The sequence below is a fragment of the Dipteris shenzhenensis genome, chromosome 15 (assembly GCF_047967505.1).
Source record: "Dipteris shenzhenensis isolate YYH24624 ecotype China chromosome 15, Dip_SZ_1.0, whole genome shotgun sequence".
Lineage (NCBI taxonomy): Eukaryota > Viridiplantae > Streptophyta > Polypodiopsida > Gleicheniales > Dipteridaceae > Dipteris > Dipteris shenzhenensis.
The window spans coordinates 19,649,332-19,914,825 of record NC_141610.1 but is presented as its reverse complement, the minus strand read 5'-3'; the positions used below and the strand labels follow the sequence as shown (position 1 = coordinate 19,914,825).

The window sequence follows — 265,494 nt, the reverse complement described above, 5'->3', positions numbered from 1 at the left end:
AAAGGGCCACTAAGCATATGCCAAATAAGGACACAAGGGTCCTTCTTAGTATAGATTGATCACTCCCATCACAAATTTATCCACTAGTTTCTTGTAAAAATATGTTCTTATGTCAAATTCAAATCTTGGAAAAAAAGAATTATATATAACAAATCTAAGTCTTCATCAATCATGGAGGAAGATCCAATATCACAAGATACTTCGATGACATCGTGCAAAGGTCAAAGACAATACGTTTTACTTTATTGCAACATGCCCTTATGAAACAGTGCTTTTCTATAACAAGTGGAAGAGTGTAATCAAGGCTGCTCAACAAATCATGCAAAAGCTTCTTTTCTTAAATGATAAGGTAAGTACTTTTTTTATGGTCCAACAAATTTGGGGCTTTTGGGCACACAATGTTTTGGGTGTGTCTTCTTTTTTTTCCCCGCACGTGCACTCACATGCACATGCACATGCACACACACATGCGTGCACATGCATGCATGCACGCACACACACACACATACACACACATAGAGAGAGAGAGAGTGCGCTTTAAACTACTCTCATGTCTTCTTTTTTTTCCCTGCACATGCACATGCACACACACATGTGTGCACATGCACGCGTGCACGCACACACACACACATACACACACATAGAGGAGATTTCAAATCGCTTACTAGGAACATTCATTTTATGGTACTTACAACACACTAATAAGATTCCCCTATAGAGGATCCCATGGAATTTCACTCATAACCAAGTCACTTATCGATATATTATATAAGGGGTGGGGAATAGCGAGCAATGAGGTAATCCCAACTTATATGAACTCAGTGCAATTGAGATCTCCTACATCAAGCAACATTACTTGACCACAAGTCAATTCTTCGGATCACAAGTTTTTTCCTTTGTTCTTAAGGCTAAATTCCCTCTCGACCTCAAGCCAAATTTTCCATCTCATCTCATCGCTATTCCATAATTGAGCCAATTTTGAAGGCCTTTTTTTAATAATGACCAAGCACGGGAGAGTTCTTCATTAGAGAGAAACTCCATTTAAAAAATGTTGGATATCTAGATAGAGTCCAAAGCCATGAAGTTACCATCACTAGACCAAACCACGTAGGATTTGATACCATCAAAAGAGGCCCACATTGATCTCCACAAGTCGCTACCATTAGAAGTACAAGGTTCAAGATGATAGAGCTAAGGATACGATTTCCACCTTAGTTCTATGATAGGTCTCACTTGGTGAATGCCTCTGAGGAGAAGGCGATCTGACATTTCCTCTTTGTTAATGATAGGCTTTAAGATCCAATAGCCAAAAGGCTTACAATTTATCAAACAGTTGCAAGGGACCTAGATTGTTTCCAATCGATGAAAAGAGTATGCACTCAAAGTCTAGTTAGGATGATTGATTAACGCCCTTCAATAGTTACTATGACACCACAAAGGATTTATTTGATAGATCTAGTTTTATTAATCATGGAGTACATACATGTACAAACAATGGAACCTTAGTCATGGGTTTCTCCGTATCGGTGGCACTTAAGATATGCATATATACTACACAATCCCATTCTTACTTTCTTTGGTATCTTCACATTATTGAAAAAGATCTCCCATGGCCTAGTGACATGGTTATAGCTAGCTTTCTACCATACAATGTCTAAACCTCAAACTTATGTAATTATCCATCAAGTGCAATCTTCTTGCTGTGGATGTTGAAGAATCGGAGAGGAGTGCATAATGCATAATTATGTTGTATTCCAAAGAAATTGATCTAGATATATGTTCACCTTTTAATGCTACGTTAGGGTCTGTCCCATGAACCATATCACTATGGTGCAATTTATGCCTCCTAAACTGCACTGGATAAGAAAAGGGTGCTTCACAAAAGCAATTTTGAATTTTGAAAGCTGAATAATGGCAATGAAATAAATATTTAAAAAAATGCATAGAGTACAAAAAGGCATAAGAATGTAGCAAAAGAGTATGTACAAATCCATACAACTGCATAGTTACTTGTCCCTCAAAAGTTATCACTACTTCTGTGTTCTCAAGGCATGTGAGTTGTCGAATGTTGCTGTTGGGACATATCTAAATTTCTATTTCCAATCACTAGTATGGACTTTATACAATAGCCATAAGTCTATGCTTAAGCACTAAGGTTCCCTAAGTTGCTCAAACTTGATAATGTCCATTGCACTGATGTATACATGTCCTCATGCTGAGGAATGATTTGTTGATCCTAGGTGGTGGGTTCATGTGTGGTGCAATGTGGCATAATTAAGCTGATGCCATAGTGCCTTTCAAACTAATCTGTTGATCTAAACTACTAATGGAAACTGTATCCAAGTATGTGACATGATATGTGTCAAAGGTTAAAGCATTAGTGATGCATGTTGGAATAGAATCACTTGAGGAGCCTCATACTAAGGTCTTACCCCCACTGAGAATTACACAATCAAAATCCTACTTAGTATTTGCATCACATTGTGTGGCAGTAGATGAAGTCAGTTCCATGCATGAATGTGATGGTTGAGGGATGGTTATGCATCACAAGAATTAGTATGTGATGATGTAGAGGGGTGTGTTTTATGTTGAGCGCTTACCTACAAATGTGTATGATTAGCAAGTGGAGACTTAGTACATCACAAGAATTAGTATGTGATGATGTAGAGGGGTGTGTTTTATGTTGAGAGCTTACCTACAAATGTGTATGTATGATTAGCAAGTGGAGACTTATCCATACAAGCATACGAGAAATCAACATCCAATGTCTCAATACCAATGAGGTTAGAGTCGGCTTCAAAAACCGATGCATACCGTTTTGGCAATCAAAGGTCGTGATAGGTTCTCTTTTCACTCATGGATCTCACCCAAAGTCATGACTGGTATACCGGCACTGTGATGCAAAGACGTATGGCTCCATGATGGAGGTACTCTAGTGCTCTATCCTAGAGGCTTATGTGCTTACCATCAAGCCATGAAAAGTGAGCTACCATTGTGGGATCGTGCTATGAGCCACCGTTGTGGTGAGCGGTGAAGTTGTAATACTCTGAGACTCCCTCTCAAAACAAAGTGTTTTGTAAGGATGATTTGACTATGTGGATGTGAGAGTACTCACAAACTTAATGAACCAAGTCATGGTGGAAGAGCATGCGTGCATGCCAAAAACCAAGCTTGCAATAACAAGATATCAATTTTTTGTTGGGAATAAACAAGAGGGTATGGTGTAGTTTTTTTTTGTGCCGGTTTTTTCTGTGCGAGGCATTAACACCCACCAGACAACTCATGGAGAACTCTTTCCCCCCACTTTATATATTCTATGCCACCTCAAGTGTGGACCCCCTGTATCAAATGAAACTAAGAGAGCAGAGAAGATACCAAGACCTTGACAAACCCAACCATGTGGGACTTGCATCTGACCAGTCCTTTAGTCACCATGCCAAAACTCCATGACCATTGGGTGCTCGATTCAAACATGCTAGACAATGGGTAACATGTGTAGGAACTAATGCAATAAAATAGGTAATATGTGTGCGTGCCAAAGACCACATTTGCAATAAATGATGACAACCATTTGTTTGGAATAGCCAAGAGGGTGTACAAGGCTGATTTATGTGTGGGAACTAATGTTAAAAAATAGGTAACAAAGCTTATTTTACATGGGTGGCATGTGTGTGCAAAAAGTGATATCTATGGGTGTACAAAAATGATGAATAGAATGGACTTACATTGGTGGGAAGTAATTAGATGATTTTGGCAACGGCTCTCTTGGATTTGTGGAATTCAATCTCCTCTACTTATTTGGTAGTCTATAGGTAGACTACAGGTCGATGCATAACAATGTAGCTAAAAGAATTTTACTTAATTCATTTTATGTGGTTGGTGGCTACTACAAAGGATCATAATGCAGTTCTAGTGATGCTTATTGCATGATTTTGAATTGCAATGATGTGGTAATGTGTACTCACATGATGCTTACAAAAAGTGTGCTTATGCGGCAATGTGTGTTTAGGTGTGCGTTTAGGTGGCATTGACGATGTAGCATGTTCTAGAACATGATGGCATGGCATGCTATTGATCATGTTGGCATATTGCCATGTCCATGATGATGTGATATGGTGATTAGACATGGCAAGTGCCGATGTAGCATAGTTGGTTGGAGTTGATGATGTAGGCTTGATGACATGGTATTTTGCTGAGATGGCAAGCTGACTTAGCAAACATGATGACATGGAAAAGGTAATGGCTTGCTTATGTGGCATGTAAATAGGCCTATCTACTACCAGGTGGCACTATGTTGTCCACTGCTTGACCTAACCATTTACCTACCCACTAACCACTAACTTGACTAGTAAAACCACTAGCCCTAACCAACCCAATCTATCATGTGCAAATATGCCATAAAAACACTGACCCTAACCAACCCAATCTACCATGTGGCAATATGTCACTTATGTTGCATAAATTTGGAAGAGGGTATTAAAAAAGTGGCAGCTATGGAGGTCAAAAGACCTAAGAAGGTGATGGCAGTGCAAGACAGTTTTAAGGAGAACCAAGAATACAAAGCGATTTGGGTCAATGTTTGCTTAGTGTAGCCATTTTTGGTGAGGTTCAGGGCTTTTTTTTTACTGCTATGGATATCTTGCCTAACCCATTACTTATGCATTGCTCAATGGATTTCGATAACCTTTGTCTTCAAGTTGAAGTACACATTCCAATCTTGAGTATGAGACCAAAAATATATGGAATAAAGATTTGGAACAAGATCATTAAAGCATTACAAGTGCTATGTTGCGTGTCAAGCATGCATCTTGAAGATTATAGGATATAACAATTTATGCACAGACACCAAAATTTTGTTCTACACATATGTGCAACCAAGTAATCATTCAAAAGTACACTATGTGAGCTTCTCCTTAACCAAAGGACACACCTAATTGAGAACCATAGACGTGGCTAAAGGGCCCTCTAATGTTGTGCTAAAGTTATGCACACCCATTCGAGGCCACTCATAACTTTTTCATGTTTTGTTGAAAACTAAAACCAATTGAAAAAATGGAAGCCAAACTAGTGGGACTAATGCATGGTGGTCTTCAAACATTGTTAGTTGGTGATATTGGTATCTAGATTCACCCTGTAAGTAGCCTCTGCATGGCTGCCACATGTCATAAGGAAGCGCCGATTACAGGGGGGTCCCACTCCCCCGCCTCCTAGCCATGCAAGCCTCCTCATTACCCAAAAAGAGCCGGCTAGGATTATGGGGAGGGACTCTCAAACCCTACTTATATCCCAAGAATCCTGTGATTATCCCATGCTTATGGGATTTCTTTTAGCCCATATATTCATGTGTCACCTGCGAGTCCCAAGGGCCATAAAGACCCCTCTATTTCTTTATTTGTCCATGGTACAATGAGGGGTTAGGACCACACCAAGGCCCCTTATTCTAACACCCCCCATGGGCCTAACATCCAAATGTAAAACTGCTAACTAGGTCTAATACAATGACCACTCACTAGGCTAGCCTAACACATGGTGACCACCCACAACCGGGCCAGGTCAACCATCATCAATACTTGTGCATCTCCTGACGACTACCCCAAGCTCAGGGCCAGAGCTGCCAATGCATAGTTCGCTGATGTAGGCCACCAATTCCCACGTCAGTTATCAAATTAGTACATAGCACATGAGGGTCATCACTTCCTGCATGTGCAGCCACCAAAGAATCGTGCATGTCGTCTTTCCCAAACAGTCGCCGTCATTGCCACATGTCACTGTCGCAGTCTACAGGCCAACCGCCTGCTCTCATACCACTATAAGCAGCCTCTGCATGGTTACCACATGTCACAAGGAAGCATCGAGTATGGGGGGTCCCACTCCCCTGCCTCCTAGCCACGCAAGTCTCCCCATTACCTAAAAAGAGCCGATTGGGATTATGGGGAGGGTCTTTCAACCCCTACTTATATGCCAAGATTCATCTGATTATACCATGCTTATGATATTTCTTTTAGCCCATATATCCACGTGTCACCTATGCATCCCAAGGGCCAATAAGAACCCTGTACAATGAGGGGGTTAGGACCACACCAAGGCCCCTTATTCCAACACACCCTAGAATGGAAAATTTTGAAAATGTGCAGTTTGTGCATGTGTAAAGATTTTTTAATAAATCCAACACTATTTGCATGAAATTCCTTCCTATATGGCTCATAAGCATGTCAAAGGTCATTGCATTTCATAATATACGACATCAAACCCGATAGTCTACCCTTTGGCCTATTTGTATTTCAAAGCAATTTGGGCCACATTGTACTTGCTTGAGGGCAATTGGTATATCTAACTTTGCTGACGTGTATTGCCGAAGGAGGGAACTCATGGCGGTTGAAAATTTTGCTATCCCTATGCACTTTTGAAAATTTTCACCTCCCACCCTGTAAATATTTGTAATAACTGTTCTCTTTTGATCATGGTTATATATCTTCTGAACTTCTTATAATATAATCCTTTTTTTCTCAAAAAATAAATAAATATTTGAATATTAGCCTCCTATTGCCTTGCAAAGTACATTCTCCTCCCGCTGCCCCATGACCTCATTCTTTTGGTTTGGCATTATCTTCTTTACTCAGGTAATTCATCTTCCATTCTTTGCTTGCATAACAAGCTAGCTAATCTCTGTTCTAGTGGTAGTTCATCGATTGGCTCCATAGCATCAATGGCAAGATGCAGCTCATCATGGCTTTCTAGAGAACGAGACAAAGGCTATGAGATAGAAAGTTGAAAAGTTTGGTTGTGGGGCGAGGAAAGAAATGGCACGATATCAGAATGTCAACGAAATACACTTGCAACATTTGCGGAGGGAGAAACAACAAGAAGAGAGTAGACTCCTTGCAGAGGAGAAGCAGGAAGCAATCGCAGATGCATGATCATTGCCATCAGAACGAAGAACATGAGTTGTGGTCTCACATTTGGTGGGAGAATTCGAGGCAAGAACTTCAGGCCATTCAGGTGAATACTAGTCTCGAGTCTTCGCAAGCTTTAGCTTGCATAGCTTAGATCAGCTAGCTGCAAAGAGGGCGACATTATCTATGTTGGTATTTTTTGAAACAAAGGAGAAATGGCTTGGGTGCACAGTGTCAAAGATGTTGTCAATCATAAGGACCAACATGGCTATTGTGGTTGGAGGCAAAGTGGAAGCAATGTAGGATCATCCCGATTCGAGAAGTCTGTGGGCTTCAATAGAATGCAACAAAAGGAGAGACAGCCTAACTACAAAAGTTATTGATTGAGTGACAACGTGGGATGAGCACATCATACACATGCTTGATACAACGCAGGTCAGTGGTTGCTTAAACTAGTTATTTGTGAATGAGATTTGGAATAGTGTCAACTTGGCTGGCTTGGACTTGATGTGATTGTCCTGAACCAGTCGGGCGGTTGGAACATCATGCAATATATCACCATGCTAGTTTAGGTCAAACACTAGTTATGTGATTGTCCTAAGCTAGTGTCATTGAACAACAATATATTTCACCAGCCTGGTGGTTGTTTGTGAATGAGTTTTAGAATAGTTTAATTATTTAATTTCTAAACTGGGTTGGCTTGGACTTAAAGTGATTGTTCGATTGGAACATCATGCAATATATCACCGTTGTAGTTTAGGTCAAACACCAGTTATGTGAATGTCCTAAACTAGCATGGTTGAACAACAATATATTTTGCAACAAAAAGAAACAACAAATATATTGTTATTATCTGATTGATAAGTATCCCAGTGGTTGAAATTGTTGTGTTTCCTAGTAGTTAAATATTAGTTAAGTTAAATTTTTGGGCTGGTTTGGGTCATATACCAATTAATTTCTAAACCCGGTTTGCTTGGACTTAATGCGAGTGTCCCAAATAGCCATAAGGAAAGCTGCTCTCATGTGTGGCCAGGCACTAGCAAGGGTGGACGGTAGACCATTCACCTCCCCCAATAGAGCAATGTGCCAATTCCTCATGAGCTTGAAGTGGGTCATGAATCCCGATATATGAACAGCCCTCTCCACTTTACTCCAGGCCGCACGGGAGACCACATAGCTTCACATCAGATATCTCAAGGACTCCAGCGCCACCCCACACAATGGGTAGATCGGGAAGACTTCAAGGAGAAGTTCGCCATCAGCCCCCGCTCCTCCTAACCACCATTTCCACCTTTTTCCACATGCATCTCACTTCTGGGCAACACTAAAATAAGTGATTGAGGACTTCCACCCCACTCCTGCATAAAGGACTGAGGTGGCTAACCTCCATATGTCTAGCCAGCCTAACTCTGATAGGCAACCAAGCAGCTTCCACATCAAGAAGCAAGATTTGCTGAGAAATTATTAGAAAGAAGGTTATGTTGCATTATTTAGGTTATATTATTTAGTCGATTTCCAAATTGGGTTGGCTTTGACTTACTGACCTCAACACTAAGCTTACTACCTCGGTTCTCTAGATCTCTTGAACTAACAACTCTTCAACTCGCAATTCAATTGACCCTTCCTACTGGATTGCCAAAATGTTGACACTTTGGTCCACTCACCTATGACCAACTTAAAGGTTCTTGGTGTTAACTCGTCTCGATGTAGTGCTCAATGAAGATGCTTGCTCGTGTAGTCTTAGGTATGGTGTGCTCGAGTGATAGAATGGATGACAACATTAACACTCAAAGTTTGGGATTAGTTGTTCATAGGAGAACTGCATGACGACAGAAGAATTTTGATTTTTATACACGCTTATGGAAATAATGCTGATTGCAATACACCATAAAGGATAAGAGTATAAACAACAGGAATCAACTTATATTGATCTAGTGTTTACAACCAAGATGCCTCGACTTGCAATGAACACTCAGTAATCTTCCTAACGTAGCAAGCTTAGGTGAGAGGGAGTTAACTCGACACATTGCTTTCTTGTTCTCTCTCTCTCTCTACTCTCGCTGTTATTACAAGCGTGTCTTTTTTAACTATGCAAAACCACATTCTAAGAGCTGTAGCACTCAGTATGCCATGTTGCTACTGGCAATCGGTTTATCTGCCATAATCTCCTACACCTCCAACAAATGGTGCTGTCCAGAACGTTCCATCACTTTCTAGCAAGTTAGCACTGGGTAACTACACTGCAAACCCATGTTAGCCTGACCTGAGGGATAACAATGATGATGTTGATAGCTATACTGATGATAATATAGCATTCGCCCCCCCCAAAAAAAAGCAGGTCATATTATATTCTCAGAAAAGTTATATACAACTGTGCATTATTGACAAAAAAACTTCTTGTGATAGGCAGCAAGCAAATTGTAAAAATGTAGAGGCGTGAGTTCAAGCATGTAGTCCCTAGAGATACCCTAGAACATGATCCGGTCCATGAAGATGGCATCCTTGTAAGTTAAACATCTATTCCAGTTCTTTTTTTACTTCGACAGGAGTTGACAGAGAGGGATTAGTAGCCATGGAAGTTGGTGGAGGAGCAGCAGGGTTGCACATTATTTCCCTGATCTCTTTAGCAGCAGGCAGTAAGTGCTTCTCGATGAACCTTGTATGAGACGCTGGAAGGATCTATGCATGAGGTTGGTCACTTGAAGGGATGCATGAGAGGAGGCAAGATCCGATCCACTAACACATCAGCATCGGCATTTGTTCCCGCAACAGTGGGGAGAGGTGACACAAGGGGAGCTGAGATAGGAGTAGGAGGAGTCAACACATCAAGTGGGGCAGGGCTGGAGCAGCTGAGGTGCCACTATTCTACAAAAGATCTTATTTTTCAGCTTCCACCAACTCAGCCAGTGCCTTGGCTTGGTCTAGCAATGCGAATTCCTCATTTGCGAGATTTTCTTCAATCTTGAAGCAGTCTTGGGCTTGAGTATGCAGAAGGCCGAGCTTCTTGACATTATTTCTTTGTTCTTGAGAGCACACATAGTGATTTAAATACAATTTAGGTATCCATTAAGACATTATTAAACAATTTATTGCATCACTAAAGCCAAATTGGATATAGCATTGGATAGTCTTAATTTAAATTTTGATCTTTTTGGCATGGTTGTGGATGTGTATAGATGGATAGGAGGAGTGGAATCTCATCAAATTAAGGCCCAATTCTTAGAGCCTGAGAGCCCAATGAAGGCCCATAAGAAATAAGAGAATATGCATTCCAAACCATGCAACTGATATATGATGGGTATGCTACATTGCACATGCCTTAAACTAAGTAAGTTTAAGGCCTATGCAAAGTATCATGCCCACTAGAGACAAGCACATGGGCTAGAAGCACACCGATGCACATTATTCAACACCAAGGCACCATGCATGGTTATTAAAAAAAAAAAGCATTCCAAAACATGTAAGTGATATTAAATGGGTATGATAATTTTCATAGGACTTACACAATTTTAAGTAATCTTCATAGGACAAGTAATTTTAAGGCTTGTGCAAAGTATCATAGCCATCAAAGACAAGCACATAGGCTAGAAGCACACTGATGCATATTTTTTAATACGCAAGCATCATGCATAGTAAAAAACAAGGTAATATGCATTCCAAACCATGCAACTGATATACAATGGGTATGATAATTTGAACTAATCTTAAACTAAGTAAGCATAAGGCTTGTACAAAGTATGACACCCATTGGAGATAGCACATAGACTAGAAGCACACTAATACATAGTTTATGAGTTATACATGGTAAGAACAAGGAATTATGCATTCCAAGCCATGCAAGTGATATAAGATGGATATAATACTTTTCATAGGACTTAAACTAAGTAAGTTTAAGGACTGGGCAAAGAATCATATCCATTGGGACAAGAACATAGGCTAGAAGCACACCAATTGACACTTTTAAAGAGCCAGCCATCATCATGCATGGTAAAAAACAAGGAAATATGTGGAGAAAAATGGGGCTTGTTTCAATCCCATTCTCCCCTTGCTTGCATCTTTGGTATTGTCTCCTCCATCGCCCTGGCCAGTGTTGTTGCTTTGGCTAGTGCAAAGAGTGTTGCATGTAACAATTTATATAAAATAACTAAAGCTTGATTTTAAAAATGGAAAGGAAGATGATTGAGAACAAGGAGGATCAAAGACTTGCATGGCATGCAACTTCCATCCCATCAAAAGGGAGTTCTTAAAGAGATATTCTCAAATGCATTGCTCATACCCTTGTCTATGGGATACTGCTAAATCCCATAAAGCTTGTGATCCCAAATAAAAAACATGTGGTGCTATGAGGAAAAAATGTATTCAAACCAAACGAAAATTTATAAAAGAAGTGTGTAACACCCACAAGTAGAGTCCATTCTTGCCACTACTCCAAAGATGTGAAGCACGTCTTCTCTACATGCAGAATCATCTTATTTTCTAATACTTGTCCAACTTGTTTGGTCCATTATGGATCTCATCCTTGTTTGACCTACTCACATAACGATGCCTTGGCTTGCCTTCCCTCACTTGCATCTTGGATCCCCAATCGAGGATGTTTCATTACGTCACACATGCGTGCTAGCATGTACTTTGTAACAAACTCATGACGATTAAGAGGTACAAGGAAATCACTTTGGAGCTAGTCTATGACATGCCTTAGTTGTGGCCATGTATCTAATATGTCTACATCAAAGGTAGAGCTACCTCATGCAAGACATAAATCTGGCTCCTTTGGCATTCATGATGATCTTTTAGGACTCATCGATGTCATATACTAAATCATCAGAAGAGGGTTACCAAAAGGTGTGGATGGGTGTGGAGTGGTAGATGGGGTCCCAGATGGCATGGTAGATGGGCCGGAGGTAGCAGACAGTGTACTAGATGGCATGGCAGTGGTTCTTGTAGTAGGAGGGGTACTAGATGGCATGGTTGTGGGGCTAATGGTGACTCCACTAGTAGGCGGTGTCTCAAGAGGAACAAGGTCTCAACTCTAATGTGTGTATTCTACCACATCATCTGTGCTCCCACTGAAACATCCTCTCCTACAAAAACATCGGCTCCTAGTTGACGATGCGTCACTATGAGGCATCCACTACCCACTCCCTAGCCCTTATGAGATGGCCTATTGTATGGACTCGAAGGAGAGGGAGAAGTATATATTTGGTGAGATTGCATGGCTCACTAGAGTGCCTCAAACTACTATGGGCTCAAACTCACCCATATGCTCTAGACTCATTTGCAAGATCCATGAATACATGGGTCAGTGGCTCAACTTTAATGCTGAGGAGCGATGACTAGACATATCTAATACATTGAAAAGTTGGAAAAAAATAAATAAAATCTTGAATCAATATGAGAAAGTACTCATAAAACAAAAGGCTTGAGTAGAAAGATAAAGAGGCATATGTAGGGTTTATAGGTTTATACCTACAAACGAAAATTATAGAGCAGAATAATGAAAGAAAAAAAGAGTAGAGGACCTAGGCATGTGAAAAGGATTTCAAAGACTACATTTTGGTCCTATAAATAAAGCTTAATTAACAATACCATTCGCATGAGGTAGTTCATGTAGATGACCTATAGGCTATAACTATAGTTAAATTGAAATATATAAAATTTGGTCCTAAAAGAACTGAAGGATATGGCATCGAATTCTAGAAGAAGATCCATGTATGTATTGTAATTGTAACCAAATTCCTTTAGAAGGACAATATTCCTTTAGTATTTGCTACCATATCCTTTGGTTCTTTGCTCCTAGTACTTCAAATGTGTTTAGTGAGGGGAGAGAGTATGAAGATGGAAGGGGGAAAAGGATAGAGGGAAAAGGTGAGGGCATGCAGAAAAGGGAAAGAGGAGATGGGAACTAGGGAAGGGCAAGCATTAGGGAAAGAGGACTTGTTGAAAGAGAATAAAGAGGAGAGGGGAAAGAGGGAAGGGCGTGCAAGAGAGGGGAAAGAGGAAAGAAGAAAGATGAGAGGTTAAAGAGGGAATAAAAGGGAAACAATAGAGGGGAAAGAGGATGGCATGAAAGAGGGAAAAGGGTAGAGGAGAAAGAGGATGGAAGGGAAAGAAAATGTAAAAGGAAAGTGGGAAAGGAAAAGGGTAAAAGAGGAGAGAGATAGATGCATGCAAGAAAGGGAAAAGAAGAGAGAAAAGAGTACAAGGGAAAGAGGATGGCATGTAGGAAAGAGAGGATGAAAAACTTAGAAGATGAAATAAGATGACAGTATGACTTACGTGGAAGGAACTTGGAGAGGGGGGAGTGTTGAAGTCATGGGTTTGATCTTGAAGAAGAGGAAAAGTCCAAACTCCCTGGAACTCAAAAAACCTCTTGAATCTCCTTGCAAATAGCTTCCAACAAGGTGGAGAGGGTTGGGAAGAGTAGGGGAAGGGCTTCAAAAGAAAAGGAAAGAGCGATGGATAATTTGGGAGGACAGGAAAGGGAAAAATATAAAAATCACACGAGAATGAGGTGGAAAAGTGCTTCAAGTTTTTTTTGGAGCACCCATAACATCGATATAGCCATTCATATATGTCTCAAAAATATAGGCAGCATATCACTACCTATGCTGACAATGATATTGATAGCTATACCGATGATAATAGAGCATTGGATAGTTTTGATTTAAATTTTGATATTTTTGGCATGGTTGTGGATGTGCATAGATGGATAGAAGGAGTGGAAGCTCATCAAAATGAAGGCTCAATGCTAAGAGCTTGAGAACCCAATGAAGATGCATAAGAAACATGAAAATTTGCATTCCAAACCATGCAAGTGATATTTAATGGGTATGATAATTTGCACACGCTTTAAACTAATTCTAAAGCATATGCAAAGTATCATACCCATTAAAGACATGCACATAGGCTAGAAGCACACTGATGCATATTAACACCAAGGCATCATGCATGATTAAAAACAAGAAAATATGCATTCGAAAATATGCAACTAATATCAAATGGGCATGATAATTTTGCACAAGACTACCTCCGCCTTGGTTTTTTAGTAGCTCCTTTTAAGCTTTGCCCCCCCCCCTCATGCATAGCATGATGTATTCCCCCCCCCCCCTCATGATGCATTTCCACATTTGAGCTTGCTCTCATGGTTTTCATGCATACTTAATGAAATAATTTTCTTGAAAAAATAAAAAATTTTGGGTGGCAAAGGTTGCTCATATAGCAAGGGATGACAAGGGAATTCTTGTAACATTCAAAGCTTTATAGTATGAACCAAAGCCTTTCAAAAGTCTCCCCAAAAAATATACAATGAAACAACTTTATCAGGGTTGCTTGCAAAAGAAATGCGAATGGATTCCAAATAAACAAGGTTTGATAGAGATGGAAGTGAGAAGCATTATTCATTTCTAGAATTAAATCAAGGACTTGTATTTATAAAAAGAAGCATGGCTATGATCTTGAAAAATGTATCACAATCCTTAATCCTAGCCTTGCACATATTAAACATCATTTAGCTAGGCTTGACCCATCAGGTGAAAATGTAATATCAAAATCTAATGACTTTAAAAGAGATTCAGAATCACAAGTAATATATTGTATGCCTTGTTATCAAAAAATGGTGAATCTTTAAACCACATTCACATATATTATTCAATCAAATGGTGTATCTATACACCACCTATATATTTATTTCAACAAAATCTTTTGAGCGTGCGAGAGAGAGAAAGAGAGAGAGAGAGAGAGAGAGAGAGAGAGAGAAGAGAAAGAGAGGCGTGCTACCACAGCAGCACACAAGAGAGAGAGAGGAGAGAGGAGAGAAAGAGAGGCGAGATAGAGAGAGAGAGAGAGAGAGAGAGAGAGAAGAGAAGAGAGAGAGAGGAGAGAAAGAGAGGCGAGAGAGAGAGAGAGAGAGAGAGAGAGAGAGAGAGAGAGAGAGGCACACTGCTACGACAGCACGTGCACGTGAGAGAGAGAGAGAGAGGAGAGAGAGAGAGATGAGAGAAAAGAGAAAGAGAGGCGCGCTGCTGTGGCAACACGAGAGAGAGAGAGAGGCGCGATGTCACTTGCGACAGCGCATGAGAGAGAGAGAGAGAGAGAGAAAGAAAGAGAGGATAGAGTGGGGGGGAGAGAGAGAGAGAGAGAGAGAGAGAGAGAGAGAGAGAGAGAGAGAGAGAGAGAGAGAGAGAGAGAGAGAGAGGTGCATTGCCGTGACAACGCGCACGTGAGAGAGAGAGAGAGAGCAGAGCAGAGAGCGAAGAGAAAGAGAGGGCGAGAGAGAGAGAGAGAGAGAGAGAGAGAGAGAGATGGCAAAGAAGTCTTGAATGAGACACTTCCACTGGTCTGCAGTCCTCATTTGAGTTGATCAGGATAGCAGGGTTGGAGCGAGGACATTGAGCTACCTTTTGTCTTTTAGGACATAGTGCCACTTGTACAAAGGCCCATGAGCTTGCAAAATGAGTGAGAGGAGCTAAAGATGGAGAGGTACCATAGTAGGTAATGGTAGAATGGAATGTAGGAAATAGTAAATCCTTTGGTAGGCAAGGCTTATAATTCTGCTTTTGCAATGCCATGGAAGGAGCACAGTGAAAGGCCTACAAGATCATGGATAAGGATGAAGGAGCAACCACTGTGGAAAGAGAGGAGTAGGGATAGAAGGGGCTTCACACAAAGCAAGGGAGGTAGAAGATGCGATATTGGGCTATCTCACACATAAGGAGGAGAAAGAGTCACTATAAGAAAAAGAAGGAGGTTGAGTGGCTGACTGCTACTAAGGGATGGGAGGGGTGGGGGATCAGTCTTGTCACAAGGGGGGAATAGGAGAGGGGGAGGGAGGCTGGCTACAAGCGATGGGGGTAAAGGATGAATCGCAAGTGGGGAAGAAGAGATGCGTAATGCAAGGGGAGATATGAAGAGCAAAGGGCAAAAAGCATGGGCAAGGGGTGGCTGAAAGCCGAGGGCAGGGGGGGTTGATGAAAATTGCATGTGAGGCAGGAGAGATGAGCATAAGGGGTTTTGCAAAGCAAGTGTAAGGATGGGGATCCAATTTTAGAAAATGTAGCCAAATTTAGAGAAGCCACAAAATAGGCAAGTGTCTTTATAAGGGCAAATGTTGAATTTCCCATGGTGGCATGGGAGATCTTTCTTTTGGTCTCATGAGTGTGATCGCAATGGTCTGTGATGTTGAGGATGTAGTGGTGAGAGTTAGAGGGGTTGGAGAAAGAGGGGAGTTGATCATCGAGTGGAAAGAGAGGGGAGAGGTTCATAGGGTGAAGAGAAAAGGAGTTGTTAAACAATGGAGAGAGAAGGGAGTTGTTCACCAAGTGGAGAGAGAGGGGATTTGTTCAAGGGTGAAGGGAGTTGTTCAAAAGTGGAGAGAGAGGGGATTTGTTTCCCAATTAGAAAGAAAAGGGAGAGAAAAGGGAGTTGTTCACCGGGCCCAGAGAGAAGGGAGTTGTTCATGGAGTAGAGAGAGAGGGTGTAGAGAGACAAGGGAGTTATTTGCTAGGTGGAGAGAGAAGGGAATTGTTCACCAATTCAAGAGAGAAGGGAGTTGGTTGGAGAGAGAAGGGATTTGTGCCAGGGTGGAGAGAGAGGGGACTTGCTTACCAAGTGGAGAGAGAAGGGAGTTGTTCACTAGTTGGAGAGAGAAGGTGGTTATTCATTGGGTCAAGAGAGAAGGGAGTTGTTTAGGGGTGGAGAGACAAGGGACTTGTTTAGGGGTGGAGAGGGAGGGGAGTTATTTACCAAGTGGAGAGAGAAGGGATCATTCATTCACCAAGTGGAGAGAGAGGGAGGAATGTAGAGAGAGAAGAGGTGACCAAGGAGTAAGTGGCAAGCGGGGAGTTATTCAATTGGTGGAGAGAGAGAGAGAGAGAGAGAGAGGAGTTGTTTAGGGCTGGAAAGAGAAAGGAATATATATAGATAGATAGATAGAGAGAGAGAGAGAGAGAGAGAGAGAGGGAGAGAATAGGTAATCAAGAAGTTAGTGGAGAGAGAGCAGAGCATGTTGAGAGAGGAGAACAAACAACCTTCACCATCTACTTAACGTGATACCAAGCCTAATCTAACATCAAGTCTCATTTGAGGCTACCAAACCTTGTGACACCAAGCCATCTTGTACCATTGGTACCAAGCCTATCTATACACCAAGCCTCCTTATACCATTGGTACCAAACCACCTTATCCATCCGTCAAACCTAAGGTGACACTAAGCTACCTTGTACCATATATTTTTGAAGGTCACCCTTAACTCTTGATTCTTCCAACATTGCATCCTGCACCATAATCCCTTCATCCCATTACGTCTACCAATGTTCACTCGTGGGCATGTCCCCAGAGTGTGTAAGTGACCAAGCTTGCATGTGTGGAAGGTCACTAAAGAACCAAGGATGCCACAAGAACTAAGAATATATTGCATTTACCTTGGACTATGTAAAAAAGACAACTTATAGTCAAATACATGAAGACAAATGCACTCTTTTTCTTTTGAAGGAAGTACAAGTGTGAGAGAGAGACGATCTCACTAAACATGGGATTTCTTTACTCATGATCCATCACTGGTGCATGTAACATCTTCCCCTAACAACTCTAAACTTGGAATAATCTTGGTGAATGATGAAGAATCGGCTTGTCTAGCCACCACTAATGAACTTAGGCTTGTGTTTGAGGAACTTACTTGAATACAATACCACCAAATCACCCACGTGGTACTCTCTATGTCAAATGTTCCTATCATGCCATGATTTTTTGTTTACTCTATCACACTTCTTGAGTGAATATTGCCTTGCATCCATTCTTCAAGGTCCCATAGGTCTCTACTCACCTTGTATGTGGTTAAGTAGGCAAAAAGAGCAACTGGGAGCAAAACATCTCAATCTGCCAAGGAACTAAGGCATAGTCGAGTTAAGATACTACATATGGTTGCTCTCAGCTAGGCCATTAGCATGAGGGTAAAACAAAGAGGATGGTTTGTGAGTTATTTGCAATTATTTGACTAGGTCAGCAAACATGCCATTCAAAGTGGGTTCCTTAATCACCCATCATTTCCATAGGACACCTAGACTTGGAGATGATTAGGTCAGCAAACATGCCCATTCAGAGTGGGTTCCTCAATCACCCATCATTTCCATAGGATGCCTAGACTTGGAGATGAATTGGTCATAAAAGAATGTGGCCACCACTTGGGCTATGCATGCTATCACCACATTGGCCGTGACCCACTTGGTACCATAGTCAATGGCAACTAAAGCATCTTGTTTATGCATCTTATTATAGGAGATATGGGTCCTACAAAATCCAAACCCCATCGATATATGCATGGCAAGGGGTTGAATGGCTTAAGGGGAAGATACATCTAATAGGCTTACATTTGGCTCTTTGACATGAGTCACATTGATGCACATGAGTCTAGCTATCTTGGAACAACTTGAGCCACCAAAACCAAGAGCACATTATCTTCTTGTTAGTGGCTTTTGAGGCCATATAACAACCTCCCATGCCAATGTTAGCCTCCTTAATAATGGATTATGTTTCATGCAGAAGCATGCACTGCCTCAAGATGTGGTCTTTTCCTAGCTGTACAACTATCCTACAAACAATTTGAAAGGGACAGCTTGAATGATCTATTTCCACTTCTTTGTTGGAGTCAAAATTTGAGGAAATACACTTGTGGAAAACATATGAACTATGTTGGCATACCATGGGGGAAGAAATGAAAGACAAATAAGCATTCATCTTGGAGTGTTGTAACTCTAAAAAGGCCTGCATTCGGCAATTCATCATCACTACCAGTGGCTTCTACCCCCTAAGTTATCTAAGACAAGTGGTAGTACCACAATGTCAAATTCAAATTCTTAGAAAAGGAGAATCCTCTACTTAATCTTCTCCCAAGAGTGGGTTTATTCAATAAGTATGTAAGAGTTGAATGATCTATGATGATTATAAACTAGCTGCCCAAGTGGTTTGGTAGTGGCGGTACTTGGTCATGGCATAAACCATGCCAAGGCTCTCCCATTCTACTCCATTTGGTTGTCCATTGCAAAGAACACTAGCAAGGAACACCAACAAATCCACCTTGTGGTCCTTGTCAAGCTAAGAGCCCATATGGCACCCATGGCACATCCACTAGTATCCACATGAACATGAAAAAATGAATTGGTGCCTTCACTAAATAGTCCTTCAAATTGTCAAATGCTAATTGTTGAGGTGTGGAGCAGACAAAGGATCATTCTTGATGAAGAATTTTCTTTTTGCCCTTTTACACGTGCTTGATCATTCCTTGCTATGGTAAGCCTTCCACCTCATAAATAGTTCTGGAAAGACCCTCAATCAATGGAGATCTGCTGTCTCTAACTAATAAAGGTCAAGAAAATTAAGGTCAATGTCCTCCTCTCCATGTGGGGTGTGGTATGATCCATTGCATGGAAGGTCCCTGACTCCGGTGTAGATTTGTACAACTCCTCTTAGTTGTCTAGTCAGCTCTTGGTTCCCTCTAGGTCCATCATGATGCACTATGGTGTCAATTGTCCTTGGGTGACATTAAGCACTGGGTGCATCAATTGTCCCTAGGACATTAAGCACTGGGTGGTTGTCATCCTCTTCAATATCATAGGGATCATACATGTCTACTGACTATGCAATACCATTAGTGCCCTCTTCCTCTATTGGTGTCAAATGGTATAGAGTTTCATCTAAGCTATCCATGTCATGTGTTTCCATTACCTCATCATGGTCATGTCTTGAGTCACACAATTGAACTCACCACCACTTTGTCCAATACTTGTAGTCACCATTCTCTAGTACATGTGGGGATTGTTGCAGAGACCAAAAGGCATCCTATCATAAACTAGCTCAACTAAACTAGGTGTAGCAAATTCTTCTTGGCTTACTTCTTGCACCGTCCTTGCATTACCAAGATGGGCTTCAAAATCCTATGGGGGGCATAACCCACCATGTTGAGTGATAAGGAGACCAAGGCTCCCATCCAATCCAAGATGAAAGCTTCTTCCTCTTATGGTCCAACCTAATCCAACAGGTACATCAAGCTCTCACCATACTCTTAGGCTACTACATCATAGGTTTCATCTTGAAAGGGTGAGTCCTCAACATAGGCCAAGCGTTCTCCCCAAAAAGACAAATCCGCAAGATCCCCCAACTCTCATCCTCCATGGTTGCCTCCTCTTTGAAATCCTCTTCCTCAATTTCTATCGGTCGATGACAAGCTCTCTTATGGTGATCATATCTGTTTCCAGGGATGTGGACCGTAAGGTCAATCGAATCTCATCAATGGACCAGTATTGAATGGCCTTTGCAAACCTCAGCCATGGCCTAATGAGAAGTAGAGGATAGGTTTGTTCATCTTCGGTCATATCTAGGATGAAAAAGTTGGATGTCTACCAATCTTCATGTTGGCACCTTTAAACAAAGGCTTCATTCTACATTTATCAACCATTCCAACTTGGAAATTTATGTCACTTGTCAACTTCAAAATATGTTGTTGCAGCATATCTTTGGGCATGATGCTCATGGCTACACCACCATCCAAGAAGACATCCTTTCGTTAACATATGGCAGGCGACCTACCACATCATGCTATCTGCCATGTCAGCAAGAAAGACGCATGACTACCACATCATCCTTATCATGACATGTGGCACCATAACCATTTGCCACATGGTAACCCTATCTTGAGTGCTATGTCATCATCGATAGACATGGCAATCGCATGCCACATTAGCTGCCATGTCATTCATAGGCCACATCATCACCCACATCATCCATGCCATGTCATCTATCCACGACCTCATTTCCATGTCAGCAGGACTCATCAATCTACCACCTCAACATTACCAACTCATCACTACCATGTGGTAGTCCCCTATCAAGCACAGTAACCCCTCTATAGGCACGATGTGCACACTGCATGTGTACCTCTTAACACCTCATCAGTGCTCCAAAGGGGCACCTCTTGCCTAGCACACTTCTGCATGTGGCTCACCATGCCACATCATCACTTTGCATTTCACCCTTTTTGTCCAAAAAGAAAAAATGATCGATTTTTATGCTCTATGTGATCGTCGCATCACACACACATTTTGGCACAAATATCACACACTTTTGAGCCTCTGCAAATAAATCCACTTCTTGCACACACATCAGCCTCTACATCGATGCATCTGACCCAGCACCTAAAACGAACAAAGGAAAAGAATTATTTGCTATTTTTTCATCGCTCAACAGTTGATCTAGATCTAAATCAGAGTGGATTTAATCATCCATCGTGGAGAGAACTCCAAAGTAGACAATCGAAGCCATGCCCAAAAACTCCCAAAAAGTACCTACTTGGAGTCAATCCCTTCGCTCACATGTGGTTTCACATCATCACATTTCCTAAAACCCGACATTACACAGTTCAGTGAGCAGACTTCAAAGTTTTCAGAGGCATTGGCCGATTGATCATTAGTGAGCAGATTGTACATTATTTCATTTTACAGACACATGCCACCATTGTAAAGCCCTCATTAGCTATTTTATGGCATTGTGCAGTTTATCTGAGCCTTGAGAAGCCTCTTGGATATTGTCGGCATCATTTGCCACAAGCCTTGTAACAGATTGGATTATATATTGCAGTTCTATCTTAATTAAGAGTTCATATTGCACTTGATACAGTCAGTGTTTTGCAGTTGATTTAGACAGTGATTTCAGTGGCACTTTGAGTACATTTCTTGTAGCCAGTGCTTTGCAGTTGATTTAGATAGTGATTTCACGGGCACTTTGAGTACATTTCTTACACTTTAATCAAGAGTTCAAATTGCACTTGATACAGTCAATGTTTTGCAGTTGATTTAGACAATGATTTCACAGGCACTTTGCGTACATTTCTTGCAATCAGTGCTTTGCAGCTGATTTAGAGAGTGATTTCACAGGCACTTTGAGTACATTTCTTGCACTTTAATCAAGAGTTCAGATTGCACTTGATACAGTCAGTGTTTTGCAATTGATTTAGACAGTGATTTCACAGGCACTTTGAGTACATTTCTTGCAAACAGTGCTTTGTAGTTGATTTAGACAATGATTTCACAGGCACTTGAGTACATTTCTTGCACCATGTCTATGACTAGCAACCTCAATTTGGAGGCATCTACTAAGCTAGACAATTCCAACTATGGTACATGGAAATACCGAATGGAGACCATTCTTGTACTTCAAGATAAACCGTCCAACAACAACTCCAGCTAATGTTGCAGCACCAACAACGAGATCTATGCCAAACCACCAGTGCCTGCAACTATAGTAGATCCTGCCATTGCCTGAGCACAGGCAGAATGGGACAAGAAAGACAAATATACATATCATTTGATCAAGCAAAATGTGCAAGATGTCATGCTAGGATAGCTCAACACAATAAAGACATCAAAAGAAGCATGGGATATGTTCGTAGCTCTAGACGCATCTAAGAACACATCTAGGATTCTCACACTAAGAAACCAGATAATCTAGAGTTTTTGCAATAGTAATGAAACTGGTCATGCTTATGTCCTCAGGATCAAGGATTACGACAATCAACTCGTAGAGACCATGAATCTCACAGAAATGATTCAAGTCATCTTGAATGGACTAGGAGAGGGATACGAGAATCTAGTCTAAAGTATTTCCATTCAATGGCAAATCCCAGCACTGGAAGAGCTATAGTCAATTTTACTTGGTAAAGAACTCAGGACTCAAGCCATCATTCATGCATACAAAGGTCATTCCAATGATCAAGCATTCACAGCTTCATATAGAAGTAGAGGTAGAGGTAGAACATTTTAGTGAAGTGGTCATCATCCACAACAACAAAGTCATCAGCAAAATCAACATCAGCATCATCCTTAGCAGCATTGTCATTAGCATGCAATAGGAAATCATTGCAATAAAGAAAGATTCCAAGGATGAGGGAATGCATCCACCAATGTGTCAAACATTTAGGCAACTACTATCATGAGTTTGGAAACAATGAAAGAGATTGCCACAAGAAGCAATACGACCAAGGCGGTCAATCCAATAGCAATCAAGGGAATTTTTAGGAAGAGTAAATCATCGCAAAATCGAGTATACCACTTCAAGACAAAGCACATTGATGTCAGAGAGCACTTCATCAGAGAAAGAGTGTTACTTGATGACATGCACTGTAGCATTCTGATAGCAAAGAAAATATTGCAGACATCTTTACCAAACCACTTGGCAAAGAGTGTTGAGGAACCATCTCAACATCATATGTTTAATATGTGCATAGCACTAACCCAGTAAAGTGCTATAAAAGAAAGGGTTAGATCCCCTAACCCTAACCCTAAAGGGGTTTGTATATATCCTACAATTTCAACTAAATCTAGTGTACAGTTAGTCATTTGTGGTGTGCTCTCTAGCTGTGCCCTCTCTCCTCATCTCCACTCTTCTCCTCTCCTCTCTCCATATTTGTTCACCTCATGGGTAGTATGGTCCATACCCACTTGGTGGAATAGCTAGTTGATATGATGCATAATACAGGTGAGGATAAAAATATGGGGCCCCAACCTTATTGGGTGTAGGATCTTGAAGCAAAGGAGCTTCCTTACCCTTAAGGTACCTATAAGGAGGTAGATGTTAGTACGTCATGCTTAGAAGAACATTCCCAGTGACCATGCTAGAACCCTTGCATTTGGTGAACCAGAGACCACTTTTGACTTGAGCTTTAAAGGATGTGGGTCCCTCTCCCTTATTCTTTGTTTGAGTCCTTATTTGGTTTCTTCCAACTCCTTCTTAATATTATGCCATCCCAATGATGCTTCCTCTCTTGGAAGCTTGGTGGTTGAAAGCTGTGAAGATGCAAAACTTATTTGATACCATTCCATCTTCATGGATTCCTTGAGGAAGTGTTACAAAGGCATGCTACAAAAGTTTTGCAACAAGTATTATTGCAATGGAGGGAGGTCTTTGCCTTTGATAACCACCCTTCATGACAACATCATTAGGTGGGATAGACATCTTAGCAATCAAGACCCTCATTTGAGTGTACATTTGAGAGATGCTCTTTATTCCCTTAGATCCATCCACATTTGAAAATTATTAGGGACAAATTGATTGTACCATACATAAGTTGTACCCTCTAAAGATGTAAAAACTATGTTTAGAAAGGCATGCTTGTTCTCCACACCTTTAGCTTTACATACTATGAGGAATTTTCTTATATGAGCTATAGAGGGAGTGTACATGGATAACTCTCTTTCTTTTCAACACACATCATGTATATGTTAAGGTGACTGATTAGATCACTCTCATATACAAGTGGTAGGATACCCCAAGTTTATAATTTATATTTTCAAAGGAAGTATTAAGGGTACAAGTGATATGTGGAAAAAATGATTACTGTTACAAAAATTAAAATTAAACATGATCACAAATTCATCCCATAGAAACCAAGAACAAGGAAACAAGTGGGGGAGAGAAGAGAAAGACAGCAACATTGCATGGGGTCCAATCAGCCCCCCTAGATGGTGACTCTCGCTTCCCATCTAGAGTATTTATAATTGTAATTCCAAAAAGCAAAGAACCAATAATAGTACATCCAAAAGTATCCCTTATCCACAAATTAGAGGGATTTCTCAACATAGCTCCACGAGCTCAAAATTTCACAAGCCTTAATATGCCCCCATCCACAATTCATAAAATAAATTAGCCCATAGCTTAATATTAATTACTTTAAATTATGGCCCATGGCCTTTGGAAATCATTCGATACTTCAATCAATCTAAATCACCTGCAACTTCTTTGTTCCTTGTTATCCAACTTTGTCCCATACTAGTATGATATTGAGAAATAATAACAAATACAGAGCATAATTATTTTTCCTTATGATGCAAGTAGCAATACGCGACATATACTATTCTGTGTCAATAGCAGCAGAAGGGTATATGTATGTCATTTTCTAATCACAAGTCAAAGTTCCAGATTTAACTTGATAGCTAGTAATGATCCAATATGTATTTTCTTCAGCTACTACTAGAAAATACATAGAAGATAATATCTGATATACCAACTGTTTTTCATTTTCTATAAAAGCAATTTCATTAAGAAATTACTAGAGCAAAAATCTTACTAGTGAAATCATGCCTTCCCTCTTGTGTAGCAAAAATATCATATGCTTTTTTTAATCTTTAATTTTCTCCAATTTAGTTCACTTTAGCAAAACACTTTCTCAATGCATACCATATGTATCACATAATAATAATTTTGTTATCTACAATTAAGTTAGGATTGGCATCTACTCAAGCAAGCTATGAGGATACAAAATTGCAATAACACCAGTAACACTAGAGACATTAGCATTAACATGGAATCACCCACAATACTAACCATATAGCTTGGCAAAACACAGGTAGCTAGGCATCCCCAACTAAACCCCACAAAGCATCCACTAGGACCCCCGCCATGTGTGGTGCACTCCTATGGAATACTTTGCCATAGTCACACTCGACTTAAATAAAATAATTTACATAGTAAGAAATATCAAAAATACAATTTCGTAACAATTACAAAATAAATAAATAACAAGTCTTCAACATATGCTCCTATAGTACAAACACTGTTGTGTATTAAGTGAGAACTATTGCGTGTTACCCACTTCTAAGATTCCCTCATAATAGTGCCAAATTTTAACTAAATTTTGAAATTAAGGTGAAATTTACACCTATCCATTTAAAACCCCAAAAAAAAAAAGATTTGTTTTTTTGGGATAATTTTGGAAATTCTAAATTTAAAAAACCACTGATGTTAAAAGTAAACTCTTTTTTTAAAAATGTAATTTTAAAATACTTGACAATTTATTAACTAGAATATTGATAAGATGCACTTTGTGATGCATGTCCGTTTTTTATAGATTCATATCTTCGACTTTAGATAGATGATAAGATTGTTTGCTTGGCATGTTTATTCTTTATAGATTAATATCTATGACTTTGGATGTATGATAAGATTGTTTGCTTGAGATTTCTTATTTTCATGAAATTCTTGATTTATTGTTTAAGTACGATGAAAATTTTAATGAATATAAAGGCATATAATAAGAAAATCTTGATATCCTCTCCCTCGTTCAAAGAGAGATGATTAGATTACAGGATTAAAATCTTTCAAATTTGAAACTTTCTACATTTTGAAGCCTAAAAAAATAAATTAAAACATTATAATAATATGAGGAAAGTTGCAATAATCTAGAGTTGTAAAAAATATTGATTGTAATAACATATAAACACTATAAATTTGAAAAAAAAATCTCAAAACAATTACCATGACAATTGTAGACTCCAAACGAAGAAAAAAGATCCCATATTCAACAAAAGAGAACTGTCATAACATGAAATTCAAATGGATATCCAACTCAATAAAAGAGAACTCTCATAACATGATATTTAGCATCTCCAACTCAACATATCAAAGGATCAACATCTCAAATGTCTAGTATTTGCATATCAAGTGATTCTAGGGTGGTTGTTTCCTCAGCAAGATTTGACCTGACCATGCTACATCCTCAAATAGCTCTGCCAGCTCACATTCTTCATTTTTGAAGGTAGGCTTGGGCTCTCCAGAGGCCATCTTTATTGCTGCATTATTTGCATAGGATTTAGCGCCAACTTCCTGATTAGCATCAGGAAGATCATTGATGGCACATATGCTTTGGAAGATGAATGCAGCTTGCAAAGGGTCTTTCTCTACAACAACACTACTCCTCTTCTTTTGAAGAGCAGAGACAATGGTTGTTCCAACCCCTACAAAGAAATCACAAACCCAATCATCCAGGATAGTGAACAAATCCAGAAGATCATTAATTAAACGTTGAGGCTTTTAATATGGGTTGATGATGGCTTTGTTACCATCACTCTACCTAGGTTTTCTAGTCACAATGGGAAAATAAAACACATTATTAACATTCCTGCGTGGAGAATGTAAGACTATTTTGGTCTTCTCACATGAAGAAAAGTAGCCAATGGACATAATCTCAAAAGAATGGATCATCTTGTTTTTGGGAACATGCTTCTGATTAGTCTTCACCTTGTTAATCAAATTAAGGAATATATTCAAATGTGTCAAATTAAATCTCTGTATGAATAAAAAATGTGTCAAAATAAATCTCTGTATGAATTAAAAACCATTGAGCAAAGTTATAAAGAACATACCACATCATGTTCTCCCAAGAATGGGAATGATCCATGAGTGCTTTTGCAATTGATATAATATATTCAAATGTGTCAAAAGAAATCTCTGTATGAATAAAAAACTATTGAGCAACATTATAAAGAACTTACCACATCGTGTTCTTCCAAGAATGGCAATGATCCATGAGTGCTTTTGCAATTGATGCTGCTTGAGTAGTGGAATGAAAAATAATCAAACTCCTGACTAAAGCTGTGTTGTGTGCTTTGAATGCCAAAACCATGGCATCAATTTGCTTATGTCCCAAAGCAATGTCATTTACACTTCCCTTTAGCTTGAGGCCATTAGGAATGTCTGCAATAGCTACCTTGTAGCCACATTTGGGAATATTAGTTGCAAAATCTTTCATTTCACACCAAAATACATTGTAGTGATTAACTCTCAATGGGTCGGAGCGAGGGTTGAAGCTCTTCATACCATCATCCTTCTACAGAAGGAACAGCCCTTCTTACCTCTCCTTTTCAAGCCTTGCTGATTCAATGTGGGCAAGAAAATTGCTTGGACAAGGGAAGTCCAAGCTAATTGATTTTGCACTAGTTTTTGCATCACAACCAAAAGAGAATTAAATTAATGCTATGTATATTTAAATCACTACGATGTAGGCTTAAATCAACAACAATTGCAAAAATTAATAGGATGATATCCTTATTATTTTCTTGAATTCAATGAAGAAAGGCTTCAAAGACTCAAATGCATCAGACATTGGATAGTCTGTGGTAATCTACTCCCAGGTTTGTACATTGAGTCTAACCATCATCTGCTCTTGCATTCTCATATAATTTTTATGACTGCAGTAATAAGAATATACTAGATTTTACAAAAACATCTTGTAATTATAAATGACAATAATAAGAATATATTGGATTAATCATTCAAAAACATAATATAAATAGAAATGAAAAATAAACTCATTCAAGAAAGAGTATAGAAGCTTACTCTTCAAAAAATAAGGACATCTCATCCAAGGAGAGCTCTTGTGCCTTGACCTAAGCCAATGTAGATAGGGTGACTTTTTCATCCCTAATGCCTTGCATGGATCTCCACATTGTGATCTTCATATCATTTGGTAGTGCCTTAATTGTAACATCTACCCTTTAAGAATTGTATTGGGATCATCCCTAGCTTTCAAATGCTATGCCTTCACCTCTCCCTTTTCCCACATATTAAAAATTTCCTCTAGGATATCCTAGATAGGGCCGGACTAAATGCCAGCTGGAAGAACTGCTCATACCTCCTCATAGCATCCAAGAATTTGTTTTCATCAAAAACTAAACTTGTTTCTTGAATAAATCTTGTATTGAAGTGTAACTTTTTCATTAGTTTTCAAGAAATCCAGGTATTCATTGTGGAAGAAACGAATCTTCTATATAAAAGCCATACCCTGTCTATATTCATTATCATTCTTGTGGTCCCAAGCCAACAAATTGCTCTCTTCCTTAGTGAGACCTACATAGATCTTACACTATATAGATTTGAAGTAGGGGGAGTTAGGATACGCAGTGCACAATTGTCTCCGAGCCTCTGCACTGTGACATCCACCAATTACAAAATAATCATGCAGATTTAGTTTATTTTATCAAAACTATCCTTGTCAGGACATTGAGATGGATCCACCATAACCCCAAAAAAGGGACCACTGTGGTAAAAGGGTTAATCTTCATCTTCAAAATGAGAATGGTGGTATGTAATGTTTGTGCAAACCTCAAGATTCATCGACAAATGGCAATGACCTCCAAGGTATTTTATATGTATAGTTTGATTTTCCAAAACATTTAGGGAGTCTGTTATTGATAACATTTGAGTGTTTTGATATGCAGATCAAGTCAATAGTGCTCTTAAGAAACATAGAGAGCAACAAGCCCAAGAACGATCAAAGTTGGCAAAGCACATAAGAAAGTGCTCGAAGAATCTCGAAAAGTATCTTGGTCCATTTATGGATGGGATGGGTCAAAAGAAGACCTATCTACCTCACTTTATGAGAGTTCCAAAAAATGTGAAGGAAGAGACATTTGTGCAAATGCATCTCATGGAATGCTCGTGTATCACAAAAGGCTCGAAGATAAGGTGTTTTTCACCTATCCAAATATGCATAATGATGCAAATCTATCAATCACAATAACTCATCGCATTCTCACATCATGGGAAGGCCCCCTTCCAAGGATCCTATATATCCATCTTGACAATACAGTAAGAGAAAACAAAAACCAGACATTTCTTGCATACTTGTGCATGCTTGTGGATAAGGGAGTTGTTGATAAGCTCAAAGTTGGATTTCTCTTAGTTGGTCATATTGACAATCAAATAGATCAAATGTTTAGTACATTCTCCAAGAAGCTTGGAACAAATAATGCATCACTTTGGAATAGATGATGGATCTTGCGAAAGAATCTTATACTCCATGGCCTCAAGTTTTTCACTTCAAATAGACTTACAATTTCAAAAGATTTATTCAAGGTGAACTAGGCGATGAATGTTGAATTAAAGATTGAATGACTTGAGCTTTCAGCATCAATTTCTCATAAAGAAAAAAACTAATGAAAGAAAATATCTATATGGCAAGCAATATGCCTCTTCCCCAGGTTGGGTACCCATGGATGGCTTGCAATTTCTATCTTTCATTCTAGTCCATGAAATTCATGCTTCAATGCAAGAACCTCTAGTGTTTGAGAAAGGTAAAGCAGATAAAATCTCAAGGAAGGGATGTTGACTATGAAAGGTTCATGTTTGAGAAGAGAGGTTTGATAGAGAAGACAAAAATGTACTCTAGAAGTGCAGACAGTGGAGTGTGGTGGGATACTTTCTTTGAAGAACAATCCCTCATCCTTGAATAGTTCAAGAGTAACACTACTACTTTGTGCAATGATTTTGTATGGCCAACACCTTTTCCTCTTTCAAAACAAGTTGTACAACTTGAGTCTATCACTTGAGGTTGAAGCTTTAATCAACGTACCTACACGAGAGATGTATCTTTGTGCACGATGATCTCATCAAAGATAAGAAGAGCTCACTAGAATGTGGGCAAGTTCCATACAAGATTTTAAGGTCGGATCCATGATTGCAACTCTTGCTCAAGAGGACCCTCTTAGGCATCCATTCTGGATTGCAAAAGTGATAGAAATTCAAAAGTCTATGCAAGGGCATGTAGCTTCCATTGTTGTGCAATGGTTTAGGACTATGTATGCTAATCCATTGAAAGGAAAATATGCTCCAGAAATAGTTGCATGTCCAAAAAAGAAAAGGGCAAGAAGGGGTACCAATAACAAACCACGATTAGATGTTCTTGATCTTGGAGAAGTAGACATACTTGTTTATGATTTTCAACTTACAAATGATGGACACTTAAGGAAGAACATAATATATATCCTCTTTGAGAAAGCTCTAGCCTATGTGACATATCTTGTGATCCTCCTCCTCTAGACTCACACGGTTGCAAATGGAAGTGGCACCAGGTCTTTATAGGGACAAAGAGAACGTTCTTGTTGATAGTGTGGAGGAGGATGGATCATCCACTTCTGGATCATCATCGAATCATGACAATGGCCTTGATGATGATGAAGCTGTAAGTGTTGATACAGATGAGGATACACTTATAGAGTGAGATGGTTTTTGGTTATGTGGGAATCTCCTAATGTTCATCTTTTTTTGAGTATCATTGTATCAAGAAATTGGCTAGCTTTTCAATTCCTTCGATAGAGTTAGCAAACCATAAGGACTATGCATTGTGTTTTTAAAAATTATGTAAATTTTGACACATTTAAAAATTGCTAAGAAAAATACACTTAAATTTAGGACTTTTTTTCCATATTTTTTTTCCATAGTGATATTGTGTAATACTATTTATAATTATGATTTAAAAAATATTAAATTTTTACTTTTGAGAAAGGAATATTCCATTAAGCTCTCATTTGTGTGCAATGTTACCCATTTATACGCAATAGTGTTTACAACACAACTAGTCAATACCACATCACTGAGAATATAGGACTACAAGAGTCACAGGTCCACATGAGGCACATGTTGAAGGTAAAAGAAATTAACAATTTATTTTAATATAATGTTGAATACATGCTATAGGCATTAATTAAAAGTGGGACCTTGGGCAAGGCTATGATGGAAATCATGCCCTGAGTTAACAATATGACTATAAGGGCCAAGGAATAGGTAAGCAAAAAACCCAAGTTAGGTAAACCATACCACACATAAGCCACACATTAGCTAGCAAAAGTGTAGTCTTGGTAGTGTAATGTTAATTTCATGCTATAGAACCAAAAGTAGAATCTTGGCTAGGCTATGATGAATGTCATGCTATGAACTAGCTTCTAAGTACCAAGGATAAAATGAGTAAATTCCTTCTACATATTCCTTGGTAATTTGCAAACAAGCAAGTCAAGCAAACCATACCATGACTTAGAAAAAGACAATTGAGTGCCTAACCCAATTATTACTAGGGGACATAGTCAACACAATGAAGCCCAAGGGTGTTCACTATGTAAAATCCCCATATAACATGTGAGGCCGCTTTAAGGGGTCTTAATGTACCCATTATATCCCTACATTATGTATATTTTATGTAACTGCATAAGAAAATAAAACCCATTTTGTCGATTCAATGGAGATTCAATGTGCTATTGTACATATTTGTTCATGAATCAATTTTTAGTCAAGGGGACATGTAATAGAAAAAGATCATCATAGTATGACAATATAGAAGGGTAGAGAAGTGTGCAAGCAATAAATAGGTTACTATAGAGAAGGATAACACAAGGCTGTCAGGCAATAAATAGGCTACTATAGAGAAGCATAGGACAAGGCTATCAACAATAAATAGGTTACTATAGTGAATGGAAAGGCAAGACTCTCAGCCATCAAGCCAAGTAATCAAAGTATAGGCATCAAGCAAAAATAACAAAATCAGTCAGGTAAGCAGAGCCAAGAGAACCTCGACTTAGCAAGTCTAGGTTCCCATCAACATCATTAAGTGCAAACAAAGAGTGATACAAATTATGATTTTGAACCAAGCTATTATGATACTTACAAAGCCAAGGCTATCATTTCATAGGTGGGGTCTACTTATGAAACTTATTGCTCGTGACAATGTGTCATGGACCAATTCATACAGTATGGATCCAAGGAGTTCACCTTTTAGATTTTACTCAAAATTGCAATAGGAATAATTTTTGTGAATATTGATACTCTTGGCTAGTAGAAGCATAGAACTCATACATCATGATCTCGATGTAAAGATGAAAGGCATATGCTAATATAGATTAATTTGCCAAAATAACAATGATAGTATCACAAATGAAACTGTGCACAATCGTATAGCGCATAATAATTCAACACACTCCTTCTACATAGTGCTCCCTCAACTATCCCACCATTGGATATGGAAATCTTGAGAGAAACTGGGACTATGGTTGAAAGTGATGCACCATACAAATAACTGACTCAATGAAGAAAGGACTAACTCCCCACTCTCTGAGAAAAATCATCCTTTTGGTTGATGAAAACCTAGAAAACCCTTGCATCCTTGACAAAATGGTCATCAAGGTATGTATAATGTTTGCTCAAATGCTATCCATGGTATAGCTACGTGGAGTGCATGAGAAGAGCAACCTAGTTTTATTAACATTTAGAAAAAGGGAGAGGGTTTTAGATGTTTCATCTACCATGTCTAGTAATAAGAGCGAGAAGGATGACTAGCTTAAAGACCAAGCTAGTTAGAAATAACAACAAATTTAATAATATTCATTAATGACAAAGCGATGGAGGTGATTAAGTGCAACCCTTGTAGGATACCACATTGCCAAGGAGGTATGGAGGGGAAACAATTGATGAGAGAAGCATTGGGGAAAGTAAAGGGGAAAAAAAAGGGAAGGGGAAAGTTTTAATTGAGAGGATGGAGGGGAGAATCTATTGGGATATAGGAAAAAGAGGAAAAAGAGGGGGGTTTCCATTTTTTGAGCAGAAATCCTCGAGCGACGAGCAGCATGTCAGAGAATATGGCCAAAAACACTGTTCTTGGACCTAAATGTAGTACATCACGTCACCAATATTATTCCAAGGAATATGTATATTTAGTATTTAATTATTCAACGTGAGGGAGACTCTCATCTCAATATGTTTAAAACACATGTACCAAAGCCAGCAATATTACAAGATAACAAAAATATCAAAGATTTAGCAGTTAAAAATGTCAGGGAATCTTTCATTGTTATATGTTTAAAACACATTTACCAAACCGAGCTATATTAGAAAATGACAAAACGGTCAAAAATTACATCATGTAGACACTAACTCAGTTGCACCATTTACATAGTGACAATTTGAGGTGCACCATATAGCCACAAAATGGCAACGCAAAACTATAGCAGCGAAAGACCCATGCAGACATGTCATGACCACAAAGAGTACACAAAACCACAATGTAGTGAGCAGTGCCTCAGCACAAAATGTTTTCTATCTATAGAAGACTACAGCAGAAGGTATGTATGTCCACATCACGGGATTCTTGAAAGTGCATTGTAAAGCTCTTGTTTTGTCATTGATGCTTGGTGGACCTCTTTGTGATTTTCTGCATCTAGACCCAAGTACTGTAATAGTATGTAGTAAATGTGCTTGCAAGGAATGTAACGATCCAATCTTCCAGACCTAAATAGGAAGTCTTCGCAAATGCAAGATGGAAAAACAGATATGTTCACTGTATATTGAAGCCCCCTCATGCGAGACCCAGTTGTACCAATAATAAACTCCATGTGCTCCTTAGGCTCCACCTCATTCACATGAAACACCTCACATTCCATAGCCCTTGCTGAATCCATCCTTGCCTGCATATCTTTAGTTATTTTTTTTCTAAAGACAACTCTCTGGCCCTCTCAAAATTCAGGTCTCGCTTGATTCTCCAAATGTTTTTTATGGCCCTACCCAAATTTCCTTGACCCTTTTTGAAGTGGTTCTTCCAGAACAAATCCTCCTTCTATAAGAATATGCAACTCCTCCAAGCTGATATTAGTTCCTTCAGCAACCTTCCACTTTGCTGGCACTGATTCTTGCAATGCCTCAATTGCTATTGTTGGATTCCAAGAGTGGTCCATGCTATCCCCACAGAACCAGATCATTTGTGACTTTATACTTATCAGTGTTCTAACCCTCCCAAAAAATGAAGGTGCAGGGACTCCCAAAGCTCCTTTTCTTCCCTTTGAGTCAATTAACTTGTTACACCCCCCCCCCTTCGATGTAGATATCCTTGGTAGCGGACTTGACTCCCTGCCTGCATACGTCGAATCGCCCACTTTGTCTGATGTATTTGCACCTCTGCCACACCTTGTTCACAACCATCAACATTGTTATTATCAATCACAATTGAACCTGAATGTCTTCTTCTTGGCACCGGTGTGCTAACTGTTTGATACTCAGTTCTGTGGGAGTCATCTTTATGGATTGCAGAGGACATGGATTTTGGTCTTTTCTTCTGTACTGTTCTAATATCTCCAAGGTCAATCCCACCTTCGTGTGCCACTCCAAGAGAAGTAGCCACATCATTTGTAAGGTCAATGAAATTTCTTTTCGAATAGGATTTTTTACTCCACATAGATTCTCTTCTTCTTAGTTTTTGCACTGTCGGACCGTCACCAATATATTTGCCTCTCATGTAGGATCCTTGTTTACTACTTTGTAAGATTATTACAGTCATGTCAGTGATGCATGCATCATACAATGACACATACTTGACGCCATTGTTTGTGCTCAACCAACTACCATGGATTGATTCAGACAGGTTAGTCCTAGGAACAAGGTAATGCTCTTCAGCCTCCATCTCCTACACAAGAATAAGAAATCAACTTTGGTAAGGAGGAAGCAGTGATGCAAGATTTTAATGGATTAACAATGTTAAAATTTTCAAGTCACTCACTTTCAAAATGTATTCTCCCTAGTGGTAAACTCTTGAGTGCCACCACATGAGCCATGTCTGAATAAAGTGGATGTTGCCCTCGATTGCATGACCATTTTCAAGCCATTTACACAATGATTTGAATGCATGCATGGCAGCCTCTTTGGTTGGAGAATTCTTCCATTGTCTACATCTCATCTTGAACTCTTCTTGGTCATGAGGTGGGATGCATTTTATAGCATGCTTATGAAGATTATCCTCCCAATGCCACAAACAAGTGCGCTCCTTTCCCAGCATCACAGACTCTGGGCCCCCATTAAAGACAATCCTAACAGCCTTCCAATTTGCCTAAGCTTCATCCCCCATGAAACCATGAAACTGTGCTTTATGAAAACCTTGTTTCCCCATGTTGGTTCAACAATTTCCAAAAAATCACCTGACTCTCTGTGTCCTCACCTTTGAAATCCCCAATGGCTATTGTTTGGAGTTCTTGAAGATGAGGGTTGTAAACATGGCAAGCCATGGTTGACCAACCTCGAATCCTCTTCACATGATCAAAGCAAACCTAGCACTGCCCAAGCTCTCCATTCGGTCGCATCTTGTTGACTAGGTCCACACCAGAACTAGGACCCTTTGTAGACATCTTGAAAATGTGGCATCTATTGAAGGATGAAAAAGATAACTGTCCTGGGAAAACAATACTTTGGATGTATTCGTATCTACTCCTTGACTTCAATTCCAAAATACTATAAAGGCTTTGTTCACCTCCACCCTTTTGTTCATCCACATCCTTCTTCCATCTAGACACCCTACACATAGGCACAAAAGTGAACTCGTTAAAATCAAAGGTAGGAACTGTGCATTCAAGAAGAAGACTAATGAAAAAGTACTGAACACCTCACCTCTTATTATCAAGCAAAGGCTCCATCTTTTTTAGCAACGAATCCAGTTCAGTGTCAGTCAAGGGATTGGATTGATCATTGTTTGGAATGATAGCTTCCAACACCATCTCTTCAGCCACCATCTTTTGCAAAGCCTTAGGCCTAGAAGGATGCTTACTTTCCACCATTTTAGAAACCTTTCCTTTCAACTCATCCAACTCACTCCTAGATGATCCCTCTGCCACCAAATGCATATGAAAACCAACGTGAATCGCACATCTACTCACTAGATGCTCCATGGTGTCTCTTAGAAGACATATGTATAATTTGCAAGGACAGCTGGCAATGCAAAGTGGACTAGTCTTGCAATGATAGCATTTGCGAGTACCACCTGTGACTTGATGGATCTCTGGATTCTTTATTAATCATCCCTTCCAATGACTCTCATTTCTAACACCTGATCTCAGAAAGAAAGGACACAACTTACTATCACATTGCAATCGACCTGCACATTTCCTCAATCTAACTATCCCATTGAAGCTAGAAATATTTGTTGTAACATCCTCACTCCAGACATGACCATTAAACTTGTTTTCTAATCCTACTGTCTTTTGCTCCTGGAATGTTGGAGGCAACTCGAATAGAATATTTCCATCATATGACTTGGGTAGCTCCTTGACAAATTTAATTGAAGAGACCATTTGAAAAGAACTAAAAAGAGAATTAGAAGGTGGCAATTTAATTTGCGTAACAAGTCAATGACACTATGGAATGGCTTATCTTTGTCTCTTTCTGTTGAAGGCAATCCATCCCCAGTCACAATGAACTTATTCCCGAATTGAATGTCCAAGGTAAATTCCCTCCCATCTCCTCTCATTGCAAATGACACTTCAAACACAACCTCTTGCTATGACACATCCGTACACTGGTGAATCCTGATGGTAGAAGGAATCAAATTGAAGACTAAAACTATTTCATTCTCCTCAAGCATGCATACACCATTTTGAGCAACGTTTGGTAGCAACAAAACACCATTCTCGTCATGAAGCATAGCACTACTCTCCATTTCTATCAAAAAGCGCTTCCTTTTACAGAAGAAGCTTCAAAATCTGTGAAAGCAATTGCAGTAGACTGTAGAAGTCAGGAAGTATTTACCGTGCAATGCCCCATAAATAATGCCGAGAAAGGAAGGGAAAGTTTTTGAAGGTGGAGATACCTCACATGCCAGGGAAGTTCAATGTTGCCAAAGCAAAAGAACAAGAATGGCCGCAGCTCACAAAAGTAAGTGGTAGAGGTAGTATTCAACGTGAAATAGGCACATTAAATGCTATGTGGAGCTACCCAAGAAAAAATGATGGTTGAACATAGAGGCAAGTGCGAACAGAGCTATGAAACTTGGAGCCAAGTGCTAGAGTAGTGATTCAGTAATGATGGTTCTTAAATTGCGTGGCACTCATGAAAGGAGGGGGAATAGTTATAAATGCCATGAAAGGTGGTGGAGTAGTGATATAGTAACGTGAGCTCGAAAAGTGTGTGCCACCAATGAAAGGATGGGGTATACTTTTAAATGCATGTATTCTTCTAAATTTTAAGGGGTTGATTAAAAAACATTTTAAGGGGGTGACTGAAAAACATATTATAATGCATGTCTTGCAAAAGATATATTATAATGTGAAAGATTGATCACATATAACTGCATAACTACTAAGGAATATTTATCTAATGATGTAGAAAATGTTATTTTTTAAATCTATCAACTTTGCATTTAAATAAAATTGTCTCAAAACTTAGTGTATGCCTTGCCATGCTTTTGTTTAAATATTATATTTTGATATCATAAATATTTTGTTTCAAATTATGAAGAAAAATATGAAATTCATTTGCATTGATAATTAATCCAAGACACTTGTAAAATTTAGTATAAATCATTTTTCAGATTGAGAGAGATAACATTCCAATATGGATGTGACTACAATGTCCATTTTTTAGATTGAGAGAGATTTCCTGCCGTGCTCGAGCACTGGATTTGAAACCATCAACCTCGAGAAACGCCCATTTTAAATCTGTGATTTCCTACCGTGATGGAGTGGACCTCTGCCATCATTTACGTTCTTGCATGTATTTACTCGACCTCTGCCATTCGATACCTTCTTATTGCGACAAGTGGTCTTCTACTGCAGCAAATGGTCGGTCTCCAAGCGCCGCTCTACTACAGCCGATCATCCCTGGTAATTGATGTAATGAAAAGTTTGATGTAATTAACTCAAGGTTGGAGACCATAGATCAACGCCAGAAAACCTGCATGCCTAACTTGAAACATGCATCAAGCCTCGTGGCATCAGGGGACGCTGCTCAGGAGACCTAAAAGCGTCACCAACGCCTCCTCACTGGCTTTGCTGGCTATCAAAGCTATGTCGAACACCTCCGTCGTCCATTCTTCCCGAACCACAGAATTTACCCACTCCGGCAGAGGAAGCACTTCCCCACTCAGTCCCCCTCCTTGAGAATAATGCCGCTGGATGTTCCTGTGATCCTTTGCTGTTTTGCCGGTCAGAAGCTCCAGCAACACCACCCCAAAATTGTAGACGTCCGTTTTTAGTGTTATCGCCCTTGTGGCATCGTACTCAGGAGCTTTGTAGTTGCCCATCTGAGTCTCTGCAACGGAAATGGTTACGAGAGCGTGTAGGCCGAAGTCAGCAAGGCATGCGTCGAAGTGCTGGTTGATTAGAATCTTGGAAGACATTTTTTCGCGTTTCAACTTCTTGCCAGCTGCAGCTTCCGTTGGCAAAGCCCAAGACCCCGCGTTGTTCCAATTCAAGACCTTGAAAATTGAAATGATAGCCCAAGGCTGAGGAAATACCCATTTGCAGCACAGCTGCTGCTCCGTTGAGAAGCTTCAGCCCTACACCTCGAGCTTCTTTCTGCGTTAGCAAGCGTAGACCAAAATGAGAGCAAGAGCAACGTTATGGTCGATCAACTAATTAGCGTCAACTGTGCTTCTCTCACAACTTGTTATACTTCGCCATACTTTGTCAAGGCACCCGACGTGGTAATTCCCACTCCCAGGAGACCCGTGCTAAGATTTTTTTCTGATCTTCTGACCTCCCACTCCCAGGAGGCAAATTAAGACTAAGATTATGAGGAATAAGACTAAGAGGTTTTCTGACGACAAATCGATCGTCAGAAAACTTGCATGCCAACTTGCCACCTCCCAGCCTTAATCGATCCTTCACCGTCTCCTTCAACTTTTCTTCCTAGCTGCTGCTCCGTCTCTCCTCCCTTCCGATCTCACCTCCCCCCCTCCTTCCTTTCTACTTTCCTCCTCTCTCGTATCCTCCTCCCTTTCTCCACCTCCGGCCGCCTGCCTCCTCCTCCTGCTGCTGCAGTCACCTTCGCCATCCCCCCTTATTCATTGTTCATTGTTCTCCAGCCGCCTCCCGCGGCTTCGCTCGTTCACGCTCCCCTCATCGCCGGCGACATCGATGTGCATCTAACGTGCCTCTTGCAACAGTAACCACCCCGTGCTTCATGAACCAGTAATCGAAAGAAGAGACATCGCTCCAGCTTGTTTCGCTCCAGAGAGAAGAGCCAGACCTTAGCTTGCACGTAGAGACCACCTTCTCCGATTTTTGGATTCGTAGAGCTTCTCGAAATAACGCTGGTAAGCATCACCTTCGCGTACTCATCCGTAATTCTTTGCCCTTCCTATGGACAGAATTGAAGGAGACCCAATCGTTTTAGATCAGTTTCTGAGCTAACAGGCATTGCTAATCTGCACTCTGCCATGCAAATTCGTCGAAGCTTCCTTCGAGCAGATCTTGCTTCTTGCAACAGTAGCCGTGCAGACTTTGGCATTCTTGCAGCTTCTATCTCCCCTATTCCGCTGGCGGAATAGGGGGAGATAGACGTTAAGAGGACTCTTCATTTCGTCTGGCGCTACAGCTTACAGTCCCCCGGGATATCGATATATATGCATCGTAAAAGTTTTTGCTGTCCATTACATTTAAATGAGTTTCAGATTATATAAGCGAAAAAGAGATGACGATGCGGCCGTAGAATGGTAGGAAGAAATAGCTTCTATCTCCCCTATTCCGCTGGCGGAATAGGGGGAGAGAGACATTAAGAGGACTCTTCATCTCGACTTTTGCATCAAAAGAGGATAATGTGATTGTATCTGTATGAGTCGTAGTTGGTGGTGCTGTTGGTCTCAGAGATTACTTGGAAGCAGGGTCCATTGTCTTTCTATTCACACTTGCAAACTGGCTTGAGTCACGATCGAGTGACAAGGTGATTTCAAAGCCTGGACGTACTTATTCTCTTCTTTCTTATATATATATCTTGAATATGTTTTTTATGTCAAGAAGGGTATTTCAAAGTCTTCAAGTACTTATTTCTTTGTCTTTCTCTTCAAAGATGACATGATGCTACATGTATGGGCAGGCTCGATCGGCCATATCCATCGGCCATATCGTCTGTCCATATCGTCTGTCGCAAGTTTAGCCCCGCAGAGTGCTGTTCTTGTGAGTCTCTCTCCCCCTATTCCGCCAACGGAATAGGGGATTTGCATTAGGGCCACTTACCTCCTTCAAGGACGTTGAAGGGCGATTGGTGCATTCGCATTGAAAGAACCATGGTGGATGTTGTTTGGGCCTTGGTTTATTGAAGCCACTAGAGGCTTTTATGGATGCGCCTTTCTTGAAGATTTAGTAGCTCTAGCACGCTTTTCATAGAAAATCTGGCCTTGAAGGTATGCAGCACTGGAGAGGAGATAGAGAGTCTGCCATTGAAGGTATGTAGCACTGGAAGAGGAGATAGAGAGTCTGCCATTTTGGGTTAAAAAAGCTTTTCACTAAATCTATCCCCCTTATTAAGAAACCTCTTAATGTCACCCTCACCCTATTCCACCGGCGGAATTGGGGATTGTATAGTTTTTGGAATGCACTTGATAGGAATCGTATAGTCTTTTTAATGAACGGAATACATCTTTTGATGAAATGAATTTAAGAGAATGGAGACTGTTAGGTTCCTTTTTGCCATTAGTATCCATGCATCTCAAGCATCCAAGCATCTAGAAGATCACTTGGAAGCTATGTCAAAGCTTCAAGTTGATGTATTAGGGGATTGCCATGATATTAAAGAATATTGAAGATCACTTGCATCTCAATCATCCAAGAATATTGAAGAATACTTCAAGCTCATTGCATCTCAAGCATCCAAGAATATTGAAGATCACATGGAAGCTTCAAGATTATGGCCTCCCTACCATATTCCATTGGCAGAATAGGGGGAGAGGCAACACTATATCACTTGGAGGCTACATCACATCTGGCTAGTGCATCTGATAATGTCCAACTGGGCTTCAAGTTAATGGCTTCCTTTCCCTATTCCACCAGCAGAAGAGGGGAGAGGCAACACCATTTTAGTGTTCTTTCTTCTTGCACGGCACTTTCTAATGAATGTGCCCTCTCTACTATGCAAACATTATGCATCCTTGATGCCCTAACCACCCTATTCCACTAGCGGAATAGGGGGAAAGACTTCATTATGATATGAGAGAGACCTTGTATCTCTAACATCCAAGCATGTTGAAGATCACTTGGATGGTCATTCTTGGTGTATCAGCCACATGGATATGTGCAAGTATATTCTTTTGTAGACATCTGCAACTAGATGTAGACTATTGTAACTTCCCATTGCTTCAAATGCTCCAACTGTAAACTCTTTACTTTCATAATTCTCTAGTTACTATGTCAATAGTTAATCCTTACTTTACTTCAATCAATATATACAAGTTGTCATTTTGGATATTGGAGATTTGAATTTGTGGGCGAAATGGGACAAAGGTCCTAGCTCCTTAGGAATTTCTCCTTTTGTAATTTCAATTTGGGTGGAATAGGGTTGTGCATTAGTTTTTTCTCACACTATGGTTGCTCTTTGATGTTCTTATGCTCCTATGTCAATACATGTTCTTGACTTTCTTGAATCTCTCTTTGCAGAGTGTTGGTTGGAATATTGGAAACTGAATTGTTTCTCGTATCAGCCCAAGGTCTAAGATCAACAGGTATTTCTCTTTTGGTCAGTTGCATTCTTTGATTCATTGTTCATTCAATGGCTTGGTTTTACTCAAAGTACAATAAAAAATGAATGGTGGCTGAGATGGGGCTGAGATCTAATATCCAATTTTCTTTTGTGTATGCTAGAAGTCATGACTAGGTCAAGAAAGAGAAAATCTCCAATAGGTGGACAGGCTGGTGGTAAGAAGAAAAAGACTGCAAAAAAAAAAGAGCAAGCACCAACAACACCATCCCCCACATCTGCTAACACACAAGCCAAATCTCCAAATGCAGAGGAGGTTGAAGAGATGTCGGTGGAGAAAGAGTCTGCTAGCAAGAAGGACAGTGGAAAGGCTAAGGGTGATACGGAAGGTGATGAATTTGTCCCTGAATCAATGGATAGTAATGTTGGAAGTGATTTTCTTGAGTCCATAACTGTCAATAGAGGAATGGTACCTCCCCGTATCCCTTTGTGCAGATTACTTATCAACCCTAAGGTGAAACAACTTAGGAATGACCTCTCCATTCTCAAGAGAGCATTTGAGATGGAGGGATATGTCCCCACAAAGGGGTCCTTTATTATTTCAGTTGGGATGTCTGATGGGACAACCAAAGAGGTGGATGATGAGATAAGAGCTTCATGGGATAAGCATTGGCATGCTGTGAATGATGAGTTTGAGCATGAGCTTCAACAAACTCCTGCATGGAAATTCCTGTCCTGCAAGATGTTATATGTGTGGGAGGGAAACCATCGAACTGCCTCATGGATGGAGAGCATTGGCGAGGTCTTTGTTAATAACAAGGCAAGGCATATCAGGATTCATGCACATATTATAGCTCCAGAGCCTGACAATGAGTTGAGGTTGATTGCAGTTTTACAAAGGTTTAACTTGTGAGTATCATCTTTCTTTTCTTCCACTAGTTGTTTCGAGAACATATTTCTATTTTCAACTTTAATGCTAAAATAAATTCCATTGTCCAGATTGAATAAGGAGGCAATTGTCACAACAAATCTTAAAGATTACTTGTATCATACAAGTACACTTGTTAGTTGTGATGCACAAGTATTTCTAGAGGATTTCACGGAAGAAGAAAAGAAAAATATTGAGGTTGTACGGCAAAAGGAGATTGGTCAAGGAAGAAGGGTTTGGTATCCCCTTACACAGGATATTCTTGGTCGCATGGTTTATGCTGTGAGTTCTTATACTTTCTACCTCATGCTTTCTTTCCTGCTTTTGTATATAGTTTGAATTATAGCTTTGCTACATACTTGCTTTTGTAGGGCAAGTGGAAATCTGATTTTGAAGCAGCTTGTAAGAAACTACCTCCTGGAATGGATAAAGATGAAAGAGTTGTTAAAATAGCTGGGATCAAAAGAACAGTCACTCAAACATACAGGAGAAAGGTGCACAAGGTGAGTTTGTGCATTTCCCTTTGTCTAGTATTGCTATGCGTTGCTTTCAAATGTCACGCTGAATTTCTTTCGTGTGGTTTTCACAGATTTTGTCAATAATAAATCCTACACATGGCAAAGATTGGTTTCACAAATTATGGTCCTTGCCATATGAAGACACAACCGCTAAAATTACACTAGACAAGTTGTATCAAGTGGCCATTGCTTCTTGCAGCAAGGCTAGGTAGCTTTCATTATTATCTTTACTTGGGTCTGATTTGAATTTGAAGAATAGTTATGGAATGCCAACAAGTGACCATGCCTTCATTGGGTGGCTTGCAAAGGAAGTCTTTATGGAGGAGGTTCTTGAAGAGTGTCATAGGTTGTTGTCATAGGTTCAGGCTTCCTTTGTTGGTGTTTCTCCTTTGGAGTTGCCAGAGCATCCTACACTATGCGAATATTTTGAGGATATTGTGGCAAGACATCAGAGTGATTTGTATGAGCCTTTTGCATCCTTCATGTCTGTGGCTATCATGCCTACAAAACAGGTTGACCTTGTGAATGCAAACAGAAGAGTTGTTTTTAAGTAAGCATTCATCTTTCATTGCCTAATTCTTGAATTTCTATTTCATATTATTCTTATGCTTTCAACTGCTTGGGTTTTGAATAGGTTTATTCTTCATTTGCTAGAAACAAAAAAGATACAGACCATTCCATCTATTTGCAAGGCATGGACAGTGCTCAATCCTCCTACTTATTGCATGTACACACATGAAGTCTTTCATGAGGACATGACTGCAAAAGGAACTATAAGGCTTTCAAAGTGGGAGAGAAAGCATTGTCCATGGTGGATAGAGATGAGTAGTGGAAAGTGTGTGGAGGAGGAGGCATTAATGCTAGAGAGGTATACTTTTCATGTTTGTTATTTATGTGCCTCTTGTCCTTAACTAGTTTTTTGTGATTGACTTGCTCCATGGGTTTCTTGATAAGGCATTCGAAAGGTCAATGTAAATCTAATTCTGGATCCTCTGGAGACATGACCGAGGAGGAGCGTAAAAATCTTGAGGAGCAATAGAAGAATATCTTTGTTGAAGTTTTCCAATTTCTTTTAGTCTAGTATTGTCATTTGATATGCATTATGTTTACAGATACTCCGGAAGTTCATGACTCTGGGATAGTGAGAAAGCCTTTCTCCATTGAATCTATTTGGGTTTCATTGTCTTTTTTGCCACGTTGGAAACATCCCCTCATACCTAGGAGTTGGGTAAAGGTATGGGAGTTTGACTATATCAAATTGAGCAAAGAGATAGTGCAATCACAGCTTGCAGATGGATATCAAGAATTATGCGATTTTTTTGCACTTCTACACCAACAAGGGAAGAAACAAAACTCTAAACAATGCACATGGAGTGTGGACTGTTGCATTGTGGATCTTGCCACAGGGTATGCTACAGGTGGTGAAGGAGAGGTTCCACCTTGGAATGTTATCTCAAAAGATCATATCTCCTCTTCCTTGGCCATTGTTGCAGCTGTGATGGATGACAATGGGTGGACTTTGGTTTTCTGTTCTCCATCTACTCTGCCTACTATGGAGCGCTATGCAGTAAGATTAAAAATGGAGGTGGCTTGCAAGTAAATTTATTTGTGTTGAATACTTCATGAAGTCTTACGGATTATAGGCTAGGGTCTAATTCTGGTACATATTGTTTTGTTTCAAGCAGATGGATAGTACAAAGCATGGAACCTCAAGGCATTTTAGACACACTTGGGATTGGTGTGAAGGTGAGTCTTAAGATGTATGTTTGCTTCTACTTCTGTATCATAAATTACATAGAAATTGACTCATGGTTTTTTGAATAGTCTTATGTTTTCCATGCTATGGCTATGAGCCACATTTAACATGCAATTAGCAAAGGGTGTGGCCTCCATGATGAGGATGAGTTTAGATGGCAACTTGCTTCCACATTACTTGCCTTCAGTCCATCGTTCCAAAAGAGTTGGCAAGGGAGGTGCAAGGCGTGCATCTCTTGAGAAGAGTCTTGCATTCATACTTATGTTCTTGGAGATGTTGTGTCCTCCAAATGGTTCCATTCTTGAGATGGGGGCAAGGACAGGACCAGGATTGAGGGCTGCACTCCACTCTAGTCGCCCTTGCTTGGCAATAGACAATGACCCAGAGATATGTACTAGACTACTTTCAGGAATGGTGGATGCTATTTATGCAGGTGTGGGATTGTCTACATAGCAGCATATGCTCATGAAATCAATGTTGCTGTGCCATTGGACTAGTGAGTAAAAAATGTTGTTCTTTATTTTGAATGAATACCTTTCATTTACGCATGTAAGGGAGTTTTAGAGTTTCATTTTGAAGTGAATTGCCAACTTACGCAAAGAGTATGGCCATGCACATGGAAAGGAATGACAAATCGTATAACTATGAGTTAAGGGAGAAGAGGAGACGATGGACTTTATTTATGGATGACTCCGCCGATGAGAATTAGTTTATGGTTATACTTTATGGTCTACTAGACATTGGTGCTATCTCACATATATGATATTTATTTTTGGCTATCATTTTGATTTTGAAATTTTGTGACATTATGCGTGTTAGACAATAGTTTGGAAAACTTTTTTTGGGTGCACTGTAGTTTATTAAAATCTACATTGGAGGTACATATTGTTTTGGCTTTTGGAAATAATCTTGAGCTTCTATTTTGTTGGTTGGCATTATTTAATGTAAGATTCTATGATATGCACTCCTTTTCCTTCATACGTTGTCACTCTTACTTGTTATATTACCTGCATCTGGTAAACTTGTTGCATGTGGTTTGTAAAATATCACTTGGCGGCTTACATATAGATGAGCAAGCTGAAGTGCAGATGTAGATTTATTGGTCGGATTGGTTCATTGAAATTCAAAATTTAAATTACGCTTGTGGGTTATAATTTTTAGTGTGGAATCTTGGATTCATGATCTGGATTTAATGTTTTTTTGGTTAGGAATATACTGGGCAAAACTTCCACGTCTGGTAAAAGTTTTATGCAATATGTTCAAACCTTGTTCATGGATGGAATCACATACATGAGTGGCCAACTTAGTTGAACAGTCTACTTTGGGTGTGGGGAGAATAGAGAAAAAAAATAATGAATTTAAACATATATATGAATGTTCTGAAAGATAATGTATCATTCTAGGGGGGTTGCAAATGACCTTGACCTGTTTTAAAATTTTCTTTAAATACTATACATGGAAAGTTTGTAATGTTAGAATTGAATAAATATAGTTGGTATTTAACATATGCCACTGTAATAGTGTTTCAATATGATTCCTTGAATGAATATACATAGGAACATGTTGCAAAAAGGCTCGCTCGAACTTCTCCGCTCGTGCTTTCTACTCGGATGCCTGTAAAACCTGAAAAAGAGGAGATGAGGATCCCAAGAGTGAGGGGAGAATCTCTCGAGATATAGGAAAAAGAGAAAAAAGAGGAGATGAGGATCCCAAGCGTGAGGGGAGAATCTATTGAGATATAGGAAGTAGAAGAGGAAAAAGAGAAGATGAGAATGCCAAGAGTGCAAGACTCTCCTTGAGATGCAGCACAGTAGCAAGCCTTTGCTGAAATGGTTGAGCATAATTTCCATAAAGCACAAATGCACAATAATCATGAGAACACCTATGGGAAGGGGGGATGGTATAAATATGTGATTGGAGTTGCACATTTTCCATTGCTAGATAGAGGTACACATGTTGCTACTACTGACTACTCATCGATGAACTAGAAAGCAATGACAGGCAACAAACTACCCCCCATTACTCAGAGTTGTCTTTTACCAAGTAGGTTGCCTCCTAATCAAACACCATCCTAGTGGTGGGAAGAGTGAAAGGTATGTGATTTGGATCTAGAATGAAATATCAAGAACTCTACTCATGGATTTTGGGACTAAGATAAAGGAAAATGGTTCATGTTATGGGATTGGAGACGCATGGTGACTAGGTCAATCGCCATGTAAAGGGGAGCTTACATATAAGTTATTTGATCTGTTATAGTGCAAGAGAGAAACATTAGCTTAATCAAGGCACTTCCATGTAAAAGTCATTACTAAGTTATTATAAATGTAGGTTACTATAACCGTCCATAATAAACGAGTAGTTTAGGAAGCATTGGTTAGGTTAGAAAAAAATAGAATGAGGAGAAATTATTCACCATGAAGAAGGGCACCTATTAGATTGAGTAAAAAGTTGCTTTTTTCTCAACCTAAGAGAAAAAAGTTAAAATGAGGTGAAATTAGATACCATGAAGAAAGGCACCTCTTAGGTTGAGGGGAAAGAAAGCTACTTTTAAAATTTAGAGTAAACAAGAAGAGTAATTTTGTTGGTTATCAATAACTCAAAGAGTAAGTGTTAATTCTTATTAAGATTCCAAGGATAGATTGAGAAAAGGTTTACCATGTATAATATGCTTGATGGCTTTGTGTGTATAAGAGCATACCAACTAAGTTGACAAAAGTAGACAACTCCTTATATGTGTATGTGTGAGCATGTGTGCATGCATGTGTGTGTGCACATGTGCACGTGCATGTGTGCTTGTGTGTGGCGCATATGCATGTGTGCATGTATACACGCATGCATGTGCATGAGTGTGTGTGTCGATGTGTGCATGCGTGTGCCACACGTATGTGCATGGCACATGTGTACAAGACTCCCAAATCCTCAACGATAGAAACTACATTTTAATAATACATTTAATTATACACTACAATTTTGGTATCTCCACATTTAAATTTAAAGATGTTTGCTAACTGCAATAATATCTCCATGGCAATGCACAATTTGAGCATCCTTCACTTATCTGTTAGATCATCTACATGCATACCATATCCTCCCATTGCATGTTGTTGTAGAGTCTGTAATGTGCCAATATTTTCTAAATGGATTCTTTCAAAATATTGGGCTATTTTGTTACATAACTCCTTGGAGATTATTTCAAACCATTTAAGCTTTTATTGGGTTTGTGCAATATATGTGCTTTCCCTATGAGTTAATGTACTTGGAATTGCTGCATACATATAGTATGTCATGGATATATGTCCTCTCCCTATGAGTTAATGTACTTGGAATTGCTGCATACATATAGTATGTCATGAATATATCCGTTTGGAATTCGATTCTTCAAGATGGATTCACCTTATCGATGGTGCCAAGTCATAAAAAATCCTTGATTGAAAGCAATTAATCTATCGATGGATTTTGTTGTAGTGTAAAAAGCGAGCAATAAAAAACAATAAAAGATTTATAATCCCCCATTTCAGTAGCAAAAAATAATAACTTATTCAAAAGTCCATATGTTTCCTCAATGCTAGAAGGTTAAATATGCATATAACTTTCTGAGCCACTAACACTAATTTCACATCATCCATGAGATAGTTTGTATGTTCAATTTCCAATTCATTGTTTGTATTAAAGACAAACCCTACAGTAACTGCAATCAAGTTCTCTCTTTCCACTAGAGTAATTGAGATCATCAATGCAACCTTTTACACAGGTGGGGTGTTTCCAAGGACTCCTTGCATGCATATGTAAATGCTTAGCTTTTTTAACTCTGTTCACTCTTGGAATGAAACCCATGTTTCTTTGTTACTGGAAACGTATCCTTCCCTAATGATTTATTCTTACCTCCCACTAATCTAACCAATGCAACAAATTAACCACAAATTCATATTTTGGTGCAGTAAATTTTACTAGATGGTGCACAAAGACATGATAATCATCTAAAGTATGCCTTGCCATTTGATTTGATATGTAACATGACCCTATTTGGACTTGTAAATCAAAAGATACAAGGATGTGAAAATGCCCTCTTTTGGGCCAAAACAGGGAGCGCGTTAAGGATGTGAAAATGTCCTCTTTTGGGCCAAAATAGGGAGCGCGTTAATCTTTTGGGCCAAAACAGGGAGCGCGTTAAACATTTTCACATCCCTGTATTTTTGCAAGATGTCAACATATGATTTTTTTGGCCCAAAAGATGAGTTTTTAACATCCCTACATCTTTTTATTGTCAAATATAAATGGCATAATGTTACATATCAAATCAAATGACAAGGCATGATTTAGATCAATATCATGCCTTTTTGCACCATCTAAAAAAATTGTGTGCATCAGAATATGAATTTTGTGAAATTCTATCTAATTTTTTGCACCAAGTTTAAAGCAAGGTTTCCCATAATAGGGAGCGAGAAGACACTGTCTATTTTGGCAAAAAAAAAAACCAAAATTTAAAATCCTCTACCTTTTAATTGCACTATGGGGATCACCCTTCATAAACCCATCAAGCATGTGCAAGCAAGCATGTATAAAAAATTACCCCCATTCTTGCAATTTACATTTTGTCATGTAAATGGTTGAACCCATGTATGTGTTTACATTTTAAAATATCTACATATATAAATTACATTAAGTTGCTATTTTATAAATCCCCTCATGCACACAAACAACATGTAAGTCCCCCACTAAAAAATACCCCTCAATGCACAAAAGTGGTATGTTACATGTTTATGAGTGACCCCCCAGGATAATTGCCAAACCCAAATGGGGTCATGTTACAATAGTCCTTAACTTTAGAGTACTCAATTTCAAGAAATGTGACATATAACCACTCTTTTGAATAATTTATACTTCAAGCAATTATTTTATTAAAAACTTAGATTCTTTCTTTGCTTGCTTGATTTTCCAATCACTTCAACTAATTGTCGCTCACTTTTTCTCGCTCGCTCTATTGACTGCCTCCAACCAACACAATTATGCACTTCCTTGATTTGTCATTTCCCTTTCTTTTATGGTTGAGGGGAGGAACACAACTCCCGAAATGGGGCAGTCAAAACTTATGGAAAAGGAAGAGAGCATTAGGTCGAAAGAGTAGAACAAAGCTTGAAAGGTGGTAGATGATAGATGTTAAGAGGAAGCTAGTAAGAGTGGAGATCAAGAGACATTATAAGATAGTTTCATAAGATCCTCTAAATATTGATTTAGCATCCAATTTGATTAAGCACAAACCTTGCAACTTCTTTACATGTTCGATTCTTTGCATTTCGTACCCCATTCTTATATATATAAGCATGTTAACTATCTTGTATATTACAATTTTCATTGGATTTATATTCCCACTTAAAGAGTTTACTTGTCTCCTTTCTTGGTCCTCACTAAGAGCTCTAGAATTTTTGACCTCCTTTTAAACTACTCCCAACTTTTCTTTCATGAAGCATGGCCTTGTGTACCGACTATAATAATTAATGTAATATAGTAGATTGAATGATGAATTAATAGGCTTTTGGATTGGCCCCAAACATCTAAATGCACCTATTTATTCTTAGGACTCTATCTTAACTTCTCTTAAGAGACATGGCCACGAAACCATGCAAAGCTAGGCTTTACACATCTTCCCCCCCCCAACATTGAGAACGTGATAGTCCCAAAAATTGAAATGTGCAAGGCTAGAGCACTTTGCTAGCGTTGTAATTTTGATGGTAGCATTGCTCTATAGTTTGCACTTATTGCTGGCCTATTGCATGTATTGATGCAACTATTATGGGTATTTGCTCTATTCCAAGATTTTGTCTTCAAATTGGTAGATCGCTTTCCTCAAAGTGATAGATTGTAGGTACCTTTGTTCAACTAATTTTGATGGAACATTGCTCTATAGTTTGCACTTATTGTAGCCCTATTGCATGCATTGATGCAACTATTAAGATACTTTCCTCGATTCTATGCTTTTGTCTTCAAGGTGATAGATTATAGGTACCTTTGTTAGGATCATGCTTTTGCCATGTAAATACATTCTTAAGAAGTTCTAGTAGAGATTTAAATCATCTTTTATCATGACCTACCGAGGAACATGGCCCTGTAAGGGAGACAAATCCACGAGTACAATATCTAATTGGGTTTAGTTTATTTTTCAGCAAAAAACATATTTATCTAAATAGATTAAAATAGTTGTTTTCAAACATGTGGTTGAAAGATCTTCTTTGCAGGGAGAGTTAATACTTATTTGCACTTTACTAGCAAATCCTTAATATTTACTCATTAGCACAACACATCATGCAACGGGTCAGGGAAGCAACGTCAAGTTCATTAGACCTTAATTAATGTTTTTTGTTTTTTTTTGCGTTGTTTCTTTTATCAAGTATGAAACAATGCCCTAGATGGGGTGAGCAAGATGTGGTCTTGAGTTGCCCCTAGGGCTTGAACTTTGAACCAACCCCTAACTCACCCACACATATTTGCCACTTGGTCTACACGCTCGTGGCAAATAGTATTAATGTTGCTTGACTATTATAGTTGGTGGTTCACTGATTTAGCAGTGGGCAGTAAAATGCCTTACTTAAGGCCTTATGACATTGTGGTACTTTTGTGGGAAATGGGAAATGCTATGCCAAGGTGGCAAGTGGTCCCCTACCCCTTCTTCCCATTTAGTTCCCCCAAAACCAGGGAGCATTTGAGCTCAATGGTTTTGTGGGAAAAGGAGTTTGTGAAGCATTTAAGGGCTGAAAATGACATAAAATCCACGTTTTTACTAATCATTATGTCACTCAAAGTGGAAAATTCATTTTTCCCTTTAGTGAGGCTTTCTGCTGTATTTTTCCATTAATGTTTCAAGTATGCTAGAAGTATTTCATAGCCTTTCCTTTCATTTCTATAATAAGATGAATTTCATTCATGTGGCTTGCCCAGAGAGAGAGAGAGAGAGAGAGAGAGAGAGAGAGAGAGAGAGAGAGAGAGAGAGAGAGAGAGAGAGAGAGAGAGAGGAATTAAAGGGATGCAAATAGCAAATGCAACTTAGCTAAATCATGACAAGGTGAATGATATTTAATAATTCATAAGGTCTGCCTAGGATCAAAAAAGGGAAAAAGAATACACTAGAGGTGATGTGTAGGAAGAGAGAGAGAGAGAGAGAGAGAGAGAGAGAGAGAGAGAGAGTGGCGAACATAAAATTTAGGACTTTCCAAAAACGAAAATTCTGAATTTTAGCTTCTTAGAGAAGAACCTCCAATTAGACCTACCCCCAAGGGCAGGCCAAAAAAATTCAAATGAGAATTTCCCAAAATCCACATTTTGAGCTTTTCAAAGTGAAAACCTCTGATTAGACCTTCAGGCCAATAAGTAGACCCTGATTTAATGTTTAGCAATAATCATAATCTTTGAGAAACCTAAAGCCCCGGATCCAGAACACTCTGGGTGGCAGCTATGGCGACTTCCCTCGCCACGCAGCTGCAAGCTTTGGCTTCTCCTGATGGAAGTGCCTTCTCGAATCGGAGAAATACCACCCGCCCATCTATTCTTTTTGACTCTCGTCAAGCGGCCGATGTCGACATCACAACTCTATATTCTTTCGCTTTATCAGGTCCATCCATTTTGAAGTCATTTCAAATATAGTAGTCGTCATTTCAAATATAGTTTCCTTATCGCAACGTAGCATGCTTGTGTGGTATTGCTCCAGGGCTGTTTGTTTTAACCAGGGCTATAAAAGTTAGTATGCTTGGCTATGTTTTAAGTTCATTTGGTGAATGTCTAGAACAGAACAGCTCTTTTGGTGTCGACTGGCTACGTGGCTAAATGGTGATTGTGCTTGTTTCTCAGTCTTGTAGTTAAACTAAGGGTCTTAGTCCTCGGCAAGTGTTACTCGTCCAACTGGTTCATGCAAATGGCAAAAACTGTGCATTCATGGAAAAGAAAAAGGTTGTACTCTCCTAGGCGGTCATGGGGAAGACCATAGGAAAAAAAATAAAAAATAAAAGGAAGACCATAGTTGCAGTCTTGCATTATAGAATTTTACGCAGGGTACCTTACCTGGTTTAGTCAGATATGCAATTGTTATTAGAATGTTTTTTAAGACGGTAGTACATATAAGAAAGCTTCTAGTGGGTCCTAGATCTTCCAAAAGTGTCACTCGATACTCAGATGAAGACATCCAAATAGGGCTATCAAACGATCAACAGAGACAGAAACAGAATTCTATGACATTGACGTTTATAGATTGAGATTGAAACAACTCCATAAAGGTGGCATTTTTCGTTTGGACTTTATTGCAGGGAGGAGTCGAATGCATGCACAAAGAAGTGGGGAGTTAAAGCTGCTGGAAACAGGCTGTTTAAAGGCTGTCACGTTGGCACTTCATTGCGTTTTGATTCAATTAGCCTTGGACTATCTGGCGTCTTTTGAAATCAGCCTTCAGTATTATGGAGGAGTCCCAGGATAGAAATGAAACGAAATGAAACAGGATGTTTTCTTAATATCTTCTAAGAGGACCTGACCTAATAGAATTCAACGGATCTAAAGGTTCATTGAAGGCCTGGATCATCAAATCAATTCCTGGTGAAAGTCGATTAGCCCAACACCAAGTACGATGCTTTGGCCTGTGCAAGGAATTATGAGCAAATGAAGAAGAGTGATACAGATACTCATAGTAGATAGTCCCTGCTATGCGTGATGGAGTTTATGGTTTTCAATCTTATGAGTGACTGTCGTGGATTGAAACTGCACTATGTTGTGTTTTTAGAGGATGAGTTTGGGAATCTTCCTGGATTCATCTAGGTATATGCTTTTGCCGTATTAGCAGACATGCAAATCTCACCATGTGAAGTTTTCGTCCAAGTTACGGCTTGTTGGTATTGCGATAATTAAATGGTGCGTTGCCCTATCAGCTAGATTTAGATGCTTGTTTGGGAGAGACTAAAATGAAATCTTTTAGACTTCACAAGTAGTTGTAGCTTGATTGAAGAGATTTTGGACTACTTTTTGATTAGCCTTCTTCTTTAGTGCTAGCCTTTGTCATGGCTGAGTCTGCCCTTCACCTCCGGAGTGCCGACAGAAACTCAGTACGAAGACTTTGTATAAATGGATGCTCAAGTATTTGTGGGTGTGTGGATTTGTATGTGTGAGATCATCTTTGTATACTATGGTCTACCCCCACTGTTGGGCGTTGATGACGTCAGTGGGGATGTCATAGTAGCTAGTCCCTACTGTGCGTGATGGAGTTTATGGTTTTCAATCTTATGAGTGACTATCGTGAGATTGAAATTGCACTATGTTGTGTTTTTAGAGTATGAGTTTGGGAATCTTTTTGGATTCATCTAGGTATATGCTTCTGCTGTATTAGCGGACATGCAAATTTCACCTTGTGAAGTTTTTGTCCAAGTTGCGGCTTGCTGGTATTGCGATAATTCTTTCTATCTTAAATGGTGCGTTGCCCTATCAGCTAGATTTAGATGCTGGTTTGGGAGAGAGGAAAATGAAATCATTTAGACTTCACAAGCAGTTGTAGCTTGATTGAAGAGATTTTTGATTAGCCTTCTCCTTTAGTGCTAGCCTTCGTCATGGTTGAGTTTGCCCTTCACCTCCGGAGTGCCGACAAAAACTCAGTACGAAGACTTTGTATAAATGGAAGCTCAAGTATGTGTGGGTGTGTGGATTTGTATATGTGAGAGCATAATTTTATACTATGGTCTAACTATTGGGTGTTGATGACGTTAGTGGGGATGTCGTAGTAGCTAGTCCCTGCTATGCGTGATGAAGTTTATGGTTTTCAATCTTATGAGTGACTATCGTGAGATTGAAACTGCACTATGTTGTGTTTTTAGAGGATGAGTTTGAGAATCTTCCTGGATTCATCTAGGTATATACAGACACTCATGTACTCTCCAAGAAGAGAGACAGGAATCAAAAGTTCACTTGGATGGATAGAAGAAAAAGTTTAACTCTTAAACCATCTAGTGGCCGAGGGATCAAAGTTCAGGAAGCCAAATGACGAGGGGTCCCAAGGGGCCAATACATTGGGTACTCGTGTGGTACCTTCCTGTGACTTCATGATTTCACCCTCAATGTGATTTTGTGGTTAGAAACCAGGATTTGTACTGGAGTCAAAGATATGTTGTCCCAAGGCCGAGCATAAGGTCTCTACCATAAAAAACATGTGAGACAAATGGCCTGTAATAGATAAGGGTTCTATCAGTTTACAGGGACATATATTGCTTTAAGCCATTGACTTTGTCATTAGGACAAAATAGCTTTGTAATTTTGTTTTGTGCTATAGGAGTAGTAGTTTCTATGGGCTGGAACTTCTTCTCTTTTTAAGGCGATCATGTCTTCCTCCACCTTTTTGTAAGTTTCTGAACATGATCGTTTTCTTGTTTGTTTTCCCTGGGCAAATTATGTGCAGGTTTGGAGGAGCTTGCTACTTTGGATATACGTTTTCAATCTTTCAAGAAAACACTGTTCAGTATGGAAAGTTGCCAAGTAGACAGAGAGCGACAGGGGCAGGAATTCAATGCAAAATTTGATGTCTCTGTGCGTGCCTACTTACGCTTACTTTCAGACTTCCTGCTGCTCACCCCTGCGCATCAAACACTCGAATATTTGATTCGTCGATACAAGTTGGTGACATCATCTTTTATTTATGCTGCAATGATTTTACTTGCTTGTTTGGGAATGGGTGGGTTATAATTAGAAGATGCGGATTGCTATCTACACATAAAGATTACCTTGAATATGCTCTTTCATCTAAAGAAGCAGAAGCAGAAAAGTTAATTCAAAGCTTCTGTTTTTTAAAATCATGTTTTCATAGGGGTGTGTTTGCTTGTATTTGCACATTTCCATGATTGATTTTGAAGTCCACTGGTCAGAGTCTGTGAATGGTGTATACAAATCCAGTTTTCTTTTGTCAGCTCACTGAGTTATTCTTGTGTGGCTGATTCTATTGTTTTATGTTGTCTTCTGAGCAGGATTCACATCTACAATGTAGATGATGTCATTATGAATATTCTTCCATACCATGAAACGAGCCTGTTTGTGCGGATTGTGCAACTTTCACAAATTGAGTATGTTGCAATCTGATTTTCTATTTGTTTTTCATACGTATGCACGTATCTGCATGCATGCAGGCATGTGTATGTGTGTGCGCGCGTGTTTGGTGTACTATGAAAAATAGCTTTCAATAAGAGATTTTTCACAAATCAAAATGCACCTGGAAAATCATTTAGATATTGTGAAGTCCACTTTAGAGCACCACCCATGACAATGTGGTGATAACAAGACTAAATTCTTAGCTAATGCTTGTGCAACTGATTGTTACGAGAGATTACTGAGATATCAGATAGTCAGGAATTCAGTATTCCAGCAATAATCTTGATTTGCACTCTCTTTGCTGACCAAGGAAGTGGTTGACACTTGGTTACACAAGTGGCAAGTACACTTTAGTTTCACCCTTATCCTGATGAAAAGAAGATGCAACTTACAGCAGGGTATTTATCTGGAAAAGCATTACTTTGGTGGAAGGAGCTGCGGCCAAATCCCTCCACCTGGATCGAATTTGAAGAGTCTTCAGGAAAGAATTTCTGAAGAAAGAGAAGGACTATGACATCGTAGGCAAGCTCAAGGCCTTGGATAAACAGAATTTGACTTTTGAAGTTTATCTTCAGAAGTTTCGTGATTGCCAAACCAGAGCCACAATGATGGACCCTCTCACTTTATTGGGCTTCTTTGTGGATGGCTTGCCTGATTCGTATAAACTTAAGATCAAGAACAACAAATGTACCACTTTGCAAGAGGCCATGAACTATGCATGCATCTATGATGATACCATGGCCAACGCAAAGGGAACCACTCCTGCCGAGAGCACTAGTTAAGGCTATTAATGGAGTGTTCACATAAGCGTTCATTCCCATTGGCATTTAGAGAGCCTATTGACTTAAACTCAGATTCCTCATGTTTCGTGTGTTCTTGTGGTTGCTTGCAGGTCAGAGCTTTCAGGAGTGATGGGGTTGTGTCAGTAGGCACCAGTTAGGGAGCACTGGTTAAGGCTATTAATGGAGTGTTTACATAAGCGTGCATTCCCATTGGCTTAGAGAGCCTAGTTACCTTTAATAACTGCCCACCAAAAGATATACTTTAAGGACTTCTGTGAAGAGAGAAGATGAAATGTAGAAATTTAATGGTGAAGGCTGAGCAGTGGGAATGCCCCTTTAAGCAAGATTCTTTTTAAAAATATTCATGGTCAAGATCAACTCAGAACTAGACAACATGTTACTTCCTAAAGAAGAATCCAATTTTACTTTAACTTTAAAGAATGGACTTTGGATTGATGAAATAAACCATTTTGTATGGAAAAAAACCTGAAAGTTTTAATCAAGTCCACTAGTGCATAACATAAGGGGTACTGGAAATCCCCAGAAGCAGCTCCTTGAGCTCTCGTCTCAGCCCCCCCCTCCCGCCTCCTTCCGCCTCAGCCTCCACCCTCCTCTTCGCCTCGCCTCCCCCCACCCCTTCCGCCTTCCTCTTGTATCCTCTCCTCCCCGCCTCCTTCCACCTCTCCCTCGCCTCCTCCTGCCTGCAGGTTGCCGCTCCCTCCCTCCCCCTTCTGCCCTCCCCCCTCCTCCCTCTGGCAGCCTCCGCCTCCGCCCCACTCCTCCTCGCCGCCTCCTCTTCCCACTTCCCTCTCTCCGTCCTTTCCTTACGCTCCTGCTGCCTCCCCGTCCTCTCCTTCCGCCCCTCCGTCTCCTTCCACCTACCCCCGCCTCCCACATCCTCTCACCTCCCCCCCTCCATTCCTCCTCCACCCTGCCTTCATTCGCTCTCTCCCCTCCGCCCTCTCCTCGACTTCACCTCGCCTCCTTCGCTTCGCGTCAGAGCCCTTACCTCCACCTCGCCTCCTCCTTGACTCCCTCCTCGTCTCCCGTTCGTCCCCTCTTCGCCCCCCATTCGCCTTCTCATCTTTGAGGGCTCTCCCTCTCCATTGGTAACCAACTGGTGTACCCGTTCCCTCGCAGCTGGCCCTTGGTTTTTCCTTCCCTTTGGGCAACAGTGAGCGGTTTGTTTGTCTTTAGGGAAGTTTTTCTTGGTGGTGACCCTTGGTTTGGCTAGAGGGGCTCTATGGCAGCACCCTCTAATTCCACAACCTTTAAGATTCTTCTTTCCCTAACCGACAAGCAACAGGTGAAGCATGCAGTTCGGTCACTTCAGGACAAGGCGATTGCAGAATTGTGGGCCTCACTCTTACAAGGAGACTGGTGCGAGAGTGGATCTAGCGAGCTTGGCACTAGAGGGTGACTACATTCAGGAGGTCACCATCTATGGAAGAGGCGTATTTCTCATCGATCTGAGCTCCCCTGACACTGCCTCGACCGGTCGCCATGTGGCAGGATATTATCTACACCCTCCACTCCACCTGGGAGCATAGACCCTAGGCTCTAGGGCGACTCTCGCGAGGCGTGCTCGATTCTGCAAGGCTTGGCTTGCAGGAGTTTTTTACATTTTCACTCTGCGAGGGATTCACTGGTTGTATAGTTCCCCCAGTTGGCTGTTAGCCCCAGTACGAGAGATCCCCTAGGCAGTGAGCTAGGTTTCTCTGGAACAGGCCGATTTTTCATTCAGCCTTTTTCTGGGTTTTTCCATACTTAGCAACTTCGAGGCTGCTGTTTTGTATGAAGTTTTTCAATCATTAATGGAAGGTTGCTTTCTTTGCAAAAAAAACATAAGGGGTACGAATGGGAATGCAAGTCCCTTGTTAAGGTTATCTTTGACTTAACGGAATTAGTTATGTTAAGCTCACTAACATAACCTAACAGTAGGTGGGAAAAGGCCTGGGAGATTGGGTACACTATGGGGTGGGTGTTTCCACGAGTAGGTCAAGGAAGCAGTTTCAGGCTTACTTATCTGTGGATGACTTGTTAACTGGAATACTTATGATGTAGGGTATGTTTCTCATAGCCGCCGTAGATAGCTGATTTCATCTAGGGCCCCATTGATATTCTCTTTCTTCAAGAGCATAAACCGGATGAATTAGTTTGCGGGAAATCAACCAAACTCTTTTTTGTCACACTTTTTGGTCTAGTGCAGTTGGCACTAGAAGAGGGACGTGCATTTCTATTTAAACTTCTTTTCTTCTTTAGTTGTTGGGCATGGTGTCATCTCCCTTTTAGTGCTTAGAGGATTATCCTTTGCTTGATGGGTGTAAAACTGGGTTTCTTGATTCGTAAGTGAGTACCAAAGGAGTATGCATTTGGTTTTGGAAATAATTGCTCTCTTAGATTTTGATGGTGACCACCTTCATGGATCATGGTGGTTGACGTCGTCACATGGAGATGCCTTCAAGGTGAGAGAGGGGGAAGAGAAGGGGATTGATAAACTTGAGGAAGACCGGGGAATTTGATGAAGAGTTGATGTAACTCGTCTGTCCTCCTCCACAGGGTCAAAACCCAACATGAAAGGTGTAAGGGAGATCCTTGGCTCAGGAGAATCCTAGTCCAATAGTTAGTGATCGAAAAGGCGGGGGTGGGGTTTGAAGGTAAGGTAGCAAGCTTTGCAGTCCCTAGCTTGTGATCTGGAAGGGTGGGACCCATGGATGTAGAGAATCCAAAGCCACTTGAAAGAAGCTCATCCTAATAGTCGGACATTGAAAAGGCGGGGGGTGAGGTTTGAAGGTAAGGTAGCAAGTGTGTGGTCCCTAGCTGTGATGTGGAAGGGTGGGACCCATGGATGCGTGCAAAGACGGTGGTGGAGCTCTTGAACTATACATCCTTTTCGAGCTGTAACAATACATCTTCTGAAGATACGCAAGTTATTGCAGCCGACAGAAGTGGTCAATGATTGGTTGAATGGGTAGCTATTCGTAAATTGGAGGTGGAAGGCGGACTCAAACAATGAAGATTTGTCCGTTGCTTGGAAAAGGATGAAGGGAGGGGGGCTAACAGAGGGAGAGGCTGAAGGGGGAAGGCAGAGAGGGAGGGGTTGAGAGGAGAGGAGGAGATGAGGGGAAGAGAGAGGAGAGAAGAGGGGCTGATGAGAGGGAGAGAAAGGGGAGGGAAGGGGTGAGAGGAGGAGCGAAGGGTTAGGCAACAAGAAAGGTGTAGGGATAGGTAGTGGAAGGTAGTGAGGTGAAGAAGAATGGGGTGAATAGGCACAGGGGGGAGGAAGAGTGGCAGCAAGGGGGAGAGAGCAGGGCGGAGGGGCAAACAACGGGGTGAGAGAGAGCAAGGCAGGGGGAGGGGAAAGAGAGTAGGTCAATAGAGGGGTGGAAAGAGGCAAAGAGGCGAGGAGAGGCAGTAGGGAGGGAGGATGCATGACGGGGTGCAGCGACAATTTTCAAGCCCTTCTCTTCTTCCTCTCTTGCTCTATATCTTACACACACACATACATTTGTTGCACACTTTTTACTTTATAGGTAGTTTTGTGGTGGGAGACATGTTTTGATCCCAAGGTCATTTTATCAATTGGCAATTAGGATGGGGGTTAGGTGCAAGCAATGGACCCTTTAAAGGTGTTAGTATAGTTTGAGAGTATCGCCAGTGTATTGGTGCCCTTAGGATGAGGATACTCTTGGGTGAGTCTATATATATGAGTCAAGGACTCATTTGTATTGATATGTCGGGATGGACTCCTTGACCTAGAGCAAGCCTATGTCATGTCTTGGTATGGGACTTGGTATGGGACAACGGGGTTGTCGCTAGGGATGCGGCTCGGTGCTTGGCTAACCTCAAGCTCGAAGACCGATGCTTTAGATTTTGGATCTATGGCACTTGCCAGCTCGCCTAAGTTAGTCATACCAATCCTTGGTAGTTTAGTAGGTCATGGCTATAGAGTAGATCATGGATTATACCCGGGCTTATTTTCATTATTTGAGGATGTGATGGGTTCTCTTTAATCTCTTTTGTGGATAATCATATGGGATATATGATTCTTGGTATTATTTTTGTTTTTCTTGGTGGGAGATTAATGTGGCTTTGCAATACTAGCTTGGTGAGTGACTCGACGTAGACCGAGTATGTCACGATCTGTGACGTATTCCTTTCTCTATACCTTAGAGACTCATGGATGGTTTGATGTCCATGGTTTGATGAATGGACACTTGTGGAAGGGTATGCCCTTTCGACGGGACACTTCCTATGAGGCACAACCCTTCACAAGAGACATTCTATTAAAGAGACACTACCACTGTAATGTACCCTCTCATCAAGGGTCACACCCTTCACAAGGGGTACACACCTCTTCATGCACATACACTTTGAAGTACACACCTTTTCATGTGTGACTCTTTACTCTCTATATAAGAGAGGCCCAATTGTATGGATGACACACTACAGACACTCAAGCAATACAAATATTCCTTGTTCTTTGCTATTTCAGTCTCCTTTCTGTTCCTTAGCACATTTCTAAATATAGTAAATCTAGGATTTCTTACAGTGGTATTAGAGCAAATTTCGCTCCTGCTTGTAGGAAATGCCTCCCACCTTCTAGCGCCTATCTGATACATCTCTTTCCACTAGAAGGATATCCACACATGTTGCATGGAAGAGATGGAGAGAATGAGCGTAAAATTTTTGAGCGCCAACCCCACCTAAAGTCATCAGTGGCCTCTCCATCTCCCTCACATCACGAGTTGATGTGAATGGACACGACAAAAATCGTGTCTTTTGATGTGGACGCACCTTTTTCACCATTGGACACACCTTTTGATGAAGAGTTTTTGACTCCTCACCCAAGGGACACACCCCATTGTGGAAAAAAGGACACATCTTTTCGTGTGGGGACACCCCTCTTTAAAATAGGGTTGCACCCCTTCAAAGGTACACCTATTCCAAGGGTCATACCCCTTAGAATAGGCACACCCTTTGGCACCAAGCACCAACCTACAAAAGGGTACCTAGAGGGGCCCTAAAAAGGGCAACCACCCCTACACTCAAGGCCTAACCTAAGACTATCCTTGGGTTCAAGTAACCCAACCTTTAATTTTTGGGAAAAGCAAGGCCTAGCAGTTATTTCAGCCATCGCAAATCGGCCAGAGCCGTCTCGAAAGTGGCACCTGCTGCTCCGTACAATTTAGCATGCCGATTCTGCTCCCCCCTTGCTGATTCTGCTTGCCAGCCCACGCCAAGCTTGCTCCCCACCAACACTTCTGCTTCCAGGCTTTGCTCAGCCCTTGGCGTCCTTCCATAGTTATGCCAATCCTGCCCTCAGCCTGCTGAATCTGTTCGCCAGCCTTTGCTCAGCCATGGATGTTTTCCATCGCCTCAGAAGAGTGGCAGCCTGACGCCAATCTCTGCACAGCCTGCTCTACGTCTTCACCTCGCCATCTCAGCCTGCGAACAGAAGCCTTGCTGTCCCACAAATCTCCTCAGCCAGCCCCTCTTGTATAAGAAAATCTCGACTCTACACAACAGATCGAGATCCTGGGTGGTTCATGGTTTTGCTGGCAACATATTCTGCCCACAACCGGACTGTTTGGTCGCTGATTCGCCTCCCTCTACAGCAAACCCTAATTTTGAAATTTGAAGCCTGACTTTTGTCTTCTACCAACTCGACATCAGGACACCAGAGGTAGAAAACACTTACTCCAAGCTTCCAAAACTAAAAGACTTGACATTAAACTTCCGGAAGCCTACACTGGTCAACAAAAGCGCCGAATAGTTGACCAATGGCTCGCAAAACTGCGCATGTACTTTGATACTGTTGACCAATGGCTCAAGTCATCTCCGTGGATCCCAAGAAGGTCGAGGTAATCTGAAACTGGCCTACTCCTGATGTCCGCTCTTTTCTCGGATTGGCAAACGTCTACCATACAAAGGTCTATCAGTTTTCCGAGATTGCAGCTCCTATGTCTGAATTATTGAAAAGCACGCAGCATCATGTAGTTCCTTATGCTGCCCATCCAGGCATCAACAAGACTTATAGGTAGCCAACTTGGTTGAAGAGCACTATGCCTTTTTGTCTTGCACTTAAGATTTTTCAGTGGGTAGTTCAGATACTACAGCCACTAATGATGATGACCCATATGCTTTTTTGACTTGCAATTACGATCCTTCAAAGGATGAATGCTCTTTCAGTGTTGATGAGACACTACATACTTGGTATTTTGATAGTGGTGCTTCAAAGCACATCACTTCCAAGAAAAATCTGCTTGTAACTCTGCATTCTTCACCCACCAAGAAGAAGGTAACTGTTATGTCAGCCGTAATCTTGGTATTATCTAGTGTGGTTACGGTGAAGCGGGAAACCAAGGGGCTCGACAGTGCTTGCATCAATATGGAGTGCGATATTAAGGTCTAAAGGGAACTAGGGTTCTAAGGTCCTTTATGGTGGACATGTGGCACCCAATTGGACTCCAAGTGGCAAGCATTGGGTTCAGGGGAGATTTTTAGAGATAGGCTCCAAAAAGAAAGAAAGGAGAGGGAACTCGAAGAGGAGTTCACGTACGAGGGCACTCTGGGGATTGTGGTTGGGTGGAAGAGACTTTTGATGAGCCCTTTTTGTGGGAATGTAACACTGGTATCAGAGCCAATGAAAGTTCAACTCCAAGGAAATGAAAGTTCTGCCATGACGGTCGTGATGCCATAGTTGTGTAGGGGAAATCAGAGTCTGTGTCAAAGCTTCCGTTGGAGGGATGCTAGTTTGCGCTGATAGGATGAAGAACTTATCAAGTAATAAGTCACGGAGCAGCTGATGGAAAGGATTTGGAGACCCATAACGCTGAAATAAGCATTAGTTGTCCGCAAGGGGCTAGCAGAGATTCTGTTCTGAGTTTTCGACATGAGCAGAAGGATTCCAAGGCTAATTGCAAAGTACACATCTCAATCCATTGTTGCTGAAACAATTGGCAAGCTCATTAGTATCAACCAGAGCGAAGTTCATGGCGTCTTAACGTAAAGATGCTACTTCGGAATGGAATGAGATTGACAAACGAATTCAGAATATTGGGCAGATGATTCATGCACTCAGGCATCGATGAATTGTCTCTCGGTGGACGGACGCTCTTATGGATTGTCGTTAATTTGTTAATCAATCCCAAAATCCGCACTATCGTTTTGAAATGAGATTTCCCAATTCATATTATACAGGCTGTAATCGTACATGGGTTGAGATGCTTGGTGAATAGCTCCTTTGGATCCATATTTGAAGGATATGGTGCGCTCTGTGTAGTGGAGAGTGCCCACAGATAGCTTGCGTTGGCTAAAAATACTTGCCTTGGCTTTCATTGCTAAGAATACTGCCGCTCTTTTCTATGCTTGAGCGCCAGCACAAAACTTCGACCCAGATAAGATAGCTTTTGGTGACCAGCCAGACTTTTTTATCACTACCCTTTGCTTTCAAAAGCCACTGGTCGACCTTTTTGTATAAGTACTGCCCCAACAGCAAAATCACTGGCATCTGTCTCAACCACGAATGGTTCATTGGGATCCACTACTTTTAAGATAGGAGTTGCCGGTATAGCTACCTTTAATTTTTCAAAACTTCTCTTTTGAGGTTCATCCCATATGAAGGTGCTTCCCTTCCCCTTAAGCTGGTCCGTCATGGGAACAACAATCTTGTCACTGAGGCGTACCAAAGGACCTCCTTGGAGGGAATGCTTCCCCCCCTGCCCTCAAAACTTTTGGCATCCAAGGAAAAATGGGAATCAAGTAGGGAGATTCAATCAGGCCCAAACTAACCGAATGTGGTGGAGAGGAAAGAGCACATGAGACTCAACTGAGAATATTGGAAAAGAATCAAGGAGTTAGTTGTGATCCCCAAGAGTCATGAAGGAAGTGCAACAAGTACCTGTGAGAAGCGATGGACCTCCCACAAGTTTGTGCACCACCTTCGTATACTAGCTGCCTTGGATTTTTGGAAATGAGTTGGAGTTTTCCAACATCCCCAATCGTATATCGCAGACGTGATGAAGGCTATTATTTCACCCGTGTTGCACTGAGTGGGTATAGCAAAGAATGGCCACATCCTACAAACCTAGAAGAATTACAGATATTCTTAGGTTTGTCAGGATTCTATAGGAGATTCATCCAAGATTATGCTAAGATTGCTGTTCCGATGATGGACCAGCTTAAGGGGAAGGGAAGCACCTTCATATGGGATGAACCTCAAAAGAGAAGTTTTGAAAAATTAAAGGTAGCTATAGCGGCAGCTCCTGTCTTAAAAGTAGTGGATCCCAATGAACCATTCGTGGTTGAGACAGATGCTAGTGATTTTGCTGTTGGGGCAGTACTTATACAAAAAGGTCGACCGGCACTAGAAGAGCCCAGAATCGGAGGCCAAAACTGGCCAAAATCTGGCCGACCAAAAACTGGCCGACCAGACTGACCAGGTCGGCCAAAATCTGGCCGACCAGACTGGCCAGGTCGGCCAGATCTGGGCCGACCAGCTGGTTGACCGGCTGGCCCTTCCCTACTTAAAGGGGGGGGGCCTAGGTGCTCATTCACAGCTTCTGCTCCTGAGGTCCCTGCACACCCTGAGCTCCTGCCTCCTGGCTGCCTCCTGGCTGCCTCCTCTCTGCATCTCCTTCCTGCCTCCTGGCTGCCTTCTCTCTGCCTTTCCTTCCTGCCTCCTGGCTGCTCCATCTTCTCCTCCAGATCTGCCCCAACTTCTGCTCCTACTTCTGCTCCAAATCTGCCTCAACTTCTCCTCCAGATCTGCCCCAACTTCTGCTCCTACTTCTGCTCCAAATCAGCCACAACTTCTTCTCCATCTACTGTTCTTTTTGCTCCAGATCTGCAGCAAACCTTGCATCAGTTTGCTGTCCCAGATCTGGTTCAGTTCCAACTTGTGGAGCTAGTGCAGAAGTCCACTACAGTTGGCTGCCCTGGAGGACTGATGTTTGCTCCCTCCAAAGCTTCTCTCCGATACCTTCTCTTGTATTGAGTTCCTTTGGTGATATATATTTCTTCTTCAGCTATCATTAGTCTTCAATGTTGTTTTATTTGTCTCCAAGAACTTTCTTTATATGGTATCAGAGCAAGGTGTGCCTATCGACACCGGAGCCTTGACCTGGAAAGCTTGGAAGATAGATCATCAACTGAAGATGTCTTCTCCTTCTTCCCCGAAGCGATCTCAGCCTGAATCGACCTCTATTCAACACACCACCCTCGTCATATGTCGAGAGAGAGTCTGCAAGGATCGAAGGTGATGAATACCTCTCCAAACTCTTTAAAGAATTTGCTGAAGTTCAGAAATGGAAGGAACTTGAAGCAGGTACCCGCACACCTCGTGCTTCTTCTTCTCCACGTTTTTCTTCGATACGTCAACAAGGACCTCTATTCAACTCAGAAGAAGCAGAGCAACATCTCAAGTTCGGTGCCGACGAAGAACAAGTATACCCTGACGAAAGAGGATAGGCCGGCATGAGAACAATGGATTATTCGACAATGCCTATCCCACAAGAATCAGTGCAAGGTATGTTGCCCTATTCCCTTGGTGCAACTCCATCTGTTATGCAAGGCATAGGAACGAGTAATCACGAGGACACAGATCCATACATGCATGTGAACACTCGTAGACGAGAAAGGAGAAATGCGTCAGACAATGAGTTTGCTTTCGGTTCTCATTCTTCCTTCCCTCCCATCCCTCTCATATCTTCCGCTGCCATCTTTCCTCCAGTGGCTTCTCATCCTCCATCCTCTCCCATGCCACTGGGCTCCTATAGTTTATTTCCCTCTATCTCTCCCGCTGCCCCTTTTTTCCCCTCTCATGTCGTATCCCGCCTCTCATGTTTATCCCTCCCCCTCAGGACCTTCTCCGAATCCTTTTGTTCCTTCGGTGGTGCCACCTCTCCCTTCTTCTCACTCCGCTCTTGTTCTGAAGTCTCTCATGCCTCCACCGGTTGCTTCTCCCTATCATTCCCTTTCTTCCTCTCACCCTGTCTCTGCAACAGCCAGACATGCTTTTACTGATATGACTCGTTTTAACGGGTCTAATTATACCACATGGTCACATCTCATGCGCCATGTGCTTGATTCTCAAGACCTATGGGAACTCGTTTAAAATACTGAACCGCAACCCGATCCTCATGTTTATCCTTATCAGGTAGTTTGCTCGTGGCGACATCGTAATGCCGCCGCCATTGTCGAAATCATGCAAGGTCTTTTGCCTGAATTTCACTCTCAATTACAGCATTTTGACCTTGCCTCTGAGCGATGGGCACATCTCATTGACCGCTATGCAGCCCGAGATCGTACTCGTCGCATCAATCTTGACCACGATCACCAGCAATTCCAGATCACTACTGACGATGATCTCAAGGTCAAACTGGCAGACTACCAGCGGTTAGTTGCTGAATTTGCCACAACTGGTCCTCCCAAATCCGAAGATGACCAAGTTACTTTCTTTTTGAACAAACTCCCGCCCAAGTATTTTAGTTTTATGCAGTAAATCATTTCTCAACCCTCCCTTCCTACTTTTTATGAGTTCGAATGTCAACTTTTGCGTTATGCTCGTCTCTACTCTCAGGTCCACCAAAAACATAGTGTTCCTACTTCAGAGGGGGCTCTTCTCTCCGGGATTCAAAAAGATCAACTCAGCTCCGGGAAGCCCTCTCCCACTCCTAACTCCAATAACTCCTCTGGTATTAAACTTGCCTCGCACAACCTTCCCAAAAAGAATCGGTTTTGTCAGCATTGCCTAGAAAGTTGGGCATGTTGATGACCAATGTCGCTCCAAAGGATGGATGTCAAGAGTGCCTTTCTCAATGGCTACCTCGATGAGGAAGTCTATGTGGCTCCCCCACCAGGTTTTTCTCCTCCTGGCCATGAAAATAAGGTATTCTGTCTCTGCAAAGCTCTTTATGGGCTTAAACAAGCACCTCGGTCCTGGTTCCACCAAATAGACACCTTCCTCAAAACTAATGGGTTTCATTCCACTCCTTTTGATCCGAATTTATATATACATCAATCTTCAGAGGGGCTCTGCTTTATCTTACTTTACGTAGATGATCTTTTGCTTTTGGGCTCTACCACCACCACACTTCAATTCATTAAAACTCAACTCAGCACCACATTCGAGATGACCGATCTCGGTCTTCTCTCCTATTTCTTGGGCATGGAAGTTGTTCAGCATTCTGGTGGTATCTTTGTTTCTCAACACAAATATGCTCTTCAACTCCTTGATCAGATCATTCCCCACGAGCCTAAGCTAGCTGCCACTCCCTTGGATCCCACAGTCAAGCTCTCAAAAGACTTGGAGTCTCCTCCCTTTGATGAACATCTCTATCGTCAGGTTGTTGGCAAGCTGCTCTAGCTCATTCACACTCGTCCGGATCTTTCTTACTCAGTTTCCATTCTCAGTCAGTACTTTAATGAACCCAAGCACACTCATTGGCATGCATGTATTCGTATCTTGCGGTTCATACGTGGTACTTACTCTTATGGTTTACATTTCAGACCAGGACTAACACTACAAGTCCAGCTGTAAACAAGAAACTGTTGCTGGATCTTCTGTTGAGGCTGAATACTGGGCCTTGTATGATCGTACCACAGAGGCCATTTATCTCCGGCACTTTCTGGCAGAGACGAGGTTTTAACAAAGTATTTTGGCTTTGATTTTCGTCCTGACAGAGATTCACCTGTGGCCTTTTACCTGTATTTTATCTTACCTTTGTGCCAATTTGGCCTTTGATTATCCTGTCCTCTAGAGTTGGAGATTTCCTGGCTTAACATCCTACACCCATTGGAGATTCCATCTGGCAAATGGGAAAGCATCTCCATGGATTTCATTGTGGGACTACCTAGGACATAGAGGGGGCACAACTCTGTGTGGGTAATTGTGGACCGGTTGACCAAGATGGCTTATTTTATTCCTGTCAGTGAAGATGTTAAAACTCTAGAATTAGCTAGGCTATTTGTGGAGCATATCTATAGACTGTATGGGCTACCCGCTAGTATTGTTAGTGACCGGGATAGCAAATTTAACAGCCATTTTTGGAGGGCTGTGTTTAAGAGGTTGGAAACTTCATTGAATATGAGCACCGCGGATCATCCACAGAGTGATGGTCAAACTGAAAGGGTCAATCAAATCATTGAGGATATGCTTTGAGCATATGTAAGTAAACGGCAAACTAATTGGGAACAATATTTGCCCATATTAGAATTTGCATATAACAGTGCCAAACATTCAGCTACAGGTTTCAGTCCATTCATGATGATGTATGGATTTCAACCTAGAGCCCCAATGACAGTGGGACTTGAAAAAGAGAAGGTTCAAGCGGCCAAAGACTTTCTTGAGGATATGAATCAAATGCTTAAGTTAGCTAAAGATAGCATAAGAAGAGCTCAAGATAGAGCACGAAGTTATGCAAACCCCCATCGTAGAAAGTTGGAGTTTGAAGTGAGAAAGTCTACCTTAAGGTACCTGAATCTTCAGAATCTCTAAAAACAGGTAAATGTCCGAAGTTGTCTCCTAGGTATTGTGGACCATTCACAATACTTAAGAGGATTGGAGAACTTGCTTACAAATTAGCCTTACCTGAGGGATGTAGAGTACATCTAGTTTTTCATGTTAGTAGGCTAAAAAGAAAATTAGGAGATGATGATAATCTCATTGGAAATGAAGTCCTAGTTGAGCTTATTGAACTCGCATCTTTACCACATGAATCAGAAAAAATTATTTAGATACATAAGAAAAAAGAACGCGACATACTATATGGAAAGAATGTCTGGTTAAGTGGAAAGATAGATCTGAAGAGAGTTCAACATGGGAAAAGGTAAGCAGTCTCCAGAGGAGGTTTCCCAATTTTGTTTTTGAGGACGTAAACCATTCTTAAGGGGAAGGGAATGTTACGTCAGTCGTAATCTCGGTATTATCTAGTGTGGTTACGGTGAAGCAGGAAACCAAGGGGCTCGACAGTGCTTGCATCAATATGGTGTTAGAATTATAGATATAATTCAGCAGTGACCAATGTAATATAATAAGCTAGTTAGGGGCACTTTTCAGCAGTGACCAATGTAATATAATAAGCTAGTTAATGATGGTTTGATGAATGGACACTTGTGGAAGGGTATGCCCTTTCAACGGGACACTTCCTATGAGGCACAACCCTTCACAAGAGACATTCTATTGAGGCAAAGAGCTCGAGGGTAGGCAAGTTTCTGTATATGTGAGATTGCCTTTTACCATATGTGAGGGCAGGTAAGTTTCCGTCGCAATTACTATATGTGAGACCACCTTTTTACGAGGGGACATAGGATCAGAGGTTACAATGTTACTTCATTGATTTCTATTAGGCATCTAACAGTCTCTTTGTCATTTTGTTCTTGTTCATTCATTGTATATCTAGAAACTATGTGACTAAGGTTAAGAAGATGGATCCAAATTGTAAAAGGAGGGATTTCTAGCAACCAAGTTGAGGGATTTGCAAGATGTGTGATTTTGTGGTCATATAGATCAATTGAGAGGACATGATTTTTAAGGTCGACAAAGAGGGATGGAAAACATATCCTGTGATATACAAATTAGCTTGTTATAGGGAAAAACCAACATGCATAAGTTGTAGAAATATATCCTAGGCCCTAGTTTGTCCTTAACTTCATGCTTGTGATAGACATTTTCAATAGAAATATAGTTTCTGAGAGATATTTTTGGTGATAGAACATTTGTTCTATATAAGTCTCCCTTAAATCTCGTCGATTCTTTTATGGTCATTAATTGTCGTTCTTTCTTCATGTTGTGTGGGTGTTGGGCGTCTTTTCTTCTCTATCTTGTCTCGTGATTTTTTCATCTTTTTTGTGAGTTTAGAGGACATGATTTGTATGTTGGCAAATAGAGTTGGAGAAAAAGATGTTAGTATTTTGATGCCAGTTTGTCTCCATAACCTCTTAGAGAAAGAGAAGTTGAAAGCTAGTTTGCATTTTACTCGTACATGCATATCTAATATAAAAGTGGCCTATTAGAGCCAATTTTGGTGGGTACTACATTTGCCTTTTGATTGTCCAAGCACGTAGTACCAAACGCACACATGTGTATTGTCTATCTTGCCTCACTCATTTTTTCATTTGCTTGTTGAGTCCTTTTATTTGTGTCATTTAATAGAGGTAATTTGACTTTTGAAATCTTTCGAAATTGAGATTGCGGCTCATATTTAGGTCGTAATGAGACAATACAAATTTCATTGACATATTGATTCTTCATTTTTTGTCGTATGATCAGTGTATACTTCACAAACATATGAAATTGATTTTTAAGATCCAAACTGGTTTTTTTAAGTTTTCCAAGTACATCTAGTGCTAAATATGAGATTACGTTTACTAGTTGGATACAATGTCTAGCGCTAGGAATGTATATAGGCGAGATTTGATGTATTGCTCTAAATTCTCATTTTATTATGTTGGGTTTCCTTAGGGATACAAAATGGTGCTTTCTTGAAGGTGTAAAGAAATCAGGAGCAGCTCCCCCTCGTGGGTCAATAGTGCAACAATGCCTTCGAGACATGGCAGTACTAGAAGCCATTTGTGAATGTGTATGTAACAGCCTTGTAGTTTTGGTTCCCACTACTATTAAACAGTGTATCTTTAGCGATCGTATGAGCAAATGGGTCACATTTTTACAATTCTTGTATATATTGAAGAGGCATTCTAATTGACTAGTCTAAGGTTTCCTTTTAAATTCAAACAATTGAAAAAGGTTATCTGCTGCATGGCATTTCATATTTTTGTAATGATAATGTGACATGTAAAATGGAAGTGCCATTCAATGGGACTTTTGTTATTATTGAAATCCACGCATGTGTTTGCAAGTTTAAAAAGTAACCAATGCATGTATATGAATGTTGAAAAAATACTTTGATATTTTATGCACAATGCATTATTTTCAAGAGTTTGCAAACAATGTGAAAATTAATTAAGCCTAGTTTATGAAGCTGTGAGTTCCATATCATCGTGTTAAATGTTACGATGTTCTTGATTATGAAGGGGCCATTGGACGTATATGGATATCACTTTTAGAGCACAAGTACCTGAATTGTGTGCTAAGGACTTATGAATTCTCGAGGTTGATCCCCTTTAAGGAAAGCAATGCATATTGAAAACTAAGTTTGTTTTTTTTCCAGTTACAAAGAGAAAGTAGGTAAACAAATATTTGAATGTGGGTTGCAGCAGAATTGGAGCAAACTCGTCGTAGATCTAGAGTGAGTCGAGAAACATTAGCGCTGTCAACTTGGAGAAGAGGGAATTTAAAGCAGACTCGAATCACCCATGGGTATATAGCAACTTTTGAAGCGTTAGAAATGATCTTTTGACGATTGAGGGAAGGTGTTCCATCTACTTTTTGACATGCTTGGTTTGGCCTTCAACATACCAATGTTTCGAGCTTCTATACCATAGGTCGTCGTTGTAAGCATTATGAAATAAATACTTTGGCATTGAACTTTTTAGCATTTACTTTAAGCTAAGTGTGTGTAGCAAAGTTGAGAAGAAATTATTGCTTCTATCCTACTATTTTGGTTCTAGAGTGCAATGTAATAACATGTTGTTAGATCTATGATAATCATAGATTGAAGAGCCTTAGCCTAGCATGCAGTTGCGGACACAAGTACTTTCTGCGTTCAGGATGGTTCTAAGATCAGGAAGGTTGCTAAGATTATGTCTATGTCAGAGTGTGGTTACGGCTCTCACAATTGCAACTCGCATCCACAGTCACTGTGGGCCATCATTCGGCAACTGGACATTACCATAGCTAACTTATACATCGGGACAATGAATGATAGAGGCTGGGGATGAAACCGGCCTCTAATCACTCAGAGGGCAGTGGAACTAAACCTTTAATCACTTCAGCACTTATTTACAGCTCACAAAGCATATATCACAACCATTAACCATTGCATGATCACCATTTGGCATTTACCCATTTGTTCACAAACAAAACCACTGAAAAAGGGATGGAGGCTAGAATGCCCCTGCTCAACAGACATAGACAAGTGCACCCAATTGGCCCCAAACACCGTGGCGCCCCTTTCGGTATTTCTTTATATTTCACAGTGAAATGATTACAAGTTGCATCTGGGAGACCTTCCTTGCAATTGAGCATGCAGCCCCAATTCACTAAGCCTTCGCAAGGCTTTTAAGCATAGAACACCATCACATAAGTGCACTTAACCCATAGGCTCAACCCAAAGGCATTCTCTTTTCCGAGTGTAATTCCATTGGCTGTCCAGATGCAATCACATTGCACCTCAGCTGCACTCTCTTTGAGTGGTTTCCAGATGGCATTCACAAAGCTTTTCAAAGCTCCAAAATAAAATCAGCAAAGTACCCAACCAAGGAATGACTCATGTAACACTGCCTGGGCACCTGTGAGCCAAGAAAGAGGCGGCACACAAGGCCAACCAATAGCTTATGGCAAAAATAAATTGCAGCAGCAAAATCACAACTCACCAAGCCCTGAAAACTCGAACCAAGTCCTCAATCGCCAAGAGGACATAGTAGCCAATGCCCAATTGCATTCTCAGCCAAAGAGGAGTGCAAAGGCATGAAGAAAGAGCATTTATAAGAGCCGACCAGCAAGAATTCCACCGAAAAATGCGAAAAGAAGCACTTCTGTCACGAAGAAGTGGGAGTTATTGGGCTCAAAAGAAGCGTGCTTCAAAGAGGAATGCATTGAGAAGGTTTTGGAGAAGTTTCATCGCCGGAAAGTCCTCCAAAACTGAGAAAAACGAGTCAACCAGCGCGTCGGACCACTCGAAATTCAACAGAAAGCTGTAGCTTTGCAAGAGGAGAGGCCCAGGAGGCGGTAGAAGAAAAAAAGTCCAGAAAAAGCCACTTTTGCAAATTCGACCAGCAAAAGAAGTGCTCAGCTCTGCCCGTTCTACCAAACGCACAGAGGGAAAAGCATATCACTACGAAGGGGAGGCAGAGGGGAAGCCATCGGGCCAAACGGAAGTCGAGGAATCCAGACGGGTGAGGAGTTATGAAGAAAAACGGAATTCAGCTGAAGGAGGCTGAAAAACCAGTCCAAAATCTCAACAAAGGGAGAAGATGAGAGAGAAAACCACACATGTGAAGTTTAGAAGGCCCAGGAAGGTCCAGGAATGGCAAAGGAGCATGTAGAAGGCGCTAGAGCCACCTGGAACTCTAGGGGGGCCACTGAAGGTACATGGCCCTCTAGGGGGCCCATTAAAAATGCCACATCATCATTTCCCAACAACCACTCTTTTAATTCCTTGGAATGCCTTTGGGCCTAGGGATTAATTATGCTTATGTGCCAGGCACCATGCCGCGTCGTTTAATTACACATTATTAAGCCCACGCTTGGACTTTTAAAACCAAAGTTGTCACGGTCTTGTAGTACATTAAAGTACTTAGAATTTCACGCCCCCGTGACATACCCCTCTCTTGAAACAACAAACCACAGTTTGCTGCCCAAAACACAGGAGCGAGCATGAAAATAGCATAAAAGAGTATACAAGAAAGCCGCAGCTATAGTATACAGAGACAGTGAAAATATGGCTAGGAGAGGCATGCATCCATCCATATATACTGCTCAAAATCTATGTGATCCTCGGCGATCAATAGTCAAGATGCATCAATATCATGAAGTCTCACAGCAGAAATACTAGCAGCTCAGTATCTCGGATGAAACATACTGTGTCATCAAGCGACCTCATGAAATCATAGTGAGTCCGTCTGTACTGAGGGAGTGGAGGTGCTACCCCCCTCTCGAACATCAGGTAATGCTCCAGACGCTCGCTCTGCTGAACTACCTGTAGGAGCCCGGTCCGCAGTCGGCTCTAATTGGAAAGCATCAAGGTAAAGCTGCAATATCCCAGGTGAATCTGCCAGTTCACCTTCCTCCATCCATTTCGCATCAAGTGATGGGTAATTTTGAAATTTTACCAAGTAGCGACGGATAACTTTACCCTTGAGCTTTCTATCTCTGTGTGCCAGAATCTGCTCTGGGACCAGAAGTTCATCCTGTTCTTCCACTTCAGGCTGCACCTCATCAGGTACATCCTCAGGAATATCTCCATGATATTGCTTTAATAAGCTCACATGAAAGGCATTATGTATCTTCCAATGCGGAGGCAACTTCAGCCTGTAAGCTACCTCGTTTATCTTTTCAGAAACCTGGAAAGGACCATAGTAACGCTTTGTGTACAACCTTTCCTTGCCTTTCTTATTTTTCAGCCTTGCCTTTTGAAAACGCAGCAAAACCCAATCACCTTCTGTGAATTACCAATTCCCTGCGGTGCTTATCTGCTGCTCTTTTCTGCTTGTCTTGACTTCTTTGCAAGGCATATTTGATCTTCTTGTAAGCCTCTTCAAGGCTTTCCACAAAACGATTAGCTTCGAAGATTTTCTCTTTTGTATGCAAAATAAGAGGTATCTTCCTGGCACCTTCCACTATTTCAAAAGGTGCTTTACCTGTGGATGTGTGCACCGTATTATTGTAAGCATATTCCAGCAAAGGCAAATAATGCTCCCATTTGCTTTTGTGGTCTGAGACATAACATTTAAACATATCCAAGATGGTAGAGTTTTCCTGCTCCGATTGTCCATCAGACTGAGGGTGAAAAGATGATGAAAAATTCAGCGTAGTGCCCATATTTTCAAACAGTCCTCTCCAAAAGAGGCTGGTCATCCTTGGATCTCTATCACTGATTATGGATTCAGGCATCCCATGATACTTGAAGACATGCTGCAAAAACAATTTGGCCATTTGATCTGCTGTAATTTTCTTTCTTACTGGCACAAAGTGGGCTTGTTTGCTAAACCTGCAAATTATTGTCCACAATCCATCATGTCCAGTAGGAGTACGTGGAAGATTAAACACAAAATCCATAGCTATGCTTTGCCATGGTCTATCCGGAATTGGCAAAGGGTGTAACAACCCAGGTGCCTTCTGCCTGTCAAACTTTACTTTCTGACAAACCATGCATGTTCTCACATATTCTTCCACAGCTTTCCTAAAAAATGGCCAATAAAAGTATTGCTCCACTGCTGTAATTGTTGCTGTAATTCCCCTATGTCCTGCATATGGAGGAGCATGACTTTCCATTATGACTTTCTGTCGCATCTGATCAGTGACACAGAGTCGTCCATGCATCAAAATGAAACGCTCTTTCAACATATAGTGATCATGCCTTTGACCATTAGAAAGCTGTTCATAAATAGTTGAAAAATCAGCATCATTAACATACTGATCTTTCATCACATCTAACACATTGTTGTAAGCAATGCTCACTGCTGAAACACTGGGTTTCTTGGAGACTGCTTCAGGCTGTGGTTTCCTGGAAAGTGCATCAGCCACGACATTTTTGTTACCCGGCACATGTACAATTTGAAAATGAAACATTGAGAGGAAGTTAGCCCATCTCATGTGCTTTTCAGATAATTTTCTCTACGTGAGAAAATATCTAAGTGACTGATGATCAGTTTGCACATAAAAATCAGCTCCAAGAAGGTAATGTTTCCATGTGGTCAAAGCATGTATCACTGCTAACATTTCCTTCTCGTATGTCTGCAAGTACAATTCAGCATCTTTGAGAACTCTACTCTCATATGCAACCACTCTGCCATCCTGCATCAAAGTGCCTCCTATGCTGTTCCCACATGCATCACAAGTTACAGCGAAGGGTTTTGCAAGATCTGGCAAGATAATAACGGGTTCAGAACACAATTTTTGCTTCAGCTCTTCAAAAGCTGCATTTTCCTTTGGTCCCCACCGAAACGGTACAGCTTTCTTTTGTAAAGCATGCAAGGGAGAAGCAATTTCTGCAAAGTATTTATAAACCTCCGATAGTATGAACACAGCCCAAGAAAGCTTTTGACTTCATGCAGATTTTTCAAAATTGGCCAACTCCTTATGGCCTCAACTTTTGCAGGATCCATCTTGACTCCATCCTTTGACACTATATGACCGAGAAAATGAATCTCATGCATAAAGAACTCACTTTTCTTGGTGTTTATTAATAGCTTGTGTCTTTTCAACTCTTGAAACACAATAGTGAGGTGTTTCCTGTGCTCCTGCTCATTTTTAGAGAACACAATGATGTCATCGAAGAAAGTGCCCACAAACTTTCTGTGTGCTCTAAAAATTCTGTCCATCATTCTATTGAAAGTGGCAGGTGCATTAGTCAAACCAAAAGGCATCACAAGGAACTCATATAAGCCAAATGAAGTGCGGAAGGTAGTCTTGTAGACATCTTCAGGCCGTATCCTTATCTGGTGGTATCCACTTTTAAGGTCAATACGATTGAACATTGAGGAACCTTCCAACCGATCCAATATATCATCAATGCGTGGAATTGGAAAACGGTTCTTAATTGTGACTTTATTCAAAGCCCTATAATCAATACACATTCTACAATTGCCATCCTTCTTTTGCACAAGCAACACAGGGGAACAATAAGGAGAATTACTTGGTTGTATTAATTTCTTTTCCAAGAGTTCCTTCACTTGTGACATTATCTCTTCCTGTTGTGCCTTACTGACACGATAGGGAGGTATATTAGGCGGTGAGCTTCCTGGAATTATATCAATTTGATGATCCTCGGGCCTCTTGGGAGGTAATTCTTGAGGAAGTGCATCTGAGAAACAATCCTGAAAATCTGAAATAAAAGCAGCCCTTTCTCTATCTAAAGGAGAAAGACTAGAGCCTTCCTGAACTAGTTGGCTGTCCTCTTTGACAAAAATCAAGTATGCTGAAATATGACGCTTTATTACATTGGAAATACAAGAAGCTGAAACTACAGGGATGGACTCCCCTTTCAACTTTACATCAAGTACATGATTTTTGCCTCTATGAGTTAAAGAAATCTTCTTGTTTCTCATCTGCACATCAGCCCCCACCCTGTACATCCAAGGCATCCCAAGCAAAGCATCACACTCTGGCAAAGGCATAATGTAGAAGTCCTCTGCATCCTGATATCCCTGGATATGCATCCTCAACTTGCCAATGATAGGAGTGACAGGTGTGTTGAGTTCAGGGTTGGCCATATCACACATGCCGGATGGCCCCATTTCCTCAGGCTCGATGCCAAGCCTTCCTGCCATATCAGGAGTTATGAAATTTGCCTTTGCCCCAGAATCAAAGAAAAACAAACAATTCTGATTTCTGATTTTTCCCCATGCTCTGCACATCTCAGTCTTTTTCATTTCCTCTTCATCATGTGGATGTGGCAAACTCCCAATCACATCTGGAAGAAGTCCTGCAGAAGGTTTAGGCTTTTTGCCCTTCCGATCAGCCTGTTTATCACTTCCCTTCACTAGGGAGAGCCATGCTTGGCTGAACATTAGGCATGGGAGCATATGCTGTGGCTTGCATGCCTGGCTGCATTCCCACATTGTCATACATGGCTTGTTTTCTATGCCCAATTGGCGGTGAAATCAACATAGCATCAAAGATAGAATCTGTACCAAAATATTCAGGTTGCTGCCTCAAATATGGCTGAGGTGGTTGAGCCACATTTATGGACTGCACATTATTATTTTGAGGAGTAGAAATACCCAAACCAAGGCCTTGTGCTGGCTGCTCATACTGTTGCACTGGATGTACTTTTCGTACCTCTTTCTCAAGTGCTCTTTTGGGCGATTCCTCTCTCTTGGAAGTCACTTTCTGAGTCATTTTTGATGGCTGTCCCTCGTGGGAAACTGATGCATGAGTGTGCGGTCCGCCATGAGAAGCTGATGCATGTGTGTACTCACTCTTTCCGTGCTTGTGCTTTCTTGATTTCTTCTTCTTCTTGGCATTTGTTTGCACAATCTGAGCCAAATTTTGAGCCAGCTGAGTCAAAGCAGTCACTGCACTTGCAAGCTGTGCATTCAACATAGTAGCATCATCTGACTCACTGCTAGAACAAGTATCACCGTTGAGCTCAGTTGTAGCTTCATGTGTGGCCTGCTCAAAAGGCATTTGTTGTGCTCCCTGCAGCTGTACACTAGCTGGATCATTAAGGCTTTCCTGCCTTCTCCTTTGAGGAGTTGTGGAGCTCTCTTGCTCATGGGTACTCACCATGTTTATGGTTGTAATATTCAGCTGTCAAAAAGTGCAGCAAAGATATCCTTCCACCAAACTACCGAGGCCCACCTCTTGAGAAAGAGTGTGTGGTATCCCGGCAATGGAACCAATGAAACCGGCCTCTAATCACTCAGAGGGCAGTGGAACTAAACCTTTAATCACTTCAGCACTTATTTACAGCTCACAAAGCATATATCACAACCATTAACCATTGCATGATCACCATTTGGCATTTACCCATTTGTTCACAAACAAAACCACTGAAAAAGGGATGGAGGCTAGAATGCCCCTGCTCAACAGACATAGACAAGTGCACCCGATTGGCCCCAAACACCGTGGCGCCCCTTTTGGTATTTCTTTATATTTCACAGTGAAATGATTACAAGTTGCATCTGGGAGACCTTCCCTGCAAGTGAGCATGCAGCCCCAATTCACTAAGCCTTCGCAAGGCTTTTAAGCATAGAACACCATCACATAAGTGCACTTAATCCATAGGCTCAACCCAAAGGCATTCTCTTTTCCGAGTGCAATTCCATTGGCTGTCCAGATGCAATCACACTGCACCCCAACCGCACTCTCTTTGAGTGGTTTCCAGATGGCATTCACAAAGCTTTTCAAAGCTCCAAAATAAAATCAGCAAAGTACCCAACCAAGGAATGACTCATGTAGCACTGCCTGGGCACCTGTGAGCCAAGAAAGAGGCGGCACACGAGGCCAACCAATAGCTTATGGCAAAAAGAAATTGCAGTAACAAAATCACAACTCACCAAGCCCTGAAAACTCGAACCAAGTCCTCAATCGCCAAGAGGGCATAGTAGCCAATGCCCAATTGCATTCTCAGCCAAAGAGGAGTGCAAAGGCATGAAGAAAGAGCATTTATAAGAGCACCAGCAAGAATTCCACTGAAAAATGCGAAAAGAAGCACTTCTGTCGCGAAGAAGTGGGAGTTCTTGGGCTCAAAAGAAGCGTGCTTCAGAGAGGAATGCATTGAGAAGGTTTTGGAGAAGTTTCATCGCCGGAAAGTCCTCCAAAACTGAGAAAAACCAGTCAACCAGCGCGTCGGACCACTCGAAATTCAACAGAAAGCTGTAGCTTTGCAAGAGGAGAGGCCCAGGAGGCGGTAGAAGAAAAAAAGTCCAGAAAAAGACACTTTTGCAAATTCGACCAGCAAAAGAAGTGCTCAGCTCTGCCCGTTCTACCAAATGCACAGAGGAAAAAGCATATCACTACGAAGGGGAGGCAAAGGGGAAGCCATCGGGCCAAACGGAAGTCGAGGAATCCAGACGGGTGAGGAGTTATGAAGAAAAACGGAATTCAGCTGAAGGAGGCTGAAAAACCAGTCCAAAATCTCAACAAAGGGTGAAGATGAGAGAGAAAACCACACATGTGAAGTTTAGAAGGCCCAGGAAGGTCCAGGAATGGCAAAGGAGCATGTAGAAGGCACTAGAGCCACCTGGAACTCTAGGGGGGCCACTGAAGGTACATGGCCCTCTAGGGGGCCCATTAAAAATGCCACATCATCATTTCCCAACAACCACTCTTTGGTAGCCAAAGGGACTTGGGAGCGCTTGGCGTTCTTGTACAACAAAACTTCTCCCATGAAGAGGGTCTCTCTTGAGGTCGAGAGGAGGTGTGTTAAATCCCGCAAAGTCATCTACCATGCAGGAACACATCAACAAGCTCCAAGAGCTTCTGCAGGAGATCCTTCAGGCAGGAAAGGAGATCTCATTGAGGACATGGCCAGCAGGAAAGGAGATCTCATCTGAGGACATGGCCAGCTCGGAGGCCTTGGAAGCTCCACAGAATAAAGGAAGGAATCAAGGTAGAAGGATCTCTTCAGACAAGAAGCTAGATGCAGAGAAGGAAGCACTCAAGTCGGAGCGTACGTGCAATCATTGTGGCTAGAAGGTGATTATTGGAGGAATTGCCCTCAGAGGACATCTAACAAGGGTCTCTGTTCCTCATCCGCAACTATTACTCCAGCTTTTGTTCATATTGAGGTTCTTGACTCTTTCAATCTCCCATTGTAGAGGGGGTTGCCCTTCAGACAAAAAATTGCAGGGCGTGGATTCTGGCTAGTGGAGCCTCTCAAAACATGTGCCCATCCCCAGCAAGATTTAAGAACTTAATGATCACTGAGGGTGAGATTTGCATAGGAGACAATTAGATCATCAAGGTTCATGGTGAAGGCAATCTTGAAATTATTCCCGATGGCAGAGGGGGGAAGCACTCCTCTCAAGTATTGCTTGCCCGTCTCGTGGGTTTAATTTATTGTCAGTTCATGAGACATGCAAACTTGGCACAACAATTTTGTTCAATGTAAGCTATGTGGAGGTTAGGGATAAAGCAATTGGCTAGGTGGTATGCACTGGTACAGTGGATCACGACATTTACAAGTTGATGGCACTTGACCTGTGGCACTTTAGGTTTGGTCAATTGAACATAGATGTGCTACGGCAAGCTGCTAGGGAGCAGATGGCCCCTGGGTCATGGTGTGTGGGCAACAAGCACGGGCACTGTAGTTCATGCTTACGAGGGAATCAACATCGAGAGGCTTTTCCAAAGCAGGCTACTAGGCGGGCTTCTAAACCCCTTGAGATGGTTCTTGTGGATCTCTATGGACCTGTGATGGTCGCAAGCCTTGGTAGTGCGTTGTATTTCATCCTGTTGGTTGATGATTTCAGCAGATTCACATGGATATATTTTCAGGCTTTGAAGCCTTGTCGTATTCTCAATTTCGAGGGACTGCCTCTGAGGCAGGGGTAGTTGGGAGGAAGAACAAAATAGTAGTGGAGATGTCTCGTACCATGCTGGCGCTACGATGGTTCACATCCTCAACCATTCTCCAACCTTAGTTGTGCCTAAGGTAACTCCTTTTGGAGCAGAAACCTGATGCGTTTCACTTCAGGTTGTTTGGCTGTGATGCCTACGTTCATATTCCAAGAGCAGAGGGGGAAATTGGATGTCAAATCCACCAAGATGATTTTTGTTGGGGGGTATCGATTGTATGACCCTATGAAGAGAGAGATTGTACTTAGCACGGATGTCACCCTCGACGAACAGATACCATCCTCAGTGGTTGAAGAGCCACTCGTTCTTGGTGAGCCAGTGGATGACAATGACAGTGCCATTGTTCCCGCACAAGTGCCAATATACATCCTAGACAAATGAACCAGATGATGTCTCGAGCAGATTCGAACCTGTATGTCTTCCGAGAGGACGGCCTAGTACTTCGATCACTTGTACGGTGATGACCTCTTCATCAAAGGCAGTCATGTGGCACATATTGCTAAGATCAAGGTTGCTTTGTCGCAAGCTTGGGGCTACTTCATTTCTTCCTTGGTTTGGAGATTTGGTAGGTAAGGAAGGCTTCTTTGTTTCTCAGAAGCAGTATGTGCAGGAGCTTCTGGCAGCCTTCCAGATGTAGTGTAAGTCTATTTCTTCCCCCATGGACCTCAACACGAAGCTATCCAAGTATGATCCCAGTGAGTCGATGGATGCAGGTTTGTACCATAACCTCGATCTGATTTCTCAACACCAAATTGGATCTGAGTTTCTCCGTGGGGCTGTTAAGCTCCTCTACCCAGACATCGCGGAAGACACATTGGATGTAGGGATGTGGATCCTCAGGTATCTACAGGGTACACATGATCGATGATTATTCTATTAGGTAGTTGGAGGGCAGTTGTCACCATCTGGTACTTCTCTCAATAAATATAGTATAATTTTTACTAGAAACTGACTTCGGTCAAAAAATGTTGGCTTTGGTTAACTAAGAATAAGTTTTATTGTTTTACTTTTGCTTTTGCATTGGTAAAAGAAACTGTGGGGACGCCCTCAAGGGACTAGGATTAGTCCAAGAACTAGGAATGCATGCATTTCACTACCCTGTAATGGGTTAAAGTGTTGAAATTTGTTTGTGCAATATGTAGGAATGAAGAGAGTGCCAAAAGGACCCAAGATTGGGGAGAAAAGCACAAAAATCAGGTCCCACAAGCTCTAAAGCAAGGACAAGGGGGCACCTCTTTAGAAAGAGGACCCACAAGACTAAAAAGGCGCCTAAAGCCTCCTATTTAGGGGGAAAAGCCTAAAAGCTTGGCTTTTATGCAAAAGTAGCTTTTAGAAAACAGGCCCTAGCTTTTTGCTAGGCCTAGTCTATAAAAGAAAGGCCCCAGGCCTCCGAGGTGTACTCAGAATCGTACTCAACTTCATGGTCTTCTCAGAGCCAATTGTACAAAGTATTTTCTATTGCAATAAAGACCTTCGGGGGTCCAGCCCCTTATTTTTGGGCCCTAGTGCTGTGTTTGTCTCTCTCTCTCTCTCTCTCTCTCTCTCTCTCTCTCTCAAAGCTCTTTCTATTGCTGCGTATTGTGTCTTCTCCTTCCAGACCAAATTGCGATTTTTTCTAGCTTCATAATCTTGCAACGATCACACGTGTGAGTGTCTAGAGAGAGATTCTGCTGCGATTTTTGTTCCAACCACCGGAATCTGCTGCGATTAGGGTTTCCAGCCCTTTGGGGAGCCCCAGAGTTCCAACGATTTTACCCCGGACAGCTGATCATGGTATTGGTAAAGGCTTCAATGTTATCAGAGCGCGGTTTTGCTACTTTCCTTGGTGGCAACGGTCCAAAGACTCCCTGAACCAGCCGATCCGAATAGACTTCTGGCAGGCATAGGATGGTTGCATGGGATAGCAACGAGCTTGAAGCAGCCACATCGGGCTAAATCCGCTATATTTTTTTAAGTATTTTGGCCCATACCCCAAACTAGTGTTTGAACCATACAACGAAAAGCCACACCCACCCATATTGTCAGAAATTACTAGATGTGCAGACTCATCAATAGGCAATGAACCAGCCAGATAGAGAAACCACCAAAATAATATATTTCCGTCCAAAGCTATGGACACAATACAAAAGAGATAGATCCAGAGTCCCACCAATGGTGTGGTCCTCTGATCTTACCACAAGGTCCTTCTCCTATCTACCTGTTATCTCTAGACTCGAGCCCGCGTGCTCCACCTCGAGCGTCTGCTTACTTCTGAGCCCTGGTGCTGTGTTTTGTTTTCTCTCTCCCCCTCCCAGAGCTCTTTCTATTGCTGTGAATTGTGTCTTCTTCTTCCAGACCAAATTGCGATTTGTTCCAGCTTCATAATCTTGCAATGATCGCATGTGTGAGTGTCCAAAGAAAGGTTCTACTGCGATTTCTGTTCCAGCCGCCTGCATCTGCTGCGATTAGGGTTTCCAGCCCTTTTGGGAGCCCTAGAGTTCCAACGATTTTGCTCTGAAAAGCTGATCTTGGTATTGGAAAAGGTTTCAGCAGCAGTCCATGATCCAGCTACAAGGCTGGAGTGATTCCGATTGGGGAGGAGATCCAAATACTCGACGCCCGACCATAGGGTATTTGTTTCACCCTCGGGTCAGTAGCAATCACATGGAGTAGTAAAAGGCAACCCCCTCCGTAGCCTTATTTTCGACAAAGGCCGAGTATTGGACTGCCTGTTCTGCTGCAGGTGAGGTAGTTTGGCTTTGCAAAGTGCTTGTTGAGATTGGGTTCCTCGAGACATCTCCAACAATCATCCACAGTGATAATCAAAGCTGTATAGCACTTGCTCGCAACCCGGTGTTTCATGCTCAGACAAAGCACATTGAGATACGGTACCATTATGTTCAGGAGAGGGCGCTTGATGAAGCTATCTTGCTCATCTTCTGTAAGGAGGAGGACAACATGACGGACCTGTTTACCAAACCACTTTCCCAGCAGCTGCTTGGTGCTCATTCCAATTCCTTGAGGCTGATTCACCATCGGGGCTTTTAGAGTTAGCATCTCCTAATGCGTATCATATGTTGAGAGTGAGGGCTGCATTGTGCGTGGGGTAAGCAGGTAGGGGGATGTATTGGGTCTGGTTTTCTGCTCGCCATGGAGGCGGCTAGTCCTTGGTAGTGTGCAGGGGGCAGTTTACACCTGCCCATGGGCCCATAATGGAGGCACCACCTAGGTGCTTGGGTTGGGGGGCCAACCAGGCCCCCAACCAGGTCGGGTGACCCTACCTGCTCGTCGGGTTCCTCTCTTCAGATCTGAGTTGTTTTCTATTACTGTTGAGTAAAGCATATATAGTGGAGCTGTGTCCATTCATGTTTCTTTTGAGATTTCGGAGTAATTCTTCCGATGTGTGGGAGTTGGCCTTTAGCAAGCAACTTCCCTCTGTTTTCCTATAGTTATCTTGGCACCTAAAGAAGGCAGTGGGTTCTAACCTTGCAAAGTCGATTACCTTACCTCTTAGGTTGTGTGGACTATGCTAAGGGCATGCCCCATTTCTTATATTTACAAGTCTTTGCAAAGTTAAATTCCTTTCTTTCCTATTTTGGAAGCAGTGTGCCAATGTTGATTGTATGGGCTTCCAAGGTCATTCAGATTGATCTGGATCCTTCACAGCTTCGACTATTGTGCATTTCTTCACAATAAATCCAAGTTCTGTGCTCGAGATATCTTCCTCAGCTTAACAAAGTTTTTGAAAAGCTCTACACACAGTTTTTTTAAAAGTAAAATAAAAGCTCTACGCACGCACGCATGCACACCCGCCTGCCCACGCAGAGAGAGAGAGAGAGAGAGAGAGAGAGAGAGAGAGAGAGAGAGAGAGTCTATTAATGTCCACGGGAGACCAACAGGTCTATGGGACAGCAAAAAACCGTCTAGTACATCTGCTAGGGAGGGCACATGGCAGCTCCCAAGGAGTGCAAAAGCAACCCTAATCATTTAGGAAACCTACACACACACACTTTTTTTTTTTTTTTTTTTTTGGTGGGGTGAAACCAGTAACTATAAAATTAACATGAAATCAATGTACATGACATTAGACTCCAAAAGAGAGCCTAATGGAAGAACTCAAAAACAGTGAGAAAACACTTCAAGGCACACACACACACACACACACACACACTCACTAACACACACTAACTCGCAACCAGAAACAAAAATATTCATGTGTAAGGAAGGCAGTGGGTCTCAATCTCAAAAAGTGATGGTCACATAACCACTTAACACATACCCAGAAAATAAAAAACACGTGTAAATATATATCAGAGCATCGTACCAAAGCTAAACTGGTTGTCCTATATCACATAGCTAATTGCTTAAAACTAAGTCACTAGATGAGTACTTTCAGTTTGGCCCTTGCTATTGAAATTGTCATTGTTTGGCATGTTTGAATTGGGACACATGGATGGCCGAGAATCTTAAGCTGTATTAAAACTCTTGTCAATGTGGATTCCACGTCTTTCTTATCTCTTGTAGTGTTCTGGATTGATAATTCATCTTCTCCGCGACATTTTTACACATTTATACTATGCTTTCAGATCATAGGATTTACAGTTAAGGTGAATGAGGCGGCACGCTTCTTATTCCTGTTCTCCTTTTGCATTTTCCATTTTACTATTCTGATTTTCAATGTTTAGGTTTTATGAGCCAGTAAAGTTTGACATGGTCTTTTTGGGGCAGGCGCAACATCTAACTGGCAAAAACATAAGATCCAAAACTGCATTCACCTTCAGTGTTGCAATAGTCATGGAGGTTTTGGCAGCAGTACCGACGGTGAATCCAACTCTTGTTATTAAACTCCTTCCATACATTGTACACAACTTTGAAAAGGGCTCTTCTGAAGAATGCCAAGTATGTATATAATTTTCATTTTGTATTATGTATTAAATCTCTTGCCATTTCTCTCCTAAGAGCATTGTAGATTTATCAGGAGGGCTACTGAATGTTTAGAACCCAAAAGCTTGTAGCTATGCTTTTTGTGTTTGAGGATCGTGTTTATTGGAACAGATGTTGTAAGATACCTCATGCACAGTTTGAGCTTTGCATTCCATCTTTTAACCTGCATGCATGCTTTACTATCTGCCCTTTGGACCCATTTTTCAGTGCATTATTAGCATGAAACCTGCATCTCTCTCTCTCTCTGTCCCCCCCCCCCCCTTCTCTCTCTCTCTCTCTCTCTCTCTCTCGGAGGAGACTTACTCATGGAGATCTCGCCCCACCAGCCGCTCACCTCACCTTTGCTCAGATTTGTACTCTCATAGCAGGAGGCAGAGTCGATGGACAGGATTTCCAGTATTATTTTGGTTCTTAGACTCCGTGACACCTGGACTTGTATCTTTGCATTGGCATATTGTACTCATCCCCCCATTTTGCACCCAGGGGCGGTTTCCTTGCATCTAGTTTACTTTGTATTTAGGCTCAGATTTGACATTATGTACTTTCACTTGCATTGTATTGCGTAGCACTTAGATGATATTCGACGATGCCTCTTCTATGTGGCACGTTGATTTTGTGCTATCTTGTATGCAGAGTTCTTGATGTCCCATGGGCCCATTTTGGCCTTTAGTGGACAATAATACACTTTCTTTCTTTCTTTCTTTCTCTCTCTCTCTCTGGCCCAGCCGCTCGTCACCGTGGCCCAGCTGCTCGTCGCCGTCATTCAGCCCTCACTTAGCCCTCAGGCCGTTCAGCTTCAGCGTTGCTAGGCAGCTCAGTCTCCTGTCGAGCCGTTGATCAGCGAGTAGACCACCCAACCCGTCAAGCAGATCGTCGAGGAGCTCGTCGCTCAGCAGCTCGTCACCGTCGCTAGTTAGGTCGTCGCCAAGCAGGTCAAGGAGGTGGTCGCCGTCAACAAACCCTAGCAGCAGCAAACCCCATCGCCGATCCCTAACCACCATTGCCACCAAGTCATTTCAAGTCGTCTACCAACACAGTCAAAACTTGCCCACTCTCTATATGGAGGCACTGTGATGAGACTCAGAACCACCACCCAATCGAAATCCTCATGGAGTGGGGTAGGTGGATCCGTGTGTATCCCGATGGGTCTCTGAAACCCCCCGCTGAAACCCGTAAGCAGTGGTCTCTGTAGAAGCTGAGCTTCATGGGGAGCTCATGGAGTGCCAACCAAGTCCTAAATGTGTGTAACTGTAGGAGATCCTCTTGGATGACCTGGTTAACCTCGTGTTATGTGAGCGGGATAGAGGGGCCCTCAACGCTACACTGGAAGGGGGACAGCCTGTCTATATTGAGCCCAAGGCTCTCAAACCGTCTTTAAGTACGTGCGTACAAGCATCTCTGGCCCCCCTTTGCTGCCAATGCCATGAAGGAGCATAAAGACAACCAAGGAAGCCTACGTTGCCTTGTGGTGCAATATCCAGATAGTCGAATGCGGAAGAGATATGTGATGACCTGGAATGTTGCATTGAGCTATAGTGGGGATCCCGGAATAGAAGGCATAATGCAGACCATCCGTGAAAGCATGAGAACTTGAAGCCTCTCAACTCGAGCCCACTCCATCTCCACTCCATCTCTGATAGATCAGGCCCCCAACAAGGGCTTCCATACATACTTGCGGGTCAAACAGAGAGTCGAAGAGAGATTTGGTCTGAGGCCCTGGAAGTGCAGTGTCGCGGAAGTCTGGTCAGCATAGCATATCCGCTGTTTAGTCAGGCTTGTAGTGCTGGTCACATCGAAAATCCGGACCTGAGAACAGGGCCCCAAGGTATTTAGGATGCAATTACCTCCATAGGTAACCCATCCAAGGTAAACGCTCTCTGTGCATGGTTGCCCAAGATGTGTTGAAGATCATGACCTTGGTTTACCAAGGTTGACCTTCAACTCACGTGTCTCACAAAAAGTATGTAGTGCTTCCAGGTGTTGTTGGAGTCCCTTTGTTGAAGAAGATAGCAGGACCACATCATTTGCGTATAGAAGTATATCCAGCTAGAGAGCAATCATGCTGAGCCTGTTCCACCTTCGATTCATTGACATATCTTCTTTGTTGTTCTTGGTTTGAGACATGACTTGCCTCCATACCAAATTGTTATCTTCTACATGGGGATTCATACTCGTGGCTCGATCAACAGGCATACTCATTGGCTTTCTCAAAAGCTAGACTCTTTGTAAATGATTGCTCAAAATCTGACAAGAGGGTCTCGATAAATATCTCAAGCTTGTCTATAAAGAGGCCAAACAAGGTTGGTGATAAAGGACAACCTTGTTTGTCCCTAATGGTGCTCATGATCTCCTCAATCCATTCCGCACCGATTTGCACCCTACTTGAGATCCTCTCATAAAGTGCCATGACTGGACAGATGATCTCTTGATGTATACCAGATCCTCTAGGCGTCTGATGAATGTGTGTGTGTGTGTGAGAGAGAGAGAGAGAGAGAGAGAGAGAGAGAGAGGGAGTGAGGGAGATCTATGAGACAGAAGAAAACGAGATAACTAAAAAGCTAAGGGGTGGGGCCACGAACTTATGGGCATTCACACCCAAGGCTGATGTCTGAGACGAAAATATCAATAGAGAAATATGTTGTGCTATCTCTGCGGAAGAGTATACGTATGACTATCTTCATGAGATCCAAAAACCAACACCTCAGGGAGATCTATGAGACTGAAGAAAACGAGATAACTAAAAAGCTAAGGGGTGGGGCTACGAATGTATGGGCATCCACACCCAAGGCTGATCTTTGAGACGAAAATATCAATAGAGAAATATGTTGCGCTCTCTCTGCGGAAGAGTATACGTATGACTATCTCCATGAGATCCAAAAAACACCACCACTGGTCACCCTTAGCTGCTAATGTCTTGGATCTTGATAAGGCCAGCCATGGTAACCTTTGTCGGCTTGAGGTTGAGGAACTAAATTTTTTGACTCGGTGGAGGTATGTGTTCATTTGGAATGCTGCATCAAGCTGGAGTGGTGGGACCCTGAACTCAGCCAAGATGATCTACGTGCTTATTGCGGATCATCTGTGCTAAGAAGAGAACTTGATAGATCAGGGCTCTGTCATGGGCTGCCGGCTGGGCTAACCAAAGAATCAAAGAGAAGAGACTTGGTCCGGGGATCTTGCAAGTGTGAGTGAAAGCATTGTCGCTCAAGCTTGGTGAGAGGGGGAGAAAGAAAGATATATTTATGTCTTTGGGAGGCCTCGTGGGCACATGAGACCAAATACAATCTAAAAGTAACTCAACCCTTCAGGATCTATAGGATTGGCGAATACTATTAATCAATAGTGATCCCTTACATCCAGTGAAAGAAAATATTACAAACATGCTATGTAGGGAGACTTTTTGGGCTAGTTTGTGTGCTAGTAGATTTTTCAGATTATTTTTGCTGGCCCCATATCTTTCTCTGATGTTTGCATAGGCTTTACATCTTAGGAGTACATCCTGCTCATGTTCTACCTCCCCTATGGGGCAGATTTTGCAGGTCCTTTCCTCTCTAGGGATCCTGGGTCTTGCCCATCGGCCCTGCTCCACCTCTAGATCATGTGAACTGTGTCTGATTTTACAGATTAGATGCCTCTTAATCATTGATATGCCTTCTCCAAGTTATTTTTGCATTCTGTAGCTGTCCATTGAGTTAATTTCCTATTTGTAGAACTGCATTTTTGTCCCCGGGTTTTGCTAGCATTTTTTATGGCACTATATCCCTAATTTCAGATGCATCTTATGGTATATCAATGGCTGTATTTGCCATGATCCCATCCACTTCATTGCCTCTCTGTACCATCTTGGGATTTTGCGTCACTTCCATAGTTTGCGTGGCATCCATCTCCTCAACTTTGTTGAGGTAAGCCGTAAATTGACATAATGCCTCCCATTCTAGAGGTATCATACCAGTTTCAGCCAGTAGGATGGAGTAGGGTGTCTTTGCTTTTAACCCCAAACTGTCCTCTTAGGAAATGTTTATGTAAAGTTTCTACTCTTTCCCAGTAGATCCTAGAGAGCATGGGTCCCTGAGCTCGGCACCTGTAAAGGATTACTGTCTGCACAAACATAGTATACAAAAACTTTCTCATTTCCTAACTCCACAGATAAAACCCATAATTATGATCATAACGGCATCGATACATATGGAGAGAACTCTCCGAGATCATGGAGAGGATGGGGGCTGGCAGGGTTGTCGGCCCTAAGAGGGGGTCGTCAATGTGAGGCTGCTGTGGTGGCATAAAGCCTGTGATGGGGCACTGGTGGCTGTCAACGTGTGTAGCCCGCTGTGGTCTCCTGGCTATAGCCCTGCGGCAAACAAGTGCCATTGTCCTGCTTGTAGGTCGTGCCTCCGGTCTGATGAGCATGGAGGGAAGGGCCCCTAATGTGATCTGTGCCTAGTCCTCTGGCAAGATAGATAAAAAGTTCTAATGGACACATTTACAATTAGTTGCCCAGTGAAGATATCAACTGCCTATTGATTTGTACTGATGAGATCCACTTCCTATGATGCCACCTTTTCTTTGATAGAGGGAAATCACACTTCAAAAGCTTTGTCCTTGCATGAAACATAGGATAGCTAGCGTTTGTGATGACAAAGCAGAGCTGTCCTATCATTTTGTGGGATCCCAATCTCTTTGTGAAGAAGGCTCAGCCAATGTCACTCTTGCAGTGGTTGCATATGCTATGTCAGGGTCGTTACAAGCCTTTACAAGGTGGCATCCACCAAAAATCGAGCTGCCATAAATTGTTAGCTTGTCACTTCTATCCATGGAAGTTTCTAAAGGTTACATTCCTCCATATTTAATCTTTTGAATTTGTCCTTTAGATTTTCTACTTGTGATAGGATTTTCTTGTCTTAAAGTTTCCACAATTCAATATGCAAGCAATAATGCATGATTCACAAATTAATCATTTCAAATCACCTAGATGAATCAAGGCGCATACCATGCTCTGGGTTCCTGTTTCAAGCCTTATAGAGTCTTCTTGAGTCTGCACACAAGCTGCTCCTGCCCTCCGTCTAGAAAGCCTTTGGGCTGCTCGACATAGACCTCTTCTTCTAGATAGCCATCAATAATGCAAATTGAACATCCATTTAGGGAAACTTTTACCACTCATCAAGAACACCTTGCTCTGATGGCTCAATCAGGGAAACCAAGGAGCCAAGGACCTTTGAAGAAGTGCAGATGGCCGTTTTTTGCAGCAATAGAACACACATTTAGGGTAGTGAATAACCCTCACTTGGCTATTTTGTTACCAATGTTGCCTTGAACTTTTGAATATTTCTATTTTGCAAGAGAAAAAGAATCAATTTGCAGAGCTTTGTCTCCATTTTCTGGAAACGAAATTGATGTAAAAATGTTAACGTCCATTCTCTATTTTTTTCTTTTAGTTTTGTCCGGCATATGAGTAACACTGAACGATTTTTTTTCCTCTGGTTTGTGCATCTTGTTGGTTACATGTCACAGGTTGGAGGCTTAATGATCATAGGAACGTTAGCTGATAAGGTGAATTTATCAGAAGAGATTGTGGAATTATTCTTTGATTTGATTGCTAAATTTTTCTATGTTGATGCTCGGGAACGAGAAGCTGGCAAGTTACTTCAGATGGCAGTGATGATCATGGTTCAAATTATGCAGGTTTTTCCAAACTTGACTCTACCCCTGTATATTGAAAAACTGTAAGGTGTCCTTGGAAGTGTCTATGCATTCTTGGTTAAAGTGTCTTTCTTCTACAATATTTTAGTAAAGGAAGCAACAGATATCAGTAGGAAGAGTGAGACCGAGCAGTCAACATTGATAAGCATATGAAAATTTATGGGAGGCTCAAGGCCTTGATAGGATTGCAAGCTTGGGGACTTGAGTGACTGTTGGTTGAAGGATTCAAAACACCAACTAGAAGATTGTTGCGTCTAGGTTTCAAGTTCTTGTCTCCAGCGATTGCTAGGGAGATTCTAAAGCCACATAACATGCATCCTCTTACTTTCATATGTGCAGCTTTGACCTTTTTTTGGTAAATGCACAATGGGACTAGTTTTATTCTTTGTCATATCAAAGTGATCATGAATATTACTTTGTTTTTTATCTTGACTAGGAAATCTGATTCCTCTCACATGCTGCTGCTGAACTCTCCTATTGGTTGCACAATGCATTTGTAAAATGAATTTAGGCAGCATAATTTCAAGCTCTTTATTCTCAAGAGAGAATTTGAGTATTCACACCTGTGACAGAATCTTAATAGAACAAGCTTACAATTGGGGAGTATAGGAGCCACATGACACTCACCACTCAATGGGGTTTACACATATCTCATTCCTTCTCCAAGAGGGTCGAACAAAGTAAACACCAACATTGTTCATATATTGGGTTATCAACATGTCAAGCTCCCCCAGTTATTGCTTGTGCGTGTACACCATGGAGAAATAAGAATCTGTATCTACAAGCACACGATAGGCTTACCAAACAGATTAATAACTTCCAAAATGGATGCAACAGAATTTTGCATTCCACAAATAGATCTTTGCATCCATGCCTATCTAGTCTTCGCAAGGTCTCTTATTTCTTGCAATCTACATTTATCATTATAATTGCATAGGATTAAACTAGCTTCAGCTTAGTGCAATATTTGTCATTCGCCATTGTACATCAATGTAAGGCTTACTAAGCGGGGCCATCGAAACACATGCAGACACCTGCAAGACAATGAAGTGAGGATGGACAGCTTTCACTATTGCGTACACACATTCGAGCATGGTTGCCTGCCCTCATTCGGCGTACGGAATGTCTTGTACCATCTCGTATGATCCGTATGTGATGTTCCTTTTTTTTTTTTTGGGTGGGTGTATGTGTTTTTGTTTTGTTGTTGTTGTTGGTGGTGCCAAACTGATTTTGGGCCTCCAGAATGTCGAAGTTCCATATAAACCTTTAACCCCCTCTCCTCACTATGATCTTATCCTAAGCATCTACCTCTTTACTCTTGAGGCTCCCCTCTCCATCTCCATCAAGTGACAAGGCTCATGCTATCTCTTTTTCATATCTCACCAAGCATCAAGCATCTCCATCCCTCCATCTCTGTCCATTTCCATTTCCATCTCCATCTCCATCTCCATCTCCATCAAGCAGCTATGTAACATGTTTGTGCCAGTAGCTGTCGAATCAACAACATCCTCAGTCATACTCTCACTGTGTAGGGCATCCTCTTGTGCAGTCGCATGAATCAACTGAGGTTTTGTGAAATGATGTGCATTCTCTCTAACAACTCTATGTGAAATGTTTGCAAGGGCAATAGGGCATCCACTAATGCCCCTAGGGCCCTTTGAGGCCAGACTCTCCTGTTGAATTACTCATGTCATAAAGCGTATCTTACCCAGTTCCATCAACTACCGCACAACTTATGTCACTTGAAATGTATCTTTTTCCTCCTACCAACAATTCCTAAGGCTAAATGCAGGTATTGAAAGATGTGAAGGGAGCATGTAGGAGAATGCATTTTCACTGGGTCATGGATGGCAATGAGCATTCCTTTTCTAAGACGCATGTCTTTGTTCACCAAGCACTTGCGATAGTTAATAGTATGGATGACAGGGGAGTTATGGCCATTAGCGCATGTAACAAGTGTGCATAAGAATAAATATACTAGAGTGGTTTTGAAATTGGTGATGATAGAGCATAGAGGATGGGGCAAGGGGGTTGTAAGCGAGAGGAGAGAGGATTCATAATGACCTAGGTGTTAAAAGTTAATGCTCAATTTTGGAACTTTCTGATGTTATTTGTGCACCAACCAGTGATCGTCTTTAAAGTCAGACACTTGTTTCATTCCTCTTCTCTTCCATTCATTCTCTACTTATTTGACTCTCTCTTAAAAACAAAAAATGCAGCAACTCGAGTTGCCTATGCCAAGGGAAGCTGATGCTCCCATTGTCATGTGTAGGGCCTCATCAAGCACGATTGCCCGCACTTCAAGAAGCTCGAGGTAGAAGGAGCCACATTAGGTGGTTATCTACAGTTTTGTCTCCGGCAAGACTACTACCTCAATGGTTATAGAGGAGATCGAAGACCAGCAGATTGGGGAACCTCAATAGTTTCCCATTATGTTTCAGTTCTACGGCCAGAAAGTCCTTATTCTCGTAGATTCAGGAAGTTTCGAGAACATCATTTCCAAAGCCGCTCAGCGAGCCAGGTTGACTCTCACTCCCACAGATACCATGGCCTTGAATGGGGCATTCACGGGACATCATGTAGAGAGCAACATGGTGGCTGTAGTAGCCACTCTGAAGATAGCAGGGTGGGCAGATGCCCTAAGATTCATGATTGCATCGACTCAGGCAGTGGACATCATCTTGGGAGCTCGATGGTGGCACCAGTTCGAAGTTCGACCTGATTATAAGCATTTGGGTTGGGACCTCAAAACGGGGGAAAGTTTATTGCTTGGCTTAAGGATGCTCTGCCTCGCCCTTTGATTTCAGCAATTCAGATCCTTCGAGGAGGTGAGGTGTACATAGTTTACGTCAACTCGACCTGCACCAACACTCCAGCCACCAAGGCCCCCAAACATGAAGCTTTTGCTTCAACAGTACGAGAACATTTTCCTCACATCAAGCCTTCCTCAGCTCTACCTTTGAGTCGTCCAGAAGACCATCGTATTGAGCTAGTTCCTAGATCCTCACCGCCCAGCAAGCACCCTTATCGTCTTAGCAAGATGATTGAAGAGGAGCTTGAACAACAGTTAGAGCGGTTGTTGCGAAGTGGCTTCATATGCCCCAGTAATTCAGTGTATGCAGCTCCGATCCTCTTCGTCAAGAAGAAGGATAGCACAGCTTGCATGTGCGTGGATTACCGAGCACAAAACAAGCTGGCCATCAAGAGTAGGTTCCCCATGCTAAGGATCGACTACATCTTGGAGCGCCTGAACTGGGTCAAGATGGTCTCAAAGATTGATCTAAAGAGTGGGTACCACCAGATCTAGATTCTGAGCCGGATATTCTGAGCCGCGGATATATAGAAGACGGCCTTTCTCACCGAGAAGGCCAAATTGAGGAGTATGAATGTGTGGTGATGCCCTTTGGTCTCACATGGGCACTTGCGTCATTCAACGAGAGTATCTTTGTGATTCTAATTTTTTTGAAGGATATCGCTCAACATGTCAAGCATGTTCAATAGGTTCTTCAACTTCTAAAGGACAATCAATTGTATGTCAATGCTAAGAAAATCAATTTTTTCTTGAAAGAGGTACATTACTTGGGCTACATCATCACTCCGACAGGTGGTCGCCTGGACCCAAGCCAAGGTGAAGATGCCTAGACCCAAGCCAAGGTGAAGATAAAGTGAAGTGGGTGGTGCCTACCATAGCTCAGGAGGTTCGGATGTTTATGAGCATTTGCCAGGCATACAACCTACAGGAGGCATATCAAGGACTTGGAAAAAATTACAGTTCCCATCATCCACCTTTTACAGGGAGTAAAAGCCAAGAAGCAGGTATCACCTTTACTCCAACAGCTCTATCAGCCTTTGCCCAGTTGAAAGAGGTAGTTACCACAGGTCTGTGCCTAGCATCGGCACAATGGGATCAACCCTTTGATATTCGGACCGATGTTAGGTATGCCATTGGAGTAGTCTTGGAGCAGAACGGCCATTGAGTTGCATTTGACGGATGCAAGTTGATTCCAGTAGAGACTAGATACTTAGTCTATCATCAGGCCTTGCGGATGGCTTCAGACCATTGCCAGACCAGAGGGAGCCAAACTTTTCAGCAGTTTGGCGGTATCAGCCACTAGGATGAGAGAATGTTGTGGCAGATGCTCTTAGTAGACAAGGAATGGTCACCTCTATCTTCATAGTGTAGGAGTCCTCTCTAGCAAAGATCCGCAACAAGTACCATACAGACCCAGACTCTCAGGTGCATTGGTACAAAGTTTGCTTGATGACCAACCCGGCGACTATGCTATACATGACGGGTGGTTGTTCTTCCAAGGACACCTTTGTGTGTTGCCATGGTGAATTGGTACAAAGTTTGCTTGATGACCAACCTGGCGACTATGCTATACATGACGGGTGGTTGTTCTTCCAAGGACACCTTTGTGTGTTGCCCCCTCACTGTGCTACCATCCTCTATGATATGCACAATTCTCCGGCCGGTAGACATAGAGGGGTTGCTGGCACTCTGGAGAAGATCGAGCATAAATTTTTCTGGCCACACTTACACAGCGATGTTCCGAATCAGCCTTTCAAGCAGATTAGCATGGATTTTGTTACGAAGCTTCCACTAGCCAGAACACCATGTGCTTGATTATTGTGGACAGGTTTCACAAATCTGTTTTGCTTATTTCATGCAAGGGTACCATCGATGCACATGACACAACTCGTCTTTTTTTCAGATGGTGGTATCCCATGTGTGACATGCTTCGTATCCTTGTTCCGGCAAGGATTCCAAATTCATCAGTCACTTTTGGAGAGCCCTGTTCGACAAGTTTGGTACCAAACCTAGTTTCTCCAGCAGTTTCCATTCGCAATCAATGGTGAGTCAGAAGTCTACAACGAGCTATCGTTCGCCATTTTGAAGTTCAATGTTGTGGATGCTCACTCCCGCTAGGATAAGTTCAAAGAATGCTAAACGACACCTATTCTTCCATTGTGGGTCAGACTCCGCTTTTGGCAAGAACTTCAAGTCCCTTCTCACCAGGACATCCAAGAAGGTATACAAGGCCGATTGCATCAAAGAGACCTATGAGCATATCATGGAGTTAGTGAAGGGCCACATTACCAAAGTCCAGAAGACCTACCGGACAGAAGCCAACAAGCACCAGCGTGACATGAATTACAAGGAAGCGAAGTGGGTCTATCTCTGGATCATGAAGAAATGCCTTAACCAGACAGGGAAGAAGTGACCGAAGCTCTCTCATTGAAGCTTTGGCCCCTTCCTATGGTTGACAGGTAAGATCACGTTCGATGCGTACCGTTCGATATTAGTGCGGTACTAAATGAACTAAAAAATCTTAGGCATACGTCTGATGGTACGTTTGATACCCAAAAAAAAAGACAAAGATTTTAGAGTTTTGGAGTAGGTACTTGTACAAGCTTTAAATCTTGTACAAACATGTAATATAGGTGCTTGATGGAGATAAAGAGGGAGAGAGATTTAGATGCTTGATGCAGCTTGAGCCTCGTCACTTGTTGGAGATGGAGAAGGGAGAGTCGAGACTCGGAGTCGGAGGTAGATACTTAGTGTGAGATCATAGTGAGGAGAGAGGGGGTTTATATGGAACCTTGCCATTTGGGAGGCCCAAAATCAGTTTGGCAGAACCACCACCAATAACAAAACCAGTCATCCAAAACAAACGAAAGCAAAAAGAAGAAGAAGAAGAAGAAGAACATAACGTACGGATCGTATGGTGCCGTATGGAACGGAACAGAACGGAACGCTCCCTACGTTGAATGAGGGCAACCATGAATCAAAGTTGTAAATGATGCGGCCATGAAGTTGCAGTTACCTTCGACATGGACCATGAATCCCGTTTTTCATGTGTTATAGCTCAAGATGTATGTGGGTCTGGCACTAACAGTATTTGTAGAGCAGCCCGAAATTGTTGATGAGGCCAAGGTCGTTGAGCTTCATTGGTTCAAGAGAGGGACAAGCAATGACAAGCAATCGGCAACGCTTATATGTAGTGACGTTCAAGAACAGGGGCTCCCACGAGGCACCATGGCTGGAAGAGGATTTTTTCACGGATTATCCAGACCTCCTCGCAGCGTACAAGGAGGCCTTTTCCATACCTTAGTTCGAGTTTCAGCTGAAGGGGAGGTCACGGGCATCCACAGCCCGTGGCATGCTTCCTACTATTAGAAACATGGTGTGAGTGAGAGAGAGAGATAGGCTAGGGAGTGAAGAAGTGGTACACAAATGTAGAATCCATGAAGGCTTTTATTCATTCATCCTCACTAAATGAGACAAATGATGAAACCAGCCTTCAATAAATGAAAGGGCAGTAAAAACTAACGAGTAACCAGCCAACACTTTTACAATAACAATTCAACAAAAGCATAACCAGCATTGGGAGCTAGAGTACCCTTGCACCAAGACAAAAGACATAGATTGGCCCCAAACCTTGGTGCCCCTTCCGGTATTTTTTTAATTAAGTGAGAGGCCCAGAATTCCAGGCTACATATTGGATACAATCTTTCCTACATCTGGGGCATTCCACATCCAGGTGGGAATCCACATACCCTGCGTAGCCTTTACTGTTCACTGTTCTCACCACTCCTAGCAGTAGGTCTTCATCCCAATCCAAGAAGCTTGCACGCAGCCTGATTGGAACTGTCACTAGTAACCACACTTGGCCATACAGTTCCCTGTAGCTGTCACGAGTGTCCAATTAGCCATCCATTTGCTCCAAGTAGAGAAAGAAAGCATACATAAGCTTTCTTTAACCAGGACTGTTATTTCCAATAGTCTTCACCCTATTGGCAGCATACATCCTGAGACATCAATTTGATTTCCATAAGAGAACTGGCATCACAACACAGCAAACAACATGGCAGTCATACAAGTACCATTCCTTTGGCATCAATGACATTACTTTGCCCATCAAGCACCCATGGCCAAAACATAATCTATGCTGCAAATAACTCTCACCAGGCATGGCAGAAAGGCATCCATTTCAGCTCCACAACACTAGTTCTCAGCTAAGGACTGTTCCTTTCAACCACTACTGGGTCACAGGCTCCCTTAGCGGCCTTAAGTGCCCTCTTGACCTCTTACCTGCCTAGAGCTCAGTTAGAAAAGCATTAATACCCAGCTAGCATCCATGGAATCATGAACCACTTCACACTGAGAGGTCGTCTCCTCAGCAAATGCATTAAAATGTTTAGCCAACTCTTCAAGCTTCAGCCTACAAGTAGGCTGAGATACCCTGCCTGCCTCGCTTGTTGTCCAAGAAGACTCGCAGCTACGGGAACAGGTCATCGGGACCTGCTTAAGTCCCAAGGCTGCTTTGCTATATGACACCTAAGCCTTGTGACCAGCCAGTGGTCTCTCTTCCCAAGACGAGTTAAGAAGGCATCAGCTAATGGCTGGCCAAGCACGTACAACAACTGATGACAGCCACAGGTGAGCAGCCTTGCTTAGCCAGCCCCTGACCATGATGCTGGCCTTTACGCCCAGCCAACCCTGAGTGAACCGTACGAGGGCCACAATGACTATAGAGTTGGCCTCCAATCCAGCAATCCCCTCTCAAGGCATCTCACATGCCAAAAGGCGTAGCTATGCAAGTAGCCCAACCTTCACACTTGAGACGCGACTTCTATCCAGGCCATAATGATCAGCCCATGCTTCCGAGAAGAGATCACAACCAGCCCGTTCACACTCCTCAGATGGAATCCAACCAGCCCCTAAGCCCACAGCCTGTGAGCTCATGTACTGTGCCGTACGCCCGTCGACCCTTACGTGTACACCATCCCACCGTTATCTAGCCCACCTACGTACATCGACTTGCCAGAAGCTTTCCATGGAATACCTTTCCAAAAACGTTTGCATGGACTAGCCACGTGGCAGCCCATGATTCATTTGCCCTTTGGGCTTTAAATTGCCCCCTGGCCTTCTAGTTGGTACCAAGGACCAACTTAAGGTACATTTGCCCCTTGCCCCTTGCCCCTTCTATGGGGACCAAACCCCAAATTCACCCCAAGGCACAATTCCTTGGGAGAATTTTGCACACTTCGCAACCAAGGCCCTGCCCGCTTTATTTCTTGGGGTCTATTTCACATGTGAGCCAACATGCATGCTCTAAAGTTGATGCCCTCGTGAGAAGTGAAGTACAAGCCTTATAGGCTATATACTCACACACTTGCACCAAGTGCATTTGGGATAAGTCCCGTAGTGACACGTGGCACCTCACACAATGACTAGTACTAGATTTCCTAGTACTACACATCAACACATCACATCAACACACTCTTTGGCTATGATATCTCCAACACCCCCTTCAGAGCAAAGAGTGCGAGACCCAACACGCAAAGAGTAGACCCCTTGCAATACTACAAAGAGCAAGTTCAACTATCCAACACCTCCCATGTGATAGTGACTTCTCAGTGAGCTTGCAACCAGCAAGGGCAAACCATCACCCCCCCTACTCTGAATTGGGTGGTTAATACCATCAAACCAATGTAAAAGACAATACATTCATTTTTGGGGGACAACCAGGGCAGAGTACCTCTTATTGACTCCCAATACATTCAGTTTAGAGGGACAACTCAAGGCTGAGAACCTTTATTGACTCAACACAAACACACATAGAACTAAGCATCATCTTCCACCTTAGAGAGGAATAGATCATGCAACATAGCAGATGAAGCTTCTTACTCAATTTGTTGACCAATCTCACACCAATAAGCGCTAGTGCTTTGTCATGTTGCTCATCCCTAGCTGAAAGTGGTGCTGATGAGTCTTTACCTTGAGGATGAGGCTCCATAGCATCAAACTGAGGTAGCAAAAGCAGCAAGCTAAAATAGATAACCAGCCAATAAAGGAGCTTGTCTAGGGCTATGAAATGAATAAACAGCTTGAGAAAGGCGTGAATAAACGTGTCCAGCTGTTGGTGGATGACCTCGGAGGTTCCAAAATGCAAACCCTAATGAAAAGCAGCAAGAATACTCCTCGAAATAGAGAAATGAGTGAACCTAAATCAAAGAGCAGCAAGTAGATACCCAAAAATGCAGGTATGAGCCAAGAGGAGCACTTGTGGGCTTGATGACTGCTCAAGATGTTGTAGCAGTTCTGAAATCCTCAAAGCGGTAGCTAGAGGACCGCCAAATGCAATAATGTATCTCGAAATGTGTGAAGTGCTTCAGCAAACCAGCTCCAAGCTATACCGAGATGCTATAGTAGAGATATAGGTGTACCAAATGCACATGCAGGTCACCAATCCAAGATTCGGCTATTGTAGAAGAGTTAGAGGCTAGGAGCAGTCCCGAAAAGGGCTCTGTCGAAGGCGGTTCTGCAGCAGCAACCCTAGAACAACTCGAAAATGCAAGCAGCAGCTCCTAAACAGGTCGAAAAGGCCTACGAAAATCTGCAATGAATGCTCGCTGATGGTCGACATCTGCTGCAACAGCCTGCAAACCCTAAAAACAGTGCTGAAACGCTCCAAGATGGCTCCAATATCAATATGTGAAGGCATCTCTTGGAAGGCGTGCTGACACTAGGCAAGGAGGCGGCTGGCTAGAGAAATGAATGCGAAAGGAGGCTGTCAAGGGCCTGGGTACTGCTCTGAAAGGTCTCGCATGATGGTGGCTCGTTGAGGAGATGGTAGACGGGCAGAAAGGAGCGCAATAAGCAAAAGGGAGGCGAAATGAGTTCAGCAATGAAGGCGAGCTGTGGAGGTAGTTGGCAGGTTGCAAATGGAGGCAATGTGAAGCAGAACTGAGGCGGTTGTGCAGAAAACCTAATTGGGTAGGAGCAGCTGAAAGGAGGAGGTAGCTAGAGACGAATTAGGGTTAGGGAGATGATGATGTGGCAGGGCAGCTATCGCAGGGTTAACCTGCTCTGATACCATGTTAGAAACATGGTGTGAGTGAGAGAGAGAGAGAGAGGCTAGGGAGTGAAGAAGTGGTTACACAAATGTAGAATCCATGAAGGCTTTCTTTCATTCATCATCACTAAATGAGACAAGTGAAGTACAAGCCTTATAGGCTACACACTCACACACTTGCACCAATTGCATATGGGATAAGTCCCATAGTGACACGTGGCACTCACACATGACACACACAATGACTAGTACTAGATTTCCTAGTACTACACACCAACACATCACATCAACACTCTTTGGCTATGATATCTCCATTACCTACAAGCTGCAGCACCATCAAATACCACCAAGCAGCCTCAGAAGACAGCACATGTCAAAAAGCATGTTGGTCAACGTTGACTTTTGACCGGTTGCCTATATAAGGCTAGCCCCTTGTCCTCATTCTTCATCCAAGTCTTCTAGTGCTCTAGCCCTCGGCAGTGGCAGCTCCGGGGATCAGGAGATTTTGCAGCAGCCCAACAGCCCCTTCCATCCCTCCTTCAGTTAGTCCTCATTTGGTTCAGTCCTGTACAGCAGTCTTCAGTTCTCTCTTTGGTAGTAAGGGTTCTCCCTCCATACAATGCTTGTTTCTTTACAGTTATATTCAGCCCTCTAGGCTAGACACTGTTCAATATTTGTTTTCCCTCTTTTGGAGGCCCACTATATTCTCTCCCTCTAATTCTCACACTCGCTTCACAGTTTCACGTGCATTGTTCTTTCAGTTCAGAGTAGTGAGCAGGGGAGAGAGTGAGTTACTTGTTACACAGACAGCTACAACATGTGCAGCATCTCCAAGCAATAGATGGAAAATCTGCATATTTTACTACAATATTCCTTGGCCTCTCTCCCTCCCTTCTTGCCCGACCTCCTCGCCTCCTTCCCTCCCCCTGCTTTCTTTACTCCCCCCCTCCCTCTCTTGCCCAGACTCCCAACCTAATGTAGCTTTGCTCCCCCCCAGTTGTTCTCCCCCCCTCTGATTCTCCTCCGCTCCCAGGGGTTTTTGCAGTTTTTTTCAATATTTTGCAAAATTTTCAGCATGTTTTTGTGAATTTCACACATGTGAAAATCTTGATAGGAAAAAAATGCAACTTGCAGATTTTGATATGTTTTTCTACAAAATAAATACAAGCATTTGCAATTATAGGGCATGTGTGGAGCTCTTGGTGCAATTATTTGTTGGCCAGAGTTAGAGACGAGGAGGATTGACAGAAATGTTTACATTACAGAATCATGCTTTTTTCCTTGAAAGAAAGTGATGTAAATCTGTAAAAGGACTGTGTAAGTCTGTTTCAAATCAGATTTCAGCATGTGAGATTACCACAAATCTCACTAAGTGAACGAGTCATTATGACTGGCTACAAGCTGAAACCTCAACATCAGGTCTTTTCTCTAGTCTCTTCATTCAAAGTATTTTTTAATTTTGTAATGCACAAAGCGCTCTTGTGAAACACACATAGGTTAGTGTGTATTTTCGTCGACATCAAGAGCTCGCCTCATGAATTTAAACACCTTTGTTTCTTTGTTATTGCAAAGAAGAGCAATGCACATTGCGAGTTATATTTTTTAGCCATGTTTTATTCACTCAATCCTTGTCTTCAAGAGCTCTTCTTGTGTAATCACATCATACCTTTGTTATCATCTCACACTAAAAGAAGAGCTTGCGATAGCCAAGAGATCCTCTCACATGGAGAGGAGTAGGAGGCGATGTGGGAACGATGGCCAGCATCGATACTTGGCGTGTCTTTTGAACCCCTAAAGAGTGGTGAATGTCAGAAGTTGTCTCCGAGGTATTGTGGTTTGTTCATTACAAGCTAGCCTTACTATAAGAATGTAGATTGCGTCTAGTATTGAGTCATGTTAGTTGTTTGAAAAGTGTTTTCCTGAAGGTGATAGGCTAGTAGGAGGAGAAATTCTCATAGATTTCATTGAACCCCCAATGCTTCCACATGAGCGAGAGAGAATTATTGATGTTGAAGAAAGGTATACATGCCATAAAATTATTCGAGAATATTTAGCAAAGTGGGAGAATGGCTCAGAAGAGAATGCTACATGCTGAGGGTTTCCTAACATTGTTGTCGAGATGAGGTTCTCATTTTTCCCCTCCTTTTTTGTTTGTTTTGGTTTTCCTATTTTTTTTCCTATAAATAAATAAAATGATATGTTATATATATATATATATATATATATATATATTGTTGGGTAGTTGGATGAGTGTATTGGTGCAAGCTGAAGCTTAATTGTGAATTGTCTACTAATTGGGATAGCAACTACTCATCAAATTTAATAGAACTCAAGAAATGAAGGCCAGAGATCAAGGGGTGGATCCAAGGGAGGAGATGAGAGAAAAAAGCGCTTCAATCTAAGCCATAGATCAAGCCATAGATCAAGGATAATGTATATTACCTCTTAAGGGGGACACCTTCGGTTGGGAAGATAGTAGTAAAGCAATGTTCGTTGGCTGTTAGGTTTGAGTGGCCTAACAACGGACTTTACCCGCCTAAAAGGTGATGTAGGATATGTAGTACTAGTCATAGGTCCCAAGTCGAATTAGTGTCCTAAGTGGGCTAATACCCAAAACGGTAATTGACCATTGGGCTTAGGGGTGGCAGCTTGTGCATCTAGGAGTATCTACTAGTGACTCTCCTTGATTTGCCGTGGCTAGGTGGTGAAACCTTCTATCGTGTTGTGTGGGGAGTTTCTACAGGGAGCCTAACACCTCTTTATTAGATGGATATGAAAACCGCTTTTGTAAACAATGATTGGAAGGAGGTCTATATGGCTGGCCACTTGGATTTGAAGTCAAGGGCAGGGGAAAAAGGTTTGTATATTACAAAAAGCTTTGTATGCATAAAGCAAGCACCATATGCTTGCTAATCTAAGATAAATAAACATTTTCATGAAAGGGTTTCAATAAAAGTTCACTTGTATAAAGCATGATGACAAAGGCAACATAGCTCTCGTGGTGTTATACTTCAAGACAAATAGGTCTTGTCATGCTCTAAGAAATATTCGTTTCATATGGTGATTAGTCATGGATTAGTTTTGTTATGGGAGCAAGAAGCATCTAATTATTTCACTTCTCATAATTGGGGAATGCCATGTGACATCCCCTCCTTATTTTTCCCCCATAGCCGGCTCATTTCGGACTAAATACATCCCCTTCTATGTTTTGCCTGAATTCACATGTTGCTCAACTAAGCTATGCTACATGCTGCTAAAAGATTTTGCTTTTTTAGACCCAATCTCTAAGGATTTTTCCATAGGAGGCTTTTAAGCATATTGTGAAAACGAGGTAGGATTGAATACTTGGTGAGGTAGGATTGAACCACTTGCTAAATGTACTCGTGAGGGCCTTTCTGAACTTTTCTGAGTTATTAAGCGACTCTCTGTCTTTTTGTATGCAAGGTCTCCATAACTTTTCTGAACTTTTGTATGCAAGGTCTCCATAAATTTTTGTAGAGTTTTAGCACTAAGGTCTTCAAGACTAGATTGCAAATTGTCTATTATTTGTCCTAGATCTTGACTAAGCTAAGTTTCGGTTCAAAAAGGTTGCTTATGAGTTGCAAGTCTTAAGACTTCATGTGGTTTGGAATACATCGCCTTCTATGTTTTGCCTGAATTCACATGTTGCTCTACTAAGCTATGCCACATGCAGCTGAAAGATCCTTTGCATTTTTCAGACCAATTCTCTAAGGATTTTTCCACAGAAGGCTTTTAAGCATATTGTGAAAACGAGGTAGGATTGAATACTTGGTATACTCTCTTGCTTTGGATTTGTGTATGTGAATTCCTTTGTTTGCAATGCCATTTTTGTTTCTACTAAGATTTTAATGCAGTCCCATGGGAAATATCTATTCTGCAGGGATTTGCCTGAGATTTTGTCCACAATAAACAAAGTCTTCAATGCTGACAAATTTATATTTCTGTTGCTCAAAAGCCTTGTAAAACATTGGTGAGTGTAAGGTCACCTTCTTTTAAGACATTGATCAATAGGCTCTTGCCACTTATAAGTTGACGGATGGGGTTGGAAAATGACATTTTAAATGGAACCTTTTGTCATAGTGTGGTGAATCCTCACTATGGGCAGGTACTGTTGCAATTGATCAACACACTGCCCCTTAGAGATCATGCAGAATCTATGGTTTCTGATCTTCTGATGTTGAGTGTCGATTTTATCAAGTTGGAAGAGATCAGGACTGAAGACTCCAAAGAAGCACGTGAGTTTTAGACCTGAAGTTTTTATACTTCAACTAGTCACGTGCATTTGCATGTTGTGATAGTTAAATTTGCAAATATTAATAGAGTAGGGTGCAGTTTACAATTGATTTTTTTTTTTGGATTTCTTTAAAAAATAATACCTTTTATATTTGCAAGAAATTCTTTTGTGGAGCCTTGGACAAATTTTCCAATCTTGTATTATGCCACTGATGAAAAAAGTAGTATGGGATGGACACAACCCTGACTTTAGCATCTTTTCTGTCAACGTACTCAAAAGTGAGTGCAAATGTTTGCTATCTGTTTATAGGTGGAAGTTTTTTGTATGCTAGTGTTACCATTTTTTAAACGATAACTTTAGATAACTGTATATATTTGAATACAGACTGCATGTGAAAGCTAAATTGCAAGAAAACTTATGAAGGAATTTTGGAAAAACAAAGTTTCTACTAGAAGGACTTGGTTTGTAAAAGTGTAGGTGATCCCATTCTGCGGCAAAGCCAGAAGCAAGGTATGCCCATGGTTGATTCAGTGCATGCACCTTAAGGTGAGGCGCATTTTCAATGCTCCTGTGGCAAGGCCCCCGCGGCGCTCCTTTTCCAAATCAATTTTCAATTAAAATTTGGGGCTTTTTGTTTATTTGGGTGTAGTGATTTTGTTTTTTTTGTAGGTTTTTATTTGAAACTCACCTGGACGCCACTGCCGTCACACACAACTCTTTGTGCATGGACCTTGGCATTCTTTTCTGCTCTCGAGTCTTGGTTCTTTCACAACTCTGTGAGCCCCTTAGACAACTCAAAGACTGACTAACTGAGTGCACAAGGCTTCGACTTCTGACCTGGCTCAACATGGACGAGCCATTCCCATTCAGATATGACCAACTTAGTCTATTCCCACATAGCCATAGTATTAGATAGTTATGCTATGCACTGTTCTACTTTATTAAAAATTGATGTGTGTCAAACTTACCCATCTTGGGGGCAGTTGAGAGAATAGAATAGCGTCTGGGTGATAAATTCACCCAAGTAGGGCCTAGGGGAATGAGAGTAGCTCAGTTGATCATTGCAACTAGCGATTCCGTATCTGGTTCAGAGGGCAGCCTTGATTTGAGTTGATCACTGTAACTAGAGGTCAGAGCAGCTATTGATCACAAGTAATCTGTGGAGATGAGAGCATCAGACAAGATCAGATGGCCGACAACAAGTACGAGGGAACTTTAGGGTGAAGAAGAAATTTTCTGGAAAGGCTTGCCCTGGTACTAGATCAGAGGTCTCTTTTGAGATTTAGAGCAGAGCTTTGTTTCAGATCTAGAAATGATGCTAGAAATCTTTCTAGAAGAGATGAGGAGTGGATTGGCAGGGGCGATCATGGGGAAGGAGAGCAGGCTAGTGCGACTATCACAGGAGGGAAGAGTCATCTACGTTGAATTGTACAAGAGGGCAGAAAAGGTGCAGCATGGACTGACTGAACAGGAGGTGAAATAGACTGCCGGAGTGGCAAAATGTTTGGGCAGCGTGCAGCCTGGAATCGGCAGCGTGGAGAGAGGCTTCTCTTTCAGGGGGAATTGCGATCTGTCAAGATCACCAAGTATATCTTTGAAGCCAAATCGGTCGACATACTGTTGCGTTTGCAGCCATATACTCAGCTTTGCTGGAAGTGGAAGCACAATTCCCATTGAATTACTTAATAAAACCTAGAATTTCAAATAGCCGTGGGGACTGAAAGGTTGTAGCCAATAGTACCTGTTTGACCCTACCACTCTCAAAGCAAGGTCGGGTTTAGATGAACTCCAACAGATCAACAAATTGACGCGAGGGAGAGATGCCCACTCCAACGTGACAGCCCAAATATTTAGGGTTCGGCCCAGCCCGAGGTAGGGTTGGCGTGGCGGCTAGGGTTTTCTCTGCGGCAACCTCCTCAACAACACGCTCGGTGGCTACCTGCTCAGTGACTTCTTCGACGACCTGCTTGATGGGAACGAGATGAGCGGAGGAGGCTAGATGGGTTGAGCGGGAGTAGACATACGGGAGAGAGAGAGTGAGTTTAAGTGATTGAGTCTCTGTGTGTGAGAGTGAGTGTAGGAGAGTGTGTTGTTAGTGTTTGAGTGTGAAAGTGTGAGAGTGAGTGTAAGAGATGTGTCAAGGTGTGTGAGTGATAGTTTGGAGGAGCTGTGAGGGGTAGGTAGTAGAGAAAGCAGCAGGAGGGGCAAACAGAAAACGATGAGTAGGAAGGGGCAAACAAAAAGCCAGTAGGATGGGCGCACAAAAAAAAAACTGGCAGGAGGAGGAGCAAACAGAAAATGTGCAGAAGGAAGGGCAAACAGAATTGAGCGGAAGGAGGTTTGAACGGCAAAAATGAGCAGAAAGAGGGGCAAACAGAAACGGGTAGAGGGAGGGGCAAAACAGAAACGGCAGATGCAAAAAACAAGGTCATCTCGAGCAGAATGGGATGGGTAGGAACAGTACCGGTGAAGGCAGGGGAGGAGTGTGCTGAATGATAGTTTAATCTAAGGTGGTCTATTGGGTGGTGTACTACTAAGAATTAGCTTTATGGTAAGATCCTCTAGTCTCTCGGGTGGCAAGACTTAGGCGACAAGCCTTGTCAGAAGTTCTTCTTGAATTCTTCTAGGAAATCTCTCCTATTTGCGGGTGTACTATCTCTATTCTCTCTTTTGCTTGATTCCCTCACATAAATCAAATAAGAACTAACTGATATCTTAAATACCTTCTTTACCTAAAGGAGACTCGCCATCAGTATGAGACTACTTGAAACACTAGCCTGATCGATCTACATGTGCAACCATCAAAATTGTCTTTTTGCAGTCATAGATTGGCTGCATTTTATAATGCCAAGGTTGATCAACACTACGTCCGCATTCGAACCCCATGTTTTTGAGTCATGGTGTACCTGACAAGTGTCGTTAAACAGATCCTGTGAATCTTTGAATACATAATCTTTTTTGAAAGATGCTTTTGAGTGGTCAAAGCATTTTTAATGTCTGATGATTCCTAATTGGCCAAGCTTGCCGAACTGATTTCTCCCATGGATCCTGAATTGCAGTGTTCATGGCGAAAAACTTCTTCTTAAGGTCATTTCAGCTTTGAAGAATTAAAAAGGTGCCCCTTATCTCTAATGGGCTCTATGTTTGTCTTTTGTGTCACAATAGTCTCCTCCTAGTGTTATGCTGCTTCATGGGCACTGTCTTTCTGACTGCCAGGGCTACTTTCTTTGGTGACCCTCCTTTGTTTCCCCTAGTATCCACCATTATGAAGCTTTTTACAATTGGAAGGAAAGCATCTCTGATACCTGTCAGAGTCGTGCTATAACGGAATCTTAGTTTCCAATGGATCACTGAATAAAATCTATAGCCATGGAAACTGAAATAACATTTACATGCATGTGATTCAGGATTCACACAGAGGTTAGGGCTTAGAGAAAGACATTTGCACCCAATGTGAGTTATACCCCCTCGCCAGGCTACTCCCTGTTCTGCTATAGCGGAATCTCAAATTTCAATGGATTACTCAATAAAACTTATGATTGTGAATAGCCATGGCAACTGAAATAACATTCACATGCATATCATTTAGGATTCATATATTGATTAAGGCTTAGAGAAAGACATTGGCACCCAATGCGAGTTACACCCCCTCGCCAAGTTACTCTTAAGTATATTTCCTTTATTTGAATGATTAATTACAATAGTAAGTTAGATCCTCAGACTGAACCCAAGGGAATGTAGAAATCCTATCAAGATTACAATGCTCTCTCTTGACGAGGAGTAAAAATATGTGTCGATAGAACATAAAGTAGCCATTGGCAGTCATTGGAGGTGTCTGGTGTAGAAGAGGCTAGGTAGAACCTAATCTTAGCAAGCCAGCAAGGCTGAGGTCATCCTCGTCATACTATGGGACCAATTTGTCTCTAAGGCTATGAAACACATGAATTCTGCATTAGTAATCGTTAGTCCTTGTAGAAAAACTCTTAACAATCATTATTTCAGCCAGTGTAACCAGAAAACGCGTTTTGCCTAGAACGTTTTGCCGAAACGGGCGAAACGCCCTAGTGCAAACTGTTACTGTTTTTGACTCCTTTGAGAGTGCTCAGTGTGTTTGTGTGTATCTGAGAGCTCTTTTGAGAGAGAGAGAGAGAGAGAGAGAGAGAGAGAGAGAGAGAGAGAGAGAATCTGGAAGTAATTATTTATGTTTGATATATAATTTATATAAAATACATTTTTAAATCCGTTTCTAGACGAAATGCCTGGCAATCTCTAGAAACGTTTCTTGAGACACTGATTTCAGCTCTAGTCTAAACAAAACTCTTAAAATTTAGTCAGGTTAGGTTAGAAATAAGTGAAGCTACCTCCAGAAGTGGACATGAGTGAAAAATGGTCGCTGCAATAGGTATAAACAGCCCACAACTCCAATGGCAAATCAGCACGACTAGACTTTTATGGATCCCGAAGATCCCATCACACCATGCTGAAGATGGTAGAGTCATATTGGAGATGATAAAATCACACTGAAGGTCTTATGGTCACATCGAAGGTGACATAGCTATATTGAAGATAGCATAATTGATAAGAGGTAACCTGTGAGCTTTTAATAACCATGCACATCAAAGAATAAATAAAAATGAAATATCCAAGAATAGTCCATAAATGTAGTGGAGATTGACAATGCAATGCATTCAGAAGTTTGATGCTGATTGGGCCCTCCAATGGGGGAAGAATGCCCTCATGAGAGTACTTATTTCCTGTTTGACCTATATGCAAGGTGAAAGAGAGAAAGAAAGAAAGTTGTATTAACGTTTTCGGGAGGCCTCAGGGGCTTATGAGACAAAGTACGATTGGCATAATAACTCATACAAGCCGCCATGGGCTGAAGCAAAGAGCTTGCTAAGAATTATACGTGTTTCACAATAAAGGGGATACCCCTTTTAAGGTTGAGAGAGGGTTGCAGGGTTTAGGATGAGTTCAAGGTTGATGAGTGGAGATGTGGTCTCCTTCATGGATTCATGGGGTCAAGGATTGAGGAGGAATGAACAAGGGTGAGGAGGAGGAAGGAGGTGGAGAACGGAGGAGGAAGGAGGAGAGGCGGAAAGTGGAGGAGAAAAGATGAAGGGAGGAGGAGGGAGGAGGAGGTTCTAGTGTAGTTGACTATCTCATGGGATCCCTCGCCTTGGCCTTTCACATCATAGATTTCTACATCCATCACCCCCCCACTTGGAGTGATGGCATACCCTTTTGATAAGGCTAACTTGTAAGCATGGTTGGTATGGGTTACAATTAGAATCTTTCGGTGGGTTCGGTACTATAGGTATGTTTTAGGTAAGTTAGTTCTCCCCCGGAAAAAGTTAAAAAAATATGTGTGCGCGCGCACCTTGGAAAATGGGGGGCGGTGTGTTTGTGTTTGTTTGTTTGTTTTTTTTGGGGGGGGAGGGGGGGAGTGTCGTAAGGTTGCCTATTTTGAGAATCTGCTCCTGCTATTCCTTTTCTCCTTTGTACCCTGTTTGTTTTTGTTTGCGGGCTATGTCTGCCAACTCTATCTCAGCCTTGGCTGCGACAGCCCACAAAACCCTCTCGGTCCTTGTGCTAGTCCGTGCAGCCTTGCAAGTTGCAATATATGCAAACATTGATAGTGCGAGGCTGTATAAGGCAGCAAGCTGCAGCATTAGGCTATAGCCTATAATTGAGCAGGCTGCAACAAGCAGTGCTGCGTTCAGAGCATAAGGTTACAACGAGAAGTGCAGAGCATGGATAACTATGTTTGTAGAGGCTGGTGCTGCATGGATTCTGCAAATCTGGTTCCGGCCACCAAGTATCTTATCACTATAATGCTATATAGTATGTGCTCTGCATGGAAGTTGCATGTCTATAACCTTACGTATTTACATTGGATAGTATTTCTAAGTTTTCTTAAGTTTTAGGAACTTTAGGTACTTGAACTTAAAACACAATGTCTATAACCCAATGTATTTACATTAAATAGTTATTTCTGAGTTTCCTTAAGTTTTAGGAACTTTAGGTAGTCGAAACCTAAAGCGCTTCTAACGTTTCGTACTCGGGGCGTACCTAACAACCATGTAAGCTTACCAAATTTTCAAGTATTGTGAATGGTTCATAATACTTCAGAGATAGTTTGGGACTTAAGATTTTAGAGAATTTAGGTACTTCCAAATAGACTTGCTCATTTTCTTTGAACTTAACTTTCTTTCTATGGGAATGCAAATACCTTTTAACTATTTCTTGAGATGTGTTTGTACTTGGATATTCTTCAACCTATGGTGTGTGTCCTAGAGAAAGTCTTTGGCTGCTTTTACCTTTTTCTTTGTAAGCCCTGCAGATGATGGTGCTCTAGACTGATTTCCATTCATTAACAGGAATGGACGTAGCCTGTTGTTGAATGTTTTGAACTATCATAGGCAAACTCTGAAAGTGGAAGATACTGTTCCTAACTCGGGTGCCTCTAACTCATATATGCTTGTAGCACGTCTTCCAAGATTAATGTGAAATGTTCTAACTAACTATTTGACTTTCAATAATCAGTTGCGCTCATATTTAACTTTGTTCTGCAAGGCAGCGCACCGAAAGTGACTCTCAAATTTCCTATCTTGCTACTAGCTGGTAGCCAATTTAATTTAGAAGACCTTCGACAAACAATCTTCTCAATGCAGGGTTTTTCACATTTTCTTAGTTGCAATAAAATGAGCCATCGGTTGATACGACACTTGCATGCCATTTCTGCCATGTAACAATATAACCGTGGACATTCTTACTCATCCCAAAACAAGTAAACTCTCTTTTGAAGAGCATAAGTTTTCTAAATTCTTCTAGGGTGGATAATTATCTCTGTGAGAGAGAAAGAAAGAAAGAAAGAAATTTTATTAAAGGTCCACGGAAGGCCATACATGGCCTATGGGACACAAAATCATCCGAAAGGAAAATACATCATCAACGATGCGCCAACTAGGTGGCCTCATCGTAATACCGCTAAGATGCCAAAAATAGCTACAAAAATCCTAGATACAAAATGAAATGAAATAGAGTACCAAAAATGCCTAGATACAAAATGTAAAATATGAAATATGAGGAACATCGTCTTCCCTAAGGGGTCTGTGATCCAAAGAAATGATGGAAGTCATGGCCATCGACCATGCCTCCTGCCATGAGTGTGAAGATCTGGGCAAGTGTCAAATGGGCTGCTGGCGGTGCCAAGTCTCCATGGAGCAATCTCCTCCGAAAATCTGCCATCATCCTCCGTCGTCTAGAAATAAAGCGACGGGTACGGCCTCTGTGTAAGATCATCCTGCGGTGCTGTCGGATCATGTCATATGTACATCCTCGGGGTGGAACCATCGGTGCTCTCTGGCAAGATGGGCTATCTCTGTGCTCATGGTCCTGCGCCTCGTCCTGCTCCTCATGAATAACCAGGTCTCTGGCAGGGATGCGACGGTGCTCTCTGAGGAATCTCTCTCTGTATCTGGTGATCTCCCTGATGAACAACGCTAAGCAATACTGATCCTCATACTCCATAATCCGAGAGAGAGGTCCAAATCCGTGCCCAAATAAGCAGTGAAATCTCCCACGGATCTCATAATATAAAGGGCATCTGCAAACAAAGTGCTCCTCAGTCTCCACCTCCCCCATAGTGCAACAAGGGCATATCCTAGTCTCTCGCCTGGGTCTATGTCCGGTAGCTGTACGACGCATCCTGCCGGCCTCAACGTCTAATCTGTGGGAAGATACCCTGAGCTGGCCCAAGGCAATCCTGAGTGAGTGCGACATATGAACGCCGATATATCCTGGGGCTATGATGAAGCCATCCTCTGAAATCCTGAGAAAATGGTCACGATATGTGGCCATCTTCGTAGGAAGCTCCGTGGGATGAACCCAAGTGCGAAACGTGTGTAGCTGCAACAAATCTGCCCTGATAACCTGGCTGAGCTCATGTCGAGTGAGAGGGAGGCGAGGGGCATCTATGCTGTATCGAAATGGTGGCAGCCTATCCATATCCAAGCCCAGCGAGGTGAGCCATGTGGAGAGTGTGTGGTACCAACAAAAAGTATGACCTCTCTCCGCTAACATCTGCGAGGATGTCAGTGCTAGCCACGGTAATCGTGCTCTGCCTGCTGCTGAGTCTCCGAGCGCCCTGATCCTATGCAAGTATGTAACTGACTGAAATGCTGCATCTAGCGCTAGGGGTGTAGCTCCGAACTCTACGAACGTAATCTGATGCGGTACCGTGGGCTTCACTCTGATCAATCTGGAGAACATGATGCTCTGTAACCTCTCTACTCGTCTCCAATCTGCAACATTGAGATCTCCTGCCCAAAAGGGGCTAGCATACATGACTGCAGGTCTCACCAGCGTATCGAAAAGTAAGGACTTCGTGTCGGGATGCTGAAAATGTGACTGTGCACACTGCCTCTCGAGAAGAGCCAAGGCGGCATACCCTCTACTGATCCTATCTCGTGCTGCATGCGTCATGGTGAAGACTGGACCTCTAAATGTGGCACCCAAATATGTATACTCCCTGACTAGCTCCACCTCCTGCCCATCAAATGTGAAAGAGAACTCGCCTCTCCTATAAACCTGGTATGACGTGTTGAAGACCATGACTTTGGTCTTCCCAAGGTTTACAGACAACCCTCTGTCCTGACAAAAGCTGTGGAGTGCATGGAGATGTGCCTGTAAACCCTGCTGGGAGGAAGAAATAAGAACCATGTCATCTGCATAGAGGAGAATCGGTATCGTGGATCCTGCCAGTAAAGAACCTGTACCACCCATCGTCTGTATGTACATCTCTAACTCATCGATATAGAGACCAAAGAGTGTCGGAGACAAAGGACACCCCTGCTTCACCCCTATCGTACTGCGTACTTCCCCCGACAGCCCCGCCCGTGTCCTGACTCTACCTGTGACTCTCTCATACAAGGCCATGATCGCCCATTGAATCTCCCCATTGAATCCCAAGTCACGAAGTCGCTGGAAGAGTCTGAAACGCGGCACAGTGTCAAATGCCTTTCTGAAGTCCACGAAGCAACAATAGAGCCGTTGCTTACGTGACTTCGCCTCCTCAATCAAAGCCCTGAGTGTGAAGATATGATCTAGAGTCGAGTGCTCTGCACGAAATCCTGCCTGCCCTCTAGCTCTCATGCCTGTCGCCTCGGCATGGTCATTTATATGTCCTTCTAGAATGGTCGCATAAATCTTAGCCATGACATGGCCAATCATAATGGTCCTGTAGTTCGACGCCTCCAAAGGATCCCCCGACTTGTGTATGGGTACTATAGTATTTTCTAGCCAACTAGGTGGAAGACCTGTACAAATGGACTCGTTAAAAAGATGGGAGAGGACTGTAGCTAAGGCATCAATCCCATGGATTACATACTCCGCTTGCAATCCATCATGGTCCTTAGCTCTCCCAGTCTTCAAACGATGAGCTGCTGCTCGGACACTATTGGATGAGAAGAAGGCAGAGGAGGTGGGTCTAGGCACATGGGATAAGTTGATCTGTGGCTGGTCTGGAATATCATATAAAGTGGAAGTATAGGCAAGCCAAACCTGCGGGTCTGTAAGAGGAGTTTGAGATTTCAAGCGAAGGAATTTCTTTCAGAATTCCTTGGAATCACAGCTGAAAAGTAAACTTCTCAGCTCCTCCTCATTCCGGGCTAGAAATTGGCACTTTTTGCGTCGCACCAAACGCTTGTAACTCTTCTTGGTCTCAATGAGGAGGGGAGACTTCTTCTGTGTCTCAAGGCGAAGCTTCCTGCAGAGTTCTTTACACTCCTCATCATACCATCCATTACAAGGCACAAGACCGACTGGTGGAGGACTGGATGTGTGGCAAGTGACGGGGAAGGACTTGTGGGCTGCCGAGATGATGGAGGTATGTACAAGGTCCCACCGATCCTGTGTGGAGGGTAGGGCATCGAGAAGGTGCGGACGGAGAAGACCACTCAGGTGCTGGCTATAAATATCATCAAACTGGTGGTCAAAATGAACCTCATAGTATGGTTGACGCTCATGATGTCTAGAAGGGGGGGCATGAGGAATCTGGGTAAGAATAAAGTGCAGACGTGCATGATCGGTTGAAGGCATAAAAGGGTCGACTGTGAGGTTATGTACAAAAGGGATTAAAGTCGGGAGACCCAAGATGTAATCAATGACGCTCGTACCACCACCCGCGAAGGGAAAACATGTGGCTGTGGATGAATGCGGCCACTGTCGAAGTCCATTATAAATGACCATGCCGTGCGATGAGAGAAGCTCCAATAGGCGATGTCCCTGATCTGTCACCTCTACCCCTCTATCTGAAGATAAGCGTGGAAAACTCTCATCCGGGGTAGCTGGAACTAAGACTGGATCCTCAGCAAAGTCCAAAATCTCTGCCTGTCTGTCTGATGTCCTCGCGTTGAAGTCTCCTAAAAGGATGACCTCTCCGCGGCGTGAGTACTCCAATACATCGGCTGACAAATCCTCAAAAGGTGACTGTCCTGGTCCATCTGAGGCATAACGAGACTGTCTCGGGGGAAAGTAGCATACTGCAATAAACAAGTCTCTCAGGGGGGTCTCCTGATCCGTACCCAAAGATATCTGGCCCGATGGTCTCTCCTCATGACTATGAGTATCGAACTGAGATGCTCTCTATAAAGAACTGCCACACCGCCAGATCCTCTGACTCCTCCTGATCGTCTAGTCTGCTGTTGAAAGACAGACTCCCAGGCATACCCTGTCACCTGCGGCAAGCCTCTCTCTGGGCTCTCATGGGTCTCTGTAAAGAAGACGATGTCCTGATCAAAAAAGGCCTCTCGTAAGTTGCCAGGCTGAGCTGTGAGGGAACCATTACAGTTCCAAACTGCGAAACTCAAGCTATCTGGCAGGCTACGTGTCCCATAGGCCTCGTGTCGTCAACTGTGGGCTCCAGCCGGTCTAGATTGCATAGCTCCTATCAAAAGTCTGCCCTCTCTGATCACGGCCCACTTGCCCTCACGACGGGCAACATCCCTCTGTGCAATGAGACGTCTATGCTCCTCCCACTGAAGAGCTGTAAGGTTCTCATCCATGTGAATCTGTGGATGGTCCCTCAATCTGGATCTCCTTCGTAATACTGCGAGACGGGCCTCAGCATCTCTGAATCTGATGATAAGTGGTTGGTGCCGTGCTGGATCCCGGCCCACTCGATATGCAGCTACTATGCCATGATCCTGAACTCCGAGTGTCCCAGATATGAAATCTGTCGCCTGATCCATGGCTGATCTCGTATCTGATCGCTCAACTCCGCGGATGCGGATGTTGAGGGCCTTCTGAGCTCGCCGCTGACTCTCGGCAATAGTCTCAGAGACTGTGGTCTGCTGGGCCTGTGGGGCTCTACGCACAACGTCCACCCACTCTGAGGTCTTCTGTACCTCTGTCTGCAGTGTGGCCAACCTCTCCTCAACTGCTGCACTAGTTGGAGGAGCTACATGCAGCTGCTGGAGGCGATCATCGCATGCCACAACATGCCCCTGAATGCGTGCCTCCAGCTGCACTATGCGCTCAGCATGTGTCCGTAACTGGATGTCCCGATCAATATCTCTGGTATGAAGCTGGCGAATATGGGAGTCCTGATCAGATCTATGACTCTCAACTGTCGATAGCTGATCAGTCAGTGTGTGTATCTGTGCTGTGAGAGACTGAATCGCAGCGCCCTGAAGTCTGCAAGTCTCCATGCACTGCATAACTAAATCTCTCAAGCGCAGATTATCTGCCAGGACTGCTTCCGCTGTGGAGTGTGAAGGGGAGAGGGGGTACAAGGATGAGGGGGTAAGAGGGTAAGAAGGTGAGTAAAGGAGGGGTGCAGAAAATGGAGGTCCTGAAGAGAGAGATCCGGTAGAAGGAAGTAGGGAGTCAGGGACCGAAGAAGAGCCTACACTAGGGGAGGAAGGGGCTGAAAGGGAGGGTCGGTGGGGAGAGGTGGGAAGAAGCTGGGTAGGGACTAGGGGAGGGGAAGAAGAGGAGGGAAGAGGCTGGGTAGGGAATAGGGAAGGGGAGGAAGAGGAAGGAAGAGGATGGGTAGGGACTAGGGGAGGGGAGGAAGAGGAAGGAAGAGGATGGGTAGGGACTAGGAGAGGGGAGGAATAAGCAAGGAAAAGGGCTAGGGAGGAATGAACGGGAGCAAGAGGAGGAGGTGAAGCTGAAGGAGGGGGAGGAGGAGGATTGAGTAGAGGAGGTGGGTAGGAAAGGGTTGGGATTGAGGCAAGGGAGAGAGAGAGAGAGAGAGAGAGAGAGAGAGAGAGAGGAAGGAAGAGGATGGGTAGGGACTAGGAGAGGGGAGGAATAAGCAAGGAAAAGGGCTAGGGAGGAATGAACGGGAGCAAGAGGAGGAGGTGAAGCTGAAGAGGAAGGAAGAGGATGGGTAGGGACTAGGAGAGGGGAGGAATAAGCAAGGAAAAGGGCTAGGGAGGAATGAACGGGAGCAAGAGGAGGAGGTGAAGCTGAAGGAGGGGGAGGAGGAGGATTGAGTAGAGGAGGTGGGTAGGAAAGGGTTGGGATTGAGGCAAGGGAGAGAGAGAGAGAGAGAGAGAGAGAGAGAGAGATGTTCTAACGTCTGCCGGGACTATGGGATAAGGTATGCTCTGTCAGCCTCTCTATCCTGTGGTCTGGCCGCCTGGTGCAGAGAGATTTTATTTATATTTTTTGGTCTCTTTTGTTTATATTTGCTTAGTCACCTTCTTCCTTTCTTGTTTTTTTTCTCCTTGTTATCTTTCCCTTTTGTTTATTTCATGTATTTTATTAAGCATTGGGTTTTGCCCAAGAGACTCTGTGGGTCTTTCGAAACCCAGTATAGCTTCTTATGCTGGGCACTGATGATGACATAAGCATTGCTTTGCTTGCTAAATATGTCTACCTTTAGTTTTTCAAAAAAATTTGTTAGCTCAGTTTTCTTCTCTTTCGTTTTCTCATTTATTTTCATAGTAGAATTTTGGATTTTAGATCACCAAAAATTTAATTTGTACGATTGGATATATTTGTCTTACAAATGTGTATGGATAGTTATCTACTATGATATACTTCTTTTTAAACTTCTTCACCGACCATAGCCCCTATTATTTCTTCTTGGAAAGTTTATTTTTTAAACCAACTTTTGGTACTTGTTCATCAATACCAAATGTTGGTATTCAAGCAAAGAGAGCCTCCACCAACCTGTAGGCGGCGATTAGAGGCACCTAGTGGGGTCTTGCTGGCAGGTCCACATCCGCTTGAAGTGCCTCAATGAGCCAAGCCTTCGAGTCCCTTTTGGTTGGGTCAGATCTGACCATGTGGCAGCCTCCTTGCTGTCCTTATGACAGCCAATCCATGGCTGAATGGTGAGCCAATATGTGGCATTCATTGTAAGCTCCATATCCTAATCTGGGCTGCATGCAATGCCCGCATTGCCACTGGATCAGTCCCCATTTAATGGCAAAAAGGATCCATAGGTATCAAGCTCCTTTATCTCCTTTATCTCCTCATTTGACATGTGGCACATCGATCCTTAATGTCTGAGATTGCGTTTGGTGCTGTCAACATGGATGCTTGTTTGCTTTCTGTTGCTTTGAAAATTGTGAAGTAGGTGTTTAGAGTTTATGGTCTTATTTAAGTGTCTAATTGCTCGCCAATGCAGGTGAAATCAAGAGGCTGTTCTTGGCCATTCAGAACTGTTATCCAGATGAGCTTGATGTAGCGACAAATCGATTTCTGGAGGTTGTGTGCTAATTTTTTGAAAAACAATCAGTTGAGTTTATGACCTACTTGAATGAAACTCTGAGTATTATCAACATGTTTGATATTCAATTTATTGCATGCAGGAGTTCCTCTCTAAGATGGAAATTGATAGAAAAGGAAGGGTACTGAATTTTCTAAACAACATCTTGGATGAAGGATTCCATTCTATAGTAACAGAGTCAAATCAGAGTATATACAGGTCTCTGGATCATTCAGAGGTACTTTTCTGATATTTCATATGAAGGATCCCAGCATAAAAAAATTCCATGTTTTGTAATGAACACTTCCACTAATAGTCTCAGGAAAGCTGAGTGGGGATGGAGGGCAGATACTGCTTAGATGAGCAGTTCCACTCCTAGTATCAGGAAAGCTGAGTGTGGATGCATTACCAGCTTTTGTTTGGAGGGCAAATAATGCTTAAATGAGCATTTGAAAAGCATTACGTCTTCCAACCAGTTTGAGGATACAAAGGTGCACTAGCACGGACGTATAACCACTTTGTTTTTTGTTTGCTCTTTTCCAGGCTGAAATCAGAAAGATTGCGGTACAACGGGCCTCCGTTATAGCAAAAAATAATCCCAAGGTTAAGCTTACTTAACAATCCTCTTTCGCATGGTTTTAAATTTTATGTTTACAGGGTTGCCAGGAGCCCTTTTTGATGTATTGTTTCTATGAAGATGTGCACATAGTGCTAGCCCTACTTGATCAAGTCTGCTTTCATCGGTACTGCTTTGGCACGGTTTGGATTAAGATGTTTGTATGATATTTCACTTTGGTATGTCCCTGCATTATTGTCCATATGTAGATATAGGTGTATAGTATTTACAATTTGCACCCATTCTTTGGCATTGATGAAGTGAGTGGGTGTAGATCATGATGGTTTGAGGGTGGAATCTATAAAGGCATGTGTTAGCTGGTTAAATTCAGATTGGCAAATTTTTCTGTAGCTCATTCCCGTGACTTGAGGGATGCCCCTGTCATATAGCAGGTGAGGTTTAGAGGTCTAGTCTTCTTCAGTTCTAGTCTTATTAAGTACACGTCTCCATATAGCGTCCCATGATAATTTGGCGTGCAAGATGATTGATAATATAATATGTACAAGCACATGGGAGCTTCAAGGATTATGGGAAGCAATGTTCAATTGTTTGGATATATTGATGATTGTATTGACAAATGAATGGCTGTGTGGGTTGCTAGGGGCCATTAATGTTCCTGGATGCATCTAGATATATGTTCCCACTGTATTAGCGGACATGTGAATTTCGCCTTGTGAAGTTTTTTATCCATGTTGCGGCTTGCTGATATTGCGATAAATTCTTTATATCTTAAGTGGTGCATTGATAATGGCAACAGTTGTTGCGATCTCTTATTGTGTGTTTTATTCCTCATGTGCCAAGTGTGTAGTGAGGTAAGTTCAGATAACTTGTATTGTGATGTACTGAACGTCTGGAAAGTACAAAATGACTTGTGAAATGATGTTTTCAAGGCTGGAAGGAAGCCTAATAGGATGATGCCTTAATGGCTATGAAATTTTGATCTTTTAAAAGATTGGTAGAGTTACAGGAAGAGACTAATGCCATGTATGCATATTTCCATTTAACAGATGAAGATAATCTGCTCTGAGGCATTGTTGCGGCGACTTGAGGATAATGAACTGTCTGTGGTGCACTCAGTTCTTTGTGTGGATGGCTTAGCACAGCTTGTTGAGGCGGAGCAGTTATTGAAGAGCCAAGCCACAGTTTTGTCACGATGTGTTCATGTTCTGGAAAAGGGTAACCTTTCATCTAGTGTCAAGTTAAAGAGACCTTTAGGAGCATTTAAGTATATAGTGAGAAAGAATAGCACACTGAGGAACTAGTGCTCTAAGTAGTTTCGTGATCAGCACGGACCTATACACAAAACATGTAAAATGTTTTAGGCTATAGTCTTATTCTGAAAGACTGCGTGGATAAAAAAATGTGCCTCAGTTTTACCACGAGCTATATGGAACTATAACTGATCTATGTATTCTGCCCTCAGAATCCCTAAGATGATCCCCCCTCAAATAGGATGATCAACTGTATATGGCTTATGTAACACTGCTGTCTGCAACTCAAGTAGTGTTTTTGCAATTTTCTTTGGTTTGAAACTCTTTTGAACGACTGCAACTCAAATAGCATTTGTCCAATTTTGTTTCGGCATTGGAACTTGATTACGTATGAACATGCGCCATCAACTGTGGGTAAATTGAGTCTTTGCCTGCTTTTGTATTGTAGGTTCAAAAGCTTTGAAAGCCGAAGCTATTGCTGTTGGAAGCTGCTGTCTTCAGTTTCTCGCTTCTGACTTTTTAGAGGTTAATCCAAGCTACACAGAACAAGTGGGGCATGTGTTCTTATCCCACATGTTAGTTTTTTCAAAGGTATACCTGTGTTTTAATCAAATTCTTGTTGATCCTCTATGTGCTTTATAATCTACACAGGAATCTAGTATCAGAAGGTGTTAATGTTTTTCACGAAGGAAAACTAGGTGCCTTAAGGAGAAATGCTCTCGTTTTGTCTTGTTATATTTTTAAAACTTTGATAAACTCGTATTATTATCTACACACGTGTGTGCATGTTACATGAGCATCCATTTGTGTGTGCGTAGGTACATTTGAGCATGTATGTGCACGTACATAGCTTCTCTTCATTGTCCCTCTCATTCTTGTTTTTGTATGGATCGTTCATTTCTAGACATGGAAGCTGAACTTGGCTGCATTAAAGTCAGCGAAGGGTGTGAAGTGGAGTTTCTTTGGTGGCTTATCAGCACTTGAAGAAGAAGTTTTGAAGCCTGATGATAGAGCTAGAAAGGTGATCAACAACTATTCAGTGAATTGGCATTCTAGTTGTTTTGGCTTAGTGGTGAAGTAGGTGGCATTTGTATTTACGACATGTCCATGTTGATTTCAAACAGTCCTTGAGGTTTGACAATCTTTTTCTGTCTCTTTGATACAGGCAGTTTTTTCTCATGATACCTTAAATTGCTTTGAGTTTTGTAGGAAAGAAGGACAATTTGGCTGCATGACCTGAACAAGCGAGTCATTTCATCATTATCTGGGGCCTTGATGGAGAAATCAGATTTACTTTCTTTGCAATTGACATCTTGTGCATTAAATTTTGAGAGAGCAAAGCCATTGATTGTTTCAGTTCTGTTGCACGGCTTGGCAAGAGCACCCAAAGGTAAAGCACTTGATATGTGTTTTGTAAGATGTTCATGTCAAAATTGTCTATCGAGCTTATGAACAACATACTATTCCTCATGAGCCATTTGCATATTATGAAGTGCACCTGCAGTTTTTACCTTCTAAGACCTGTGTTTCTACCTGAGATTATAGGCTTGTTCTATGAGCTGGGCATGGAAAATTTATCTCCTTCATAAATGAAGGAAAGAAATACTAAGTACTCGAGAGACGCATGTGTGGCACTCTCATTAGATCTAGATCTAGATTGCGTGAAAAGTGTAAAGAGATAGAGGTCTGTCATGGAGACAACGTGAATACTTGTTTTTTCTCATTCACTGTGTAGCAGCCTACATTTGATCCACCTGATATGGTGTGGAATTATACAAAAATCAATGGTCATTCTACATATCAAGGCATTCATGCTTAACTTTTTAAACTATGTGTGAGTTGAAAAGTTGAAGTTGCGAAAGGTTCTCAGTGAACAAAGATCTGTCATTATCCCTTGCAAAGGACCACACACGAAAGTTTTGTAAATAATGATTCCAAGTTCTGGTTTGAAAGTTACTAGGGAACGACACCTTTGGACTGATGTTCCCATTCTTGAAGGTAACCTAGAATGCTTGGAACATTCACAAACATTTATTGAGTGGTTTCACTTGTTTCTCACATGGGGAAGGCTCCAACGTAGTTGACTACCTGATACCTTCGGTTCTTTGTCTCACCACCCCCTCTAATAGGGGGCCACACCTATCTCTTGTTTGGTATATCCGTCCCCTGTCCTCACACCACATCATCGCTCACACATACTACATATCACGACATACTTTTAATCACAGTCTTTCACCTGAGTACTTTGCACACCTTTTCACTTTACTCACATACATCGATCACTTTGCACGCTTTCGACATACTAGTGAGAGCTCACCTCATCAGATATTTACAGGAGTGGGGGTATGGTTTGGAGATAATTTATGTAGTCATGGCACTTTATTCGAGAGTCTTAGGCAGGTTTCGGACAGGTGCAGGATGGACAAAGGAGATTGTGAGCACTATTGGGGTCAATCAAGGGTGTCCATTATCACCACCTCTGTTTGGCTACTATATATATGAGCTCGAGAGTTTTATAGGGACCCTTAGGGGGGACTGGTTCCTCTCTCGACAGATTCTCAAGCTAGATCCTTGTATATGCAGATGATGTGGTCTTGCTCTCAGCCTCAATAGAGGGTCTTTAGCAACAACTGGATGCACTTCATACCTTTTGCGAGACACGTAACTTGAAGGTCAACCGTGGTCAAACCAAGGTCATGATCTTCAATACATCCCGACCAGCCATGCATGGAGAGCTTCACGTTGGACGGGTTACTAGTGGAGGTTGTGGTATCCTACACATACTTTGGGCTTCTTTTCTCTAGCTTGAATTTCAATGTGACGAATGATGCCTGTCCCGACAATGCTTTCAATCTTATTTCTAGGATCCTCGAACCAATCTCTTCTGTTCGACTCCTTGGTCCGGCCATTGGGAATGTATGGTAGCCCTTATTGGGGCTAGACCTATCAAAGACTGATTGGGATCGAGTGGAGAGGCTTTAGGTTCTCTTGCTCTCATGGACGATTCCAATAAGCCTCCGATTCCATAGAGATAGTATTGCTGAGCTGGGAGCATCCCCACTACAACTTGATGCAACATTTCAAGTTATCATGTACCTCTACGACGTCAATGATTATGCCTCTTGCACTATAGGCCCTATCTTCTTCCATGGCTTTGGGGCAGTTGAGAGTGACCAGAGAAATGCTCTTACATGTAGATGGTTTGAGAGTCTAGGGTTCCACTTAGATAGATTACCCCCCTTTCGGTACAACATTGAGGCCCCTTCGCTGCTCACATATCATGAGGTGAACCAGGTTATCCGGGATGATCTCTTATAGCTACACACATGCGGACCTGGTTGGCACCTAGGGAGCTTCCTGTGAAGCTCAACTTCTATAGAGACCACTCCTTGCGGATTTCAACTCGGGGCTTCGTTGACCCACCAAGATTTGGCATATATTTTTTCCTTCTTGTTTGAGAGTAGAGCTTCATTTACACATATAGGTGGGGTTACCACTTCGCCAGCCCCTGTGGCCTCATGGCATCCTAGGAGAGATGCAACAATGGGCCATTTCTTTTATTGAGCAGATGTTGTTATGGTGGTAAAAACCCGCAATCCTTACTTCATTTATATGGTGAAGGAGATTGTAGCCTTTGGACCATCATACACTCCTCCCTCATGTGAGGCCCTATGAACCACAAGTTTTAAGACAAGGAAATCTGCCATAGATTGAGTACCATCAAGACATATGGCTGAGATGTGGTGTCACACGCATGGGATATGGATGGAGTGACTTTGGGAGACACTCTATTCAGAGCATCATTGCATAACCTATAGAGGCTAGCTCTTTGAATAAAGCGATTGCAATTCATAGGAGGGAAGGCATACAAAGAGTTGGCTAGCATGTGGATGGATGCGATTGAGTATGTGGGTGCAAATAGTGTTATTCAGTTTGTTTTCGATATTGAGAACTCCCAATAGGGTAGTAGGGAAGGTTCTTGAGGATAAGTACTATCATGTTGCTTTCACTCGTTGCATGACAGTCGTTTAAATAATCTATTGAAAGATATTTGTAAGTTGGAGTGGGTGGAGCCTTCCATTGAGATGGGCAATCATGTTGTTACTTTCATCACTTGCCACCACTATACTTTGGTTGTTTTTTGCGAGGTGTTTCCACAGAATCTCTTAGATCATGGGATAGATTTGTTTTGAGGTAGAATGCTTCTTTAACTCTGGTGCCTCTTGAATAAATAAAAGAGGAAAAAGTTTTTTTTTTTGGGGCAAAAAGGAGACTTCTATTAAGTAAGAAAGAAACTTGCTAGAGCAAGCTCTGTGTCGAAATACAACATGCTAAGCATGTAATGAAAACACCTCAGAGGAATGAGGTAGAAAGAAACCAAGGCTGAGGCTGAAAATGCCAAGTCAACCCTGTAGAAGTCTTAGCAAAGAAGGGAGAGTCTCTCCGATCTCTGAGAAAAGTAACTCTCCTGGAGGAGGCTGCTCGAGATGATCCCTGCATGGTCGCCTAACTGGCCATCAGAGTGTGTACCGTATTTGTCCAAGTACTGGCCAAGATCTAAGAAGGGTGAACCTGAGAACCCTCCAGAGTCTCAGTGCATCTGGCTCTCCAAATGTGCCATGCTGCAATGCTAGCTAAGATCTCCCATGGAGAGTCAACCGATGAATGAGCAGCTATGAAGAGGGTGGCCGGAACATCCTCTAGAGAGCACGAAGAGGAAAAAGTTGGAAACCGGAAAAAGTTGAAAACCAACTTAAAGGGTATTTTCAAATCAAGGCAGAATGGAGGCATAGGCATCAAGATAAACGGGGGTCAAATTTTTTTTGAACTGTGCGAAGAGGAGCTTCAAACCATGCAAAGAGTCCGCACAAGCCTTGAACACTTTTAATCCATCCCATCTTAAAATTGGCTTCAAATAACCTAGTGCAGTCCTACACTTACTTGGGGGTAGTCTTCATAGGTCCAGTTTTCAAGATGGTCCATGTAGTCCAGGCACTATTCACTTGAGGACAGGGAGCTGGAGAGGCAGTGATTTTAGGCACACTTTGAGGACTCTCCGATGAGGGGCTGGCTTTTCGACACACCCTAGGGAGGCCGACTACCATGTATGCAATACCTTTTTGGGGTGGTGATCTGTTTGTGACAGACTGGAGGTGATTTGAGTGTCTATAGGTGATCATGGCAGTCCCTCATGAGATAGTATGGACAGAGTTCACTATGACACTGCTTTAGATTAATGCCACCTTTCAGACGGGGACATTCTTCACGGACAGTAAGCAAAGAGCAGGGTCAGGATCGCGTGGTATGCATGTGTGTCCACATGGTTTGCCGACCAGGTATTCAAATGGACCAGCTTTCCCCCTTTTAGTACATCATGGACACACCGCCCGGGTTGATCTCATGAGATGAGATTAATCATATAGTTAGATCTCCTCTAGCTCTATGTAAGGGATCACATTAGTTGATAGTGATCGCCAGTCCCATATATCAGGCCTGAAGGGTCTCACAATGGACTGTGTAATAAACCATATCATATCAGTGATCGTGCTCTGCTACCCCCCCCCCCCCCCCCTGGCTCAGCCCTCCGCTACCCCTCCGCCACCCTCGCTCAGCCCCCCCGCTAAGCCCCCGCTACCCTCTGCTACCCCCCCGCTCAGCCCTCTGCCACCCTCCGCTACCCCCCCCCCCCCCCCCCGCTCAGCCCTCCCTGGGCGCTGCTGCAGCTACCCGCACCCCCCTTCTCGCTCCCGCTCAGCCCCCCTTCCCGCTCAGCCCCCCTTCTCGCTACCCGCACCCCCCCTCCTCGCTCCTCGCTCCCGCTCAGCCCCTCGCTCCTCGCCCCACTCCCCTCAACCACCCCTCGCTCCCCGCTACCCCCCGCTCAGCCCCTCGCTCCCCTCAACCACCCCTCGCTCCCCGCTACCCCCTCACTCAGCCACCAGCCACCACCCTCCCTCCTTTTCCGCTCATCCAACCCCCCCCCCCCCCCTTCTCTGCTCCCCTTGCCACTTTTTTTTTTTTTTTTTTTTTTTTTGGGGGGGGGGGAAGGGAAACCACAACCACCTTTAAATAATAAAAAAAATCCTCGCCATCTTAGCCTCTCCTCCTTCTCCACCTCTTGGCTGCCTCTCCACTTCAGGCTCTCACACTACCTCTCCACCACCTCGCACTGGACGTGCCTCCCATTATGGGGGGGAAACCGGTGCTCCCGCTCCCGGCTGAACATTAACACTAAGATCTGCACCCGCACCCCAAGAGAATGGGGGACAAAGCCAAGAAAGACGAAAATAACAACAACAAAAAAAAGCAAATGACACAACTGAATTTGGAGGATGTGAACACACGTTACAACCGAAGTGGACTCGGGGTAAACAGCAAGGCAAAGGTAGGACCCGCCTCAGCTTCTTCAGCATCTATCTCTACCTCAACCTCAACCTCAACTCTCGCTACAGTGTCAGTTTCGTTTTCAGCTCCAACCTCAGCTCCCTCTATCTCTATCTCTACTTCGACTTCAGTCCCCGCTTCAGGACCAGCTCTAGTTCCAGTCTCAGCTCCATCTACATCTACGATCAGTGACATACTCATGCCCATGGCGCCGGTTGTTGTTTCCTTTCCATCTACAGCTCTCGCACAGCTTATGACACCTACTTCGGAGGTGTCATACACTGTGCCGCATTACACTTCACTCTCTCCTCTCCCTCTCAGTCAGCCCACCCTCCCACACCCCGTTGGGACTGCCTCATCCATTCCACTGTCATCTCCGTTCCTCACTCAGCCACCGTCCAGTTTTCGGACTCAGTCCCACTCTTTCATGCCACAGTCACCACAGTTTCAGCATGGACATGGGTGGACTGACACACCAGAGGCCCGTGAGACCCTACTCACGGAGATACATAGTTTTCGTGAGCGTGAGATGGAGTTGGCTCGCTTCGCACGGGAGCAGGTCCGCTTCAACTAGGAGCAGAGCCACATCATACAGGAGCAGGCGGGTCTTATTCAGGGACTCAGACAGGATATCATGCAGCTCCGACAGGAGGTCACAGCCATACACACTGCCCCAGGGAGTACCTCGGTGGTCGAGGCACATATTGCGAGCATGCAATCTGCTATTGAGGAGACTTCCAGATGGGTTGACGTGGCCAAACGGGAACCCGCAAGGGTCACTGTTTCGGCTACTCTCATGGAGCAGCAGCAGAGAGCCAATAAGGCTCTCAACATCAGAGTACATGGGATGCCACGCACTGAGGCTACACCGATGGTAGATGCGACTGCGTTCGTGATCGCTACTCTGGGTGTGGCTGAGCACAGGATAGAGAGGGCATGGCGGGTGGGGAGAGATCCCAACCGAGAGCAACCCTTGATCATACGAGTTCATGACACTTAGGCACGACTTTCAGCTCTATGACGCAGGTCAGTCCTTTGAGATCAGCCAACGATCTCTATGGATGAGGACCTCACACCTCTATAGGTTGAGGAGAGGCGCTCTTTGCTGCAGCAGCGGGATCAGGCCCGAAAGGAGGGAAAGTGGGCAGTGGTATGAGAGGGACGACTTCTTACAGGCCCTTGTAGGACACCTGCCCCCTCCCCTACATAGGGAAGCGGGGCCTATGAGAATCAGATATCCGAGACCCTGTCCTGCATCATTTGGAACTGTAATGGTACCTTATGGTCAGAACCAGGGAACTTCTCGGAATCCTATACAGGCCACGACATAGTCTTTTATACAAAGACACATCAGAGTCCAGAGCGCCCTCTCCCAATAGTCAGCGGATATACATGGGAGTCTGCCTACAGAGATGAGACGAGGGGTACAGGAGGAGTTCGAGGTTCAGGTGGAGTTGCAGTCCTTTTTAGATCCACACTTCGGGGGATCATTTCAGTAGAGCAGAGAGATATACATTCCAGATTTCTTTGGATCCGGATACGACACATGGACAGCCAGGATCTGTTTGTCGCAATTTGCTACTTCCCCCCGAGACCTCCCACTTTGCCAGAGATATTCGAGGTGATGGTGAGACGTCCCCATTTGCTGCCCTTCATCAGTCTATCGTTGACTTTTCTAGCCGCGGAGAAGTCCTTCTAGTGGGGGACTTCAACGCGAGGACAATGGCCCGTGAGGTATCACTTCTTGATTTCAGAGATGATTCCACTCTATTGGCAGATGTTGACCTTGAGGAGGCAGGTATGCTACGGGTTTCGGCTGACAGGCGAGGTCCACTCTCATCCTATGGGCAGGTCCTATTAGACCTAGGCAGAATACATGATCTCATTATCTATAATGGTCTTGACAGATGGCCCGCTTCAGGTGGTTTCACATGCTTTCCACATGGGGGTGCTCCAGTGTTGTTGATTACATCATGGGATCCCCTGTCTTCACATCTCGCATTACTGACTTCAATGTAGCACCTCTCCCCCCAGGGGCTGATCATACATACCTTTTCTTTCGCATCTCCACCTCCCTTCGCACAACACCTTTCACCCCACTCAGTGCTTACTCCACCTACCACTATATACGCTTTGATCGAGATCACTCACCTTCTTACTTTGGCCGTTTGTACATACTACTCGCTTATATTAACTTCATACCCCTTTTAGAGGATCGTGTTGCCCTTGTCACCCGCTCACTACACGAGGCTTCCATTCACGCTTTTTCCCACACCACTCGCTCCACCCGCCCACCCCCTGGAACCGTACCCTGTAATAGTTGCTACGATGATGAGTATAAGGCCTTACGCCGTCAACTCAGATTCGAAACCAAAAACAGTCTTCCGAGCGCACCAGATACGCTACGTGAATACCGTAGACTGGTACGGAGGAAGAAACTACACTTTGTTCGTCGAAACGAGGGGGAGCTACTGAACATTTTGTTTAGTAACAACTCTAAGGACTTCTGGCGGAGATTTCTAGAAGGACGGTCCCCTCCGCCACTCACTGACACCCAGATCTGGTTTGATTATGCACGCACACTTTATGACATCCCAAATCAGCCAGTCCCTAGCCTCTCACACATGCCTTGTCCCACATCCTGCCCCCTCTTCACTAGAGGAGGGGTAAAGGATGCTGTAATGAAACTTCATAATGGCCGAGCGAAGGATCATTGCATATGGGATTAACCTCCTAGCCCCGATCTTAGGAAAGCTTTTTAATGAAGCGGTTTGTTCGTTTAGTAGCTCCACTACCACAACTCGTTGTATCAGGATTTTCACAGTCTCATAGACCCATTGGTCTTCCGAAGACTTTAATAAACTTTTTTTCTTTCTATACGTCTTGGACTGGGGGGGAGGGACCATGACTTCCCTACCAAGATCTAGTTCTATTGCGACCACTTCTTGAGAGTATCGGTTCACTGAGTCTCACATGCACTGAGGATTGCCATTGGGTATATGCGGGTCTCTTCTCATCATTGGAGGATTGAGGCAGGGAGAGTGACAAGCGCACCCAGAGAGCAGCGGATCTGTAGGCTATGCACATTGGGGGAGGTCGAGATAGAGGATCACTTCTTGTGTGCCTGTCCAGCCTACTATGAGGTTCGGGAATGCACACTCCTCTTATCCTTTCCTTGGATTTTCCCCATGATCCTTGCATGGACTATCCCAGCCCAATTTACCTTCTCTATTTGATGGAGATGTGATGGCATAGAGAGACAATATTGAGAGAGAGGAGACATGAGCTCAAGGAGGATGGGATATAGTTAGCGACCTGTCATTTTATGTCTCATGCTAAGCATTGCCCTTGGGGTATATAGTTGGCATGAAAGGTTTATAGTTCTAATATAAAGGGGAGAGTTCTTAATAAGTGTCACCTTCTTGTACTTCATGGTGCTCGTGACATATGTATGAATCCCATGGCATGTTAGCGATGCTTTATAGATAATTCTATGCAATTTTTGTGTGTTTGTGTTTTGATTTTATTTTCTTTGCTAATTGTGGGCTTGTGAGCCCTTTAGATCGTGCACAGTTTGGTAATGCATTAAGTTTGAATCTCATGCTTCTTTCAACTGCAAGGAAGTTCATGCATACATATGTTGTTGTAGTAGAGTGTAATGGCTTATACATATCAATCGGTTCAGTACTAGTATCGATTTTATAATTTCTTATTTGGACAATTGTTGTGGTTTGTTTGCAGGATTGGCGTGGGACTTAGTTAAGGGTTTCTTCACTTTTTTGAAGCAAGAGTGGGTCGATTTGGAATTACATGAGGATATTCCAACAATAAAGGTATCATCCCTCATCGGCCGCTCCCCCACCCCCCCCCCCCCGCCCTCATAAACAAAACCCCCCTTTCCCTTCTTCCCGCTCCCATCTCTTCGTGCGAAGGAAAAAAGAAGAAAACACGTGTTTTTGTTTTCTTGCCAAGAAAAAAAGAAGAAAACACGTGTCCCCCCCCCCCCCCCCCCCCCCACACACACACACTTGCACAAGCTCTCACATGCACGTGAATGAGGGAAGACATGTTGAGGTTGTTGGTTGCTTATTTCAGAATATAAGATGCAGGCATTCTAGGTAATGGCTTAGGATCATGGAGCTCATTAGCTATGAAAACAAGGGTTGGATTAGACTATTGGGTAGATGAAAATGAAGAAATATGGACTAGGAGGGAAACTATTGTGTCGGAGGGAAACATTGAAGTACTTTGTGCTGGGGGCTTGTCACTAGTGGGGCTCAACCCCTCTTGCCAAGATGGCTCCTCTAGGGGCTATGTGGTCTGTCTTTCGGAGAAAATCCCCTCGGGATTTGGCTGTGCCACTGTCCCACCGCAAGCCCTGACCACTCCCCTTACGAGTCATGAACTTCCTTTTGCTGAACTAACTGCTGCCTCTCTATCTCATCCTTGCATAGTGGGCAAGCTAGGGATAATCTTGCGTGGAGGTGCTTCCAAATCCTGATGATGGCGTAAAGGCAATTGGTTCTAGTGCAGCCACATGAGAAGATCTGTCTGATTTAGTCACGCTCTACACTTTCTGATTTTGATCAAAGCTTCACCAAACTATATAGAAGGTATTAGTCAAATATTGGGCTCCAATACACCTTAGAGCAGATTTATGAGGGATTCTGTAATCATTCTTCTCCACCCCTACTAGATTTCTTGTAACTCTTGATTCTTAAAATTCCACTTGTAACAGCTGTGGCGGTAGATCTGGAAAGCAAGCCGTGGTAACTGGTTCCACTCCCTCATAAGAGGTGTTTCCAGGGATAGTGGCACGGGTGGAGCCCCAAATTGTGCTCCAAGAGGCCATGAGAGGGTGATTGATGTCTTGCCTTAAGATGAAGAGTGAGTAAGAGGCAAAAGTATGAGTCCCATTTATAGTCTCTATACATTTGAATTGCCATATTTTTCATGCAGTGAGACTTTTGCAGCAGTGAGGCTTGCACCCATTGAGTCTTATTACAGGTCGAGAGTTGAAGGTGCCAAATGGCAACACATGATGAGTTGCTTGTGTAGCCAAGCTACACACATTTGGCTCTCACGTATATACGAGTTGTATGGGATTTATGTGGCTTGAAAATGCGTTAATCCTAGGATGTGATTGGATAAGAATTTGGGAAAATTTGTATGGGTTTGAATGCCAAGGCACACACAAAGGTAGGGTAGTGCCCAAAATGAAATTAATTATCTCAAGGCAATTGGCTTGAATCAACAAACTGCTGTATATCTATCACAAGTAACTGATATACCTCATATCAATTGGCCTTCTGTGAGAAACAGAATGTGCCATAGATGGGAGCTTGGAAGCAATCCAGTTAGTAAAGTTGTGTATCATTGACAAAGTTGCATTGAAATGTTTTGCTCAATATGGACAACCTTTCAAGTATATCTGCCATGAAGTGAATCTTGTAGGTGAACTCAAAGTTGCTCAACTTGGCAAACAAAGTGGGATTATATGACTTAAAAAATACAAGAAAAGACTGAAAAGATTCACAAAATTTGTGAAAAACTAATGATCTACTCAGCCATCTAAATTCGGCTCATCCTAAGTTCAATACACCCAAAATCAGCCTCTAGAGACTTCAAAGATGCAATTTTCAAGGTATTAATCCGTGCTATCTCATTCACAATCTGGTCAATTTCTTGGATAGCTACAGACCTCTTGACTGCATCACATAGGCATACGCTGGCTCTATGAGCAATATAGTGTATTGAAGTCATATAAAGACTAACTCATTTCATGCAAGCAGCTGATAAAGCACCATCTGTACCTAAGCAAACTATGTTGCTAACATCAAGGTGTAGTTTTGATAAGAAGAACATGCAAGAATCATACAAATAGCTTGAATTTCCACCTTGTATTTCCAAGAGACCTAGAAAGACTTTTATAGGTTCACAATCCTCTATGAAAGAAGCATAGACCATTAGATGTTAAATATGAGCAATATCCATCGATTCATCCATCACGAGGCTATAAAATGTAGATGTTTTCATCCTTTGCATTATTTGAGACAAGAGTGCCTCACTAATGCATCTCAAACACTTACTACATGCCTTGTCATTGTGGTACAAATAAATTGTGATGTATCGGCATTTGCATCGAATTATAAGCTTTAACTGCTTTGGATATGAGCTGAAAGATAGATCCTCTTTTGTGATATCATATGCTATTAGAAATAGATTCTCAATGGCTTGATTGGAATCCTCATTGGATATATTCATCCCATCTTCAATGCATAATTTTTTCAATCCGTGTAGGAAAATTGTCTTGCTCGTGATCCACCAAATCCCCTAAGGGATGAACTAGCAAGGTCACCTCCCTATCATGGGTTCATCGCCTCGAATCATTAAGGAGCTTCACGCCTAAACAGCTAGTCTGCTTCATAGATAGAACATGTGTCACATATTACATACATAGATCCCTCTAGATAGCTTTGTTGGGGACATAACATTCTGCTTACCTCTGAACAGGTTTATGAGGGATTCTCTAACCATACTTCTTGAAACGTACTACTCTTCTCCTAACAGTTGATTCCCAAAAGTCCACTCCTTACTCGTGGTAGTAGATGTGGAAAACAGACCGTGGGTCCAGTCTCTCATAAAAGATGCTCTCTAGGGCACAATGGCACAGGGGTAGCCCTGGATTTTGCTCCACGGGGCCATGAGGGGTGATTGATGTCTTGCTAGATGATGCAAAGTGAGCAAGAGGCAAAATTATGAGTCCCATTTATAGCCTTTATACATCTAGATTGCCATATTTGCCATGCAGTGAGACTTGCTACAATCTCTCTGTCTGGATCTGCGGATGGAGAACGAGGCTTGAACACAACAATTGGTAGTGCATCTAGTGTAGTTGTTTGAGGGTCTCCTGTTTCGATCAAGAAAAACTTGTCCGAATTCGGTCCCTGGTAAACTCCTCAGGTCTTGAGCCAGGGAATTGGTCCCTAGGTGATGTAGGATATCTCTCTCCTCATCTAACCACCTAGGTGTGCAATGCACTGTTAGATCCTCTAAGCTTCTTTGCTACTCAAATGCAATGCTGAATTAGAATCCATTGCTGCTGAACGGCACATGGATCAGGGATTGTTGGCAACAAGATTCTGTCTCCAACAGTTGACTGGGAGTCGACTATGTTGGGAAAACCAAAAGGACATATCATAGCCAAAGAGTGTAGTGATGTGATGTGTTGGTATGTAGTACTAGGAGTTCTAGTATTAGTTCATGTGTGAGTGCCATGTGTCACTCTGGGAGTTTTCCCATATACACTTGGTACATGTGTGTGTGTGTGTGCTCAGCCTATATAAGGCTTGTACTTCACTTATCATGTCATACTTGAAGAATGAATGAAAGCCTTCATTATATCTTCATTTGAGTATCACTTCTTCACTCCCTAGCCTATTTCTCTCTCCCCCCCTCACACCATGTTTCTAACACATATGTGTTTTTTGAGTAGGAATACACCGTAAGCTCTATATTTGTGCTTGTCTAGCATGCTTGACCATGAAATTGAAGAAAGGGAAGGACTTATGGGGGGACATTGCATCAATCCATCTGCACTCTCTTGGGTCCCTTGGTAGGTGCTGAAGAGGGCAGCTTTTATATAGACAAAGGTACCATGGATCCCCTATGACTTGGGAAGGATGCAGCTCTCTTTAACTGCATAGAGAACTCTCTTGCCTCCCCGATCTGAAAGGATACACATAACCTATAACGGAACACCTTTGTCAAAGAAGATGCTCACGCAATGAATATGTTGTGGCTAGCCTCATTCATGACTTTGGGCTCTCTATAGATGAGGTTGTATCAATAGTTATTGCCTTATATGAGAGTCATAGGAAATGTGCAATAAGTGCAACTCCTAGTGCTATTAGAGTGGTTTCAATTTCTAAGTCATTGGTTTGGTGTAGTGGGGTCATCCTTTAAAACTACAAACTAGGGTCATTGGTTCCCAAGCATTAGGGTCATGGTTTGCCATTTGACTCCCCTAGGGGCATGAAAATCCCACGCCTCATTTTGCCATGTGTCTGTATGTGGAGCTAGTTTGGCCTCTCTCCTTGCCTTGTGGCACCTAGGTGTCACCTCTGGAAGCCCCTGGAGCCCTTCCTTGCCTTTCCATGCTATTGGCTGAAGTTGATTTTCAAGCTTCCACTTTTAAAGCTTTTTTCTCATTGGTCTTCTTTAATGGCACCATCTCCCGGGTGCTTTCTGCCTTGTGGGACCTGCTTTTTGCCACTTGCTCTAGCTTTTTTAGCCTTTAAGCACTCTCCCAAGTCCTACACAAACTCGAACGCTTTAACCCTTTAAAGGTTAGCGAAATGCATACATTTCTGGTTCTTGGACTAACCCTAGTCCCTTGTGGGCATCCCCACTGTTCTCTTTTACCAATGCAAAGCAAAAGTAAAAACAATAAAATTTATTCTAGTGAACCAAAGTCAGTTTTCTTTGACCATAGTCAATGTGATAAAGACTCTTCTTTATTTCTCGCGAGAAATACCAATTGGTGACAACTACAAAAGTTTTTTGATAGTTGGGACATGAAGGTCGAAGTTTCAAAAGTAAGGCGATCATCTACAACACTAACTAGAGTGGACTTTGCTACTAGTCATTCATTTTTGCAAGAGAACCAACTGTATGTTTGCTTGGGATGCATCTTCTCAGGATCCAAGTTCACCATGGAATTGGTTTCCTAGGCATGTTTGACTAGAGGACATGCTTGTTATTGAGGCTAGAGCTGGGACCACTTTCAGCATCAGTATGTGAATGCAAAATTCTTCATGTTTGACTCATGTAATACTAGTGCATCGTAAATGAGTGGGTTGAATTTGAGAGGCTACCTTTAAGAGGCTACAAAACTCTTGGAGTAAGAAATGTAGTCAACATTTTCTTATATTTGGAGAGTTCGTAGGAAGACTACTACACACGGGTCTCTCTCTAGATCATAGCCTTTTGGTCAATCGTGCTCCTTTTACCAGTTTCATGGTAAACCTATTGAGTAGTGTCGACAAGGAAGCATGCCTTCTGGTCAATCGTGTTTGTGCTACTGGTTTCATGGTAACCTCAGGGAAGCTTAGGCAGCAAGAAGATGTATTATCGAGTGTTGATGAAGATTGGAAAGAGGTTTGGCTAATGAAGATCAGTTTTCAGACTCATTTTCTACTTGTGCATGCCATACATTTGCACAGGATTTTGCTATTGATGTGATGTGGGAACATGAAGACAAGTGGCTAGACTCAAATTGAAGCTGAATTTAGACACCCTTACAACAAACAAGTTTGGGATTCGTTTCCTGTTATGCTCTAGCCGAGATAGCATGACCTCAGAAAGATCGGTGGGCATTTTCCCTTAGAGGACCGACTTCTGTAATATTTTATGTGCGTAAATTAAATGGTCAAGGGAAGTAACTACCAAGGTCCTAGGTGAGGGTGTATTGGCATGGACTAGGTGGTTCTGAGTGCTTAGGCCTAGGTGCACCTAAATGTGTAAGAATGCCAAGGGGCAAATGTTTTAATTGTGCCCCAAGAGAGGGGTAAATGGTGTACCAAGCTAAAGGTCTAAAATGATGACATGTGGCAGGAGGGAACCATCTAGGGATTTGTGGGCTTGTGGGTAGGCATGAAGAGAATGAATTACGTCTCTTGTGTGCATGCAATCCATGAGAGTGGCTGGGAGGAAAATCGGATGCTAGCGCCTGTGAATAGTATCCGTGAATCGACGAAAAAAAATTGAGATTAGTTGAGGAGCTTATCATTTCCAAGCAGCTTGAAAGAAATAGTTCAGAATCAATTCAAAGAAATGAAGCTAGTATTGTCCTTGATATTTTTGCCTGACTTGTGAAGTATACATATAATCTAACTAAAGCAACTAATTCCCTTTCAAGTGTGTGAAGGCCTCCCGAGCCTCATTAGTATTTAAGATCGTAACCTAGGTTGACCTTCATATCTTTGCTCTCACAAAACGAGTGCAAGGCTGTTAGGTGCCTCTGCAATCCCTTCGTCTGCATAAAGCAAGAGGGGTATGATGCAATGTACTAGAGTCGACCTCGACTTCCTCATGTGCAAAGGACAATAGCTCCTCTATGTACAGACCTAAGTGGGTGGGGGAGAGGGTGCATCTGTGCTTCACTCTTATGGTGCTGCTCACCTGCTTGGATACTCCCACTGTGAAGCACACTGCTGCACTAACCCTTTTATATAAGGCTAGACTGCCCATACAAGATTGTGGTTCATATCCAAGGCTGGAAGGAATGCTATGAGTTGAGCTGAAGGTATCGAATCGAAAGCCTTCCGAAAATCCTCATAGCAAATACCTTTTTGGAAACGTGCCTCCTCTGTAATGGCTCGTAAGGTAAAGATGTGGTTGAGTCTGCTTGCCTTGTCACTCACATGTTTGCTCTCTCAGCATGCTGGCTTATGTGTATCTCAAGAGCTGATCTATCAAATGGCTGACCAGAATGGTCTAGTAGTTCCGTGCTACCATGGGATCCCTTGCTTTGTGAATGGGTATGAAGGTGCTTGTTGTCTAGCACGTGGGAGGCTTGTGCAAAAAGCTTTATCAAATAGTTTGGTTAGGATCAGAGCAAGTAATTTCCACCTGTGGGTTAGGAGTTCTACATGTGAGTTCTCTTGATCCTAGGCTTTGCCATTTTGAAGTTTCTTGATAGCCTCCTCTAGGCGAGATGTGGTGAAGATTGTGGAAGTGGTGGGACAGGGGATGTCCTGTAAATTGCGTATGAGATGAGAGGAAATATGGTTTAGTGTGGCCGTATATACTTTCCAAAGACGAGGAACCTTAGTTTGGAGTTACTGCTATGCAGGGCGCTTAGGAGTCCTTGTTTATTGCAGACAAGAAACTACCATTTCTTCAATGCCTGAAATCCCCAAGCAATGATCTCTATAAAAACTGAGCTTCACAAGGAGCTTGCAGGGTGCCAACTAGGTTGTGTATGTGTGTAGCTGTAAAACATCCTCTCGGATGCCATAGTTCACCTCATGATATGTGAGCGAGATGGAGGGGAGCTCAACGCTGTATTGGAAGGGAGGTAACTTCTCTATGTGGAGGCCTAGGCTCTCAAAGCATCTGCATGAACGTCCATGCCAACACCACTGGTCACCTTGTGCTGCCAGTGCCATGGATGAGGATAACACCATCCAAGGAAGCTTGTGTTCGCCGTGTGGTACATGAGACATACTCCTTGATGGAGTAGAGATATGTGATAACCTAAAATACTGCATAGCTCTAGTAGTGATGCTTAGAACTCAGCCAGGGCATCTGATGTGGTATTGAAAGGTGACTGCGAATCACCCGTAAAGCATGAGAACCTGAAGCCTCTCAAAAGAGAGAAAGAAAGAAAGAAAGAAATTTTATTAAAGGTCCACGGAAGGCCATACATGGCCTATGGGACACAAAATCATCCGAAAGGAAAATACATCATCAACGATGCGCCAACTAGGTGGTCTCATCGTAATACAGCTAAGATGCCAAAAATGGCTACAAAAATCCTAGATACAAAATGAAATGAAATAGAGTACCAAAAATGCCTAGATACAAAATGTAAAATATGAAATATGAGGAACATTGTCTTCCCTAAGGGGTCTGTGATCCAAAGAAATGATGGAAGTCATGGCCATCGACCATGCCTCCTGCCGTGAGTGTGCAGATCTGGCCAAGTGTCAAGTGGGCTGCTGGCGGTGCTAAGTCTCCATGGAGCAATCTCCTCCGAAAATCTGCCATCATCCTCCGTCGTTTAGAAATAAAGCGACGGGTACAGCCTCTGTGTAAGATCATCCTGCGCTGCTGCCGGATCATGTCATATGTACATCCTCGGGGTGGAACCATCGGTGCTCTCTGGCAAGATGGGCTATCTCTGTGCTCATGGTCCTGCGCCTCGTCCTGCTCCTCATGAATAACCAGGTCTCTGGCAGGGATGCGACGGTGCTCTCTGAGGAATCTCTCTCTGTATCTGGTGATCTCCCTGATGAACAACGCTAAGCAATATTGATCCTCATACTCCATAATCCGAGAGAGAGGTCCAAATGCGTGCCCAAATAAACAGTGAAATCTGCCACGGATCTCATAATATAAAGGGCATCTGCAAACAAAGTGCTCCTCAGTCTCCACCTCCCCCATAGTGCAACAAGGGCATATCCTAGTCTCTCGCCTGGGTCTATGTCCGGTAGCTGTACGACGCATCCTGCCGGCCTCAACGTCTAATCTGTGGGAAGATACCCTGAGCTGGCCCAATCCTGAGTGAGTGCGACATATGAACGCTGATATATCCTGGGGATATGATGAAGCCATCCTCTGAAATCCTGAGAAAATGGTCACGATATGTGGCCATCTTCGTAGGAAGCTTCGTGGGATGAACCCAAGTGCGAAACGTGTGTAGCTGCAACAAATCTGCCCTGATAACCTGGCTGAGCTCATGTCGAGTGAGAGGGAGGCGAGGGGCATCTATGCTGTATCAAAATGGTGGCAGCCTATCCATATCCAAGCCTAGCGAGGTGAGCCATGTGGAGAGTGTGTGGTACCAACAAAAAGTATGACCTCTCTCCGCTAACATCTGCGAGGATGTCAGTGCTAGCCACGGTAATCGTGCTCTGCCTGCTGCTGAGTCTCCGAGCGCCCTGATCCTATGCAAGTATGTAACTGACTGAAATGCTGCATCTAGCGCTAGGGGTGTAGCTCCGAACTCTGCGAACGTAATCTGATGCGGTACCGTGGGCTTCGCCTTGATCAATCTTCACCATAATAAGGGAGGCTAGCCCGCATATACCAAATCTGGATGCTTCATCTTTCAGAAATGCCTATCTACTTGATTGGAGCATGTTGTTTTGGACAAACCATTGCCCAAATACTAGCAATACACAAAATCTCTCTTTGAGACAACCCATGGGGCATTTGCATTAATACTCAATGCAGAGGCCAATATACAACTACCAAAACACTAGATGCTTCAGTTATCAAAAGTGCCTACAGATTTGATTGGGATCCAGAGAGTACAATGTATAATCAAAGAAATCAAAGCGGTTAATCACTTTCTATATAGATCTTTCTCTCTCCAAGTATCTGTAACCTCTCTACTCGTCTCCAATCTGCAACACTGAGATCTCCTGCCCAAAAGGGGCTAGCATACATGGCTGCAGGTCTCACCAGCGTATCGAAAAGTAAGGACTTCGTGTCGGGATGCTGAAAATGTGACTGTGCACACTGCCTCTCGAGAAGAGCCAAGGCGGCATACCCTCTACTGATCCTATCTCGTGCTGCATGCGTCATGGTGAAGACTGGACCTCTAAATGTGGCACCCAAATATGTATACTCCCTGACTAGTAGCTCCACCTCCTGCCCATCAAATGTGAAAGAGAACTTGCCTCTCCTATAAACCTGGTATGACGTGTTGAAGACCATGACTTTGGTCTTCCCAAGGTTTACAGACAACCCTCTGTCCTGACAAAAGCTGTGGAGTTCATGGAGATGTGCCTGTAAACCCTGCTGGGAGGAAGAAATAAGAACCACGTCATCTGCATAGAGGAGAATCGGTATCGTGGATCTTGCCAGTAAAGAACCTGTACCACCCATCGTCTGTATGTACATCTCTAACTCATCGATATAGAGACCAAAGAGTGTCGGAGACAAAGGACACCCCTGCTTCACCCCTATCGTACTGCGTACTTCCCCCGACAGCCCCGCCCGTGTCCTGACTCTACCTGTGACTCTCTCATACAAGGCCATGATCGCCCGTGTCCTGACTCTACCTGTGACTCTCTCATACAAGGCCATGATCGCCCATTGAATGCGGCCACTGTCGAAGTCCATTATAAATGACCATGCCATGCGATGAGAGAAGCTCCAATAGGTGATGTCCCTGATCTGTCACCTCTACCCCTCTATCTGAAGATAAGCGTGGAAAACTCTCATCTGGGGCAGCTGGAACTAAGACTGGGTCCTCAGCAAAGTCCAAAATCTCTGCCTGTCTGTCTGATGTCCTCGCGTTGAAGTCTCCTAAAAGGATGACCTCTCCGCGGCGTGAGTACTCCAATACATCGGCTGACAAATCCTCAGAAGGTGACTGTCCTGGTCCATCTGAGGCATAACGAGACTGTCTCGGGGGAAAGTAGCATACTGCAATAAACAAGTCTCTCAGGGGGGGTCTTCTGATCCGTACCCAAAGATATCTGGCCCGATGGTCTCTCCTCATGACTGTGAGTATCAATCTGAGATGCTCTCTATAAAGAACTGCCACACCGCCAGATCCTCTGACTCCTCCTGATCGTCTAGTCTGCTGTCTCGAAAGACAGACTCCCAGGCATACCCTGTCACCTGCGGCAAGCCTCTCTCTGGGCTCTCATGGGTCTCTGTAAAGAAGACGATGTCTAGATCAAAAAAGGCCTCTCGTAAGTTGCCAGGCTGAGCTGTGAGGGAACCATTACAGTTCCAAACTGCGAAACTCAAGCTATCTGGTAGGCTACGTGTCCCATAGGCCTCGTATCGTCAACTGTGGGCTCCAGCCGGTCTAGATCGCATAGCTCCTATAAAAAGTCTGCCCTCTCTGATCACGGCCCACTTGCCCTCACGACGGGCAACATCCCTCTGTGCAATGAGACGTCTATGCTCCTCCCACTGAAGAGCTGTAAGGTCCTCATCCATGTGAATCTGTGGATGGTCCCTCAATCTGGATCTCCTTCGTAATACTGCGAGACGGGCCTCAGTATCTCTGAATCTGATGATAAGTGGCTGGTGCCGTGCTGGATCCCGGCCCACTCGATATGCAGCTACTATGCCATGATCCTGAACTCCGAGTGTCCCAGATATGAAATCTGTCGCCTGATCCATGGTTGATCTCGTATCTGATCGCTCAACTCCACGGATGCGGATGTTGAGGGCCTTCTGAGCTCGCCGCTGACTCTCGGCAATAGTCTCAGAGACTGTGGTCTGCTGGGCCTGTGGGGCTCTACGCACAACGTCCACCCACTCTGAGGTCTTCTGTACCTCTGTCTGCAGTGTGGCCAACCTCTCCTCAACTGCTGCACTAGCTGGAGGAGCTACATGCAGCTGCTGGAGGCGATCATCGCATGCCACAACATGCTCCTGAATGCGTGCCTCCAGTTGCACTATGCGCTCAGCGTGTGTCCGTAACTGGATGTCCCGATCAATATCTCTGGTATGAAGCTGGCGAATATGGGAGTCCTGATCAGATCTATGACTCTCAACTGTCGATAGCTGATCAGTCAGTGTGTGTATCTGTGCTGTGAGAGACTGAATCGCAGCGCCCTGAAGTCTGCAAGTCTCCATGCACTGCATAACTAAATCTCTTAAGCACAGATTATCTGCCAGGACTGCTTCCGCTGTGGAGGGTGAAGGGGAGAGGGGGTACAAGGATGAGGGGGTAAGAGGGTAAGAAGGTGAGTAAAGGAGGGGTGCAGAAAATGGAGGTCCTGAAGAGAGAGATCTGGTAGGAGAAAGTAGGGAGTCAGGGACCGAAGAAGAGCCTACACTAGGGGAGGAAGGGGCTGAAAGGGAGGGTCGGTGGGAAGAGGTGGGAAGAAGCTGGGTAGGGACTAGGGGAGGGGAAGAAGAGGAGGGAAGAGGCTGGGTAGGGAATAGGGAAGGGGAGGAAGAGGATGGGTAGGGAGTAGGGGAGGGGAGGAATAAGCAAGCGAAAGGGCTAGGGAGGAATGAACGGGAGCAAGAGGAGGAGGTGAAGCTGAAGGAGGGGGAGGAGGAGGATTGAGTAGAGGAGGTGGGTAGGAAAGGGTTGGGATTGAGGCAAGGGAGGTAACCGGAAGTGATGGGGGAGGGGGAGATGGAAGTAAAGGAGATGGGGTAGGAGCCACAGGAGGATTGAGTAAAGTAGGTGGGTAGGAAAGGGTTGGGGTGGAGGCAAGGGAGGTCGTTGGAGGTGGTGGGGAAGGAGATGTTAAGGGTAAAGAAGAACTTGCCTCTTCCGCTCTTGTACTGCTGCCTATGCTTTTATCTTTCTCTACTTTTGCTTCTTGGAGGGCCATGGTGGAGCTCCTTGTTTGTGGCATCTCCTTACTCCTGCAAGTGCTGAATTCTCTGCTCAAAACTGCCTCTGAGGGCCATGGTGGAGCTGCTGAATTCTCTGCTCAAAACTGCCTCTTTTTGCCCCTTTTTACTGTGTTTTCTGTTTTCTGTTTCCTGCACTTTAAGGACACTTGCTGTAGGGCTATTCACACGGGGAGGGGGGGGGGAGAGGAGTTTAAGACTTTCCTTAAACCCCCTTCCCTTCCAACAGCCAGGATCTCTCTCCTTTCCTCGAGGGAGAGGCTTGCGCAGGGAGGCAGTGGGCTTACGGGGCTGAGCACGAGGGAGAGGCGCAGGGAGGGAGTGGGCTTGCGCTGAGAGGGACTGTTCGGGCGCTGAGAGGGACTGGAGGGACAAGGCTTGCGGGCCGAGAGAGGCTGAGGCGGAGGGGCTGAGCGGGTGAGGGGCGGGCTGAGCGGGTGAGGGAGGGGGAGGCTGAGCGGGTGAGGGAGGGAGAGGCTGAGGCGGGGGGGGGGGGCTGGGCTGAGCGGGTAAGGGGAGGCTGAGCGGGTGAGGTGAGGGGCGGGCTGAGCGGGAGGGGGGGGGGCTGAGCGGGTGAGGGAGGGGGAGGCTGAGCGGGTGAGGTGAGGGGCGGGCTGAGCGGGAGGGGGGGGGCTGAGCGGGTGAGCTGAGGGAGGCTGAGGGAGGAGGAGAAGAAAGGCTGAGAGAGAGAGAGAGAGAGAGAGAGAGAGAGAGAGAGAGAGAGAGAGAGAGAGATCAACGTCTACAAGAGGCCTCGCGGGCCTATGAGACGAGTAGCAAAGTAACAGGAGCGTGTGAGCGTGTCAGGCACTCAGGGCTAGCACTCCTAATACGTGCTCAGGTTCCATATATCCAGGTAACTTGGTGGCACTTTGATGAGAAGTGAGAAGCTCTCGTATCTGTGTCTGTCGAGCTCTCTCGCGACGTGGGGGGGGAGAGAGGGAGAGAGAGAGAGAGAGAGAGAGAGAGAGAGAGGGAGAGGGAGGGAGGGAGGCAGGGAAAGTTTATTAAAGTCTTTGGAAGACTAATGGGTCTATGAGACTGTGAGAATCGTGATACAATTAAACTGTGAGGGTGGAGCTACTATACGACATCCACACCAATGCATAATGCAAAAAACTAGTGCTAAGTACTACATAGCTGTGTCAGAGTGATCGACTACACGTCAATATCATTTTCATGATCATCAGTTCATCCAAGTGGATGAGATGGTGGGAGCATGAAGCCAGCAATAGAATGCGGTCCGTTGCTCACGGGCATTGTCCTGTGTCGTCTCCAGGTTATAGCTATGCGCCTAACAAGGGCTATAGTGACCCATGTTGGTCGAGCACCGTGAATAGAGAGGAGATATCCCCAAGTGTAATCTGTGCGTCAACCCTCTGTCTGAGCTGTCATGTTGTTGGCTGTGGATCTCTATCATGTTGGGGCCTCGTAGTATGGGGGTCCGCATGCTCTAGCTGGAAGAACTTTGTGATCGAGCTCTGAGAAGGGTCTACCAAGGAGGAGGGATGCTCCCGTCTCCGAGACTGAAGTAGACACTCGCGGTGCCTAACTGCCTCATGGATGAAAGCCGCCAAACATCTCTGGTCTGTTGGATGGGAGAGAAACCGAGATAACATCCCAGAATTTTCTCTGATGAGGCAGTAGAAGCGTCCTTGGATCTCATTGTAGATTGGACACCTGAAAATGAAATGCTTCTCCTGTATGTCACATAATGTGCATATGTGCCTCTCCCGGGGTAGACCCTCTGCCTTGCCACTCTCAATGCGAAGTCTATGTGAAGAGACCCGAAACTACCCGATAGAGATCCTTAGTGAGTGGGGTAAGTGGATCTGCGTGTATCGTGGTGGGTAAACCCTCCTCTCTGATATGTAAACAATGATCCTTGTAGAACCTAAGCTTCACTGTGGAAGCTCACTCGGTCCCAACTAGGTCCACAATTAGGTCCGGAATGTGTGTAGCTGTAAGAGGTCCTCGTGGATGATCTGGTTGACCTCGTGTGACAAAAGAGGAGAGAAGGGTGCGTCAATGCTGTACTGAAAGGGAGAGAATCTGTTCATGTGGAGCCCCAATCGCTCAAACCATCTCTCTGTGTGTGCATACAAGCAACTCTGGTCACGTGATGCTGATAGTGCCATAGGAGAGGACAATGCTAGCCATGATAATCTGCTGCCCCCATAAGTGCAATCCCCGTATCCTCTGACCCGGTATAGGTAGGTGATAACCTGAAACATTGCATCTAGCTGTAGTGGGGATGATCCAAACTCAGCCTGAATAATTTGGTGAGGGATGGGCGGCTTACCACGGATCATCCGTGATAGCATGATAACCTATAGCTGCTCCACACGAGCCCACTCTATATCTGATAGATCCAGCCACCAACAAGGGTTGCCGTACATCCCCATTGGACGGACAAGGAGTCAAACAACAATCCCTTGCTTCATGGATCTTGAAAGTGTGGGCGGAAGCACCGCCTCTCTAATCTGGCCAATGAAGCGTATCCTTTGGTCAGGCGGGCTTGCATCGCGGGTCTCATACTGAAGATAGGTCCAGAGAAGATAACTCCAAGGTATGTATATGACGAAACAATCTCAATAGGCGACCCGTCAAACGTGAACTACTCCCGGTGCAAAGATGTATTGAAGATTTTTAAAATAAAGGTAGAGCATCATGGATGTTAGAAGGTTTGGGAATTTGTGCATGAAAGATGAAAAGTCAATGCATGTGCCTCTCCATTAGAATGTAAGACATGTGGACATAAGTTTGTTGGTGGGGCAACTCGTATCAAGCAACACTTCACGAGCTTGGGTACAGATGTGGACACTTGTCCATACCCACCACCTTTAGTTTTGCCATTTTGTGAGTCGTATATAAAAAAGATTAAGATGTCGCAAAGTGCTTGCATGATAAGACCATTTAGGATTCATAATATCAATGAAGTTAATGATGATATAGAAGATAATGTTGCCTTTGGGTCGACACAAATACGTATTGATGCTAGCGGAAGGCATGACCTTGGTTTTACCAACGTTGACCTTCAAATCATGGGACTCACAGAAGGACTGTAGTGCATCAAGGTGTCTCTGGAGGCCCTCTAGTGATGAAGACAAAAGTGCCACGTCATCTGTATATAGCAATATTCGGATCAGCGTGCTAGCAGAGAGCACCTATCCCCCCTAGTGTCTGCATAAGCTCGTCGATGTAGAGGCCAAACAAGGTAGGTGATAAAGGACACCCTTGTTTGGTCCAATAGTGCTCATGATCTCCTCTATCCACCTCGACCCTGCCCTGACTCTGCATGAGACTCTGCCCCTGACTCTGCATGAGACTCTCTCGTAAAGTGTCATGACGGCCCAAATGATCTCCTGTTCATACCCCAGATCCTGTAGGCGTCGGAGGAAGCGGGCTCTCGGAACCGTATCAAAGGCTTTGCAGAAATCCACAAAGCAACAATACACCCTCTGCTTTCGTGTCCTCGCCTCCTTGATGATACACCTGAGTGTGAGAATGTGATCCATGGTCCCATGATCTCGTCGGAATCCAGCGTGTCAGGCTGCTCTAAGTCCTCGGCACTCTGCGAATCGATTGACCTCAGAATCAAGCATTGATGCATAAATCTTGGACATGACATGTCCAATCATAATGGTCCTGTACTTCTTCGGGCTCATGGATCCCCTGCCTTGTGGATGGGTAGATAGTGTTGATAGTCCAGGTGAGTGGAAACCCAAAACAAACAGCTTCATGAAAGAGCTTCGCTAAGCTCGGGGCTAGGAGATTTAATCTCATATGCAATGAATTTAGTGCATAGGCCCTCATGATCTTTCGCTTGGCCATTATGAAGTTTCATCACAGCATCCTTCACACCCCCCCTAGTGAAGAGTGTGCAGCATGTGGGGCGGGGTATGTGTGAGAGATCAAGAGCTAGCTGATTTTGGATATCATAAACTGTGCGTGCATAATTGTGCCAGACTTGAGTGTCAGTGAGTGCTAAAGGGGATTGCCCTTCTAGAAATCTCCGCCAAAAGTCCTTAGAGTTGTTACTAAACAGAATATTCAGTATTTAGCGAACGAAATCCAGCTTCTTCCTACGTACTAATTTACGATACTCACGTAGCATCTCTGGTTCGTTCGGGAGGTAGTTTTTGGTTTTGAATCTAAGTTGACGGTGTAAAGCCTTGCACTCATTATCGTACCAGCTATTACAAGGGACGGTCGTAGGTGGTGGACGAGTGGAGCGAGTAGTGTCAAGGAAAGCGTGAAGGGCAGCCTCGTGTAATGAGCGGGTGACCAGAGCAACACGATCGTCTAATCATGGTATAAAATCAATATATGTGAGAAGTATATAAAGGCGAGCTGAATATATAGGTGAGAGGCTGCGGTCGAAGTGTATGTCATGATAAGTGGGGTGAGTAATCCATGGTGTGGGAGGTACCGTGAGATGGGGTGTAGAGATACTAAAGAAGAGGTATGTGTGATCAGCCCCAGGAGGACATGGTGCGATAGCAAAACCAATGATACGAGAGGTGAAGGCAGGGGATCCCATGATGTAATCAATAACGCTAGAGCCCCCTCCATGTGGGAAGCAGGTAAAACCACCCGAGGAGGGCTATCCATCAAGACCATTATAAACGATAAGATCATGCATCCTACCTAGATCTAGCAGGGCCGTTTGGAAGATGCGATCGGAGCTCGTCTCAGAGATTAACGTCCTCGAGAGGCCTCATGGGCCTATGGGACAAAACACACACGAAAAGTATAAACACCGAACATCAGTTATAGACTGAGAGTCTCTTGGGAATGTGTACCACACTCACAAAGCTATTATGGGTTAAATATGGTCTACTACAAAAGGTAATTAGCTTGCATTACATCGGCTTAAGACTGAGAGTCTTTGGGTTTGGATTTGAAGTCTTTGATAAGTGCTTTTCCGTCTCTATAAACAGCCCATTTTCCTCCCTTGCGGGCTTCCTTCATTTTAGTCAATTCCGTTGCTTTCATCTTGAGCTCCCTTGCGGGCTTCCTTCATTTTAGTCAATTCCGTTGCTTTCATCTTGAGCTGAGTAGGAGTGAGCTCCTCTAAGATCCATTTTTTGTGCCTATTAGCTTGTTGGTTTGTTTGAGAATCTTACTTGCTTTCCTAGCTTTCCTATCATTGAGAACCACCTTGGATTGTGTCCCAAACTTGGAGAGCACCAACTATGTCCTTTGAATGCCATTCGATTCGAGGGGTCAGGTGGTCCTCCAATGTGTAGGCACTAGGTATTACCCTCTCTCCTTTCCTGTTCTTGTACCTGTTCTGCCTTTTTATGTGCGTAAGTGGGAACAAGAAGTATTTGTGCATAGGTGGAATTTAGACTAGAGTAGTGTTCCAGGAACAAGAAGTATTTGTAAAAAATTTCTAGGCTAGAATCTTCCTGAGCTTCTACCTTCTTCATATACTTTGCTTTTGTTGATTTAATTGTCCATTGCTGCTGTGATTTCCCGTTGTATTGACTTGACTTGATTGGTAACCATGTCTTGGACTTTGGTCACCAATTGATTAGGATCTGTGCCAATCCTTCGCTTGTACGGCAGCAATAGAATATGAAGGCTTGTTGTTCGGGGTAGAAGCAAAGAGTTTGGTCTTGGGAAACTCCATCGTGGCCATTGTGGATCTGAATGCCCCTTTGCTGAGTCTAACTCCCCAAGCTGAGCCAAGGGCTCAGCTCACGCCCTTCATATTGGTAAAATTCCAAGCAAATCAATCTTGATACTCATGCAATAGGGCTAGTTTGGCCTGTTCTTGCGTAGGGGTAAGGTCATTGGCTATGTAGAATGGTTTAGGGTCTTCGCCTTCATTTGCGAGATCCACTTCCTTGACCTTAGCCGGGCCATCATACCCATGTTGATTCCCTTGCACTGCCATCCGTTTAGCTTGCTCAAGAAGTATTTTGCGGTCCTGGATTGTGTAAGCTTTGAAGTGCTTGGGGACCTGGCGTAAATCAGCTTCCTCTTCCTCTTCCTCATCGTCAATCAGCTTCCTCTTCCTCGTCGTCCTCCAAAGCTTTTAAGGTAGGTTGCTTCTCCTCAGGAGAAGCCTTGGTGTCTTTGGCTGCTTTCGAGGCCTTGCTTTTCTGTGGTGGTTTAGCTTTCTAGCTTTGGCTAGAGGGGCTTCCTCTACTTTAAGGGATCCTATAGGGGCCTTAATCCTATCCAACCTGGCACCCCTATTAGAGAACTCATAGTGTGCGGTAACGACACCCACATATCTCAACCAGTGAACGACAAAGGTCTTCAAACGGTGCGACGGATATCTATGATAGGAGACGGAGAGAGAGAGAGAGAGAGAGAGAGAGAGAGAGAGAGAGAGAGAGAGAGATAGATTTTATAAGAGTCTTCGAAAGACCGATGGGTCTATGAGACTGAAAGAAAACCTTATACAAATCATAGTAAGGATGGAGCTACTGAAACGAGCATCATCACCCATGCTGAATCCTAAGTCTGATCATACATAATCAAATCAAATACATCTGGATGTAACAATATAAACAAAAGGACTGGAGCGAAGCGGAATCCTCCGTATGTCATGTTGCCCTAGGTGGTGCATAGCCGGTGATGGGACGCTGGTGCCCTTCAAGGGGTGCTGTACGTCTCGGTCTCCTGGACGAGGCTCGATGCAAGACCAGAGCCACCGTGACTCCCGTGGGACGTATCCCGAGAGAAAGAAAGAAAGAAAGAAATTTTATTAAAGGTCCACGGAAGGCCATACATGGCCTATGGGACACAAAATCATCCGAAAGGAAAATACATCATCAACGATGCGCCAACTAGGTGGCCTCATCGTAATACCGCTAAGATGCCAAAAATGGCTACAAAAATCCTAGATACAAAATGAAATGAAATAGAGTACCAAAATTGCCTAGATACAAAATGTAAAATATGAAATATGAGGAACATCGTCTTCCCTAAGGGGTCTGTGATCCAAAGAAATGATGGAAGTCATGGCCATCGACCATGCCTCCTGCCATAAGTGTGAAGATCTGGGCAAGTGTCAAATGGGCTGCTGGCGGTGCCAAGTCTCCATGGAGCAATCTCCTCCGAAAATCTGCCATCATCCTCCGTCGTCTAGAAATAAAGCGACGGGTACGGCCTCTGTGTAAGATCATCCTGCGGTGCTGCCGGATCATGTCATATGTACATCCTCGGGGTGGAACCATCGGTGCTCTCTGGCAAGATGGGCTATCTCTTTGCTCATGGTCCTGCGCCTCGTCCTGCTCCTCATGAATAACCAGGTCTCTGGCAGGGATGCGACGGTGCTCTCTGAGGAATCTCTCTCTATATCTGGTGATCTCCCTGATGAACAACGCTAAGCAATACTGATCCTCATACTCCATAATCCGAGAGAGAGGTCCAAATCTGTGCCCAAATAAACAGTGAAATCTGCCACGGATCTCATAATATAAAGGGCATCTGCAAACAAAGTGCTCCTCAGTCTCCACCTCCCCCATAGTGCAACAAGGGCATATCCTAGTCTCTCGCCTGGGTCTATGTCCGGTAGCTGTACGACGCATCCTGCCGGCCTCAACGTCTAATCTGTGGGAAGATACCCTGAGCTGGCCCAAGGCAATCCTGAGTGAGTGCGACATATGAACGCCGATATATCCTGGGGATATGATGAAGCCATCCTCTGAAATCCTGAGAAAATGGTCACGATATGTGGCCATCTTCGTAGGAAGCTCCGTGGGATGAACCCAAGTGCGAAACGTGTGTAGCTGCAACAAATCTGCCCTGATAACCTGGCTGAGCTCATGTCGAGTGAGAGGGAGGCGAGGGGCATCTATGCTGTATCGAAATGGTGGCAGCCTATCCATATCCAAGCCCAGCGAGGTGAGCCATGTGGAGAGTGTGTGGTACCAACACCAGCGAGGTGAACCTCAATGTGCTTCGTGCGACGATGAAACACAGGATTCTTTGCCACTGCAATAGCACTCTGACTATCAGTGAGAATTGGAGAAGGACCCTCCAATGAAAGATGAAGATCAGCAAATAAACGACGCAGCCAAACACATTCAACTGTCGCTGTGAAAGCTGCCCTGTACTCAGCTTCACATGAAGAGGTAGCCACTGTAGATTGTTTCTTGCTCAACCAAGAAATACAAGCTTTGCCCAAAAAGAAACAATTGCCACTTGTGGACTGCCTAGTGTCATAGTCTCCAGCCCAATCTGAGTCACTGTAGGCATGCATCTGCAAGTCACCCCCCTTGGGAAACATCAAGCCAAAAGTCTTCGTACCTTGCAAATAACGGAAGATGCGTTTTACAGCCTGCCAATGCATAGTCTTTGGGCTGTGCATATATTTGCTCACCTGAGAATGAGGCATCCAACAGCTTGACTGTAGAGTGTGACATCAAATGATTCACCTGCTTCATGCATTGTAAGCTTCAGCCCTGGCTCCATGGGAGTAGCTATGGGCTTACAATCGTGCATGTTGAATCTGTCCAAGAGTTTTTGCACATACTTGGATTGAGACATACCGATGCCACTTTTCTCTTGAGTGAACTGGATCCCCAAATAAAAGTGTAGCAGCCCCAAATCTGACATGTCAAAAGTGGTATGCAATTCAGCTTTAAAATCTGCAATATTAGCTTCATTTGACCCTGTGAGCAGTAAGTCATCTACATAAAGAATGATGACTAAAATATCCCCCCCATCCTTCTTGATGTAGAGGGTGCTTTCAGTTGGACTGTTGTGCAGCCCCTTGCTGGTCAAAAAGGCATGAATTTTCGCATACCATGCACGTGGGGCTTGTTTCAGCCCATACAAAGCTTTATTCAGCTTGCATACCTGAAGTGCATTTCCTGAAATTTCAAAGCCTGGAAGTTGTTTGACATAAACCTCTTCCAACAAGTCTCCATTAAGGAAGGCTGTTTTTATGTCCAACTGATGAACATTCCATTGAAAATTTGCAGCCAGTGCTATAAATGACCGGATGGTTGTCATTCTGGATGTAGGAGCAAAAGTCTCCTCATAGTCTATGCCCTTTTCTGAGCATATCCTTTTGCAACCAGCCTTGCCTTGTACCGATCAATGGTGCCATCTGGCTTTCTTTCAACTTTGAAAACCCACCGTGTACCTATGGCATGTTTACCCGGTGGCAAATCGACAACTTCCCATGTCTGATTTTTTTGAATGGATTGCAACTCATTGTGCATGGCATTCATCCAATGCACATTATCCTGTGCCTCTTCAAATGTCTCAGGTTCCTCCTCATCAAGAAGAGTACCTGCATAAGCTGATTCAACTTAAAGAGCACCTCCCCGATGCCTTACTGCACTCTGAGTTCTGCCAGGTAATGGAGCATCAATTTTACTCTCCCTGAGAGTTTGTAACAGCCAATTTGGGATTGTTTTTGCTGAATGTATATCTGCAATTTCTTGCTGAACAACCTCTTCCACGCCTTGTGGAGGTGGTAAGACATCCTGTGGCTGAATCGGAGCATGTGGAGGTATCTGAAAATTCTGATTTGCATCAGATATATCAGCAGGGGAACCCAAGGCAATGGGTAGTAACCCCTCAAAGACATCATCGGAAGAAGAAGGCAAATCAAATTCAGCTTGAGTGTGAGCTGAATTTTCTGAAAATATAACATCTCTACTGACAATAATCTTGCGTGTGACAGGATTGTAGAGACGGTAGCCTTTGCTCTCTGCACTGTACACAACAAAAATGCATTTGATTGCCTTATCAGACAACTTATGCCGAAACTCAACGGGCACATGAGCATATGCAAGGCATCCAAAGACACGGAAATGATCCACAGAAGGCTTTCTCCCTTGCCAAACTTCATAGAGAGTCTTGGTCTTCAAAGCTTTTGTGGGTGTCCGATTCAAAATATAATTGGCACACATGAGACCTTCAAGCCAAAATTTGTGAGGCAATTTTTTGCTTTTTAGCATACATCTATCCATCTCCATAAGAGTACGATTTTTCCTCTCAGCTATGCCATTTTGCTGAGGAGTTAGCCTCACTTTAAGCTGATGCACAATGCCCTTGTCTTTGAAAAAAGCATCAAAATCTGCAGACAAATACTCCCCTTCTCTATCTGTGCGTACTGTCTGTATCTTGAGTCCGGATTCGTTCTCAACCATGGCTGCAAAGTGTTTGAAAACCATAAACACTTCTGATTTGCGTTTCAGCCCATAAACCCAAGTGTAGTTGGAGTAGTCATCTATAAAAGTGACAAAGTAAAGATGACCACCCAAGGATGGAGTCCTCATGGGACCACATACATCACTATGGATAAGCTGTAATTTTCGAACAGCTTTTACTGATCCATCCTTCTTAAAAGGACCAAGAATGCACCCTTCACAGGCATGTGGAGGAGGTGTTTCAAGAGGAGGCAATGCATCAACCATGGCATGTTTTTGAAGCGTCATCAAGCTGCCAAAATGCATGTGTCCATATGTGGCATGCCATAACTCCGCATTCTGCATAGCAGCAGTAGGAGTGGAAACTGCAAGAGCATGTGCTGGTCTTTTCTCATACATGTCAAGCTGAAAAAGACCACGTAACAAAGTGCCAGACAATCTCAAGGCATAGTCATGCTCTCTGTCATGGACTGCACACTTGTCATCTTCAAAAATGACCTGAAATCCAGCTCTGTTAAGAGTGGACACTGAAAGTAGATTTTTTGTGATACCAGGCACATACAAGACATTAGAAATTTTGAATATTGAGCCATCAATGGCTGTAAGTTCAACTTCTCCTGTACCACAAACTGAATAGGAGGAGTTGTTGGCACATGTGACCTTTTTACCAACGGGTGGTGGGTGCAGAGATGTGAAAAGACACTTCCTGGAAGTGATATGTTTTGAGGCACCGCTGTCAAAATAATGTATTTTGTGTCTCATTGACACTGAAAGCTGATGCATCCTTGGAAGAATCATAACTGCATGTCAGAAAAGCATAAGTGTCATCATTACAAGTGGCTGTACTATCCCGAGCAGCCAACTGAGAGTCTGAAATGCAAGTCAAGAAGGCATAGTCGTGCTCCACAAAGTTGGCTGTAGCTTGCTCATTGTCAGATGCATGAGGAGCTGAATCTGAGACAGCCATACCGGAGCTGTTTTTCTTTTCTTTTGCAAGTCTTTTCTTGCATTCTCTCATGTAGTGACCTGGCTTTTTGCAGTAATGACATATTCCCTTCTTCTTGGGCTTACCTGCATCACCCTTAGCCTTTTGAGAAGGCTGTCCTGAACCACTGGAAGGCTGATTTGCTGTGCCTGTCCCTTTACTTTAGGCTTGAATTTTGAAAGCATGGCATGTTCACCTGCTCATGAAGCCATGTTTTTCCTGATCTGCTCTTCCTGCAGCAGAAGTCCTATCAACTCGTGAAAAGTGAGAGGATTTGCACCCCCCCTCAACGACAAATTCAGCGAGGTATGAAAGCTGAGATAAGACTCAAGAAGAGAATTCAGAGTAGTGGTAATCATCTCTGAATCAGGAATGATCTCATTAATATTCAGCAACTGCTCTCGTAAATCCTGTAGCTTTGTGAGGTGCACTGACATGGAGTCACCCTCCTCCATATGTGTATGAGATAATTCTCTTTTCAAAAAAGACACCCTGGCATCATTCCGAGCTGCATACATGCTCTCCAAAATATCCCATGCTGCCTTTGAGGTCTTACGCGACTGGATATGCGGAATGATGAATCTTTTCACTGAAAGAGAAATACACGACAAAGCTAAAGCATCACGTGAATCCCATCTCTTCTGCTCTGGAGTGGTAGGTATAACTGCACCAATAACTTGTGCTACAGCTGTACCTTGTGCACGACCTCTGCCTCCTCCTTGTTGGGGAGGGGTATCAGGTGCCACATTCGCTGGCCGGAACTCATCCCCATTTACATAGTCCCACAAATTACGAGAAATGAGAATATTGCGTACCATAAAACTCCAGAGGGAGTAGTTGGTACCATCCAGCTTATCCTCTTGTGAGAGACCACTGAAACCGAAATCATTCTGATTTTGCTAGGCCATGTCTGAGAAAGAAAATACAGCAAATGCAAATCTGAATTCCCTTGCTGGGAATGGAGTGCACAAATCCAAAAAAAAAACACAGCCAAACACTGGCAAAAAATGCAAATCAAATCTCTGTAATGTCTCTGTCAGAAATCTGCCAGAGTATCCAATCTCTCCCAAAACCTGCCAAAAGTGCTTCAAAACACTCACAGAAAGGCAATGTGAACTGAAACCTGCAAAATTGCTCTCCCAACACAAAAGCCCCAATTTGTGGCTTGAAATTGTAACCAGAAAGGGGCAAATGGTCTGAAAGCCCCAAATGTTGCACAACTTGCTCTCTGCCTGCAAAAGCCCCAAATTTCACTGCAAAATTGCAGTGTAATTGCAAAAGCCCCAAATGGTGAGGTGAAATTGAGTTGAAATTGCGGCAAATCCACGAAAAGCCCCAAATTTTGCAAAATGCCCAATTCAAGGAATATGCTCAAATTTGCCCAAAAATCTGCTCTGCCAAACAATGGCTCTATGCAAAGAATGCACCTTCAAATGAACCTTGCAAGTAGAACCCTACTCAAGAGACATGCATCAGTCCGTACATTACGGACTGTACGGCTGTACAGACGGCTGACGTGAGCTGTACGACGAAAGTACAATAAACTGTACGGACGGCTGACACAGCTTGTACGAATAGAATGGTGACCTGTACGGACGAACTGCAGGTGTACGGACCTGACAGCTTGTATGAACGACGAGGCGCCACACGTGCAGGTACGCAGGATCTGCAGGTAGTACGACAGTACAGTACGGACTGTTAGCCCGTACGTTGTACAGACGTCGAGGTGTACGGACGGGTGCTGCACCAGAAGCTTGTACGGAACGCATGGCGATGGGACAGTACGGAATGGCAGTGCAGGTACGGACGGGCTGTACGGAATCAGTCCGTACAGATTGTACGGACGACGAGATGTAGTACGAACGATGAGTTGTAGGAGCAGGGAGCTTGCGGGATGGAGTTGGAGGCGAATGTGCAGCAGGAGCAAAAGCAGGAAGAACCCGCTCTGATACCAAATGTGGGAATAGGGAGAGAGCAAAGTGTGAGAGCAAGAGCAGGAGAGAGAGAGAGAGCTGAAAACGATAGTTGCAATTAGATGAGCTTTACAATTGAATAGAGTGATAGGTTTTGTCTAAGTGACAAAACCTTATCCTTCACTAACCGTAGTTAGTGAACTGACTGTGGTTAGGGGGAAAAACCTCTAAGTGAGGGAAAAGTGCCCCTAACCTACTTATTACATTACATTGGTCACTGCTAAATTATAACAATAATTCTAACAATCTCATAATAGACTGGACAGACCATAGAAAATGCTCCTCCGTCTCGATCTCCTCTATCTGGTATAGTGTGCAAGTCCTCTGTTCTCTGGTTATGCCTACATCTCTCCGTGCCTCAATCCGCAGCTAATGTGATGAGACTCGCAACTGACCGATGGTGACTTTCAGTGCATGTGAGACTCTCATGTCCTCGAGATACTGAGGTCTAATGACAAGACCATGCTCGGAGCCCTTAGGAAGTGGTCATGGTATTGGATCTTGGTGGGGAACTCCTCCCCCCCCAAGCCCTAGATGTATGGAGCTGGAAGAGGTCCAACCGTATGATACGGTTGATCTCATCTCTTGGGATCATCTCGGGTGGTGCATCCAGACTGTACCTAAAAGGGGGAGGTCTGTTTATCTGAATGCTGTGGCTACCAAACCACACGGATATCCGTGCATACCATGCCGTATCAACACCGCTCTTTGCTAGTCCCTGGAGGACTCTAATGCTAGCCCCGGTAATCACCGTTGGGGTAAGGCCCAAACTTTGTGGAGGAATGTCACTGTCTGAAAGATGGCATCAACCTGGAGAGGTGTCATGACGAACTCTGCATGTATAATTTGGTGGGGGACTAAGGGTTTACTCCGAATCATCCTGGATCCCATAGTCACCTGTAGCCCAATATGTTGAGAGAGAGAGAGAGAGAGAGAGAGAGAGAGAGAGAGAGAGAGAGAGAGAGAGATTTTCCAATATGTTGATGTTCTGTATGGTGCCTGATGCATTTGCTGTTATTGCCTTAGATGGTGTTATTATTTAGACAAATTGGATCTTTTTGGTTTTTGGAAATGGTAGGGAGTTAAGGATGTTGAGCGTTCCAGTTATTTATGCTGGCTTATAATATGCAGTGGTTTCTGCATTCCATGCTGCAGATAAGCCAAACTGAATTATCTAGAGAAGGCTTCTTTCATCTGGATTTTTACAAGGTGCTCCAGGCAGATCCAAGGGTTGCTTATTCACAGTTGTTACAATTCTGCTTGTATAGGGTACTGTTGTGCGTACCTGCTCTTGACAGGGATGATAGGCAGGTAATATTTAGGTATTGCATTCAACAGAATTGTTATTCCTATTGGAAATATTTGAATTGGAATGACTGTTGGATGTAATTTCATTTTAAGATATGCTTACGTTGTGTGTGTTGCTCTGTGCCCCACATTCTTATCAGGAAGAAGCAGTCTCAACTATACTGGAGGAGCTTTTTGTGGTTGTTTCGTTGGCATCTCATTCAAAATCAGTTCTAAAGGAACACTTGAGGCTTCTCTTGAGAAATATCTCAACTTCCACTGTGGATTTTCTATCTAGATTTTTTAATGCACAAGGTTTTGACTCTCTTTCCAGCATGCCTTTCTGATAATATTTTACAAACACAGTTCTGCACATGTTCACATGCATGTTGACTCACACATGGTTACATGTTAAGCTCCATTGCTCATGCAGATAGACATGCATGTGTTGCAGTTTGCTTGCCTCTCTAAAGTGCTTACTTAGGGGCTTGCTGGAGTTATAGGTCTACTTTTGTGTTTAGTACTTTTTTTGTCAGGGATTTGCATGTTAGTAAAGCGACAGTACATACGATCTTAAAGGATAGTAAATGGGTTCAACGGGATCTTCTTTGGAAAAGTCTTCAAGCCTGCTTCCAATTTGGTAAAGATTAGGCCCAGTTGGTTGTTAAAAATCGTGGATAAAGCTACCTAAATTTATGGCGCTCCCATGTCTTTAATTCAAGAAAGTTCTTTGCTTAAGATCATAGGTGTTTGGGCGGGCCAACTTCAAAGAAGGCAAGGACCAAGCTGATGTCAAAAATGTGCAAAATTATCAAGGGAAACTGGCTTGGTGAAGATATCTGCGACTTGTTCTTGTGTCGTACAATGTATCAAGTCGATTTCTTCACTAAGAACTTTGGTTCCTAGAAAATATACATATTTGCAGCATTTCTCATGGTTGTTGCTAAAGATTATTGGCAACAGCCATGGGATTTTTGGCAAGGGATTCGTCGCCACTTTGTTATACTGAGGCCATTTCGCTGTGTTGTGGGTGTTGCTGCACCGCGGACATCTGATAGTTCCTTCACGCTTCTGCCGCCTTGCTGCTTCTATTGGTTCCGAAAAGGGGCATGGCTTTGGTCCACTTACACGGTTGATCCATTTTCATGATCAGGTTTGTGTTGGGCTCCACCTGATTGAGATGCGTCGATGGAGAGACACATTGATGCGACAGATCAGAAAGCAGCAGAGACTGATTCTATCTCAGCCCTTCTTAGAGGCGACTGCCAAAGGCGAGGCATCACCTTTGATGTAGCCCAAACAGGTTATTCTATTGGTTGCTGTTGATGGTCAGATGGTTTCAGAAGAAGCTTCATCTGCTGTTATTTGCTTGTTCCCATCAAAATATTGAAGCATTCTCCTCCTGAAACATGGTTCTTGATGGTCTGATGTGGTGAGCATGGAGTTTTGAAGGAGCTTCTTCTTCTCGACATTTTCCTTCGCGACGTTGATGACAACGCTGGTTCACAGAAATCGTTTTTGCTGAGGCTTCTTTCTAAAGTTATAGATGATTGACACTGGCTGATTCAATACTTGGCCCTTATCTTCTTGTGCATGGTTCATTATGCTAGTCAACCTTTAGGTTGACTGGCCTACCTGAGCAAATTTTGTATTTTGATTTGTAACAACAAGAGGACTGGTTTTTAGCATCATTTTAGGCCTTTGTATTCCCTTCACAAAGGATATTCTCGAAGGGTAAATTTTTTCCCCTTGGCTCAAAGCTAAGCATTTTAAAAAGGGGGCGTTATTTTTCATCCTTTGGGTCTCTATGGCTGAAGATATTTTGTTTAGCAAACGGGTTATTTCACATATGGCAAACCATAATTCATCTCTTGATAATCCAAAGCCGTTTTTCGTTTGTGGGATTCTTTGGAGAGGTCACTTTCATAAGTGACGTATTATTACGACTCTTTCTATGCCTTTACCTTCATTTTTATGGCATTTGCAACATATCCCTTTTATTTCTCCACATTTTGTGAAAGAAGTGGACACTTCCCTTAACCTTCATGAAGGCAAGTGGTAAGACCCTCATTTCTTCTTTTCCACGGTCATTCGAGAGGAATGCCCTCATTGCCATTTGGAGGAGGTGTTGCTATCCTCTTGATTGGTGGAGGCTCTATATGTGGAGAATCTTTTACATGTTCGCAGTACCCGTTTATATTAATGTGCATATCACTTAAGCAAGGGTGGCAGACCCGTGTTGGTCATTGTGTGAGAATGACCAAGGTGTAATGTATCTAGATGTACTAATCTTAACACTCCCCCTCAATACAAAGGTAGAGTATTGGACTCACATTAGGTGACAAAAGATGGGAAAAGCCTTTATCAGTAACATGCTTTATTACAAGGTTTTGGATTACTACAGAGACATGGTATTGATTCACACTACATAATGAAGGTAGTGTATTGATTACGATGACTCTATAAAGTTTCTTAACCTTCTTGAAATCACTATGCATTACACCATTCCAGTCACCTAGATGTACTAATATCAAGAGACAGTGCGGTCTGGACATTGTCCTCTTTTGAGGGTCTGCAAGCCCACTTAAATGTGTTGCAATCCTTTTTGCTTGATGAATCATGTTGGCTATAATGGATGCATGCTCATGTACGAGCTCTTATCCTATAGCTGAGGGCAGCGGTAAATCCCCTCATCTATAATGGAAATGAATCTTAGCTAGAGTCATTAGAGTACATTTCACTACGTCTGATCGATTATTTTATGGAACCATCATCCTTGGTTTCTGCTACTACATATTTTTGCATCCAAACCTTGCCTCTAATTGATTTTGAAGCCACAACGAAAACATGCAAGCACAGTTCCTTAGACACGGTTGTGGTGTGCTTGGTTCTGTGATTGCCAATGTTTTCACAAAGAAGTATATTTCCATCAGCTTTGTAGATGTTAACATTTAACCTATAAACAAGCAAAGCTAATGTGTTGAGGCCGTCATGGAGATCTTTGTGAAAAGATATATGTACCCCTACTTTGTAGAATCGAGGAAACACTTGATTTTGTGCATTGCACAATGCTTACACAGATACTTGAAGACCTTGCCATCCCAGAGGTTTACGTTTTTGGCCTGCCCCTGGGCTAGGCCTTAAGCGATGGTGATTTCTGTAAGAAGCGAATCCCATTATAGTAATTTTGAAAATTTGGCCATCATTTTCTCCCCCTTTCTCTCTTTCTCCCCCCATTTTGCACCCAGGGGCGGTTTCCTTGCATCTAGCTTACTTTGTATTTAGGCTCGGATTTGACATTATGTACTTTCACTTGCATTGTATTGCGTAGCACTTAGATGATATTCGACGATGCCTCTTCTTTGTGGCACGTTGATTTTGTGCTATCTTGTACGCAGAGTTCTTGATGTCCCATGGGCCCATTTTGGCCTTTAGTGGACAATAATACACTTTCTTTCTTTCTTTCTTTCTTTCTCTCTCTCTCTTATTCTTCTTTCTTCTTCTTCTTCTCTCTCTAAGCTTCTTCTTCTTCTGTCTCTCTCTCTCTCTCTCTCTCTCTCTCTCTCTCTGCTTTCAGTTTGCCAGGGCAGGCCTCTTGAATGTATTCACTTGTTCTGGTTACTGCCATCTATGAAAAAGTGAGGTGCAGTTACCAACTTGGGTGTTCAGACCCAATTCAAGCAACATTGGCATGATAGAGCTCCCCCATAGCCTTTGGCTTGGATGGACTTTGGCTGATTGCACCTTCGATCATAAACCAACATGAAGGTGTGGGTCGACACTTTGGGGGCTGTTGTGTTAATGTTGCTTTATACCAGTTATGTCTTGGTTTTATCCACTCCAGAAGGGTTAGACACTCACATAATGCAATCCAATCATTGCTTGGGTATATCAAAGTTTACTCTATCTAGGATAAAGATTATGATGTTCAACGCCTCATATGTTAGCATAAAGAGTTTCTTCTTCTTTACGAGGGGAAACTAGTGGAAATCAACCCATCGTCATTATGCTTGACATACGAACATGAATCACGATAGTAAGATTAGAAGCATCATGCAAACATGATCGCAGTGGAAGAAGCAATTTAGCAAGAGGGTAATTCAGGTATTAAATGACACTGGAGGTGAAGTTAAGTATGATTCTCATCCAGTTTGAGAAGATGTTGATGTGTAATTTTCTTCTACCCTTTTTGGGTTACAGTCCAGCATAAATAGCCACCATCCACTAAATGGTTACCATGCGCAATTGATTTTATCATTTTTTGAGGAAATTTCGGTCAAGAAATGATGATGAATTGTTTTGTTCAAACACTAATTTGGCCCACAGCCATAAGTATTTTACCTGACACCTCAATCGGTATCCTCTCCTATCCTTTTTGGTTACATTCCAGCATAATACAACATCATCCATAGCAGCACACCTTGTTGATGTATGTAATTTTCTTCTACCCTTTTTGGTTACATTTCAGCATAATACAGCACTATCCACCAAATGGTTGGCTGCGCTAACCATTTTTTTGAGAATTTATGGTCAAGAAATGATCAGTGAGATGAGTAAATCTTATTGTTCAAATAACAATTCGGCCCACGGCCATAAATATTCCATGCGACACTGTCACACCTCAATCAGTGTTCTCATTTCAATCAAAATCCTCTACGCCATGTGTGTTCCACGGATTATGTTGTCATAGTCTCTCATTTATGGGTCTCAGACGAGTAAGACTTAAATATCCTAAAACTAGAAAATATCATGGGAGGTAGTTTCCATAGCAACAAGTATCTGGTTGAGGCCCTCGTCTATGGCTAATGAAATCAAAATTTTTCTTAGCTTGGATCATAGCAATGTGAACTACTTTAAATCTTTGATGTATGGGCCCATTTGATGAGTGCATATGGTAAGGCTTGTTGCTTTCTTAGAAGTTACACGGAGGTGGACAATAATAGATAGTGTTTCTGAGTTTGTTGAGTGTGATTGTTGTCTGGAGTAAAGTTGTTAAACAAACCTTTTTACTGGCTATGATGTAATATCATCGTGTGGACTGGCTCATCTTTCAGATGGACACCACACTCTTATTCCAAGGAAGCATTTGAATATGATACTTTTGAAAAGCAGGCGATTCTTGTGAATTGATTTATGTTGTGGTTGTCTCTGGGTGAGGAGTATAACTATAAGAGCTTGCAGAACATTTGCCAAAAATATATTCTATTCTTTTGACACAAGGAGACTAAGAGTAATTTTGGAGAAGAAACTGCAATTAGCCTCTTTTGAGAGGAGAAAGAAAGAAAGAAAGAAAGAAAGAAAGATATATTAATGTCCATGGGAGGCCTCGCGGGCCTATGGAACAAAGCACGGAATCAAGTAACTCATACAGACCACTGTGGGCTGGGGCAAAGGGCTCACTAAGGCCCTTGCTGAGTACTAAAATGCTATACCAGTACAAAATAGCAAAGTAGCAAAATAGCAAAATGCAAAATGAGAGAGAGAGAGAGAGAGAGAGAGAGAGAGAGAGAGAGAGAGAGGCGTATTAACGTCTTTAGGAGACCTCTTACTGAGTGCTGAGAGAGAGATTTTATTCCTATTTTTTGGAAGATTTTGTTTCTTGACTTGCTTGTTTATTTTTGCTTAGTCACCTTCTTCGTTTCTTCTTTATTTCTTGTTTTCTTTCTCTTTTGTTTATTTGACGTATCTTAGTAAGCATTGGGTTCGCCCAAGAGATTCCGTGGGTCTTTAGAAACCCAGTATAGCTACTTATGCTTGGGCACTGATGACGGCATAAGTGTTGCTTTGCTTGCTAAGTATGTCTTCCTTTTGTTTTTCAAAGAAGTTTTTGTTACCTCTTTTTTCTTCTCTTTTGTTTTCTCTTTTATTTTCTATGTAGATTTTTGGACTTTAGAACATCATTCTAAATTTGTATGTTACAAAGGTATATCTTTTTTATACATCCCTGAGTATTTTACCTTTTGCCACATTACATACTTCAAATGACCTTTAGTTAACCCATAACCGATTGTAGTGGTTTCACTTGATGCTAATACATAATTTTATGGTCATAGATGATAGGACATTGATGTTCAATTGTATTTAGGTGAATTTTTAGGTGGTTTTAGATGCAGTTTGTGGGCGCTATGGTGTTGCTCATGACTAGGCCTCTTCAGGTGGTCCGTTTTCCCATTCCTCTGTTGTGCTTGAGTATTAAACTAATCATTAGTGGCCTACTTTCTGTTGTGCATGACTAAGTCTTTCTTCATTTGGTTCATTTTTTTAAATTCAGGTGTTTTTCTTTTAGAATTGATTTAATCTTAGGTGGGCTACTTCCTGTTTCTTACAATTTCAACGTTAGGATGTGTAATGTGCCTTGGTGTAATCTGATTCATTAAAACCATTGTCTGCGGCATCGGATAACCCTTTTTGTGACGCTGCATCGTGCGCTTTCATGTTAAAAAGTTGCAATTGCAGTTACGGCTGCAGGGGAAGTTGTGTTGCTCCTTAATGCTTTTAAAATCATTTTGTGGTTTCTTTCATTAGGTGGCACTGTTCCGGTTACTGTACAGCTCCACAGTCTGAATGTCTTGTTTAGTGAGTGTCATGATAGAGAATCTTATGATAAAGCAGAGATGCAGCTTTCTGTTCCCCAGTTGCTCGTGGCACTGGCCAATCCTGTGAAGGTAATCTTACGCGGAATGCTTGTTTTGTTTTGTTTTTTTTTTAAATTTTGGATAACTATATTTGGAGATGCTGATCTTTTACACCTTGTACCCTAACCTGTTTCTAAAGAAATTGAGAATTCGCCAAATAATTCATTTTTATTTTTGTGAAGCAGGCAATAAGGAAAAGTGCCTGTGAATGTATTAGGAGAGTTCATGATCTTTGGAGGGACAGTGTCGGTCGACGGGTTGTACAAAATGGTATTTTTATAAAGGATGAAGTCTATGCTTGTATCCACTATTTCGATCGTGTTTCTTATGGAATTTAGTTAGCCTTTCTCAGTCTCAAGCTTGGGCAGGTTTACTGACCCTATTTCCATGCAGGTTCGAAACATCAACCGACATTGTTGGATTCTGAGGCTTTTGTGGGATTTTTGGAGCTTTTATTGGAATTCCAAAGTTCATTTGTGTCCAATGGAGACTTTTTTTCCATCTTCTTGGCATCCTCATTATGTACCTTCAATGGGGACAGAAAAAGAGATGCTGAAGAAGCTATGTTGAGCAGGTTAAGGTTTTCTTTCTTTTAGATAGATTTATTTCATATTTTTCACATCTAGGCCAAGTGGAAGTTTCACTTGGCAATACAAAGGCCAGGGTAATAAGTGTTGCACATGCCTATCTGCCAGTTTGAAAATGCCATGATTGTTTTCCCTTTCAGAGCTGTAAGATGTGCTGATGATGTTGTGCAATTACGTTAATGTCTCTTTCTCACTCTATTCTTATTGTGCATACACAATGTTTTTTGTGTTCATATGCCTTGGTGTTATATTTGCTTTGAGTGACAGAAATTTTGGTATCAATTTTCACCAGAAGCCTGTTTTTTTAATCAGGTTGGAAGGTTCTGCTCGAGCCTGCATTTTTTTATTTATTTTGCAGAATGCTCTCAAGCTCCCAGCACGTGCACAGGTGTGTCATGTTTCATGCCTTTTGTGTTTTATGAATGCGGTTTTGTGTTTGGATTTGCCAGCAAAATGTGTCAGGAGGGATCGGAATCCTGTGAACATTAAGCTTGATCTTTATGGCATGGTGTTGGGGTGCACTGCAGTATACTCTACTTGTTGGTTTGGAAGGAGCAGGCCATGTGTTAAAACAAGCTTTAGAGACAAAAGGGATTCTGGAAACCTTACTCTGTAGGTGGAGAGAGCAGAAGCTAAGCGAGGCCATCGATCATGAGACATTTTCACAACTTGAACTTCAACTATTTAAGCATCTCTTAAAGGTGGGTGAACATTTTCTGCTTTGCGTTTATATTAAGAGTAATTTGCGTTCCTGCTTGGCACTGTGTATTTTTTAATTCTTTTCTTAAGTATTTCTCTATTATAGGTTGATATTGATATACGTGGGGTGGGATTTGAATTTGTTTTAATGTGGAAGATCATCGTAATCTGATTGCGGTTGTTCCTTGAGCTTGCATATTTTTATAATAACATGGTTGTGTTTTGCAACAGATTCACTTGCATCATGAGGGTATATTCTCATTAGTAGATGGGGATTTTAATGGCAGGAGTGTTTGGTTCCAAACATTCATGGAAATCATCAGTGTAATTGCCTAATCTTTGTAAATTCAGTGTATGGGAAGGCATGAATTAAGGTATCATGGGGGCAGTCTAATGTTGTATTTTGTCATGGCTGTCAGATTGATAAAGGGCAGTTTGAGACTGGAGCTAATGAGCCTTGTTGTGTAGCTTTGGCTTCCTTGGAGGCAAGAGTGTTTGACAAACTCGATGAAAAGTCACAGGTATGAAAAAGTTTCTTCATTTCAAAGTAATGCTGTTCGTCCCCTGTCACCAAATGAGAACCTAAGGATGTTGAGTTGGTGCAATTTATAATCCATGTGTTTATGTCAGCCCTGTCCTCTTGCCAAGAAAAACTAAGGTGTTTGTTAGTTAGACATTCAAAACATGGTTCACAGGAAATGATATTTAGGTCCATTATTGCTTCTCAATTTCAGTTCTCCAATTACCGATGCCTGATGAAACTTATGGCTGTCCAAAGAGGGGATTATGGAATAGAGTAAAACTGATATAGGAAGAAAGCAAAGATACAGTAAAAGAATTAGTAAAATTGACAGAATCCCAAGATCCTCGTTGCAGTCTATATAATATTCTGACATGAACTACAACCATATGAATAAAGATGTTGACATTCATCAATTTCGCATCCAGCCTGGCTTTCTTTACTCCCTCGCATCGAGAAGATGCATCAAAAGAGGGGAATATTGTGAGAATTTAGATTGAAACAAGCAATTTTGTATGGATGAGCAGTTAAAAATATTTATATGATACAGGTTGGGAGGCGGTACGCTTCCTTCCCTAAAGAGTTATAACCCGAGGGCACAATGGCACATCCGTTGGCAAACAATCGAATGAGTTAGTGTTGGCTGGTCGTAGGGTTGTACCATTTGCGATGCTTTTGAATTCACTCGGTACATGATAGAAAGATGGTAGCTTCGCGGGCTCATCGTATATCTGGATGTTTGGACTCTCTCGTGTAGTGATCTCAAACACACCTGTTTCGTAAGGATGATTCATATCTGTCATATTGTACAGACTTGGATGTCATATACCCATCACATTTATTGCTTAAGCGTGACATGCATAAGAGCTGCTTTTTTCATTGTATGATGGGAAGTATGCTAACGAGCGTGCAACAACTTGAATTAGTGATTCGATTTTTTAAGCATGCGACAATAAATTGTCTCTAATGATGGCTGAGTGTTGGCGGACATGCAGAGAGCATACTGGCTATTGTCTCTCATTAGGCACATGTTGTGCTCCTTGAAACATCAAGAAGCAAGCCACTAGTTGAGTCTAGGAAGTCATGACAACTATGTAATAGGTAGTATTGGCTTTGAACATAAAGGAGCCAAGAGGTTCAATGTGATGGCCAAGAGTAAATAGCTTTGGCTGATAATAGTGTAACCAAAAAACACATCTCGAGTAGGCGAAACACTTAGAAACGTTTCTAGACGAAATGGTTCGCCGAAATGGCCGAAACGCTAGTGCATTGGTCGAAATACCCTAGTACAGGTTGTCACCTATGTTTTGACTCTTTTGAGAGTGCTCAATGTGTATATGTGTCTTTGAGAGCTCTTTTCAAAGAGAGAGAGAATTTGAAGATACTTATTTATGTTTTATATATAATTTATACAAAATACATTTTTAAAACCCGTTTCTAGACGAAACGCCTGGCAAAATCTAGAAACGTAAACATGTTTCTAGAAACGTTTTGTGTGACACTGGCTGAAAACCTGGCTGTCACATGATGGACAAATTGAGCTTCTCTTTTATGCAACAGAGAGAACTAGGCCTACATACTCACAAAGGCATTACCATTGGAGCAGTCCTCCAAATGTAGTGAGGCAATGGACCTACATAACAGTTTGGTGCTAAGTAGGGATTTAAGGGATAAGCATACACAATACTAATGCATATAGAGGGGCCTATCACATTCTCCTTTGTAGTGGTTGACAATTGAGTATTGTTTAATATTTAACGAAGTCGTTTGTGTAGACCTAATCGCTGTTTTTTGATACACACACACTTTTTTGTGTGGAATCTTTGAGTCATTATATTACAAAGAAGCTATCCCAGAAAGGGAGAGCTATACACACACACACACACACACACACGCGCGCGCGCGCACGCACGCATGCATGTATGTACGCACTTGCATGCAAGCTCCTTAAGGGTATTTGTATGCTTTTGTGTTTTAGTCTATATGTTGCGGGGATATTCTTCGATCTCCATGGAAATGTTGGAGATGAAGGAATATAGCTAGTGCTGAATGAACCCATAAAGGTTCAATATGGGATATACAATGGCATGCAGTAGTATGTCTTAGGAGGAGTAGAACTTGCAGTAGTAGGTCTTAGGGTGGAGTAGAACTTGCACACACACACACACACTTTTTTTTTTGTGGGAAGAAATCTTTTATTTCTGTAGAATAATACACACACACACACACACACACACACACATGCAGTAGTAGGTCTTAGGGTGGAGTAGAATTTGCAAACACACAGCACAGTGTAAGAATTTTTGTGGATGCCAAAAAGGACACACACGTACACAGGCACATGTATGTCTGCATGTGTGCGTGCATGGGTGCTTGCGTGCACTGAGAAACTGAAAGTCAAGCTGCAACCCGGTGGAAATATTGTCAAGGTGCCGTAATTTGTGGCTGTTAATAATACAAAGTTTTTGCGAGAAATCAGAAATTATATTTGAATTCCATACAAAGCCCTATCTTGCTAGAACTTTCTGTAAGACGCAAATCTGTAATTGGGGTTTTTGTTATAAGGTCAGTCTAATGGGCTGACGGTGGTCAAACTAATGGGGTTTGATAAACTGTGGCTAAAAATTGGTCTTGTTACCCATCGTTAGCACTAGTGACCTGAGAGCTTTAGAAGCTTTGTCTCTTTGCTGGATGTGTGAAGTTATATGGTGTTGTGTGGTGACAAATTGTATGTGGCGTAATATTCCTGCAGATGGCAGTGCTGTTTCTGGACTTTCTGAAGATGTGTTCTGGTCTTCGTTGTGCAGGACATCATTTTTGACCGATTGATGAGTTTGAGTAAAAGCCAGCCTGAGAGCATCCAATCTGCTGCACGTCTTGCATTACAAAAGCTTCATGTATGCTTCTTGCCCCTTGAAAGGAATATTATACATGGATTGTCTTCCCCTTGCAATGTTTGGGTTATTTGGATTATCCTTAGTGTTTGTGTTTTCAAATTCATCTATTGCTCTTGACTTTCTTAAAAGTAGTAGATGTGACATTTATAGGTTTGCTGGCTTTCAATGTTATTTGAAAAAGAAAAGATAAATATATGAATGAGAGAAAGAAACAAAGTCTATAATAGTATTTGGAAGACCAAAGGGTCTATGACTGAAGAAAACCATAACCTAAGAGTGTAGCCACTATGGCAGGAATCCACATCCAAGACATATCTGAAACGTCAAAAAAAAGAAAGAACAGCTAGAGAGATACATTGTGGTGTTGGTTATACATAGCATATCTTATCAGTCTGTAAAAGCACCAAGGAAGATCACTGCTGAGGAACCAGATGATCATGTGTCCACCTAGATGTTTGATCCTCTATATGCTGTCCAGAGAAATAGGGCCAAAGTGACGTATGATCACCATCCCCTCAGTGGGGAACCATAAGGCCAATTGCACCTTTATGGTCCTATCATCTAATGCTCCCTTGGTGTAATAGGACCACATACTAGAACCATAAACATCAGTTTTAGATTGAGTGTCTTTAGGTGCTCTTCCATCACGGTACATAGCTCATTTCCCTTCTTCCCCAGCTTCTTTTTCTTTCTCCAACTCCATTGGTTTCTGCTTCAGTTGGGCTTTGGATAAGATAAACTAATATCCAGCTATTTGTGCCTCTCAAGCCCAAATTTCCCCTCCCATGATTTAAAAAAAACTGAATTTCCACTGCTGCATTTTGGTTTTCCAAATGCTTGGATCAAAGGGATTTCCTTCTTGTACAGATCATCCCACAACTAGGTTCTTAACAGAGTGGTTAGAAGAGTGAGGTTTCAAGTTTCCAAATCAAGTCTGGCGGGATCGCTAGGTTTAAAGCTTGAGATGAGCTTGGCCAGCTAGGAGTCGCCAAAAGTTGAGAATGTCTCAACTGCTCGAAGACATGCATTCAAGAGTGAATGCCACATGTTGAGAATCCATTAAACAAGGGAGGAACCTGGTGAGAGAACACTGGCCAGGAAGGAAATTAAGGCTTGCTTCCGTTTGAGACTTGTCCAATAAGTGAGATCCACCATGAACATGAGTCTTTTTCACACTTGCAACCATTGCAAGGCCGTGAGCTTGCATCTTTTACCAACATAATGAGGCCATCTCCCTATCTTGGGTAGCCGAAGAATCTATTTATGCATCCACGCATGAGTTGAGAGATGCACAACATGTGAGAGAATGGGGAGAGAGAGAGCGCAAGAGAGTGAGAGCTGGAGAGCTGAAAGCTTGAGAGCTGAGTTGCAATAGAAGAGTGTAAAGAGTACAACTGAAAGTGTGAGAGATAAGGTTTTGTCCTAGTGATAAAACCTTAGTAGTCACTAACCATAGTTAGTGAACTAATTGCGGTTAGGGGAAAAAACCTCTTAAAGAGGGAAAAGTGCCCCTAACTAGCTTATTAAATTACATTGGTCACTGCTGAATTATATCTATAATTCTAACACCCCCCTGCAGTGCCAATGTCATGTACAAGGCTGATCAATCACCAAATAGATATAAGTTCAGGGCACTACGAAATGCCTCAAACTTTTCACGTGGTAGTGCTTTGGTGAAAATATCTGCAACGTTGTCATGTGTGGACACAAAGATCATACTGATCTCTCCTGCATGCAACTTCTCTCTGACGTAGTGATAGTGAACCTCAATGTGCTTCGTGCGAGCATGAAACACTGGATTCTTTGCCACTGCAATGGCACTCTGACTATCAGTGAGAATTGGAGAAGGACCCTCCAAAGACGGATGAAGATCAGCAAATAGACGTCGCAGCCAGACACATTCAACTGTTGCTGTGAAAGCTGCCCTGTACTCAGCTTCACAGGATGAGGTAGCCACTGTAGATTGTTTCTTGCTCAGCCAAGAAATGCAAGATTTACCCAAAAAGAAACAATTGCCAGCAGTGGACTGCCTAGTGTCATAATCACCAGCCCAATCTGAATCACTGTAGGCATGCATCTGCAAGTTGCCCCCCCTGGGAAATAGCAATTCAAAAGACTTAGTGCCTTTGACTTAGGTACATGCATAGTTTTTGGGCTGTGCATGTACCTGCTTACTCGAGATACTGCAAATTGAATATCAGGTCTAGTGTTGCAGAGATATATGAGGCATCCAACAGCCTGACTGTAAAGTGTGGCATCAACTAATTCTCCTGCATCATGCATTGTGAGTTTCAGCCCCGGCTCCATGGGAGTGGCTATGGGCTTACAATCATGCATGTTAAATCTGTCCAAGAGTTTCTGTACATACTTGGACTGAGACATAACAGTGCCACGTCTCTCATGAGAGAACTGGATCCCCAAATAAAAGTGAAGCAACCCCAAATCTGACATGTCAAAGTTGGTCTGCAAATCAGCTTTGAAATCTGCAATTTTGTCTTCATTGGTGTTATGCTCTAGCCGGGATAGCATGACCTCGGATAGATCGGTGGGCATTTTCTCTTAGATGACCAACTTTTGTAATAGTTAATGTGCGTAATTGAAATGGTCAAGAGAAGTAACTGCCAAGGTCCTAGGTGAGGGCGGAATGGCATTGACTAGATAGTTCTGAGTGCTAAGGCCTAGGTGCACCTAAATGTGCAATAATGCCAAGGGGCAAGTGGTTTTTAATGTGCCCAAGAGAGGGGTAAAAAGGTGCACCAAGTGGAGAGGCTATAATGATGACATTTGGCAAGGAGAACTATCTAGGGAATTGAGGGTCTCATGGATAAGTATGAAGGAAAATAACGAAGGAATATTACGTATCTGACGATTTACTATCCTTGAGAGTTTGGCTGGGTGGAATAACCGAATGCCATCGCTCATGATTGATTGAACGTAGAAAAAGAAGCCAAGAAGTGAAAGTTGGTGACATTTGGTATCAAAGCATGGTTAGAGGATGAAAGGGATTCGTGATCTACGATGAAATCGGTGAAGGCATAGGATAACGAGGGTTGTACGTGACGTGATCCTGGGCGATCGACGGTGTAACAAGAAAAAGATGGTCTGCGCCAAGAGGAGCGTAGGGTCTAGAGAAGGATAGACGGGTCGAGCTAGACGTGAGCTTGGGCGCTGTTGACGTCGAAAGAGCGTTGGGGGCTGTTTTTCGAGATCGTCTGCCATAGCCAAGAGCTTATGGGTCAACAAATTGACGCTGTTTTCCCAAGCGGGGTTTGAGCAGGGGACGCAGCGCAGATAGGCGATCGGGACTTATGAAGCATTGAAATTAATGAACGGCTGAACTTAGGACAACGTAGCGGTTCGGCAGTCGATGGGTTTTGCTAATTGGTACTAGGTGGACGAGGATTAGCGCAGGGTGGCTGTAGGTGGACTCGCAAACCGTGTTGGAGCCTAGCTGCATCTAAGAGCCAAGTTGGATCGCACCTACGAATAGCTGGAGCAAGCGGGATCGTCGCAAAGATCAGGGAGCCCTTTCTTTCCGTGCAGTTTTTTTTGTTTTCATATGGTCCTGTGATTTCTGCACTGTAGAAGAGAAAAAAAAAACAGGAAAGCAGAACAGAAGTGAAGGGTGTATATATTGGTTATTTGGGTTTTATTATTAAAAAAAAAAAAACCCATCTTCCACTGTGAACCTATGGAAGCAGAAGGGCAGAATTCAAGGGTGAATCCTAGTGAGTCTAGAGTGCAGTCTACACAACAGATGTCACATCAGGCAGCACCTACTTTGATTGGTAGGATTTCGATATTAGAGGATGCTTTACAGCAGATTATGAACCAGCAGCTTCAAGTGAATGCTGGTCAAAATGAGATCAGGGAGATGGTGCAAGCCTTGTCGGCTAGACCGTCTAGAATTGATAAGGGCAAAGCTCCAGCAACGCCGGAGCCCAGTATACATTCCTTAGAGCGCGCAAGGGTCAAAGTGCCTAATATCGCTAATTATAGACCGGAGAAGTAAGCTGGTCGGATGACCGAGCGCAGCTCTGATGTGATCGAGGTTTGGTTACACAATTGGGAAGAAGCCTTCGCCATTTGTGAAATTAGATCCGATCTAAAGAAAATCCGCGAGGCCACCCACCTGTTCATTGAGGCAGCGAACAGATGGTGGATAAAGCAACAGAAGGATCAAGTTGCTCCAACCACCTGGGAAGGGTTTAAAGCTGAATTCAAGAAACACTTTCTCCCACCTGATGAAGAGTCCTACAACCGAAACTGAGAGTGGGAAATAAAAACCGAAACTGAGAGTGGGAAATAAACAGCTATGGATTCACGTCAACGACTGAATTAAACTACTCCAAAAGCTCTCCCTCACTCTCTCTCTCTGGACAAACACTAGGGCCCAGGACAAATTGTCGGGCTGGACCCCCCCGAAGGTCTTTATTACTTTCAGAAATTCTGTTACAGAAGTTCAGCCTGAGCTGTCTCGTAAGTCTCTCCTAAAACGTGAAAAGAATTCTCTTTCTTACAAGAGCTTCAAGCCCCATTCAAATTGGCAACATGCCACTTGTCTAAAATCTAGACTAACTCTTATTACAAGCCACTTAGGGCCATTCTGGAGTCTTCAAGGCTCTCGGTCACACGAACCGCTTCCTAGGTGCTTGTCAGGCTCCCATTTCGCTTAGGAAAAATAATCCTTCCTAGTACCTGCAACAATTAATTAAAGCGCACCACCATGGTACCCATTAATTGTTAGCGCTTTGCATGCAAATAACACACTGTGGACTAATCCTAGTCACGGTGGGCGTCCCCACTGAACACATGTGCACATCTAAACAAATATATATATATATATAAATAAATAAATATATATATTTTCTCTGGTTGACCGAGGTCAACACTCTTGATTATAATTAAAGAGCTTCGACCAAAGGTCAAGGCGCTTTAATTATAGCCAAGTCTCTCCAACCGAGGTTGACACATCTTGGTTAACCGAGGTTAACCCCTCTTGGCGCGTGCCAAGTCTTGTTGACCGAAGTCAACATTCTCTGACCGTAGTCAGGTTTACTTGACTGGAGTCAAGTATCTTTGACCGTAGTCAATCCTTTGACCATTAAAATAACTCTTTGACCGTAATTAATACATATAAAACTCTTTAATTAAGATCAAATAAATGGTCAACTGTACTTTGACTTAGGATATTTACATTGTGGTGACATCCCCTCGGCTTCTATTCAGTTGACCTCAACTGAAAAGCTTCCTTGTAAACATCCAAAAGCTGTGGATGATCGGATAACATGTGTTCGTCCATCCACTTGGCATCTAAGGCCGTATAATTCTTGAATTTTACAAGATACCTGTAAAATTCCTTACCCTGAGGGCCTTTACGTACAGTATGGTACACAATTTGCTCTGGCTGAAGGACTTCCTCCAGCTCATCCACTTCTGGTGGATCCTCTGATACTGGTTCTGTAGGCTCTGGTCCTTGAAATTTCTTTAGAAGACTCACATGGAATGCATTGTGAATCCTCCAATGCTCTGGCAATGCTAATCTGTATGCAACGTCATTTATTCTTTCTGTAACCCTGAAAGGGCCATAGTATCTGGGAGATAACTTTGCATACACTTTCTGTTTGCCTTTAAACTTGCGGAGCCTAGCTTTTTCAAACTTTAAAAGTACCCAGTCCCCTTCCTTGAGATCCAACTGTCTCCTATGTTTATCTGCAGCCCTTTTATGTTTCTCTTGAGACCTTTCAATTGCTGTCCGGACTTGGCTGTAAGCTGTCTGGAGGTCTCTCACAAACTGATCAGCTGCAAATATTTCATCTTTAGTCCTCAATATAGGTGGCAAAATCACCTTCCCATATATGACTTCAAAAGGGGCTTTCCCTGTAGAGCTATGTACTGTATTATTGTAAGCAAACTCTACTAACGGTAGGTACTTTTCCCAGTCTGAACTTTGGTCACCCACGTAGCATTTCAGCATATCCAAAATGGTAGAATTTGCTACTTCACTTTGACCATCTGTCTGGGGATGGAAAGAAGAAGAAAAATTCAGATTTGTCCCCATGTTATCAAATAAAGCTCTCCAGAATAGACTGGTCATTCTGGGATCTCGATCACTAACAATGGACTTAGGCATACCATGATGTTTAAAGATCTGTGCCATAAACAATTTAGCCATATGATCTGCCTTTATGGTTTTGCGAACCGGAAGGAAATGAGCTTGCTTGCTGAATCTGTCTATGATAGTCCAAATTCCGTCATTCCCTGACTTTGATCTTGGCAAATCAAAAATAAAGTCCATTGTAATATTTTCCCATGGTGCCTGAGGCACGGGAAGAGGCATAAGTAGGCCAGGTGCCTTCTGTCTATTATATTTCATTTTCTGACAGGTAAGGCATTCAGTAACAAACTGATGTATATCTTTCCGCATTCCTGGCCAAAAGAAATACCTCTCTAGTGCTAGAGTTGTTGCTGTAATTCCTCTATGTCCAGCATAGGGAGGTGCATGGCATTCCCCCAAAATCTTTTTCCTCATCTCCTGGGTGATGCATAGGCAATCATCTTTCATTAAATACCCATCTTTCAGGGAATAGTGACTGGTGGGTTGCCCTTCTTGCATCTGCTGTAAAATTTCACCAAAATCAGAATCATGAGCATATTGTTCCCTCATGCCTTCCAGGTCCTGATGATAAGCAATAGTTACATTATTGACCTGGGGTCTTCGGGACAAGGCATCTGCCACTCTGTTCCGAATTCTTGGAGTATGGACAATCTGAAAATGATACATTGACAGCATGTTTGCCCATTTCATATGCTTCTCTGAAAGCTTGGTCTGAGTCAAAAAGTATTTCAGACTTTGGTGATCTGTTTTGACAGTAAAATCTGCACCCAAAAGATAGTGTTTCCATGTATGGATAGCATGAATTACAGCCAATAACTCTTTCTCATAGATTCCTAAATATCTTTCCGCATCCCGAAGTCGTCTGCTTTCATAGGCTACTACATGACCATTCTGATGCAACGCAGCCCCAACACATTCTCCACAAGCATCGCAATCCACATCAAAAGACTGATACAGATCCGGAACTACCAGAATAGGCTCTGTAGTCAACTTTTCCTTGAGTGTATTGAATGCTTTCTTTTGTGATAATCCCCAGGTGAAGGCTGCGTTTTTCTTAGTGAGGTCATGTAATGGAGCTGCGATATCAGCAAAATGTTTGATAAATCTTCTGTAGTAAGAACACAAGCCTAAAAAGCTTCGGACTTCATGCACAGTTTTCAGCTCTGGCCATTCTTGAATGGCACGGATCTTCGCTGGATCCATTTGTATCCCATTCTTGGATATTATATGCCCCAGATAGTGGATTTCTTCCAAGAAGAACTCACTTTTCTTGCTGTTTGCATAGAGCTGATGATTTCTTAGTTCTTGAAACACTATAGCAAGATGTTCTCTGTGGTCTTCCTCTGTCTTAGAGAAAACTAAGATATCATCAAAGAAAGTACCAGTAAAATGCCGGTACTTCCGGAAGATGCGATCCATCATTCTGTTAAATGTGGCTGGAGCATTTGTCAATCCAAAAGGCATCACTAAGTATTCATACAACCCGAATGTTGTGCGGAATGCTGTCTTATGCACATCCTGAGGTTGTATCCTCACTTGGTGGTAGCCACTCTTTAAGTCTATCCTGCTGAAAACTGAAGCTCCATTTAACTGATCCAAGACATCATCGATACGCGGAATAGGGAATCTATTCTTGATGGTCATTTTGTTTAGTGCGCGATAATCAACACACATACGGAATGAACCATCTTTCTTCTGTACTAACAGTACAGGGGAACAAAAAGGAGACGAGCTGGGCTGAATCAAGCCTTTGGACAGCAAGTCCTGTACTTGAGCCATAATCTCCTCTCTCTGAGTCGCACTGACTCTATAAGGGGGTCTGTTTGGTGGCTCACTACCAGGCATTAACTCTATCTGATGATCTTCTGGTCTCTCTGGGGGTAACTCCCCTGGCAAAACATCAGAAAAGCAATCTTTAAAGTTTACCAAAAACTGAAACTTATCTTTGTCTGCATCATTCATTTCAGCATGCATATCAGTCTCTTTTTCTTTTACAAAAACCATGTACGCAGAAATTGCAGACTTTATTGCTTTACCGCATGAAACATCAGATACAATGGGGATAGTGTCCCCTTTATTCCTGGCAATTACACGCTGATTTTTCCCCCTATGTACAAATTCCAGCACTCTTTCAGGAAGAGTCAACTTCACTGCCTTGCGGTGAAACCAAGGCATCCCCAAAACTACATCATAATGTTTCAGTGGAGAAATGAAGAAGTCTTCCTGATCCACATAACTCTGAATATGAAGACGGAGCTTCCCTATCAAGGGAGTAACTGGCACAGGATTCCCACAAAACATTTGATCGGCATCCAAAGCCCTGCCTAGCTCTTCCGTCTTTATTCCCAGCCTCAGGGCTAGATCCTCTGATATGAAATTATCAGTAGCCCCTGGATCAAATAAAATCAGCGCTTGCTGGTCTCTAACTTTGCCCCATGATAGCAGCAATTCTCGTTCTTCTGGGTTCAAAGCATGACCCAGTATATCAGGAATACCCCCCGCCATTGGCTTTTGCGGTCCTCGTGGCTTCTCTGCCTCTTTTCCCTTCGATGATGAAGGCTTTTCTGGGCACTGGGCAGCCACATGCCCCTCTTTACCGCACCTGAAGCATTTCCCATCTCTACGGAATTCCGCTATCTGTTCAGGGGTAAATATAGATTTGCCCTTATAGGTCTTTGAGAACTGAGTACCCCTCGGCTTCTGAGGCTGAAACCCTTTCTTTTCAGCCTTAGGGGACTCTTTCTTTTCTGATTTTATAAAATCAGATTTCTTTTTATCAGCACGTCCTGCATGCAAGGATGGCACTGTAGATGGATCTTGTAGCGGTACAAGACTCGCTACTGAGGCTGAATGCATAAGATCTTGAATATTCTTTGCCCCCAAAGCATTCACTACTGCCTGAATTCTTGGAGTGAGACCTGCTCTGTACTTTCTCATCTGGGTACCTTTGGAGATCTTTTTGAACGGTGCAACCTGCAAATAAGCATCCCAGAACTTTTGGTTGTACCCATCCACTGTATCTCCTGCATCCATGTGCAAGCTGTCCCAGTCTTGAAGAACATGGTCTCTGAACTGTTTAGGCATGAACTGCTGGTAGAAGGCTTTCTTGAAGCCCTTCCACTTTCTTGGGGCTGACCCATCTGTAGTCAGTGCACTCCACCATGCACTAGCCGTTGCTGTTAAGTGTAAGCTGACCATTCTTAATTTGGAGGATTCTGAAAATTTCTCTGTACCAAATGCAGCATCAAACTGTCTGATAAACTGCAATGCTTTGTCTGTATGACCATACTGTCCATTGTAGGTCATAAACTTGACAGATTTTCCTCCCTCTTTAAATTCCCTGGTCGCTTTGGAAGACTTTCTCTTCCCAGACTTCTCGTGTTTCCTTCTTTTCCTGGATGGTTTATCTGATAAGGAAGAAGAAGACACAAAAGTCGAACTCGAGGTAGACGGTGATGGACTAGGAGATCGGTGACGATGCCTCGATCTCTTTTTACTATGGGACCGTCTCTAATGAGATCTATGAGATCTCTGTCTCTCAGACTGTACACGAGAATGTGCCTCTGGCATTGGCACGTCATATACTGGATTAGGCATAGCTTCTGCTGGAAACAAATGCTGAGCCCTGGGATCTTTTTTTAGATTTTCCAGCTCTTGTATACGAGTGCGTACCATTTGTTCAAATTCTTGTTGAGTTTGCAGCACATTCCTCTGTCTTGGATGCACATCCCTATCTTGAGAATCCCACTGGATAGGTGATTGATCCATATTCTGAGATCTGCAGATTTTCTCACACAGTGCAAGTAACTAATGCACACTACCTTTGCTTTTCCGACAGAAAAGGGTACCTCAACAAGAGGTGTTTTGCATTCACAATCTATGCCAGTACTGGCTGTCAGTTCAAGGCATGTACCCACACAGTTGCCAAAGCATCATCAACTATGTTGCCCTTTTCTGGCTGCTGCAGATGGCTTCAAAAGGCATCTGTTTTTCCCTCTTTTTACTGCTCAAAGGCATGCATACTCTTTTTCTGCAAATCTCTGTTTTCTCTGCTTTTCTGCTACTTTTCTGACAGTAAAAGTCTGACAGGTAGGTGAAAATTGATAGCCAAAACTGTCTCTGCAACTGTCTTTTTTTTTTTTTTGTTTTTTTTTGTTTTTTTGTGGAACAGTAACCGGATGAAGTAACTGGCTGGTTACACTAACCAGATCAGTTCTGTTCTGGTCTGGTTACATTGACAGACTAGTTAGTCTGTAACTTGGCCACTAACTTAACCAAACTGGTTAACTGCACCAGTCCAGTCTGGTTAGGCTGTCCTCTGACCAAATCCCTGACCAGGGTCAGTTAACTGCAGTTAACTTGAACAAGGTCACACTAACCACAGGTCTGCCAACCTGGCTGCCACGTGTCAGTGTGCCACGTCAGTTCTGAGCTGGATGCCACGTGTACTGCCACGTCATCAGCCTGCACATGCTGCCACGTCAGCATCCAGACGTGTCTGCCACGTCAGCTCTGTGCATGCCACGTGTCTGCCTAGGTGGCACCCTGGCCACGTCAGCACAGCCAAAGGTTTCAAACCTTGGCTATGCAGGAGTCATCGCGCGTCGCGCAGAGCGTCGCGGATGCACGGATCGTCATTGCTGGAGGGATTTCACCATTCGCGCGGCCACGGAACCTCTTTCATTGCTATTGGCAATTTAGCAGTTGCTTAGCCTATGAGCGCTAGCGTCGAGCACACGCACTGCGCCTTGTGTGCCAACGTGACGGCGTCACCAGCCCAGTCAGCCTTTGCATTGAGGTTCCATCAATTAAGCCAACAGATGACAGAACACCAGTTCTTTGACCATCTTCAATAACACCCAAAGTCGTCAACGCAGCACGATACGGCTTCCGTGGTCACGTCACATCTATTAGCCTCTTTTTCTCCTCTGTGGCATCGCCCTCAGTAGAGCACTCCCTTGTTCATCTCGGTCCAATTATGCACAGAGACAAATTTATGCACTTCCGACACCCCTTTTTTTTTTTTTAAACTGCTCACAATAGCTTCGCTGCCCATGCGATGGCCTGCGGTTCTTTTCCCTTGATCGCTCCCCAACATAGAAGGTAGGGAGATCCTAACGCTCTGATACCAATACAACCGAAACTGAGAGTGGGAAATAAAAACCGAAACTGAGAGTGGGAAATAAACAGCTATGGATTCACGTCAACGACTGAATTAAACTACTCCAAAAGCTCTCCCTCAGTCTCTCTCTCTGGACAAACACTAGGGCCCAGGACAAATTGTCGGGCTGGACCCCCCCGAAGGTCTTTATTACTTTCAGAAATTCTGTTACAGAAGTTCAGCCTGAGCTGTCTCGTAAGTCTCTCCTAAAACGTGAAAAGAATTCTCTTTCTTACAAGAGCTTCAAGCCCCATTCAAATTGGCAACATGCCACTTGTCTAAAATCTAGACTAACTCTTATTACAAGCCACTTAGGGCCATTCTGGAGTCTTCAAGGCTCTCGGTCACACGAACCGCTTCCTAGGTGCTTGTCAGGCTCCCATTTCGCTTAGGAAAAATAATCCTTCCTAGTACCTGCAACAATTAATTAAAGCGCACCACCATGGTACCCATTAATTGTTAGCGCTTTGCATGCAAATAACACACTGTGGACTAATCCTAGTCACGGTGGGCGTCCCCACTGAACACATGTGCACATCTAAACAAATATATATATATATATAAATAAATATATATATATATTTTCTCTGGTTGACCGAGGTCAACACTCTTGATTATAATTAAAGAGCTTCGACCAAAGGTCAAGGCGCTTTAATTATAGCCAAGTCTCTCCAACCGAGGTTGACACATCTTGGTTAACCGAGGTTAACCCCTCTTGGCGCGTGCCAAGTCTTGTTGACCGAAGTCAACATTCTCTGACCGTAGTCAGGTTTACTTGACTGGAGTCAAGTATCTTTGACCGTAGTCAATCCTTTGACCATTAAAATAACTCTTTGACCGTAATTAATACATATAAAACTCTTTAATTAAGATCAAATAAATGGTCAACTGTACTTTGACTTAGGATATTTACATTGTGGTGACAAGTCCCGAGCTTGGGATGCTTATAGAAATCTTCGTCAGAGGAGTCTGTCGGTGGCAGAGTACACCGACAAATTCAGGGAATGTGTCATGAAAATAACAGACCCTCTCCCTATGTCGGTTCAGTTAAAAGACTATATCTATGGACTGAACGACAAGATCAAAATATAAGTTCGGGCTAAATATGTGACTACATTAGATGAATCTATTGCAGTAGCCCTGAACTATGAGGATGCGAGAGGCAGATCTGGTGGATTTGTGCAGGCAGGGACTGAGTATGAGTACCCAAAAAAAGAGGGATTTCCGAGGAAATGGGTTTCAAAGACAAGTGTCTCGCAGCCAAGTGGCCAAACCAAGCAGGTGAAGCCGGTTGAGGGACCAGAACAGACAAGTACCACCGTTGGGGTGAAAAGGAAAATAACTCCAATGGCAGCCCGGGCTTGGTCAAAGTCCTCGTTGACCCCTGAATAAAAAGAGAAAGCTAGGAAAGAAGGATTGTGCTTCGGCTTCCTTCAGCGACATCAGTGGAAGGATTGTCCAGTGAATAAAGACCGTCGCACGGCTAATATGATAATATCTGAATGCGACGTGGAAATGCAGGAGATTCCCAATGCGGAACATATGCAGATGCAACTGGCGGGACCTTCTCAGAGGTTAGTACCTTGTTTGTTATGTGTATCTGTTGCTAAGTTAGTGACGAGTGCACTTGATAACATCCTATCTAAGCCTGCAGCAACGGGATATACGGCCTTTAATGATACGGAGTTAATTAAAATGAAAGGGCAAGTGGCCAGTCATGATGTCATTGTGTTGTTTGACTCGGCGTCAACTCACAATGTGATTAACTCCAAGCTCGTGAAGAGGCTGAAATTAAAGACAAGTCCATCTGACTATGCGTATACAGTCAGGATGGCAGATGGAAGTTAAACTGAAGTATGGGACCAAAGGGTTACCCAGTTGAAGCTTCGGATTCAGGACTATGCTGAGAAGCTTGATTTTGAAATAACCAAGCTTGCTCATGCAGATATAGCCCTGGGTATGGCGTGGCATTCTAGGAAGACTCCAGCCATTGATTGAAAAAAGCACGTATATCAATTCAAGATGAATGATGTGCTTTATGTCTTGCGAGGTGAAAAAGATATACCTCAGGGACCATTGATTTCCGTGATGGAAATCAGAAAGGCTCAAGTAGAGTTTTTATTCCTTTGCACAGCATCGGTAGAGCCAATGGATGATTCTTCGGCTAGCACTGATGTTATGCAAAGTGGTGAGATGGCCAAGCTGGCTAATCTTATAACAGAGGAGTTCTCTGAATGTTTTAGGGATGAACTACCTTATGGGTTACCTCCAGAGCGGAAAGTTGAACATAAGATTGAACTGACCCCGGGGGCAGAACCTGTAAATAGACCTCCCCATAGTATAAGTTTTGTTGAAGAGGCGGAGGTGCGTAGACAACTGGAAGAATATCTCAAGTTGGGGCAGATTCAACCAAGTTTCTCACCTTTTGCTTCGCCAGTGATATTAAAGAAGAAAAAGGATGATACGTTTCGCCTCTGTATAGATTACAGAGCATTGAATAATATCACTGCTAAGCACAGGTATCCGATGGCTCGGATTGATGATTTGCTAGATGCATTAAATGGAGCCGTGATTTTCAGTAAGATAGATCTTAAGTGTGGCTACCATCAAATCTGGATTAGAGTCGAGGATGTGCATAAAACCGCTTTTAGAAGCAGGTTTGGTCATTATGAGTTTTTGGTAATGCCCTTCGGACTTACCAATGCTCCAGCGACCTTCGTCATGCTTATGAACGATTTACTACGTCCGTATATCGGAAAGCTCGTAGTACGTTTCATTGACGATATCCTGATATTCAGTAAAAGTATTACTGAACATCGTGAACACTTAAGAGTAGTGTTCAGTACTTTGAGGAAAGCCAGTCTCAATGTAAATAAAAAGAAAACTATACTGTGTATGGTTAGGCTTGAATACTTAGGGTTCATAATTACTCCACAGGGGGTAGAAATGGATCCGAAGAAAGTGGCTGCGATACTAACTTGGCCAATCCCTCAGAGTCTGACCGCGTTGCGATCATTCTTGGGATTTGTCCAGTTTTATAGAAGGCATATCAAAGGATATTCCGGAATAGTATCGCCATTGACTGATCTGACCTCAGATAAAGTACCTTTTATTTGGGGACAGAATCAACAGGAAAGTTTTAACACCATAAAACAAGCTGTGGTCTCAGAACCGGTGTTAAAAGTAGTTGATCCCCAGAAACCGTTGTTCCTAGAAACCGATGCAAGTGGCATTGTGGTAGGAGCAGTCCTCCTTCAGGAGGGAAGGCCAGTAGCCTTTGAAAGCAAGAAGCTTTCTCCCTCTCAAAGGAATTGGCCAACTCATGAATTGGAGTTGTATGTTGTGTTATCCATGCTTTGAAAACATGGAGGCATTATTTGTATGGTTCAGAGTTTTATGTGGATGTGGATCATGATACTCTGAAACATTTTTGTAAACAACCTGACTTGAGGGGCCGCCAAGCTAGGTGGGCAGAGCTCATGCAGGAGTTTAATCTAACGATTCGGTACCAAAGAGGAAAAGACAATAAGGTTGCTGATGCGTTGTCTCGCATTATGCACAACCTGAGTTTCACGGTATTAGAGAGTGCTCTAATGACCGAGATTAGAGAAACTCAAAAGGTGGACGAGTTTGTCCAGAGCTTATGGCCTAAGGCTCATATGTTAAAACCCGGGGAAAGTGAAAAGGATGACCTGGCATCCAGAAAAGGCCAAACTTATGCAAGATATACCATAAGGGATGGTATGCTAGTTAGAAATGGCAAGGTTGTAGTATCTGGTCAGAATGATCTCAGGCAGAGAGTCAGGTGTCGAGAAGACATATGATCTCGTGAAGCGAGATTTCTTTTGGCCAAAGATGAAAAAGCATATTCATGAATATGTGACACGGTGTTTCTCGTGTCACGTAAGCAAGGCGGAGTGGGTGAAGCCACCCGGACTTTTACAGCCCTTGGAAATACCACTAAGTAAGTGGGAGAGCATTTCCATGGACTTTATTGTAGGGCTACCTGCAACACAAGGAGGGTATAATTCTATCCTTGTGGTGGTTGATCGTCTAACCAAGATGGCTCACTTCATTCCGACTAGAGAGTCTGTTAGTGCCCCGCAAGTGGCGGATTTGTTCATTAGACATATATTTCGTCTGCATGGATTGCCTAGATCCATAGTGTCAGACAGAGATGTTAGATTTACCGGTCATTTTTGGACAACGGTATTTGAGACACTAAGGACTGAGTTGGGAATGAGTAGTGGGGATCATCCTGAGACGGATGGTCAGACGGAGAGAGTCAACCAGACTTTAGAGGATATGCTGAGGGCATATGTGTCATTGAGGCAACATACATGGGACAAGTGGTTGCCATTGTTGGAGTTTGCCTACAATGATAGGAAACATTCCTCTACCGGGTTCAGTCCGTTTGAACTGAACTATGGTTATAGACCAGCCAATCCAACTATAGTTGGAGTACCTCAGAAAGTGCCTAGTGCCGCGAGCTTTGTAGTTCAGATGCGGGAAATGCTAGCACTTGCGAGAGCTAATATCCGCCAGGCTATGGATAGGGCCAAGGTATATGCGGATGAAAATCGGTCTATAAGAGTATTTGAAGAAGGAGCAAAAGTTTTTCTCAGAGTTCCAAGTGGATGCACCGCTGTCAAAATACCAAGTGTTCAGTGTTTCATTGACACTGAAAGCAGATGCATCCGTAGAAGAGTCATAACTGCAAGTCAAAAATGCATAAGTATCATCATTACAAGTGGCTGTACTATCCCGAGCATCTGGAGCAGCCAGCCTAGAATCTGAAACGCAAGATAAAAAGGCATAATCCTGTCCAACAAAGTTGGCTACAGCATCCCCAGTGTCAGATGCATGAGGAGCTGAATCTGAAACAGCCATACCGGAGCTGTTTTTCTTCTCTTTTGCAAGCCTTTTCCTGCATTCTTTAATGTGATGACCTGGCTTTTTGCAGTAGTGACAAAAACCCTTCTTCTTGGGCTTACTTGCATCATTTTTAGCCTTTTGTGAAGGCTGTCTTGACCCACTGGAAGGCTGATTTACTGATGTCTTTGCCTGTCCCTTTGTTTTTGATTTAAACTTTGAGAGCATGTCTTGTTCACCTGCACGTGAAGCCAAGTTTTTCCTGGTCTGCTCTTCCTGAAGCAGAAGTCCTATCAACTCATGAAAAGAAAGATTGTAATCATCTCTGAATCAGGAATAATTTCATCTATGTTTAACAATTGCTCTATGAGATCCTGTAGCTTTGTGAGGTGGACTGATATGGAGTCACCCTCTTCCATATGTGTATTACTTAACTCTCTTTTCAAGAAAGATACCCTTGCATCATTCCGGGCTGCATACATGCTTTCTAAAATATCCCACGCTGCCTTGGAGGTCTTACACGACCGGATATGCGGAATGATAAATCTTTTCACTGAAAGAGAGATGCATGACAAAGCTAAGGCATCTCGTGAATCCCATCTCTTCTGATCTGGAGTAGTGGCTATAGCTGCACCAACAACTTGTTCTGCAGCTGCCCCCTATGCACGACCTCTTCCACCTCCTTGCTAGGTGCCATACCTGCTGGTCGGATCTCACCCCCATTCACATAATCCCATAAATTGCGAGAAATCAGAATATTGCGTACCATAAAACTCTAGAGGGAGTAGTTGGTACCATCCAACTTGTCTTCCTGTGAAAGACCACCGAACTGGAAGTCATTTTGATTTTGCTGGGCCATATCTGAGAAAGAGATTTAAGCAGATACAAAACTGAATTCCCTTACTGGGAATGAAATGCACAACTCCCAAAAAACACAGCCAAGCACCGGCTGTAAATGCAACTCAGATTTCTGTACTTGCACTGTCAGAAATCTGTCCAAGCATCAAAAACTCTCCAGAATTTGCCAAAAGTGTTGCAAAACACTTCAAGAAAGGCAGTATGAATTGAAAACTCCAGAAATTGCTCTCCCTTTCTGGTTGCAATTTCAAGCTCGAAATTTGGGGCTTTCAGTTTTGCAGTACAATTTCTTGAAGAAATTTGGGGATTTTGTAATTACACTGCAATCTCGCAGTGAAATTTGGGGCTTTTGCAGACAGAGCGCAATTCTTGCAACATTTGGGGCTTTTGATCAATTTGCCCCTTTCCGGTTGCAATTTCAGGCCTATTTTGGGGCTTTTGTGTTAGGCAGAAGTACAGAAAGCCCCAAATTTTGCAATTTCAGCAGAAATTCCCAAATTTCAGACCAAATCTGCAATGTTTGCTCCAAGTGTAGCTCCGAAACTACAAAATGATTGCAATGTCTGCAATAAACAAAATGCCCCAAATGTACTCCTAAAAAACTGAGCCAAACAATGGCTGTTTGCAAAATGTGCCTGCCAAAGATCACCTGCGAGTTTCTCTTGTACGGAATTAGAGATTGTACGGAGGACTACCTGCTGTACGGAAGCAGGACCAGTATGAAAGTATGGAGTACGAAGGTACGGAGTACGAAGTACGAATGATAGTATGGAGTATGAATGACTGTACGAAGTACGGACGACGGCGCCACACGTGTTGCAAATCTGTATGGCGGTACGGACGGCATTGAACCGTACGTGGCTGTACGGCGATGAGCTGTATAGCCGTACAGTCGCACGGTACTTCGAGTCTGCAGGTACGGAAGGTACGGATGCACTTTGAAACTGTAGGTACGAAAGGTACGGATGCAGCAGTAGTAGTACGGTAGGTACGGTACGGCATGTAAGGTACGACAGGGTACGGACGTGCAGAGACCAAGTACGGATTCCGTACAGTCGTACGGACTGTACGGGCGAGATGTAGCAGCAGGAGCGTGGGCTATAGGTTGGAGCTGAACGGGGAAGAAGCAGGGAGCGGGATTAATCGCTCTGATACCAAATGTGAGAATTGGGAGAGAGAGAGAGAGAGAGAGAGCAAGAGAGTGAGAGCTGGAGAGCTGAAAGCTTGAGAGCTAAGTTGCAATAGAAGAGTGTATAGAGTACAACTGAAAGTGTGAGAGATAAGGTTTTGTCCTAGTGACAAAACCTTAGTAGTCACTAACCATAGTTAGTGAACTAACTGCGGTTAGGGGGGAAAACCTCTTAAAGAGGGAAAAGTGCCCCTAACTAGCTTATTAAATTACATTGGTCACTGCTGAATTATATCTATAATTCTAACGCAACAAAGAAGCCAAAACTCACCTAGTGGATGTTGCAGATGCTGGTTTTGATAGGATATTATTAGGTGCATTCTTAAGCTTGTTAAAATAGAGACATGGGATAAAGAAGCAGAGAAGATGACGCTAGCTGAATTTGAAGTTCCTTAGCCTTGGGATTCTCCTCCATTTTCGAATCGCATTTTGAGATTATCATTTGAGCCATGCGACAACCATAGTTACCAAGGAATGGCGTTCAGTCTTCCTGGAATGTGGGGACGCCGTTCCTTGGTGGATGGCAGTGTGGGAATGCTTGGGAACGTTACGCTTGGGAAATGTTCCCAAACGTTCTGGGAACAAGGCCGGAATGCGTTTCAGGTTGGGTCTTTGGTGTTCCGGTTTTAGGGCTGCGCGGGAGCACCATTTTGGTGCCGACGGGGTTTAAGCCCTCTCCAACCAGTCTCCACCCCCTTCCACTCAGCCAGTCAGCCTCTCAGCCCCCTCTCTCAAGCACTCAGCCCATTCAGCCCCCTCTCTAAGCTCTCATCCACTCAGCCCCCTCTCTAAGCTCTCAGGCCTCAAGGCTCAGCCCCTTCCACTCCCTTCTAAGCTCTCTCCTCACCCACTCAGCCCCTTCCTCTTCTCTCAGCCCTTCTTCCCATCTCCTCCGTCGAGTCTCAACCCCTTCTCTCCATCTTCTGTTACATCTTCTTAGAGCTGCTACATCTGGTTATTCTTAGCATATTTTGGTATGTTTCCATGTGGCCTTGGGCCAAGGGGTTGACGGAGAAGAATGGCGTGGGGGAGTTTTACGGAAAAAGAGGAGTCCTCACGGAGATGGGCGCTTGCGGTGATGTACGGACGTGCACGGGGTATGGATGGCTGTGCAAGCATTAAATGCGACAATATGGGAAAGGCTACGCATGCATTAAATGCGCCTATATGGAAGGGTTTTCAAGCAATAAATGTTGGTACGGATAACCTTACGGAATGTTGGTACGGACAATCGTACATTGGTACAGGTAGCCGTATGTGACATTCTTTCCCCAAGAGTATGGACGGTAGATGGGTTCCCGAAACTCCCACGTGAGATTTTCAGGCTGCGTGTACAAGCATTTGGGGTCGAAGGTGCTGGGTGCAGCCCACTATGTGGACACGTGAGCAGAAGCTCGTAGAGAGTCGTGCAACGGCTTGGTTGAGTACTTGGTTGATAAAGGGCTCACTTATGCTTTCTAGTGATTGTCCGTGAGCATTGGGCTGTGTTTTTAAAGAGACTTGCTTGGAAGGATGGTTCACAGTGAATGCTTGCAGAGGTTGTTCGTGCTTCGGAGCACCGTGGGCAGTTCAGTCGTGCTTTCACCCATTGTTTGGGTATTCTAGTGAGTTAGTGGACACTTGTGATATTCTAGGGAGTGTGTGGTCTTGTTCGGGCTACTAGTAAATGCTCTCAGGTTAGATGTTGGTGCTTGCACTGAGTATGGATGCCTATGGTTACATGGGTGTGAGAGCAAAGCCCTGCAGGGCTAATGTTGTGCCCTATATCAATGCACTCCCACTTTCAGGGGTCCCATTGCAAAAACTTTATGGGGACTCCTCCATAGAGCCAAATCCTCCATGAGCTAGAAAGAATAGGAAGCGAATCCAGGTGTAGGTACGAATCTGAATTAGAGCCGTGTTGCACATAACCAATGATGTTGACAGATTGAAAAGCAACACCTAACAAAACATCATTTGTAGATCCAGGCAGCTTGCTCCTAGATTGAACCTCAAAGACCAAGGCATCCTCATCTAATCGTCCTGAAGTGAATACCTGACCTCGTGAAGGCCCATCCAAGTAGAGCAAGAAACAGGCATGTCATCTTTATCTAGCTAATCCACAGGTATGGCTCATTATGCTGAATCCTTCCTGAGATTCCTTTGAGATGACTTCATAAATATAATGTATGATCCTCTAGAATTTTTCTAAAGATTTGTGGAAGAAATTATGTGCCACTTTTTGCAGTTCAGACACTGCTAGTGGATTAAGAGCGGTCCAAAACTTCTACCTGTGAAGCTGATTCCGATTTTGTGAAGTTCTGAAGCTCTTTCTACTCCAACGTATTCATTTCGTCATTTCCTTTGTTAGTGGGATCTCAACATCCGGGCCTAGCTTTCCAGGATCCCACGGAAGAGGTAGGTCCTCTACCTAGCAAAGCAAGGCCTTGCACTGCAAGTTTGGATCAATTAAATTAAGATCCCCTTCTTGTGTGGGGAGAATCAAAGTCTCTCCCATTAGCATCTGCTGCACCATCTAGACCACTCCATAGAAATTTTCTTATAGGCCTCTTGAGCTGAATGCTGCAGTCCCTGAACAGCAGCAACAAGAGCAAACAAATCGTGCCATGGCCAACAGAGCCCGGTTAACAACCACCATCTTGGAAGCAAGGCCAAGTTTGGTTGAACTCCAAAAAAGGAGTTTCCTCTTGATCTTCTCCAGCACAAGAGCAAGTTCCTGTGAAGGAGAGATTGCCATATCAACCTGGCATCCCAATTACATGAGCAAAGTGATGTGAAGGGGAGATACCCATACTGACCTGGCAGCTCAAGTACCCGAGTGAGACACCCCTCTGAATCCAAGACAAGATTAGTCCCCCAATCGAGAGTGTCCTCGTCACTAGTCCGAAAGCCATTAGATTCATTCCAATTAGTGTGTGCACTTGTTGCAGTACAAAACAAATCCAAGGCTGCTCTGAAAGAAGTGAGATTTAAAGGAGTGGCATTTTAAAAAAAGCAGTGTTGTCTGCCAACTCACTATTTAAAAGCTCCTCATTTTGTTTAAGGGGAAGGCTCATCCCACAAATATCAGCTTGAGGTTCAGGAAACGTACTCATAGCTTCAGCCACAAAAATAGGAAAGGAGATGGAGGGCATCTCTGAGGACTGATCTGGAAACCTGATCTCCGCAAAGACTTTGATATAGTGCCACATGCACGCGTCATCAAGGGGTTACAAAAGCTGGGTTATCGTCAGGAGATTGTTTGGGCTGGTATGGCATTGTATGAGAAAGAAAGAAAGAAAGAAATTTTATTAGAGTCTTCGGAAGACCGATGGGTCTATGAGACTGAAAGAAAACCTGATACCGACAGAGTTGGGATAGGCAATGGGTGGACAAATGAGATCATGAGCACCATCGGGGTCAAACAAGGCTGCTAGCTTTCTCCGAACTTGTTTGACCTTTATATAGAGGAGCTTGAGTTTTTTATGGGGACCCTAGGGGGAGCTAGGTGCTCTTTTGCTGGCTCTTTGCTCCAGATTTTGTTATACGCTGACGACGTGGTGTTTTTATCTTCATCCACTGAAGGGCTCGAGAGACACGTAGATGCACTTTTGGCTTTTTGTGAGCCCATGACTTCAAGGTCAACATGGGTAAAACCAAGGTCATGATCTTCAACATCTCCCGAGCAGCTATGCATAGAGACCAATTTAGTTTTGACGGGTCACTGGTTGACATTTTTTCATCATACACATACCTGGGGGTTCTATTCTCTAGCCCTGTCTTCAAGATGAGACAAGCGATGCAGGCCCGCTTGAGCAGAGGATATGCCTCTCTTGGCTGATTGGAGAGACAGTGCTTCCACTTGCACTTTTAGGACCCATGGACCAAGGTTCTCCTTTTCGACTCCTTGGTTTGGCCTGCAGGCATGTATGGCAGCCCTTGCTGGCCCATGGGAGCTAGACCTCTCAGATATAGAGTGGACTCGAGTGGTGCGATTACAGGTTCTCTTACTATCATCACATACATTCATAATAAGCCATCGGTTCCCCATTAGATCATTTAGGCTGACTTCGTGGCATCTCCATTGCAGTTAGATGCGCATTCGAGACTATCACTTAACTATATTCCATGCTAGACTATGGCTCCTGTATTGTAGGGTGACACACCTTAGCCCTGTCCTCTTCTTTGGCAATCATAGCTGAGGGTGATCACAGATGTTGGTATGCACACACATGAAGATGGTTAGAGAGATTGGGATTCCACACAGTTTGCCACTCTTCCAGTATAGCATTGATGTCCCATTTGTCACGTTTTATGGCAACGAGTTTAGCCGGATCATCCGAGAGGATCTTTTACAGCCACACACATTCAGGATCTGGATGGCACCAAGAGAGCTCCCTGTGAAGCTCAGCTTCTATAGGGATCACTACTTGTGCATCTTCGAGGAGGGTTTCATTGACCCGCCAGGGTACACTCAGATCCACCTATCACATTCGCTTAGGATTTCCATTGGGCAATTCCATGTTTCATCACACCAATTCCGTATTGAGAGTGGACGAGTGGAGGGGATACCTAGAGAGAGTCATACTTGCACACTATGTGACCAACATGAGATCGAGTCACAACAGCACTTCGCCTTCCGTTGGCTAGTCTACTACGAGATCCGTGGACTATCGATACCACTACCTCTTCAGAGACGGCTTTGGGTTTCTTTCCGGACTTCTCTCATACACAGACTAGAGGTGCCTGACCGCTTTCATTCATGAGGCGATTCAACATAGAGAGCATCTTATCAAATCACAGAGACAGGGATGGGGGACCTTATCATACTCATCTAATTGTGTGATCATGGAGTTCTTTCAGACAGAGCATACTGCCCCTGGTCACGGATAGCAGTCGAGGTAGAGACCTGGAGACTGAGACTCGACACATTTGGCAGAGGACAGATGCACATATCACACTAGCTGACATCTCATCCATGTTCAGACCCAAGGCATGATCGATAGGGGTCAGTATGGCGCTTGTCAGACGAAGAGCCGTCGCCAAGAGGTCACAACAGACTAGACTTGTAGACATCAAACAACGATCTATCACGGGCTTCATGGTTGCACAACCTAGCCTGTTACTGAGTCTACTTTGACATCTCATGCCATGTGTGTGCAGGATTGTATTGGGCTAGCTCTATGTGCTAGGATGATGATGATGTTAGTGAGGACTATGACTATGGTGATATTGATGATGATGATGACATTGACTAGCCCTACACAGTTTTCTAGCATGGATTAGGATGCTCATTTAGTAGCTATAGACCCATCGGTCTTCAGTAGACTTTAATAAACTTTCTTTCTTCTTTGACCCCCCCATTATAACCACCCCAACCAAATCTTTTGACTTGGCCCAAGTAGGTAATGGTCTCGAATGAGGGATTTGTGCTTTACATCCCCTGCTCATGTGAGATAGTGTCATGACATGTAACCTCTCAAAACCAGTCCACTCATGTTTTTTGAGATCTACTATCAAAACATCACTTGCATGTAGGGCCAATAGAGACATTGTCTTTCCAATTTGGTCAATTTGCTTATTTCATGGTTAAACTTGGGGTCTGTGAAAATGCATCCCAAGTATACATAGGATTTGATGGTCCCAATTGGTGCCCCTACAAGTGTGAAGGCATTCCAATCATACATAGGATCTAACTGTTCCCACCGTGAGCATGAAGGACTCGCATTGAAGCTGAGCGTCATTATTGTTGAAAATCATGATCTTGGTTTATCCATGTTGACCTTCATGTCTCTACTCTCACGAAGGTATGCACTCCATGTATTAGGAATGGTTTATGTCACGTGTCGTCCATGTGAAATCTGAGCTCCACATGGATTGGACTAGAGTCCCACTGCCTAGTAGAAGTTCTAGTACATTTGAAACATGTTTGATATCTTTTGGACGTTGTGTACCAGCATGGTGCCATGAGGCAACAATAATAGCACCATAGATGGAGTGGAGTTTGAATCTTTGGCTAGCATGCATTTTGAAAGAGTGGGCTTAGGATTTCATGTCTAGCGCCCTCCTTTCTCTGTAGGCTGTTCTCCTATGAGGAACTCTACAAGGACAACTAGTTGGGGGCCATGTCCCACACTCAGCCTCATGAGTTTGAACAGGTGACCTCATGTATTAAGAGCGAAGCACATTGCTGATCAAGGTAGTCAATGGCGTGACTCATGTCTAGATATCCGTGAGTATCTGGTCATCCTACTACTCGGTCTCTACCTCTTGCTTACGATAGAGAGACATATTCTCAGGTCTCTATGATGTTATGTAGCTGTGATTTGCATCCTGTCTCTATTTGAAAATGTACATCTTTTGAGTATTTGGCTTATTTAAACACAAATGACATTCAGTGCTTCCCTTTCTAATATTAAGCATTGCATTGCAAGAATTTTGGAAGATGGGGTCCTTGAATGTAGCCTAACACTAAGCAAGTGTATCATGATGTGTTGGGCCTTTTCATACGACTATTTAATCCTTGTTTTACCAAATCCAGCTTTTGACATGAAAGTGTTGCTATTGTGTCATCAGATATGGTTTATTTTAACTTGTGTGCATGCCAATGTGATCAGCATCTGTGTTTTTCTTTTCTAGGAAGCCTCCGTAATATTTTTCCTTTGTTCATTTCATCCAGGTGAACTCTATGGTTGTGGTGAGGTACATTGATCGGCTTGTAAAGAAACTATTTGCCTTTGAGGGAGTGAGCATGCATCTCATGGCAGATGAGCTTTTCAAAGTGTTTGACTGTATCATTGCTCTTTTAGAGTTTCTACTTTCAAAAGAAGACGTGTGTAATATGTGAGTTCTATTTCAGCTGATCAAGATTAATAGTATATAGTTTTCTTAAGAATGTGCTACTTTGGGTATTTTGCAAGAGCATATCTATTGATATCTATTGTAGGTTTTGGCTTGGTTTTTTCTTTTATTTAGGGGTGGGGACAGTTTGATTATATTTTTATGACACAGGTATGAACAGATCACACCTCTGTTTGAGTTGCTACGTAAAATCTCCACAATAAAAACAATTCATGAGGCGCCTGCAGATTTGAATCCCAAGAGCGGTAAGAGTGCAGCTGTTGAAAGTGCAAAGCAAATGGAAGTATTTCATCTGCATTATGTGCAACAGCTTACATTGGAAGCTATAGAAAAGATCACAAGATTAAGTCGGACTTCAATTACAATTGTAAGTTCGTGAGCATTTTGTTCCCGGGAAATTTAATGATAGAACAAGTTTCCAAGTAAATACCTTGTGTAATTTGACTGTTCATGAATTTGTTGACAGGAATCGATCGATGAACTGTACGATATTGAGTTTTTGGTTGAATTCATACACTCAACAATTGATGTGTCCACTCGGAATCAATCTTTGAGTTTGTTGACATTATTGACAGAACTATCACCAGATTTTGTCTTGAAGCATGCCATTAGGGTTTTCTCCATTCTTGGAGAAACAACATTAATTCAGGTGCACTTATAGGTTTAAGTTTGAGCATCTTCTTTGTGTTGGTCATTGCATGGTTGGCTAGAGGTATTATATAAATACTTTTCCCGTATGTGGCTTACCTTTATTATGTTATTTACCTAGAGACTAAAGACTTGTAGACACTATTGAATTTTTGTCTTTGAAACTGTAAAATTTAAACTAGTTCAATTCAAGTTGTTATTTGCAAATGTGTGAACAGATCTCTATATTAGTCAATATTTTTGTAGCATTTACCTTTCTTAACCTTACTTCTCTTGTTCTTCTTGCATTCCCTCTGTTGATGGTTGGTTTACATAGGCAGCGAGGTCCATATCCTAAGTTGTAAAATATATACCAGAGCACATGTAGGTGTTAGGCTCAATTTAGGGCCAGCCAAGAGAGCACATAATCTGGGGAACTGAGTACACCTCAGGAGAAAAGGAGGGCATACCATTATGCACACGCCGTGCCTCGTGAGTCCGTTGCAATAACTATAACTGTTGCTGCAGACTTGAGTGTCAATCTGAATTATCTGCACCTGAGGTGGGGCAAAGGTCAAGGAGTATTTGTTTGCTGAGTTCATTGGCTAATTGCTCCATATCGAGATACAAGCTGGAACTTTTACTTGAGAGAAAGGATGCAAGGAGCCATGAAAGATAGTACATCCCAACACCTTTCTCCTCATTCAAAAAAGAGAGATATATGCTTGAAATAGGTAGGCCTGCAGCAAGCTAGAGATGTAGGAGGTGCTATGGTAGTGAGAGAGAGCAAGTAGGTCGATTGCCACATAGGAGTCAACCACAAGCTGATAAAATAGGTGAAATAGAATGGGATGCTATCAGCTTGAAAGGCTGAGGGACAAAGAGTGCTTGTTGGGCGCATGCATAGGTTGCATGTGTGGCAGAGTGGCTGTAACACAATGCTTTGCATGCAAGCCACGTGAGTAACGTGCCCTTTGAAGCACTCCTCAAGGCTTGATCTTCACACAAAGTACTTCAGAAAGTACTTTTAGGACTAAAGTTGGCTACTACTAAAGGAAATGAAAAATATTGGCACCAATGGATGTGGTTTTAGAGCCTCGGACGAGAAGCCACTCTACTGGTATCAAGATTCCGGTGAGAGGATTGATGCCTGGACAGCAGCCTTGGAATCCTTCATACACAGCATACAGTCCTGTACTCCCACTTCGGGAGGATACTGGATGGATAGCACTAGATTGATTTTTACTTCAGCCCCGCTTAGACACCCCTCCTCTCCTCTTATGGCTGCCATTCTGAAAGCTTGGGACAGCTTCAGAAGTACACTTCGGAGAGTTCCACACTCCTCTTGATAGGCAGCCCATTATGTGGAATGAAAGCATACTTGATGAGCATGGCAAATCACTGTCTTATGATGATATCCTTCAAGGGATTCCCTCAAGCTGTTCAGGATTGCAGGCTATATGGAGCTGGGTACAGATTCACAGTGGTACTTGGATCCTGACCCTATTCTTATGGCTCTGGGTCCATGGAGACTTTGGCTCTATGGAGGTGTCCCTATCAGATCTTTGTAGTGGGACCTTGGAGAGTGGGAGTGGATTGATGTAGGGCACCGATAGAAGAGCATCCCCTTCTTTCGTTACACGGCTAGAAATGCTAGGAGATTTCAGCTTAGTTGTAGAGGTTGGAGACCCCCTAGATCTCCTCATTGGGATAGCTTTCACATTTCTGCAATAGAAAATCACTTAGAAATCTTTTGGCTTTTTATTCACGGAGGGATTGCGGTGAATTTGTGGAGGTCCGGTTCGGGGCTGACGCTACATGTCTTCGTTGCCATTTTGCAATTGAGACAATTCTGCATTGCCTTTAGGGATGCAGACAGCAGGCGAGGACGATCTGGAAGGGTGTTGTGAGGATCTTATGTACTTTCCTTACTTCACCCTTCTTCATGACTTGGGGCTCAGTTGCTTGGCTTTCTCTTATGGGGGCTCGGGTCTTTTTTGAGGGACATGATTCAAATGTGCCTTTTTCAGTTCGTCGACACTGAGTAGAGTCATGTTCCCTCCACGATGTTTCATTCACTGCTTTCAAAGCTGCACATGCTTCTGTGGACACTTCATGGAAGATTCTGGCTAGTATTGCAGCATGGAATATTTGGAGAGCCAGATGTACACATGCATGGATGGATCCCAGGTTCACCTCTCTCAGACATTGACCAGGATTTGGACTGATACCATAGATACCTTGATGGCCATCTAGGGTGAGCATGCATGGGTCATCGAGAGCAGCCTCTGCTAGGAGGAACACATTTTTCAGAGTATGGAGGGGATCTCCTTTCTTCTCTGATTCTGTTTCAGGGTTGACATGGCATTTTCAGCCTCAACCCTGGTTATTTGCTAGCTCTTTTTGAGCTTTGATTTCTCTCATGTAGTTATTGGCATGATGTACTCCCTCATTGAGCTTGCTCTGCGTTTTTCTTTCATACTTAATAGAAGTACTTAATTTTGCAAAAACAAAAAATGCGCAAGTGCTTTGTCATTCTTTCTTGAGTGTTGGAGTTCCTCTCCTCCTTTGGGCCTTGGTTCAGTTCCTTTGACAATGCCCCAAAGACCATCTCGCATGAGAAGCAGTCGAAGCTTAGTCTGTCAGGTTGGGAAAATGGTGCTGCTGAATTTCTCAACCACGAATAGATTCTTGTTTACCTCCATAGATATTGGAAACCCTAACAGGAATCAGGGTTTACAGAGATTAGGGTTTCTGCAGAAATTCGGGTCTTTGCAGATTAGGGTTTCTGCAGTTAGGGTTTCTGAAACAGGAATCACTAGTCGACTGGCTGAGACAATTTCTGAGTGGTCGATGAGTAAAGCCTAATTGTGAAGCTTCAGGGATAGGCTTTCTTGGAAACGTGGTTGGTTCTAGGGCTGCTGCAGGGTCAAGGCAGCATGTAAAGGATTAGGATAGACGTCGTACTATGTACAGGTCTATCGAGGAGCATAAAGGACAAGACAGCTGGCCCGAAATACAAGAAAACATCCCGAAATGCCAAGAAATACAGTCGTCCAGCCTTAATATAGCCCGAAATGCAGTCGCCCTGTCTTCTTTTGCCAAAAGGGAAGGAAACGGGTCCGAAATCTTCCAAGAGGCTCAAAATAGCCTCAAGAGAGGCCCCTACTTAGGGTTTGCTGCAAAACAGGTAGGTGACTGCTAGAACAGGCCAAAAACTGTATAGAAGGAGGCGACTAGCAAGAACAAGCACTTTTGCGCGACGAAACAGCAAGGAAATGACTGAGTGTGTGTTGTCTAGGCTAGGAGAGGTGAGGAGAGGTTGGGGCAGCGATGACAGAAGAAGCCGGAGAGCAAGTGAGAACTTGCTTTGATACCATGTTGGAAATATGGTTTCAAGAGGGAAAGCAAGAGAGCCAACAAATAAAATCCATGTATTGCATAATGAGAAAATGACACAATACAGTTAGGGTTACTAAACCCTAACCCTAACCCTAGAAAATTAGGGTTTGGGACATAAATCCTAAAATGGCCTAAACACTCATAAACTCACATAAACTCCTAGACTGACACCTAAAACTCTGTATGTCCAACATTCTTCACATTTGTAGCATCCCTCTCTGGTATTATTGTTTTTTATGACTCTATCACTAGTACTAGGGGATAAGAGCTTTCCAAATGGAAGGTTGGCGTTTGAGCAGCCCTGTTGAGCCTTGAGGAAAGAGTAGAAACTGCCTAGAGTTGCTTGAATTTATGGGTGCCTTATTGTGCAATGAGTGCTCAACAGCGGGATCAAAGAGTAGAGTATGCCTTTTATGCATGGGAGTCATTTTGGACTCAGATGGGAGGAAGAGTGCTGAAACGCTTTTTTCTCTACTCTTGGCCGGACACAAGGTAGAGAAAGTGTTTCCCATCTTATCGACTCTGATGGGGTTTTACAGTCAGATCTTGATGCCATCTTATGCGTAGGTAGTGATCTTTGCGCATCTCTTCTTTTAATAGATCCTGATACGCGTGCTAGAGGTCATGCTGCACATAGAGTTTGGCAAGGTATTCGAGCGGTAATGATTGAAAAAGATATGAGATTCTCACTTGATGCACCTTTCATAACCTAGAATATAGGACTGCACTTCTTGCTCTTCACAAAGGCACTTGTTTGGGCTCAAATGGGGTGACGCCCTCCTTCTTCATTGCTTTTTGGGCCATGATTGGACACTATGTTACCTCCGTTATGCAAGGCGTTTGAGACTCTGATACTATGCTTGATTGACTTACAGAGGGTCTCATTCATCTTATCCCAAAGAGGGGTTGTAGAAATTTGGTTTCCCAATGGAGGCCAATCGCTCTTTTGGACACCTTTTATAAGATTTTGTCAAAAGCTATCAGTTTGTGTTTGCAACCCACTCTTCGAGACCTTATTCATGATACACAGATGACCTCGTGCATGTCTGAAACATTTTTTATAAAGCTATACATTTCGGGAGGCTTCAAATTCAGCTATACAGAGTGGCCAGAGGTTTGCCATTCTACCCTTGGATTTTGAGAAATCTTATCACAGAGTAGATTGAGCTTTCTTGAAGGATACCCTTCTATGATTTGGTTTCTCAAATGCTTGGATGAGAGGGGTCCCTTCTCTGCACAAATCAGCACATAGCCAATTGCTTATAAGAGGAGATAGAAGAGAGATTTCAGATTTCTAGATCAGTCTGACAGGGATGCCCTCTTGCCTCTTTCTTGTATTTCTTTGTGGCTGAACTAATAGGTATCTCCTTGAGATCTCAAGTTGACATTCTTGGGCTGAGACTTCCCTTGAGACAAGATAAGGAGATCTTGGACCTTGATCTTGCCGTTGACACTGCTGTTTTTTTTAATGCCACTCGACGTGCTCTTACTTCTTTCAGGGCAGTCTTGGATTTATTTTATTCCGTAAGTGCGCATAATTAGCAACAAGGACACTTCAGATTGAGGGGCTGATTTCGGTTCTACTTGGATTCAGAGGGGTGTCTTTGTTGAATACATGGGCTGCTAGGTCGGTGTGGGTCTCTCTCTGCAGCAGCAATTTGCTTTTGTGTTGGAGAGTATTAGGAGGAAACTCCTCTTTTTAAGTTCAGTCGGGGTTTGGTTGTTGTTAACCAGGTATTATTGGCCAAAGCATCTCCATTTTGCCATATTTCAATGACACCAAGAAAGGGAAAGTTCTTAGAAGAGCTAGAACCTCTAGAAGAGTGAAGGCTTCCCCCAAGATACATAGGTTACCAAAAAATGGTGTGCTTAGAAATGGTTTGGCTCTTTAAATACATTCGGTAAAGTATCGAATCGGCAGTACAAGAGAAATACTAAAACCCCACCTGTAGACAAAGCTAGGCCAAAACAAGGACATGCTCTAGAGTGAAAGAGGAACGCCAAGAAGAAGCATCGTCATGAGTTATGGGGTCTGCAGCTTCTATCATTATCTTTCAAAATAGTGGTTTAAATGACAGGACTAATAGCACAATATGTAAAAGCGAGACTCGCATGAATATGTTGCTCAAAAATGTTTGATCGGCTTTGGGTGTGATGTAAACCATGTCATGTTTTCCACTTGGCGACCCCGTCATCCTTGGTATCAATTCTTTCAGTGTTCCCCCGTTTAACTATTATCTTGTCCTTGACTGCTCAAATGCTCCATCGCGGATCGAAGAGGAGGAGCTCCCGTCTGCCTGCTGCCGCCGCCTTCTTCCAGCCCTTGGTAGCGCCCTGCCCCTTGGTCGTACCCTGCTCCCTTGGCAGCGCCCTGCTGCCTTGGCGCGCAGGGTCCCCTTGGCAGCGCCCTGCTCAAATCGCCCCCCCCTTCAGCCCTCTTATCGCGCCACCCCATTCAGCCTGCTATCGCGTTGCGCCCCCCTCTTCAGCCCGTCTGGCTGCAGGATGTTTTGGTGGTCGTGCCCCCCTTCAGCCCGTTCGTGTCGTGGCCCCCCCCCTACAGTTCGACTGGCTGCTGCGCGCCCTGCTGTTCATGCTGGCTGCTGTTGGTCGCGCCCTCCAGGCTGCCATCTAGGCCGCCCTTCAGGCTGTTGTCTGTCCCTCCCTTGTGCTTCAGGCTGGGCTGCTTCAGGGCCCTCTCCGGGGCTGTTCTGCTCGTGTTCCGGAGAGCTGTGTTCCTGGGCTGCTTCCAGACGTTGGCGGAGTTTCCTACTTCAACATTGAGTGGCTTGTTTCATTCCACGCAGGCTGAAACTTGGGGCTTTCTTTAACCAGGGGGTTTTTTGGGATTCTTGAGGTTCTTGGTGGATTTTTTCAGCAGAGGTAGCTCCTCCCCTCAGGACAGCACTAGCTGAGACAATGGAGGACACTAATGCCGCTCCCGTCGCCGAACTTGAGGAGATCAAAGTCACAGTTTCTTTTCCTCCTGACATTGTGCAGATGATTGAGGTAGCAGAGGAGGGTTTTCGTTTGACGCACATTATTGGCTTTCTACCCGGTAGAGGCCAACAGTTACGTGATTGGGTGTACACCAGCATGGCCTCATTGGGTGTCTCAGTTACGGCTTTCCGATTGCTAGGCAGAGGGTACTTTTCTTTTGGCCTTCAATCTGCAGAGCAGGCTCAAAGAGTACTTATGAGCTCACCGATTCAGTTTCAGAGCAGAGTCATCCATTTGTGGCCTTGGCGGAAGCACTTCAGTACTACTTCCCCGGGACCGCGTCAGGTCTCTTTTTGGATGCTTTTCCCTGGACTTCCAGATGAGGTCAGCTCTTGTCGCAGAGCTGTGGAGCATATGGCTAGCGTGGCAGGTACAGTCATCCCATCAGATGCTATGCTCAGTCACTTACTGGTACAGGTGTTACGAGGGTCAGACTCACCTCAGAGTTTCCCCCTCCTCGACCTTTGCCTACTTTGATTTCGTACTCCATGGGAGATGGGGTTCAGATGCAGCAGAGGGTTTTGTATGAGGGGCTTCTTGATCAGTGTCTTTTCTGTCGGAAGAGAGGTCATTTTATTAGAGATTGCCCCAGTCGTCGGCCTCGATCAGAGACTCCGGTTCCTCCCCATCCTACGAGTGACCCAGAGCCTTCAGGGGTCTCTGAGCCTGCTTCGACTCACTCAGCAGAGCGAGAGGAGACTCCTCTAGGGGAGGCTCCAGTGGACTCAGAGGACCTAGAGGCGCCTCCAGTGGTACAGCTTTCACGGAGAGCTCGGAGGAGACGGAGACAGAGAGAGAGCCAGCAGTACGTGCAGCCCCAGGTACGAGCTCACAGATGGCAGAGAGTTGAGACACTTGTGCAGGAGACCCCGGAAAGGGGAGTTGCAGAGGACCATCTGCAGGCAGGTCTTGACACTGGCAGGAGATGGTAGCTCAGGGAGTTGAGATACACGTGCAGGAGACCTCTCAAAGGGGAGATGCAGAGGACCTTGTGTAGGCAGGTCTTGACACTGTGCAGGAGACGGTAGCTCAGGGAGTGGAGACATATGTGCAAGAGACCCCGGAAAGGGGAGATGCGGAGGACCATCCACAGGCAGGTCTTCACGTTGTGCAGGAGACAGTAGCTCACGATTTGAGGACTCTAGACACTACTACCCCGGAGGTTCAGATATTGGTTACGGAGACAGTTATTCAGCGGGAGACTCCTCAGGCTGCAGTAACTGTGATGGATGCCTCTCCCCAGCAGTCCATTGAGAGAGTGGTTTTTTACGACACAGGTCAGAGTGAGAGCCCGTCCCAGGATCTCATGCACCTGTACGAGGTTCCCTCGAGACCTCTTTCACAGCCCCGTCGCACAATACCTTCCTTTGTTGCTATGCGGAGCGTCCTTTTAGACACCCCTCCTAGTACAGCCTCATCCTCGCAGCTTTTCACTCCTGGTTTATCCAGATCTTTCACGAGTGCGGTCACAGATTTTGCTCAGTACCCAGACAAGCATGAGGATTGGGAGATCCTAGCAGACGAGATTGAGCGAGAGTATCAGTCACCCACGCGGACAGACACCCCGTCGCAGATTCTTCCTCTCCCTCTCACCTATTCCAGGAGCAGAGTCAGGACGGCCCAGCCCTTTTCAGCCCTTCTGACTCCTAGACCTGACCCCAGGATGGCTGACAGAGATCTGCCCGTGGAGTTTTGGCCCTTTTTGGCTCGAGAGGTTATCACAGACTCCCTCACTCGATTGGAACTTCTACCGGTGTTTTGCCGACGGTCAGAGGAGGTTGAGGAGTACTTGGGATTGGTTACTCTCTCCAGAGAGGGGCCTGTTCTTCGTTTCTCCGCAGGTAGCTTTTGATCTCGGGGGAGCGAAAGTTGGTCAGCTGAGTTACTTGACAGTGAGATTGCTAGACAGCTCTTGTGCATGACTCAGTTTTCATCGGTTCATCGTATTGTCGGCTCGCAGATTCATTCTTGCCCTAGGACTCTTCGACCTGGCTTCGGTGGCAGGGCCTTTCTGTTTTTGTTCTTTGAGATTCAGGGAGACTTTGATTTACCCAGGAGTTGCTGGTTGGTTTGATTTTCAGCTCCTCAGTTCACGCCAGAGTTCTATTCCCTTAGATGGAGCCATTTTACATGAGTTGGGGCAGATTTGGAGTTTGATCGGAGACCGACTTTGGATTGCGCCGTCAGAGAGAGAGTTTAGGGCTGTTGCCACTGACACACCCTCACTTCCATCTGATGTCTAGGTTGTCCATCATTTCTTGGAACGTGAGAGGACTGAACGGCCGCAGATTTACCTCAGATGCAGATGGTCGTAGATTGGGAGTTCCTAGATTGCAGTTGCTTAGGGACTCCCTTCGGTTTATTCCTCAGGGTCCCCTCCAGACATTGTGCTTATCCAGGAGCATAAGCTCTCCCAGGACAGGATTGACAGATGCAGATCCTTACTCAGAGGACAGAGCCGGACATATTGGAGCCCAGCGGATGGTACGAGGGGAGGAGTTTGCATTTCAGTTTCAGCTAGGTGGGCCTCAAAGATCACCCAAGAGGGTACATTAGTGGAGAGCAGAGCATGCTATGTTATTCTTTACATTGAGAGCACAACAGTTGGTGTTCTCAATGTGTATGCTCCCACGGATCCAACCCATAGACGTGCTTTTTGGAGACAGCTCAGAGAGTCCCTTCCTCAGGCAGACACCTGGATTGTTGGAGGAGACTTCAACATGGTTGAATTCTCTGAAGACAAGGCGGGTCAGACTGAGGGTGGCCTTTGTGATAGGGAGAGAGTGGAGTGGGACAGTTTTGTTTTGCATGCTGGACTTCACGATGCAGCTCGATTGGATGACTTTCATCACTTGGCTGACAGTCTTCAGTTCTCGTGGTCGGGGGTTTTCCATGGCTCTCTTTCTTTGGTCAGACTCGACAGGTTTTATATTGGCCAATGGGGCCACGCCAGAGGACAGCAGATCGGAATCCGCTCGGGTTATGTTTTATCTGACCATGCTCCAGTCCTTTTACAGATTCTTCCTACATCTTGATTGGAGAGCACAGGCTCAGTGAGAGTTCCGGATTTTGTTTTTCAGGACACAGAGTTCGTGGAACGGTTGAGAAAGGCTTGGTTGTCAGAGGACACTTCTGTGGATCAGGGCTGGTTGATGTGGGTAGAAGGGGCTTTGGCTAGAGTCAGCACGGCCTGCCAGTTGAGGGCAAAAGAGGAGAAGGAAAAGCTCAGAATCAGAGATCAGAACGCAAGAGCGGAGGTATCCAGACTTCAGAGATTGATTCAGAGTTTTCCTCATTCTCTTTTCATCAGAGGGCAGCTTTCGGAGGCTCAGGAGAGACTAGAGGAGATTCAGGGCAGGAGGGCACAGTTCAGGTTTTACTCCCAGCAGACTTTGTGGATTCAGAAGGGGGATAGATGCTCTAGACAGTTTTTCAGGGCAGTGGGTCAGAGATACTCTTTGGACAGTCTTCGTAGACTTGTGAATGAGGCCGGGACTCTTCAGACGGACTCTCACCGTCTTGTTGAGATCACTTCTGATTTCTATTCCACTCTTTACACAGCTGATCCAGTCACTGAGGAGATGATCAGAGCCAGAGAGGAGATCTGGAGCCATATCCCCCTGATGGTCTCAGACAGGATGAGTCATGTCTTGGATAGCCCATTATCACTCCTGGAGATCACGGATGCGTTACATGAGTTGCCCAGAGATAGATGCCCGGGGGAGGATGGTTTGTCGCCACTTCTTTTGAGAGCTCTTTGGGATACGATTGGGCCTAATCTACTCTCTGCCTTTTCAGAGGCTCTTGATGCAGGATCTTTGGGCGAGACTTTATGCACAGGTATGATTTGTCTCATCCCGAAAGGGGGAGACAAGGCAGTCCTACGTAATTGGAGACCCATTACACTTCTAGGGACAGCCTATAAGATCCTAGCGAAGACCTTGGCTCTTCGCCTAAAGCCTTTGTTGCCAGATATCATCAGAGCTACTCAGACAGGATTTGTCCAAGATCGGAGTATCTTGGATAACATCTTTACTTTTTGGGAGGCCACTCACTGGGCGAAGGAGAGTCAGCAGGAGATTGCTGTTCTTCTTCTCGACTTTGAGAAGACTTATGATAGGGTGGACTGGGGTTTCTTGGAGGGCACTTTGAGGAGGCTAGGCTTCAGTGATAGATGGATTTTCTGGGTCTCCTCACTTTACTCTCACTCTTCTAGCAGGATGGTGGTCTGTGGAGGCAGAGGACCGCCTTTTCAGCTATCCAGATCGGTACAACAGGGTTGCCCGCTTGCACCTTACCTTTTCCTTTTCGTAGCGGAGGCTATGGGATACTTTATGCAGGCTACCAGTCATGGCACTTTGGGCCTTCATCTACCTATCCGGCAGGAGCAGGAGCTTCTGGACACCGAGTTTGCTGATGACACGGCACTGACAGTCAGAGGAGATGCGTATAGTCTCGCTACTGCTACGGATTCAATTGACAAGTTCTGCTTAGCCTCAGGGGGACTTGTCAATTGGAACAAATCAAAAGGGATCTGGATTGGAGCTCAGCAGGATACCCCAGCATGGGGAGGAGACAGAGGTTTTGTTTGGATTCCCAGAGGCTCTACGAGATATCTAGGCTTCCAGGTTGGCATTGAGGTGTCCCCGTCGCAGCAGTTTGCCCCAGTTCTCGAGAGTATCCGAAGAAAGCTAGCCTATTGAAGTACGGCTAGACTCTCTTTGGCCGGTAGAGCGCTGATACTCAACCAGGTGCTACTAGCGACTATGTGGTACGTTGCGTCATGTTGGTGCTTTCATGCTGATTCGATCCGCCAGGTGAGGAGATTGCTCCGGAACTTTTTGTGGAGTGGTGGCGACGGTTCTGAGGACACTAGGGCCAGGGTTTCTTGGGATACTATCACTTTACCCTCCTCGCAGGGAGGGCTTGGGGTTCTTGATCTTGAGATGCAGAGCAGAGCCCTTTTAGTCAAACTTCTTGTTAGAGGTTTGACTCCAGGAGATCAGCCGTGGAAGCAGTTTTTACTGCATGGGATTCACCAGTGCACTCCTAGAGCGGCAGGCCAGTGGGCAGGTAGAGTCAGTTGGATCTTCCTGATAGACCAGCATTTTCAGCCTTCCTCACCTCTTGTGAAAAGGCTTATTCAGATATGGGATCATTTTCGACAGTACCTCATCAGAGCAATTTCCTCCTCCAGAGAGGAAATTGCTCGTCAGCCACTTTCACAACTCCCTAGTTCGGTATCAGGGATCTTCCCCTGGTACAGAACTTAGGACTCCCTTGGCCAGATGGCATGCTCAGGGGATTGTGACAGTTGGAGATTGGTTCAGGGGAGGTGTGGAGATGTCAGAGGAGGAGATCAGAGATAGACACGGACCACTTGGACAGATTGCTGCCACCAGATTATTGATCATGAGAGCTATTCCGCAGGAGTGGAGGGATACGCTTACAGATCCAGCCTATGTTCATCCCATCTCTACTTGGTCAGGTTGTTTTAGTGAGGCTGGGCTATGCATTGGAGTTCGTTTAGGACCAGCACCGTTTACTTATTTTGAGTCGAACTCCTCTCACAGACTGTATCCCACTCAGCCACTGGATCGACAGGAGCTCCTTTGGCAAAGGGTCAGGGTCATTGGTTGCCTAGGTAAGGAATGGGCCACAGATCCCTCTAGGTTGACCATTGCAGAGGATCCTAGATGGAGACTCTGGATTTTTCAGGGTCGACCTCTCACGGAGCTCGACTGGGACCCAGGTGAGTGGATGTGGCCTGCTCTGGTGACAGGTTGCCGTCCTCTTCCCTTCTTCCAGTACTCGACGAGGGCAGGTTACAGGCTTCAGCAGAGAGACTCTCATCACCGACCATCAGCTTCTCAGCATTGGCATTCACAGGGACTTACTGCAGAGCTCTTGCTGAACTACTGGACTCATTTTTGGGGCATTAGTAGAGCCAGGAAAGTATCCTATTTTCTTTGGCTCACTATACATAGGGGTATACCGGTGGGTACATGGCTTCAGCAGATGGGTAGACCCTCCTTGTGTATGCGTTGTCAGCTCGCAGAGGAATCTAGTAAGCATTGTTTATGGAGCTGCCCTAGCTCTAGAGTGGTATGGGCAGGTATTTTCAGGTTGTTCTCATATGTTACATCCGAGTCCTTTCTGATGACATGGGGTGCTGCCCTATGGGGGAGAGGATCTGGAGCCTTTGCTCTCTTTGAGTTAGAGCCAGGAGACCACGGTTTCTTCATGCAGCGTCACCAGAGACGGGGTCCGACTGATGTCAGCATCATGGAGCCGCAGGATTTACTTTTGTTACCTGTACCTGCTCAGGATTTCATGCCTACTTCACCTGCAGGGACAGCCTGGGAGGTGATTTCCAGCATCACTCTATGGCGGATATGGTGTTCGCGATGCTCTTTTGTCCTTGGGGGCCATTTTTGCACGGAGGCTGACACTCTTGCTTCCATTTGGGCGGAGATTATCTTCACTCTCAGGAGTCAGTGGGAGCAGTGTGTACAGGCACCTCTTTGGCAGCTCGTGGGAGACTTCTATCCTTCATGAGGACATGGGACTGCTCATTATTTTTTCATTTGACCCCTTTTGGGATGTCGTGGCATTTTAGACCACCACCATGGCTTTTTTGCCACATTGTTGAGGCTAGGGATAGAGTACTTTCTCTCCCACCTGTTGTATGATTCGTTTTGAATAGAATATATCACTTTTCTCTCAAAAAAAAAATGCTCCATCACATTCTTGATTCTCTTGTCTGCTAGAGTAAACATATAAAGGGATATGTAAATCAGAGGAGTGACGTTGTCCATATTCTCCAAATGTCATTGAGGATGGAGGATTTGAATATAATGGAATTTTCAGAACCTGCCTAAGATCAGCTTCCCTAACAGATCACCTTTCCCTTTTCTAACAGGATGATAGTCAATCTTATCTTGTGACTGAGAAGCTGATTGCGGCAGTTGTTCCTAGCTGGCTTGAAAGAATGAAAAATCCCAGGATGCTTCTGCAGGTAAAGCCAGTGTGTGTGCATGTAACTTTCTAAAGTAATGAAAGTTAAGATAACATGCATATTATACTGAGAATATTTGTGACATTGTGAAGCAGATTTTTGTGAAGGCATTACCTCAGATACCAAGTCATCGCAGAATCCCTCTCTTGAAAACTACATTGAGGTTTGCTGTGACCTGCCAAATAGAGTTTGCTTATGTTTTAATTTCAGGAAGGTGTCTCAATTTTGAAAGACGAGTGTTGGAAGAACTTCTAGAACATTCAAATCCTTGATTGGTTGTCTACTGTTAAAACTGAATTGTCTTATTTAGTGTCTCTTATCTGTGTTTTGATCTGGCTTCCTTGTTCTAAGATCACATTTTTTAGCTCCTTAACAACGATTTGCATGGTCTTGTACTGGTTTCTTCCATTGCTCATGTAAGAATTCTTCCCTTATTATCTTTTTCAGAAATATAATCAGATTCTAGATGGTCCTAGAGGGAGCTTATTGATTTCATCGAGTTGATTTGAAATACAGGTTTGGGGAAACTATAGGATAGTGCTCTTGGGGCTTGAAGTTCTGAAAAACTGTTGAAGCACTGCTCCTCCCCGTCATAAACCATGCCCTTTCTTCCCCTAACCTCTGCCACTCCCGCTGGCTGCCGCTTTCGCTTCTCCCTGCTTCCCTTTTCCGCCAATTCTACCCATTTCTGCCTCTTGTCTGTTTGTTGTTTCTGTCCACATCCTGATCGTTGCTGCCTTATTTCTCTATTTTTTTGCTTTGTTTCTATCGCCTGCCCTTTCTGCCCGCTGCTGCTGCTGCCTTTTTGCCTGTTTCTGCTTTGGCTCTCCTCTTCTCCTTATGTTCCCTCTCTCGTAATCGCGATTCGCCTCATGTGCCATACACGTGCGCGCGCGCATGCGCACACACACACACGTGTGGATTTTTGATCCTAACTCTCACTGACACCTCACTTCCCTCAGCCCTCTTCCACTCACAATTGTTCATACACCCAATCACTTTATTAGACTACAATCTCTCTCTCTTTCTCTCTCTCACACACACACTCACACGTGATCACACACATGTGTATACTCACACTAACACTAACACTGACATTGACATTCTCACTCACATTCAAACATATTTATCACTCTCACTCATCCTCATCTTGCTTTTTCTTGCTCCGTGTTTCCCTTACTTGGTGGCTTTGGCAAGGGATAGATGGACCCGCAACAGATTTTAAGTCAGACTTCTACCTTTTCATTGGCAATGGCCACCCATTAGGCCAATCCTCGTCCTATCCCACTGGCCTCAAGAACATCCATTTCTTGAAAAGATGAGCTGCAACTGCTTTAGGAGGACGTGAAACTTGAGAGCTCCACCACCCTTTTTGCACGCAGTAATGGATCCCTCGCTTAATGGACTTAGGCTAGGGACTGGATGCTTGCTGCCCTTCCCTCGGACCTCTCTTCACACCTTGTAGATGCTAGTTTGCTAAGGAGAGGTTTCTTCCAGGTGGTTTCTGAGTTGTTTGGAGTCGCAAATGTGGTGTTTCAAGCTAATCGTTTAGCACTTGGCTCCATGTTAATTTTCCTCTTACCTTTTTTAGTAGGGTTCAACCCATAGGTGGGTCACCTCTTTGCTCATTAGATTTCCCGATCTTCCTTAGATTTATCATTGAATCAAGATCGGAGCTTCCTTCGGATTGGTCACAAAGGTCCCATAGCAACAACAGAGACAAATTATTCAGACGGGGTCTCCAGGGTTAGCTTCATTGTCATTTTCCTACTATCTCCATGACCATATTATGCTTCAGAGACCAGATGATGCAGAGAGTTGACATTTCGTGTAGTTCATGACTTGTGTCAAATTTGCAAACTCTCTAGGCACTTCACTAGAGATTTGCGCAATGAAGAAGAAAAAAGCCCCAAGAAGTCTCCAAGTGTCACTTGCCTTTGACGGTGTGCTCCTATGGCACCCCTTGCCTCATTTTCTCCTTGCTAGAGCTGGGTTGCAGTCTCAAGTGCTAGAGTCATATGTTTCGGGAGATCAGGAGGCCCTTTCAGGGTTATTCCCCCCTTCTCACCTGCTAGAGCGACGATTTCCATTGGTTGGGGGATTTTTTTCCCATTAAATTTTCCTCCCTTGCATTATTCACAAAGATCCTCCTAGTAGGGGGTACGTGCTTCCGACATTAGGTCGGGGAAGCTGTTCGAGCATCCTTCCTAACAATTAGTTGGAACATTTAGGGCCTTGGTGGTGTTCCTCATCACCGCCAAAGATAAAGCTGATTCGTAATCAGCTTCATCCAGGTGTTAGTAGGGTTGTATTGACGTTCTCTTTATCTAGAAACACAAGATGGATGGTGGAGACTATAAGAAGTTGTGTAAATAGCTTTCAAGTCATACTTTGGTAGTCTCCTATTTTTGCGACTATATTTCTGTTTTGGATTCTTTTCTCCCCGTAGGTGATGGACTTGCTGTCATTACTCCCTCCAGAGCACATGCAACTTTTGATAGGTGGACATAAGTTGGTTCTCTCAAATTTATGCCCAAACAAAAGAGGGGAACGTGTGTTGTTTTCGAAGGAATGTTTATCTTGGGCCCCCATTGTAGATTCTTGGATTTGGGGTGACTTTGATGTGGTCTACTTACCCTCAGATAAAAAAGAGGCATTGACTCCCTTGAGAGCTGCCTGGAATGCCTCCTTTTTTCAAATCGATGATGCATTCAAGCTATGGCTTCCTCTCTCCTATTTTCTTGGTCGAATAGGAGATGTCACATGCCCATTCAAGCACTATATGATAGATTCTATGTTGATGATTGGGCATTGGATAGAGGCAGCACCGTTTGTATTGCCTTTGGAGTCCCTACTTTGGATCACTTCCAGTGGTATTGTTGGATTTTGAGCCACACTATTAGGATTCCTTGTATGCAGAGGAGGGCCTCACTGAGGCAGTGTTACAGATTTGGGTGTCTCATATGTAGGGTGGCGTACCATCACCTTCATATGTGGCGTACACTGTGTCAATGTGCCACATAGGATGGGGCTGAAGCTCTGGTTTCTGTGAGAAGTCACTGGGAAGCTTCCCAGGAATCTTCTCCCTCCTCACTGTGTCGTTGTGCCACCCTCCTCTTCTCCCTTCTCACTGTGTCAATGTGTCAATCTTCTCCCTCCTCAGTAGGTGTGCTTTATTTGGAATTCATTGTGCATTTACAGTTGAGTTGCTGGATTGTCAGTTGTACACTTTCATTTAAACAGTATTAGCATTTTAGTTTGCAACAATTCACGTGTCTGCATCTAGTCCTACATATGTCTGGTGGGCAATGGAGTCTAGCAGGCTTCTATGTTTTCTTTCATGGTAGCAATCTTGCTAAGCCTGTGAATCCCATCTTTGGGCAGTCTCCTAGGAGAAGAGAGCACGAGCAAAGGTATTTGAGTCCTCAAGGTTCCCTTCTAAGACTCAGAAAGTTCAAGCGTGATCCTATGCAAAGGTGTTGCGTAGAAGATGACCTGCAAAAAGCAGGCAATGGGGAATATCCAAAGGAAAGCCTCTACAACATTGTAGAGAAGACCTGCAACAGAAGCTTGCATGCAGATTGAAGCGTCTACTGAGCCATAGTTTAGGTTCTCGACATGCAAAGCTTGCATGCAAAGCTTGAAGCCTAACTGTGAAAGGGGAATTTCGCAACCGAAATTCTGAAGAGGAGCAAAAAGATCAGCACGGACCATAGTTCAATGAAACGTTTCAGAACGTTGAAACGTGAAACGTTTCAAAACGTTTCAAAAAAATAGGTGAAGTTTATGCCTGCATACATTTAGTATGCCAAAACTGTGCAAAACTAGCTAAAAACATAGAAAAAGACTTGACAGAAAGCCTCCAATGGCCAATGGTAGAATAGATTATAGACTCTAGATTAGAAAGCTCAATCAAGCCTTCAACTTTATCAATCAAGCCTATAGTGGCCAATGCTAGAAATTAGAATCGAGTCTGAATTACGAAGCTCAATTAAGCCTTTAAATTTTAGATTTCAGTTGCCCGAAGCACCATACTGTTGCTCCACATGCACTTGCTCCCAAACAGCATCCTTTGCTCGCCCCATCTCTAAGCTATACTATCCTAAGTCCTTGAAAGTTGGAACTGTTTACAGGTTACTCTGTAGCCCTCTGACCTTTGAGTCTTTGACCTGCAAGACAACCAATAATCCCTTTGATTATCTGTTGCTTCCAGCTTGCAAGACAATAAATTTTTTATTGTGAATCGTGAATGTAGTAGTAAGTAATATGTATACTAATGAACATGACCAGCCAGCTGCTTCCAATGCTCATAGCAGCTAGCTAGCTGGCAATTAGCAGCATCATGCATGCAGCAACCTACTTGTCAAGCTCCAACGCAACGACACATGGCAAGAAGGGGCACGTAGAAATTTTGCCAACGTTGAATGTTCGTTGAACGATGCACGATAGAAAAAACGAACAAAAGGCTAGCGAGCTGTATTCGAACAAAAGGGGCTAGTGAATCCACGAACAAAAGGGGCTAGTATCGTGATGCGCTAACGAACCTGCGTCCACGATGCACTTGCGCTCCTGTTCCATTCAATTGGCGCTGGAGTAGCTATGCATGCAATTGATTGTTGCTCGTGGTACTTGCTTGCTAGCTTGCATGTATTGTGTAGGACGATTGAGCCTTGCAAGCTGCCGACGCTTGGAGATAGCTAGCGGCGCAGGTGTCGTCAAAAAGCATGAAGACCCTGCATGGCTGGTTGTTGTGCGCAAGGGATAGCCTAGTCGAGGCTAGTGGGCTTGGATTTGCAGGTAATCAAAGAGCAGGGCTGTCACCATGCATGCGGCTGTACGGGAGATTTCGCCTCTACAGTCTAAGTCAAAAAGTAAAATTTTTAAATGTAAACCTACAGTACCCTAGCCACGTTTCATTGAACATGAAATGTTTCGAAACGTACTGCACGTTTTGAAACGTTTCAAATTCAATGAAACGCGTTTCATTGTGACTATGGTGCCACGGACACATCGCAAAACCTGCAAAAGCAAAAGGGAGGAGTGGCACTGGTGAACGCCTATAAGTGATGGCAACAAAAGATTTAAGCGTTTTCTTCATCGACCTTGGGTTGGCTCATTCATTCGCTATGTTGATGACCCAATAGCATGAGGTGGCATCTACAAAGGGACTAAACAGAAGAGAAACATAATCATTGCGTAGAGAAAGCATTGACCTGTGAACAGCAACACTGACACAATCATTCAGATTTGCAATCCTTAGAAGGGACAAAAAGAAGCCGAGGAGCAGATTTGCAAGATCAACGAAGCAGACTAGCAAAAGCGTGTCTTGACCAACAGAACACCTACAAATTCAAAAGTGATAATCTTTGAGCTAGAATTGGTTCGTGGAAGTACATTTGCAGCAGGTGCCGGAAGGGAGCTCACATGTGTAGAGCATCTGCAAACATAGCATCAGCAATTAGAATTCAAGAAAGAAAGTTTATTAAAGTCTTCGGAAGACCGATGGGTCTATCGGACTGTGAAACCCTGGTATAATCAAGCTGTGAGGGTGGAGCTACTAAATGAGCATCCACACCAATTGTCATCCTGCTTCAACATGTATCCACTTGCTTGGTACTATTTCTTTTTGTTTTTCAATAGTATGCTTATTAAGAAATGAAATGTTTTCCTACTGTTCAGTTACGGACAATGGGGACTAGGTCTAGCATTTGAGGGTGGACCCCCTTGCTTGGGGTTATGGGCTTTAGTGACCCACAAGAGTGATGGCCTCTCTTTGAGAGGGACATCTGGAAACCACACCCCACCTGAGTACCCAAACATGGGACCAATCAAATGCACAGATTGCATACCGACCTAGGAACCATTCAAGAGAATGTTCCCTGAGCTTTGGGTGTGGGCCTGGCAGCATGCCAATAGTAATGGAGATACAAGATAAGACGACAAACAAATGAGCTCAGTATGGCTGAGTACGTCAATAGATAGTCTAAGCTGTTAGGAACCCGTGGGTGCGATCAGAATTGAATTCTGACAACTTTGAAATTTTAGGGTTTTTGGGAGTGACATGTGGCAGACTGCCACATGGAATCTGAGCTGGCAGGTCAGTCCACCTGTCCCACACATGTGGCAGCATGCATGGCAAGTGGCAGGGCATGCAGGCCAAGTGTTTGGCCCCAAATCTGGTAGATTTGGGGCAGGTTGTGGGCTGCCCTCTTTGGGACTGCAGCCCACCAAAAATCTGGGACAAGTGTCCACCTTCCACTCTAGGCCTGGGGGGGGGGCTGAGCCTATAAAAGAAGGCCTCTCCCCTTCATTCCTCACATGAAAAATTCGTCACTTTTCTTCTCCCTCCTTTTGGATGATGCGGTAGAACCTCTCCAGCTCCTTGGGTGCAGCCAGCTTCTCCCAAGGCCATTCTCCCACCTCAGCAGCACTTTCTCTCTCTACAACAGCACATTCTCTCTCTACAGTTCCAGCCCCTCCTCTCCAGAAATCTGCCCCCTCTCAGCTCTTCTGGAACAGCAGCAGCATCCTCTCTCCTTCTCCTAGCCTGGAGCAGCCACAGCCCGTTTCTCTCTCCTGCTGCAGTCTTTCTCTCTCTACTGTTCCAGCCCATTTCCCTTGCAGAAATCTGCCTTTCTGTGCACCTCTGGAACAGCAGCAGCTCGTCTCTTACATCCCCTCCCTTGGGATCAGCATTGGCACTCTCTCTCTACAGCTATCACTCCATAAAAGCTTTCTCTCTCTAGCCTACAGGCTGTTTTTCTAAGCTGTTCTCATTCCAGTCCCATTTCCACACTCTCCTCACCCAAGGTAGCTTCAGAGGCATCAAGGACTTCATCTACAAAAGGGTCAAGTCACGAAGGGAGCCTGTATTGTCAAGTTTATCTCATTTACAGCACTATTTCATGTTGTTTCTACTATCTTTCTAGAAACTAGTGCTTGTCTCTAATGTTGGATGTAAGTGGTGATTGTTGCAGGCTTCCTCCTTGTGGATTGGGCAAGCCAAGAGTTGAAACCTGAGCTTGGAGTCCTCCTTTTTGTTGTCTACCTTGTACATATGCTCTTGAGTCTTGTATCTAGGTCCTAGGTTTTCACTGAGTTCATGAGTTTGGAAGGTGCATTGCACCTTGGTCTTGTATCTCCATTTTCAAGAATAAAGTGAGCCTGGATAAGGGGGGGGGGGCGTCTTGGCCCCTCAATCATATTACATTTTCCAATGATGTGACTTTGTGTTTAAGCTGTATAAGTCTTAATTCTAGCTTAATTGCAAACTCTTAAGTTCAAGTATATGTGTTTGGCAACTCGCAATCATCTCATTCAAACACCTCTGCAAAATCCGTTGTCTGAATTGATAGAAAGCACCGAGTAGTTTACACCAATGCATAATGTAAAAATAATGCAGAATGATAGTTCTAAGTATTAAGTACAACATAGTCATGTCGGTGATCGAATTACAAATGAGTCACATCATCATCATCATCATCATCCTCACCAGGACATCATAGGTGGACGAGGCATTGGAGGCAGGAAATCGGCGATAGAGTGCTGTTGGCCACTCGAGGGTGCAATCCTGTGAGGCCTCTTGGTCATAGCTCTATGCCTAACAAGGGTTACAGTAACCCCTGTTGGACGGGCTCGGATGGTTAACATGGAGGCTATATCCCCGAGTGTAATCTGTGCGTCTACCCTTTGTCTGAGCTGTCGAGTCATTGGCTCGGAGTCCCGAACATGTTGTGGTCTCGTCTCGGGGGGGTCCAAGAGATCTGGCTGAAAGAACTCCGTGATAGAGCTTTGGGAGGGGTCTGCCAAGGAAGAAGTCTGCTCCTGTGTCTGCTCCTGTGTCCATGATCGAAGTATCCTCTTGCGGTGCCTAACTACCTCATAAATGCAGCCTGCCAAGCATCTCTGATCTAGATAGGAGAGGAATCGGGATAGGGCCCCATAACTATCTCTAAAGAGACAGTAGAAATGCTTGCGGATCTCATAATAGATGGGACACCTCAAGATGAAGTGCTCCTCTGTCTCAACCTCCTGCATATCGCATAATGTGCATAAGCACCTCTCCCTAGGTAGACGCTCTGCCGTGCTGCTCTCTATACGAAGTCTATGTGAGGAGACGCGGAACTGCCCAATGGGGATCCTCAATGAGTGGGGTAAGTGGATCCGCGTGTACCTCGGTGGATCAATGAAACCCTCATCTGTGATATGTAAGTAGTGATCTCTGTAGAAGCTAAGCTTCACTGGGAGTTCGCTCGTGCCAACCAGGTCTGGAATGTGTGCAGCTGTAAGAGATCCTCACGGATCACCTGGTTGACATTGTGTGACATGAGGGGGGAGAAAGGAGCATCCAAACTGCACTAGAAGGGAGGGACTCTGTCCATGTGGAGTCTTAACGTCTCAAACCATCTCTCTCTGTGTGCATACCAGCATCTCTGGTCACCTCCTGCTGAGAGTGTCATAGAGGAAGACAATGCTAACCATGGCAGCCTCCTGCGTCCGAAAGGGCAATCCCCATAATCTCTGACTCGGTACAGATATGTGATAACTTGAAATGCAGCATCTAGCTGTAGTGGAGATGACCCAAACTCAGCCTGTATGATCTGGTGAGGAACTAATGGCTTACTGCAAATCATCCATGATAGCATGAGCACCTGTAGTCAATCCACTTGCGCCCACTCCGTATCGGATAGATCTGGCCCCCAACAAGGGCTGCCATACATGCTTGCTGGGCGGATCAAGGAGTCAAACAACAGCCCCTTGGTCTGTGGATCCTGGAAGTGTGAGCGGAAGCACTGCCTCTCTAGTTTGGCCAATGATGCGTATCCTCTGCCCAAGCGTGCCTGCATCGTGGGTCTCATAGTGAAGATTGGGCCGGAGAAGACAACCCCCAGATATGTATATGATGAAACTATCTCAACAGGAGACCCATCAAACGTGAACTGCTCCTGGTGCATGACGGCTCGAGATGTATTGAAGATCATAACCTTGGTTTCACCCAGGTTGACCTTCAAATCACGGGAGTCACGAAAATACTGAAGTGTGTCAAGCTGTCTTTGAACTCCCTCTGCAGAGGAAGATAGAAGAGCGACATCGTCTACATAAAGCAATTTCCGGATCAACGTGCAAGTGAGGGAGCAACCGGCCCCCCCTGTGCTTGCATCATGTTTTAATTATATCGATGGAATCCCATTTTCCCCCATCGATGGAAGCTGGCAGAAATAGACAAAAATTCTATTTAAGGCCATTCTAGCCTGTTGTTTAAACAGATTTCAGTTTGAGGTCACTATAGGCTTCATTGAGATATTCTCTCTGTTTTGACTGGTCATAAGGCACTTGAAGCCAGATATTTCTCCCTAGCCTCACCATTTGAAGGCACTTTTTGCACTTCTTGAGATCCACGAGCGACTCGCATTGAGGACTTGTGAAGACACATCCATTGTGTATTTACTTCATCTTCAAGAACCAGGTTCTTACATTAATATACCCTGGTTCATTTATTGGCTGATCTTGTTGTATTACGTAGGCCTTGTTTTCACACTTGATCCTCGTCTTTAAGAGCTACTCTCATACCTGTTATCCTGTTATCCTCTTACACTTAGAGAAGAGATTACGATAGCCAAAAGATCCTCTCACACTTTGAGAAGAGCACTTGTTGCTTGGCAGTGTTTTCGGGTTTGACGAGGAGCATTATCATCATTCCTGGTCGACTTCAAATATTATCTACCTTCTTTACACAGGAAAACATATTAAGAACCATTTTAAGCCGCATATGTTGATCCCATTGGAGAACTTGTAGCCGATCAGTCGTAAACTCTTTTGCATATCTGTGTGACACCTATTCTCAATGATTTTGCTGATGGGGTTTAACACTTTCTAGTCAAACATCCCTAAAAGCTCTTCAATTTGCTTGGCAACAATGTCCATCAGTGTTGCTTGTAGAAATATCCTAAAGCCATAAAAGGATTGCAACCCTACATCCTTGAGAGACCCTTGCCAACAACCACTACAACGTCCCTTAATGCTGCTAAAAAATATGCTTTCTCCAAGCTTGTATGCCAAAAATGGTAGAAAGTTAAACTGTCTAAAATGTTTCTTTCTTTCCCAAACCATCTTGGTCGCTCTCAAAATTGTTTGGGAAGCCAATGCGAGGGAGAGATCCCTTGCAACCATTCTACCGTTCTACATTGTGATGAAGCTTGTTTGCTTGCAATGAGTTAACTCCAAAAACAAAACCTTGGACCTGGTAAGAGAAATCACATAATCTTTTATATGGGGAAGAAAATGGATACAATAATCGATCACACAAAACATCAGGACTCAAACATATACATGTGCATTTCTGTAGACATGCCCTCCCATGTGTGTGCACACGTAGGCAAACACATACGTATAGAGACTCTTGATCATGTACACATCTCTCTCTCTCTCTCTGTCTGTCCCCCCCCCCCTCTCTCTCTCTCTCTCTCTCTCTGTGGTCTCGTCAGTCTCCAGTCAGACTGGACAAACTCTCTTCGCAGCCCACGTGCCTTGAGCCACATGGCTATTCCACGCCCTCCCTTGCACCCACGTGGCTACTCCGCACCATGTGGCAGTCCGTGCCTTGCTCCTCACAGCCCACACCAGTCTGTGACCATCGTGTGGCACTCCGTGCCCCACCATCTGCGATTCTGACTGCCACCTGTCCATAGCGCCTGTTTGCCCGAGCCACTCTGCCCAGGTCATGCCACGTGTGAGCTGACTGTGGGACTCGTAGTCCAATGTTCTACACCTTTGCGGCCTGCACCCACTGACTGCACGTATGCTCTGTGCCACGTGGTAGCCTTGCGTGTTCTACACCTGTGCGGCTCTGACGTGTGCGCCTACTGACTGCGCGTATGCTTAGTGCCACATGTCAGCCTCGCGTGCTTTGGTCCACCGAACCTCCTCCACGCTTCTCCGAAGCTCCTGCGAACCTCCATTTTCCATTTTCCAAGCCTCCAAATCTCGCCATGTTGAAACCTCTCCTTAAAGAATAGTATAGATGACTATACTAAGCTGCTGGTCACCACCGATTTCCCTGATTCACTTTGCTTGATTGCTTACCTGCTCCCTAGCAATCTTCTCTACAAACTTCCACTGAATGCATGACTCCTAAGATATTCATACTGTGTGATGCAAAATTACATCTCATTTGTCTCTAATATCATTATTACTTCAAGCCTATGTTCATTGCTTCATCCAATGTGTTTGAAGGTTTTCTTGCCCCTACCATTGATCTTGATCTTGTGAGTCAAGCAATGATGTATTATTTAGCTGAGTTCCAAGCTCTAAAGGCTTCATGAAAGGGTAGAAAATATTTTGACAGGTGCTGGGAGCTATACCATCTTTGTTCGTGGGTTCAATACCTGTCTGCAGTCTGTGAAGATATGAGTGGCCTCAGAGATTTTTCATCATGCCATCTGTCACCTGAAATTTTAATGCATCATCCCATTTATGAACTATGCTTTGTGGTCAAAGTGGTTACTGTTATTTATTATCTTTGCTTTGATATCTTTGATGAGGACCATCTACCCGTTTGTCTTTGTATTCCTGCAATTTTAAGCTGAGCTACCATTTGGAGTGTGGCCTCCTAAAATGCTTGCCTTGGCACTGCAAAGTCTAATATGAGATATAATTTTCCTTTCATCTTCCTTCCCCACTCTAAAGGCCTTTGTGCATTTAGTTTTTGAGATACCGCCAAAAGGTTGACTGAGATTCTCGCCTATGTTTTCCTTAACCCTGAGGGATTTAAATATCATTCAGTGATATCATATGGCACTGCCAGTCTAATCTTCATCGTACGCTCTCATCACCATGAATTCTCTCTCTTTACCAGGTCCTGAAATGCTCTCTTTGTGTATTGGTATGCTACACATCACAGCTCCATGGGATCGTGATTATCATGTCATTTAAAGGAATGTCCAGGTAGGCTGCAAATGTGCACATATTGTAACTGGTCCGCTGCAGAACCTCTTTTTTGACAATGAGATGAATGGGGCATGTTCTCTCCGAGATTACAATTATCCTGCCAGTGAGCTATTTATTTTTTCTTGTGGACTTTGAGTAGAAGCTATATATTGCCCCTTCTCAGTCTGCATTTTGATTGTTTCTTGGACTTGTTTATGTTTCAGTAATAGCCTCAACCTTTGCAGTATGGCATGGATTTCAATGTTTTCAACTGATTTGCTGAGAACGAATATGATGTCAGGTTGATGCAGGAGTCTTCAACCCTCCCTGTTCTACTTTTGCTGCTTCTTGAAATTAACGTACCTGGATCAGATTTCTTGAGTGAATTGCCACGAAAGAGAGCAAGGGATAGCAACAACAACAAGTCCATTGGTGATTTGAATGCACTGAAGTGGCCTGAAGAGTTCGCTAGCAGCATTTGTGATCAATATGGTCTAACAATTCGCTTACCTGGGCTTGTTAACTTACTTAAAGCTGCTGTGTCTTACGAAACTGAGGAAGGCGAAAGGCTCTGGAAATTGCAAGAGAGGGTTGTACTGTTCATCTCCAGTCAGTTGAGAAACTCTGGCGTCCGTGCTGAACTACGAAACATTGAAAATGAAACAGTTGTCAGGGTAAGAAAATTGTCCCTGCAAAGGCTGTAAAGTGTGTGAATTTCTCGTATTTCCATGGAACAGTGTTTAATTGGAATGTGTGAAGTCAAGTGTTGTTAGCATAGAGAAAAATCTCTTGTTCATAATCTGTCACTTTTTTTTCAAGGATGTCCTTTGGTTGAAATCTGTGTCCTGCCTGGGATTTAAAGTTTTTCAACCATTTTTGTGTGGTGGAATCTTGCTTGATGTATCAACCATTTTTATGTGATGGATTTTTGCTTGATGTGTCTTGTGCAACAATCAATCCACAATTATATTTTGTTTACAAGAGCCTTGATCTAATGAGAGGATATTTATGATGTATGTGTGAGACAATAAATTTTTGATGTCTCCTTGGAAAAATCAGTCCCTAATTACTGTGTATGTCAGAGGAGGCTTGATACTTATCTCTAAAATCTTTTATCACTGATAAGTTATACACATTGCAAACTAAGGCTTTATCTTGAAGAGTTCTGGTATCTAGTAATCTGCTACCTGTGAGGGTATTCAGTCCATAGTTCCATGACACTTTTTTCATGATGGAATTGCTATTCACGATCATGATGCATGATATGTTTCTTGCCTTTATAGAAGGAGATGACTGCTTTAGCAAGAGATTTCGAGAGCAGGATCATGCTGTGAGTCCGTTGTCAATGACTAGTGTGATAGAAGTGGTATGGACATTCCATATGATGGATTTATAGGATGGTAAAAGGGATCATATAAGGTCACTCATGCAATAGCAACTGAGTTGCACTGTCTGAGTTAACGAATAAGCTTATGATTATTGATGGCAAACCAGGGTTCTTAAAGAATGTATTTCCAAATCTCAAATGACAAATTAAAAGCAAAAGAAGAGTTCAATATTGTGACCTCGACACAGAAAGTAGTAGATGCAGGGGCAATTTTTATGATGCATAACATGAAATAGGAGAGATACAAGGACCTTGATTTCTTGTTGTGAAAATTATGATTATTAGAGACTTTAATGCTTCATGGTGCTTCCTCACTGGGATCCAGCTGAGGGGAGTTGTCCCTCAACGGGTGCTGAAAAAACTATGCTCTTTTGTTATCTTCTTTCTTTTCTATTTTGTTGAGAAAACACGTCTATTAAGTATGAAAATGACCACCAAGAGTGTAGAACCCAGGAGGAAAATACATCATGCAGAGCATGAAAACTTCATGGCATCAAAGGGCCATGCGAAACCTGAAATAGCCAAGATTGTGTCTGAAAATGCCAAATCATCCAAGGAGGGGTGTCTGCAAAGAAGGGGCTGTTTGACGTTCCCTGAGAAACCACCTCCTCCTAGTCGAAACCAATCTGGAGGTCCCCTGCATCCTGGACCAGCTCCATACTCCTGGCCTTCAAAATGGCCAGGCAATAAGACTAGCAATGATCTCCCAGCACGTCCACCAATGCATGTCCAGTTCTGTACTATGTAAAAGGAACTATACTCAAACAACAGACCTGAACTAAATGAGACTGCACCCTGAAAGCCCATGATAAATCCTAGCTTTAATAGAAAACCTGAGGTTCAGTCAAAGAGAGCCAAGATCCTAAACTCCAAGCGATAAACAAAGTGGTGGTTGAATCTTCCCATAAGTCCAACAATCCCTGCCCAAACAATCCTAACCGTCATGGAGCATCCTCATCAATGACCTTCAAGCCCGAGTCCCAAAACCAGAGCAAGCATCATCTTCAGATGCCCATATAGCGCCTTTCATCATCAAGTTCCACTTACGCAGCGTTACGCTTTGAACCTGAAGTAAGTCGGGGTTCACACCCTACAGTAGGCCACCTATGTGTGCAATGTGCATGAGAGGACCTTTTGCAAACATGTATAGCTCCATGGCAAGAACTCTAGTCAGTCAAGGCAAGGTCATTAGTCTTCACTAACGCCATTTCTCCCTCCATTTGTTTACAGCTATGCCTCTATGCAAAGACAGCCAAAAGAACATTCTGATCTTCCTATTTATGAAGCCTCCCCTAAATGTGGCTCTGTAATTTGGGCTGATCTGAAGCTCCCCCTGTGGGCTGCCCTTCGTAGTCTCAAACCAGAAGCCCTAATCTGAAATTTCCTTGCATTGCTGATAGCTAACTGGAATAAGGGCAAGCGTTTGGGTTGATCCCCCACCAAGATCTCAAGTCAAGAACTTTATAGGGACACCCCCATAGAGCCAAAACCTCCAATACCCAACGAGCCATTTGTGGTCTAGGGTTCTAGTACTCATGCAGTCTGAATAATATCATCCTGTGACCTAATTAACCTGCCATTAGACTGCATTGAAAAGACAATAGTCCACATTTGTCCCTCCCCAAAAATCAATCATTTGATTTTATGAGGGCTTCAGCTGCGATTTCTTACCCGTCAAAATGGTACCAGTCCCATCGATCAACTCTCCACTCCACATTAATCGAGAATGCCCCTTCCCTTCATATTAAATTAAAGTATTTTTAGATAAAATATTGGTTTGACATTATAATTTGTCAATGTATTTTTTTGCTACTGCAGTAGTTTCTGCTAGTGTTAACACTTATGTGTCTGTTGCCTGAATTGTGTACTGAGAAAAGTCGTTTATACAGGAAACATTTGTAAGTTTATTGGGAGAGGTGCTCTCTCTTTTGCAGAGCATCAGCACTGAGTCCTTGCACCAGAAGAAGTCCAGCTCAAAAATGCGAACGACCCTACAAAATACTGCATGTGACTTGCTTGAGTGCATCACAAATCTGATGTTACCAATCTCATTTGCAGAAGGCATGATTCACCTTCTTAAAGTGGGAGATGCAAACATTAAAATTAGGGTAAGGTGTCTTTTGGAAGAGAGAAAGGGATGCTTAAGAAAATTAATATTCTTTGTTGTCTTGGGATAGCTAGCACAAAGTTTACTTAGTTTGCCTCTATGTGTGATGCAGGTTCTTCGACTAGTGACGGCAAAGATGAGAGAGAATCGTTACTCACCTGAAAATTTGCAGGCAAAGCATAAGGCCCTGCATGAAAGGATAGAAGAAGAGGCATACTCTGAGGACTATCTAATGGCTTATGGAAACTTGGTTGGAGAGATCGGAGCTTTGCTGGATCTTCCAAACGAAGTTGAAAGTTTAGACATATCGTTAGCAGCAGTTTCAGCTATGAATGCCTTGACTCCAAGACTTGCTAGGAAGATTCCTTCTGTTTTTGTGTCAAACCTGCATATTTTAATTAAAAAATTTAATCGAAGCAAACATTCTGGATCAGTGTCATTACAGTGCATTGCCTCCATAATTTCTGAGACTGGACCAATTTCATTACCTGCATTGAATGAGCTCATGAAAACAGTGAATTCTGCAGCCAAGGAATATTTCCATGTTTTACACAGTAATGGGTCCACAGATGGAGTCTTCTCAGGAGACTTGCCTTACACGATTTTGACAGTTATAGAAGCTGTCGTGCAAAGATTGGGCAGCTTTTTAAGCCCGTATCTTGAGGACATTCTGAGTCTGCTTATTCTGGAGCCTCATCTTTTCTCAAACACTGATAGAAATTTGAGCAAGAAAGCAGTATCTGTTCGAACTCTGGTACCAGAAATGATTCCGGTATGGGTATTGCCACAAGAGACTTTTTATCTATTAAATGTAGTAAACGGTTTTTAATATATCTGCCTTTTCCTTTTCAGGCTCGTCTCCTCCTTGATCCTCTTGTCAGCATGTATCCTCAAGCTATTCAGACAGGAGAGGCATCCACTCTTGCTTGCATCGAGGCCTTGGCTTTGCTGGTCAATACATTAGATCGTTCTTCTGTGATAGCATACTATAAAAAGATATTTGAGCTATGTTTGGTTGCTTTTGACCTTCGGCGAAGCCCTCCAAGATCATTTACTCAAGTTACTATAGTGGAAACAAAAGTTATTTCCCTGTTTACCGGCCTTGTTCTGAAGTTGAGTGAAAGAACTTTCAAACCATTGTTTGTGAAAATACTGGAATGGTCGGAATCAGAACAGTTTGACAATGATGAAGCTGTCAATAAAAAAGATGTGCATCGTAATATCCTCTTATATAGACTGGTGAATCAGCTTGCCGACAAACTGAGGTAAGAATCAACTTAGATCATAGTTTTCTTCCTACAGTAGCACTGGCTTCTACTTTATGTACAGAACGTTGCAATTCTAGATGTTAATATAATAGGCAGTCTATTGGCTTCAGCTTCATTCAGAATTTTAGTAGTATGGAAGCCAAAATCTGTATACATCTTTGCTCTTTCTATTTATTTGTTGTCAAGTGAGCTAAGTATTAACTAAGAACAATGTGAGAGGAAAGTTAAGGACTAACGCGTTACTTATGCAGGTCTGTCTTTGTGCCATATTTTCAGCATTTGCTTAAGAGTTGTGTTTACCATTTAACAAATGGTGAAGTCACAGATCATACAAAACACAGAAAGAAAGCAAAAGCCACATCTGAAGGTGACCATAGAACAAGAAGAAGGGAAGGTCTGACAAGTGCAGAGTGGCATCTCCGCCAGCTCATTATTTCAGCTTTACACAAATGTTTTCTCTATGATAACATTGGCTTTCTTGACACACAAAGGTTCCAGGTCGGTTGCTATTGCATGCTTTTTAGAGCTTTTGTAGAACTGCTCTATGAAGACATTTGTATGAATGCGTGTGTGGAAATTGAACGAGTAGAGAGAGAGAGAGAGAGAGATGTAATTGAAGTTTCTCCTTTCCCAGTTGCTGATCATTTTGTTAGTGCTTTTCAACCCTCAGTGGGTGATTGGTCAACATGGTTGCGAATGAATTTGAGAAAGGTTTTTAGAAAGAAAGGTTACACAAGAAACAAAAGCAGTCTGAGCGTTAGGATGACCCTGTTCATGATTCCTTTGAAGCTAAATTGGTGTATGATGTAATGCATGAAGGCTTTGAGGACACTTGCACAGCCTGGAAAGATTCAGCCCCCCACAGTTGGAGTTATGGTCGAGGTGGATGACATAGTTGAGATAAGTCCAGGTGGATGACATAGTTGACCCTGTGAGGGATTATTCCAAACAACCTGGAATTATTTTCTTTCCAGGTCGTATGCATGTTGCTACAGGTGTTGGGAATTGGTTAACTAGAACACCTAGTGGCTCTTTTGTTCGCAAGGTTCACTTGCAGCCAGGGTTTTTTTTAAGGTCATAATGACAGATGAGGAGCATAAGCAAATGCTTCTCGATTACTCTCCTTGTTTTTTGGGTAGCAAATGGTACATGTCCTTCCATGGTTACCGACCAGGGATTGTCAAGCACTCTTCAGACATTGCTGTCCGGTTTGGGTAGAGGTGGTGGACTCCCTCAGTGTTTGGCCTCCCTTTTGCCTAAAATTGCAGCCTCTTTGGGATGGTGATTTCAACAATGCCCCTCAGTAGAGAGATAATACATTATGTTCTACTCATATGCTGGCATCTGAGAGGCATATTTAGTCTTAATTACTGCTGCAATTCAGTTTTGCTGATCTTTGGAAAGAATCACATCCTTTGCTGCCAGGCTTTACTTCCCATCATAATGCACAGTATTCTTAACAGGCTCGATTGGATTGTTGGTACAAGATCAACCCGCAACATTGTGACATTCTCTCTACTAATTTGTGGGTAGTTTATGCCTTTACACATTTTGACCATGCTCCTCTTTGGTTGCGCATCTCTTTTCATGAAATACCACATGATAGGTTGTCACATAGAAGACTCCTCATTGTAAATAACAGCTATCTGGAGCATGATCAATATAACGAAATGGTCTATGATGCTTGTCAGCCTCTTTCAGATCAGAGCCATATTGATATGGATTATGCCTGGGATGCCTTTGTTGCTCGAAAGCAATCAGTTATTCGGGATTATGGTAAAGAATACATGAAGGCATTGAGAGATATTGTTGCTCAGGCCAAGAACACTTGTCAATCTTTGACTGAGCTCAGTCATTTTTTGCCTTTGTCTTTTGAAGAAAGCACATCTTTATGTCAGGCTAGACATTGCTTGCAAAGCAATGATCATAGGAAAATTACTAAATGGAAGACGAGCACAACAGAGGGCTTTTTTTTATAAAGGTTGCCCCTCGAAGGAATTTTTAAAAAGTCTACACTACAAGAGACAGTCTATAGATATTCATCGGGCTCATATGCCTGATGGTGTTTGGACTTCTTCTCAAGCCCAACTTGCTGCAGCTTTTGTGGATCATTTTTCCAAGCAATTTGGGACTGCAGATCCTCCTTCACAAGAGGTTCTTGCAGCACGGAGTCAATTATTGCAGCATGTTTCTCCCATGGTCTCTCCTGTTGAGGCTCTAGAGCTGGAAAGTCCTTTCACTGAAAGAGAATTATCGGATGCGGTAAAATCCTGTGGCAGATGGAAATCTCGAGGATGGGATGGTCTTACAGTTCTTTCTTGCATAGTGGGATATCCTCAAGTCAATTTTGCTGCGTATGATTAACTATGCTGGATTCATGGGAAAAAGGGCTTGTAAAACTTCTTCCTAAGAAGAAAATATGTGAATCCTTGGTTGATTGGAGGCCCATTACTCTTATGCCTGTCATTTACAAGATCATTACTAAAATGGTGGTGGATTGCATTAAAGGGTATTTACATGATGGCCTTCATCTTGCACAATATGGTTTTGTTCCTAGAATATGTCAAATATACTCAGCAAGGTGTTTGGTTACTGCAAGTTGACATTGCTAAGGCATTTGACACAGTCCAGTGGGATTTTATTTCGCAGACTATGCATGCATTGGGCATTGGGTAGAAATTGCAGCATATTATTCATTGGCTTTCCAGTGACAGCAAAGTTGCTTGCATACTATTTGGAGATATTTTTGAAGCATGGACCCTTTGCTGTTTGGTCCGTCAAGGCTGTCTGCTATGTGTGTGTGATTCTACTTGTTCCATGTTTCACTCTTTCCGGATGCCATCTAGGTAATCTTTTTATGATTATCGGTATGTTCGTCGGATAGATTACTTTGTATAGTTATCTTACAATGAAATTTTCTGATGTTGTAATTGCATGCTTACTCTTTAGAGACTGCTCTTTGTAATATAAGCATACATGGAATTCACACCACCCAAAAAAAATGTGTGAGAGTGTACATACGTGAATGTATGCTCAAGCACTTACACACGCACGCACACACACAATTCTTTTTTTTTTGTAAAAGAAACTTTACATTTTGAAAAATGCACATTCATAGCTCACTCAAGATGGACCAGCTACAAATTAGAACTAGAAACAGTAAAGGAGACCAACAAATCATGTACATTCATAGCTATTTAAAGTGAAACAACTACTACTCAAACTAGAAACAATAATAAAACCTTCTAACTAGGCCAGAGGAAGATCCCCAAGAAAATGAGCATCCTGAAGAGACCCAAACAAAAAAGCTTGAAAATAAGGGAATACATCCACCAAAGAGTGCTCATACAATCGGATATTACGAGCGCAATACAACGGCCAGAGCGCCCAAAAGCGACTCTAGGAGAAGAAGTTGTCATAATCTGGCAGAGGAGTATATCTGCCAAACAACCAAAAGGGCTTGCCAAACGAAATACTGGGAAAACGAGCTGGAAGGCCTATCATCAATCTGAAAAGAAAGGTACGAGCTCCTGGACACGTCCAAAACAACTGTAAAACTGTCTCCGACTGATGAGAGCAAGTAGGGCAAGCTGAAGACCCAATACACCGAGCAGCCAAGAACAATCCCGTTGGTAAAGCGCCAACCAAACAGCGCCATAGAAGAAGCCATTGCCTGAGATGGAGCTTACTATTCCAGATGCGACGAAGAGAAGTCTTCCACCAAGAAAGAGCCTTATCAAATGCCAAAGGTGATTACCATGTTCTTGGAAGCATTAAATCATAGGCACTCTTGGCAGAAAGATTATCAAATGGAAAATAAGAGTAACATGGAAGCAGCCAATCAAAATTCCAATCAAGGGAAGAGTGGAAATCAAGCGTGGGACAGGCTAGAAAGGCTACAACAGAGTACTAATAATGTGCCAAACATCCCTATGATGCAGGCCCAAACAATATTGTCTTGTGGCTTGTGGAAAAGAAAGAGTGTAACCTCGATCATCAACAACATCTGCGACTGTGGAAATCCCCAATCGATGCAGAAAATATGCCTTTCTAGGCTGCAAATGAGCTAGAGGATGTGAAAAAGTTGTCATAATCTGGCAGAGGAGTATATCTGCCACACAACCAAAAGCGCTTGCCAAACGAAATATTGGGAAAACAAGCTGGAAGGCCTATCATCAATCTGAACAGAAAGATACGAGCTCCTAGACACGTCCAAAACAACTGTAAAACCATCTCCCATTGATGAGAGCAAGTAGGGCAAGCCGAAGAGCCAATACAGCGAGCAGCCAAGAACGATCCCGTTGGTAAAGCGCCAACCAAACAGTGCCATAGAAGAAGCCATTGCCTAAGATGGAGCTTACTATTCCAGATGCGACGAAGAGAAGTCTTCCACCAAGAAAGAGCCTTATCAAATGCCAAAGGTAATTACCATTGTCTTGGAAGCATTAAATCATAGGCACTCTTGGTAGAAAGATTATCAAATGGAAAAGAAGAGCAACATGGAAGCAGCCGATCAAAATTCCAATCAAGTAAGGGAAGAGTGGAAATCAAGCGTGGGACAAGCTGGAAAGGCTACAACAGAGTACTAATAATGTGCCAAACATCCCTATGATGCAGCCCCAAACAATATTGTCTTGTGGCTTGTGGAAAAGAAAGAGTGTAACCTCGATCATCAACAACATCTGCGACTGTGGAAATCCCCAATCGATGCAGAGAATACGCCTTTCTAGGCTGCAAATGAGCTAGAGGATGTGAAAAAGTTGTCATAATCTGGCAGAGGAGTATATCTGCCACACAACCAAAAGCGCTTGCCAAACGAAATATTGGGAAAACAAGCTGGAAGGCCTATCATCAATCTGAAAAGAAAGTTACGAGCTTCTAGACACGTCCAAAACAACTGTAAAACCATCTCCCATTGATGAGAGCAAGTAGGGCAAGCCGAAGAGCCAATACAGCGAGCAGCCAAGAACGATCCCGTTGGTAAAGCACCAACCAAACAGTGCCATAGAAGAAGCCATTGCCTGAGATGGAGCTTACTATTCCAGATGCGACGAAGAGAAGTCTTCCACCAAGAAAGAGCCTTATCAAATGCCAAAGGTAATTACCATTGTCTTGGAAGCATTAAATCATAGGCACTCTTGGTAGAAAGATTATCAAATGGAAAAGAAGAGCAACATGGAAGCAGCCTATCAAAATTCCAATCAAGTAAGGGAAGAGTGGAAATCAAGCGTGGGACAGGCTGGAAAGGCTACAACAGAGTACTAATAATGCGCCACACATCCCTATGATGCAGCCTCAAACAATATTGTCTTTTGGCTTGTGGAAAAGAAAGAGTGTGACCTCGGTCATCAACAACATCTGCGATTGTGGAAATCCCCAATCGATGCAGAAAATACGCCTTTATAGGCTGCAAATGAGCTAGAGGATGTGAAAAAGTTGTCATAATCTGGCAGAGGAGTATATTTGCCAAACAACCAAAAGTGCTTGCCAAACGAAACACTGGGAAAAGGAGCTGGAAGGCCTATCATCAATCTGAAAAGAAAGGTATGAGCTCCTAGACACGTCCAAAACAACTGTAAAACCGTCTCCCACTGATGAGAGCAAGTAGGGCAAGCCGAAGGGCCAATACACCGAGCAGCGAAGAACGATCCCGTTGGTAAAGCGCCAACCAAACAGCGCCATAGAAGAAGCCATTGCTTGAGATGGAGCTTACTATTCCAGATGCGACGAAGAGAAGTCTTCAAGCAAGAAAGAGCCTTATCAAATGCCAAAGGTGATTACCATGTTCTTGGAAGCATTAAATCATAGGCACTCTTGGCAGAAAGATTATCAAATGGAAAAGAAGAGTAACATGGAAGCAGCCGATCAAAATTCCAATCAAGTAAGGGAAGAGTTGAAATCAAGCGTGGGACGGGCTGGAAAGGCTACAATAGAGTACTAATAATGCGCCACACATCCCTATGATGCAGCCCCAAACAATATTGTCGAACGCCATAGAAGAAGCCATTGCCTGAGATGGAGCTTACTATTCCAGATGCAACGAAGGGAAGTCTTCCACCAAGAAAGAGCCTTATCAAATGCCAAAGGTGATTACCATGTTCTTGGAAGCATTAAATCATAGGCACTCTTGGCAGAAAGATTATCAAATGGAAAAGAAGAGTAACATGGAAGCAGCAGATCATAATTCCAATCAAGTAAGGGAAGAGTGGAAATCAAGCGTAGAGAGGCTCGAAAGAAGTGGTATTTAGCCAGAGGGGGATCACCAAAGACCCGATGATTGTGGCCCTTCCATAGGGTCAAAAGTGCCTAATAATGAACCCAATAAAAATAATATCACACACTTTTTTTGGGAAAGGAATTTTTCATTAAGAAAGCATTTTACATTCATAGCTGCCGGATAGTGGGACAGGTACTACTCATAACTAAAAACAATAATAAAAAACTTCCAATTGGCCCTGAGGAAGATCTCCAAAGGAATGAGCATGATGTAGAGACCGAAGCAAAGAAGCTTGAAAGCATGAGAAGACAGTCACTGAAGATGCTCATACAGTCGAATGGAAATGATCAAGCTTCGGAATATCTTCCAAACAACCAAAACTCCTTCCCAAAGGAAGTAGATGGGAAGTGCAAAATGAAAGGTGCAAAACAGGTGCAAGGCTGTCTCTCTTGCATGAGAGCAACTGTGACAACTGGAGGAAGCAATGCGCTTGGAGGCCAAGAAGGTCCCAGTGGTAAACCCTCTTGGCCCCAGTGGTAAACCCTAACCAAATAGCGCCATAGGACTACTCTTTGCTTGAGAGGGAGTTCGTTGTTCCAAATGCGCCAAAGAGATGTTCTCCACCAAGAGGGGGACTTATTCAAATGCCAAAAGTGATTGCCATAATCGTAAATCTGAGGCTGTGGAAGCAGAAAGTGATATGCCTTCTTGACAAGAAGATCAGCAAAAGAAAAGGAGTAACAGCTTGGAGTCTGACGATGAAACCGCCAATCCAGCAAGGGGAGAGTAGAAAGTAGACGAGGGACAGGCTGAAGAGATTGCAACAAGGTGGTAATAACACGCCAGATAGGTTTGTGATGGTGCTATAAATTTGCAAAAAAGTGGATGTTGCATGTACGTTCATATTCTTAAGCTCAATGGCAAAGGGTGTTATACCCATACACATATGCTCAAAGCCTGTCGTCCATTGGATGATAACTCTACTTTGTCTGTCCACCCAATAATGAGATGAGGACGGTAGGTGAGCTTTTAGTATAAGGAAAACAACGTGATTTAGATTCAAAGGTCTGATATCCATCTATAGCCTCTATACATTTGGATTGCCATATGTTGAAAGCAGAGTATGTTCTATATTTCAATCCCATATACAATATGGTACTTACACCTCTCTCCAACCTTAGAGGAGTGTCCACCTCCTATCAAGTCTAAGACACCAAGCCCAAAATGCCAATGGTTCCCCCATAAATTGAGTAGGGGGGAAGAACAAATGCTAAGAGAACTCTCTACTTCGACACAACTGTCCGCATAGGAACCTGCAACAAACTCCAAACGTTAAAAGCATCAGTTCTTTCTTGTAGCAAAATTTATCTGCTTTCTTGTAGCAGAATAACGTGCCCATCTCATCCATAGTAGTCGCAAATTCGTAAACTTTTCTTACCTCCACTATCTTTAGTTTTTTGTTTCTCCTTTACTACATAATCTAGTTCACTCCCTCCAAGCATTCTCATTTCTGCTCATCTTTCTTCACTCAAAAGCATAGACACTATGTTATGAAAATTGAAAGAATCTTCAATGTTAAAGTTGTCACGATCTGTGAATGCCTCAGTGTGGAAGACTCGTGAGCAAAATCACCTTGGTGTCATCATCTTCAACCTAGACTCTGAGGGCTTGAAGTTGCCTCACAATAGATTGTATCTTGTTGAGATGTGTCCCCAAGGAATCTCTATCTCCCATCTGGAGCCCAAAAAGCTCCTACTTGGCCATGATCTTTGAATTCTTGACCATCAAGCCTAACTTCCAGGATGCTCTAGTTTTGGACTGTTATTTACAAGATGTGCACATGGTTGAAAAAATCGACTTCTAGTGCCCTTCTTAGAAGACCAATGGCTTTCTTATTCTTCAAATCCCATGCATTCATTTTTTAAAGTTCTTTATTATTTGCAAGTTGTTTTTTTGACCTTGAGATAACCCCCTAGAGTCCTATTGTGAACTTACTCGTGGCAACTTGTCATTTATGAAGGGAAGAAAACCAGCAAGCCAGCCCTATTGCCAGCCACTCCACGCAAGCTCTAGCGATGCTGTCCCAATCAGAGAGCTCGCTGCCAATCGTGTACTGGCATGTGTCGTGGTACTTACACCCCTCCAACCTTATAGGTGTGTCCACCTCCTACGAAGTTTAGCACACCAAGCCAAAAATGCAACACCATATCTACCATGTAGTGAGAGCGATGATCTCCCATCCAAATGTACAGATGTGAAATGAGGCCTGGATATGGTACGTGGTATTGAATCTAGAGTAGTAATCGTAGGAATGCCTCTCTAGATCAAGAGAGCTGTGAGCCTTGTCTAAATATGCTCCTCATAATACACGTGGTCGTAAGTGTGTCAACCAAGCAGTGGACCCCCAAGTGATGCAAAAAATAGCCCTCCTCATCTTGCGAATAAGTGTATGATGCCTTCTCTAGGCCTCTTTGCAACTCTAAATGCAAAAACACCACACGCATCAGGGACTTGTACCAAAAGTCTATCTCTAGCTATCTACTAGGAGTTTTCTATGCTGGAAGAGCCAAAGAACATAGGCATTTGCCTCTTTCTTTAGGATGTCCTAAGTATACTCGTTCCACATTATAGCCTCTCTATCCCTTATAGCCTCTCTATCCCTCTTACACTAAGTTTGAGGGATCCTCTAATCTAGATGATAGGCTCTGATAATTGCTTGAAGAGGGGAGAAGATGGAAGCCTAGTGTCAGCATCTGTGAAAATCCATCTCGTTGGAGGGATTGCCTCCTTGAATCTTCCAAGAAAAGAAACCTTCCATGGCTCATTGCTAGGAATGATTTTTTTGATCACCAAGTTTCCTCATAAGGCTACGCGTTCAATGTTGGGATCAATGATGTTGAGGCTGCTTTTATCACTAATAAGGTGATCATACTCCAAGCCATCCTAGCCTCTTGTCTCAATTGTGCCATCAGAATGGAACCAAAAATAGTTCCGTATTAATCTTCTAAGCTTACTAGGAGAAGCACAGACAAGATTCAATGCACCGTGTGGGATGCTAATAACACCCAATTTACTACCAGGGCTCTGGAGGCTGAGTCTAGACTAGTGAAACTTAAAAAAAAGCCGATTTTTCATCTATACAGGTTCATGTTGTTTGAATTCCATTTCTTTGATCTAGCTTTCTGTACTTAGGCTCTTCTATTATTGCCCTTTTTGTCTTATTTCAAGTGGATCTTTCTACAACAAACCTCTAAATATACTATATGGTTGATGGAGACCAGATTAGTAGTGTTAGAAGAGGGGTTAGATGGTTATTAGGTCGTTGCCCTTTAGTGTGTTAGTGAAGGGTTTATGAGGCTACGCACTGAATGTTGGGATCAATGATGTTGAGGCTGCTTTTATGACTAATAAGACGATCGTACTCCAAGCCACCCTAGCCTCTTGTCTCAATTGTGCCATCAGAATCGGACCAAAAATAGTTCTGTATCAATCTCCTAAGCTCACCAAGAGAAGCACAAACAAGATGCAATGCACCATGCAAGATGCTAATTACACCCAATTTACTACTAGGGCTCTGGAGGCTGAGCCTAGAGACTAGTGAAACTTTAAAAAAAGCCAACTTTTCATCTATACAAGTTCATGATGTTTGAATTCCAGATCTTTGATCAAGCTTTCTATGCTTATGCTCTACTATTATTGCCCTTTTTGTGTTGTTTCAAGTGGATCTTTCTACAACAAACCTCCAAATAGACTATATGGTCGATGGAGAGCAGATTAGAATTGTTAGATGAGGGGTTAGCTGGTTATTAGGTTGTTGCCCTTTAGCATGTTACTGAGGGTTAAGGTTTACTGTTTAGAGTTTAGGATCTCAACTGGGCCTCATGAAATGTATGGTGCCTACCTTTTACGTATCTCAGGGTATTGAAATGTAAGACAAGGGACTTTGCTCCACTTCCCTAACTAATGCCCCCCCCCCCCCCCCCCCCTCCCCTCCTTTACATTTATTGGTCCCCATCTCCCTCTGCTCTTATGCATTCACCTTTGCTTGCTTTTTTTCCCTCTCATCACCTCCGATGTTGCAATTATTGGAAGATTTTAGTTTATTATTTGTTTGAGCCACTGTACATTTTCCCTAATAGGGACTTAGGGGTTGTGCCGCCTTGTTTTTAAAAGAAGACAACCTTTCGTTTATTTAGGTTTATGTAGTTTCTTTAAGGTCAATCTTTCTATACTTGATGCTCTTACATTATTTTCAATGTATGCACAGATACTGTTGGGACCAATAGTTCAGCAGATTACTGTAGAGAGACCTGCGGACAATGAGGGTGCAATCAACACACATGAATGTTTTCCTAGCATCCAAGATATGGATGAAGCTTTGATAGCTTGTTTGGGTCAGATGGCTGTTACAGCAGGGACAGATTTATTGTGGAAGCCTTTAAATCATGAGGTGATGTATCTGTCAAGAGCTACAATCAAATGCTTAGTTAAACAGTTTTAATGAATCTATGTTCTTGCATCTTCTACTAATCATACCAGTGTAGTTATCTGTGTTTTGAATGGATTTATGCAATGGCTCCTGCTTTTATATTTAATTAGACTTTAGGTTACATTACGACAGATTGATGGAAGCACTAAAAGAAAGAGTTTACATTTTTGTAAGTTACATGATTACTAAAGGGAGATGTTTTTTTTTTTGCAAAAAAGAGACTTCTATTGAGTATTAAAGAAAACCGTTAGAGCAAGCTCCATACGGGAATACAGGATACACCATGCAATGCATGAAAAGCTCAAGAGCCAAAAAGAAAGGATTGGGGCTGATAGTGCCATCTCAATCCGGTAGCAACCTCCGAGAAAAAGGGAGAACCCCTCCAAACTCGAAGAAATACAGTCCTCCTAGAAGAGGCTACCTGTGAAGGGCCCTGCATGCTAGCCCATATGGCTATCAAAGTGTGAATCGTGTCACTCCAAATACCCGTGAACACCTGTGATGTGTGTATCTGGGTGTCATCCAAGGCCTCTGTGCATCTGGCTCTCCAAATGTGCCAAGAGGAAATGCTAGCCAAAATCTCCAAGAGGTGTCCACTGAAACATGTGAAGCTCTGAAAGGAATATGTGGTACATCCTGAAGAGAGCAGGGCTCTATCACCTGTCAGCGGATCTAGAGTGCCCAAGAAGAAGGCTCACCCTCATAAAACACTTGGGGCCCAGTTAGGGATAACCATGCGACCGAGCCCCAAGTCATGAAGAAAGGGGAAGTATGAAAAATGCTAAGTATCCGAGCAACTCCTTTCCAAACAATTCTCGCTTGATTGCAGTCCCAAAGGCAATGTCCCACTGACTCCTCTGCAGAATGACAGCGAGGGCAAGTGGGATCAGCCCCAAATCGTGATCTCCACAGGTTCACCGCAATCCCTCCATGAATAGAAAGCCAAAAGAAAAGAGTGATCTTTCTATTTTTGAGGGATTTCCAGAGCCTCCTCCAGAAATTCCTATGCAAATCTACGGTGATGAAGAAGCTATCCCAATGGGGGGCTCTGGAGGGAATCCAACCTCTACTGCTCAGCTGAAGTCTCCTGGCATTACCAACCATGAAACGAAAGAAGGGAATCCCCCTCTCTCAGTGCCCATGATCTATCCACTCCCACTCTCCTGGGTCCCACTGCAAGCACCTGATAGGTGCACCTCCATATAACCACAACCTCCAGGATCCCAGGGCTAAGAGCAGAGGCTCGGGGTCTAAGTACCACTACAAGCCCGCTCCATGGTCCACAAAACCAGCAATCCTGACAAGCTGAAAGGCAACCTCTAGAAGAATGTCATCCATGGATCTAGAGAGTATACCTCCATCCCCAACGTCAAAGACCAGAGCATCTTCCCCGAGACCTCGAAGAGCGATCACCTGTAGAGGAATTGCTATCCTTGAAAAAGCTCCCATCCAAGTGGTGGAAGTAATAGGCATCTCAACTGTCCAATCCACCGGGATGGCTACATCTATTTGCTAAATCGTGCGTGCTACCCCTCTGAGGTGACTCACGGCGGACTGTAGCCTCTGATCCTTAGGTAGCTTGAAGCTCCCCCAAGCTTTGAGGATGGCAGTCATTAGAGGAGAGGCAGGAGACCTGAGAGAGGCAGAAGTAAAAGTCCAGCGAGGGCTGGCCACCCAATCATCTCCTAAGGTAGGTGTGGAAGCCTGAATGCGTTTAAAAAAGAAATCCTTGCAAGGTTCCTGCCCAGGCATGAGTCCCCTCACCACCACCTTACAAAGCAATGCCTTGCACTGCAAGTTCGGGTCAATGATATTAAGGTCCCCTTCCCAAGTAGGGAGAATAATGGTCTCCCAGGCCACCCTCGCTGCAACATCTGCCGTGCCATCAAGTCCACTCCATAAAAAATTCCTGACTGGTCTAATGAGCTGAGTGATGCAATCCCTAGACCGGCACCAGCAAGAACACACAAACCAGGCGGTGGCCAAGAGAACTTGGTTCACTGCCACAACTCTAGAGGCAAGGTCGAGTTTGGCTGAGCTCCAAAAAAGGATCTTTTTCCTTATACTTTCTAGTATTGGGGCAAACTGCTGTGCTAGAGAGATGCCCAATCCTACTTGGCATCCCAAATATCTGACAGGAACATCCCTCTGAATCCAAGAAAAGCCAAAGTCAACTCCCCAGCCTGGAGTGTCCTCATCATTGATCCGACGAACTGATCTGGAAATCTGAAACCTGTCGCCCCTTACCCCTCCAATCAAAACCTGGCTGTGGGCTGATCTGTAAAGGGAGGGCACCCCTCTAATCCATGCATCTGAAAATCCAAACCGTAGAAGAGTGCCCTGAAGAAAACCCCAATCTACTGCGTCATAGGCTTTCTCAAAGTCTAGGAGTAGAACTGCAAGCCTCTGCCCGCTCTGCATAGCCCCCTCTGTGGCTTCCCAAAAGGAAAATATATTATCAAATATGCTCGTGCCATGCACAAAGCCTGTCTGAGTATCATGGATGAGGTCTGGAAGAAGGGCTGCAACCGAATGATGATCGCCTTGGCTAGGATTTTGTACAGAGTGCCCAAAAGAGTGATGGGTCTCCGATGGGATACAAAATTCGTGTTGCCACCTTTCGGGATAAGGTGTATGAGTCCCTTGGTCAGTGAGTCAGGCATCTCACCCGAGTCCCAAATGCTCTGCAGGGCTGAAGTAATATGATCACCTATCATATCCCAAAAGGTTGTAAAAAAAGGAGAAGTAAGACCATCGGAACCAGGGCATTTGCCCTTATGAAGGGCAGAGAGAGCACTTTTGAACTCTGTGTTGGTAAAGCGTGCATCAAGTGAGCATATCATCTCTGGTGTGACCAACACAGGTAAGCTCTACCGAATCTCATCTCTAGCCACATCTCTGGCCTATGTGTCAAGATCTGCGGAAAGGAGGGAGGCATAGAAAGCTGTCGCTAAGTGCATGACGGTATCCGGATGAGACTGCAAAACGCCGTCAAAGTCAATAAGCTGCTTGACACTCTTTCTACTATGTCTGGGACCAAGTGTAGAGAAAAAGTGTTTATTGACTCTCCCTCCCATCTGTATCCAAAAGGACTCCCGTGCATGGAAGGCATACTCTGCTCTCTGATCAAGCAATGTCTGCAAGTGAGCCCTTGCGGTAGCAAGGCGCTCCTGTACCCAAGCATCTGATGGTCGTTTCTGCTCCTCCCTCTGCAAGGCTGCCAACTGTCGGCGGATACCAATCTCCTGCTTGAGTACCTCACCTCGCCGAGCACTAGCAACGGAGTGATAAAAGTCACTGATACTGGCAAGTGTTGTGCCCACATGTGAAAGACCGGCCACCCCCCCTGCATGTGAGAAACCCAGATCTGTTCTGACGATGGTTTGTCAGTGCCTTATTTGGAACTTGGTGTTCGTAGATAACAGATCCTAAGAACTGGATGATCCTGTGATAGAAGCGCTTTATTGTGCACAAGTTTATACAGGATATCCGATAGTGGATCTTGTTTTAAGAGATTTCGGATTGAATATTTATGTAGTCTTTGGATCACATAGGATGTTACTTCTATGAGGTTGACTATATACAAGTCTAGAATAGTACCATTGACTTGATATAGCCAACTGAATTTTTACTGATTATCCTCATGTAGGGGCATTCCGAGGATAGATCGAGGGACCATATCTTGGGTTAGAATTTTGCCCATCGATACTTTCATGAAGATTCTTCCTTTATGAGTTATGAACTGATATCTAATTGTTCTGCGATGGAAAGTCTGTCATGTATTTCAATCCAAGAATTTGAATTACAAGGTATCCCTCTTCCGTTGAGGGATTTTTTGAATACTAAGTAATTCAAGAAATTAGGGTTGATAGAAATTGCAACCCAGAAATTGACCTCGAGGGGCTCAATTGATGGGGTTGTTCGAACAATGATTCCTCGATCTCAACCTAAGATTTTTGAGTTCAAGGGTATTCAGCATGATGAATATTTTTCGCAAATGCCCTCTTAGAACTCAATAGATAATGTTGATAGAATCATTTACGGATTTTACCATGCTTGTGTGTGGATATGTCAACGGAACTAACTCTATGGATTCAGGAGTTACTTGATTTCTCGAGGAGAATACTCGACGATACGTAAACTTGTTTAGATTGGGACATTTACTTTCCTTGTGTTGGTTATCAAAGATTGTGGCTTTGCCCTTAGATTCTCTTTGATTTGAATCTCATGGAAAGTATAACACACGCAAACTGATAGTCAGAGTATAGTTATTGGCATTGACTCATCTTCACGGAGAGTTTTCGGGCTTTCTAGTGAACTCAGGAGTGAGTTCTTAGAGGAAGGGGAGGAAGAGCAATCTTTTCCCCAACCCTTTATGCATCCAGGGTATTTTGGTGGGGGTTCAATATTTCAAGCAATGGCTGGTCAAGTTAATAATGGTCAAGGAATGCTTGGAAATCACCCTATTGGTTTTCAGCTTGGGATGCAATACAACCTCCATTTTTGCAGCCACCTGCGTACGACAATCTGACACCCAAAGGGAAGGTAAAAGATTACAAAGAGGATGGTGCAACAGTGAAGTTTGAGACCTTTAATGGGGCTTAGGACAGGTTGAAGGCTCTAACTTTTTTTTACAGTTTGGTGCAGCCTTCTCAAGGGGGAACTTCACTAAGTTATCTAAAATGCGAAAGGCAGCCACCTTCTTGAAAGGGAATGCTCTATAGTGGTGGACAAATTTGTTGCTCCAAAATAGAGCACCCACGAGTTGGGTTCAGTTCAAGCAGTTGTTTTCAGCTACCTGGTTGACCACTACCTTTGAGGTAGATGTTATGACAACATGGCACAAGTTGGATGCAGCTCAATGTCATAACCTGGAAGAATACAACAAAAAGTTTTGGGAAGCTCTCTTGCCGGTCAGCTCTTATAGGCATGTGCCCTTGTCAGAATAGTTGAAAAATACTATTGTGGGCTGCCAAAAGAAATTAGGGACTACTGTACTAAAACAAAGGTTACCAACATGTTTCAACTCATTGAGAATGCTACCACAGCTGATGCATTGCTGTTGGGAAAAACTAGTGGGTATAAAAACAGTAAGTCCGAGTATTTCAAGAAAGCAGGGAAGCCATGGAATGCTTCCAAGCCTTGCTTTAACAAACAGAAGAAGCGTGATAGGCCAAGTTCGAATTCCCTGTCACGTGAGGAAAGGAAAGCCTTGATGGAGGCTAACAAATGCTTTCACTATAAAGAAGAGGGTCATATGGCACGGGATTGCCCAAAACACAAGCTTAAAGGGAAAGTGGATGATAGGGAAGAGCAAAAAGGCAAGAAGCCTAAACCATGCAGGGTTAATGCCTAATGTTATGAGTGAGCAGCCTAATGATGATGTTACAGAGCTTTGCAGGGCATGGGGCAAAGTCAGGGATCAGATAACATTGATTTTCTTTGACGCAGGTGCTCGTGCAAATGTTCTCTCTCCTGAATTGGCAGGCAAACTTGGAATTCTGCAGAGGAGATGGGGCCTATGAGTGAGGCAAGATTGGCTTGTCCTAGGTTTAGCACTGCGGTTACCCCTATCATTGGAAAGCTCCGATTGCTTATACAGAGCTTTATGGACAGCGAGGAATTTTATATAATGCCTTTGGAGTGCTGTGATGTTTTGTTGGGAATGCCTTGGTGTCACAGAGTGCATGCTTTGGTGGACACTTATAATCGGAAGATTTTCCTAGAACATAGAGGGAGGAAGCATGCTTTGGATGTCAAACTAAAGGGAAAGTTAGTCCATGTTGTATATATGCTCAGTAATGAACCATAATATTTCTGCCTATTTAGTTTTTGCAAAGGATACTAAGTCTGATGATCGACAATTTGTAATCTCTAAGCTAGATAAAGAGTGGACACGTTATCTTAATCGGTTTGGAGAGTGTTTTTCTGACTCATTGCCGGGTGAACTTCCACCTGTGAGGCATGAGGGTCATGCAATTGATATAGTGCCAGACCAAACAGGGCACCTTATAGGGTGAGTGCAGTCCAGCAAGAAGAAATCATGAGCCAAATGAAGGACCTTTTGGGTAAGGGGCTGATTCATCCCAGTTCTTCCCCTTACTGTTCACCGGTTCTCTTCATGCAAAAGAGTGATGGTTTTGGAGAATGTGCATTGATTATCGTGCACTAAACAAGATAACCATAAAAAACAGATTTCCAATTCCAAGGATTGATGATATCTTGGATGGATTGGAAGGGTCAACCAAGACAGCCTTCAGGACCAACTTTGGGTTGTATGAGTTCTTAGTTATGCCATTTGGGCTTACAAATGCTCCTGCCACTTTCAATCGGATGATGGACAAAATCTTCCGTGAGCATAGGGCTTTTGTGGTGGGCACTTTCTTCGACTCAAAAGATGAGGCACAATTGGCAATTGTGTTTGCATAACTCAGCAAGCATAGGCTGATTGTAAATGCTTAGAAAAGTGAATTCTTTATGCTTGAGATTCACTTTCTGGGGTACATTATCTCTAAGGATGGAGTGAGCATGGATCCCGTGAAGATTGAAGCAATTCACAGCTAGCCACAGCTTAAGAATTTGCATGAAGTGCGAAGCTTTTTGGGCTTATGCTCGTACTACAAGCGATTTATATGTCATTTTTGCAGAAATTGCTTCCCCGCTCTATGCTATGCAGAAGAAGGGAGCATCCTTCGTGTGGGCTGAAAAACAAATTGCAGCATTTGAGATGCTAAAAGAAAAGCTTCCCGCAGACCCAGTATTGATCTTACTAGATCTTCGGAAAGCTTTTCATGTCTAAGCTGATGCTTGTGGAAAGAATGGCCTTGGAGCGGTCATTATGGACAGGTAGTGGCCTACGAGAGTAGAATTTTGCAAGATGTTGAGAGCCATCTAGGCATTTATGAGAAGGAATTGCTGGCTGTAATTCATGCCCTTGCTACGTGGAAGACAAATCATCAATCTCTGAGATATTTCCTCACTCAGACGAAGTTATATGAGAAGCATGTGTGATGGGCCAATTTCTTATCCATATTAGACTTCTAGATAGTCCATGTGGAAGGTGAAAAGAATGTAGTGGTCGATACATTGTCAAGGAAGCCTCAGGTTTCCGCAGTAACCATTGCTTACCATTGTGAGTTGGATGGAATGAAGGACCAGTATGCTCAAGATGATAATTTCTCTAGGATGTATGACCAGTTGTCTAATAATCAGCGGCATGACTATTATATTCTCAGAGATGGCTTTATTATGATGGATGGACACCTTTGTGTCACAAAGCAACTAAGGTCAAAAGTTATGATTGAAAGTCATGCTCCTGCGTCTGCAGGACACAGAGGCATTGATGCTACGGTAAAAGCAGTGGAGCACTTTTTCTATTGGGCAGCTTTGAGATGGGATGTGGATGCCTTTGTCAGAACATGCATTATCTGCCAGAAGGTCATGTTTGACAGGCAGAAAACACCTGGATTGTTGCAGCCATTGCCAATCCCAGATAGACTGTGGGAGAGCATTGCCTTGGATTTTATATTTGATCTTTTCCTAGGACACCTACGGGGAATGATGTTCTTTGGACCATTATATGCCGGTTCAATAAGCAAGCACACTTCATTCCAGTAAGGAAGAAAATTACAGCAAATCATATGGCAAGGTTGTTCATGCAAAACATTTTCAAATATCATGGGATGCCTCAGTCTTTCGTAAGTGACAAGTCTCTTTTGGAGAGGGCTCTTTGAAAATATGGGCACTACGTTAAGATTTTCATCTTCTTTTCATACTCAGTCAGATGGGCAGTCCGAAGAGGCTAATTCTATTGCTCTTGATTTGCTGAAATGTTATGTGTCTGAGCATAAGACACAATGGGAGTAGTTTTTGCCCTTAGTAGAATTCGCTTACAACAATACTGTGCATCCTTCCACTGGGAAAGCTCCTTTTGAAATAGTAGGTGGAGAAAAGAAAGTTCCACCTATCTTGCATACAAAGGATAAGATTTTTGAAGCTCTATATAGGTATGTTGAAAGCATGGATGTGGCAACAGACTCTTCAGAAGACTCAGACAAAGCAAAAGAAGGCAGTTGATCGTCACCATCGTGAATTGATATTTAATAAAGGTGATGGGGTTCTTTTGCCCTTTGAAAATGCAAGGCTGAAAAAGAAAGGGGCCAAGATTGGTTGTTTCCCAAACTCAGTATGAGATATTATGGGCCTTTTCAAGTTTCAAAGAAGCTAATTGATGTAGCTTACAGGTTGAAGCTACAGGATCACTGGAGGATTCACAATGCTTTCCACGTGAGTCTCTTTAAGCCTTTAAAAGGTGATGTGCCATAGGATATGCTTGTTGAGATGCAACCAGAGGTTGAGGAATTGGATGAGATCCTTATTCCAGAGCAATTTTGGCACTTAAGGAAAGGAAGATCAGAGGTAGAGTTTCCTGCCGCTACTTGGTAAAATTCAGAAATTGTTCTTTGTTACATGCAAAGTGGTTGGAAGAGGATGATTTGGCAGATACACCTCAGTTATTACAGCTCTATCTAGATGCCTTTCAGCTTGAGCCGACGTCGCTTGTGGCTCCTTCAGGCTCAGCAGAGCATAGGTCTGGAATTGTCTGATGCTCAAGAGAAGGGTAGTACCTCTGTGTCTTTGTTACAGATAGGTTAAGATATCTAGAGGTTGCTTGATGACATTGTATGTTTCACTTGAGGTATTGCTTACTGACAGTATATTTGCCTTGGGACTTCTACGATCAGTATACTAGTCATATAGAATGCTATCCTAGATTCTGAACAATCATATATGCTGTCTTCAATGGTAATACTTGCTTTCATGATGGTATATTCACATGTATTTCAATTACTGCATATCCTTGTAACATCTAGATGCAATCGAGGTCACTTGCCATGTTTCAAGAGAGGGGTATGTCACGAGGGCGTGAGTTTTTTATACTCGCATGTGCGCCCCAACCCTGGGAATCAAGTTGGTGAGGTCACGAGATGAGGGGTGTGCAAGTTTTCCCCCGAGGAAGTTGTGCCTTAGGAGAAAATGAAACAGTTAGGGCTAAGAGGGGCATAAAGAACCTTAGGACTTGAAGTTAGTCATTGGTGGGGTTTTAAAAAAGGCCCCACTAGAGGGGGCCTAGGCACAAATGAATGCCCTTGGGGGCAACCTAAGGCATGTGCTGCCACGTGGCATGCCCATGCAAGCCCTTTTAGAAAGGAAGGCCTCGGAAGGCCTTGGGCAAGAAAACGGCGTAACGGATGATTGACGGAGAAAAAGGAAGAGCCCGTGGGAGTTGGCGCCTACGAATAGAGCGTTGTTGCGATCGTACGACTGTACAAAAGGCCTTGAAATGAGGCGTACGGTTGTATGGGCCTGTGCAGTCGTTGCTAGTGAGGATGTGCTAAAGACGTGCGGTTGTACGGAGCAGTCTGTACAGACGGTACGGACTGTAGAAAGTTGTACGGACGGCTTTGTGGTACAGACTGTCAAGGTATTTGATGGCAACACGGATTGCCGAAATGCGCATACGATGCTTTTGACTGTATTTGGGTCAAGGAAGCTCGGGGTAGCTAACTACATGGCCATGTGAACAGAAAACTAGCAGGAAGTTGTGCATTGGCTCGTGGAAGAGCTTGGGATGAACTCGGGCCTCGTAAAGGGTTCACACATGCTCTCTTGTGTCTATTCGTGAGCATTGGCTGGTTGTTGAAAATACTTGCTTGGCAAGATGATCACAATGAATGCTTGTAGTGGTTGTTCTTGCTTTTGAGCACCGGAGGCAGTTCAGTTATACTTTCACCGATTGTTTGGGTACTCTAGTGAGCCAGTGGACACGTGTGATTGTCTGGGGAACGGGTTGCCCTGTTTGGGTTGCAAGTAATAGCTTCCAGGTTAAATGCAGGTGTTTGCACTGAGTTAGCATGCCTATGGTCACATGGGTGTGAGAGCAGAGCCCCGCGGGGCTAGTGCTTGCGATGATGATGCCTACTGAGAGAGGGATGAACACTGTATGCGAGTGAGTTGGTACAAGGTTTGAGGTGGGAGGTGACAGAACAATGTGCCACAGCCTCTTGTGGCCTTGAGGCTGGTTTCAGAGGGGGGGGGGGGGGGGAGAGAGAGAGAGAGAGAGATGAATACACACAGGTTGTTCAGTCTGAAAATTGAAGCTCTAGAAAGGATCTCCCCTCCACAAGATTTTGGTAGCCTGCCTTGCACAAGGTTTGAGATGGGAGGTGACAGAACAATGTGCCACAGCCTCTTGTGGCCTTGAGGCTGGTTTCAGAGTAGGTGATCTATGAAAGATGTGATCTCATCAATGTAGAGTCCAAAGAGAGTCGGTGAGAGAGGGCAACCTTGCTTCACCCCAATGGTGCTCTCGACCCAATCCGATAGACCGCCTGGGGCACGGACCGTGCCTCTGACTGACTCATATAAGCTCATCACACCCCAAATCAGCATCTCTGGGATCTGCATCTTGTGTAGTCTCGTGCCCTAGTGCTCATTGTCCCCGTGCCTCTGTATGACTGCTAATCTCTCTCTCTAGTGTACCGATCCATAGATCTTGGCCACTGTGTGGGCAATCATGAGGGTGCGATAGTTCCGAGTGTCCATGAGGTCTCCTGCTTTGTGTCTCAGTACGAGAGTAGTGGTGCTCCATGCTGGTGGGAAGCCGTGACAAACTACAAGGTTAAACATATGTGCAAGGATTGGTGCTAGGACCTCTTGCCCATGTGCGAAGTGCTCTGTCCAAAGGCCTTCATGATCCTATGCTTTCCGGTTGTGGAGCCGGCAAAGTGCAGCCCGCACATTCTGCGTAGTGAATAGATGACAGGTAGTGGGCGTGGGCATAGTGGACATGTCTGGCGGTGTCTGCCTCGGGACATCATAATCGGAGCATGCATAAGTGTGCCACACGCCCGGATTGGTGATGGGGATTTGTGGTTTCCCCTCCGCAAGGAATCCCCACCTAGTGGTTGGGTCTCCTCCGCGAAATGATATGATGATCTCATCCATCCTATGTGTGAGGAAGGCTCGTCTCTTGCAACGTGTCAACCGCTGAAAGATCTTGTGTGGCTCATGTGACATCAACTGACCCAAGGCTCGCTCCCGTGTGAGGTGGGCTTGCATCTCTCTGCACTCATCATCAAACCAGGGGTTTTGAGGCATCTTCCCATCTTGTACCCGTGAAGATCGGGTCGCAAGAAAGGATCTAGTGGCAGCATCCTATATTACTGTGACAAGGGTGGCTGAGGCGTGGGCGAGGTCTAAATCTGCCTCCAATAAGGCCGGAAGCTCTTGGCTAAGTGACACACATACACTGGATCAAGGACATGGTCAAAGTGGATCTGGGTACGAGTAGCGGTAGGAACTCTCCTTGTGCCTGGTGTAGTAGCAAGAACATCAAAGGCTAGATATGAGTGGTCGGCCCCAAGTGGGGGGGGGGGGGTATGGTGAGGTTATGTATCCGTGAGACAAAAGCCAATGGGCCCAGTAGGTAGTCCACTATGCTAGTTCCGCCTCCATGTGGGAAGCATGTGAATCCCTCATATGATGGCCATCTCTAAAGGCCATTGTAGATTATGAGGTCGCAAAAAGTCTCTGAATCCCAAGTTCTACTGCATCTAACTCTGGCATCATGTGGGGATCTCTCTCATATGTGAAGTCAAGTAAGCCCACTTGCCTGTCCCTCGTCCTTGCATTGAAATACCCCAGAAGGAGGGTGTCTCCCTGTCTGGAGAACTCTATGATATCATCAGAGAGAGAGAGAGAGAGAGAGAGAGAGAGAGAGAGAGAGAGAGAGAGATGAATATACACAGGTTGTTCAGTCTGAAAATTGAAGCTGTAGAAAGGATCTCTCCTCCGCAATAATTTGGTAGCCTGCCTTGCACAAGGTTTGAGATGGGAGATGACAGAACAATGTGCCACAGCAAACATTGTTTGAAAACCCTTGTTTTCTTCAAGTGATGAAAGGTGAAAGGGCACTTATGACTATGTGATGGGCAGTGGAGTTGCAACCTCCGCGTAAATAGCCCTAGCAAAGGGCTAGGTTGGATCGACCAGCCCTAGAACTAGGATGACTAGAAGGTTTGCTTAGCCGACCTATAGTCGATGAGTATGCCGATTTGGAGCCTACATGTGTTAAGAATGGCGTAAATTGCATCATCAACTAAGGTATATAACACCATGTGTCGTCATCAGTATATTTGTGAATTGTAGGTTTCTATCGAGCATGCTTGTGGATACAAGTTTAGTCACGTGATGCATGGCCGATTTTCAATGTTGTGTGCTACTTTTTTCCGGATACATCATCCTATGCACATGAGGTCACCATAGCGGGTCACAACCCATATGAGGTGATATATCATATGATATCACGGAGTTCTCCAAGCAACAAGATATTCTCCTTCTAGGTGACGTCAATACGCGTATGAGGGACAAACAGGTGGGGCTAGTAGCTTTTGGGTCAGACCCCGTCAGAGTACCAGAGATGGACATAGCAGAGTTTGGGATATTGAGGCACTCAGGGGATGTACCACATGCGACAGGGTATGGGTGACACTTACTTGAGGTTGGAGCAATATTGCTCTTAGTGCTTCTATTACATGCAGTATGGGCTCTTTGAAGGCCCTTCAGAAACCTTTCGGATGAATCCACGATTCAAATCGTTAGTCATTGTAGGGGAAGCAAAAGGAGAATTGAGTAAATTGATGCAACTTGACCCTTGGGTTGATTCCTTATGGATGACCATTGTGTTAGATGGGTGGGAACTTTTTTTAAGGACAAGCATGCCACTTCAGGTGTAAGGTCTCTATTGAGATATACATGGATTGCCTTAGTCTTTGATGTGCACTCTAGGAGCGCACATGCCCACCAGAGCCTCATACTGGGAGGAGTTTCATATTCTATAGATTTGCAAACTTTTTTGAAGATGTCTCTTAGGAATAGAAAAATCACTCTTTTCTTTTGGCTTCCTTTCATGTGAAGGGATTGTAGTAAATCAGTGGAGGTCTAGATTCGGAACACCCTCTACATGCTTGCGTTGCCTCTTTGTTGAGAAGTCCATTCATCAATGTTTATGGGATTGCAGACATGACAGGGTTATCTAGAAAGGCGATTGCAAGACTTCTGAGTAGATTTGCTCCGTTCTCTTTCTTCATATCTAGGGCTCAATGGCTTGTGTTTCTTTGTGTGGGCCTCAGGTGTTTTATGATATGGATCCTCTTGGGCGATTTCATTTTAACGTCATTTGTTGATCCCTCTCTCCCTATAGACTTGCACATTCTCAATGTGACACGTCGGGATATCATATCGAGCATGTCAGCATGGAATATATGGAGATCTAGAGGCACCTGATGATTCCGAGGTCTGTCTACCTATCTCACACCTTGGCCAATATTTGGACAAATGCACACTTTGATGGTCGACCATTTGGTTGAATATGCAGGGTTCTATTCCTCGGGGAGACCTATGATGCAGAACATCACCAAGAATTTTTGGCTACACAGTGTGTCTAGTCCATATCATCCTTAGTGAACCCATGGTATACCAAAGGTTAAACAAGATCACGTGTAGGCCAGATACACAGGGCTTTACTACAGTAGGCATTGGGTCATCTCCATTGACGAGAACTGGGGAAGGAAACAACCCCTCCCATAGATGTTGACGTCGTGGATGCAGTCACCCTTAAGTGCTAAGCTTGCTTGAGCCCAAATTTGAACTTGCTCATGAAGATTGAGTCCCGGGAAGCTCACGACTCCTCCCCGTGAGCTGCTGCTCCTGATGCACCTGATGAGCTGCTGCTCCTCCCCGTGAGCTACTGCCCCCCCCTCTCCCTCTCTCAGCCAGCCCCCAGCCCCCTCTCCCTCCTCCCTCACCCTCCCTCTCCCCTTCCTCCTCCCCGCCCTCCCTCTCCCCCCCCCGCTACCCCCTACCTCTCCCTCCCCGCCCAACCTCTCCCCCACCCGTCAGCTCCCCCCGTCTGTCTGAACAGGATCAAAAGTCTCCTCCTGAGGTAAGGGAGCTGCTCTGATAGCTTCCATCGTGGTACTAGGTGTGCTACAGGCATTGGGCGCCCTGCTGCCCCTAGTGGTCTTGGGGTGCACGACGCAGGGCGCCCTGTTGCTCTTGGTGGTCCTGGAGTGCGTGGTACAGGGTGCTGGGGAGGTGCAGTCGTGGTAGTACGTGATGGAGCCGCACCAGAAGACCTCTTGGGTCTTTTTCTCTTCCTTGGGCAGTCTCTAGCAAAGTGCCCAAGGGTCCTGCAAACCCTGCACCAGTCCTGTCTACCTGAAATCTCGACTCTCTGTCGAAAGAGAGAGCCGTCTGCACGTTGAAGCATAATGTGGTCATCTGAGATGTTAGGGTCAGAGACAATGACCCTAACACGAGGCACCCCGTCTGCACTGACTGCCTTTGCCAAGGAAGAAGGCATGCCAGGAAGAGAGGGGATCTCCGTGACCACTCCGAATGTGGCTCCGATAGTGGCAAGCAGTCGATGGTAGACCTGAGGAAGACCAGGAAACCTAATGAACAATGATGTGACCTGCCTGTCCTCGTCGACCGGATCAAAGCCCAAGGTGTAGGGCAAAAGAAAGATCCTCCTCGAACCCAAAGCTAGGGGATTAGCTTTGAGAACAAGGGCTGTGGACTCGTGGGAGTCAAAAACCACTTGGAAGAATCCACATCCCAAAAGTTGAATATCCCTGAGGTGAGGGGCGAGGTCTCCTGGTAACGCCGCCAGCATCCAGTCTCTAGCCTGTGATCTGGAAGGGTGTGACCCAAAGATGCAGGCGAAAAGTGATGTGGAGCCCTCTAATTCCATATCTTTCTTGAGTTGCTACAGCTCGTCTTCTGAAAAAATGACGGTTCTCGCGGCCGGTGGAGGTGGACGAAGATTGGCTGAATGGGGATCACCTTGGGGGGGAGAGCAGCGGAGGGGGGGGGGAGAGCGTGGGGGAGGGAGGGGGGCGGGGGAGGAGAAGGGGCCGGGGGGGCTGGCAGGGGAGAGGGGGGGCGGAGGAGAAGGGGGCAGTGGGGAGGGGGAGAGCAGCGGGGGGGGAGATGGAGGGCGAGGGAGGGAGGCAGGGGAGGAGAAGGAGGCGGGGGGGCTGGCGGGGGAGAGGGAGGGCGGAGGAGAAGGGGGCAGCGGGGAGGGGGGCAGTGGGGGAGGGGAGAGGAGAAAGGGGCAGCGGGGAGGGGGGGCGGGGGGGGGGCTGGCGAGGGAGAGGGATGACGGGGGAGGGGACGGGGGAGGAGAAGGGGGGCCCTTCCAAACTACAGAGGAGGATGTTGTTGCAGCCCCAGACACTACAGTTCCACATCAGGAGGGGCCTTTAGATCCACCAGTTCCAATCACTTTGGTCTCTGACCCCTTGGTTTCTGACCACGAGGGGACTATAGGTACATCTTCCCCACAGACTGTTCCTGCCACAGTCAGGACAACCGAGAAAGTGCAAGCGCAGATGAGGGCTCTTGATTCTTCTTCACCCCAGCCACAGGCCTCCTCAACCCCCAGCTCCAGTTCTGCTGATAGAGGCCTGGCAGGTCCTTCTCCTCCATCTTCCAGGAGTGCAGGTCTTCTTCGCACTCCTTGGCCAGACTTGCTTATCAGGAATTCTTTTTCGGCACAAGCAGATTCGGCGACTTTCATGGATGATGAGGAGTTTGTGCCCTCCACCTTAGGGGTCTCGGTCATTGGGATTCCTTCTGACAGGGCCTCCCTTTCAGCAGGTGTGGGGATCCTTTCATCTGTTGAGTTTCTTGCCCTCAGCAGGAGTGTTTCGGCCTAGGGGAAGCTGGTCTCCTCTACTAGGTCGGGTAAGCCTTTCCATCCAACATCCTCCTGTTGATGAGGATAGTCAGCTGGAACATACATGGCCTAGGCGGAGTTCCACACCGTCGCCGTAGGTAGCTGATCCGGAACCAGCTTCATCCAGGCGTCACTAGAGGTGCTATTGATATCCTTTTTATCCAGGAACACAAGCTGGATGCCAGTGATTGCTCTAAGTCTGGCAAACTGCTTTCAGGACATACCTTCTGGTCGCCTGCTATGGGCACAAGGGGAGGTACTTGCATTTCGGTCTCTCTTTCTACTCTCCCCTTGGTTGCTGGTCATGGTATTATCTTGCCTTCTAGAGCTTAATGGATCATTATTTTGATTGGAGGACGTAAGATTGGTCTTCTCAATCTTTATGCTCCCAACAACAGAGGGGAGCGGATCTCCTTTTGGAAGGAGTTACTCTCTTGGGTCCCCATTGCAGATTCTTGGATCATTGGTGGCGACTTCAACATGGTTAAGTTGCCTTTAGACAAAAAGGGAGGCAAACAGGGTGGAATTCATTCTTTGGAGAGGGCAGCCTGGGATGCCTTTCTCTTTCAGTTCAGTGGCAGAGACACTTGGTTGGATGATGCCTTTCATATTATGCCACAGTCACTCCTGTACTCTTGGTTGAACAGGAGAATACACATGCCCATTCATGCACGGATTGACAGATTTTATGTAGACGATTGGGCACTTGACAGAGGAGGATCTGTATGCATTTCTACTGGGGTTTCCACCTCAGATCATTTTCCAGTGGTGTTGCAGATTCTTGAGCCTCATCGGAGAGGACGCTTTGCCAGTGTTAGGATTTCGGATGCTTTTTATGCAAAGGAGAGCCTCACGGAGGATATTTTATAGATTTGGATTTCTCACATACAGGGTGGAGCTGTCCATCCATCTCAGGTAGCTGCAGCCTTATCCGGAATTAGTGACTGTAATCATTCAGTCACTGATTCTAAGAGACGTGAGATTCTCAGATGTGAGATTGGTATACGCCAGCAGTTAGCGTCCGTTCAGAGGGAAGAGCAGAAGAGGCCCACAGATGCTTGGATTCAGGAGCGCCTTGGTGCAGCAACGGCTCATTCGCAGACATTGTTGGATCAGAGAGCAGAGTATGCCTTTCATGCACGGGAATCCTTTTGGATTCAGATGGGTGGCAGGGTCAACAAACACTTTTTCTCTACTCATGGGCCCAGACATAGTAGAGATAGTGTTTCGCAGCTTGTTGACTCAGACGGGGTGTTACAGTTAGATCTTGATGTTGTCATGCGTGTAGCTTCAGATTTTTTTGCATCCCTTCTTACTGCAGATCCAGGCACACAGGCCATTGATGATGCCAGAGAGGTTATTTGGCAGTGTATCCCTGTATTGGTGAAGGATGAGATGTATGTTTCTCTGGATGCACCTTTCACCAATGCATAATTCAAGACTGCATTACTTGCCCTTCACAAGGGCAAGTGCCGAGGTTCAAATGGACTTACCCCCTCCTTTTTTATTACTTTTTGGGAGCAGATTGGTGATCACATTACATCAGCCCTGCAGGGCGTGTGGGACTCTGGTGAGATGCCGGACTCACTTACAAATGGTCTCATTCATCTCATCCCAAAGGGGGGTAATAGGAATCTTGTGTCTCAATGGGACCCATCACTCTTTTAGGCACTTTTTACAAGATTCTGGCGAAAGCCATCAGTCTACGGCTACAGGTTTTTCTTCCAGATTTGATTCATGACACACAGACAGGGTTTGTGCATGGCAGAAGTATTTTTGATAATATTTTCTCATTTTGGGAGGCCTCAGAATGGGCCATGCAGAGCCGCGAGAGATTGGCCATTCTACTCTTGGACTTTGAGAAAGCTTACGACAGAGTAGACTGGGATTTTTTAGAGGGTACTCTATCTCGCTTTTGTTTTTCAGATGCATGGATTAGAGGAGTATCCTCTCTCTACAGATCAGCCCATAGCCAGTTGCTCATTGGGGGGGTAAGAGGGGACAGGTTTCAGATTTCCAGATCCGTCCGCCAGGGATGTCCTCTTGCCCCGTTTCTTTTTCTGTTTGTGGCGGAAGCTATGAGTATCTACATTAGATCTCAAGCTGGGCTGAGGCTTCCTATCCGCCGGGAAGAAGAGCTCCTGGATAGTGAGTTGGCAGATGACACGGCTGTTTTTTTGGATGCCTCCCCCAAGACACTCACTTCCTTCCAGACAGCCTTGGATTTGTTTTGCACGGCTAAAGGTGCACACATTAATTGGCATAAATCCATTGGTTTTTGGATTTGCGTGAATGACACCCCGGATTGGGGTAATGATATTGGCTTCACTTGGGTACAGAGGGGCTTCTCTGTCAGATATTTGGGCTGCCAGGTTGGGGTGGGCATCTCTCCCTCACAACAGTTTTCTCCGGTGTTGGAAAGCATTCGAAGAAAGCTCATTTTCTGGAGCTCAGCCAAACTTGACTTGGCCTCCAGGGTGGTGGTGGTTAACCAGGTTCTTCTAGCCACAACATGGTTTGTATGCTCTTGTTGGTGCCACTCTAGGGATTGTATCACTCAGCTTAAGAGGCCTGTACGAAACTTTTTATGGAGTGGTCTAGATGGCACAACTGATGTTACAGCCAGGGTGGCTTGGGAGACCTTGATTCTTCCTACAAGAGAAGGGGGTTTGAATATCATCGACCCAGATCTACAATGCAGAGCTTTACTCTGCAAGTTCGTTGTGAGAGGGCTTATGCCAGGACAAGAGCCTTGGAAGGATTTTTTTATCAGATGCATACAGTCTCGCACGCCCACTTCAAGAGAGGATTGGACACACAGTACTAGATGGGTTTTCACCACAGCCCACCTCAGGTCTCCCTCTTCCCCTCTTATGGTTGCTATCCTGAAAGCATGGGCCAGCTTCAGGAGTACTCTTCGCAAGATTCCCCCATCCACCCGTGAAGAGATTGAAAGGCAGCCTATCATGTGGAATGACAGGATTTTGGATGAGCTTGGCAGACCACTTGGAGCTTCTCCTTACATGCAGTGGCCAAGATGGGAGAGGGGCCCTGCATCTACAGTGGGAGCATGAAAAGCCTTCAGGAAGCTTCGTGCAGACGAACAGGCCCAGATGGTTCTTCATCTCAGAGGGAGTGCAGGGAGAGTCCAACAGATTGATGCAGCCTTGCCCTTGGATTGGGTGGACACAGATGACATGCCTATTACTTGCTCCACGTGGATGGGGGCATTTTCCAGATTGGGAGTTCCTTTACAGGTGATTGCTTTTCTTGACCCACATGAAGATGCCTTAGTATTTGTTGTTTCTTCGGGGGGCAGGCTGTCCAGATCCACAGACGATATCTTGTTGGAGGTACCATTTCAGCCAGTCAGGATAGTAGGCTTCATGGAGCATGGCTCTCTTTCACAGTGGTACTTGGATCCTGACCCGCTTCTCCTCGCCCTTGGCTCATGGAGGCTATGGCTCTATGGAGGTGTCCCAATTAAGTTTTTGCAGTGGGACCCTGGGAAATGGGAATGGATAGATGAAGGGCACCGAGAGAAGGGCATCCCCTTCTTTCGTTACACGGTCAGTAATGCCGGGAAATTCCAGCTCAGCTCTAGGGGTTGGAAGCCTACCAGAGCTCCTCATTGAGAGAACTTTCAGATTTCTGCTGACTTGCGGAGAATTTTTTGGCAGAGGCTCTTGAAATCCCACCGGAATAGAAAAATCACTCTCTTCTTTTGGCTTTTTATTCATGGTGGGATAGCAGTGAACCATTGGAGATCCAAGTTCGGAGCTGACCCTTCTTGCCCTCGTTGCCTTTCTGCTTTGGAGACAATAGAGCACTGCCTATGGGATTGCAGACAGGCGAGAATCATATGGAAGGGGATTGCAAGACTTTTCAGCACTTTTGTTCGCCTACCTTTCTATATGACCTGGGGATCAGTGGCTTGGCTTACTCTTTCAGGGCCCCAGGTATTTTTTGAAAGACTTGACTCCTCTTGGGCTCTTCACATCCGACGACACCTTGTGGAGTCGTGCTCTCTAGATGATGTTCCGGCCACTCTTTTCAGGGCTGCTCACTCCTCGGTCGACTCTCCATGGGAGATCCTAGCTAGCATTGCAGCATGGCACATTTGGAGAGCCAGGTGCACTGAGGGTTCTCAGGTTCACCCTTCTCAGATCTTGGCCAGTACTTGGACAGATACGATGCACACTCTGATGGCCATTTGGGCGACCATGCAAGGATCATCTCGAGCAGCCTCCTCCAGGAGAGTTACTTTTCTCAGAGATTGGAGAGACTCTCCCTTCTTTGCTGAGACTTCTACAAGGTTGAGATGGCATTTTCAGCCTCAACCTTGGTTTCTTTCTACCTCATTCCTCTGAGGTGTTTTTATTACATGCTTAGCATGGTGTATTTCCGCACAGAGCTTGCTCTAGCGGGTTTCTTTCTTAATAGAAGTCTCTTTTTTGAAAAAAAAAAAAATTTTGAACTTGCTGTCGGGTATGTGTGTGACCAGCAACGGGTCCCACTACTGCCGTCAGGTAGGTGTGTGACCAGCAATGGGTCCCACTACTGCCTTTTCTTGTCTTTTTTAAGCAGAGCATATGCAGCTGCGGGAGTCGCAAACTGTAGAACAGGGACTGGAGAAAGGAGCTGAGGAAACAGTTGTTGAATAGGAGAGGAAGCAGTTGCTGAATAGGGAAAGGAGCTGAGGAAGCAGTTGTTTAATACCAGGTATCAAAGCTAGAGAGAGGAGGAAGGAGAGTAGGTGGGTGAGGACAAGCAGATGGGAAGAGCAGGGCTGGCAGGTCCATGAGTAGCAGTTTCATTGAGGTAGGTCGTTCTATCCAAGACATTAGCTCCTTGGATTCAGTTATACTCTCCCCTTGCTCATTTATTTGTGCACTGACATTCACATTCTCTCTGTACTCCAGGACTTTGAAGAAAGAACATCTATCCTCACTCATGAGCATGTGAATCCTAGACGTGATTCTAGTGCTTCCACTTTAATACTTTTCGATGTTTCTCCTCCCACCTGCATGCTCCCTCCTCCAATATGAGCAACATTCAACTGGGCAATAACCCAATGTTTCAGGCCAAACAAAGCACATTATCGTTTTCTCAGTTGCTACACTCAGATCATGGCCAAGGTCTCTAAAGCAGTCTAAGCTTCAAATTGTAAAGTCTGCTTTAAGCTTTATAAGAGGGATCTGTTTTCTGCAAAAATAGATTTGGGCAGCCACCTCGCAACCACGTACAGATGTTTGTCAACTACAAATCGTTGCATACTGCGACTAGGCTATCTGTGGATCCACCTCTCCCATGTGTTTTACATGGCACGGGACACCTCATTGTAGGCCATCTTCTGGTGGTTCTAGTGATGCCCTATAGGCCATGGCATGTGCCTTGTAGGCATAAATATAGGCACTTATAGTTTTAGTGCCTTTTAGGCCACATAGGACACTTAGTCCTATGTGACACCTAGGACACTTAGTCCTAGGTCTAGGTACAAGTACTTTGTACTCTTTCTTTTTCTTTACAACTCTAGTTGATGTGACGACAGACTCTATTGACTCTTTGCACCTTGCTCTCTCTCTTTTTTCCTATCGATCCTACACTCATGGTTTCCTCACACCAGCTTTTGATCAAGACAAAGCACTATACATGCATACCAAAATAGCAGCATATGTCGACTTGGTCACTAGGGGAGGTTGAGTAAGAGATGCTTTAAGATTCTGTGTCATGATGTATACAGAGTTAATGAGGACTAGCTATCATCTTGATAACTTGACAAGGGTAGCATATCCTCCCTATCAGGCTTAGCATTATTATAGATGAACAAGTTTTCAGCTATATGTACCAGATCAATAGGATAGATGTATTTTCTGCTGAAGGAAAGTTGTTTCGCTTCTCAGGGCATCTGGACAACATATTTTCTTCTTTGAGATGACATGTTGCATTCGTTTTTCTGCTTAATGGAAGCCCATATTGCTCTAAAATGGATCTTCCTAACCATTACTTAGAAACAGCCGAGACAGTAAATGGAAATTGGCTCTGTATTCTCACAAAACAGTGTGACTTTGTCAATCAATTGCATTGGTATAGAGATATGTAGAAAGTCCTTGCAATATATCTGTGAAATTTCATCCTTTCTACAGAAATGGTCGCATTGCAGATGCAAATTTAATTCTTTTTTGCTGTCTTACAGGTTCTACTTTGTACTCGAAGTGAAGCTGTTCGTACACAGTCACTAAGCTTAGGGGTTGTAAAATTTTTAGTGGAACATCTGAAGGAGGATTATCTGGTGCTTTTGCCAGAAACAATTCCTTTCCTTGCAGAGCTTCTGGAAGATCAGGAACTTGCAATTGTGGTAAAAAGCCAAGAAATAATCAAGCTTCTTGAAGATCTGAGTGGCGAAAGTCTCTCTCAATATCTATAACCGGATGCAAGTTTTCATTATTGTATAATTCAGCACCTCTTGAATATTTCCTCTATTCGAAGCTGCTAAGAAGACCAAGAGACTCTCGTAAAGGCAGGTTGCATAGGTCCTGAAGTCTATTGGTTTTGTCAAATGTCTCTTTCCACTTCACAAGGGCATTAATATGAGAAACTAATATAAGGATCTGTTTATTGAGCATTTTTATTATGGTTGCAGGTGAAAGGTTTAAAGAAATGCCACAATTCTCCAGGCAACCGAGGGTCTGCTTCAATGAATGATCCTCATGCTGATGGATCTCCAGCTTCTTTGACATCTAGTATTCCCCCTTACAATGCAGTCAAACCTATGGAGCCTCAACTGGCTCAGCTGCAAAATCTCAAATGAAGGGCCTATATCAAAGGCTAATCTGTTATAAAGAAGGGCCTATATCAAAGGCTAATCTGTGAAAGAGTTCTGATCACAGCACGAGCAGTCTCCTTAGTTCTTATTTCTCTCTTTTATATCATATCCATTCATTGTTTTAGATCAGGTTCTTTGAACGACTTTGGACCATCTCATGACATTTGGCACCAGCATTTATATTGTGCCATTGAAGAAGGTCGAATGCACATGTAGTGCCATCTTGAATGAATCGTTTGGAGTTGTGATGATAAAAAGCAGTTATGCTTGTTCATACTCGGAGAATCTCTCGTCTACCTTTTTATAGCAAAGTGCAGTTCTCCTTGTTTCTTTGTGGGTAGTGCTTTAGTGGAGACCTGGAAGCCAGCATCCCTTTTTTTCATCCCTTATTAAATGCACCATTTTTAGATTATTTTTTAAAGATACCATAAGCATAGATGGTTTCTTGTTTTAATAGATGAAGATGAAGGATACAGCAATAACTGAGCTAATACTATATTCAACATATTAAGCGAATAGACTATATTTAACAATCTTGAACTATGTCATAGCTTACATTCAGCTCAAGGCTGATGAATCTATTTTGTGTTGTGCTTCCTTTTAATGGAGCTCATCTTTCTTTGAACACCCAGCTTTTTTTTTGTTGCCTTTTTGGGTGAAGATCCATAACTTGGTTCCATCACAATTTGCTTGGGTGGGCAATACTCTCCCCTCTCAGAAGGCAGGCACAACTACTCTATCCACAACTTAGCAATGCATATTACAAAGTCTACATATCATAAGCACCCCAAAGTGGAACATATGCAAAGGCTGGCCTATGAGAATCACCTGTTCAATGCATTTTGCATGTTACAAAGTCATTTGTAAAGGGAGTCCTTTTTTTGTCTTTGAGAATTAAGTTGTTTTCTCATGGACTTGAGCATAGTCCCATTTCAAGTTGTGTAGCATTGTCTTGGCATTTGCCGTTGAATAAGAGACCTCATGTCCATACAATTGCTCAACTTATACTTAAACTTGACCATACTGCTGCCCAAAAAGGAATGCCTTGTTTTGTTTAAACTAGCTTGACCTTCTAGAAAGCTCTGAGTCTTGATTCCACCATCATTGTTAACCTATGCATGGAGGAGTCCCCTAAAGAATCCATTTTTTTTCCATGCTTGCTCTAAGTAACCAACTTACAACTATCTCAAAGGATGTTGAGAATCTTCTTAATCATGGTATTGTTGATCTAGACTTTCTTATCCTTATAGATAATATATCCCTCATTCACGTTCACTTCTTTCAAAGCTTGCATAAATTGCTTAAGGAAGAAGTAGTAGATGTATTGGATGGCATGATTTGAAGAGTGGAGGAGATAGCAAGAGGTTTTGGAGCATGGAGCATGGAGCATGCAAAGACATTCACATAACTTGGGCCATTGGGCTGCTTAGAATTACAAGCTAGCATTATATGGCTCAAATTATGATGATAATAACAAGGATTCCGTACGAATTTGATGTAGTGCATGCAACCTAATGATTTTATGATAGGCTATGACATAAGCCCATGGTCTACAAGGATTCTCTCTTGGGTTATAATTTAATGTAGCCTAATGATTTAAATGAGACGCCAATGGTGTTTGCAAACTACAAGCAAGGTGGGCGCTAGCCCATTGGGTACTCCATTGGCACTCTGTAATTTGAAAACTCTTTTTGCCACCCTTGTCCTGTAGCTCCACCTGCATGACATACTACTTTCATCATGGAAGAGGCTATGCCTTTTAGTATTTGTCAACAAAACAAGCATTTCAAAGTCCATCCTGATCTTCAAGTGCATGCAATTCATCTTCCACCCTTGTCATCAAGCTTAGCCCCATCCTCCATGCTCCATACCCACAAGACAGTGGCTCTTCAATGCACGATCTCATTTTGCAATGGTAGAGGTTTTTCCATATAACCTAAAGTGCCCACATATATATGAATTGGACACTCATCACGTATATTTGATAATTTTGTATGGATCATGTAGACACAGTGGTAAGGATCTATATGGCATAACTCCTCATAGTTTCCTCTCGATAACACGCTTGAGAATATGTGTCTTGATAATTAGGCAACACTTCATCATATTCAAGGTAATGTTGACTTCAACCTATATATGCACTTGCTTTAAAATGATAAGTAAATTTAATTATTTTTCATAGCACGGCTATATCGTTTACCATTTTGGTTGCTTGTTCACCATTTATTTTTTCTACAAGGAGATGAAATAATTTTAGGAACTTAATGTTACATTATCATTTTCAAGAATCTTGGTTGACAATGAATCATACATGTAGGCTAAGGGAAGTGTGGCAAGAGTTTGCGGCTGACATACTTAAACATAGGTGCAATCTGGAAATTTTAATAGGGAAATTTTGACAATATAACCAATTTGGTTATACTTTTAGTTAAATCAATGGTAATTCAAAAGAAATCTTTTAGAATTATATTGCCAATTCACCCAACAAAATGTTAAAAAATATTGTTGAAACACACCCTATTTGTACTAGTGCTATTCACACATGGCTCAAGCCCATGAAGGTTTCTATAATCCTATCCCATTATTAATGTGTAAAACCATATACAAACATATGTATATGAGTGAAGCATACTTGTATATTGGTGAGTGATGAAGGTGAATAGGGGGATGTTCATATTTTGGAGTAATTTGAGAATTGAGGGGGATGTTCATATTTTGGAGTAAGTTGAGAATTGTGAAGGTCCTTTGTAGGTCTCATCTTGTCTTTAATACCACAATAGATTTTTTATGCTAACTTTTGAAGGATTAAACTTCCTCTTTTAATTAAAACTAAAGAGGGCCAATTTGATTTATTTTACAAGATGCACTCCTAAATCTATTAACACATTTGTGGGTTGTAGTTAGAAATATTGAAATGGAAGTAAATCTTTATACTTTTAGGTAGTGAAGTGATACTATCGCTTTGTCAATGTCCACGTCTTTTGTAAAATTTGGCTAGTTAAGTGAATCCATGTATTTGTGGGGGTTTGCAAACATTAACTTAAGACTAAGTTTCTTTTCAACTAGAATTGTACCTTAGAGATTATTCTAGCTTAGTTTCTAGATTGGATAGGAATCTCTATGATTTGTTTGGTGGTCTTTGGGAGCTTATTTGTAGTATATAACAATTGGGATTGTTAGCCCATAAGGGCCATTGATTAGTATGCCCATTTAGTTTTCATGGGTGAACAAACCTTTTGGGTGATGTTGACAAGAGGCATAAAATAAGGAAATATCATGATTCTTTGTTTTGGAAAGACATGTACTATTGCAAACTAAACCGGTTATGAGATTAGATTTAGATGATACAAACCAGTTTTTTCTTTTTTTTGAAACAAAAATGCCGACTCGTTTCCAGTTGTCTCCCAACCTAATCCCCGTTATCAGATGTGCTCTCCTTATGGCCAACTTCACCTTACACCACAAAGACCTAGTGGCCGGGCACCGCCATAACAGATGCAATACATGCTCCACCGCTTTCCCGCTAAGGGGCCACAGCGGATTGACCATGAATCTCTTCATGAGCTTTGCCCTCAAAGGCAACCAATTATGTAGGAGCTTCTACAATAGGAAACAGCATTGTCTCACTCTACAGTCTTTCCAAATGCTCTTACATATATGTATAAGCTAGTTTCAAACTTCATGCAAAACTAACGTACCATATAGCCAAGCAGGTACCTTTAACTAGCATCATCAATCGAGCTAGATGTGGCACATGAGGATCACTAATTTACAGGCAGCACTGAGATCTAGGTAACAATGGCATTGTGATTTAATTACAACCTTCCCATTAACACCAACAACCTTCTCCTTACAGGCGACATCCTTCTCATTTGTACTAGTAGTCTTGTGTATCTAATCAAGACCAAACTAATTCTTCCAAAGGAATAGTTGATCCTCTAGTACCGTGCTCATGTGGCCTGCTTCAATTGTACATTGCTTTAAAGTCTATAAGTTATGTCAAGCTAGATCCAAAATTCAAGTGGTTGCTCCATACAAACCTCATCCTTGAGGTCTCCATTTAAGAATATTGACTTCACATCCATCTAGATCATGTCAATGCGTATCCTCTTAGCAAAAATTTTTGAGACTATACTCTCTAACTTAAAAATATGGCCTAAGCAATTTAAAAGGCCTACAGATTTTAGATTAGCTAGCTAAAAGAAGTAACATTTAGGACTAACATGACTCAGGCAATTGGTTGTCAAGTGAAAGTGAGTCAATCCTATATGAGAAGCTTGCCACCATTAACAAAATATAAGAAAGAGAGAGTTTAAGTAAAGAAGTCTAATTGATATTATTTTGGCACAATAACATGAAATTTTCTCCAAACAAGGATCTATAGGCTATGGAGGTGACACAAGTAGTATGATTAGCACATGATAGATATGCTTTACACAATGCACGTTGGCCCTCCACTGCTATCTATTGCTATCTTTTTTTCCTCCAAACACATTATGATGGTATCTTTTCATTTGTATACTTGTGGACTTAAAGAGGAGAGAGAGAGAGAGAATATTATTTTGCATGTGCAAAGTCCGCTACTAGGAACATGAGCTTTCCATGCTATGGACCGAAGACAAATCCTTGCTCTGATACCACTGTGCAACGAGAAACACTCGCGGAACCTACAAGTCCTTGAAAGCATAGCCAAAACGCTATACAAAAATATGCACAAACTTTCAAAACTCACAAACAGAATAGACTGAACAAGCATGCTATGTGCAATCTCCCCCCATAGGAGTGGTGCTCTCCTTCCACCTCCTCTGTATTTGATTATTGAATAGCCTCCAAGAAAAAATTTATGCAAGCTCCATGTATATACCTGAAGCATAGAATAACCTTGCAATTAAATTATTTATCAAACTTTTAGTATTTCAATTGTCAAATCAATAAATCACAAATGGATGGTGCACACATGCCATCAAATGGTGCAGCTCATGCCACAATACATAAAATTGCATGGATGGCGCACACATGCCTCACATACCATCATCGTGTAAGTGGTGCACACAATTCCACACACTCATACAGTTGTAGTAGCTTTATATCCAGCCATGTAGGAGCACACATGCATCACTAAGAACAATGAGAACACATGGGTCAGTTGCATGACAAAAATTTTGGATCTCACTCAACTAAATGCTGAAGGATTAAATTAATGGGATAATCCCAATTCTTGTAACACATTTGATGGAATGAACAATTCAAAAACCTTCTATGGTACAACAATCTTCCAACTTTTACAAACAACCTTAGAGCTCGCTCATAGAAAAATATGTTAAGTAACTCGAAAGGATAGAATTTTGAAGATGGCATAATCATTATGATAAACTTTTCGGGTAAGCATTTTATTGGGAAATTTAGCACCCCACCAAACCTCATTGTGAATGCATTTTACAAATAACTCTATTTTTGTATCTTAGAGTTGAATCCCATTTCAACCAAGCCTACATATGTATGATGCCTATGTAATGGGGTGACCCTATTAGTAGGGATACTTATTAAAGGTGTGATCTTGATGTCAGTTCAATCTTGTTCTAGTGTGGTTGTATAGATATTTTTGATTGAGTATCTTTGCTTTTTACTTTATCTTGATCAAAGTTATGGATCAAAGGATAAAACTGAAATGAGCATTCTAGCCTCAGTAGCTAATTAGCAATGTCAACCCCAATCAAAGGATTCAAATGGAAGATCAGAATCCAAGGGATACTCCCACATGTTGAGTATCTAATGGTTGCATCCAATGCTTCTAATTAGACATGTGAAGAGGTACCCTCTTAATGAGTTCAACCTCTAGGTATCCACATTGTCCTCTCCATGTACAAAGGAGGGATGTGACCCAACCAACATGGTTCACAAAGAGGAATGAGGATCATCTGATTTGTTGGAAAATCTAATAGACCCCCTTCCAACGATTAACTTACCTACCATCATTGGAAGGAACTATTGATGTCCTTCCAACGATTAACTAATGGACCCCCTTCCAACGATTAACTTACCTACCATCATTACAAGGACCTATTGAT

At 43.4% G+C, this 265,494-nt stretch overlaps 1 protein-coding gene and 1 pseudogene across 4 annotated transcripts; one reads left to right on the top strand and one right to left on the bottom strand.

The window, feature by feature from the left end:
* Positions 1-38,223: 38,223 nt before the first annotated feature.
* LOC147893518 (putative inactive receptor kinase At5g58300 pseudogene) lies at positions 38,224-38,628 on the bottom strand (annotated as a pseudogene).
* Positions 38,629-52,533: 13,905 nt separating this feature from the next.
* On the top strand, positions 52,534-259,703 carry LOC147893517 (ARM repeat superfamily protein). 4 transcript variants are annotated; one of them, XM_087385521.1, is made up of 41 exons: positions 52,534-52,726; positions 55,541-55,754; positions 56,103-56,198; positions 71,470-71,587; positions 86,578-86,748; positions 92,302-92,472; positions 106,073-106,128; positions 106,255-106,344; positions 106,455-106,609; positions 120,254-120,333; positions 120,438-120,572; positions 120,878-120,937; positions 121,958-122,126; positions 122,610-122,752; positions 123,066-123,182; positions 123,371-123,551; positions 132,287-132,378; positions 158,851-159,006; positions 159,144-159,297; positions 165,508-165,647; positions 165,803-165,887; positions 166,011-166,191; positions 166,517-166,592; positions 166,732-166,905; positions 167,135-167,227; positions 167,323-167,424; positions 170,231-170,320; positions 195,177-195,340; positions 195,509-195,725; positions 195,825-196,007; positions 209,310-209,405; positions 209,501-209,568; positions 221,632-222,004; positions 224,607-224,825; positions 224,937-225,596; positions 225,677-226,089; positions 226,344-226,590; positions 236,577-236,759; positions 258,797-259,034; positions 259,087-259,124; positions 259,244-259,703. In XM_087385521.1, exons 1-39 carry the CDS (start codon positions 52,570-52,572, stop codon positions 259,025-259,027), a joined length of 6,510 nt encoding a protein of 2,169 aa, XP_087241647.1. In that variant the 5' UTR covers positions 52,534-52,569; the 3' UTR covers positions 259,028-259,034; positions 259,087-259,124; positions 259,244-259,703. The 4 variants fall into 4 exon arrangements, 1 of the variants encoding a protein (XP_087241647.1); XR_015542194.1 differs by having other exon boundaries at positions 165,595-165,647; positions 258,797-259,133; XR_015542193.1 differs by having other exon boundaries at positions 258,797-259,120.
* The last annotated feature ends 5,791 nt before the right edge of the window (positions 259,704-265,494 follow it).

Coding starts and splice junctions, on each gene's coding strand:
- LOC147893517 (XM_087385521.1), top strand. CDS start 52,570: ATGGCGACTTCCCTCGCCACGCAGCTGCAAGCTTTGGCTTCTCCTGAT. Junction 195,341..195,508: donor AAAGAAGACGTGTGTAATAT/GTGAGTTCTATT, acceptor TTTATGACACAG/GTATGAACAGATCACACCTC. Junction 209,569..221,631: donor CTCTTGAAAACTACATTGAG/GTTTGCTGTGAC, acceptor ATATGATGTCAG/GTTGATGCAGGAGTCTTCAA.